This window comes from Xiphias gladius, chromosome 1 (assembly GCF_016859285.1).
Source record: "Xiphias gladius isolate SHS-SW01 ecotype Sanya breed wild chromosome 1, ASM1685928v1, whole genome shotgun sequence".
Taxonomy (NCBI): Eukaryota; Metazoa; Chordata; class Actinopteri; order Istiophoriformes; family Xiphiidae; genus Xiphias; species Xiphias gladius.
Window position 1 is genome coordinate 2,557,688 of NC_053400.1, and position 282,500 is coordinate 2,840,187.

The following is a 282,500-nucleotide window of genomic DNA, read 5'->3' on the forward strand; positions in this document are numbered from 1 at the left end:
CCTTAGGTGTTATAGGCCTGGTTCTGGTGCTCTCTTTTTCCACAACCTTAGGTGTTGTGGGCTCTGGGGGTGCTATCTTACCTGATTGTCGATTGTCGGAATTCTCAACTTCTGGCGGAATTGATCACTTTTCCATCCCCAAACCTAAAGGGTCTATGGATGTGTGTTTCTGTCTACATTGCATGTAGTCAAAAGCATACAATAAACCGAGCCGGTCTCGGGAGCAACTGAATAAGAATGTGAAAGCATTAATTTTTATACCTTTCCACCTGTCCTTCCCTTGGTGGAGTTTACAATCTGACCCCTCCTTTATTCAAGTTTTTTCTTTTTTAGGCACTTCGCTTGGTCTCGTAAATAATAGTGTAATATCTTCTCCAACACCCTTGATATAAAAAATAGAAAATGCATGAGTTCAAATACAATGGTGTTACATCCATATCATCTGATTAAAAAAAAAATATGATTAAATGATCGTCTAACTCGTTATTTGCTTAATAATGGGTGCTTATATTGAACCATACTACTAATAATTGCTTATATTGAATAATACTTTAGCAGGTAAATATTTCCTACATAATTCCCCCCTTTGTGATTTAGAAGTCACACACAATCGAAGTAAATAGTGCAAATGGCGAAAAAGCAACGCAAACTTTCACTACTGCTGCTCAATATTCAAATCATATGTGTACAGAACGGTTACCATCTATCCTGGGGCTTAAACTGTTCACAGACTAAGTGAACAGTAGTCTTTCCTATACATGCCTTACAAAGCAGCTTCTGCAATACAAAACAATCAATCTTTTCCTATGGACTGCTATCATGCCATCTGGGAGCAAACTACTCAGATAAGGCCACAGTGATCATCAAGACGATGACTCTCACTCAGAGGGAAGTTTAATAGCAGCTTGGAAAACGTCCCCTCCCTCTTTGGCGGGGAGTGGGTAAGAGCCACTCTTTGCTCCTATCCCTACTTGGTGACATTGTTTTCTAAAAGAAATTGTTTTCTAAAAAACAACAAAAACTATACCAGGTGTTAAAAAACCCCTTCCAGTGTTAAGAAACTTGGCAGCTAAGCCAAGTGATTTAGGTAAACTCTAGTATAATAAAAGTTTTAGGGTAAGGGTAACTGGGACATCTATCCTATGTCACCTCTTGAGGTGCTTTGGTTAACATAATCTTCACATAATCTTCATCAAGCTAATAAAACTGACAAAGGACAAGTGTTGGGACCAGACTCGGCACATCAAAGGTGAAACATGTTAGAACATGTCTAAGGCTGTAAGTACAGCTACTGAGTCAGTTTCGCACTGTTCTCTTGTTGGGCTACAGATCAACAATGCATCTACATACTGAAGCGCATGGATTGTTCAGATGCTGTAAATCTTGTGCTAACACTCTGTTGAACACCGACGGATTTTCGCAATATTCTTGGACTGTTCATGTGTATGTGTAATTCTGACCTTGGTATGTAAATGCAAACACGAAGTGTGTCAGGGTGTATGGGCACACTGAAAGAGGCAGAGCTGAAATCAATCACTGTGTACCGCCATGCATCTGGTGGGATGTTATAAAGCAATGTGTGTGGATCTGGGACAGCTGGAGTTTGTGCATCAACAATGGCATTAATAGCTCTTAAGTCACTTACCAAGCGGCAGTCATTAGAATGTGGTTTGTGGATTGGAAAAATTAGAGTGTTGCAGGGGTTCATAGTTTTTATCAGCACACTACTAAGCAATCAATAGTTAGCTTAATTCCTTCCACTGCCTGCTGCTTGAGAGGATATTGTCTTTGATATGGTTATTTGACTCCCTGTTTTAATTTGATGCACACAGGCTGATCTGATTTAATGAGTCCTACATCAGTTTTGTTTTTTGACCTCACACAGTCTGGTGCTTGTTGCAGCAAAGCTTCCTGTCCTGATGTTATAGGCATCTGTGATGCTCATCCTCCTCTTTGGGGTGGAACACGCCTTTGCGCTGGTCTTGCTCATCCTTGTGGTGGGCGATAGTTCTCTCTTGGTGGATTCACATGTACATGAATAGGCGGAAATGGTGGAGCCGATGTGGCTGGTGAAGTCGGCTGAATCATTTCAGCTGAGAATTCGACTTGTGGTGCAGCTGTCCCTACTGGAGCTTGTAATTTTTCTTTGCCTATGTCTTTATCTTTTTCTTTCTTATCTTTTGGCAATTGTCCTAGCTGCAGCTGTGTGAGTTTACTTACCAATTGCTTATTTTGCTCATCTGCATCTTTCTTGTCCTTCCTGTATTGTTCAACATGGTGTACTTTGTGCTCAGAGAACATTGGCCACTCCATCTTCATCAACCCTACCGCAGTGTTCAAATGTTTCTGTACTGGTTTGGGCATGCTTTTTTTAACCATCAATTTGAACCGATTCTCTGTAGTTGCATTAGCATACCATGGGCTTCCTTTTTCTTTTCTCCACTTTTGTTGGAATGTGCGTAAGAACTTCTGCACACATTCTTCTTCTTTCAAATCCTCTCATTCTAGTTTTGAGGGATCCATTTTCTCCAGATATTGCTGTCGGAGCACTGTCCGTAACTGGTTTCTGAAACCCGCCGAAACCAATGTGTGTCCAGTTACTGCGTGAACCAAACCTGCTTTAGTAAAAACCTCCTCTGTTGGATGCTTTCCTGCCCCATGCATCAGGAAGGCTTTAATTCATCTTAATGCTGAAATTCTAGCAATGGTCTCAATGTGTTTGCTGTCCACAGCTGCTGTAAAAATCGTCACCCACAATATATCTGGAAATTCTCTCTGCACCTGGCTCAATTTAATCCACTTTGTTACATGCTAAAGTTTCAAATTGATCAATTGTTCATTCTGATAATACTCAACACCCTCTGAATTGATATATGTGCGTTTGTATCAAAAGTGTGTTCTAATTCCTTGTGTTTCTATATCCTCCATCAATCTTCATATATCTATCTATATATGGGTACACACATTGCCACAAATGCAACAGCATGAATAATGCTCATACAAGTCTATTATTTAATCTTTACCTCTTCTCCTTCAAGCAGCCATGGCACTTACATGGAGACAAATGATAATATATATACTTTCTCCAACAATGTGGACAATCTGGGTCAGTCCAGTGTGTTACACACTTCCTGTGAATAGCTGTTCTAAAACATTGGAATGGGACTGGTGGAATGTTAGCTGTATCAAATGAACATATTTTGGGGTATCCCAACATTAGCAAGGTCACCTCCTTTGCAGCTACCCTCTCATGTGTGTGCCAAATATGATACCTCCCCACACAAACACTAATGACCTGTCTCTACTTGTACCTCTCTGTGGTTTTTCCAATACTTCCTCTAACTCTAATCTCAGTTTCACTCTAGTTCTTACTATCCCTACACAATTAGTCAAATACTTCTCTTTCCGTTGCACCATTTTCTCAGTTCTATTGCTATAAATTCTGGCTGGCGCCTCTTCCCACTGTCCTTTGCCATACATCCAAGTTTTTAGCTGATTCAACACATAAGACTCCCCTTCCACATATAACACCATGCACACAGAGAGGGAAAGGTACAAAAAAAAACCTTGTCTCCAAGTAGAAGTGTAAATATAGAAGAATATCTTACAGCAACATGTCTGATAACTAAATCTTTACTATTAGACACTAAGCAGTTTCTACATCTCATACAATTGTAAATATTCTCTAATTTAAATGGTGGAGTCCTATAGACTTCAGTATCCAAATATACAATACTTTGTTCTTCCACCAACAGAATGTCAATATCGTTTTTAAACTGCCCCCAAAATAATGGTGTGAACCAAGGCCCAAAATGGGATACTCTTTATGAGATCCACTTTATCAGAAAATCTATTATACAAACCCACTACTTTTGCTATTTATGAATTTTGTCAGTGTTATACAGCAATTTACTTCATTTTACAAAGTATGCTAGTCACTACTACTCCTCTTTCCACTACTGCAGTCTCACTCCCTTTTTTTCCCTTTTTCCCCAACTCACAGCTTCATTCACAGTCACTTACACTCCCCCTTTACTTACACAAAGGATTGCTAGCACACAACCCTAGACAGCAGGGATATTATCAGTAATAGTGGCTCTCCTCTGCATCTCTGGTATTTTGCTTTTGCTAAGGTTGAAATTACAGCAGCAAAGCTGAAGGCTACTCTTTGAACAGCTGTATATTCATCTTCTATATTTACTACTGCCATTCAAAAACACCTTGTGTAACTGCCACCAGCGAGAATTCACAGCAAAATCATCAAATCAGCGCATCTGTGTGACAGATTTTTGACCTTGTGTTTGTTGACTTGTGATGAGTCACAAAGGCATCAACTTATGTACATCATCTGTGTGACAGATTTTTGTCCTGGTATATAGTCATCTTTGGTGCGTAATGCTAGCACTTACCATACACCATGCTGAGATATTGTAGGCTTTATGCTTGCATCAGTGGAGGCGCTCCGCTCCGTTTCTGGCAACCTAACAAATTTAACTCCATATTCACTTTCCTTTTAGCTCTGTTTGGTCTCTAACAAATCCTGAAGGAAATATTTGGTGGTGGTTACAGTAATGATATTACATTGACGTTATATTTTCACACTTATGTAACTTTTCATAGCAGTCTGGCAGTAAAAACAATGGAATAAATAATTAAAAACTTTATGTCAACACTCACAGTGCATTTGTTTTATTTAAGTGGACTACCCCTAATAGAGGGATGAGTGTTAAAGGGTTTAACTATGCCTGGAGAAAGTCTGTTTAAAACATTGTTATGATGTTAAAGATATAGATATCCCCAATGACATCACTATGACATCATCAGGGTTATTTGCTCAGACTTGACTAAGCTTCTCCAGACCCACAGAAGATACTGTACAAGTGGTCAGTGGGGGACTGGAGTGTTGCATCTGCTGTAATTTCTGAAAACACATACAAAACACTCCTGACAGACTTCTAGTGTGAGTTAAACACAGTGCCTCCCTCGTGGTGTCTATCTGGGTACTGAGAGAAGTCCTGGCAGCTTTTGTGCAGTAACAACCACAAAGACTTTCAATGTAAAGTCTTTCTTACTACAATAATTGCATGCCTGTATATACTGTATGTTGAAAGAGTTATTGGTTGCTGTAATAATTTCCCCTGTCTATACTAGTTGTGAAGTGATTGCAACCTATCATATCACCATAGTCCCTGTAGTTTTGTGCATAAGTAATTGGAAAGTAGACTTTCTTGACATTTGAAGCTTGATCCCAAAGCATAAAAATATGCTGTAGGTCATATAAAAATTTTCATATTCTTATTACAAACTTGTCTTAAATTGCTATACAGTGGCAGCACTTAAAAGTATCATACTTTTCCACAATGGTGTGGTTGCAGCACCCTTGTGGAGCAGTTGTGTTAAGAATGCAGTATCCTCCAACTCCGCACCAACCTCATATAATCCTGTTCTCTTTTCTGCCACCAGGTGTCGAAAAGGAACTCCTTCATCATAACTCTATCTGGATGCAGTAAGGAGTCCCAAAGCAGCTTGTATATTGCCTCACTGCCTCACATATCATACAAGGACTGTGCTGGATAAACAACCCAAATTTCTTGTACAGGGTTTCAGACATTAAGTCAAAGATCTGTTAAACATGGTTAACGCAGTACCACATGTCATGGAAATATTAAAACAATGTATGTACAGTTAAGAATACAACTTATGCGAACACGTTTTTAAATATGATATATCACAGCTGCTGTAATAAACCTGTATTTATGTTGACTTTGTTGCAGTCATAAAATAGCCTGAAGGTTTCATCAGCACCAGCTTGCATTACTTCTATAGTAGTATGTTGAGACCCAAAACAAAAAAATTTGTAAACTCTATTGTCAATTTAGCTGTATTAAAACACATTATAGGTGACCGGAGAAGCCAGGACGCAGGAGGGAAGAACAGAGTTTTAACAGGCTAATGCTAATTAGAGTACTGTAATGTTTCTGCAGCCCTCTCCGTTTTTGGAGAACAGCAAGGGAGCCTTTTATTTATTTATTTTTTTCACATCCTGGATTTATATTTCATTTCAGCTTTCCCTTGTGAGGATTAATGTAAAAAAAACTTAATTGAAAGGGCTGATTTTGTGTGCGCCAAATAAGGCTACGTGGAGTGTGCATTAAAGACAAGTATTCCCAAATTTTTTACGAAACTAGAAACATGCCAAAATTTCTCACAGTGACCAAGTGTTGAGCTTTTAATTTTTCATCGTACACATGGAGCGTCATACACATGGAACACATGAAATCGACCTCCACCACAAACCTGGTGTGCAAAAAGAGACCACCCAAAAGCCACTCTGTAATTAGAGCAACAACAACTAAACAAATGCTAATACCAGTAAAAACTCTGCTGTTCCAATCCTCCTCTGCATGTGTGAGAAGTCCAGATGCAAAAAAGCAGTCCATACTAAGTCATTCAGCAGTCCTCTCTAAGATACCTGTGATATGTGCTTAATTATTTTAAACACTGATGAAGCCGATCACACAGCTGTTGTCATTAATGTTTTTTTTGCCAATTTTGTTCAACAACATTAGGATTAGAAAATCACAATTTGCAGCTGCTCAGAATCAGGGTGTAACAAATGTCACATAGACCCACAAGTGTTGGTTTCCTGTTTTGTGGGGACTGGACCACTGAGGGTCGGACCTATGGGCCATTTAGTCGAACGTTGGGATACTGTCTTACAATTTGATTGGTCGGACACTAATGCTTCCTTGTCCATGAAAATTCAGAGTAGAGACTGGGAGGAAGAGTTGCATCCTTCATACTTCTATATGCTTCCATTAGAGCAGTCACCTACTCAAAATTCCACAGAGACTGTGTCTGCCCCCCCGATCACTTAAATTAATTAGATAAAAATTAAACAGAAGAGGAGTGATACATAAAAAACCTAATAAAAATTAATGTAACTACTATAACTGAACCAAAAACAGGACAATTAAATGTGGGTATTAAATACTAGATCGCTTTCATCTAAAGCCCTATTAGTCAATGGCTTGACAACTGATCAACACATTGATTTATTCTGTATTATTGAAACCAGGTGTATAAATACACCAGCTGAATGTTGTATATATACAGTACATGCATATATAAAGACGGGTTACAAATTAAAGTAAAAGCCTGAAAAATTAATGTAGAAACAGGATGACATTGCCCCCATCCATAGGGCACGAGGGGTCACTTGAATGAGTATGAAATTTATGTGAATCAAATGCTATGGCCTACTGAGTCACCAGATCTCAACCCAATTGAACACCTATGGGAGATTTTTGAGTGACATGTTTGGCAGTGCTCTCCACCACCATCATCAAAACACCAAAACAAGGAATATTTTTTTGAAAAATGGTGTTCTATCCTTCCAGTAGAGTTCTAGAGATTGGTAGAATTAATGCCAATGTGCATTGAAGCTGTTCTGGTGGCCTGTGGTGGCCTAACACCTTACTAAAATACTTTATGTTGATATTTCCTTTAATTTATCACCCATCTGCATATATATAGGGTAGCCCTGGTCAGAGTTTATGTTAATGTGAATAGTTAAGTTAAGTTAAAGATAACAGAATTCTTTAACATTTTCAGAAAGATTCCTTTTTAATTTTCATATCTTAAAATTGTCAAAATAACAAAAAGGGAAAAACTCCACAAACAAAATTAGGGCACCCTGCATGGTCAATACTTAGCAAAAACCCCTTTGGCAAGTATTAAAGCTTGTAAATACTTTTTGTAGCCAACTGAGAGTCTTTCAATTCTTTTATGAGGGGGGGATTTTCGCCCATTCTTTCTTGCTAGAGGCATCTAGTTCTGTGAGATTCTTGGGCCATCATGCTTGCACTGCTCTTTTAAGGTCTATTCACAGATTTTTCACGATGTTTAGGTCAGGGGACTGTGAGGGCCATGACAAAACCTTCAGCTTGCACGTCCTGAGGTAGTCCATTGTGTATTTTGAGATGTGTTTAGAATCATTATCCTGGTGTAGAAGCCAACCTTTTTTTCATCTTCAGCTTTTTCACAGACAGTGTGATGTTTGCTCCCAGAATTAGCTGGTTTTTAAATGAATCCATTCTTCCCGCTACCAGTGAAATGTTCCCTGTGCCACTGGCTGCAACACAAGCCCAAAGCATGATCAATCCACCCCTGTGCTTCTCAGTTGGAGAGACGTTCTTTTCATGAATTTCTGCACCTTTTTTTCTCCAAAAATATCTTTGCTTATTGTGGCGAAAAAATTCTTCTAAATTCATCATCAAACAGGACTTGTTTCCAAAAAACATCAGACTTGTTTAGATGTTCCTTTGCTGAATTTTGTGAACGCAGGAAAGGTTTTTTTCTGACCTCCAATGAGGGACTGCTATTTCACCTTTACTCCCACACAAGAGAATTATCTTGTTGAAAGTGCTGCAGCCTTACTGTGTACTGCGTACAACACTAACAGCGTTGCCGTTCTGAAAAAGATGGTAGTGAAGGCTAGCTCCGTGGTACATTTTACGAATGCATTCTTTAAAGCAGACATCGCAAAAGCTTGAAAGGAAGTGGCATTCCATAAGTCTGGAATAATTTTTTCTAGCCTGGAAATAGTCCAATAACATATAAAAAAGCCCTCTGTAATGGGAGAACCACCTATTATTCATCATTAATAAGAAGAAAATAAGTACGATTCCAGGTTTCTTTTCAGCACTGTAACCAGACTGACAGAGTAATAGCTCTATTGAGCCATGTATTACTTTAACACTCAGTAGTTATGACTTCATGAGTTTCTTTACAAATAACATTGTAACTATCAGAGGAAAAAATCATCACCTCATTCCCATAACTGGCATGGATATATTGTCCCATTCAGTGGCCTTAAAATCTACTGTAACACTTAATTCACATTTAGACTCCTTCTGTTCTATAGCGCTCTCTGAGCTAACTTCAACAGTTTCTTCATCTAAACCATTAAGTTGTCTTTTAGACCCGATTCCAACTAGACTGTTCAAGGATGCTTTACCTTTAATTAAGACTTCCATATTAGATCTGATCAATTTATCTTTAACAGGCTCAGTACTGCAGGCTTTTATAGTTGCAGTAATTAAACCTCTGATTAAAAAGCCTACTCTTGATCCAGGTGTTTTAGCCAGCTGTAGATCTATATGTAAAGTTCCCTTTATTTCTAAAATCCTTGAAAAAAAAGCTGTTACAAACCAATTGTGTGATTTTTTGCATATGAATGGTATGTTTTAAGATTTTCAGTCAGGATTTAGATTATATCATAGCACAGAGTCAGCACTGGTTAAAGATACCCATGATGTTCTCATGGCCTCAGACAATGGACTCGTCTTTATACTTTTCCTGCTAGATCTTAGTGCTACATTTGACAACATCAATCACAAGACTTTATTACAGAGACTGGAACATGTCATTGGGATTTAAGGAACTGCACTATGCTCATTTAAGTCATGTTTAGATAGATAGATAGATTCCAGTTTGTTCATGTTGACAATGAGTCTTCCATGCACACAAAGTTAGTCATGGAGTTCCACAGGGTTCTGTGCTAGGACAGAATTTTCACCCTATATATGCTTCCTTTAGGCAACATTAACAGAAAGCACCACATAAATTTGTATTGCTATGCAGAAGAAACCCAGCTGTATTTATCTATGAAGCCAGGTGAAACTGATCAGGTAGTTAAACTCGGAATATTAACTAACAACTCAGAAAAACATTATCTAATCATATAGTTACTTTGGATGGCATTACCTTGGCCTCCAGTTCTACTGTAAGGAATCATTTTTGACCAGGACATGTCCTTTGCCTCACACAGAAAACAAGTCTCTAGGACGGCCTTCTTCCACCTGTGCAATACTGTGAAAATAAGAAATATCCGGTCTCAAAAGGACACTGAAAAAGTAATTCATGCATTTCTTACCTGTAGACTGGACTACTGCAATTCCTTCCTACTGCAATTCCCTTAATTCATTCTCCTTTTAACATTTAAGAAATTAAATTTTTGCTATATTAGCTTCTCTGCATTGGCTCCCTGTAAAATACTGAATTTAATTCATAATCCTTCTCTTTATGTACAAAACCTTTAATGACCAAGCCCCATCGTATCTTAAAGACTTCATATTCCCCTATTATCTCAATAGAACACTTTGCTCTCAAAATGCAGGCTTACTTGTGTTTCCTAGAGTTTCCAAGAGTAGAATGGGAGGAACAGCCTTCAGCTATCAGTCTCTCCTCCTGTGGAACCAACTCCAAGTTTGGGTCCTGGAGACAGACTGCCTCTCTACATTTAACTTTCCTCTTTGATGAAGGTTATAGTTAGGGCTGAACCCTGAACCATGAACCACCCTTAGTTATGCTGCTATAGGCAGAGGCTGCTTGGGGAACTCCCATGCTGCACTGAGCACTTCTTCTCTCTTCTTCTCTCTCTTTCTCTTTCTCTCTCCCTATGCATTTATATCTCACTACTGCATTTCATTAGCTTTGTGTCTTCTCTCCACCGTATTTTGTCTTTTTCCTCTCTGTCCTCTCTCTTCCTGTCCCCATTCTGCAGGTCCAGAGCTGCAGGATCCAGATCTGCCATGACTACTCAACACTCATCATCATTTTTCACTTTATCATTGTTAATATTATTAATAATAATTAGTGCTATATCTGCTGCTGTTATTAATGATAACATTATTACACCTATAAGTATCATTAGTACCACTATAACAACCAGTCCAACAGTGCTTGAATACAACAGTATCTACAGCTGTTCCTTGTCTGTCTCTCTTCTCTCTCCTCCTCTCAACTCTCTTTCTCCTCTCTCCCCCATTTCTCTCCTCTCAACCGGCGTGGCAGACAGCTGCCCACCCTGAGTCTGGATCTGTCGGAGGATCCTTCCTGTTCCTGTTTGTGTGTTTGCTCATGGTGGGAACTGTTGGGTTTCTCTCTATAATATTGTAAGGTCTAGAGATAATGTATGTTATGATTGGTGCTATATAATTTTAAAATGAATCAAATTGAATAAACCAATTTAATGTACAAAAAGGCTCGTATGTGTCAAAACCATGTCTTCAAATCATTTTGTGTAACACCTAAATTCCTGCAATGCCAACTGAGACATCCATCAAATCTCTTTTTTATAATCATAAAGTTCTGTGACAGAATAAACAACAAATAACACAAAGCTTAATGACAAAGGCTGCACTGTGTGATTGCAGAAAAACTTCACATGCGCAGAGGAAAGCAGGCTCTCAGCTATGAAAATAAAAAAAGGTATAAGATATGGATACAGTGAAGTCAGTCCCTCTTTACTTATTTTTAATGTCAGTATAGCTGATCTTGCATCTTGCATACATCATACAGTTCTTCCGTCAATGTTGTGATCATAAATTAAGTTTGTCTACTTGATATAAGTATTTAAATCAAAATATAAAACAATTATTAACACTAAAGGTTTTGTTACTTAACCAAACTGCAGCAGCGAATCTCTCCAAAGTCTGCATGCAGCAGGAATCAGGAATAATCTCCACAGGTTAACAAGCACTGAGTCTACTGTCTGAAAACGTTTCAGTTGCTCACCACCTGCATTCCTGAAAGCAGCTAAACTTTGTCACGCAGTACTCAAGTGAGTTTTCACACAATGTAAGGTTGTTATGCTTTCGTTTGCTGTATGCGGCTGGCAGTTAGTTTGGTAACATGTAAGAGCTGACTAGGCGGGAGAAGGTGAAAGCTTTTGTCAGTGTCAGACTTGATGGTGTGAGCATACAGCTATTTTCTGGAAGCAATATGTACCAGTGTAAAATCAAACTCACAAAAATACCAGTAGAAAATACCAGTAGAAAATACTCAGTCGTTCATTTTGATCCAGCACTGTGGGAGACAGGAAACGGACACGAGTGGTCACAAAACTGAATCAAGTGTTCTCATGCCTCACTTCTTAACAACCCAGCTCGTGTGTTTGGGGTTTCTGAAAACCAGAATGAATCCTTAGTTAACCCATACTGTAATCAAGTTAGCAGCTTAAACATTATAAATATCGATAGATGAATTAAATTGAGTTATTCTGGACATTTTAAAAAGGTGAGTGAAAAGTAAAGCAGAGGTGAAACAGACTTGTGTTTCTGTGAATAGAACTAAAAAAAAAAAATGCTACCATTCCCTTTTTTTGAGATCCTTCTCATACCATATACACTGTGTAAAGACAGAAAACACATAAATCTGCAGGGAATTGATAATATTCAGTGTTAGCTTTGAGGAGGTTAATGAGATTAGGTGGCATTAATCATTGAGTCGGTACTTCACTCATCACCCTAATTTAGAAAGATCATCATTTTGAAAGGATGGATCTTCTGCTTGAGCAGATATATTTTAGCTGCAAGGCTTTGACTTTAAGCTTGTCATGCTGGAACAGCAGGCCCTTTGCTGCTGGCACACTCTTTCAGGGTCTTGGCTGGCGTTCTTCTTCCCACCCTGCATCTTCTGCTCTATGATCAGACTGCATGACAGAGAGAAACATAGAGGGAGTGAAGAGAGCCTCCTTCATCCCTGAATGCGTCTATTGGTTGAGTGGCAGGAGGAGAAGAGAGGTAAAGTGATATTAGTTAGGTTTAAAAAACAAAACAGGAAGCCATTTCCATTATATCTGTTCTTATTCCGATGTATTCCAATGTACAGTATATTAATAAAACTTTTCTCAAGAGTATAGATAAAGTAATTTTATCTGAGTTTATCTGGAATAGTGAACGCACTCAGGATAATGAAAGCATTCTTATGGAGGTCAAAAAAACAGGAGACAGTGGTTTATCACGGTCTCAGTTTTATTATTGGGTGCCTAATCTCCTACTGCCTGCAAAAATATTATCCAGCTTGGCTGAATATGAAAAGGGTCTGCTGAACAGGAAGATACATTTTATAAAATGGTTACCTTTCATAGATCACTTTAATGAGACTTAAGTATTGTCACTATCACGTTTTCCTGTTTTAATTTCTTTATCTCCTTCCAGTCTTGGCAACAGTACATTTGCTGTCCCTCAACATGCAAACCAATTTACTCATTCAACAGTCTCCACATATATTCTTTTTTGTCTCTGATAATTTGTTTAACTGAGCTCTTCGGTTATTTATTTTTATTTATTTAGTGTCATTATTTATTGGCATGGTTTAATGCCTTTTCTGTGTTGTGTATAACTGTACTGTATCGTGTTGACTATCATATGTTCATATTTTGTACTGTGTCTCTCTTAAAAAATGGATAAAAAAAACAATAAAAACAGTTTTCAGAAACGAGCAGACTACTTTTCTGTGACGAAAATGAAACAATCAGTCACAAATGTAAACTGTTAAAATGTGTGTTATCTCAGAACGCCTTTCAGTGTTCTGTCTTTCCTTCCGACAGCAGTAGAAAGATGAGAGACAGTTCATAGCAAGTTCACTGGCACTCGCCTCCGACTCCCTCAACTCTCTTTCATGTCTTTACAGTGAGGCGGCTGCAGCAAATGCAGTCTTTTTGAACATGCTGGGCTCATCTGCATATTGACTATTTTTATGCTGACTCCTGCTCTCGCTTTTATGCGAGAGGCAGGGTGCACCCTGAACAGGTTGCCAGTGTATGACAGGGCCGACATACAGAGACAAACAACCAGTTGTGCTAACATTCACACGTATGAGCAATTTAGTGCCACCAATTAGCCTAACCTGCATGTATTTGGACTGTGGGAAGAAGAGGGAACCCACGCAAGCACGGGGGGAAACTCCACACAGAAAGACCCCAGTTACCCGGGGTTTGAACCAGAACCTTTTTGCTGTGAGGTGACATTGCTAACCACCGCACCACCGCACTGCCCCATAATAAATATTCAATGACAAAAATATATGAGTGGTTGATTAACAAATACAAATACATTCGGCCAGTTTTACTCTCAAAGTAAATGTAAATTTAGGTAAAATAGTAAAAAGGTTTTGTATATTGAGAGGATGTCTGTAAAATGCACAGGAATGTGAGAAAGGCATCAAAGGGTAGCACAGGGCAGCATACAGTATGAACAATACTTAGCTCTCTAATGCCATCTAGTGGTGCTTTTGCAAGGCAGAAGATCAACAAGCAAGGGTAGGAAAAAACAAGATTCTCTTTAATTGCTTTGGTCCAAAATGTGAAGAAACCATGAAAAAAAGATAAGATGTGCAGGAGGCTATCTACAAAGGTCAAAAAGGATCTCTTCAATTAACCACATGACAGTGGATGAGGACAATGCCATGAGTGTCAGACAAAGAAATAGCTATCAACTTTATAGCTTCTTATGGCACACACATGGCTTTGCCAAAGTTCAGTAACATTTGATCTCATAGTTGTAATAAACAGAGGCTCAGATTTCCTGACTTTTAGTCCCTAGTATGGGTCAAACGGCAAAAACACAGAATCACTGTCCTACACTGGGTCAGAAACCGGTTAGTATGTGTAACAGATAAAAATAAATTTATATTAATTCACGGGTACAGGCACAGGTAAAAATGAACTAAATATGGGCAGACAGCAGGTAAAATATACATAAGAATGAAAAATAATATCACAGAAATGAAAAGACACAGTTTTTAAAAAAAAATCTAGGCCAGCGTAATCTTATCAAGCCTATTTAGCCTTTTTATTTTTATTCTGAATGCCTACAACACAACCTCTCGCCCTTCAATTCATCATCATTCCAGAACTGAAAATGCAGCTGAACCCAAAATCAGTTATCTCTGTGTCACTTTGCATTACCTCAGCAGGAAGTGGGATCTGACTGAGCGAGTACATTGCACATCTCAATGGAACGGTCAGTGCATTACGGAAAATGGCAGATAACCTCAGACGAGCCATCAAGCAAGCGCTGCATGATTACAGTCTGGGGTGAATGACTGTGTAGTGTATGTTTAATCTAGGTTTCTGGTCGGGTCACGGGATTTATATTAACGGGTCGGGTCAGGTGGGGATTGGGGTTAGAGATAACTGCGTAACAGGTTCGTTCTAAGATTTGCAGGTGTGGGGCAGGTGGTGTTTTGCAAAACTGGACCTGTGCAGGACTCGGCAATGAGTACTACATTTCCGATGATAGTGTCTCTTTATAAAACCCTTCCCATCTGGGTTTTTACCAGATGGGAAGGGTTTTATACTCTATAACTTTACTGTTGTTGCCAACAGTAAATCAACCTGAAAGGCACGTGTAAAGATTTTGTCAAATAAGGTGCTTCAGTCATCTAAATCTCCCTTCATCCATCATTCTTAATATACATCTTCACACTTTAAACCTACAGTAACAAACCAAGTCACATTATGTACTGTATTTGAGTGAAACCTCACCTTAGAATAACAGATCTGAAATGTGACTGATAACTAACTAATTGCATCGGACCATGAACCACAGTTTTGAATCTCATTTTAATGACCAAAGCATCGTTACTTTGACTGGAAGCACAATATGATTTTAGTTTTTGTATGTCGGAACTGGCTGCATCACTAAATTCAAATTTTACATACAAGGTACAAACCAAGCCACAGAAGATCAACTAGAAGTCTTTAAGTAAAAGTGCCTCAAGATTCAGCTATATGTCACGATCCACCTGACAGAAGGGCCACAAGGTAGGTGCATGAAGTAACAAATGACAATTTTAAAAATTTGTTTTGACAAGGAGCTAGAGTAGGATTGAGAGATATAGAAAGGGAGAGAAAAGGCATATTAGGTGAGTAAGTACTATTGGAGGGATAGGTCTTCAAGTGATTTTTGACAACAGAAAGGGATTCTGCTATTGGGTAACTTGTTCCATAACCAAGGGACTACACAGTAAAAGAGTTTGGATTGAGATTTCCTGTCTTGCAGTGATTGTTCATTTGCAGATTGTAATGAACAAGAAGGTTCATAGACCTGAATGAGAGAACTCTGACTTGAACTTTATGCGAGCAGCAACAGGGAGTGAGTGGGGAGTAAAGAGAAGGTTTTACTGTGCATGCTGGCAGCCCTGCAAAAGGGTGCCACAGTACAGCGCAGGTGTAAGATGACCAATGCCTGTACACAGAGCTGAGCAGCATACTCAGTCAGATAGAATCCAATCTTAATATTTAGTTTGCTATTTATGCACTATCTGACACACAAGGTGTACATTTTTGTGTGATTATTTGCATTTTTTCTTATGTTCTTATTTGTAGAAATATTAGACAATTTTGGTAAATACTGGTGCAGTCTACGTATTTTGTGCTTTGCTTTATGTGCTTTCAGTCAATCTATCCCTGGTCAGATCTGTGACATTGCCTTTTTTGATAATAACACTTTGGTTCACCAAAGTGTGAAACTTGACTCGTGATAAAGCATGCTTGGGCCATAAAATCAAGATTTCTTTGAGGTAAATTATTTAACAGTGACAGACTTTTTGTGAAATAAATCATCACATCTTCAGTTTATTAATGCCATATGATATGACTAGTTCATACAGTAATGTTCTGCATGGGTTATCAGATAAGGCCCGTTTTTAGGCATAGGTGAGCTCGGTGGTCGCCTAGGGTGCACCAAAGAGGAGGAGGACATTTTTTGTTATCAATTTCAGACACGCTAGAGTCTGAAGAGAGACTGTTTGGTTAGTGATTTAGGGAATGCTCATTGGCATAATAGAGACTGCTGGTTGCATTTATTTTGTGACCTACACCCCTGCTTAAATCATGTATACAGGGACATAAATGATGAGGTGGTGATGTTTCATGCAAATATCATGTCATAATATGATGATATCTGAGATAAGACTCATAACCTGGATGTACTGGATGCCCTGCATGTATGAATTTGCAAAGGTGCATTATAAACTCGAGTCATGTAGCATTTAATCAGTTAAACAAAAAACTTGATGATGAGTGATGTAGTGTTTTACACCCTGAAATTAAAGTAAAAGTTGGGATATCCAAGGCCGTTTTACATGCTTGAGACTGTGTCACGATATGCTCCTCTGTTCCCCTCAGCCCCATCGCCAGCCTGTTCTTCCCTTTTCCATCCACCCAACAGATGTCCCCGGACTTTTTTCCTCTCGCCTTACCCACCTACTCACCTGTTTATGATCAGCAATCACCTGAATCTCCATGCCCACTCACACACCTGTTCCTTCTCATTACCCCAGTAAGTATATATATATAGTATATACTATATATAGTATATATATCTGCCATTTTCGCCAGTGCTTTTGTTTGATCATCTGTTTTTGTGTTCCCTCCTGTGTATTGACATTGGTTCCTGTTTCCTGTTTTTTTGGATTCCTGTTTTGTTTGCCTGCTTATCCATCCTACTGCCTCTAAGCCTGATTTTATATATTAAAGACTATTTAACTGCATTAGCCTGCCTTTGTGTATCTGTGTTTGGGTCCTCTGACTGTGATGTTATCAGCAAAACATGAGAAAATTGAGGTCAATCCAGGCATCTTTGATTAATGTAGCCTAGATATATAAATGTAAATACAGATGTGTGTCCCTGGAGTGACAGCTATCCATTAAAACACTGCAACTGCGCAGAGCTTTGAGTCAGTGAACCACAGAACCACAAAGTTATGCATTTATTTCAGTGACATTTTGCAGGTGAGTGATACCTATGAAGTGCTGCTATTGGTTGAACACTTCAGTAATATGTTCATACTGAGGTGGAGGGAATTCTGTTAAATCCTATCTCGATCTTCTTACAACAGCAGATTCATGCTGACATCCTCTACAAATATCATACAGAAAACTAAAGGACACTATTCAAAATATAGAAAACTATCAAAGGAAAGCAGTGATGCAGGTTATATATATTCTTAATGTTGAGCTGTCACACATATCTAAATAGCAATACCAATAACCTAAACAGAATTCAAATAAATAATGGATTATAAATAAATGAATGAAAGTCAGTCACTAATAATACCTGCATCTCAGTACAGAAAAAAACAGGTTTGAATGTCTGAGACATTGAGGAGTCAAAGAAGAAGGATATAATTAACAATCTTTGTCATGTTCCATACCATATCTTGAAAGTGACTAAAATCAGTTAAACTACCAGTTGAAGTTGACTGAAATTAATTAAACTAAAACACCAGAAATTATTTGCTACTCAAAGATCAGTCCTCTCAGGGGCACAAATGAATGTCTGGCCCAGGGCACCAAACTGTCCAGAAACAGCCCGAGTCCAAAAAAAAGTGTATATGTCAAAATTTTCTAAAACTTAACTGTGACAAAACAGAGATTTTGTTATGCACAATTACACAAGCTTTATGTAATTGACCGGCTTTACCTTAATGTTAAACCCAGTGCTCCGCGTGGAATCACTGGCTCAATCCTGCTTTTTCCAACTAAGGAACAATGCAATCAGACCCTCCCTTCAGCGTAAAGATATGGTCAAAGTCATTTGTACTTTTATTATGACATACCTTGACTACTATAACTCCATGTTCACCAGCCTCAGTGGTTGTGTATGACCATTTTTTGGAAGTCCTGGCTGAGAGATACTGTCATTTGTGTGTCCCCAGGCAACAAAATGTGAACAGAGGTTTCGGTGTATATAAGCAAAGACACCAATGACACAATCTATAGCAGTGGGTGATAATAGTGGGTTATAATTTGCCAGTCACCATAAAACATCAAAAGAACAATAAGGAAAGTGACAACAGTAACACAATGGAAAGAAGCGAAGCAGCTGGGAACAGTTGGGTTTCTGCTTTACTCGACAGGTAACATAACTTCTAACACTGGCTTCTACTATGCTTTGGTTATTGTGTTGAAGTGGCAGTTTGGTGTGGGAATTATAATTTTCTCTCACTGCTGTTTTTGGCCACAATTCAACCCATAATTAAATTATTCAACGGAGTAAAACATGACACTAGCATGACCATGTTTATTTTTATCATAATGTTACCACTAACGGTAACCACATCTATTGCCAGATGATCTATTCCGTGGTAATGAGCTGAAATTTGTGACCATTTAACTCATTTAACATTTCAAAGTGTCCTTCTGAATGGATCTGAACAATACTGATATCGGCCACTTATGCATGATATGTGCAGGTGTGCTGCTTTACATAGAACAGAAATGCCATAACAGATATGGTCAGAATCTATGGTCACCATAGATGGACAAAAAAACCTTTGGAACCTTTGTACTCTCTGGAAGCATGCAGAAAGTCTGCTTGAGGCTTCTTGCAGACGTGAGGAATTTTAGATCTGGACAGCTCCCAGCACTCAGACTTCCTGGGGAGGTGTCTGGTAAATCATGAATCTGCAAGTGCGGTGAAGTCCATTTCAGTGAAGGACATTTGGATTCAGCCATAGCATCACTTTAAAGGACTCGTTGTGCCCTCTGACCCCTGCGAGAAGCCTCAAGTCTTCAGGACTTTGGGTTGTTCCTAGGTCAAGGCTAAAATGACAAAGTCATGGAGCTTTTTCTTTTATTGATTAATGAAGCCACCTCAGTCAAATCTTAAAAAAACATCTTAAAACCATTTTGTTTTGTTTCATTTATTATTTATTCCATCACTTCTATCAATTCTATCAACTGTAATTTTCATTGTATATTTTCTTCTCTATTTTATCCCCCTCCTCTCCCTTTTTATCTTTCAATAAAGTTGTAGATTCTGGTTTGAAAAGTGCAAGAAAGGTAAAGTTTACTTGTAACATTTGCGATTTGTTGGTTAAGTCATTTACAACTAATTTATCATCATTTCAGCAGGCCTAGCAGAGGCCCACTGCCTGAGGCTCAGCATAACTGGGCTACAGTCTGTGTAATGAAGCTTTTCCAACAGGAGAGCAGCATAGAGACTGAGCTGGAGTTACACAATGCAGATAGGACTCCACTTACTACACTGTACTGATGTTACAGTCTGCTATCAGAGGATTATAAATCTAAAACACACATATAGTGCCCTACATCAGAAAGAACAGATCTAAAGAAAAATTTGTGCAAATACAAACAATGAAGAACATATAGAACACACAGAAGAAACTGTAAACAATATCAATTATAGCTTTTGTCATCTCTTCTGAGGAATGAAAAAAAGAAACAAATTGGAGTGGTGTATATATATATATATATATATATATATATATATATATATATATATATATATATATATATATATATATATATATATATATATATTTTATATATGTATGTAAAGTATATCGGCCGATATATGGATAACAAAATTCGTTACTCCCTAAAGTCGGTATTGGCATCAGCCCCAAAAATCGAGTATCGGCTCGACTTCTTACTCTTGCTGGTTGTCAAGCTCTTCTGCACCAACTGCATCTACAAAACGATCATCACTGCTACTACTGTCAGTGTGATCATTCAAAGTTTGGACAGTTACGGCGTAAGAGTTGCTGTCAGGAAACCATCTAAATTTTTTGCTGCCCCGCTCGTCATCTCCCTCACCATCCTCTCTGGATCTTTTCTTGGCTCCATCAGGCAGTGGGTCTTCTTCTGTGACCTGCTGGTTGACTTCCACATCAACCTCAGCACCAGCATCTTGGACTAAATTATTTCCAGTACTTTCAACATAATCATAGCAAGTGCTGTCAGTATCACTGTCAAAGGTGCAGTCAGAGTCACTGTCAGCGAACTCATCCCACCATCGGAATTCTTTGCTGCTCCTCTCTTCAACTTCTTCTTTGTCCTCCTCTCTTGACCTCCTCCTGGATCCTCCAGGCAGGGGGTCTTCTTCCGAGACATCCCGGTTGACTGCCATGCCAGCATCTTCAAACGCATCATTGTCATCAGCGTTATCATTTCCAATTACATTTGCAATAGCATTGTTACTGCCAATGTTTTCATCGTTGTCAATGTCAACATTGTTGTCAGCCACTTGTGGGTGCTCCGGCTCGTTCATGAGAAAGACTAGCCAGGCCAAGACTCCACCCTGTAGTTGATTGGCTGGTGGATGATCTTCCATTGGAATAAACTCTGGGTTAAACCTCGGGCCTGCAAGATCATTTAAACATTTATGTTGCCATCTGTGTTCATAAAATTAAATCAAAATTTAAATCAATACTCCTTAGATAGATTTAACAAAGACCATAAATCATAGATGGCTATGTGAAATGAAGAACCAAGTACTTACGATAAGCACCATTGTGGGATCCGTCTCCTCCTCCATTCATTTTAACTAAAAAGGATCACACAACAAAATCTATAGTTATTTTACTATAAAGCTTTTTCTACCCATCCTCAATATTTACATTTCAATTCTGACACTAGAAGCCCTCAAGTTTTATATTTTACTGAAAGGAACAGCTTGACATTTTGGGGAAAAAAACTTATTTTTTTTCTTAGATGACATAATTAACGTCACTCTTAAATCTATCAGTTAATTACTAACCCACAGTCAGGAGACAGCATAGCAGTGACTACGAGCAGAGTCTCCAGGAGGTCACTACTCCTAGCCATGATGTGCTCTGGCACATAACCCCACATTAAAAGAATAATAATAATTTTAAGAGTTGTTTTTACACTTCATTTGATGTATGGATTAAACATGATAATTAGTGAGCTTTAGAGATGCTGGTAGGTGTATTTTGTTGCCTTTGGACAGAGACGCTAGTTGTTAACCCATTTCCACTCTTTGTGCCAAGCTTATTGTCTCCTGGGTCCAGCTTCATATTGAATGAATAACCTGTGTTTACATGAGTAATCCATTTAAATAACCAGAGCCATGCACAGCTGAAAATGTGCTGTGTGGCTCTAGGAGAAGTTTACAGAACAAGATTTTTTTTTTAAAGTTCATCAAAAAGTTCATTTTACACTGTGCCAGTGATAAAATAAGTCAATCTATAATTATAGACTACTGTATATTGTTGAAGAAAGGTACTAAATACAGGGTTATGGACTTACCTTACTTCCAGGGAACTTTTATGTAAAACTGCAAATTACAGACCAGGTATGAATTAGTGGTCACCTGTGGCAAAAGTAGAAATATTTCTGTCTCCCAGTGTAAACTGTAGGAATTGGAATGTGTCCTTACATTGATCTGTGCGCACAGAGTTCTAATGTTCAATAGAAAGAATCTTCATTCAGTTGTGATGTCAAAAGTAACTATTACATCATTCTAGGGTTCCAGTTTCTAAAGTTCTTTTCACATCATGTGTGATAGGAACTGCAGTGATAGGAAACAGCTGCCTCTATCATTACTACAGCAGAAAATAAATACGGATCACCATCCATTACAGTTTAAAACTGACTATTTACCACCTTTACAGTAAATCATATGTTTGTATGTCAGTAAAACCTGTACTCAATTCCCCTGAAAGGAGAACAATTATTTCAAAGTGCATTTTACTTGTTGTTTTTGCTTCAGTTTACTTCCCTGTGATATGATGAGCTTTGTTCACAGTGCTGTTTGAGGCTGTTGGTCCACTCTGAATTCCTAAAATAGAACTGCAGCATCATATTGACCAGTGGAAATGCGGTTATCATGACAACATGAAATGTTAAGTGATCTGAAAGAAAATATTTTTTTTTACATTTTTCCTCTGTTATATATGGTGTATTATGTACAATTAGTGAGGGCTGACCGGGCCACCGGAGAGGTGAGCAACATCTGTTGATGTTATTATTATTATTGTTATTATATATATATATATATATATATATATATATATATATATATATATACATATACATATAATTAGTTTAGTCTTAAGTATTTAGTTTTAGTGAGATCTTACTTTTTAACGGCAGCCAAGCCCTAAGGAGGTTCATTGCAGGTATTCTGTCTTGTCCTGTCTTGGACCATTCCCAGACCATTTCGGAGGGAGTCTGTCCACTGAGACACACTGACATACTTTATTTTTTTGTCTCTGTGTTTGTTATTTATTAAGAGTGAGGGAAGAAGGCTCCGCCAGCCCTAACCCCACCTCCCACCGGAGCCCGCCATGACGCCAGAGAGCTGGGCGGGGGAGCCACCGCCCAGGCCCCTGCCCCAGCCAACCCGGACCAGCCTCACACCGCATCGCTATTTGAATTAATTATTAGATAAATCAATTCTATATATTAATAAGAAAATGAATAAAAAGAGGAGCTCAACCACAATATCTTAGTGTAAGGAGAGAATGATAAACAAAGAGAGAGGAGAGAGAGAAAAAGTGTGTGTGGGTGTATGTAGATGTGTGTTTGAGTACAATGTGCTACAGGTGTATGTATCCAAGTTGATGTGTGTACGAAAGACCAAAAAAAAAAGAAAAAAGAGAGAACAACTTGAAAATACCATCAACCAACAGTATTAATAACGCCACTAATTTTGATTATTATAATGACAACAACAATAACAACAATATTACTGATAATAATAATAACCATAATAACAATATATGTGATGATGTCATTCGAAATGAAAAGAGTATATAACTAAGTTATAAGTGCACATAAAAATGATAATAATAATAAAGATCAATTCAGAGGGAAAGAGAGAGAGAGAGAAGAGAAGAGAAGAAAAAAGAAGAGTGTTTTTGTCTGAGATGGTGAGGGGTAAAATGTGAGGCAGTTTGGTAGTGAAATATTGAGTGCATGATGTGTGAATCTTTGCATGTGTATGTATGAATTCTGAGTATGGAGATGTGGCTGGTTTAGTGGCATTCACTAACATGCACAATCGAAATTAAGATTGAGATTGGTGATAAATGAAGTCCAAGTTTTCAAGATGCATGACTTCTGTTTTCTTAGAGAGGTAGTTATTTTTTCCCATATATGTCCATATATGTTCTGTGAGAAGATTTAATCACTCACTGATATTTCTTGTTTAGTTGGTTTTCCTGTTTTTAAGGATGACTTTCTTGGCAATAGCTAGGGCTTCCTGTCTAGCATTTGTGTGTTTTGGTGGAAGTTCAACTGAGGATAAATTGTATGTATAGTGAGGGGGAGAAGGGAATGCTACAACCCAAGATTGTGGAGAGCTTCTATGTTACCTTAAACCAATGGTGCTGTACATGTGGACATAGCCATAAGGGCTGGAGGTACTCATCTGTTGTGCCTAGAGTGCATTGTGAGCATTTATCTGTGTTACAGACACATTTTATGCATTTTGTTTTGAGTGATATATATGTTCCATGTAGGATTTTATATTGATTAGTTGTAAATCTTTTATTCTTTGTCATGTCAAATGAATTTCTGAAGACTTATATCCTGAGATTGGTAGGTGGATGTTGTTATCTGTATTGGATATTAGATTAGATAAATTTGAAAGGATTTCGGTGGGTGTCGAATATTTCATGATCTGTTTTGCTAGATAGGGTGGTTGGAGTGGATTGGTTTTTATATTGATTTTATTCATTTAATGACTAATTGAATTTGTAGGTATTGGAAAATGCCCCCCTTCTGATCCCATACCTCTGGATCAGGTCTTTAAATGAGATAAATGAGTTGTCTTGAAATGGATGGTGGAGATGTGTGATTCCTATTTGTTTCCGTGTGTTGAAGTGATCAGGAGATTTGTTGAGCTGATGTAAAGACAATTTCCTTTGTGTTGTGCCAGAGAGGCACATCCCCAGACTTTCACCCAGACTTTCTCTGTAAAGTGGAGAGGCAGATTTGTTTTTTTTTTGTTTTTTTCCAGTAGAAGTGTGATATGATGGAATTCACTGATTGGAACCATTTGGCTGTAGGTTTCATTGGAATCATTCAAAAGAGGCCTTTGATTTGAGGTCAGATTTTCAGTTTAACGGTTGCTATTCATTCAGTTAGTGAGAGGGGAAGTTTAGACCATAATTTTAGATCATTGTTGATTTTTTTCTAATACTGGGGTGAAATTAAGCTGATTTAACTCTTACCATAATAGCTACTCTTATATTATATTGTATATAATTGTATATATAATGTAATTGTGTATATATATATATATATATATATAAATGTATAAAATGATTATGGTATTAGTATATAACTATCATAATATTTTATTATCATATTATTATTTTTGTTATTATTGCTCCAACATATATTTATTATCACAATATCAACACTATGTTTTTTTCCACCTCTCCAAATTCCATACGCCACACACTAACCCTTCCAGCAACACGGATACATATCACTGCCTTTCAGAACACACACACACACATTATCCACACCCCACACTCTAATTACTGACTGTATTTGCTGTATTTACTGCTGTGCCATTTACTTTACTTTTGTCTTTTATGTCATATTCTCTATTTTTGTTTTTTTTTAAGTCCTGTCACTATATGTATATGTGTGTGTGTATGTGTGTATGTGTGTATGTGTGTGTGTGTGTGTGTGTGTGTGTTCGCTTCTCAGTTCCTTTCAATATAATGCTGTTCAGTGATAAATGTGCAAAATGTTTATTTTGGAAGAGCTGGTTTATGACTGTAGACAGTTTCCTAATAATCAGACTGAATTGACATTTCATTTTACTTAATTCATTCTATTTAATTGACTGAACAAATTAAAGATGTAATGGTTCACAGGTCTGGAACCAGGCCAATTTAGTCTGTACAGTTGTACCTAATAAGGTGTTCATATATCTATAAATATGTATAAATGAGTAGACAAACGTAAAAATTCAGATGTTTCTACAGACTACATGATACAAGCAATTAATAATACCCTATCATACTGTGCAAAATAAAAATAAGAAATAAAAATGCTGAGCATATCCAGTTGACCTCTGGAACAAGATGGCAAAGGAAAACACCTGAGTGACCAAGAGAATGGTACATGCCTGAAAGTTTGACCCCTACAGTGAGGGGCTCCACTGGCTCTGTCATACTGTGAGGGTGAAAGAAAATAATCAAGTCATTTTGGAGCCAATACATGTATTTAATTTATCCAGAAGGATTCTCTTTGAGCTGTTTTTCTACTCATGTCTCCTCAAGGGCAACACAAATCTTAAACTTCATCTTTAATACTGAGAACCTTAACTAATCTGTCCAGGAAAAGACTGCATTAATTTAAGTCACTAGCCGCTAGAGAGCACCATAAAGCTGCATTAAAGATGCATCCTGGTTTAGTCTCTGCACAGTGCACACAGGGGCAGATTAAATTGAGCTGTGCATGCTATCACCAACAGGAGGCAGCACTATAATTCTTTAGTACCTCACTGATAAACAGGCCCGGCAAAATAATATGCACACATAAGAATGTCCACTACATGTCACTGGTTTGTTTGTATTACCTGATGTGTTTTCACAGATGCATTGGCACAGCTTGGCTATAATGTGCCCCCCAGTCACCTCCAAGCTGGGCTTTATTTAGACTGAAATCCCTCCCTTAATGCAGCATGTTTGCCTGATGATGATGCATATTTCATTAGTGTCTAGTGAATATTACCATTTCTTCCCAGTAGAGTGTAGTTTTTCTTTATACATGTGTTCAAAATGTTTTCAAACGTGTTGTTATTGTATGATTGTATTTTGTCCTCAGAACATTAATGAAACATAATTATGCACTCAGCATCTTTGTCACAGATTGTGCTGTGTCATCAAAATACCCAAGATGATGTCGGTTGAGAAGCCCTGTTAGGACAACATTCTTAAATAAGTAAAACACCAAAAATTGAAAGCACTAGTTGACATACTTTTTTAGGTTCCTGCAGAGTAGAGCAGCCAAATTCTGCTTTTTCCTGTAATTTAAAGGAACAATCTGAAATTTCGGGAGCTCATGATGTTTGCTGTCTTACCTAGTCACATGACAAATTCTATATTTGGTCACTTTTGGCCTGGTCTAGCACAAAGACTAGAAGTATAATGTATTAGTAGTTGCCTATGGTGATAGCATAACACCTTTATAATGAAATTATCATTGTTGCGCAGTAACGCATTACTTAGTTACGTGTTACAGTAATGTGATTACTTTTTCAGTAACGAATAGGGTAAAGGATTAAAATTTTAAATTCAGTAATTCCATTACAGCTACTAATACCAGTAATGCTCTATTAGTTTGACATTTGGGGACAGCTTGTTCGCTGTTTTACTGGGAGTTTGATGGAGGGTTGATATCAGTTCGGTCTCTCTGTGGTCAGTTGGCACACTGGTCAGATATGGTTGAGGTGCGAGGTAATTCCAAAGTTGTCTTGTTTAAATTTTGTGTGCTTTTGGCTGGTTGATGTGGCAAATGTTAGCCACGGGTATGCGCACATTCAGGAGTCACCTCTTTTTACAGCTGGAGGTCAGGACTTCTAGAGAGCTGTATACAGTCACTGAGACTAAGCCACGTGATGGATGGTAGCAGCAACTTAGCCAACACTGGAGATGAAAGAGTACAGTGTATCAGTGTTTTGTTTACAGCTTTTGCTGCCCCCCAGTGGCTCCCCCCAGATCTCTGTAGGGAAACAGCTGCTGCTGGAGAAAATACGGATATATACACACTGCAAATATGAGCGATACAATATAATAGTAATAGTAATAGTAATATAATGGTAAAAAGACATAGATATAAAATAAAAAATAAAAAAAATATTAAATATATATACTTAGTTAAGGAACACTACAGACCTTTAAATGTGCATTGGAAAAAATACAAAACATGATCAGGTCACACAATAGATGGCAAAAAGGGTGGTGGAGACACAATCCCATTTCCAGTGACCAATATGATGGTCCAGTTCTATTTTAGAAATTCAGAGTGGACTAACAGCCTCAAACAGCACTGTGAACAAAACTCTCATCATATCATATTCACGAGGAAAATGCACTTTGAAATGATTATTCTCCTCTCAAGGGAATTGAGTAGAGGTTGTAATGACACACAAGCATATGATTTACTGTAAGGGTGGTAAATAATCAGTTTTAAACTGTAATGGCTGATGATCTCTACACAGGTGGATACACAAAGAACACCAACATTAAACAACAGGGACACTTGTACAATAATGACTAAATCTCATATAATTTACAGGTGATGGGGCTCATGAGTGTGCGTGGTTGGACAACCTCTAATTCTCAGCAAGGTCAGAGATGTTACTCTCTTGTGGTTGGTCCATAGAGCTGCACAACGATAGATGTGGTCATTTGTACAGAAAAGGCTCAGCTTACATGTGTGGTCCACAACTATAACTCTGAGACACAATCAAGCAAAGCGAAATTGAATCATGAAGCTGTGAGAAATGTAGTAGCAGCACCTAAATGATACTGTTTACTTCTGGAAATTCAACACAGCTTATGTATTGTTAATCGGCATCTATGGGACACTGAGGATATGACTCATCAAGGAAAATTGCTTTTTGAAAGACTAAAGGTATTGTCATAGTACACATCCATCCTCCAGTTATTTGCTCCATTTACCATTCACTTCTGTTGAACCCTGTGTGGTGGATGAATTCAGCTCTGGCAGACCTGAAGGTCAAGGTTCACCTTTTTTCACCTTTGAGCTAATGGGATGTATATTTATTCACTTTATTTAGTACTTTATCACACTACCAGGTAATCAAATGTAGCTCTGCTCTCATACACTTCTTACAGTTTGTGATAACTCTAATCAATAATCAATACCTGCATCAGAGCAATGAAATGACGTCCCTTTTCAAGCTTTTTTCAATGCAGAGCAACTTCTTTGAACTGAAACATAGTGAAATCGTATCTTAAGATTGAATATTGTTTTAAAGTACAGTCCTTATTATTGGCACGACCGAATTTTAAGTACAGAATTTAGAATATCTTCAGAAATAAATGCATATTAACCAATTTAAAAAAAAAATAGGAAAAACAAAGCTTGCATAATAGTGGAAATGATACAAACACAAAATGTACCTGAGACATAATTATTGGCACCCTTAACTAATAGGTCCAAAAATGCCCAAAATGGCCATTGTCTTGGTCTGTAGACTACATGTCGTCTTAATGGGCCGCATTTCAGTCACTATTTACTACTTGTTCCATTGTCTGACAACAGAAACAGAAAAAACATGTCAAAGAGAACAGCTTTATTGGGAATTAGAGTATATTAAATTACTGTATATGTGAGCACAGACAGTAGGAAAGAAGCAAATAGATACAGGGCTCTCCAGCCATATACTAAGTTTTGCCCTAGTCTTGTTTATTGCAGTTCCTACCTCCAAATTTAGTTGGTAAATTCATATATTTGGCATGGGAATACATCAATGATAATGTGCTTGGCTTGGAATTGGTCTTTTTTTAATCACACTTATTAAACGTGAACCAGGTGTGTGCAACAGAAAAACATCCAAGTACTCAAATGGATAACAGAAGTGATACATCATTGCTGTGTACAACGATCAGGCACAACATAAAAACCAGATCTGGTTTTAAACAAACCATTTCCCATGTATAAATTCACGTGAATGGGAATATATGTATATATACAGTATGTTTGTATATACATTTTTCCTTTAATCTGTCATACATATATGTGTGTATGTATATATATATATATATATATATATATATATATATATATATATAAATATATACATACAATATTCAGCCATTAAAACCACTAACCAACATTAAAAACAGTAACTGGTTTTAATGTTGTGGCTTGGTGTTAGCATTACTGAAGAATCCCTCTGTTCAATCCACAGACACTCCAAACTCTTTTACAGCATCTCTGGAAACTGTCTTCAGCAAAATATCTACAGCAAGAGCAATGTGCTGCCTTGTGCTTTCATCATGGAATACATAAAACAAATTTCAGTGATATAAGATAAAGTAAATAAAAGATAATTAAAAACCTATTCAAGTGAAATGAAAAAAAATCAAGTAAAACCTGGATAAGCTCTCAGATAAATTCTATGCTTTATTTTATGCTTTAAGAGATTTAAAAGATGTTTCTTACTCAGTTAGCTTTATTTCCTCTGGCAGGTCGTTCCATAGCCTCGGGGCTCTGACTGCTTAGAGCAATTTTTCAATTTCAGCTTGGCTATGGAACAGATAAAAAAAAACCTCAGCCAGAGGAGCTCAAACTACATACAGGCTTGAATGGTAGGAAGACATCAGAAATATAGTGATGAGCCAAGCGCTTAAGAGGCTTAAAAGTAATTATTAAGTTGAATGTTGAAACCAATTCTAAAACATACTGGGAGCCAGTTTAAGGAGGTTTAAACAAGAGTGATGTGGTCATAGCTTTGAGCTCTGGTGAAAAGACTGGCAGCCGCCTTCTGTCCAGTCTCTAGTTGATCAGTAAATTTTAAAATAGATCATACTTTTGAAATATATCTAACTGATAAAAACTTAGTTGTACAAGCTTTATGGTATGTTGCTAAAACCTTAAATTAATTCAGGGATGTATTTAACATGTTGACGACATAGAAAGACGGAGGTGCCCGGGAATATTAAGTGCACCGGAAGAAAAGAAGAGACTCTCTGAGTCAGTGTGGATTCTTACATTTTATAAACTTGAAATATATCTGTTCCATGAGATGATGGAAACGCCGAAAACCATTCAGGAAAAGCTGCCTGTGTGGACTGGCCGTTAGTGCTGCGATAGACTGGTGAGCTGAGTGTACCCACCTCTCACTCAGTGTGCACTGTAAGGCTCTAACCCCAGCTACCCTGCAAAGGGTACGGCTATCAATGAAAATGAACAGATGAAATTTCAGTGTTAAATATCCCAACGATTATGTAAAGGCAACACCGACACTAACATTCTGTAAAAGGCAGGACCCCACAGTGATTCCAACTTTGGCGTTTAACTACAGGCTTTGCGCTCCTACAAACTTGCTGTCGCTGCTTAATCTTTGAAGGGGTCTGTCTGAGTTGAACATCCGGGTTTTCCATCTGTAGGTATTAGTGGTGACTGGTAGCCATGAAAAAAGACACATTTGTCAGAAATACTCCTCTGAGTCCAATTTTAAGAAGAGACATCTGTCATACCTTCAAGGTCTCATTCAGCTCTATGACCCTTCTGCCCCTCCGCTTCAGGGATAACTTAACAGTCATGAGCCAAGTGAACATAAGGCACATCACAGTATCACTGTAGCTAAAACGGCCCCATGCAGATGTTTAATGGTTGAATAAAAATATATATATATATGAACCCATTTCTTTATTTAGCAGAGACTTAATTTGTTTTTAGGGGGAAAAAAAGAGAATAGGTCAGAGAAAATGAGTTAAAGTTGCTCTTTGTGAAGGTCTGAACATTTAACACTGCTACAGATACAGATATCAAACACTGGCCAGAGCGACTAAAAAATTCCTGCGGATGGTCAAGCTAAATCATCAGTATGTTGGTTGTTCTGACCAACACTTTTGTATTGTGGTGTGTTATAAATATTGCAGCCTTTCAGGGCCACCAATGGTTCTCAAGCCCCATTCCCTCTCTGCTGGATTACGCAAACCACATCTGGAAGACTCCATCTAGCGCAAAACGCAGGAGCACATGTAAACAAAACTGAACATATTATTCCAGTTTTTAGATAACTTCACTTACTCCCTGAATCTAAAGCAAGTCCAGCTGCCTTTCATTTAGCCCTTACAGATAAACCTTGACCTGGATGACTATGAATCTCCACAGACATACTGTATTTCTCTTCAAAAGTCGAAAAGAGAAGGCTTTCTACTGGTAAATATGCTAATGACAGATAGTACTACGAGCTCACTGTGGCTGCCCCTTCTTGTTCCATTACTCCCTGTAATATTTCAAACTGATCCGCTGTCCAAGAATGCTGAAAATGACCATTGTCTTGTTTTGTAGACACACTTTTGATGAACAATAGCAGTAAGTGTTAAGCTCACCGACAAAAAATAGCATCTCCAGTGACTACTTCATAATAAAAGCCAACTCATCTTTCGCCAGCATTTAATGTAAAGCTCCGGCAGTAGGAAATGTTTGGTCTCGATTAGTAAGAACTAAATACAACATTTTTTTCAGGAATGTCGCCACAGTTCATAATACTGCGGATATATAAATGTTGCAGTACTTTCATCAGTGGGCCATAGGCTTAATCACCATTGTGTTACCTCATTCAGCAATAGATAGTGACTTTTATTTAAATGAAAATCTTCAAGATTGCCACTTAAATGAAAGTGAATGATGCCACGCAGCTTATACTGTATGATGGTTTCCTCCATTCAATTGACATGGACTGATTTTACTCTGAAATTTCACCCCCTACTTGTATTTTGGAAATGATTACATATTAGTGAGCCCAGCTTCTTACACGAAAATGAATAAAGTGCATCTGAGCAAATAACTTGCAAAGGTTGGGATGCCCATATAGTCTTTACAGCTGATCAACATTTTTGTTCAGGTTAATCAAAAATCAAATCAGCAATTTCAGGTTTTTTATTTTAACATCCGCATAATATCTATTTTTGTTTTTCAGAGAATCATATTGTAACAGTTTATTTACCTGTAATACATAACAATACGCTGTTAGGTTAAACTAAATAAGTTGTAGTTGAATATATACATCAAAGAAATCTTCCAAAATGAAACCCGATGAGGGGTGGTCTGTTTGGTGCTGCCCCTTTAAGCATTTAGTATGCCTGTGATTGGACCGTTGAGTGAGTGGGTTTCGGTCTGTACTGCTGTAGTGTGTAATGCTCCAGTGGGGCTCCCAGCACAGATGCCCCAGTCCAGTAAGGCTGAGTAGCAGGCAGTTTCTGACCTGCACACACTGATTTCATGACCACAGCTATGCGCACACACTGTGAGCAGAGGCGGCATGAGTACAGTTTCTGATTCTTGGGTTGGCAGCAGCAGGTCTCTGTCTGCAGCCAAGAGACACAAGAGTATCAGGAAGAACTCTAGGAGGATTTATTCAGCCTACCAGGACCATCAGCAGAGGTGAGTCTGCTCACTCTTCTTTCATTTGATCAGTCTTACTTTTATCAGGATTTCTGGGAAGCCTTTCGGATTAAGTCTTCCTTATTCTTTTTTTTTTTTTTCAAATTCAAAGGTGCATTATTGGCATCAAAGTTCAAAAAACAATGCTGCCAAAGCATCAAAATACAATTTAACTAAAGCCTTTCTTCTTTCTTCTTCTCTTTCTCTCTCTGTCCATCTCACTCTGTCTCTCACACTTTATGGCTGTCATCTTTATAGGTTATATAATTAGTCATTTACTAAATCTAATCAGAAGGGAAAACTACAAAGTGTGTTTTCCTGTGTGCTGTGTTGATACTTATTGCCATCCAGGGACATTATGACCTGTGTTTCCTCTTTGTAAATTTAGTCTAATCTAATTTACCGCAAGTGGTTATCCAAGAGTCTGACCGTGAATAAACAAATAATTGATATATTGATCAGTTTCAAATGAAATAATTGCCATAAAGAAAGATTTGTATAATATCTGAATGACTACAATTCAAAATGGAACATAATCAGTGAATTATTCCACTTTTTCATTGTTATGCCATCAACCATGTGGTTTAATTTTGATAATAACATGGTGAAAATGGAGTCCATATGTTATAAAAGTTAATCAAGTGATTGTAAACATTACTTGGATATGGAAATGCTTGTAACAAGCAATGAATTTTTTTTTTACGATTATTGAAAAATCTGTGATTTTCTATTTGTAATTGTGAAGTATTTGAATTATCGCATGCAACGGAGATAACTGCTGTATCATTTATTTGAAGATGGAGCTTCATTTTTTTTTTTTTTTACCATTAACCAAACTGCATCAAAAATATAATTCTTCTTCCTCTTATTTATTTAGATATTTTCCAATAAGACGACAGTTTAACTCTACTCAGTAGTCACCCGAACAGCTGCCCTCTTAAAAACTAATTTTATTCTTAACAATGAGTAGATACAAAACGTGTTTCCAAAATTTACACAGAATTATTACAGAATTAAAAATACATCAATGAAATCGAAGAGCACTGGACAAACAGTATTTCCGTCTTCAAGTTCCTAAACACAGTGTTATTGCACAGGAGATATTATACCCCAGAGAAAGGCAGTGAAATGTTACTTTTGGCCTTGTAAGAAGTAAAACAGTTTTTGCACCTTTTGGTCCTGTGACCTTTTAACCTAATTTTGGACATCTGTTGCTGATGTTTTATCCCTATGCATGTATCATTTTGTATCTCTAAATCCTCCACTTTGTTCTTTAGGCCCTACTAAACAAGAGAGTATAAATATATAGTAAATATATACGGTATTGATCAGCACTATTGGCGGTTAAGAAATGCATGACTATTCACCGGAGATCTACTAATTTTCCAACAGGCGGAGCCTTCCATGTCTTTACACTGATTCTCACCGATTCATTTTCTTTTTTTTTTGACAGAATAAAAATCTGCCACTTTGGGATGTTGCTACGATTAACACATTATTTCATAAATGTACAAGTGAGGAGATAAAATGCAAAGCTGAAATGACAAAAAGTTGAGGCTGGAGATTCTGGCTGTTCTTTTCATCAGTGATCCAAATCGTCTTTATTATTTTAATGGAGTATTGTTTACCATTTTACATATCAATGTGCTCTGTATATATCTCTGTTTTTTTGTTTTGTTTTTATTTTGTTTTTTGTAAACAGGTTTACTTAATTGAGGATGCTTGAGAAATCCTTGGGGAGGGGTTCAGACAAGGGGTTTTCCGTAATGTAGAAGATAAAAGTCCGGTCTTAATTTTCCTCATCAATAATTAATAGTCTGATATGTAATTCAGTTCTGCAGAACCTGTTGCCAGTTAATCTAATTAACTACTAATCAGTAGTAATCGGTAGTTTGAAATGTTTCTAATATGATCATTTTTTTAATGCACACACATGATCTTAAGTCCCAGGCAACATGCGGACACACTTTGATATATCTTCGCCCACAGTAAGTTGAATTGTAAACTAAGTAATTTCGAACTTCATCACCAACCAAATCAGCCAATTATAAAATAAGCTTAGTGGTAGCCTGACATAGCAGGAGCTCAAAATCAGTGAGTGTTGAAATTTAACCATTTACAAAGAAAAGTTAACCTGTTTTTTAGAAGCTGACTTGAGGAAACGGTCCTCACTGAGTATCAAACACAGCTGGTTATGTGACTCAGGCATCATGTCGTTGGCTCAGTTATAACAGACAGACAGTCATACATCTCGTACATACAAGGCTACAACATCATCTGATCTAATTCACATTTATTACTTACTACTTATTTACTATTTGGAATGCATGGGCAAAAGTCTCGTTGACATTTAGAGCCTAATAACGTTTCTTTTAGTTTAATTTAGTTTGTCTTTTTAAAAAGTGAAACATAAGGGTCACCCCCCCTCCACACCCAAATAATTTTCATACAATCCCTGAGATGACATTTCTTTTTTTTTCTTTTTCTTTTCCATACAGCGTAACAGAACGGGCCCATTTTGTTTTGTCCTCTTTGTCTTATGCTGCAGCTTCTCAGATGATGAAGATAAAGAGGATGAGCGGGTGGACAGCAACGACCCAGAAGAAATGTTCCAGAACATTCAGTATCAGAAGGAGATCATTGCCAACATTCGGACCAGACCCTGGCCAATGAGACGCAAGCTCAAAGTTCTAAAGTACCCCGTCTGTTTGATTCCTCGGTGTTATCTTTGGATTTGTAGTTTAATCTGTCCCTTCTCTTTTGCTCAAAAACACAAACACAAACACAGATTCCATATATCTGAGAAAGGATATTTTTTGGAAAAAAGTATGTCACAGAATTTAAAGCAAGTGTGCCAAACCCTCAGCAGCTCATCCACCAAACTCTCAAGAGGGCATGATGACTATGCCACAAGCTGTGTTACTGAAATACATCCATAGTTCACCAAAGTCTTCTGAACACATGAATTTGGGTCATAGAAATGAACTGCTACTGATCTAAATGCCATAGAATTACCTTCCCTGCACTAATATTTGCTTTAACATTTTCTTCACTATATCACTGATATATTTTATATATTTTTTCCCACCTATCTGCTCTATTACAGTCTTTCAGTTTTAAAACTGTATTCACTCTGAGCTCTTTGTGTTAATGGTGATTTAACAAACCAGTCAAAGGGTCATTTGGGGCGTCTTGGTGGCTACGTGTTAAGGATGCATACCATGGTGGTATCTCGCCACCCCAATACAGTGGAGACGAATAGATTTAGTTTGTGCTGCTGACTGCATTGAACAATGACATTAGAAAAATCTAACACCTTCCTATCTTTCCAAAAGCAGTACCCCCTTTACTCTGAAGATCCACAGACCTCACCTTCAACAGTATTCATGGGGAAGGCTTCTTCAATAGGAAGTAGTTCTGAGTCAATATTTTAAATACTTACACTACTTGTATTTCACTGCTTGTGCTGGATAAATGGCACACTTATCCAGCATTTTTAAATAGGCTTTAGTTTTCAGTACTTCATTACCACCTGTTATCTTCTTAACTTTCACAAACACTCAGTTAAATTTTCTTCCAGGTGTCCAAATGTCAGGTGAACCATGTGGGAGTCCACATTTTCTGAAGAAGGTCAAACCTAAATGTTGTGATTAGACACAAAACCTCGAAGGCTGTGTTCAGCATTTGACAAAATGTAATTAGAGTAGTAGTAGTAGTAGCTAGAGAGAGAGAGCTATGTAGATAGAGAGCTTCTAAGATGTGCTGAGTATGTGCGATGGATAACAGGTTTTATATCGGCAGTTTGTTATTACCGGCAAGGTTTTATTACCATCATCAGGGATGGAATGCAAGTCTGCATTTTTACACCCACTTTAATCTCAGGCTGAATGTCTGCAATTGCTCCAAATGCAATAACAGCTCGTATTTTACATCACAAATCCAAGAAATTTTTATCTACATTTTCTGACAAATTTTAGTTTGAGTTATTTGAATCTAACCTCAGCCCTCGTCCTAACCTAAAAACATGATATCACAAAATAAAACCATGTGAATTCTACAATTGTAAAAGCTAGAGATGTTTTCCCTGAGTGATGAGTGTGTGAAGTGCACAATTTTGAAAGAGCTGCCATCTTTATATACAAGAGTTTGACGAAATAACAGTTACATCTGTATTGCAATACTCTCAGTGAGTGAATAACAGGAACGAGCGTGCTGCTAAAGCCAGCAATCTGTAAACACATAAATTACAAGCAGCATGTAATAGTAACTTATAATAAAAAGGGAAACTAACAAAGTAACTAAAAATGAGCGTACAGTGCACACAGTGCAGTCCAAGCAGAAATATTGTTTTAAAAGTCCTAAAAATGAGTGTTCAACAATTTGAGAAACACACACTTGCTTTCTTTCTGAAAGATGAAAAAATCAGTATCAGTCTCTTGTCTGTGCCGCAAAATAACTTCTCTACCTCATTAGTATGCAAAAGATCACAATGTTATTTGTTGTTTTTGTTGTTTTTTAGATTCATATTTCTGTGTCCTTTAAAAAGAGTTAGCTAGTTCACTACTAACAATGTTGTGCATCTTTGGTTTTGAAACGATATATTGTGAAATTTGATGATTGATAATGGGTTATCACTTGACTTTCACTTAATTTTTTCTACAAAAACAATCAGTACCAATCATATAATTGAAAAGAGCGTCGGGTTTAAACCCTAACCCCATCCCCTACCCTAAGCCTAACTGTAACGTCAGGTATGGCAAGCTTGTCCGTGTTTTGTGTTGAGCTCATGACGAGTATTGCCCGCCATCTTTACAGATCCTGTGAGACATAGAAGAAAACATAGTATTACACGGTCACACCACTGAACAAGTTCTGTTCTTACCATGTTCTCAGGTACTATGTTCTCGACAACTGACATACCTCCAACAGTCTTCAGTTTTAAAAGGGTCGGACTCAGGTGGCATCATGTGAGCCAACTGTGGAGCGTTGGTCAAGAGATAACAAGTGAAATGTGCAGAGAGCTCCAAAAAGCTACTACTGTAATTGAATTGAGGTCATTTTGTCATAGAAATGGAAATATTTCAGTAAAGAACGCAAGTCCAGTATATGAGTAAATGTAATTAGTAAGCTTCCACCTGTGTGTATTTGTTTCCTAGGCAGGCCAGAGAGATTGTTCTGAAGTATGAGGGCAGACTGACCAGAACCAGAGGCTACCAGACTGCAGGAGCTGATGTATGTACACACCAGTCATTTGCTTTCATTTACACTCAGTAGTATTCTTCATCATGTAGTAACACTGATACCGGCTTTAAATGCAACTTTTTGAAGAGCGAAGAGTGAAATGAGTAAAAAAAACTGTTTCCACTATTAGAATTTTCAACTATATAACGTTGCATGATAACCTTCAAATTTTTTAAAATTTTTATTTTTATTTTCAACGCCTCTTTGTGGAAAACAAAGAACGAAAGTGAAATTAACAAAAACTAATTGATTAAAATACGAATACTAGCAAATCAGAGGGTGACTCCCAAATAGTTTCTTCAGTCTTGCTGGTTTAGAATATGTCTTGTATTTTTAAAGCTTTTTGTAGATATATTGAGCATGGTGGTTATGCCCCGGCAAGGGGTGGCCCAGGCACAACATGAAATGAACCCATCTCTCCCAAGTCTCAAGCAGCCACAGAAACAGATTGCGGATATGTGCTCATTTATAACATTGCAAAGATGGATCAAAACAGTGCAGTCGCGGTAGTAACAACGGTGCTACAGAAATGTGAAATAACAAAGATGGCTCTGCTCTGTGCTGACCTGAGATCCCCTTTTCTTCAGTGTGTCACTGCGGGCAACTTCATTGAAATATGTGCTCTGTATTGTAGAGTCACAACTCTATTTATTCTGTCTGACTGTATGCTGAAATGGACTTCTTTGTGTTATTTCACTGCACTGCAGTAACTTGATCAGAGCCAGAATAATAAAACATGTTGGATTTCATTTGTACAGGCTGCTGAGTTCTGGTTTTAACACAAGCTTTTCTCCTCTTGTAGGTTGAACACACACACACACACACACACACACACACACACACACACACACACACACACACACACACACACACACACACACACACACACACACACACATACTGCAGATTACCTACTTATTCTCTCTGTCTTACATACACACATATACAGGGAGGAAGCCAGGCAGAGAGGAAAAGAGCCATGAAGCCATAGCACATCAGCATGACTGAATTTATAGCCTGTTGTTATAGTTCAGTTTAATTAAAATGTTCAGGCTGCTCAAGCTCCATTAGAATAAATGAGCAGTCTGGTGATGAGGTATTAATTCTACAGTTTGGCTCCCAGTTAATTGAAAATCAGAATCATTGGTCCAGCCGACCTTATCTTGATTAATAATCACCAGTTCCGTTCTGACTGTATCTTTCATCACATCATAAGATGTGAAAATCTTCACAGAGTCACATTGTTTCACTTCTAATGTGAACTCCATGGATATGTGCTACAAAATGACATCCTGAGTAATACAAACTATGAAACCTGTGTTTGAACAATCACAGTTGGTCAGCAATGTAATAAATTAAAGTCAAACTAATATCGTTCACCTGAGACAGCTGTTATGATTTCAGACCAAAGACCGTCCTCTCCAGAGAAAAGAACAGCATTGGTGGTTTGCTCAAACACTTCAAACACCTATGATTTACGTTTACTTGACAAAGAACTCTTGTGGGCATGCAAATGAAAGTTATGTCTCAGAAGGAAAGGCAGAAGCAGCGTTTATTGTTTTAACCATGACCATAACCTTTTGCCTAACCGTATCCATATAGTGCCTCATAGCCCTCTGAATTGTTCCCTGTGCCGTTACAGGATGAGTTGGTTTTACTTTATCTTGTGGACTGTAAAGTTCTCGTTTAGACAATTTATTTTAATGGGAACAGTCTGCTGTGACTGGTTTTAGAAGATTTGGGGTAATAATACGTGTTTACACTATGATTTAAAAATGTTAAAGACATAGTATTCAGCCCTATGACAGTATTAAATAGTAAACATTTTAAAACACACAAATTAGCCACAAATTTGCAACAGCTACTATCTCAACCTACAAGAGGTGGACAAAACAATTACACCTTACCATCCATTTCATTAAATAGTGCAAGAGTTCAAATAATGACTGAGTAACAGGAAAGCCAGCTGCTAAAGCCAGTAAAAGATAAAAACGTAAATTACAAGCAACATGTAATAGCAAAATGTAATAAAAAGGGAATCTGACAAAATAACTAAAAAAAGAGTGTAAAGAACACACAGCACAGTCCAAGCAGAAATATTGTTTTAGAGGTTTAAAAAGTGTATGTTCAGCATTTTGGGAAAGACACATTTACTTTCCTTCAGAGAATGAGATGAAAAGATCAGTATCAGTCTCATGTCTGTGTAACAAAATAACCTCAATTTAGGTTTCCAATGCAAATTTGTTAAAATAAATAAATAAATAAATAAAACATAACAGGTAGAAGACCAGAAAACTGTCATATTTATCATTTTTATAATGGTCATACACATTTCATAAGGCAATGATGAAGGATGTCATAATCCTGCTGATAGAAGCAGCAGATCAGAAAATGCTCATATGTGGGATTCTTGAGGGCATGACAAATGATTTTGTTGTTAATTTTGGAGACCTTTTATGGAGAAGTTAGTATGGAAGACAGAACACAGCACTGATGCATCAGGTCAGTCAAAACTCCAGAGTACTGTAGTGTAGCCTACCTGGCCAAAGGGGGGAGGAGCTCAGGTACAAAAATAAATAGGAATATCTGTTGTTAATCTCTGTCACCATTGCTGCAAACCTATATTGCTATTAGATATGAGTCATAGAATAGATATTTTTGTCCTGCTCAAGTTCTGCACTTATATTGGGTTTTAGTTATCTAATTTTTCATGTAAATAGCTTGAAAAGTGCTCTATGAATAAAATGTATTATCAAATACAAGCTGATTCCAGCTTAAAATGCAACACTGGAGTGACTAAAGAAGTTCAAACCATTTTAGTCATCTCTCAATCACAAACAACTTCTAAATAAATGTATCAAAGTCAACACAAAATGATTACTGCCCATTGTGGAGATGTGAGCCTGTCAGAGGTTACAGGAAGGTAGAAGTTTCTCAGTGCTCCTTAAACCCTTGTTGTTTTTCCTGCAGCTGCTGAAGAAACTCTCCCGTGTGCTTTACAATATTGTGGTTCTGTTCATTCCCTGGGAAGTGAGGATCAAGAAAATTGAAAGTCAGTTGTCTGTTTGTTCTACAGAATAAATTCAAGTAATGCTATCACTGATAATGCCAAAAGTACTCTCATTTATTTGGTTTGTCTTTAAAGTGCTGTCATATCCAAGGATGTAGCAAACCCTCCTACTCTCAGCTCACCATTTGAGCACATAACAATATACTATGACCATATTAATGAATACCTGAACGAAATTAATTTAGGTCTAGGTGAGTTAAGTTATATGAGGACAGAGCCTTTCAGGGCAAAAAAAAAAAGATAAATTAAAGCTTTTTGAAAATATAATTGTTATTTGTTAATATCGATTGTGTACCACTACATCACTGTTTGTGAATGAAGTGTTTGTAAGATGTCAGTCAGTCTCAGTCAGATGTTTTTCTCTGTCTTTTTGAGGTCACTTTGGGTCGGGCGTGGCCTCTTACTTTATCTTCCTGCGCTGGTTGTTTGGGATCAACATCGTCCTCACCATCATGACCGGAGCATTCATTGTTCTGCCAGAGGTCAGCAAGTCTCTGACACTGTATACTCCACAAGTGTTCCTGTATAATACTGCACATAATACATTAATTATTTTTAAATCACTGGCTTAACAGTGATTCATGATTTAGTGGTTAGTGAACCAAAATTTTTGCATGGAATCATAATTTCCACTACTTTCACACATTAAACATGGAATTAGCAATTCCCAAATGAATGATTATGCCTGCTACTCTCTATTTTTGAATGAAAATCTGCTAAATAAATATTTATCGCAGCTTCTGAATAGACGAACTGGCTACAGCTGGCAGCTTTGCTGAAGGACACCAAACCCTCAGATTCCAAATAATAAAAGGAAAAATCAGATGATGGTCTATAGCGTTGGATGCCAGGTTATAGCATCGCATAGCCTCTGTAAATTCAAGTCTGATTTTGATACACAGATTGTATCACTAATGTCCATACAGATTCACATATTGTCTGTTTGTAAAAACTGACATATAGGTCCTGTTAGTTAACTGAAAAATAATCTCAAACAGAGACAAGATTTCAGTCTTCTGCATACAGTAGAGCAAACCTTCATGAACATTTCAAACTCTAAAGCCATTATGTGTAACGACTGTATTGGAACCGTTTTTTCCATTTTTCTCTTTCTTTTTTTTTTTTTTTTTTGGGGGGGGGGGATTAAAAGGTTCTCTGCTGCTCTCCGAAAAAGTCATTTCAGCAACATCCCATTTTGCCAGCTAAAGAAGGATCTTACATCAGTCGTTTAAAAAGCTCTACTGTCACTCTATTTGATTCAAATTTATCTATTTAACTTTCCACTTATATAACTAATTGCAAATACAAAAATAAATTGCTAAGTGTCATTGCTCAAGTTATTGGTCACTAAAATGCTAAAAGAAAAAATGTCATACACTGCAGTTCAATCACAATTGATTTATCTTAAATGAAGAATTTTGAGGTCCATTTTTTTGTTAGTGTAAAACATTTGCATCATTATTATATGTCAATTACCCAAAGTTGGGTTTTGACGTCAACCCGATTTTCATTTCCAACTAAAACTTAACGTCTGGCCGACGTTAGAGCCTTTGAGTCCACTGTCTGTCTGATGTTATATGGACGTCTATTGCCAGCTGGGCCTGTATGTAATCCTTATATCCTTTTGTTGACTTCAGCTCTGCAAATGTTTGTATGTTCATAAGTACTGATCAGAGGATCCTTTATAATTGGGTTTGTTGCCTGGTGATTCTCCAGCAGCTTCAGTTCGAGCAGTTAAAGTACAAACTGTAGACAAGAACAAAAGACAGAGGAAGATGATGCTTGATTTATGTTTGTCGCTGACATGCAGACACAAGCAATTTCTCCAGACATGACTTGTCCTATCATTCCCAATGCCTAATCTTATGCCTCTGCTTATTTCTTCTACATCTCTCTCTCCCTTCATCATTTGTTGGGACTAACCTTCCACAATCTCCTTTCATACATCCAACCTTTATCTCATCTCTGCTCAGTGAGTTATATCAGCCAACATCAGACATCATGGATGTTGTGTCAGATTTGATGTATGTGCCTGTTTCATGTTACCAATTATGTGACCAAGGATGAAATGGAAGGTCAGTCCACCTCAGTTATTACTCACTTTTTATTTCTTAAGTTTTCTCATTTTTAGGTGACTATAAATACGCTACTCTCTTTAATTTTTTGTAGCACCCAGGGCATGCAAGTCAGAGTCAAAATTTCTACATCACGAAGATCTTTTCAGGATAAATGTGATTCTATTTGAGACATAAACAGTCAAAGATTGCTTTATTTCTATTTGTTCATTGCATTCTACACATTAGGGTATGGTCATAAGAGCACTTATAACATTTGTACTATATGCAATTCATACTGCATGCCTGGAATTACTGTGATTAGTGGATGTGTTCATGGCGGCTAGTAAATGTGCATCAAGTTTTCTCCTTGAGATAAATCTTGGATGACGTTTGAAACATGAATTAATACCACTAACCATTACCAAGCCATTTTAAAAGATGACCCTTAATGGGTAGTCAACAAATTGAGTAAAAAATGAAGGAGACTATGTTATTCTAGCTAGCAATATTTCACTGCTTTGCTGGTAAAGTAAAATTTGCTTTACCAAAGCCCTGTGTTGAGGTTTGCAATCGGCCATGATTTGGTTCTTAAGACTGTCCTCCCAAGAAAAACAATTGTACAAGTCATTTGAACAAATGCCCCCAAAAGACATAAGTTTACATTCAAGTAACAGTGTCATCTAATGGCCATATTAATAATAATCCTTGAGACCCTTGTGATGTTGACACAGAGCAACTAATTCCACAGAGGGAGGAGGTCAGGGTGGGTGAGCGAGTCAACAAAACATCATACTTTAATATGACAGACAGTCATTGTTGGTTTCTTAGAACCATGACTGCGGTTGTTCCCTAACCCTCCTCAGGTGGTTATTATTGTAATCATGATGATGAAGGTCCTCCATTAGCTTGCCAAACCATGATATTCCTCTAACCCTAACCAAGTTGTGTTTTGCCTAAACCTAACCAAACCTTAACCCTAGCATTGTCAGATCAGTGGCCTGTAGATAGGGGCATCAGATCAAAAAACACCTTCCTGTGTTGTTTGGGACGGCAAGGACAAACAACATATTTTGTTGTCTAATTTGGTGTTCTCTTATGTGCTTAATTTTAAAGGATTAGTTCAATATTTGTATAACTATGCTTATTTTTCAATACAATGTCTGTGTGTTAAATAAAGGAGCTGGAATCAGGATGCGGTTAGCCTAGCTGAGCAGAAAGCCCGGACACAGGGGGAAACAGCTAGCCCGGCTCTGTCCAAAGTTCAAAAATAGTCCTGCACAAACCGAACTGTATAAACAAAAGTTTATGGTTTTAGGGGAAGGTACATGCATATTGGCTATTATTGACAAATAACAGTTTATCCTTCCGCCCAGCAGTTCTGTGCAGAATACTGTGGATTGACAGATATAGTCAGTTAGGAGTTTAGAGGCTATGTTAGGTGTATTTTTGAATTTTGGACAGAGCTAGACTAGCTGTTTCCACCTGCCTTCAGTCTTTATGCAATGCTTAACACATATATATGAGAATCATATCAATCTTCTCATCTCACTCTCAGATGAAAAACTCTTTTAAGTGGCATGTAGCTAGGGAGCAGACTAGTGTCTGCAACTATCAATGATTGCAATGATCTACATTCCACTCTTTTCTGCTTAAATTTAACATAAAAAGTAAAAAAGAAAAAAAAAAACTACTACCCAGACCCTTTCTCTTTGTGTCTCTCTCCCTGCATATACAGTATGTAAAAGGTCTTTGATGTATTATTGTCATAATACTAAATCAAATTGGTCTGTCTTTTTATGTACTAGCTGCTGGCTGGAGCTCCATTTGGAACGACAAGAAGTAAAACTATCCCCAAAGAGCATCTGGCTTCAGCCCAGGACCTGGACACCATCTGGTCTCTTGGGGCAAGCCTCTCTTTCCTTTTATTGTTCTGTCAATAGCATATACTCAGAGACACGATGGCCCATTATTCAAACATCATTTTATTGCCTCATAACCTCTACTCCAGGGCCAATTTAACCTCCTCCCCTTCCAGAAATGAAGTAAATTTTAGAGTTAGGGTAATAATAATATGTAATGATATATATAATTATATCATTACTAAATCCCTACTTATACACTCCATTTAAGGGCAATAATGAATCATACTCTACATGTAGTTGATATCCTTGTCATGTCATCATGTGCTGTAACTCCTTGTGGTTGTTGTGAACATGTGTTGTATGTGTTTGATCTCCACAGGGCTATCTGCAGTACTCTGTGTTATTCTATGGTTACTATGGCAGGGTGAGGAAAATTGGCAGTGCTGGGTACCGGTTGCCCCTCGCCTACTTCCTGGTTGGGATGGCTGTCTTTGCCTACAGTTTCATCATTCTGTTAAGAAAGTAATCATTATGCTTATACTGATGTAATAATGATTAGATGATATAAGAGGCTGATTTGATCAGGTTTTCAGATTCATTCTATTTTAGATAACTGGATTATGTATTGTGTTCTGTTACAAAAAAGCTAACTGACAGTTGTTGACAATAGCACGATAGGTAATCTAAGATTAATAAAATAATCTAATGTCACAACAGCATTGTGAAATCAATTATTTTCAATGTATCCCTGCAATTAGCAGATCTGGTCTTTTTCTTAGAGTTCAACTTTAGGGAACTGTGACATGCAAATTTGTGTTGTTGACCAATAGCGAGCCATCTTGACAATGCTGACTTTTGTGGGGGCTGAGAGCCACAACAGAGGTGGGTACTGTGGCTTATTAGTTTTGTTGTACTATTCACTTTTATATAACCCTGCTATGTCAGAGTATAAACTGCTCACCAAAAGAGGCATGGTTAGAGCCTAGTACTGGGTTTGTCCTGAGGGGGTCACCATAGGAAAGGTCATTTAAAGTCAATGAGGCATTTATATGAAACCACAAACATGCTTTGTATAATTCACGGCAATTTACCCAGTAGAATAGATACTGATATTTTATGCGTGGGCCATAAATGGAAATATATCCTTCTGATGGTACCAGAGGAAAGGTTAAGAGGTCAAAAAAATAATTCATTCTCTAGGGATCATAAATATCAACTAATTCAGTGGAAGTCTTGCCAGGATATGTCAAGAATCTTGTTCTGAAGTGTTGGGCTGGCCACCTGACTGATTACCTAAATAACATCACCATCCTTAACAAGTTGTTATGATAATATAATGGATGTTTTAATAATATGTCCCGAATAATAATTCTTCTGCAGAATGGCCAAGAACTCTCGTCTGAGCCTTGCCAGCGCCTCTGATGAGAACTTCACATTTTGCTGGAGGGTTTTCTGTGCCTGGGATTACCTGATAGGAAACCCAGAAGCCGCAGAGAGCAAGGGAGCTGCCATTGTCAACAACATCAGGGTCAGAGACACATAGGGACACACTGACACACAAACAGACCCAGTGAACTGTACATATCCAGTTACACTTACATAAGCTGCACTTAAAGCTTTAATCACCCTTCAAGCAGGGGGATCTCTTTTCCCCTCTTGTATTTCTGTATTCTCTAACACCTTTTGTGCACAGAATATGGATCAACAGTGCTGGGTGGCTGTGCTTTCCCCTTAAAAACATGATATTAAATGTTTTTCTGTACAGGAAGCCATTGTAGAGGAGCAGGAAAAGAAGAAGGATACCAGTTTGTAGGTGTATTTGTTATTTCTGTCACTTTTTTTTTGCATATTTGTGTGCATGTTCTTGATTAGTGTTCCTCCTGTCAGGTCCTCTGAAACAACCAAACAGTGACTCCATAAGCCTCCATGCTTGTTTCCCCTTTGAATTTTCCAATCCAGCTGATTTACAACACCCAGTTGTGAAATCTCTGCAGTTTATACACAATGATGTCTACTCATACTGACATAAGTTATAGAAGTAGACTGTAAATCACTAAAAGGATAGAACAAGAGTGACAGAAGATATTAAAAGGAGAAAAATTAGTGCCTTTTATCCCCTTCGTATCTCAGCTTTCACCGGTTTGATGTCATCGGTCACTCTGACATACAGGTGTCTGTAATCAGAGCAGGAGAAGAAAATTATGTTGTAAAAAATAAATAGTTACTTTTAACCTGGTTTTTTTTGAAAAACTTTTTAAACCTATATTTACTTTTGATTTGACCTTTTATATGGTTTTGTTCAATTTCACTTTTTTTTTACATTAGTTCAGTCAGCCAGATCACATGGAATAGATTATTATGTGAATGTAGAATATGTACAGGATTAAATGTTTGGCATCAAGGCTCTGACCTCATCACTCCCCCACAAGAAAACATTGAATGCAGCACAGCAGGGAACTGGGAGTGACAATAACTTTCCTCCTTTGGGAAGGTAGACTCAAGGCCCGGGCTGTAAGTGGGTCTTTTGAAAAGCCATATGAAGAGCAACAGTGGCAGCAATAGCTGCAAATGACAGCAAAGTTTATAGGTGAGCAGCGCCTCCCAGCTGCCTTTGTTTAATTTTCCAGCTATAAATACATTACATTTTTTTTTAGGAATTACTGTGAACTTCCAGGTTCTTGAAGATGAAATTTCTCTATCTGATCAGTGTATTTCTGTGTGTCTTCAGGGCCGTTCTGATCAGTCTGCGTATCTTAGCCAACATCCTGGTGCTGCTGTCTCTGGCCGGCAGCATCTACATCATCTACTTTGTGGTGGACCGTTCTCAGAAACTGGAGCAGGAGAAGCCAGAGCTGACGCTGTGGGAGAAGAATGAGGTAGGAGAGCAAAGCAGACATCATCATCATCATCCTCATCATCATTAGTTTTATTAGATTATCCAACATGCAATGCAGTTCCAAGGAATCAATGAAAGCTGAGGCCTGAGACTGATCCAGTGGAAGAGGCTGCTATCTATCAACCTGATGATTCCATGACCAGTTCAATGTTCAGCTCTGGATCCAAATATTGTTTATTAGTCATGTATTGTAACCATGATGGCAAAATGATCTACTTCTGATACATCTAATTTACTCATCAAATATTAAACAAAGGTGTTGTTTTTTTATTTCATTCTATTTTATTGGAAATATAGTATATTTAGAGTATATTATTATACATTAAATATTGCTTATTAATCATTTAGTCTGTAAAATGTCAAAATTAATGACTAATGCCCACAAGTTCCCAGGAACCAAAGTGGTATCTTCCGACTGCTTATTCAGTCTGAACAAAAGTCGAAAAAATATATTTTCTTTATATAATTCAAGATATATTCAATCCTTACATTTCTAAAGCTCCACGTGAAAATCACATAAGGATGGATCTTATTGTGATTTTATTGATACAGCTACTCCTATTGATATTTCTTACAGGGTGTATTTAACCTACTACTGCTTTATTTTTTACATCAATCTGATGACATTCAGTTCATAGCTACTTGTGTGTTGTGGTAGACAAGAAATGTAACTGGCCTCTACCTTGTCAGACTGCTGTGGGGACGGTTTTCTAAATTTAAAAGGGGCTTTCAGTATTGATATGTAGTACTGAATGAATTTTCCAATACTTGGTAATACAGATTGCGAAGCAAATTGGTTGGTACCATAAAAATATGAAATGCCCAGCTTTACCACCAAATGTTTGATAAATTATGTATGTGATTATAATATATTAAATATATTAAATTAATTATTAATATTGTAATGAATTATTTTATAGTTGGTTAACTGACTAATTGTCTCATTACTTAAGGTAAGCATTGCCATCCTACATGACCTGTTTGGCAATAGTCTCATTTACTTTTACGGGGTATTTATTGGCAATTAAAGTAAGTTAGAATAATAATATAATTGAGATATAATACTTTTCAGTTGGAAACTTTTTTCTCAAAAGGAAGAATTTTCAAATACACCCTCCATGTCAGTGACTTTCATGTCCTTCCTCTGTCCAGGTGAGTGTGGTGGTTTCCCTCATCACCATGATTGCTCCGTCTGCCTTTGAGCTGGTGGCTCAGCTGGAGATGTACCACCCTCGAACCTCATTGCGATTCCAGCTGGCCAGGTAATCCATCACTCCAACAACTACAGCCTAATATAGCATATATGATACATCAAAGGCCGTACTGCACACTTACATTCATCATATCTTCACGTGTTTACAGAGTGCTTGTTTTATACCTGGGGAATCTCTACAGCCTCATTATTGCCCTCCTTGATAAGGTCAACAGTATGAGCTCTGCTGTGAGTATAATAACGATAGAAAGAAAGAAAATTTTTTGTTTTTGTTTTGTTCATATGACAATCTGGGTGTTATTTTCATAGTTCTGGCCATCATTCTTTTCAGTTACGATAAAATCCGCCACATTACTGAGATCTGGAAATGTGGCTGTAACATAAGAATAGTCAGCAGCCGTAACAATCCCACTTTAACTCGTTAGTCCACCCAAACTGAAATTAAAAAATTACAATTGAAAAACATCACACTGCATAATGTCCCAGTTACTCTGGATAATCCTCAGACCTCACTATAAAGAGTTTTAAGATGGAAAGTTGTTTTGTTTTTTTTGATAGAAAGTTAAAAACCTGGATGGCACATTATCAGCAGTTGCAAATGGAAAAATCTGCATGTTTTGTAATTAGAGTGAACCAAATGTTGTATTCATATCATCCAGGTCAGATGGTGATGAAAAGAGAACCCAAGTGTGATAGCCACGATTCTCTTTGTTTACTGAATTTGTAGTTGGTAATTGTTGACAATTGTATATTGACAATGTACATAATATTTCTTCTAACTACAAACAACTAAGCTATTTCACCCAAACCCTGGCTACAATGTAATCAATGATAATTACACCAATCTTTAATAATAAGAAAACCATGTTACACTGTATGGCTTAAGTTGTAAAAATGATAGTTTATTACATTTTATTATTTGTTATTGAAGGAATAGTTCAACATTTTGATAAATCCACTTATGTTATCCACTATGTTTTTTCTTAGAAAGAGATGAGAAGAGGAATAATATCACGTCTGTGTGTTAAGTACAGACCTGGCGTCAGGACATGGTTAGTCTAGCTTAGCATAAACACTGAAAGCAGGGGGAAACAGCCAGCCTGCATCTGTTCAAAGGCAAATACACCTACCAACCCCTTTAGAACTTCATCATTTTTACACAATGTTATGTTTAACATCAACAGCAGTGGGAAAACAACATCTTGTGATTTTAGGGGAAGATGTAACTTCCCCACTTTTGTGCAGTGTCTGCGCAGATGTTGTTCACCAAGAAATAATTAAAGCACGTTACTCCCAATAAAACCAAAAACTGTTTTTACATTTCCGTTTGTGTTTGGGTTAAAGAAATGACATGAGTGAGCCAAGCCAGCTGTTTCCCCCTGCTTCCAGTCTTTATGCTAAGATAGGCTAACCACATCCTGACTCAAACGCTGCACTTAACTCTCATATCGTCTCATGTCAGTCTCGGAAATGAAGGGGTTTCCCAGAATGTTACTGTTGCTATTCCATTCACATCACAAAGTTGCTATTGCATTATTAGCTGTCCATATAAGAATAGCGTAGCACAAAGCTGGTGATGCATCCTACCATATTTGTCATTCAGGTCCCACTGAATACAGGTAACTGGTCTGACTCCAGCTCATTCCTGGCTACCATCTCTCAGCCTGAGGTAGACAGCCTTTCTACCCTAGTGTCTGTCCCTGAACATCGCAACAGCACCATAGCGACCATCACCACGGTGCTGGAAGTCACCAACATCAGCAGCTCAGAGATCATCTCCAACCAGACAGCTCTGTTTGAGAAGAACACCCGCTCTCAACAGGACCAATGCTGGGAGACCTACGTTGGACAGGTTCTGTCTGATCGTTACACACTTTATATTCACTTGGCATATTTCTTGCCTTTCTTCAATAGAAGGTAGGTCGCGTGAAAACTTTTGAAAAAGTGAGACATATTCTAATGACCATTGAGATGGAGGTACATTTGTGTAATTCAACTGTGTATCAGATAAAGGACCATATCTGAAAATGGCTTGATTTAGAAAAGAAAATTCACCATGTTCACTGTACTTCTATCAATGCTGGCTTTAAAAATGGGGTGAGAGGAAAAAAGCCATATTGGGGTCACTTTTTCTTTTGATCTGAATGTGTCCTCTTATTATCAAACTGCTTTTTTGGTTGTGTCATTGAAACATTAAATATAAAAAATTAAAGGGTCATAAATTGATCAGAATTAGAGAAATTGAACAATAACACAAAATACAGATGTTATAAATTAGAATAAAAAACACAAATATTTGCTCATTAGCAGTTAAGACAGTGTACAGGTGAGACTGATGGAATTTCATAAGTTTAGCAGGTATGAGGTCATCAACCAAAGTAATGGACAAATTGAAATTTTGACCAGGTAAAGGTGATAGAGTAAATGTCAGTCTGGGCCAAAGTAACCATTCAATCGAGGCTATCTCTGTTAATTTACACACCATTAAGCGTTATCACTCTCTATGTCATTATCTTTTTACAGTATCTACAAAATAATTGCTGAGGACAATTTTGATATACTCATTTTTATCAGTCTGTAAGTACACTCTATTATAACAGCAGGAAAAATTAAAATGTCTTCTCCCAATGCAAGTCCCAGATGCGCACATGGTAGAGTGCTGAAGCACACAACTAGAAACATTATTATGTAATGAGCAGTTTTTAGCCTGATTTGAGAGGTGAATAATTCAATGAACAGTATATGTTTGTATATGTACATGATGTGCCCCTGGGTATGTTTATGGTGTGTCTCCAGGAGATGTTGAAGCTGTCCATCATTGACATGATCTTCACAGTGGCCAGCATTCTACTCATTGACTTCATCAGAGGCTTGGTGGTTCGCTACCTGAGCGACTGCTGCTGCTGGGATTTAGAGAGCAAGTTTGTAAGTTGTAAACAGTTTTGTGATTTCAATCTGTTAAAAACATTTGGTCTGAGAAGTTGCCAAAGTGTTCTTTTTACGCTATGGTTTTCATACAGATTAGGTAAACAGGATATAATGTGTTAATTAGTAAGCTTTAGAGGTGCTGGTAGGCATATTTTGTTACGTTTGGACAGAGGCAGGCTAGCTGTCCTCCGAACACATTCATTCTTAAATTGACAAGCAATTTAAGAGAATTTGTGACATTCATCAATTTTCTCGTACTAAGATTTTTGTCATACGAGTCATAACACGTTCATTTAACTTCTGAATAGTGGCTTAATCTGAATGAATTTGGAGTTTAACTATAATACCAAAATTGATTTAATTAAAAAACATTTATGAAAACCTTAATGCAGAATGAAAATTCTGGTCACCATATCATACCATGGCTTTTCAATTTACTGAGAGGTTTTCACAGATTTTAGTAATTTTATTGGCACATTTCATCACAATAGCTTCTACATTTCAGTAGTTGTTGGAAAAATTTACCTAAATACAGGACGACCCTGATTATAAAACACCCAACATTTTTGGGACTTTTTGAGGATAGGTCACACTTTTATGCTAGTCCTGTTGAGAAGTTTCCCTGAGATTCTATTAATCCTCTTCTCTCTTATAAGTGAAACAAGAAATATATTAATATGTAAAACCCACAGTTGTGTAGTCTGTCTAAAATGTTACACGTTAAACTGGTCTAACCAAAAACTTTTTAGGGCAGACTAACTCTGAAAAGACTCACTATAAATGGATTTGAAAACACTTGCTAGCCTAGCAACATTAAGGCTACCAATATCTCATAAAGCAGCACTCTCTGTAGAAGACCGTGTTACAATGGTACTCTCTCCATACAAAAAGAATATCTGATGTGAACACTTAATTGTCTAGTCCTAATAAGACAGTACCCATTTTTTCAAACTTAATTTCCAGGAAAAAAAATGTCATCTTATATTTGGGCCAGTATGTTAGTCAGGTGCCAAAAAAAGTGGCGAAAGGTTGTCCAAGAAGAACATATAGTGAGATTGCTGTTGCCCAGTAATCCCACCAATTAAAAAAAACCTCCTCTCAGTGAAATGGCAAGCCATAACGACAATGATATGGTTAACAGATTTTTTTTTCGTAATTAAGAGAAAATTATAAATACTTTAAAGTTTGTGAATGCCACAACTTCTGTTAATCACCTGTATGTGCAAGTATAGAATTAATCTGTTTGTGCATGAGGCCCAATTTTTTTGTGGCCTCTCAATTCCATCAAACGGAAATATTCTATATGACTTGTGAATCATTTTAGACAAATTTCCTTCCAAAAACTCAGCCTGGTATATTTGGCCTCTTTGAAAACTTTGGGATCCCCACAAGAATTTCAAACACGGTCCTTTAAATTCTGGGATTAATTCTGCTTGGCTACAAAACGTGTTTGCTTTGCTTAGTTTAAGAGGTTAAGAAGCTTTTAACCATACTAGAATTGCATTAGTTTAGGTATCAGTCTAGAATTTTAATGTCCCATCTTGGTCTTTTTATAAGGATTTTCCATCCTCATCGCCAATACTCAGGAGAAGAAGATGAATATTTTTGGCATGAACATGTTGTAATATCTCCTGTAGACATGTAGTTTAAAAATCTTATGGTTGAAAAAGCCAAAGAGAAAAAATCAACATAAACAACACTGCACTCATGCTTTTTCTGTCTTTCCTCAGCCTGAATATGGAGAATTCAAAATAGCTGAGAATGTCTTGCATCTGATTTATAACCAAGGAATGATCTGGTAAGTCTGAAAAACTGCCTATCACAACTAACAGAATGAAATTCTGAGGACATCTTTCCATGCAATTTCATTATATCAGCACTGCCTTGTCACTGTGTGTGTAATAGAGGATCTACCTCAGAGTTAATAGTCTGGCTGGTGCTGACCAGTCTCCATGACCCTGTTTAAAGGACTGTGGCCCTCTATAATCTCTCCATTACACCTTTGTGGCCAGCTTGACTGTATTTCCTCAACTCATTTCAGAAATGTCGCCTTGCAACAATGAACATAATGAAGTGAAACCATGAACCACTGGATATAATGTCTTTTATATGGGGTGTGACCCCAGTGGCTATGTGTTTTTGTGTACGTGTGTGTGTGTGTGTGTACGTGTGTGTGTCTTACTGACTTCTCTCATTCCTGCCAGGATGGGAGCGTTTTTTTCTCCCTGTCTTCCTGCTTTCAATGTGTTGAAGCTGATTGGTCTGATGTATCTGAGGAGCTGGGCCGTCCTCACCTGTAATGTTCCCCATCAGCAGGTGTTCCGAGCCTCCAGGTCTGACACACACACACATGCAAGCGCGCACGCTTCCAGTATCCATGTGGGGACAGTTATTGACGTAATGCATTCTGTAGCCTCCCTCCGTAACCTTAACCCTTACCCTAACACTAACCCTAACCTAAACCTAAGTCTAACCTGAACCCTAAAACCGAGTCTTAACCCTCAAAAAGTAGTCTGAACCCATGGGGACATCAGTGTTTGTCCCCACAAGCGACACAAGTAGCCATGGGTTGGCGTGTATTCTGGTTTAAGTTCCCAATGGGATATAAAAGCAAACACACACACACACCATTGTTTTACTATATTTGTGGGGACCCTTTCCTGATATAATGTATTCCCCAGCCCCTTACGCTAACCTTAATCATCACAACTCAATGCTTAACCCCAACCCTTACCCTAACCCTAACCCTAACCTAAACCTAATGCTAACAGTCTGCATCTTGGTCCCCAAGAAGCTGTTGGACCCCACAAGTATAGTGGTCTCCTGGCTTTTGAACCCCAAAAAATATAGTGAAACAAGTATTATAGCAGTGATAGAGCCCTTACTTGGCGTTTGTCATTGGATTCTTTTTACATTTGCATTAAAATAAATAAAATTACAACATAGATATAGCTGATTTACAGCGATATATCATACTATCTTTCTTTTTATGCAACACATTTTACACACAAGGAGAACACTGCCATTGGTCAATGAACTTGTAGATATGTAGGATGGTGTTGTTGTATTATTACAGCTTTTATAGCTGTGTTTTCCGTGCCACATTGCACTGTTTCCGGACGAGTTCACCAGATTATAACTAAATGCATTTAATCTAAGTCCAAAAGTGAGCTCATTCCTTGATGTGCAGTGTTTTTTGAGGCGATACATGTGTCACAATGACCATCTCACACACACTCAAAACAAAAGGATGCAAGATTTTATGTCCATATTTTCTCTTACATCACATACTCCATCCTTGGCACTGAGCTCTGCGCAGTGTCTGCATGTGATCCTCTCTTAAATAAAGTAAAACGGCATCAGCACTTTGCTCTTATTACACATCCACATATTAACAGTGGTTTTCTAGCTATTTTTGTAGTCCCTTATCCTTTTCCTGCTCTGCTGTGATAGTGACAAAACAGTGAGTAGCCCTTTAGTACAGTATCTGCATCTTCCTGTACATACACACAGTCTTAAGGCGCTCAGCCCACTCTGATTTATGTAACAAGGCTGTCATTGCCTCTTTCAGTCCTTATCAGTCACTCCCAGATGTGGTGGAAAATCCAAGCAGCCACACACACACACACACACACACACACACACACACACACACACACACAAACACACACACTCATACAACTGAGAGAACATTTCATGTGAGCCATTAAATGCAGTTCTACTGGAGGAGAAAGAGATTGACACTGACACATTGCTGATAATAAAGAAGGCTTTTTTACGTCCCCTACTCATAATTATGGATTGCTGAGACACTTGAAAGTGTGTAACACTGACAATATTTGTGTTATTGACAATATGAATTTTGTTTTAGCGTCACTGAAGTAGTCTAGGGTTCCTGGCCTCAAATGAGAAAGGCAGCAACTAAAACAGGAGAGTTGTTTGCCAGTTTGCTCTCATAGGTAGTAATGCACTGGTCAAAGCTGAATAATGTCTTTAGCATCACACCCAAAATGACAGTATGTGACTCTGTAAACGATTAATTTTGTCACCATCTGAGTGAAAACATGCAGCAGTGGGGATTGATGCATGAGAGGCTGAGAACAGGCTTTTAAAAAAATTGAAGCATAATTCAAAAAATGTTTAACATTCAATGCTAAAATATGGATTTCCAAAAATGTTTAACATTTGTGTGTTAAGCACAAGACTGGAGTCATGGTATGTTTGACCTAGTTTAGCATAAACACCGGAAGAAGGGGGAAACAGCTAGCCTTTCCAAAGTTCAAGAATATATGGTAATTCTCTGTGGGTTCACCACTATCAGATTAGATTTCACACATGTGTTTTACACATAGTTATTTGATCCATTGTTAAGAAAATATTATGTTAAGAAAAAAAAAGTTATAATTATAGTTCAGCGTTGAAATGCCAGTTCACTGTGGAGTCCCATTCCTTGCTTCAGCTGCTGCTCTCACGATACGGCTGCTAGGTTGTGGTCACACTCACTGGCTGTTGATGTTAGCAATAGTGGAGTCACTTCTATTGTCTGGCATGGTTTGGATGTTGTATGGTTGGCCTATGCATTTTGTACTAGAGGAGAGAGCTGCACACTGTGATTTGCTCATGCAGGTCCAGCCTTTTTTAAAGAACATACACACACTGACCACTTTATTAGCAACACCTGTACAGCTGCCGATTCATGCAATCATCCAATCCGCCAATCATGTGCCAGCAATGCAATGCATAAAATCCTGCAGATACATGTCAGGAGCTTCAGTTTGTGTTTACATCAAACATCAGAATGGGGATAAAATATGATCTCAGTGACTTTGACTGTGACATGATTGTTGGTGCCAGACAGGCTGGTTTGAGTGTTTCTGAAGCTGCTGATCTCCTGGTATTTTCACACACAACGGTCTCTAAAGTTGACTCAGAATGGTGCCAAAAACAAAAACATCCAGTGAGCTGTGAGTGAGTTCTGCAGATGGAAATGCCTTGTTGATGAGAGATCAGAGGAGAATGCCCGGACCAGTTGGAGCTGACAGAAAGGCTACAGTAACTCACATAACCACTCTGTACAACTGCGATGAGTGGAAAAGCATCTCAGATCTGGATTTCTGCTGAGGCACGCAAATGGTAGGGTCAGAATTTGGTGTCACATGCAAGAATCCATGGACCCAACCTGCCTTGTGTCAACAGTCCAGGCTGCTGGTGGTGGTGTAATGGGAATGTTTTTTTGGCTCACTTTGGACCCCTTACTACAAATAAATTGTATTGTTGCTAACCATCTGCATCCCTTTATGGCCACAATTTTCCATCTTCTAATGGTATCCAGCATGATAATGCACCATGTCACAAAGCAGAAGTCGCCTCAAATTGGTTTCATGAACGTGAGTTCAGTGTACTTCAATGGCTTCCCCAGTCACCAGATTTGAATCCAGTCCCACATCCCAAAGTTGTTTTGAGAGCAAAGACAGGCTCCTACCCTAACTTCAGCAGCACAATGTAACTTATTTCCTTATGCACATTGGATTCCAGATTCTTGTGGATTCAGACATGTTTTTAGTCTTACATTACTATACATGATGGCACTGGGCTATAAGGGTCACTGAAGAATTTAGATAGAAGAAGAAAAAACAACAGTGTCACAGTTGGTGTATGGAGAACAAGAAGGAAGACCCAATGCGGACACAGACCAGGCAGGCTGGAAAAGTTTAGTAATTTTATTAGCGGGTAACAGGGTGGCTAGAACACAACAACATGGCAAATGACTGGGGAAAGAAGGCTGGTATATACTGTGAGCTAATTACAGAATGGGAAACAGGGAAGGTGGGTGTGGGAGTCAGGACTGGGAATGAGAGACAGGTGAGCAGGTGGGACAGGGGAGTCAGGCAACGGAGACAGGGGGGAAAGTCCAAGGGCATCTGCTGGGCAGATGGAGAATGGCAGGAGACAGGCAGACTGGGAAAAATAAACAAAGCTGAGACAGGAATCGTGACAGCTAGTGGAAAGAAAAATGCTTCATGTTCTTTCAAGCAACACATCTTATCTGAAATAGATGAGTGGGGAGAATAACTTTACAGTGTCCTTCTGTAATTACATTTTTCCATATGAGCTTGAATTACTGCTGCATTTTGTTGAATTGTTCTGCAGACTGCTCTCAAAGCAGCAGTAGAGTAAAGGTTTGAAAACAACACGAATATCAAAATTGTTAATTTTAACATTTCCATGTTCTCTTTGCTTTGATATTTTTCAGATCAAACAATTTCTACCTGGCCATGCTGCTTTTCATGCTGTTTCTGTGTATGCTACCCACCATATTTGCCATAGTTAGATACAGACCTTCACAACATTGTGGACCATTCAGGTAAATACACAACTTAGATAGCATTAAAAGATGTCCGTTGTTTAAGGTAACACCTGCACCAGAATGATATCAGTTTCATCTCTTTTTGTCCAATACAAATTTATTTACTGTGATAAGGATGAAAGACAGAAGTGAGCTTCTTTCTGGCCCCTTATAAGCAGCTGGCTGACAAACATGCCTACAAAAAGACTTATACAGACCAATTTCTCAACTTATCTTTATTCCAAATCACTCAAGGATATTCAGTATATTGTATAAAATCTCGGGAGCAAATATTCCACATCCAAAGAAGTTTAATTTAGCCTAGCTTTGCACAAAGACTCAGGGCGAAACTGCTGGCATTGCTCCATCAAATGCTATCCAGCAACTTTTAAGATGTTTTACATAACTTTGACACTTTGTATCAAATCTCACAGCATCTCAAAAGTCCAGTCCTAGTCGGGTTTTCAGATTCAAAGATTATCCTTACTGAAATAACTCCTGAATATATATTTTGACAAGATGGTTTTTATTTTATTTTATTTTGTATTCATTTTTAACATGGATACTCTACATTGATCAGTGTTACTTGAAATGTGCCTTTCTTAGCCAAAAGGCTAATTTTCAAATGTTCTTCCTCTAACCTTTGCAATATTTAAGGTCTGTGTGTACTTTCAACTTTTCTCTGCATTTTCCAAAGAGTTGCTCATTGCTTACATTACACACAAGAATCTGTAACTGAATAGTAGCTACATTTACAAATCAATGTACTATGTATACTGTAGAAGGGTTGAACAGAATTATTGACTTGGTAGTCAAGGACCACATCTGTGGGAATTTGGAGACATTCCCAAGTTGTGTCTACCGTGCTCTTCAAACTGTGCAATGGGCATTTAAATGTGTTTTTAAATGCGCTGTGTCTTTGTTCAGGAGAGCAGCAGACAGCTGTTTGTTTTGTAAGCAGGCTGTTCTTTGAATCACCGTTTGGAGAAGGTATTTCTCACGTAGGTCAAAAAGTACCTACCTTTAGCTGATGTGGTCTTGGATATGACTGCAGGTTACTTGGGTTTGTATTTGGCAGTCAGGACATTGTGGCAAGTTGGTGGAAAGGGGTATGCAGATGGCAGGGATGCCCAGGAAAAAAACTAAAGTACTGTTAGATATTGCTAACCAGTACTTTAGTGTTTTGTGCAGTTTGTGCAGTAATTAGCAGTCACTGCATTGGACAGTGGAGCTGCTACCCTCACCCTTATGTGTGGCTCTGTTTCTGTTCTTTCTAAATGTTAACATCAATAAAAGTAATTTAATCTGTGTTTCAGTGGTCAAGAGAAGATTTATGACATCATCTCAGAGACAGTGGCCAGTGACTTCCCCCTGTGGTTCAGTAAAGTGATGAGTTACATCACCAGCCCTGTCGTAGTGCTGCCCGCACTGCTGTTGCTGTTGTAAGACTGTACACACACACACACACACACACACACACACACACACACACACACACACACACACACACACACACACACACACACACACACATATATGCACACATCTACAAATCAACATGCCACCTTGACCTTTGAGCTGTCCCTGTGTGTTTCAGCATGCTGATATACTATCTCCAGGCCATTGCCAGATCCCTCAAATTCACCAACAACCAGCTGAGGATGCAGCTCCAGACTGTGAGTTTATGATTAATCACTCCCAGAATGGATCAAGCAATATTCATTTTCAACATGTATAGTTTAGTTTGTAGGACTGAATCAAACTATTTCTAAATGCTCCTCTGTTGTATCACATATGTATTTATAATCCTGGGTGACTATATGACAGAAAGAGTACATCATGGAAGTAAACAGACAGTGTGACTAGTTAAAAACTTCAACTGACCAGTGTTGAACATGTAGAGATTTGTGGCTACAAAACACTGATACAGGGTTTGTACTTGGTGGGACATTTAACAGTCAAAAAATAAATGTATGACCTCTAATGGGAACACTGTTTCAAAATTATTTGAAAGTATTTGATAAGTCCATTGACAGAAAATCAATCTGCAATAATTGTGATAATTAAATAATAGTTTAAATGAAAAAAAATATTTGATTGAAAATAATCCCTAGATGCAGTCCTAACTGAACATGACAGCAAAATGATATCTATTGGTCTAAGTGTTTCTAATGAATTTTCCTTCAATCGCTTTAGGAGCGGACTGAGGACAAGAAGAAAGTCTTCCAGATGGCTTCAGGTATTTCTGGTATTTTGTCAGGTCTCCTGTATGTGTTCCATTGTTTCTCGAAGTGTTGTGACCCTGATGCAGTGACAATTAACCCTCCCTTAGCAAGATTGCAGGCTCCAGAGGCTGCAGTGGACAAGAAACTAGATCAGCAGGACAGTGACATCATAAGTCAGGAGGCCTCCATCCACACTCCATCTCCCCAACGGAACGGCAGTGTCACAAACTTTCAGTCTCCTGTTTGTCGTGGAAACAGCATCCACACCATCACTCAATCAGCATCTAGGGTGGACCTGAACAGAGGATGTGTGGCTGGATCTGTCAGAAGTCCAACAGTGACCATACTGTCCAAACACAGGCTGGAGCACATACCTAACAGGTCTCACACACATTAATATATTCTCGTATGTTTAGCAAAACAGGTTGAATTTAAGAAACAAGTGACCTCTTACATGATGGATATGTTTCAATTTTATTGATTTTGAATTTATTGTAGAATTGATCAATAGGGAATATATACCCAGTGGGAATCTCTATAGTGAATGATTTGAGTAAAGTATCCAAATGTAATTATTTGGACCAATATTGCCACTGTAATTTAAATTCTGATTATTTTCCATGAATTTACCTCCATTCCGTTCCTACAAGAGGAACAAATTGGCGAAAGCCAGAAATTATCTTAAATTACTCAAATGTGCCACTTAAGAACAAATCGGGTTCTTGCATGAGGCCCATTGTTTCATTTACAGAAAGACCAACCTTACAATTGGACTCTCTCTTTTCAAACATCATTATGTTGGTGTTTGTTGAGAAAACCATGTTTGTCCAAGTGTAAATAGAGTATACACCAACAGTACAGAGGTACATTTTGTAGACTGGCCAACTCTGAATTGAATTTACGCGCTTGATTAAAATTAATGAGCTTCAGTTGATTAAGTTTATCAGTGGAAGTTGTAACTATAGCCACCTAAACTAAAACTTTCACTCTCACAGCTAATAAGAATCAGTTAATAATATGATTCATAGTTATAATTAAAATTATGGCTCCTGTGATTAGAGAATTGCTCTCCTTTAAAATGTTGTGTTTACAGTATAAAAACGATGAATAGTTCAGCCCTACTTTGTGTTTACTTTAGCATTAACCTGGGTTTCAGTGGAGAGTTTTTTAAAAACTTTGTCTCAGTTTCTTTTCCATCCTGACAAGAATAGTGTTCTGTGGGAAGCACTGAGTACTTGTAAGTTATGTGAATGTTTTTGGCATGAGCAGGTAATTTAAAAACCTGCTGTAGTTCGGCTTTAAAGGACCATACTGTTTTGTCTTATTTTTTTTGCATGTTTTTAATAATAATTTTTAGATTTTTTACTGTATTCTCTCAAGCTTCTATGCAGCCATTGGTCTTTAACCTGTTTAATTATCCATCACAGTGACATCATGTCTGCTTTAATTTTGTCATAATTATGAGATTGTTATGTGCCAATGCAGTGCAGACATTTCAAATCAGTCCATGCTTTTTAACAGCATTATGCAATGATAAAATACCAAAAATAATATTCTGTAATGATATCATATAACCTGATTTGTATGTGTTGTCCTTTCTCATAACAGGCCCCCACCATTTCTTGGTGGCCCTAGTGGAACCTGCAGGTCCAAGTCCTACCATCATATGATGTACAATCCCCCAGCTCGCTATTCTGACAAAATACACTCTGACCCCCTGTACAGGAAGACCATACGCCCTGTACATCCTGTTGAGGCTGCTGGGTACATCACTGCACAGAGTTATGGAGGACGGCGTGGTCATACCACCCGCTATGTAATTGTCAATGAGCACGAGCCCAGGAAGAAACTGCTGCGCTCAGCAAGTCGGATCCCACGACATTACATCATGGAGGAGCCTGCAGAGATCCTGGAGCTTTACCCACGCAATGTCAAACGCTACACACCCCGCACCACCCTCCACCATCCACATCCTCACCGGTCCCACCCACCACAGCAGCATCTGAGTGAAGAGGAAGAGGAGGAGGAAGAAGGAAAAGGCAGGAGAAGGATGTCACTGGGGAAGGCTCATCGGCCCCGTTCCCTTTCTGACCTCCACCAGCCAGCACACTTCTACATCGGTGACCGCGTAGAAAGCCACATGTCCATGGCTAAAGACAGCCACACAGTTCGAGGAAGATATGGAGCACAAGGAGAGGATGAAGAGGGGGATGGTGAAGAAGAAATAGACTGGGGAGATTTAGAGTCACATTCCAGGTCTCAGGCCAATGTGAGAGGAGCAGACCCTCTTCTTGTGCGAACCAGGCATCACATCCATTCCCCGGGAATACATTGTCAGTCCCCAACAAGAACCAGGCACACAGAATCTTATGTGAAGCCCAAGTCAAGACCAAAGCTGGAGACCCCTCTGACTGAGTCAGATTCAGCCTCCTTGGCCTCCAGCAGTGACCAACAAAACAGCAGCACGGACCAGTACATTCAGGTCATCCACAACAAGGAGCGCTATCTCAAGTCTGATGCAAGGCAAGGAAAGATGGCCAAAAAGAAGTCGAAAACCAGCTTTGATTTAAACGTCACTGAGTCAAATGACCTAGTCTGCTCCAATGTATGACGTCTTTGCTAAAATTATGTATTCTGTTAAAATGTTTCTCAAAATATCATAGATATGCTACTAGGTGTTGATACATTGCACTGGAAGCACAGAAAGTATAATAATATAAATGTGTTTTCTTTCATCTGTGTGTGGTCTTGTATCATTTTGAAACAGCTATGTCAGCTAATTATATGGGTTATTGTTGCAATCTGTATTACAATAAAATTCAACCACACTGGCTCTGTCGGTGTAACATCAGCTTTTAAAAATATACAGCTTACATAATTGCACTCCCTTCCCATGCAGACATAATAAAACAATCTCAACAAACACTCATATTGATCCCTCTTGTACACTGAATAAACATATGGAATGAAGTGACCACTACAATTCCCAGCATGCTTTGCTGCATCAAGCCAGGATTCCAGCCGTGTGTGCGTGATTACAAGAAAGAGTCGGGCGCTTTTGCCTTCAAAATAAAATACGTGGAAATTGTCGCTTCATAAAATGTTTCGGTGTGCTCAGACTACTTGTGCAGTACTTGATTATATCACTGAATGCTATTGAAAATATACGTAAATGTAGTTACAGCAGATGGTAAATGTTCATAATCCTACAAGTTTATGAATACGCATTTTATTTTGAAATCTATAACCGGAAGTACATTTTTTCTGGATAATTTGACACCTCTGATGGCAATTCTCGCATTTCGGGGATTTCATTCAACTACATTTGTATTTTGACACTTTGATTGAGACAGATTGGGGCTTTCGCGCAGTCTGAAGACAATTAAAAGTTTTACAGTTAACAGTATTTGACAGTTGTGGATGTCCTTTTCTATTCACGTACGTTACCTGGTACCCGAGCGAGCTAGTTGCTTGCTAGTCAACGATGCGTGTTTGCGTAGCACATTTCATTCATTTCGGCCAACGCTAGCTTTGCAGTGGCGGTTCACGCTCACCTGACCAGAATTTGGTCGACTGGAAAACGTTCGCTTCTTTTCGCTGGTGCAGTTGTATGACATAGCTCAACTACAGTGTCACTTTGATTTTCGGTCAAACAGAGAAATAATAGTCCTGTGTGTCAACTACTTAGCCACTTTAACTTCAGCTAGTCTGCAAAACGAATAAGCTTAGAAGGGTGACGTTAACGTTTACTAACTATTATGGATTATGAACATAAAGCGAAGGCAGTGGCTGACTGCTTGCTGAGCTACAAGAGGGATGAGTCCGAGTGGAAAGTCTGCAAGAAATCGGTAAATGATTGCTGTTATTGTCTAATATGAAATTATACCATTTTTAGCCAACTGCCCTTACACATGCTGTTCTCTGGTATAGAGAACCAAGGGGTCGCTTCTTTGATGATAGTGTGACTTGATGTGGCCTTGCTCACCGACAGAGCTAGCCTACCTGACATTACAGGTTTAAAAGCTTTTATGAAACTTAGACTCGACTCTTCAATTTGGCAAACACGCTAAAATTACACCAGGCAACTGTTACGAAGTAAGTGTTTTTCTTTGCAAATGCAGTTTTTCAGTTCGTCATATCATCATTTCCAACACTTCTCCCAAACCACAATAATGTAGATTCATTTAGGTTTGGGATTCAGCATTGTACAAGTATATCATATCAAACATCAACAGACATTTAACAGTCACAATTTAATAATCTAATAAACATAATCTGACAGTATATGTGTGGTACAGACATTGGTGCATATGCTGGTAGATATGCATAAGCAAACTGCAGAACATAAATGCCTTGTAGGCAGTTCATGTGTATTTGACCCTTATTATTCTTAGAGATTAATATAATTGTAGTTTTATTTACAGCTATTAAACAGTTTCATTTTAGTACAGTTAACTGATCAAAATATCCCGTTGACTACATTTTTGAACATAGTCTGAGTGAGCACTTTATTAGGAGCAACTGTACGCCTGTTTGGTCATGCAATTATCAGGTCAGTCAATCATATGGCAGCAGTAAAATGCATAAAATCATGCAGACACAGGTTGTTGTTGATGAGAGAGATGAGAGGAGAATGGTAGAAGTCAACAGCTTGAATCCCAATCTGCCTTTTGTCAGCCCAGACTAGTGGTGATGGTGTAATTTTGTGGGGAATGTTTTCTTGGCACACTTTGGGCCCTTTAATACCAATTAAACATTAATTGAATGCCACAGCCTATCTGAGTATTTTTGCTGACCATGTGCATCCTTTTACAGCAGTTTACCATTTTCTAATGGCTACTTAAACATGATAATGCATCATGTCAAAGAAGAAGTCATATCAAACTGGTTTCATGAATCGGACAGTGAGTTCAGTGGACTTCAGTGGCCTCCCCAGCACCAGATCTGAATCCAATGGAACACCTTGGGATGTGGTAGAATGGGAGATTTGAAGCTGACAAATCTGCAGAAATGATGCGATGCAATTATGTCAACATGGACCAGAATTTCAAACAAATGTTTCCAACATCTTTTGGAATCCATGTCATGAATAACTGAGGCTCTTTTGAAAGCAAGGCGAGGCTCTACCCAGTATTATTACAGTGTTTCTGATACAGCGCTCAGTCAATGTAAAGTTTAGTTTAGAATTCAATATATTTTTCCTCATTTCATGTCCTGTCAGGACTCTTTCCGCCACACATATCCCCAAATCAACGCCGACACTGATTGAACATATTTGATTGGCTACAGATAAGCACAATTAAGGGCCAACGAGGGCCAACAATGTAAATCACAGGGACAACAGTCATTCCACTGATGCTCAGTGATGGCAGACTGTCAGCTTGGTTTATCAACTGGCTTTTCTGGCACGCTTGCTCTTCAAGTAAGAACACAGAAACGGATAATTTATGACTTATTTTGTTGTTTTGAAGTGCGTAGTTTGTAAAGGGAAATAGCAAGTACCAGGGCCAGTCATTACACAAAGGCAAATGTTGCTCACTGTAAATTTACTGTTTTCTTTGGCAGAATGACGTGGTTGTGTCTTGGCGTCCCTCGTCAGAGTTCCCTGGGAATGTGTGAGAAACCTCAACTTGTCTTTTTCTTTTTCATCTAGTTCTGATTTCATCAGCAGTTGAACACAGTGATGAAATGTATGTAGTAAACTTCAGAAGAACACTTTGTTGTGGTGCAAGTGTATGGGTAAACACAGGGATAAGAATAACAGTCAGTGCTTGTGCATACAACTATGACAATTTCTTTATAATACCACCTGTCCTACATAGCATGATAACAAAAACTGTATTGATGAAATTAAAAGCAATTTCCCAGCAAGATATCTGTCACAAATAAACTTGTGGTAAAGGTTGTGAGTTTGTAGTGAGCTTATCACCAATGCTACTTTAGCTTTTACATAACATTGTAAAAATATTATTAGCTATTATTAGCTTTGAGTTGAACACAGGTTGTGTAAGAAATCCCCTTTGGCTGGCCATGTTGAAAATTTAAAAAAAAAAAAAAAAAAAAAAAAAGATTGTGGAACAGAGTTTAGGTTGTCAGCCAAATTACAGACGCGTAGTTACATTAAAGTCTTACAGCCCCATTGCTTTTCCATTTGTGGCATCAGACTAAATTATGATTTATATTTTATTTATTTATTATTTTGGAACTCCAGATGCTTTGCACAGTACACCACATACCCATGGATGCATTTGAAAATCACATGACTTTAGAACAAGTCTCTTGCAAATTTATAAATTTGGAGCAGGACAGATTAGGCCACACCATGAAAACTAAAGTACATGGCAGTAGAATGACATTTTGTGCTTCATATTTTTTTTTCCGTTAATAAGTTGTCTATTATTACACTTAAGGGAAGGTATGGTCTAAAAATCGACCAATTGGTATCATTAATTAAGTTTATTTTTTTTTATTTTTTAAGGCATTAAAAATGGTGCTCAGAGACTGTTTTTCTGTGTGCAGGGGTTAAATCATTTGCCTGTCCAAGAATGTATGAATCTAATTTACAGCAGAGTCATGCCTTAATAATCTACTCTCCTAACTGTGTCCTATCTTCTGACTTTTGCTCCAGTTACAAGGGGGAGGGAATTGTCAGCGGCAGCCTGGAGAAAGTGTGGGAGTGCCTGAAACCAGTACCAAATGGGCACAGAGTCAAATGGGACAACAATGTCAAAAAGTTTGAGCTTTTGGAACAAATTGCAGAGGTGTGTTATGTTCTCTGTCTCACTTCTGATGAGAGGATGTTTTGTCATTATCATTCTGTGTTAGTTAACCCAGTTGTCACTCCATACAGTAGTCACATTTCTTTTGATTTCCCTTAATGATTGTTTGAATTATTTTAAAGCGTCACTAGGTGTCTTAACATATTGGTGGCTTCAAATGTCAAACAACCTGTTTGGAAACTGCGATGAACTGCAGTACCCAAAAATTTAGTGATGTGATGGTTCATAGCTCAATAACCCAACTGGCCACTGAAACTTTATACCAAAGGACACTAAAGAGGGAAAAGATAATTTGTACAGGATACAGTTTATGTTTTGATCTGACTTTCTCCTGTCTATTCTTGTGTTTTCTTTTTTGCAAGTTACTATTCCCAACCTTTTCATTTTGATAGGTTAGGGCAAATATGCATATGTTGTTATAACATTAAAATCTTACCCAGTGCAGCTTTAAATGCATACATGTGATACTAAATATGATATCCGTCTTTGCTTTAGCAACTCAGTCTTTGAGTACATTCCCTTGTCTCCAACTCTCGTGCAGGACATCTCCATCTGCCGAACAGTCACGCCCTCTGCAGCTATGGGTATCATAGCTCCACGAGACTTTGTAGATGTTATTTTGGTTAAGCAATACGAAGATGGCACAATTTCATCAAATGGTGCGTAATGACCCATTCTTGTCTCCTCTTCCTCCTGTATTTTTTCTTTTGTAGTTCAGATTCATTGTGCCATGCAGTAGGGGCTGGACTGTTTTTACTTAGAGGAGTGATTTTGATGCAAGGCTGTTTGAGATTTTATTATTCTGAAGATACACTACAGGTCTGAACAAACTAAAGAGACTAAACGTTACATGTTAACCGATTTTGTTTTTTCTTTTCTTTGAATGTTTTATCACCCCCCAACAAAAGACTTGTACAGATTTGGCCTCAGTCAAATAAGTCTGGGGGGAAAAAAGTTTAAAAAAAGTTCAAATATTGAATCTGCATTTTCACTGCAGGAACTTGTTCAAGTTTTAGCTTCCCAAACAATGTGGGTTGAAGGTTGCACATCTTGATGGGCTCAGAGCTATAGGCCTGCTGTTTGCAATACTAAAGGTCAGAGGCTGGTTGAAACAAAAAGCAGTAGCATGTTCAAACATCAAGTCGTACATGTGGAGCATCCTGATCACACAGCAGAAAAAACAGTAGGAGCTGAATTTACCACTGCAGCTATGAGGACACAATCTCTCACCAGCTTCCCACCCACAGCAATACCAGCTATGTTTGTTGGACCACTTGGCTAAGCAAGACATACAGTAACACTGCCAGGGGTTGATTTTGGGTCTTTGTGGTGAGGCAGAGTGCTTTCTCCACTGCGCTACCTGGGTTTCCTGACCATCACTTTAAAATCGGTAATCATTTAATCTGCTGAATCTTTGGAGTTGTTGAGGTGCAATGGAAACACAAACATACATGCAGTGAAGGAACTTGTAGTTGAAGAATTAGTTCCTGAGTTTAGTTCCTCTGATTATTTTTTTCAAAATGAACCGTAATCCTTGATTGTCGCATGTTAAAAGATCTGTTCTGTACTACAACTGCAAATTAAAGCTAACTTGAAATCAATGACAAATTTACAATACCCTGGTGTGCTCAACACATTACTTAATACAATTAATTTCCATGGCACCCAAGTAGCCGAAATGTCTAACTGGATTTGACCGGAATGTTTTAATTAGGGAGTAGTGAAGATAAACAGAGATATGACAATCTGCCAATCAATCTATCCATTTCAGCACGACTGTAGGGAGTATAAATCTCATCTTTGGTTCAGTCCATGTCCATTTTGTTTGGAAGTTGCTAGTGCCACAAGTGTTTCATTAAAATTTTTGTTTTTGTTAATATTGTGTTTTTCTGGGTTGCTTCAAAAAGTTTTTTGGTGAAATAATGGCTATACATGGCCTATCACAGTCATGTAGTGTGTCCTCCCCGCCATGCAGTGAAATATTTGTCACTGTTTACTGCAAGTGTTATCAAGGATGGTGTAGAAAGTAGCAAACTCTGGTTTCATAGGCAGAATGAAAACCTTTTTCTGTAGGTTAAAGAATGATTTAAGGGCTAATCTAATTTATTACAACCTAGCTCTTAATTTTGCATGTTTGGCCATTAGTTTGACTGGTTATTTTGCTTCCTTTTTTTTAACTAATATCAACCCCTGATATTTCAGGGTCACATTGAGGAAGCTATCCAAAGATCTAGCAGTGATTATTTGTTGCAGTCCTAAACAGTACATTTTAACATTTGATAATGCATGAATTAGACCTTCTGTAACATAACAGGGCAACCTGGACAAAGCAATAATATACAGTAATGAAAACTAAGGTGATTGTCCATTCAATATATCATTTCCCATGAAGGAGGATAATTATTGACCTCTGGATCTCATTTTATGATCTGTTTTCAGACTTTTCAATAACAGCCCTAATGAGCTGTATATTTTAAAACCAAGTAGTGGCTGTTTTGACTGTAGCTTTGTAAGATTTGGCTCTGATGCCAAAAAAATAATTGGGACTAGCAATTTAGGGTCATTATAAAATCTGTGGGTTAATGTATGAATACTAAGCTGATAAGAGGGGTTTTTGGAAGAAGAAAAATAATTTTCCATATGACCTCCCAGTTAAAAGCTTAAATAGCATACTAGATTATATTGCCACTTTACTGTAATTGGAAGCACGGCCATTTTCAGACAGGTTGGGGAAAAAAGTCATGGGTGACCCAAAATGATTTAAGAGAAACTAAATGTGAACGGTAAAATTAATACCCAAATCTCCATTGTAAACATTGTTAAGTGGTTTAGATGATCTGTGTTTCTTGCCCCAATGGACTTTTTTAAAGTAATGTCACTGTATTCCTAGATCTGAGCAATTAACTTGGTGAGTAGAAAGATATTATAACTGATAGAAATTATAGCCAAAACTAAGACCTGAGTACCAGATACATTTGAATTTACAATATATTTACATATATTTGTGATCGCAAATGTGCGTGTTTGAGGCCCAAAAGTCTGTATATTTTCGGTTTTCAAGGTTCCACCAGATGAATTCACAGAGCAAAACACCTTCAGGACATGTAGAGCACCCAATGTAGCGTTTAAAGGAATAGTTACCTTTTGGGAAATAAACACTTTCACTAGTTTGCAGATAGTCAGGTGAGAAGATTGATATCACTCGCATATCGATCCATTCTATATGGAGCTATAGGCAGGTGACAGTGCAGTTAAGCTGTAGCTTCCTACTGACCGATATGACAGTTATATTGATCTTCTCACCTAACTGTCAATGATAAAACAAAAAAGTGGCAAAAAATTGCTATAATTGTGAAGAAAACCTTGAGGCTCTCGGTTTAGTTTCTGAGCTCAAATGGTTTAGAACAGTTCTACAGACAGAAATACAACCCCTAACAAAATCAATATAATGTTCACAAATGTGCATGTGTGTTTTTGTCAAACAGCCACCAATGTTAGTCACCCAGGCTGTCCTCCCCAGTCTGGCTATGTGAGAGGATTCAACCATCCATGTGGTTGCATCTGTGTCCCCATCTCAGGGTGAGTACACTAACACACTAACATACACTATGCAAGTACAGTGTGTGTTTGCAGCGGGTATGCTCGTCAGAGTTCAACTTCATCTTCACTGTACTACTTTTGCTTCTCTGTTTTTGGCTCGGCCGTGACAGCGAGGCCAGCGTTATAAATGTGTATGTCACTAACTGACTGACTGACTGAACGATGAAGTTACACCATTGGTCGACCAACCAAGTGTCAGAGTTTCCCCAATTTGCCAGTTTTGATTACATCATCAGAGTGCTTTTGTCACTAGATTTGCTGACTTTTCAGACCCCTTTAGCAATTTTTTTTCAAAAAAGCAACTAGCAACAAATCAAGAGAATTTTTGGACAAATCTTAGTTACTTTCCGTAGAGGAAAAGGCAGGCAAAACTTTCTGTGCATCTCATTCAATTGACTGCACTGCAGCTGTCATAGAATATGAATTTCTAAGTTTCTAAGTGATCATTTTACAATATAGCTGAAATCACACTACAGCTGTTGTCTTTAACTTATTTGTATGGTGGTGATGTCAGATGACATCGCGTTTTTAAAATCAGGATTTTAACGCTTTAGACGCTTTTGTCCAAAGTGACTTACAATTGAGGGACTTTAATTTGATTTGGATGGCCATGGGCAGCCAGTGGAGTCAATGAGTAGTGGAGTGATATGCCCTTTTAAGCTGACTGAAAACCAGAGATAGGGAGCCTCGCTAGAAGGGCATTGCAGTAGTCGAGGCGAGAGAGAACCATATCTGTACCAAGAGTTGGGTGGCCTACGGAGTCAGGAAAGGCCTGGTTTTTCTTATGTTGTATAGTGCAAAGTGGCACAACCGGGAGACAGATGCAGCATGGTCAGAGAAGGATAGCTTGTCATCATCAAACATGACACTCAGGTTTCTCGCAACTTTGGTTGGGGTGAGAGATGAAGAGGCTATTTTGTTGTTGATATAATGATGGAGAGACTGATTGGCTGGTATGACTAAGAGTTTGGTCTTAGAATAGTTTAGTTGAAGGTGGTGTTGCTTCATCCATGTGGATATGTCTAAGAGACGAGTCAAGATCCACGCCGAGACTGGCGGGAATGACAGGCATAGTTGGGTATTGACTGCGTAGCATTGACATGAGAAGCCACGGAAGTGGATAATTGGACTCAACAAGGTGGTGTATATTGCATAGAGAAGGGGCCCCAGCACTGAGCCTTGGGGCACCCCTGTGGGGAAGGGATGGGGGAAGGATTTATGTCCTTGCCATGAGACATTGAAGGAATGTTCAGTGAGATAGGATTCAAACCAAGAAAGACTTTTGCCTGGGATGCTGATATCGGAGAGTACAGATAGCAAGATGGTGTGGTGCATTGTGTCAAGGGCTGCTGATAGGTCCAGCAAGATAGGGACGAAGGACTGAGCTGCAGCTCTAGCTGCCTCTAGGGCTTCTGTCACAGATGATGGAGCTGGTTCAGTGAAGTGGCCACTCTTAAGAACAGCTTATGAGAATTCAGCCATATTAAATTACTATATATGTGAGCACAGAGAGCAGGAGAGAAGCAAACAGGTAAAGGGCTGACATATGGATGTCATGGATATGCTAATTAGTGTATTATGTCATCTAGCGACATTTAGCGACTTTCGAGCAGACTTAAGCTACTTTCCATTGAAAGTAGTTGTTTACAGCGGTTCCACAAAATTTTTCAACTGCGACCTCAATTTTGGACATTGACCAAATATACTAGGTTTTGACCTCTTCTTGTATTACAGTTTCTTTTGTGTTTGTTCCGCTCTATTTCCAGGGAGCCCAACAAAACCCAGGTGTTCAGTTTCTTCCAGACAGATTTGGGTGGCTTTCTCCCCCGCTCCGTGGTTGACTCGTTCTTCCCATCCAGCATGGCTGAGTTCTACAGCAACCTGGCTAAGGCTGTTAGATCTCTCAAGGACCTTTGACACCAGGAGTAAAGAAATCTACCTTAAAACCTGAGGCCTACTGACTGGTCAGGCCAAATGTTCATTCCATTTTAAACAGTCCAAACTCAACAGCAGTCAGCACACAAAGATTCTCAAATGATCATTTAATCCAAATAGATCTAATCCACAATTTATGTTTAATGTACATTCCTATATTCCAATGTTACTGCAGGAGAAATCCAGTAAATCTTCAACAGTCAACACCTGTAATTTGACTGTTGACACAATGAACTACAGATGAGTGAAAAATTAAAGGAAAAACCTAAAAATGAGTGGAGAAACAGGATGACAATGCCGCTATCTGTAGCACACAAAGGGTCACAGAATGGTTTGATGAATATGACAATGATGTGAATCACCAGATCTCAACCCAGTTGAACAACTATGGAAGATTTTGGACTGACGCGTAAGACAGCGCTCTTCACCATAATCAAAACACCAAATGATTGAATATCTTTTGGAAAAATGGTGTTCCATCCTTCCAGTAGTTCCAGAGACTTGTAGAATCTGTGCCAAGGCACACTGCTGTCCTGGCAGCTCATGGTTGCCCAACACCTACTAAGACATTTTATATTGGTTTTTCCTTTAATTTGTCACCTGTCTGTATGTTCATAGTGAAAACTTTGAAGTAATTTAATAAGAGGTATTAAGTGTATTTAGCATATGAATACTTTAGTTATAGCCAAAAACGTGTTTTGTGAGATCAAAGCGACCTTGACCTTTGACCCTTGACCCCCAATATCTAATCAGCTCATCCTTGACTCCAAGTGAACTTTTTGTGCCAAATTTGAAGAAATTCCCTCAAGGTGTTCCTGAGATGTCATGTTCACGAGAATGGGATGGGTAGGCGTATGGACGGACAACATAATGCGACCAGTCATGGCTGTCGCCAGCACGGAGGCATAAAAATGCAAAAATAATGAGGGCTTCCATTTGACAAAACCAGTCCCTTTATATCCGTATCTAGGATGAATTTATTTGTCCTGAAGATTGAAAATAGATATAAAATCTATATTTGTACATGTGCTAAAAGTGAAGAATATCTTTCCTTTTTACTATAATGATGTGACACCAGACATTCCTCTTCTAACTGCATACTTGATTGTGTACAGTAAACATGCATATTGCAGTGTTTCCAAAACATGGAATTATTTGTGGTGGCCCACCACAATATCAACATTGATCGCCATATATTGATTTTTCTATTTATTTATTTATTTATTTTTTACTATTTTAGATGGGTAAAATCTTATTTCATTGTAGAGCTGCACGCAACGCATTGATTCGCTCAGCCCCTCCTTGCCTTGCTTGCTCTCTCTCTCTCTCTCTCTCTCTCTCTCTCTCTCTCTCTCTCTCTCTCTCTCTCTCTCTCTCTCTCTCACTCACTCACTCACACTGTCACACACACTCTCACACATTGACAACAGACTCGTCTGTGAATAGCCCCTTGTCTCTTTGGCTTTTCTTCGTAGAGAGGACGGCTGCTCATGCAAGTGGATAACGTTCATGCTAATTATGTAATTCTGACGCTTAATGTTTGCCCTCTCAATCCAGATGAATATTGAAAAATATTTTCAAAGACTTAATATTTCCAGGCTGCTGTGGCAGCTGAAGCAGCAATAGAAGATCAGGAAGGGATAGTTATAAGAAATAAAGAGAGATATAGGAAAGGAGGAACGTAGCCAATATGCTGCTGTTGGCGAGCTAGCTAGGGCAGAAGCAACAGGTTTGATTGACAGCAAACGCAGATCTGTAGATTTTGTTCATTTATTTATTTGTCAAAAAGTACAAGGCAATTAAAATACTTGCAGTGGAGCACCTTATATACGGTATTATTCAATAATTAAGCTAAGAAAGCCCCCCCCCCCCCGGTCAGCTACCACCACAAATAGAATCTAATTCTGCAGGAAACACTGCATATGTCATGGACCTTATTTTACCCTATGTTGGTATCAAATTGTTGGTTTGGAGTACTGTCTCATACCTCATAGAGTTGTTAGTGTACTTGAAATGTCATAGTTCTGCTCATCTTCACTCATCTATAAACCATGATTATCTGCCTCTATTATCAGCTACACTGAAACACCGAAGCACCAGTGAGATGTTATAGGTGACCTTTCTAAACTGAATTTCTTTGTAAAAGAATGCCATTTTGAATAGGTCATGTTAAAAGGTGCTCTATTGAGCAGAAAAATGTCTTTCCCTTTTTTCATGACATCGGCTTTTTGAAGTGATTTTCCATTTCTTTTTCACCATATACTGTCCCAATGAAATTTTAAGATTAGAACCAAATCAGCTGCCTGCAGTTTGTCTCACATGTTTGGTATAGTCTCGGTATATTTCAGCCAGCCTCTCAAAACTTTACAGTGGCTTTTGTTAATAACTGAGCTCACAAAGATGGTCAACAGATGACTGAAAAAATCCCATTTAACATGGAGAAATGCAAAACACACATTTTAAGATACAGTAAGATAAAACTGCTGTGGTGAAATAAGGTCACTGCTTGTGTGAAACGACATGAAATGTCAGAATGAAAAATAATATAACGGCACTATAGGCCGATTATTTTCAAGACATCACACTGTTTTAAGTAGCTGTGCAAAAGTGAGCACTGGAAAGAAATGGTTCACTTTCAGCTATGTTCTTCTCTCAAGATGAAACTGTTCCATTGCATAATTATGAACAGTACAAGGAGCCAAGACTCACTGCAAATAAGTCAGAAGTAACCTGACAAAGCTAGTGACCTTTACTAGAGGGATAGTGTAAAGGAGACTTTGTTAAAGTGTAAAAGACATTAAAATGCATTTTGAGGTGTCTCAGTGTAAGAAAATAATGTAATAGTTTTTAAAATTGTTCATTTTTTAATTTTTAAAGTGTGTTTGTATGTTACCTATGGTAACATAGAGCGAAGCATCTGTATTGATGCTATGGTCATCTTGAGAGAATAACATAGATGCATTCTAGTGTATTTTCTGTATTTGGGGCTTGTATTCACTTCATTTAAAAGCACTTGACCAAAAAAAAAACTCTCAGCACTGCTGTGAATACACTAAAGTCTTGTCCTTTTAAATAGGGATGGGTTCCAGTAGCTTGATTTTGAATACGGTTTCAAATTGGTACCCAGATTCGTTAAGCTCTGTGGCCAACTAATCCCTTATCAAATTTTTTACTCATAATCTCTCATAGATAGTCTCTCTCGCCTCTTTCTGACACTACAGGCATCTGCAAAGAAAAAAAAATTGGTGACAATACAAACACGTTAACTTGGTGCCACAGTTGTTAACAAGACTGACTTGACTGAACTTGGCAGACAGCCTTAAATGTGCAGCTTACACTTCACCAAAGTTAACGAAACAGCTGTGAAATGCAATGTATGCAGGAGGGTACCTTGATAAAGAGGTGAAAGCTAAGTCTGTTGCTTAAATATTTATCTAGCGTTCATTGTGTTAAAGTAAGAACTTGTGGCATTGTTGGTAACTTGAGATGGACGAGTGCTCTGCATCAGCCCACTGCTTGTGCTACACTGTATTCTGATTATCAGATTCTGTGGCCTGTAGCAGTGCAAGAGTGATTATTTGCCATGATGTTTCTACTTTAGCTTGTAGAACTTCTGCAGCTCTAGCAAAGCCTCCCAGTGAGGAGCAAGCATTATTCTCCCTTGGAGCAAAAGGGAACGTGATTCAAGACAGGGTTAATGAATGTCACAGAGCAGCAACAAAATATGTGAGCCTAAACCTTTTAGCAGGGCTTTCCACAAGGATATGGAGCAGCCCGGCAGGGTGAAAGAGTAGCCAGATGTGAATCACTTCACTCAAATCATGTGAATCTACTGAATCAACTCAACTTCGAGTCATCTTTGTCTGCATTTTTATCTTCACTGTCGTCTGAGTCCATGCCCAGCTCAAAAAGTGCCCTGCATGCTTGCAACACCCTCTCCCTCGACCTGGATCATTTTGTCCATTAAGGCATTCTCTTGGATCTTCCTATTGACCTTCATTACCTAGAACAACAACTCCTCATCAAACAGGTTGACGTAGATCCCAGTGCAGACAAGTGTTTTCAGGTTGAACTGAACATAGTAACCCAAAGGTTCCTGGTGTGGCTCCTCCTCCATAGCTTGGTGGCCTCATTTAGCATCTCATGACACTCACTGGATTTTCTTTCTGGGCTGTTGATGGTGATGTGTTGGAGGGTGGAGAGCATATCATTTTAAATGCTGCTTCTCTTCTTCGCCTCCATTTCCACCACTGCTTTAGAGAGTGCTTGACAAAGGCAAACTGTCGCCATGACTGCTTCAGGACAGTTTGTCCTCTGACGATTTTTCTTCAAGATGAAAGCAGTTGGAGAAATATCTTCATCTTTCAGCATAGCTTCTCCACTGGGCTAGGATGCTTCTTACCATTGAGTTCTAAAGCTGAATATCGACCATCATGGGCAGCATGGTCAGTCAAGTCTTTGACAGCATCATAATTGGTCTGGATATCCTGAATCATGGCGTTTGTGTGTTCAAGAGATGGCTTCTAACATGAATAACGTGTGGTCTGTCTGAAAAATCTTGGACAAGGTATTAGGTGAAGTAGCACTTTGTTAAGCATCAGTAGTGTACCAGCAAACTTCGTGTTGTTCATACTCTCCACTGAGCCTTTTGTTCAAGTCCTTTCAGCTTCACTATCGATCATATTGTGGTTTTACAGACCTTCACCAAAGACTGCAAAGTGCTTTGGTTATTCGAGCCATTTCCAGTCCTTTCTCAATGTCACTTGAACGATCACTTCAACAACCTGAATGTACTTCACAAAATCATTGGTGTCACCACATGCCAGTGCTGGACAGTGATTCATACCTTGACTTTGGATCATAATCACAGACTTCTTTTTAAGGCATATTCCAACTCCTTATTTGGTTCCATTTTATCACACTTGCTCAATCAGAACCAAAACCACAGAGATTCTGAGCTGATTCTGATGCTTTTAGTTTTCAGTGATGATTTCTGTGATGGTTTCAGAATTTGCAGACAAACTGTTTTCAAGCATATCTTTCATTTCGAGGAAGTCAAAATGACTTTCTCTGTGGATGTCGACATAACCAATATAAACAAGTAAAAACTCTATCACTAACACTTCATCCCCTAGAATACTGTAATCCTTGCATCCTTTACCTTTGAAATAGGTTTGTCTTTTAAGTAACTGTCTCATATTTCTGTGGCTTCTTTGGATTCTTTGTTGAAAATTCTTAATTTCTTGGATCCCCAAATATTCTCCCAGTTCTAGAAGAGATGCTAACTTGCAGTTTGCCACTTCTTCCTTGCCAAGCCAGTATGTAGAAAGAAGTTGTTTTTTTTGTGACTGTCTCTGGCTTCTTTTGCTGATTGATGCTGAGCAGCCAGGGGGGACTGTCTTTGCGCCATCTCTTTTAGATGTGCTTCTTTATTTATGGTAGATGTAGCATAATCTTTTATTGCACTTGAAAATTTGTGGCGGCTGCGAGGCTGAAGGTGCTCTGTTAATTAAACTTATTGGAGGCATTGTGTATTCTACACAGCAAGCAGAACATTCCATTTCCCTCAGTGTAGACCAGCCACCTGTCCATTTTGAATAAGAAATTTTAGAGAGCCAACGATGTTTGAAGCTGGTCTTGCCTTTTCCTTCCGTAATTCAGGACTCTTCAGTCTTTGAAAGGACACAGCACACCCTTGAGCAGGTGTAAGATGAGTGGAAAGCTTTACTCTTCATTTTTTCTGGAAAATACTCCTCCAACAGCAAGAGGGCTATTTTTATAGGGACAATGTTCTTTAATCTGCTTAGCCCTGTGGACCTGCTTGGGACTGCTGTGGACCTGCATGATTCTGCTGTCTGGGTTCTCTACCAACTTTAAAAAACAAAAGCACTATTTTTCTAATTCATTTAGCAAATAATCGGGGATCTAAAACTGAATCACATACTGCATCAGTAAAATAGCTGACAATATTACACATTTCCATTTAACATGGTATCAGTTCTAAATTGAAATATTCTTCACAACAATTAAAATTAAAACCAATTCAAAACTTTGATTATTATGATGTCCCATCCGCTGACATGGAGAGGGTAGGGTTTATTTCCTATACTGCAGCCAGCCACCAGTGGGTGATCGAGGTGTTTTGGCTTCTCTTTTGGGGAGCTGTCATGTCATCCATCTTTATATATAATCACTGGCTGTAAAAAGCGCAGGGCAGTAGAAGCTCAGTGGTTTAGGTACAGTATGATATTTATTGAAATAAAAACAACAGGATTCAGATTGAATAAAATGCTATAAAACCCCATCCCTACCTATTATTATATGAACACCATTTTGTAACATTACTTCCAGGAAAAAACACTCTCTTCGTACTAATAGAGCAGTAGTTTGAATTTAACCTGCACCAGACACAGTCTGTGTTACCATGGTAATCTTAATCTTAAACCACCTTTGTGAGAGAAGAAAGCCAGATTTAATCCCAAAGTGTCCTCTGTGAACACTAATCTTTCTTCCTAAGAGAGGTCCTACTCAAAGCTTTTAACAAAACACAGAAAAAGGAAAACCAAACAACATGTAAGACTGAAACATTATAACATTAAGGATGCTCATCACACATCCTTTCTTTATTTTTAATGCTGTTGCTAAATGACATAAAAATATACTGACCTTTATTTTAGAGTTAACAAATTAATGTTACTTCAGTGTGTCACTAAACAGGAGCTTCTTTTTTTTTTTTTTTTTTTTTAAATTAAACGTGGATAAAGACACACTGTAATCCACGTTGTGGATGCTGTAGTATTTGTAGTTGTCTATTTTTCAGAAGCCCAGTTCCGCTGTATTGTTTCTTATAGGACTACCTCACTGTCTACACATTGTAGTTAATGAGAGTTCAGTGTGCGGAAGAAGAAATGGGAAATTAATTTGGAAAGGGCGTTGTGAGTATTTTCACTTGTCCAGATCAGGGCATTTAAGAGTAGTCTTTAATTCTTACTTAAGACTTCAAGACACGTATACAATATAACTGGACAGAGGTCCTTCAACACTGACCATTGGATTTATTTATATCATTTTGTCTTTTAATGTAAAGGCTCATTTTCAGGTTAGACACAGGGAAAAAACTTACAGTAGTTGAAAAAAAAAAAGAAATCTGAAATCCTGACTGTATTTATTACCTTGACAATATAAAGTTGCTATTATAAAAATGCTACCGAAGTTTTTAATATTATTTACAACAAATACATATGTATTTTATTCCACAACTGCCAGAATCATCTTGAAGCATTCTTTAAAAAACTAGGCACAAAAATGTCTTGGAGTGTATCATTTTAATCTTCATACACTGAGGCTCATGTTGGTAGAGAAAATAAGAAAATGCTAGATCTTTGTGGTTTGAAAGACATTGTGTAAGCCTTTTTCTTTATTCCCTTTTTATTAAGGTTGAAGTGGACACTTCCTTAATGATAACTTACGGATTTTCTCACTTAAATAATTGGATTAAATATATTGCTTGAACATAATCAGCACTTTATTAAGAAATCACTCAGTATGAAATGAGTATGTCAGAGGGTGAAGATGAGTATCTGAGTCAGGGAAGGCTAGATGGTAGATATGATTGGTGCAGTGAACTGCTGGCGTGCCCACTTTCTCCAGAGCCTTCATGTGTATGACAAGCCATATACAGTGACATGTTTTAACTAGTCTTGCTTTAGTATCAAGATTCCTTGAAAAATGTTTTTTCTACTTTACCTGTAACATCTTTTTACCTCACAGTGTAGCCAGTGATCTTAATGAAAGACCTCTTAATTGTATTCCACTGTTTCCAAATCATGCGTTCTTGAGATGTTGTTGCTTACATGTGGATCTAAAGACATTTCCATGTACATATTGTTTAAAGTGAGCCATCAGGTTTTTATTTTAATGTGAAATTGACTCAATGTACATAGAGGTAGCTGCTAAAGTAGATGAAACACCAAGTTACATGAGGAATACAAAGGGAATGGATTACAGAAAAGTGCATATATCAGGCATTCAAAGTAAATCAAGACTGAATCACCTTTTTGACTTCTTGACCCCATCTCCACCTGGTATTAACGTGATCTGCATCTGATTATGTCATCTGGGTAACGCCATCTGATAACAGGCCTCTGCATTTACACCTACTTTTAATAACTGTTCTCATGATCTCTTCTACCTGCATTGTGATGGAATCTCAATATTCCAATAGGCGGAGTTGGTGTACTTATCAACAAACATGGTACAGTATGTCTTAGGTTAAGAGAAGTGATGTAGGATTCTCTGGAGGGAGATCCACAGGGTGGAAGGCAAGTGTCATGTGACCCACTAACTCAGCTTAAGCCATGTGTAGAATACGTGTCAGTCATCTAAATAATGAGGCAGACATTATTTTTTATCAGATTGTCATCGGAGCCAGTGGGGAAACCTGATAGCAGTAATGGTAGCTTTGCAATCCTTGGCGGTTACGTGACCCTGACCTTTCACATTGTAGCTGTCCCTCGAAAGTCTCCTGAAACAACACTACTGTATGAACTCTCTTTAGTGGGTGGGCTCATCTATACCTTTTTGACAGGCTGCTTAAGAGCTTGGTTCTTAAGCATTTGGCCGAACTGTACAGATGTCATTTACACGTCTCTGAGACACCTCCAGGTGCGGTCTGGGTGATCTGACTGCAGTCCACTTTGATTGCATTCTGCATGCCTTTCTACATACAATGAATTGTTTTTCTTGATCCAGTTAAGATATCGATACACATCACGTTAATAGAAGATGGGAATGGCGTCCTTGTCCAGTTTATAGGAAACACCTGCTGGAAATCTCTGTTTGGACTGCCACCAAAAAGTTGTGACTTATTTGCAGAATCACCAGCAGCTTTTTCACCAGATTTGTACTCGTTTCTAAACATATTTTCAGCCATCCTCACCACTAGAGGACCCTGTTTACTATGAACTGAGCTTCACAGTGTCCTCTGACAACAGGAAACTCAACTTTTTAATCATTGGGAATAGATATTTTGCTTGAAAATTGGCTCAATCTAATAAACCCATTTATATAAATATATATTTTTGACACAGTCATGCTTCAGTTTCTGAACTCACACAGAGCATCGCAGCATATGATTCAGTATTGATTTACATTCTCTGACTTCAGTGAGAGAACCTTGACCAACAAGCATCCTGCTGTATCCAGAAAGATATGGTCAAAGAGCATGTAAGCTATGGCAGAACGATGCAGGTTGTTCTGAGTACACATTGTCCTGGGTAATTTAATGAGCAACACAACAGAACAGCAACACAACAGAATATATGTAAAATGATGTATGTCAAATGTTTATGATTTCCTCCTCTTACTGAGAGCAAAATGTGCTACTCAGAACATAATGATGGGTTTTACACATTCAACTGTTTATCTTGTACTGTTCTGCATCCAGTTAGTTTTGTATTTCACCAGCATTAAAATGATTAATATGACCATCTTGCTGTCCACAACTGGTTTTCTCTTTGTGCAGTAGATAATGTATAAAGTCCATGCTTCACACAATTGTAAAGGCATCTACTGTACACTTGGAAAATGAAACATCACACAGATTTTTGGTACACTTTTGAACAGTTTTATACAAGTTATTTTGAATTCTTACAGCAGATTCTCATTTTAAAAACAACTTTGTTTTTTTGTTTGTTTTTTTTTTTTGTTTGTTTTGTTTTTTTTCAAGCGTACCTTAATGGAAACATTTGTGGGTTGCATACAAAGACATTCATTATACTTGTGAGTAAATCCTGACTAGACAATGGGACATTTTAAGCATGGAGAAAAATTGCATGCACATAAATTATAATTTGTATAGAAATTATTACCATGCTGAGTTCAATAAAATTTCAGTGTTAAAAATGCACATTTGTCCTCTCTCAAATTTCCTGCTCTATTCCCTCTCAAACCCTTAGACACTTGCCCATAGTGTCAGTGTTGTTATTGTGCACTTTTGTGGATAATAATAATCACAAATACATTTATTGAGTACATAGGGGATTGAGGAATAATTTCTCTCCAAATTCAATTCATGTGCTTGGAAAAAATCTTTTTCTGTGCTCAAAAAGTCTCTGCGTGCTCAGGATTGAGACACAAATACAACTCTGTAACATTCCACTTGAGTTTCTTTGACTGATAACTTTGTAAAATGGCAGAAGGGTGAAATGCAAAGCTATTGAGTTAACAAAAGTGCTTAACAGTTTTTGATTTGCTTCCACATACATACAGTACTACTGCTGAGAAAAATAGACTCTCTTTATGTTTCTCTTTGTTTACATGCGACTGATTTTTTTTTTTTTCTTTCTTTCTACTCATTATAGACTAAACATACAGGAGCATTAAAAACAACACCTAATGAGCAACTGCACATGAAAGGCATCACAATTTTAGTCAGTCCAGTACAACAGCAAGACAGATTTGTTGCAGGGTTTTTCAATTGGTTTGAATTATTCTATACAGATGTTGCTTTTATTACACCTATCTCCTGTAGTTTTTCCCTTCTCCTTCAACTTTGTGAAAATGTCTGAATTGAATCAAACTGAACCATTTTGTGGACTTTCGAACAGAATTGTGAGGAAGCTGTTGTAGCGAGGGGGAAAAAATCTGAGACCACCTGCCTCACATTAGCTGAAAATCAGTCTTTCGTGATATGTTAAGTGGCTCACATGGCCTGATTTGGGGCTTGCTGTTTCAAACTGTGATAGATAGAGCAAATAAAACTGCTTGGTTCACAGCACTACTGTGGTATGAAACAATATTTGAAGTATGCTTAGTCCAGTGTCCGGTTTTCAAGGCTATTTACTGATATTTTTTTTACCTAAAGCTGCTGATAACATTTTTTTAAATAGTGTTTTTTAAAAGAAGTTTTACTGCCTCTGACTGTCATAGTTTGGGCTAATATCAACCTAATATACTGTATATTTTAGGAAAAGACTGTATTTACCACCTCATTCAAGAGCAAGTGAACATGTACAAAGAAGACTTAACTCTGTTCCTTCAACTCTGGAGGTGGCAGATGTTGTGGAGAAAAATAAAACAAATTAGTTTTCACAATTGGGCTTGTGAATCAGTAATTCATGTGCACAAATTACTATTTTATGCTCTTGAATGACTTAATTTGTTTGCATTAAACAACACAGTATTAAACATATTGTTAACATTTTAACATTATACTGAAGGGATGTCAAAGATATCACAACTGTTAAGGGGAAAAAGTATATTCACAATCAACTCTGTCTGAAATAAAAAGAAAACTGCATCAAATCTAAGCAGATATATTTTCCATGGCCTGACAATCGAATCTGCCAATAACACTCAGTGTGACGTTAGTGTAGCAGTAGGAACTGAAGTTTGTTGTGCATACTCAAATCGGTTACCGAGGAGCATCCAGAGTGTTAAAAGCGGGCTACCAGCTGTTTTAGATTTGACATGCCTCCAAATTCCTAATTCATTCCTTCATATTAATATCGATGGTTATCACATTTCTTACATTAGTCCATGTCCCGTCAACACTTTTAATGTGCAGTTATGATGCTACATTGGTTGTTTTTTCACTAATACTGGCCAGCAAGGGCTGCAATCAGCTACACTTACGCCACTATGGAGCCTAATACAGGCAAAATAACTGTGACAGCTGTCAGCCCATGGACATTCTGATCTAAATGAGCTGTTTGGATTTTATGGCGTTTGTTATTAGTTTTGGGGGAGATAAGGGTGTACACTTAGGATTTTAGCCTGTTTGCCTGTTGAACGCCAGTGTGTTATCTTTGACTTGATTCAAGAGCACAACCTCAGTGATTTTGAAGATAACAATTTCTTAGTTTGTGCGCACATGTTAATAATGTGAGAGCATGATTTATCATTTGTGCGCATGAGTTAGGTTTCCTCTGCCCATTACACTGGCCAGGAATTGTGATTTTGTATAAAGCCAGGCACTGTACAAAACTACAGAGCCGTACTTGGAACTATTTTCTAGTGAAAATGTGTAGATTATTCATAGCAATTGTGACGCAACACTTAGTGCATGGCTAGATACAATTAGGATAAGAGAGAAGATGTGGATTTTGCCGGGGAATTTGGCCGAACCTTTAATACGCTTTGATATCCGGTCAGAACGGTGATATAAGAAATAATACAAATATATTCAGAAGTTGTCTAAACCACTATGCCATAGGTGGACCACACTGACTGGCTGACACTTGATTTCTAAGAGATTATGAGAAGACATCAGGTGAGCCTCAAGTGCTATCGTTTGTTTTGTTTTCTTTTTATTTTCTCTGGCCTCCTCATTTGCGAGCAGCTCCCAGGGCCTATGTCTCAATCTGTCCCCCCACGCCTCCTATTGATGACTGCTGTGATGGGTCCGTCAGGTAAAGCCTTGATCATGTTCCAAGCCTCAAACCGTGTCATGTCTTGCAGACTGACTCCCTGGACCTGCAGCAGTTCATCTCCACACTGCAGACCGCTCTGCTCTGCGGCTCCACCTGACACACAAAAGTACCCATTTTTAGCTCCCGGTATCTTTCACAATGTCAGGATAACTGGTCTCAACATGTTACCTGAGTTTCAGTGCTGATAACAATGCCATTCCATTTTTTCAGTTTCTTTTTTTCTGAAGTGTAAACATATTTTTTTCAGATCTGTTTTTTTTTTTTTTTAAATTTCAAAAAGCCAGACTGTGAGCAAGCATTTATTGTCAAGTGTCAGCAGTTCATAGTTTTACCAGTTTTTAGGTACTGGTACAGACCTGAGTACTCTAAAGAGGTTCCATTCCTTGTTTTTAAAATAACTGCACTCCAGAAATGAATCACATCCTCTCCCCCTTTAAGAATATCAAGATAACTGCAGTGTAATAACCAAAAAATAATAAGCCAAATATCAAGGTCAACTTGTTGTCTTAACTTTGGCTCAATTCATTCACAGTGCTTCTCTCAAAAAATCAACTTTCTGTCAGCTTTAGTAAATAAATGGAAGCACTTCTTAATAAAAACAAGCATGACTTTTGAATTTATTGGAAGTTTCATTGTTTTAAAAGGTCTACATCATGAGTGTACCTGAAAAGATCCTGTTGATGACTAAAGGTCTGTCTCCATGGATCGAGCCTTTTCCTCCTTCCAGAGTAAAACCGACTCCTCCAGCTCCTTTCTCTAGCTCCACACTCACTGAATCTCCCTGCTCCTCCGCTGCAACACAAAACACAGTGAACTAAACAGGGCGGATTTAGCCTGCATGCCTTTATTGTACAGCTGAAAAACTGCAAGTTAAGATATTAGCAGGTGTCATTTATTTCATAACACAAAATGTGAAACCTTTTAAAGCCCTCGTGAACCACAGAACTTTTTTGTCTGCACAGACTGGAAACTGGAGATGCTCAAACAATCGAGGTGTTTGGACTACGCCCTTGTGTGTTTTTGTATGACTCACCTGCAGGGTTGGGCACTTCTCTCTTGCAGCCCCCTCCCTCTCCCCCGTCCTCCTCTGCCCTCTTGCAGATGACCACCACAGCCAGCTTCAAACTGCGGGCCTGGCGCAGAGCAGCAGTGGCATCAGCATGCGTGACGCCACGCAGTGTTTGTCCGTTTATAGACAACACCTCATCTCCTTTCTGAATGGTGCCCTCCTGAGCCGCCAGGCCGCTGGGAAACACTTTGTGGACCTACACGGAAGACAGCCGGTGTTTCACACACCGAAAGGGGTTCAGAGAGTATGTGCGCAGTGTCTGTTTCATGTGCAGACATTGGCCCAGAGTACAACATGCAGACTACAGGTAGAGCTGTAAAGGCTGAAAATCTATTTTATTTGTTTATGGAAAGTACACTGGAGTACACGACTGGGCTAGTTGGCATGCTTCTCATTCTCTGGTATATTTTGTCCAGTTTATTGAGATTAATACAGTCAGTCAAATCAAAATCAAACAGACAATTAGCTTGGCCTTGGGTAGATGTTCCCTATTTCATCCTTTGATTAAAAAAAACAAAAACTATTTACCAGCAAAGACACCTTGACACACTGTAAATATAACCTCAACAGAATGCACTGTGACATTCAACACCTCTTGTTCACCAGACCCAGTCTCATCTACTTACTTATTCACATGCTCAGTCCTCAGGTTACAGCCACTTTATATTAGCATCAGATTCACTGCTTAATATTAGGTGTACAGATCAATGGATCAAATTCAACAATGGTTTGCATTTGCACTTTTTTAACTTAAAAAAGTGGAAAAAAAAAAAATCATTTGACTATTAAGAGCATGATATTGGTCTCACCCATAAGAAAGGGCACCCTCTTGATCATGTTTTCTCCAGAAGCAGGGATATAACTGACGCACTAGATATTGCAGTCTTCGTACTCCGTACAATACTAATAGACTAACCAAGAGGTGTTACATTCATGCAAATACAGCTAAAATGTGCATCAATGAATTTTTAAAGTTTACATTGCCTGCTCTGCCATCATGTGATGCCTTGGTGGGTAATTTCTCAAATGCTTTGTGAGACCAGCCCCTGGCTGACTTTGATGTATTCAAAAATGCACTATATTATTACAACAATTAAACAAAATCTTCCTGACAGTCCAATACATTTTTCAGCTGACTAGAAATAACCAAAATACCTAGTTTCCTTTTCCTATGATAGATGAACGGATGAATTCTGTCAAATCAATTCCAAGTAATTTTTTTTGTTCAGGTTTCAGACCTGAAATATAACTCACAACACTGAAACAGCCCTTATCACACTAATAAGTGACAGGAAAATTACTAATCTGCCTCTGATCAGCTACAAAAAACCAATTACCAGTTAGTTAATGTTTTGGCTATCTCTGTCTTTCTAACTCTCTCTCTCTCTCTCTCTCTCTATACACACATATAAACATATATAAAGATTTATTAATTTCTTTGATCTTTAAACATTGTACATGCTTCCACTTGGCAACACTGAAACAGGTGTGGTATCATTCACATGTAGATGATACTCAGCTGTACATTTCTCTGTGGTCTGATGATCTTAGTTCTATGAGCAAGTTAGTAGTAACATTTTTTTGCAGCCAAGTCAAGACTAAGATAATTGGAGTAGGTTAGAAAAAACAGAGACAGGAATTTTAGTCACACCTAGAATGACTGTCTCTGGAGTACACTGAGCAAGTAAGGAACCTCTCACTTCTTTTTGACTCCGATCTTACGTTGAAAGTCAAGTCAGAAACTTTACCAAGACAGCTTTTTATCACTTGAAAAACATGATCAAAGTTTTGAGGATTTATCTCTCGAGCTGACTCTGAGAAGCTGGTTCATGCACTTATCTCATCCACGTCAGATTACTGTAACGCTGTGTTTGCTGGGTAACCCAAACCAACAATAGGGAAGGCCTTAGCTTAAATCACTCCACTTGCTTCCAAAATTCTCATGATAGTCTTAAAAGCAATTAACGGTTCGGCTCCCCATCTGTGACCTACTCAACGACTACAGTCCGGTTAGAGATCTCCGACAAAGGTGGTGGTGGTGATGGTTTGCAAATCTGGTGAAGGTAATCAGCTACTTTGGTCCCATTCTCTGGAACAAACTGCCTGATAACCTGAGATCTGCAACAACTGTGTCCGCATTAAAAGCTAAACTATTCTGTTCTCTGTGGTAGTGGTGGAGAGAAAAATAAATAAAAAGAAGTGTGATTTGTTTCCTTTTTATTCCTGTCAAAATGTTGCCTTGTGCCACTGATTAAAATCAGTGATAAGCGAACACAATGTTGTGTTGCTCTGATAAATTGTGATCAGTTAAGAATTATTTTATTAGAAAATTGTTCCAAATAAAAACGTCTGTGTTTTCTGTGGATATCCAGATTAACAATGACATTAATGCTAACAGAAATTGTTCTTGGATTATTTTCAATGTCATTTTTCAATGCTGTGAGCACCACAAATCCAATTCCATTCACCTCCATTGTTTCTTGGCCTCTAAGACTTCTCAGACAGATATTGGAGAACCTGGTCAAACCTAAATGGGTAATTACCACTAGAAGGAAGTGAGAAAATATGTTGGGTTGTTTTCAATTTGTTCGTTTGTTTTGGAATCTTGGAGGATGTTTATGTAGGTATAAGGGAATAATTCAGAATGAATGAGCATTGTTCTCAATATTGAGAAGCTCTCCACCTAGTGGTCGATTTAAGATCTTCAACAATTTGTCCTGGCCATATGTCAGTCTAACCCTTGATCTAAATGATCAGTATGAATCTGGAGTGACTGCTGCTTACTGTGAGAGCTTTGCTCTCCAGGTCAGACCCTCCAGCGATGCTGAAACCCAGCCCGGCTCCCTCCTCTTTATGCAGAATCACAACATGTATGTCCACCAGCTGCTGTGGTAAAAAAAGAGAGAAAAAGAAGCAGGATTACTACTGCCGTTTATTCCGTTTTTATGATTATCTGCATTACATTTTTAACCGGGTTATTACTATAAAGGGACTTTGAGCCACTAAACGCTCTTCACACACCGTATACGTAACTTTTACTGTATTATTTTCATTTCTAGGTCGTGTTTCCAAATGTAATATTTCACTCTGAATTACTTTTGAGATCAAAGACTCCAAAGAGTCCAGGCTAAAATGGCAGCATAATTATTCTACACAACCAAATGCTGAAAAAACAAATATTAAAATGAATCTACTCAGAAATTTTGGGTCTTAAAATGTCCATGATTTTATGCCTAAAATGATTTTAATAGTGACTAGTGTCAGTGATTGGCGAATACTTGAATATGTTAAATGATGAATACTGTGCATGAATAATTTTCATAAATCTGTCTAAACCCAAGACTGAGGGAGTCAAATGGGGAAATCTGTGAAATATTATGTGCAGTTCTGAACTAGTAGTTCAGTCATAAAACAGGCCAGCCTGAATATTTCACTCAATCTAAATCTAAAAGATAAAGGGTACACTGATGGTTAGGAGTTCAACATGTGAAATACTTTCTGAGAATTTGAGGGGTTGCTGCACACAGAAGACAGTGCACTGATCTTTAAACAGAGGCATTTTGTGTTTTTAGATCATCTGTATTCACAGAAAGCTCTGAGTGTGGTGTTTAATACGCAGCAGATGTTGAGCACATGCTGCCTCCCAGATGGCTGAATTTTTGAGTTGTCGCTGAGATTTTGACCAGGAGACATGGAAAGTTTCCCTTCAGGCCTCGCAAACACAGAGATCGACAAAATGGGCACAAAACACAGCAATTACAAGACCTGATAATGTTGTTCAAAACGATCATGCCAATGGCAGACAGGCCTTTTTAGTTTTCAGTAATCAGAGACAGTAAGATCTACACAGTACAGTATATTAGAATCTAATACATGAGCACTATAAAATTAGCTGCATGTAAGAATATAAAAACATAAAAGTTTACACTAAATACAGCAGTATTTCATAAAATTGACAAATCCCCCATAGATTCATAAAATGATGAGACTCTGCCTTCCATTACCAGGAGGCACATTGTGCTGCAACAAAATGATTGGGGACTGTAGTCCATCAATCATCTGCCTATGATCTGATGAAAACTGTTTTAAACCAAGACTATGGTCCTCATAAAGGCTGCACTAAGAAACTCTAGGAAACTTTGCACTTTGGTTGTAGCCTGAATAGAAAAGTTTAAAGGAATAGTTCAAGATTAAAGAAATACAATTATTTTCAACTTTCTTTTATAGAGACTTTTCAGACTGATGTCAACCTCATGTCTGTGTGGTAAATCATGACGTATTTAGCCTAGCTTAGCATAAAGACTGGAAGCAGGGGGAAACAGCTAGCTAAGCTCTGAGTAAAGTTCAAAAGTGCACTTACGAAAATCTCTGAAACTCACTGATTAACATCATGTATCATGTTTGTTGAACATAAATCTGACTACTTGTAGGTTACCAAAAAATAAATGAATAAGGGATTAAGCATTTCTCCATCAGAGTTGTTACCTGACACATGACCTAAGTATTTCTAAAATCCAAACTGCAGCCCTGAATTTAGCCCTGAGTTTCTCTGGTAATTAAATGTTTGTTTCAAGTTTTCTATGTATGCATGGACATGTAAGGTGATATAATGTTTTTTCATCCTTGTTGCATGTTGGTGATGATGAGAATAGCTGCAGAGCTTTACTTTGAACAGATCTCCATGAATGTTAAAACTTTGGAAAAATGAAATGGTGAAACTGGGTAATACCGGGTGAAAGATTTTTTTTTTTTTTTTTTTTACCTTCAGCGTCTCTTCGCCCAGAGTTTTGACTTCCTGGATCATCCTCTGTATTTCCTGTGAAGGGATGGCTGAGATGACAGAGTGAGCACAAGCAGAAGTGACTCCTGCCCCGTCGTGAGATCCCCCCTCCCCTCGCTCGATGGTACACTCTCTCAGTGTAGCCAAGCTGTGTTTAAAAAGATGGAAACAGAGATCAGGCCGTAATGTCAGTTACATACCTCTGAGCATAGTGCAGGCCAGTGGTGTATAACTGTGCTGTATTTAATATCTGTTATCTGTTATATATTTCAATATCTGTTCTGAAACTGACAACTGTTTCGCTGATTAAACAGGAAGTGATTCAACCTGATCCAACTTCCTTATGAATATAAAACAGGCACAGTTTAACTTCTGTGACAGATTCCCTGTTTAGATAATAGAACACTATAAGTCATGGTTGCCCATACCTCTCTGTGGAAGTCTTACCTGACAGAGAATCCTCTGTCCGTGCTCTCCATTGCAGGCTCAGACTCCTCAGGGTTAGTGAAATCCAATGCAGGTGGGTCCTGCAGGTTTGGGGAGCGAGGGTTACCATGGCCGGAGTACATGGTTAGAGAGCGCATCAGTGCTTGTGAAACCTGCAATTAAAACGAGACATTAAAACAGACTAGGATTTGAGAGAATTCAAAGCTGGTCATTCTTGTACCAAACAGTATGAGGGTACTGCAAAGGCTGAATTTCACCCTAAATTTCAGACTATATCTCTGTCAGAAATCAAATTCAGCTCTGATGCTGTAAACCGGCTGTAGTTTCTCTCACTTTCTCACTATCTCACTGTCATCTGGTATCTCAAAATCACACAGCGTAGGGGCCGTTACTGTAGTTGGTATGCACACACAGTTTTCCTGTGCAATAAGGGATTATTATAGATATTTCCGGTGTGTTTTTCCAGATAAAGTGGTATAGATGATCAGGTTAAACTGTAGTTTGTTTACAACCTACGTGATTATCTGACTGCTTGCATTCCTTGGCCCATCAAGACTGTGTTATAGCTGCCATGTTCCTCAGTTATTACTTCGGTGAGGAGAATGTTCTGATAGAAATGATGGTCAAAACTATCAAAGTAAAACCCAAGTTGTAATAAACTTGAATTTCCCTTTAAATAATGTTCACTTTAATGTATGTACAGAATGTACAGATGTGGATTTTTCCATATGTGGGCAATAAAATGGTAGGAAAACTGTACCGTAATTTTCAGAAATACGTTTTCCACCAAACAGAGACATAAGTCTATCTCAGTGGGTAATATGCATATCTACAAACACAAAAATTAAGTTTCGGTATCCAAAATAAAAAAAGGGGTTTAAGGTGCTCTTTTGAGTCAGGGGTCTCAATTACTGCAAACAACAAATAATTCAAAGGCACTGAGCTCTAGGGTTATGTATATGAAGCCTACACTATATCTCTGACTATGACAAGTATACAGTACCATAGTTCCTAATGTGTTACAGATTACCTGGTTAGTGAAGGCAAGAATTTTCCCTATACTCTCTCCCTCCAGGCCTCTCAGGGAGTCGCTGTCTGTAGGTGGACCAGCACTCAGATTCGTGCTCAGCAGCTTTCCTTCGCTCTGTGCTCCATCCCCCTCCGTCCCCTCTGGAGCACTTTCCCCTTCATCTTTATCCTTGACCTCGCTGGGATCCACTCTTTCTGGCTCAGACTCCTGTCTGGATGGTACGACATTGCTGTCATAGTGGGATGGAGCCGCATTAGAATCATTTATCCCAGAGTCCAGGTCAGTGCTGAAGGTGTCCGAGGGTGGAAGATCTGTTGGAGTTTGGATGGAGGGAGGTTCATCCTCACAGGACTTTTCTGTACAAGCTTCCGAAGTGGAGGGGGTGATAGCAGAGGATGAAGCAGAGACGGTGTTGTCTGTCTCCGGAACAGATGCAGACTGGTTTGACTGAATCTCTTTGGGGATTTCATGCTTGCTGTTCCCACAATCTTCATGTGACACAGGGTGTCTCCTGGAGCCCTTCTCTATCACAGGCCTCCTGTGGCCCCTTCCACCACACTTCTCTAGAGCCTCTGGACTGGAAAAAGTCTCAAATGAGTGAATCTTTTGTTTGATTGACACCTTGGCTGCAGATGAAGCACATCTGACTTCAAAGCTTCTGTTGAAACCCACAGCAGGCCTCTGCTCTGCAGATTTAGCTTGCTTCTTCTGGTCCTGCTCGTCTCGAATTTTCCTCAGACTCTGGCGAAACCAGGCGGGCTTGGGTGCCACTGGGGGCCCCCTCTTTGAGTCTGGGGGAGTTCCAGGCATGTTTTCTGGAGTAATGTTGGACGGAGGATCTGAGGTCCCATCTGTGTCTGTGCCGTTGACCTCAGCGGTGTACTCTTCGTCACTCATCGTGGCAGGCTTGCTGTGGGCGTGGACAGAGTGTTTGTTGTCTGCAGTGTGTTGGTGCTGGATCTCGGGCAGTTCTTCAGGAGAGCTGTCTGAAAGGCGAACCCAGGGATCCTGAAGCTGCTCTTGGGTATGGTGTCCTATACGGGCCTGCCTCCTCAGAGCTCCTCTCTTTGGCTGTGAACAGAGTACCTCTGTCAACACAGAGGAAACAGACGTCTTAGATGTGGCCATGTGTTTAAAAAAATATGCATGTCACAAAACTCACTGATAGATATTACTATGTGTTCACACTGTGAGCAACATGGTGAATAGTCACCATCAGGCCTCTGCCAGTATTAGTAATATCAGGCTTAGTTTATATATTGCATATATATATATATATATATATATACATACATACATATATGAATATGTATTTATATATATGTATATCTACATACATATACACACATATATACACACACATACACACATACATATATATATATATATATATAGAGAGAGAGAGAGAGAGACTTTTTTAAAATTAAAATATTCATAGCACTCACTCCTCTATATTACAAACTGTGTTGGGTGTGGTATCTAAATTTGGCAATGCTACCTTTGAACAAGTGATGCCACAGTTGGTCATCTAGGATCATTTCAAGGGATGTAAATCATATTAAATTTGAACTTTGAAATATGCTGTTAATAGAGCCCTGGCAGGCTTGGTGTAACTAAAGCAGGCAATCATCAACTGCAGCCCCAGTTGAACTCTACCGTCATATCCTGATTGAATTTTATTCAGTGACACATAACAACCCTGCCTCAAAAAGGAAATGGAACCTCACATACTTTTCACTGAAATACTTAGAACCTCAGCACGAGGTTTGGATTTCTGCTAGTTTCTGCTAATCTGCTAGTTCTGAAGTTGCGTTCAAATGCTCAAATGTAATATAATAGCACTTGTTTCCTACCTATGTGGCTGTCGTCGGTGCAGGCTGCAGTGTCTGGATGAGTGAAATCTTCTTTACTCCACTCTGACTGTTCTCTTATTCGTTCTCCTTCCTGCTAAACAAACAGGAAGTATTGTTTCACCATAGCTTCTCTGGCTGCAACCACAGAGAGGTGCAATAATGTACCCTGCTTCCGCTCAGACATTCATCCACTGCTCTCACACTTTTTGACTCAGTCAGTAAAATGCTTATAACCTGCTCAGCAACAAGCATGATGCATATGGGCACACGACATGCAATGCTTGCATGCTCACATGCACAAAAACACACGTTTTAAAGGCATATATAACATGCATTATTAGAAACATTAGATGGGTATTGTGAGCACCATATTACGTATTTGCACTCCTAGGTCATTCATGGCCATTTACACACACTGAGAAACTGTGTATACGTTACACTCTAGCCCAGTATCAGTAGCAATTACGTTCACATACATTCTGCAGTGCACAACATGAATTCTGTGCCAACATTCAGAGCCAATGCAAGAAGTATTGTGCCAGTTATTTAGTGAGGTGGTAACTTAGCAGAACAAAGTTTGAATTCTGTCACAGAACTGCAATTAATGTTCCTCTTTTTAAAAAAAGGTAACCACAGTCTTTCCTTATCCTTGACCCTTTCGTAGTTGTCATGCGCAGACTGTAGAAAGACATAATTGTAAAAATCTTGGCATTGAATGTTAAAAAACATCATCGAGCATAATCCAGGGTTTGGCCAAAGCATCCATTCACAATGTTCTTGTCTAGTGATAGGTTTGTACAACCATGTACAACCAATTGTTGAACATTTCATTCCAAAAATCCATGGTCATTAATCTTCTGCCATAACAGCCGATGCTTGGATGGCTTTTCAAACCTGGTTGAAAACCAGCTCTAGAACAAAATTAAATAAAAGTATGTGGCCATGACTGTCCACATACTTTTATGTATAGAGACAAACAACCATTCATGCTCGCATTCACATCTACGGGCACTTTAGAGTCGCCAATCCACCTAACGTCTATTTCTGTGGACTGTGGGAGGAAACCAGAGCACCCGGAAGAAAACTACACTGGCACGGGGAGTACATGCAAACTCCACACAGAAAAGCCCAAGCTGGCCAGCGGGTTTGAACCCAGAACCTTCAGCCCCCCCAAGAAGAAAAACTAGAACAGAACAGTGGAGACAACTGATAAGTACTGCATGCAGCAGTCCTCATTTTTTGGTTTAACTGTACTTTCTATTAAGGCATCCTTTTAAAGGGTCTGCTAGCTGTAACTAATGGCTTTATTAAATGATAATAAATAATTTACTAATGATTTAGTAAAGCCATTCATGAGAACAACTTCTGGGTTGCACTCTGTAAAAGGATTGCTCTATACTTTAACCCACTGAGTCTGCAATTGTAAATGTTAATACAATGTATATCTATAAAGCAATGACCCTTAATAAAGCCATTAGTTACAACTGATAAACCCTTATAAAGGGTGCTTTATTAGAGAGTAGTCCCGAAATTACATACAGAAAAATTACAGCAATGAAAGACTGCACTGTCAAATTACTGTAATTCAATTCAGTTCAGTTTTATTAATACAGCACCAAATCATAACATACATTATCTCAAGGCACTTAACAGAGTAAGGTTGAGACCTTACAATATAATAGAGAGGAACCCAACTGTTCCCATCGTGAGCACCATAATAATTGCCCCATTCTCTGTATTGTCTATGACTGGGCTGACAGCTTTATGTTTTATTAAATCATAAAAAGCAAAGTGCATTTAGCATGCTTTCACTGGAAGCCACATCACTTCACATACATTCCTTAAGAGTAACCTCAGGATCTTTTGCATGGCCTTGTATATATTGCCGAAGAGCTGCGGGCAGTGGAAGGAGAGGAGCAATGAGCATGATTGAGGAAAAATTGGGGGAAACATGATTAGTATCATAATCAGTATATTGAGAAAGACAATGCAGTCAGCAAGTAGCAGTCCTCCCACTCTCTTCCTGATATGTTTCAGAGAAGGAAGTGAAAAAATCTGACTGAGATGCAGATCAAGTTGAAGGTGTTTAATATGGGCACCGTACTTGGATACTGTTTGATAAACCAAAATAGCTATTATGAGCAGCATCTCTCAGACAGTGGAAGGTCAATACAGTGACCAAGAAAAAACCTACAAAAATTACACAGTTTGAAGTAGTAATCGAAGGATGATTGTGACATTTTTTTGTTTTTGTTTTTCTTTTCTTTCGTTTTTCTGTTTGATTGTTTTTGATTTGATTTTTCTGACAGATATTCCACATCTTAGCACAGAAATGGTAACCGGTGCTAGAACACAACAGTTCTTTTGTCTGACTCGAACCTGTTGGGTGCTGGTGAACAATCTGGTTCATGCATGTGTGGCATTGTATGTGCATGCCACACAGATAAAAGCAATGTGGATGAAGAATTTTTGTCAAATTACCACAGGGTACCTTCAAAGTCTATGCTTGTTTGGTCAAAGGAAAAGGGACAACTAAAAATGCTCTCTTCTGTTGTGTGAGATAGTAGATAATTATTGAAAAATACAAGTTTTTTCAAAATGTGTGCACCAAACACTAGTGATATCTTTCATCAATAGCAAATACTAGCAAATGTGCAAAAAGTGCTGAAGGGAACCATTTTTACAGCCAATTTAACTATAACCATTCCTTCTGCTGTTCAGCAGCTGTATCTAGAGTGCTATACCTGGCAGCTGGTGTGTGATGCGGGCTCCAGTTCTTCGTCTCTAACTGGGGATCCTCTACTGGAACCACTGGAATCTCCATTATAACCCTCCTCACTGGTCACATCCTGGGGCCAGCGGTACCGACGTGGAGCAGCACGAACCCTGCAGTTGGACTACACACACACGCACACAAACGCGCACACACACACACACACACACACACACAGCTGTATTAAAGGTATTAATACTGTGAAGCAAGAACACAGGATCTAAAACCATATTTACTGTTTCACCAAATGATGGAAGAGACAAAAAACTGATTGAAGTGACTCTGAACATGGTTTGATTATTTCCTGTCAGTCTGATTCCACCATCTTGTTAACAGTCTCCCTCAGAGATTTTATTACTACAGTTTATAGAGAATTTAATGCAAAAGCCTAATTCCGGCTGGTAAATGGTAAAGCTGGCCTACAGCAGTATATTCACGCTTACTGGCACATGTCCCAACAGTCATGGGACTGGTGGAACCTTTAGGGTTATATTTAAGATTGAAGGGTTATTGTCTTAAAGAAAGTCATATGTCCATTAGATTGGTTGTTATGCTCATTAAACTTTGTATGAACTGGGTTAAAACATGAACCAATGTTTGTGCGTGAATTTACTGGAAGGCTGATGTTTATTTAGCTGCTGTATGGACACAGTGTGCCTATTCATTTTTAGAGAAGTGCTTGGAGCAAAGAATCATCACTGAAATAATCCAGTATGACTCTACATCAAATGCTCCTCTGACTCTATGCTCCTCTTTCTGATTTCATTCTGCAGTGAAGTCCGCTTTTGTGAGTAAACAGAAGATATGTAGACGAAGATGGCCAGTGGATGATGATTTACTGATTAAACTCTGAAAAACTATTTTTTTTCTACAGTAACATTATCAAAACTTTTCTGTTGACTCTTGGTACTAACCTTATTTTTGTAGTGTATTGTATTTTGTATTAAATGATTCTGCTGTTGCTATATATAATTGGGCATAAAGTTTTCTTAAAACCATCCCTCTCTTCTCAAGTCCCAGTCTTCAATTCCTGTAGGAGACCTACTGATTGATAAACTCACAAACTTGTCCCTTCTATACCCTGCCTCCTGCCCAATGGATACTGGGATAGGGTCCAGGACCCCATGACCCTGAACGAATACGTGGGTTTACAGAATGGACAGATGGACTAAGTTTACTTCATCTCAAAGAGTGCCCGCCCACCTGATGAACCCGATGAAGTGTTTACCCCTATCCCTACTCAATTAGTTTTTATTTAGAAAGAACTTCATTTTAATTTTAGTACATTTTACTGAAATGGATATGCTTTCACCTACTGCATCATTGATCTCTGCTGAACTACTTTACGCCCCACCAGGATAATAGAGAAAGGAAGGAAGGAGGGAAGGAAGGAAGGAAGGAAGGAAAGAAGGAGGGATGGAAAGATATATGGATGGAAGGAAGGAGGGAAGAATTAAAGATGGTCGATGGAAGGATGGATGGATGTGATACCTTGTTGCCCCTGAAGGCCAGATCCAAGGCCTGCTGACTGGTGAGGCTGGCAGCAGGAGAGTTGTATGGGATGTTATAGTCTCCATCAGGATACAGAGGCACTGACAGTCTGTTGTCCGACCATGTGTCTGTCATAGACTATAGGACAGGGAATGGGGCAAGATAAGAGATGACACACTGCTACACATCGAAAGACATAACTTCTACACACTGAAAGATTTTCAATCAAATACATCAACCTTCTGGCACAAAAAAAATCAATACATAGAAAATTACAAAAAAATATGCAAGATATGTGATAATGCACACATGTAGTAGTAGCAGTTCTCCATACAACCTGTGGTATGTTTGCTTACCTTTGGTGTGTCTAGGCTGTGGACACGAGCTGATGGGATATGATGTGTGTTGTGGAGGTTGTGGATGGTGAGGCAGCGGTTGTGGTGGTGGCTGCTGGTGTTGTCGCTGCAGGAGCGGGTCATGGTCTTCTGCGCACGTCGAACCGTGAGCTGACTGAAACTCCGCTCCAGACAATGCTGACATCTCTGCCGGCTGTGAGAGCAAGACTCTAGTCTGCGCAGGCCTGGGATAGAAAAAGAAATTAAAAAACAAAAGATTCTAAAACTAATAATAATAAATCATTTTAGAACCTAGAGAAGCATTTCCTGAAGGAAATGTGTGTGCTCCCTGATGCTGTTTAAAGTGATTTTTGTAAGATTTTATAACCTCATGAAAACTCCCTAACGTAAGTGTATTGGCTGGATTAGATGTAATGGGAGTGAATGGAGACACTTCTGCATTAGGTATGTAGCCTATCTCATAAACTGTACCTGTCATCATAATAAACCTATTCACACTTGAATAGTGTGCAATAGTGAGCTTTTGGAATTTGAATGGTGTTTCTACTGTATACTGGTGCTGAGTCATAAAGATAATCATTTAGTTACAGTGTAGGAAAAAAGGACAGAAGAATGAAACGAAGCAGGCAAGACAACATAAGAAAGATGGCATGAGTCAAGACAAACATGGGGAGAACATGCTCCTCAAGAAAAGTACTGGAAGTACTTAGTAATGTGTGACTGTGGAAAATTAATAATGAACAAATAAATATTTAACCTTCAATACTCCACTGGCTCTTATCCTTTCTCAGTTTGCTGTTTTCCACTGCCAGAGCGATAGCATCATTCAGCTGCTGCTCCGATACCTGTGACACACAGAGTGCAGAAGGTGGGGATTGTCAACATTACAGTACAAACATCAGCCTTTGGTGTATACTATAAGTCAGGATGATGAAATGTATTAAAGATCAGGGAAACTCACAAACTTTTTTTATAAAAGTCAAGAAAGGACGACCTACAAGGTTATAAACACAGTCTTCAGAATCTTGTGTGAAAAGAAAAGATTTCAATTAATTCTTAAAACCCAAACTGTAAAAAGATACGACTAAAGTAGTTTTTCAAATCTTTGGGCAGAACAGATGATGACACTAACATTTTTTGTATCAGTACATATGTTTCAGGACACTCACCTAAATTGATGACATCTTCCGTACTCCTGTTTATCTGGAGTATTTTGCGATCCAGTAATTACCATTCTTGAGGTGATCAAAATTTAGGATAAGGCTGGGTTTACACACATAATGTAGATTATTTTGACTCAATCCCATACACACTGTGCCGCTGCTGGAAATACTCACTAGAGCACCAAATATGAATTAATCCACTTCTGGAAATTCACAGCCTACAGACAGGATAGGAGCAGGGAAGTCGGAAAGTACTGAGGGACGGACACATTGTTGATTTTGGTCTTTTCATGGAATTGTTGTTAATAAGAAAAAGACTAAATGATGCCAACCATATATTTTAAAAGGAAAGTTAGCTTCGTGTGAACGAAAGGTACCAAGGAACATGTCAGGCAACAGGTGATAGACCGAAACTACAATGTAGTTTTAAAAATATTCTTGAGTAGCAGCATATGAAGAGACTTCACTCCAACCTGTTGGAGTTTGGAGTGAGGGAGGAAGCCAGAACACCAAATTGAAAGAGGGAATCCATGCTAACAGCACAGATGCCCACAGTTCAACCCATGAGGCAACATTAACACTGAGCCAGCAGAGGCTTTGCCCGGTAAAGCCCGTACATCTACACTGGTTAAAATAAATGAGGTGGAGGCGCTGCATACTTTGGGGTCGGGGTGGCGACTGATGATGATGTGGACTGGACCTGGTGCGCATTGGCTCAGGACTGTGTAGACGTCATTCAGCACCATGTTGTAAACCACAGTGTCGTTGATCTCCATTATCTCATCTCCGCACCTAAAGGTAGGAAGGAAAAGTTCAGGAAAAGGTGTCGGAAAGAAAGAAAAAAAACGAACTCGGAGAGGGGAAACATCAGTGTTAACATAGGCACAAAAGATTTGACACGTACATAGTGTATATACATACTTACTGTATACAGGAGTTCTTAGTTTCTGTAATATACTAATTGCATTAAATCCATAGTGTGAGTAAATAAATTCATACAAAATCAAAAAGTTGACAGTGTCTTTCAGATGCACATTAGTCTTCAAATAAACACTCTCATAAATTGTCATATGCAGTACAGTACTCTCTGCTTTTGACTTAAAATCATATAACATGCTGTGCCCAACACTATCTGTTTTTTAGTAACTTGTATTAGATTGTACTCCTTCACATGAACTCTACACCAGTGCAGTAATTTCTCCTTACTGGAGTCTACCATCCATGTGCGCTACAGATCCAGGCGACAGGGTGTGGATGTAGATCCCAGGGCATCCGACACCTGATGGGACACAGCACAGTCCAATACCCAGACCAACACCAGCCTCTGGAAAATTACACATGCAAATAAAGTTTCATTATTGACACTCACCGTTATTAAAGGCTGATGTTTCACTTCAAAAGAAATTTAGCATTTGTACTTCAATAAACCACAGACCCATAGACATCAGGTACCAATTGTCCTTTAGGCAACTAGGAAATACTTTCATTATTGATTGATCAATCACTTAGTCCATAAAATGTAAATAAATAAATAAAAATACAAACTGCCTTAAAAGTTACCATAGACTGAAGGGACGTCTTAAAGGTGAACTCAACCAATAAATGTCAGATCACTAGTTGTGGGGAGTACAACTCTCCATGATGACCATTCTGAAGACCGACTTATCTCGGCTCAGAGACTGCAAATATGTAACAGAAAGCCTGCCTTACAAACCAGGAGCGTGGAGTTCGAAAGATGTCTGTGTTTATCAGGCAGGGAGGGTATAACCAAGAGATGCTCTTGTTTGCACTGTAGGAAATGTAGGGTCCAGCTTTTTTAGAGCTTGACTAGGGACTAAAAGTCAGGATATCTCAGCCTCTGCTGCTCCAGTTGTGACCACTATTGTCAACCTGATGTGATGGCGGTGCAACACTCGCTGGAGTAAAACCCTTTAAAATGACTTATTAATTTTAAATAAACTGGTCCAGTTAAAAAAAAATTGTAATAAACAACTTCATATTCTATTTACAATCAGCTGAATCTCAGGAAAGCAAGCAACTCATCCTATTAGAGAAACAGTAACTGTAAACTTTTGGTATTTTAAATGATAAAATACCAAAGGCAATGATTAATTGACTGTCAAAATCAATAACTACAGTATCTATACTGCCCCCTGAAGCTGACCTTTCTGCAGAGTGATCTCCATCATGATGCGGTCTCCTGGTTTGGCAGGCTGACCCGGGATGCTCAGTGTGTTGCTGCAGGTGTTGTTCAGGTAGTTGTAGTCTCCCATGTCAGCACTGACCCTTTCCATGCCTGTAGTGGAGCTGAGGGAGCGCGACCTGCACAGCTGAGCTACCTGCGCTTGACCGCACAGTGCCCCCATACGTAGGCTGGTCCTCACCACTAGAGTCAGCAGACCCTTTTTGATTTGCTGAGCAAAGACAGTTCACAAGACATTTCATATTTCAAATCAATGCTTTTAGAAATGTTGGCTGGCTAAAATGAGGCAATATCAGATTTTTAGTTGGTCTGTTGTTTGTCAAACTTGGCTGTTTTTGTTGTAAATGGGTTTGATCCTTTGTTGAAGATGTAACCAGGCCTGGATTAACTCTCCCAAGAATAAAAATGACCTCTGGGCCCCCACCAACCCGCCTGTTTCTCCTAATCTCAGGTTTTCATGTATACAGTATATACTTAATTAGCTGGATAGGTTTGTTGACTAACTTGCACTTGCACACAGGGCCATAGCTGCCATTGAGGACACCAGGTGCACGTCCTTGGTAATATTTCTGGGAGTTCTGGAGGGGGTTCACTGGCATGAGGAAAATTTAAAAGGAGTTCAAATTCTTTGATTACACATATTTTATGCATGTGTCTTTTAAGGCAGACTTTGATCCTTTTGAAACCAAATATCTTAAAAAATGACAGTTTTGTTTCAAAACAAATTAACAAAAAAAAAACCGTAGAGAAACTTATGAAATGAAATTTTTTTTTTTTTCTGATTCTTCTTAAATACCTCAAAAACTTTGCAGGGTTTGGTTGGTGGCTAGTTATATTTCTTAGGTGAGTGGAGTCTGTTTGGGAAAATTTAGGCTCATGGCTTCTGTATTGCTAAAATGTTACTGTCTGTAATGTTAACACTAATGTTAATTTCCTTTGGTACACAGAGTCCACGTGTCCACAACAAAGAAAAACAGGAAAAATATATTACTAAACAGCTGTATGAATTGTTATAGCTTCCCATCCCAATTGTTTTCTATGCATTACAACACATATTGATAGACAATTGATAAGTGATGGATACATATATATAGTATAGTATAAATATTACAAGTAATTTATGTGTTATGAAGTGAGGTTTGAGCGAAATTATGAGAAGACTCTCTTGATAGTATTACCATATACACAGTATATGAGCAAGGGAAAAAAAAAATGGAACAACCGAACCGGAACCTGGTACGACCAAACCGGGCAAACTTGGCCTCATTAAGAAATAAGTTCCTTTACAATGTTGTGCCCCTAGCTGCTTCATAGACACGGACACACGTCACACGGACAGACGCAGAAACACACAGACACACACACACACACACACACACACACACACACAGGCCACTCTCCAATTATAGTAGTAGGATACCGTCTCAACAAAAACTGTGTATGTTGCTTTGGTCACTCCTGATTTTACAATATACAGCATGCAAGAAAAAAATATGTGATCTGTAAGAATACGTTACTTACTGTTTGTCTACCTAATAAAACGAAGTCATTTTAGTATTTAAACTGAAATACATTTTAAACCAGTCATTTGTCCATTATACTGTAGTTGTTGTATTAATCAGTTTTTATAAACCATAACTGCTAAATCATATAGTCCCATGTTCTAAGTAAAAGCTTTTAGAAGGAGTGTGCTGGCACTGCTTCCACCACCCCGACAGTTTCTGAACCTTTAGAAAGTACTACCCCCACATAGGCACTTTTTTTGCCCCTGCAACTATCCTACAGGAACCAAATGTAGCCCCTGGCTCCTCCACTTAAAACACAGGTTTAGTTTGTTGGTTCCTCAAACGGTCCCTGGTCCCCGGGGAATGTTCATATTTTGCAAACTGACTCACTGGAAGAGCCTGCTCTTAATTCAACCAACACATTTCAGCACAGAGCAATCATCAAGGTGTTTTAGAGAATGGGCAAAAGCACAGACTTTATATACACGACAAGATGGACGACTCTCGGTCTAACCTTTATATTTATATGTATAATCTTTACGTCATTTTATTCAAGAAACAGGAGACATCTTGTATATTGGAGCAGTGTGATACTAGTGGAAGCATAATCCCCGAACAGCATAACTTTCAATGTCTTTATATTTAGCTATATATTCGAGACTCTTCAGTCAGCTTTCCTTTCCTTTTTTCCCTTGTTTTTTGTTTGTTTGTTTGCTTTGGCTTTCCACTCGTCTTGTACTTCTTTTATTTCAATGCCTCTGGGTGTACATACCCATGGGTATACTTGAGTAGACATTTTGGAAATAATATGTGATATTTCAACCCTGTCTCCTAGAAGATAACTTACCTTGTATTAGCAATTTTATTTATTTTTGGCTATTTATATTCAGCTAGATACAAGGAACACAGGACCTCTAGTGTGCTGTAACATTTATTTTAAGTTCTGAAGTTTCTAGAAAAAAAACATCTTATTTTCAGGTTTTAGTCTTTTGGCTGAATGGCGGTATGTCCTCAACTTTATCTTTGGGAAAAAAAATCAATCTGATGATGGCGCTAGAAGAATTGTCACAGGATCCCGAAAGTCATTGAGAAACATCATCTGGAGAACATGAATGTCAGTACAAAATTTCATGGCAATCTAATAGTTTGATGCAATGATCAGCTAAAGCCCAGCACCAGTGGTCAGTTGGCATGGTGGCTAAATGGTTAGCACACATCTCCCAAACTACTGGGTGTTTTATATTTCCCCTTTTATTGGAGCTTCTGTGTTTTCCTATCTGTTTTGATTGCATGGCAGACTCTTCCAGTTAGTTAGTTAGTATAGCCAGGTCGTTGTTGTTTTGTTTTTTTTACACATTTTTGAATTCATAAATCAGGTTCAGTAGAAACAGATTTGTTTTCCCATCTGCTTTATTTTGATCATTAAAAGCCCTGAAACTGAGAGGAATATGCTGTTACGATCATAATGCGGTTGCCTCACTTTGAACTTGTGCAGGGCTTCATCATGAGTCAAACCATGCAGAGACTCTCCATTCAGCTCCAGGATCTCATCACCTGTACATACACAAAAACAGATGGCACGAGAGCATTAAAAGTGGTACATCTACATTGTGACATATCAGCTGACACAATATAGAAATCTGATATGAAGAGATTGATGGAAAGGAATTTCCATCATTATTAACACATATACACTCTGTAAGACATGAAGACATTATTTCTAATATTTTGAAAACAACTTTTCTTACCCCACAACTGGCATACAAATACTTTCAGAGCTGACACTTCCTGCCACATACACTAACTTACGATTCAACTGCTTTCATCCTTTATTTAACTGAGATTTGAACTACTCCCACCTCTCATAACCTCAAATGACACATCGTCTGACGTCTGTGCTTGTACATCAACTGTTGCTGTTGTAAGTGCACAGACTACAGCTGTCTCCAGGGCTTCCACTTCAACTGAAGACTCAACTGCTTTCAGTGCTCATCCCTCAAACCTTCAACTACTGCCACCTGTTTACATGTGAACTGACATTTCAGTTGCTTTCGTATCCTACTCTTCAACAGACAGTCCAACTGCTTTAATCTTGTACTTTTTAAATGACACTTCAACTGCGTTCAGTGCTGACACATAAACTGACATTTCAGCTTCTTTTATTGACAACTGAGAGCATTATAGAGTATACATTTACTCTGTGACATATCAACTGACATTGAGCATATCATTATTAAATTACTTTTTTATACTGTATATGACTAATATAGAACAATTATCATGGTACACAGTATTCATGTGTAAATGAATAAACAAAACCTTTATGAAATTAAATTTTACCAAAATTTATACCAGCCTGATATCTTAAATTCCTGAATACATATACATTGTAATATAATAAGATATTGTTCCAGTAAAGCATGGCATAATCATCTGACTATACGGCATTACCTTGTATTGAACAGTTCACCATGTGATTCTACATATGTAAAGAACATCATCATATTGAGGGACAATAGCATCCATCAACACTGTGTTCAAATGGTAGGCGATTTTAGCATGCATGACTTTAAATATACTTCATTTTGTAAATTTTTTTCCAGTGCAAATAACTCTAATGTTTAAAGTGTTTAGAGATACATAAAGTGCGTGTTTGAGCTTCATGTTTTTTTTCTCACCCTCCTGCAATCTGCCATCAGCAGCTGCTGCCCCTCCAGGGAAAATGGTCTTGACATAGATCCCCATTGGTCCATACATGCTGTCCCTCCCGCCCACAATACTGAAGCCCAGACCCTGGGAACAGCAGCAGAAACATTATTAATAACATTTGGACTCATTACCATTTTTTAAATAGCAATATAATCACATAATTGTACTCATCATCATAATCAAAGGAACAGATTAACATTTTTAGCAAATGCTGGTACACTATTCACAAAGATAAGACAAGCAAACAAAGACTAGAATGACAGATGATGTTATAGAGTAGTTAATGTAAAGAGTAGCAGCTGATGTATTTCGCTCAGACTCACAGTGAAGATATTTAAATTGTTGAGATTGACAATCAGCAAACTCCATTTGCTGATTAAGACCTTCAGATGCAGTTAAAAGCTCTGGAAAAAGGTAGCAATTGGACCTTAATTTAAGAACTACAAGCACTATTTTACACCACATACAAAGTGTATTGTTGAAATACAAATGAAGTGGCCCAGTTGATGAAACAAGTAAAATACTGCAATAAATAAACAAATTGCAATGACTCGTGTGATGAATGTCTTGTGTCTGCAAATAGGCAGCATGAAAAGCAAGATATTATACTCGTAGAAGGAAATCAAATGTGTTCAAAGTGACTTGTCTCAGTGCATAGACAGTAGTGCAAAAGGTTAATAGTTAAGTAGTGAAGTTGGCTTACTGTCAAGCAGTTATTATTGTCTGCTGAAAATAGTGGTGATTGGAGAGCAGCCGGATAAAAGACCTGTGGTAACTTTTGTTCACAATATGTTACTAGAGAGAATGCAAATAATTGAAGCCACAGTTTTGGTGGTGGTAGTTGTGGTAGTATATGGTTCCTACCTTGCCATGGCCCTTCATCAGAACAATATTACAGATTATGAAGGCTTGCACGTTGCTGCAGGACTGTACCAGCTGGGCCGAGCTGAGAGAGCGGGAGGGACGGTGCACAGGCTGGAGAGGAGCAACATGTAACGCACACACACACACACACACACACACACACACACACACACACACACACACACACACACACACACACACACACAGCACATATACAGGGCAGGGAATTATATGGCAATTTAATTCTTCCCTATCGTGGACATAAGGTGTAGTCTTCAATATATTTAGTTTATAATGTCAGATAAATCAAATACCTGTGTAGTGGTGTGAGGAAATTCCAGCTGCTGGGACAGAGACTTCCTGGTTCCATATAAACTGCCATTCCCATGAGGAGGACTGCTATACAGCTCTGGGGTCTTCATGATGATGCTGTCCAAATTCCCAATCCAGTAAGGTTGAACACCTGGTTATAGACATCGTATCATCAGAAAATGAATGAGGTGGAAATTGATTTCTCCTCAAAATTATATGGCAAAACAAAAAAACAGAACCATCACTGAGACTATTAGTGAAATTACAAAACAAATAAAATTTGTCTCGCTCATTTAAATACAGGGAAGAACAAAACAAAAAAAAATCGGGAAATACCTTACAACATAATGCAAACAAATAGAAAAACTGTACAAAACACCTCCACAAAACTACAGAGATGAATCAATTCCTCTCTGAATAGGAAGCTGTGTCCCAAATCCAGATAAAAACAGCTCAGAGAATAAAAAGTAACTGTTACATTTTGCTTAATTTTTGTTAAGTTTAGCTGGCAGTGGCATTTTAAAGTTGCAGTTTGACATCTGATTCGCAATGATTAACAACACTGAACAAAAATCTATACTGAAAAATACTAAATTTCTGACACACAAAGGAAATGGCGGAGGTATTCAGAGCTGAAACAGCTATAGAAAGAAAAGCAATACATAAAAAATAAATAAATACAATAGCGTGCCAGCAAACAGGACTTAAACAGGAGTCAGCCATAGGAGACTTATATACTCCTCCTTATATACACTTATATACTCAAAAAACTACAGCGCACTGTCAACAGATCTTTCAAAATCATTGGCTCCCCCATCAACTGAATCACTGTACAAAACAAATATGATCATAAGATAGATAAAAGCACACCTGACCATCCCACCCTGCTAACTATCTGTTTCAACCTCTGCCCTCTGCAAGGCACCACAGGTTCTTCTCCACTAAAACACATGTTTCAAGAGCAGCCTTTTTCAAATTCTAGCATCTTGCATCATAATACATGCAGCTCTTTATTGTCGATTTAGGATTATTGTGATTATCATTCATTTTTTGTTACCTTATGTCTGCTTATATGTTCTACTGCTCACACTGTTTACTGGACGTTTTTGTCCACATTTTCTTAATCATAATTAATCATCACTGTCGTAATCAACCTTTATGTCATTACTAATGTACAGTACTATCTACAATCTGCTCAGTTTAATTTCACACCAGTTGAACTGTAGACATAGTTTTTCAAATTAGGACCACATTTCCCGCATTTCCCATCTCTGTGCTAAAATGATATTACTCCCTAAACAGATTTGAAACAATTTTCCCAGCACCCTCTCTCTTCTTACATCATCTGCCATTGCTACGCACTCTAAAAGCTCTAGATAACTATCTGAACAGAACAGCAGCCTACTCCTGTTTGTGAAGCTTTCTATCCAAATTTGACCCATTTACATATAAAGTAAAATGCGGTATTAGTAATTAGTAGTAACAAATAAATTAGTTTGCTAATTTGAGTATTGAGTGAAAACTGTATGATACACACTGGTTGAATTGGACCGTGTCCTATTGCTGGCTGTCTGTGCTTGTGGGCTCTGGTCAGTCTTCTCTGTTTCCCAGCATTTCTCCTCATTTATCTCTGGGATGGGTAACTTCACAACACAACACACACACACACACACACACACACACACACACACACACACACACACACACACAAATACACATATTTAGGTTAAAGGGACAAAAAGAGATTCCTGTGTAGCCAGCTTTTTTATCCCAAAAAGTGCAGTGTGAGTAAAGAAAAAAGTGTAGATTATGACACAATTTTAAATATAATACTGACTCACTTTTGATGAAAGATTAGTTTACCTTGAGGTGGTTGTTGTTGGCTGTGAGTTCTTCATCTGTGTGTCCAGGCAATGATAGAGCATCAGATGGGGAAATGAGAGACGGGTGCTCTGGGTTTGTAGTCAGACTATGTGTATGGAGAGTGTCTTCACATGAGGAAATGTCCTAAAATACACACCACATCAGCAAAGAAAAACATTTCAAATTGTGACCCAATTTACTCAAGCAAGCTCCCTGTCCACCCCAGCAGCTGAAGGTCGGGGTGGGCAGGGAGCTGCACACCAATAGCTGGAGGTACCTTTAAAGTTCACTTCAGCTTTGCCTCATTTATTGGTTCACATGGCTCTGTCTGTTCTAATTCTTCATGTACAGTACAAAGCAATACATCAATCTAATCATTCTGATACATTCCGTCTACTGTTACCCTGTTTGTAAATCCTGTCAGGACACTGGTTAACCCCACTGAGTAGTTAGTAGGCAACACAAGGTGAGAGCTATACATAATGCATTAACACCTATTATTGTAGTATACTATAGTTAAGTCTAGTATGGGGTGGTATAGAGTATTATGTAATTAAGAGTAGTGTAGTATAATATAATATAGAGTTTTGCAGTTGACATAATTCATTCATTCTTTGCCTGCTTTGCGATGATTCACTGTCTTGTCACTTTAGACCCCGCCACCTCCAGTTCTTCCCGCCTTTCCAGTCACCTGATTCCCCCATGCCCATCTCTTCACCTGTTCCGCATTTGCTCATTAGCTTCTTGGTATATAGACTTTTCCACCTCTGCTCTTCCAGATTGTCTATTGCACCATCCAAAATGTAGTGTCCCAGCCTTTTTGCCAGGTGTTGCTGCCTGCCTATGACTGACTACTGCTTGCCTGCTGACTTCGCCCCCTCACCTAAGCCCTTGCCTGCTCTTGCCTGCATACCTTTAAATAAAGGTGAACTGCTTGAACGTTTCCACTGAGTATCTGGGTTGCATATCTGAATGTGTGTCAGAGTGTGTGTCTGAGCTGTGATAGTGGTGTAATATACAGCAGTGTAGTATAGTATAGTACAGTATAGTAAAGTAGAGTATAGCTAGTCATGGCAGTAGAGTATACTAAAATGTACAGTATTATAACAGAGTCTATTTTACAGTAGTATGGTATAGTATAGTAGAGTATAGTACAGTATAGAATAGAGTAGTATAGTACGGTATAGGTAGCATTATTATAATATAATAGAGTGTAATAGGGCGGACTGTAATGTACAGTAGCACATTACACTCCGCCCTATTACACTCTATTATACCATAATATGGTAACATGGATATACAGTATGCACACTATATCAGACTCAAATTAGTTACTCAGCTGTTTTAAAGAGAGATGATGTAACCTTTGAAAGAGCAAATAACACCATCTTTGTGTCACCAATGAAAAGTTTAACTCATAAACAGAAACAGGGCAGTTTAATACACTCAAGGGTCCTGCTGTTATAGACTTACTTGGCCTTGTATGACCAGTAGCTTACTTTACTGTATGGTGGTTAATGTTAGCAAACTTTATATAGATGTTGCTGTACAAGTGACATTATTAGGTAAATTCACTGACTTAAAGTGCCATTTATCCACAGAAACACGGACTATATATCCTTTGTACTATTATGGACTCATCTTTGGAACCACGTGAAAGAGGGAGCCATTATGGAAAAAAAAAAAAAATCAGATAGAGACAGTGTTGAAAACAGAATCAGCTGAGCCCAGTTGTCACATGTTAGACATTCTTTCCTAATGCTCTTTTTATCCATTCCTCTTTCATGCTGCTGTTCAGGTTTCCATAGCCTCTTAAAATTGACTAAAAACCACTTGGCAGGATGATAAGGTGTTACACTCCCCAGCAGGAAAGCTCCCATAGCAACAAGAATACTAATACCTGAAAAAAAAAACAAAAAAACTAACATACGGCCCCTGTGGCTGCTCTGGAGCAATGAAAACACACCATGCTGGGTTCAGCACTAACACCTCTGCTCCAAAATGACATATCCATACATACAACATGTGCTGCTTATTCTTATTATCTAACTAAAGTCCTTATCTTACGATAACATTTTTCCATTTTTAAGATTTCACTGAGGACCTGATTAATGGACCTGTAAAATTACACAACATTTCCCTGACGTTCCATGACTAGCTGGAGAGAATCCCAAATTGTTCCTGCTTTGTTAATGATTTCAGAATGTATCAAATTCCTTGAGTTTCTCTCCCTGGAATATATCTTTTCTAGACTCTATGTTATTTCTGAAATTCCATGAGCACTGTGAAGCCCACAAGTTATATAAATGTTACTGAAATTTTCGTTCTCTCACATTTCTCTTTTTGGATGACCAAATTCAAATTCTTTAAATATCTCTACTTCTGACTGGACTCCATAGAGCCTTGTGTCTGAGTGTGTGTGTGTGTGGGAAGACTGGGAATCTGACTGCAGCATGAGAAAATGCCATGCCCACAGAAATAGTTTGTGTAGAGAAGTGAAGTACCGTAACTACAATATACTTTCACTTTCAACCCACTGGCGGTCCCGGGACGCTCTGTCTAGTTATGTAGGGCATGTATCTGATAATGTAGGTGTGATGGGAAAATGTTTATTTCTCATTTGATTATGTTCTATTTTTCCTTTAATGTGTGTTTCCCCTTCCTTTGTAGACGGTTGACCCATGTCCCGTCAACCGAGAGTTCTGTCTCTTGAGCTAAGGCTGTTTGAATGAACTGTACGAACTGATTCTGGCCGACAGATGCAGGCCGGAACTTGCTGATTATTGAACTGTATTGAACTGTCTAAACTCACGCAGTGCCTACGTGACCACAACTGTTTTTAAAGACAGGATTCTCCATTTGACAGCGTCTAGTCTCTGAAAACTCTGTGGTGGAGACAGGCTGCACCCTATTTGGCCAAATAGTACTGAAGAGCTCGTCTCTGTCTCTGTTTGATGATCATGACTGATTATTGCTGGTTGTTCACTTTAATTCACTGAATATTCTGTAATAAATTCTTAGAATCTCAGTAGACTCATTGTTGTCTTTACTTCCTCACCATAGAGGAGATTTTTGCATCTACAGTAGGAATAAGGGCATCACATAGATGAGTGCTAGGGATACTGCAACTTATTCATGCCTTCATTACTTCTTACTAGAATACTGTAATTATGTGTGTAAATAAGACATTTTTAAATTCTTTTCATGTCACTCAAAGTAAAGAGCAGGTAATCTGCTCACATCACAATTTACTGTGCACAAACAATTTACATCAGCAGGTGGACGCTGTATGTGCAGAAAATAGTGTATCCACTGATGAACTGTGATTGTAGAAACTATTACTTTTAGGCCTGGTCCACACATACACGGGTTTTTTAAAACAGAGCTTTTCCTATGCATTTTGGCCTTTAGTCCACACGCAAACTTTGTTTTAAGTCACTAAAAATTGACATTTTGCCAAATTCCTTCCGGGTGAAGATGTTCAGAAACTGTTTCCAGTGTTGACATGTAGACAGAGTTTTGGACTTGTGATGTCAGAGTTTGAACCATAATCTCCTTTGTTTACATTAGGCGATTCTGTGCAATGGTGGACGTAGCCAAAATAATGCTGGTTTAACCTTGCTAACAGGACTGTTTAGACATAAATGTATCAGTTCACACAACTGAATCGCCCCTTCCCCAATGCACCAATGTTGTTAGCCTACCGGAGCCGGTAGCAATTTTTTTTCAGGCTTCTGATTGGCCAACATGGCTTTTTGGCTAGGGGTTTATCTGCTGGTCGGGCATGCTTTTGACAGCATATTTTTGTTTCCATGTAGACAGAGACTTTTTTTAAACTGAGTTTGTGTGGATGGGATGTTTTTATAAGAACGAAGGAGGAAAACACCTGTTTTAATAAATACCCATGTACATGTGGACTGGGCCTTAGCTAACACATCAACAACATACAGAAATCCAGAGATACTGTGTTTTAGTGTTGTCTTAAAAGAAGAACATATTTAACACCAGGGTCCATTTAATGTGTCAACTGCTATTACCTTACTATAGGCTTTAATGTGAACGCTCCTCATTCCCTCCCCTTCCATCCAAGCACTGCCATTTAGAAAGTGCCCGTTAAAGGGTGCCAGCTTGTCTGGGCTCATGAGGCTGCAGCCTCTGAAGAGAAAACACACAGAGAAAGCTGAAAACCAAGAAGGTCCAAAAGTCTTCATGCACAAAACATTACAACATGACTCATTCAAATAAACATTATATCACTACAGTTAGGCTGATATGGGATTTATAAGTCCCTCTTCATGCCAAAACTAAAGTCAAATATATTTTGTGTTTTACACTGGATTTTGGTGGAACACTAAAACCCATATTACTGAAGGTCTTTCCACTAAATTAGCAGATTAAAAGGTATCCTTTGGATTTTTTTACCACTAGTATCACTATGGAGCTATGTTTCTACAACGGGCCAGGTTCGTTTGTATTGTACACATACATACACATACATGCATGCATACAAGCAAACCAACACACATTTCTGCCACCAATTTCATGTCATTCCACTGATTGGTGGATGTTGGCGAAACATTTTTGTCTACTGTCTTGGACTTGTCTTCGTCTTGTGGGTATTTCAATTTAAACTTGTCTCAGTCAAGCTTGCCTTTTAAAGTCATTTTGTTTTTTTGTTTTTTTGTCGCCTTACTTGCACAGGATCACTTGCTGCTTTCTACCAACCAAGTAACCCTATCTTTGACGTGTAGCTGCATTCACAATTGTGTGGAGAGATTCTACCACGCAAAATTTACTTTAGGTACATTTACAGTGGGTACAATCATAGATAGAATGCCTCAATTTGTATTTCTGAAGGAACATGAGCCTTTCACAGTCAAATCCGTTTATAACTGTCATGCACAGTATTTGAACAGAAAAGCACCATTAGCAGTTTCCTGTTGCTATCGGAATTCAACATGCTCCAAATTCATACGACTGTACTGAGTGACTGAAGTCAATCATACACACGTTATCTCAGGGCACTTTTCATATAGAGCAGGTCTAGACTGTACTCTTTATAATATTATTTACAGAGACCCAACATACCCCCATGAGCAAGCACTTAGCATCAGTGGCAAGAACGAACTCCCTTTTAACAGGTAAAAACCTTTAAATTATATGACTCTCACTATGAATAACAGTAAGACTATTTAATGAATATCGTGTTTTTGGTTAAGTATTTTGGATCTGTCTTGACACGATCTCAGAACCGCTTGGATCCAACTTAAGTGGTCCTGACAACAGCCCTGATGAACATCAGCTAGCCAATATATCAGACAATCCCAATCGGCACACAAGGCTTTTGTATGGAGTAATACATGATGAGCTGTGTGGTTATCCAAAAATAATGCATAATCCAAAATTTTGGATTTGGATTTTAACACTTGTTGTCATGTTTTTAACATGACTACTTACCAGCAAACTGTAAACCTTTTTGTTCATAGTTTAGATGAATACACACTTTAAAAGAACTTTTGTCTTTCAAATGTTCTTTGGACAAAAATTATAAATGGGAGAAGCACCTGAAACCAGCGTCTTCCCCGAAATCAGGATTAAGATAAAATGCTAATAAAGCCACCACACCAGAGCCACGCAGTAATCTGAAATTACTTTACACCCTGCAGACAGTCAGAATCCAGTATTCCTCATGACATGGTTGAAATATATTAATGAATATACTGTATATGGTATGTCACCCATGGAAGAATTCCTGAATAGGCCTACTGGGCACAGGCCAAGGGGCCCATGGAGTCAGGGGGCCCATGGGCCAGAGCATCTGTTTGAAATGACTGTTAACATATTTTTTGGATAGTAAATCAAATTACTACAAGGAGACAAAAAATCACCACCAACAGGTGGTCAAATTTACCACAAAGAGACACAAGTGACATGACTGTGTTGTTTGTAGTTGTTTTATGTGTCTTTTTGTTTAGGTGTCTTGCCCCTTTGTGGGAGGGGTGGGAGCCTTTTAGGTGTCTGTGCCCAGGGGCTCATTGTCTCATAATCCATGATATCACCCTTACATTTTGACACAGTATGTAGCTTCTTGTACAGACAAGATTCCCTCCAGTGACTTCGACCAATTTTCCACCTGGAATTAACCTACAACCTTTATGTATATACAATATCTGGATAATGAAATCAGTTCACAAACCTTTGCTTTATACCTGATATTAATAAATGATCTTGTTATCTCAATTCTGCCTGCATTGTGATCATATCTCAATATACAAATTTGATAGGTGGAGCTGGCAGACTCGTCCGCAAACACAGTGTGTCTCAGGTCAAAGGAAGGGATTCTGCAGGATACTCTCGATGAACTTCCATGATGTGCAAGGTGAGGGTCACCTATCAGACAGAGACAGTTGAAGGCATCAGTAGGCTACTTTTTGGTAGCTTTGCTAACTAATGTTACTTATACTGTAAGACCAGTTTCAGATATGGGCCCACTGCATTGATAGATTAGGGGTGCCAATACAGAGAGCTCTGGTAAGAAAATGCAGAGTTGTCCGGCAAAAAAGTTGAATTTGGCTTTTAAATTTTGCCCCAAACGTTATCTGCTTAGGTGCTGCATTTGTAAATCAAATACATGCAAGCCACTTAATCTGTAGATCACTTGGTAATTTTAGGAAAGTAATCAGTTCCTGTGGAGAATCCTGGTAGCACTAGCGCTAGCTCACCTACCCCCCGTCAATAATGTGACTCTCATTTGCACATTGTAGTGGTCCCTTGAGAGTCTCCTGAAGTGGTGCTGCTGTATAGGCTCTACTTTTTTTTCCCTTTGCAGGGGGAAGGGCTTGTCTGTAGCTTTTGAATAGGCAGCTTGTGACAGCAGGAAGAGGTGGAGGTAGGTGACAATTCATCTTGCAGGGTGAAGTTTTTTTCCTTAAGCATGTCACAAAACTGTACAGATGTCATTTACTGTATACCTACAATCACAAGGTGAGCCAGACCTCTGAACATTTCAGATGTTAGTTCGTTTGTCCATTCAGATTGCATTGTGTTCTATGTGTAACAGGCATTGTTCCTGATCCAGATACAGTTTATACCAGGTGGAAACTGGGTCTATGTCAGACATCAGAATTTTGTTTACGTAAGTAAGTGATGATTGGATGCTTTTCTTTTGCTGCTACATTTTCTCATTTAGCCTGACAAGACAAGTGTATTTTTGTATATCTAACCCAGTGTAGCTTTCACCACTTTTCCAGCACATTCCTAATAAATAAAGCACCTAGAGTTGTGGTATTTTCTTTTATCACCTTTGAAGGTTCCCTCCATTCCTCCCTGGCTCCACATTAGTGTCTTTGCCCTCCTTCTGGACGCTGTTATCAGCCATTTGTGGTCCACACACCTCCTCAGCGGGCCCTGTGGCTACACACATCCTCCAGATACTACTCTCCTATAACAACACACACATTTAAAAACACAAACACAGTGAACAAGTATAAGGAAACTTCTATACTAGTAGAAAGCAAGCTTTATGAGCATATCAACCTAGGAAAAAGAAAACAGCAATAACGTTTTATATATGCATGAACTGGGCCATAGTGTTTGGAGGTTAAGCTTATGGGGCAATACCATGTATGTTCCAATGGCTCTTAAGGTTACAGTATGTGACCAGATTATTAAATGATACAATACAGACCGAATGGTTATTTTGTTTAATTTTGGCTCTGAAGTAGTCCTTTATGTCAATAACTGCTGTAAAATTTACTGAAAAGAATATATGAAATTGCTGAGTCACTTTTAAACTTCCTTTTGTAATAACTCATTGGGGTTATTACAAAAGTATCATCGGTGTGTGAGTGTGTGTGTGTAGTAAGCGCTGTATGGGTAGAAAAAAGTGCCGTATGAAGGTGTGTATGAATGGGTGAATGTGGCATTAGTGTAAAGCGCTTTGAGGGTTCAATAAGAATAGAAAAGCGCTATATAAGTACAGTCCATTTACCATACTGTTTCTCTTGTAGAGTCTGTCTCCAGAATAAATACATTCATTTATGACCAGTCAGTTTTGTGTTGTCAGCAGGAACCCAATACAGCTGGATACGGGTACATACACACTTTTTCTTTTCCCTTTGTCTCAATCTGTGTACCGCTTGAAGGGATCAAAAAGAGAATATTGTATTATTTGATTAATTTGATATAAACAGGGTGAATCATTGAACTGTATAGTGATTTCTTTAAACACTGAATCATGTTTGAGGAGCTCCTGGAAGAATGTATACCCCACTTCCGGTATGTTACTGATTAGTAACGTAGAGTCGAGTCCAAGAGAGGCCGGTTGGAAGTTAGAAAATGTTGAGAGCAGTGAAGAAGCCACAGTTTGCAACACTTATTGAATTCACAAATTTAAGTAACTTCTGAAAGTTACCAGTTTCAAGGAATGTCTTTTTGCTTTATGTTGTTTTGTATAATTGATGATGCCTTGATGTAATACATTTCCAGGAATTTGGGAGCACATCTATTTTATCTGTTACATATATTATTTCCCGACGGTCATCTAGCTGATGCGTCCTCTGTGACGATGATCAGCTTTTAATTTTGTCATGATGTGACCCTATTTATTTGCTGTGTAGTGTTGGAACAGCATGTTAGCAATTTAAGATCAGATGATCAGTGAAAGTTCTCTATATGTGTGAGATGCAGTTGGATTTTTGGATGTAATTATTTGTGCAACCTTACCCTATAAAGTGTATGGTTTAGTATAGCTGAGAGTCAGCAGAACTGTGATGCTTGCAGGAAATTGTTTTAGTGTCACAGATAAATGTGTGACATAAGCATTTTAAGCATTTATACTCTGCTGCCTCAGTGCAGGAGAGGTGGCAAAGTCCTATCAGTCAGGCAAAGTGAAAAGTCATTTATGATTATGAGTTGTAATTTCTCATGATGTAGCTGATAGCAACATGTACCATCTGGAGTCTGCAAGCAGTTTGCACTTTGTTTCCTAGCAGAGCTGATGATTTCCTAATCCTGAACGTTTAAACCAGTGTATTGTCTTAAGTGATTTTTAGGTTATATTATGTTACCTGAAATAACTGGCAAAATATTGTGTGCTGATTAAAGCTTACAATGATTTTATGCCTCCGCCAGGGCAACAAATTTGACAAAATGTTCACTTGGACTGAAGGAATAACTGATTAGATTTTGGTGGTCAAAGGTCAAAGGTCATTGTGACCTAACAGAAAACATTTCTGGCCATAACTCAAGAATTCATATGCTAATTATGACAAAATACACTTAATACCTTTCATTAACTTCTTTCAAATTCTTCAATACATGTGGTGTCAGTCAGTCAGTCCTTTCATCCATATGTATGTGCATCCATACATTTGTCCCAGTCTCGTAAATGCGATCTCTCATTAAAGCCCTTAGGGAATTTCTTCAAATTTGGCACAAGCGTTCACTTGGACTCAATACCTTTTATTAAATTCCTTCAAAGTCTTCACTGCATATATTATGTGAATCTGGACAGAAATTAATGTAAACTGCAACTTGGGTCGGCAGAGGCATACAACCATTCAATTTAATGTAATTAAAAGCTACCAAATTTAGTTATGTAAAGTTTTGTTTTAGAAGTTTCTTGATTCATGCATAACATTGTATTTTATACAATGTTATGGCAATTTTAAATGTCATTTTGCATATGTTTGTTATATGGAGATACATATGAATACTGGAGAAATATCTATATCAATACCGCATAAAATATATTATGATTTAAAACCTATCATCCAGCCCTGTAGTGTGTTTATTCTGCTGACAAAAGGGTATTCAATTTTATAAAGGTCTTAAAAAGAAAGAAACAAAAGAAAGGTAGCGATGCTCCACTAATCAATTCTGGAAACAATTACACAAGAAATAAAAAACAAAGAGTATTTTGTTTTGTCTTTCACCTTTGATATGAATGGATGGATTGAGGGGGAATGGCCAAATGAGGGTTTGTTTGTTTTAGTGTGATCACCAGTGGTAGAATGTACCTTTCATCAGTTGCTTATAAATATGGAGTAATCATTTTCACAAAGGTGAACATGTTGTAATGTAAAACAAAGAAATCCATTTATTGATGAGCATGGATATTCCTTTAAATCTGTTCTTGAAATTATTCTCTTTGTGGCAACATGACTTTATTCACCCTAATTCACAAAGACTAAACCATTGTTTGGCTCTCATAAAAGCCAAAAAGATAAGGCTATGATATTGTTTCTGTCTAGTAGGTGATTAAAAGTGATTGATGTTCAACCTGGCATGAGTTAGCCCCAGAGGAAAACACTGCTCCATTAAATTACTGTTGAGCTCAGCCTCAGTTAGGGTTGTTTAGCAGCCTGGGCTTTAGTCCATGAAGTGGAATACAATAGCCAGCTGAAACGTCTTCACTATGATTGGCTTTTCTCAGTAACTTCTGACTTAGCACATTTAATTCTTAGTAGGTGTTAATGGGTACTTTTTAGGCAATAACACATAAAGGTATCAGGCAGAATGGCTGTAGGGATGGCATTGTTTGTTCCATCTCTTTGGTCAACACTGAAATATCTCAACAAGTACTGGAGGGATTGTCATGAAATTTAGTTCAGACATTCGTTTTCCTCTCAGAATGACATCTCCTGATGGTCATCTCCTGACTTTTCATCTAGTGCCATCAGGTCATATTTTTAATTTGTTTATTACTTTTTGCATGGCCATATACTTGTAGAACTAATGATATTCCCAAAGCCCCATTGTACTTTGTGTTTTTATGCTAATTAGCAAATTATCATGCCAACATACAAGGCTAAGATGGTGACCATTAAAAAATTAGTTGCATCAGCATGTTAACAATGTCACTGCGCGCATGTTAGCATGCTAATGTTAGCATTTTGCTAAGTGCACTGCTTTCTGATTTCTTATATAAAAAGGAAGGAGGTAGTTGCATTTTTTTTCTAATAATGCAATTTACTTAATAACCGGTGTCCAATCAGCTAATGTGTAGTGCTGCTTCACATCTGTTCTGTATATGTCCCTGTTAATAGTAAGAGAAAATGTTGTAACTATGACATTGGTCTAAGGCTGCTTTGCAGTACATTATCTTTTGATAACCACACATGCAAGAATATATAACAACACTTTGAACATGGCCAAATGCCAGGAAATAAGAATTGCTCCTTTATTTAGATATTTTTGGCAATATGCTCAAATTTCCCTTTAGCTATGTGACTTTGGGTGTTCATTGTCAATTTTTGAATAAATGTTTCTTTATCACAAGTTGAGATACGGTAAGCTTCAACAGTTGGAAGCCGATGTTTTCCAGCTATCCGTATTAATTTAGAATTTAGATGTGTAAAGGTTATTTGAAAGCAATACAAACTGATCAAATTTTTATTTTTATAACATTTGAGAAATTTGCTCAAAACATGTGTAACAAATTAATGGAAACATACCTAATGACGCCCATTGGTCCCAATCTAAACCTGAGTATAAGTTCAATATTGAACACAGATATAGAAAATCAGAAAATGATTATACAGTATCAGTCTCACCAGTGACCACGACCAAAGACAACGGTTTTAAACTACTGTATAACATCTATCAATCATTTATGTAAAGTGAGTGATAAGTGACCAACAGTCTAACCCTATTTGACACTGGGGGAATGTGCCATGAGGCCGATCTGTAGAAACAGCACAGAAAAACAAACCCTGTCTTTGTCTAAATGGTTGCCATTCAGGCCAGTTGCAGCTCTCAATTTACCAACACACCAACAGCAACGGCATGTGATTATCATTACATTTAGACAAGAAACACTCCCCACAGAGCACATAACATAGTGTTAGCACGTTGATACCATGTTGAGCCTTGAGATATACAAACAACAAACACTAATTTCTACATATTATTCTATCAAAAATAAAAACTGTTGAATATATGAGTTTATTGTGGGGTAAGTGACTAATCTGACAGTTTAGAGCAGTATGTTAAATAGCAAATGTTTCGCATTTATGCCAAATGGGATGGATGATAGAGATGGGAAAGATTCCCATGTTTACAAATTGTGAGCTTTCATGTCACAGGACGACAAGGCGGTTGTATGACTGCAGAGTTTGTTGAGTTAGGGTTAAAATACTGCGCATTGATGTAACAAACACTATATCCATTCAGACATATTGGAGCTTTCACAAAAGTTGGTTACCCAGTCATAATTACAACTTCGATGTTGACACGAATGCTATTTACAAGTTGGAATCTCATAATTACAATAACTCTGATATGACATGAACATTAGCCTCTACTCAGAGGGGAGACAAAATAAACCACCACAACTTGCAAGGTCGGAAACAGTTGAAGCTAACATAAGCTTGTCTACTTGTACAGAAGAAAAGGTAAACAATGAAGGAATGCATAACACAAATGTTCTTGGAAAATCAGCAAACTCAAAAAGAAAAAATGCAGTCAAGATTGTTAATCAACCTACCTCATTTCTTTATTTGTTCACTTCCAGTTTTGACTGTGATTTCAGTAATGTAAACTTTTCAAATGATTATGAGAGAAACAAACTAAATACTTATAGCAAGAAAACCTCCCTCCAAAGTATGATTTTAAATCCATTGCTAAGATTCATTCAAACATACGGAAAAGATCTTGAAAACAACATTTAATGATCCCTTCAACATGAAAGACTTTCAAATACCAGTTCTCTTTTCAAAGAAGTTTCTCTCAAATTCTTGAATGTGTGGGTCTGTCGCCCAGCAAGACTTCAAGCAGTTCTGTTTACAATGAGTAAAGAAATATCAGATAATGAAGAGAGCACGGCTCAGTGCAAGTGTAGGAAAAAGACAACAAACATCAATGTAAAAAAATTTCAACCCATTCAATAGTTTTTAACATATTTCAGGTTGGACCAAAGTGGTGGAATGACCGACAGACCGCCATTGCAATCCCTACAGCCATACCCCCAGCATGCTTAAATAATAACTATCAACTGAGATGATATACAAGCTTTTACATCTTGCTGAGTTAAAAGTAGATTAGGAGTGAGAAAGCTTAGGGCTGGTCTAAAATGTGCTGATATTATATCATTATAATATTATATAACGCTTATTATAATAATGTGCTTATTTTCATGTGAAAATGACAACTCCTGCAGTCTTACCTTAATGCTGAAGGACCTCCTTATGCTCCTTTTATTTCCCCTGAGTGTGGTGGTATGATGCAGCTGAATGTCTGCCTTACTGCCTCCTCTTCTCTCCAGGGCTGATTGCTGGATCGTCCCACTGTGTCCACTCTCTGTATCTCTGTACCCTATTTGATTCCCAGCAGTCACGTCTGTCCTCCAGCTGGGACCCCATGTCCTGCACCCATCTGACACTTCCCCAGCATGCCTCTCCTCTACACAGTCATCATTAGTCTTAGAGTGACACAGGATCAGGGACCTGGACAGAGTCAGTAAAAGTCAGAAAGTCAGTATCCGGCATTAAATGTCATAAACAGCAATCCTGCATGAACATAAGATATTGGAGTAATGCAGCCATAAAAGCAAATTGATGTGCAAGTACAGGATGTATATCAGAATGGAAAACTGAAATAAAATATACTGAAAACTATTATTTTAGGTTGTCGTGAGGCAAAACTCAAATCAATATGTAGCATATTCTACACTATGAAATTACATCATAAAGGTTTACATTAGCCTGTAAAGAAGGCTATATGACAGTAAAAAGTCTGGTAACCTAACTTTATGTGAGCTTTCTGTAAAGCCATAGATGTAAGCCTTTGAGTGGTGTTGTTACCTGGAGAGCATGGCCAGCTTCTTGGAGCGGTAGTTGTGGCTGCTGGTTGGGTTGTTGTTGCTGCTTTTCCCCTGGTCCCTGCGTCTCTTCTCCATCCTCCTCGCAGCTGCTGTGCTGGCTTTCCTCCTCTGGTGGGAGTATCTTTGAGGCATGGCGGTCAGTGTGTGTGTATATGTGTGTGCTGGGAGCTCAGGAACCAACACACTCCTCCCAGCCGGCCTAAAGCCTAATGGAGAGGGACGCTCTGGAGGGCAATTAGAAAATTCAGTTAGGACAGTCTGACTGCATCCGTGTGTGTAAGTGTTCTGAGAAACTGCTGAGGCAATTGTGGGGGCTAGCAGAGATAAAAGCGCTTTTCCTTCCCTGCTTTGGAAAAAAAAAAAAAAATGTTTTTCTCAGTCCTCATGACTGCAGCTTAATCAGACTACTGCTGAAAGAAACACATGGATGCCTAACCCCAACCTTAGCCCTAACCCATACCTAAACCTAATTTTAACCTGAACCCTAAAACCAAGTCTTAACCCTCAAACAGCCCTTCGAAGTTGTGACAACTGGCCAAAATGTCCTCACTTTCCCAAAATGTCCTCACTCCATAAGCTCTATAACAAAAACTGATCCTCGCAAACATAGAAGTGCAAGAATACACACACACACACACACACACACACACACACACACACACACACACACACACACACACACACAATGGCATGCCAAGTCTGAAATCACTAACGTACATGGAACATGGACACAAAAAAAGCGACTGATGAGATAGTAGAGGCTCACTCTTAGCTCAATTCATGTTTAAAGGTACACATACAGCTCTGGAAAAAATTTAGAGACCAGTGCAAAATTATCAGTTTCTCTGATTTTACTATTTATAGGTATGTGTTTGAGTAAAATGAACATATATGTTTTATTTTATAAACAACTGACAACATTTCTCCCAAATTCCAACTAAAAATATTGTCCTTTAGAGCATTTATTTGCAGAAAATGACAAATGGTCAAAATAACAAAAAAGATGCAGTGTTTTCAGACCTCAAATAATGCAAAGATAACAAGTTCATATTCATTTTTAAACAACACAATGCTAATGTTTTAACCAAGGAAGAGTTCAGAAATCAATATTTGGTGGAATAACCCTGATTTTCAATCACAGCTTTCATGCGTCTTGGCATGCTCTCCAGGCTTTCACATTGCTCTGGGTGACTTTATGCCACTCCTGGTGCAAAAATTCAAGCAGCTCAGCTTTGTTGGTTGGCTTGTGACCATCCATCTTCCTCTTGATTCCATTCCAGAGGTTTTCAATGGGGTTCAGGTCTGGAGATTTGGCTGGCCAGATAGGGTCTTGATCTGGTGGTCCTTCATCCACACCTTGATTGACCTAGCTGTGTGGCATGGAGCATTGTCCTGCTGGAAAAACCAATCCTCAGAGTTGGGGAACATTGTTGGAGCAGAAGGAAGCAAGTTCTTCTTCCAGGATAACCTTGTACGTGGCTTGATTCATGCGTCCTTCGCAAAGAAAAAATCTGCCCGATTCCAGCCTTGCTGAAGCAGCCCCAGATCATCACCGATCCTCCACCAAATTTCACAGTGGGTGCAAGACAATGTGGCTTGTAGGCCTCTCCAGGTCTCCATCTAACAATTAGACAGCCAGGTGTTGGGCAAAACTGAAAATTGGACTCATCAGAGAAGATGACCTTACACCAGTCCTCTATGGTCCAATCCTCATGGTCTTTTGCAAACCTCAGCCCTTCTTTGCTTCTCATTGATGAAGCGCTTTTTTCTAGCTTTACAGGACTTGAGCCCTGCCCCTAGGAGCCTGTTTTGAACCGTTGACGCCGTTTCTCTTCACTCTAGCTGCCATTTGCCATTCTTTTTGCAGGTCACTTGATGTCATCCTACTATTGCTGAGTGATATTTAAATGAGTTGACGGTCATCCCGGTCAGTGGAGAGTCGTTTTTCGCCCTCTGCCGGTCTGTAGCTTTGTTGTCCCCAATGTCTGCTGCTTGACCTTGTTCTAATGAACCACCGTCTTAGAAATTTTAAGGATGGAAGCAACCTGACGCTCACTGTATCCCTCTGCCAGTAAAGCCAGAATTGAACCCTTCTTTTCCTCACTCAAAACTTTTCTTTTGACAAGGTCAACAGTTATTTTTTGATTCCAATTACTTTTGAGGTACTACTAGCACTGTTTTTGCCATCCAGCTGGTCCTATTGCAAGAGGATAGTGATGACCACAGCAGTGGTTTTTATACTTGTTAAATAAGATTTGGTTCAGGTGATCACCTAATTACTACCTCATTAAGTAGAATGAGGTGCGCTTGTGTTGGAATTCAACAGGCACTGGAATGGAACTGTCATAAATGTAGAGATTCTGATTTCAGAAAAAATTGCAGTGGTCTCTTAATTTTTTCAGAGCTGTAATTGGTACTATGTGAAAACAAATTATGATGTTAGCCACGGTCCCATTAATGGGCATGAGTGACTGATGGTTTATACACATCAACACTTCACACTCCAGAGAGCACTATAGGATGCCCCTCAAATGTATTATACATGCTAGTGTAGATGGCCTTCACATTTGCAATGAACACTTAGTAAACAATGCGCAGAGGCTCTTTAACTGAAAGCCATATGGCCTTTGGTCTGACATCATTATCTTGTTATCTTCTCTACCAGCCACCACACAGACAGAACCTGACTGGCTCAGAAGGTTTGAGCACTTCTCCAGATGTGTGTGATCTTGATGCTTTTGATCTTGTAAAGTAATGTTCACATTAATTCCAAAGTGTTTAGTTTTAAATGAACCTTTTTAAACCTGTAAAATAAATCTGCATGAGAAATTCATTGTACATGTGTACAAAAGATTTGTATTTGTAAAAAAAAAAAAGAGACTGCACAAATAAAATCTATGTACAAATTCTATCAGTGCAGAGGTTACACAAAGAAACTGAAATGATTTTATGAACATCTGTGTACAGAAACAAAACAGAAAACTGTATGTAAAACTGGGAACAAGCAAAGTTCCCACATTGAGTGTGATACTCGTGTTACAAGTATGAAATTTGACCCTGTCTTTACATCTTAATTGATTGGACAATGACAACCCAATCACCAAGCAGAGTTCGTTCAGAGGGCACATGGTTCCATTACCTGAAAGGAATAGTAGATTTTCAAGGTGGACAACGGCATAGGGTCTTCCGCAATCCAGGTGTAATTTTGATGATGCTTTAGAACATAATGGTAAACATTTAATATGCTCTGCATGTATGCAAACCACCTGGGTCACAGAAGAGCCTGTGTCATCGTTCACCTTTAAAATCTACTACACCTTCAGGCCCTGTGGTGAGATGAAGGCAAGAGAACCATCTGCTCCCTGATTGGAATCTGCTTTGCTGTAATTACCTTAAACTGGCACTGGTCTCTTTGGGCTGAGTTTTTCCTTATCAATGACTGTCAAGCACATAACATTAGGTTACTTATTTTAAGCTAAAGTAGGTCTTTAGTATGCAAAGAAATCAATATTTGTAGAGTTCTGCTGCCTGACCCAAAATCAACACCTAACCCAAGACTTTGTCAGGACCTATCATGTTTGGGTTGGGCCATTAAGTTGCATAGAGACTTCAGATTCAAATTTGTTTATTTTCAAAAGTAGTTTATGAAGAATTTCCTTTTTTCTCTCTGTGCCAAACTTCTTCCTCCATTAGTGTCATTTGTTGCAAATAGATACACAATGCCCACTGGGAATAGGGAAAGACATAAAGTGTAGATGATGTGTTACAATAGTATAATGAGCTAATAGTCAGTAACGGATGAAATAAAGACAAAACTAGCTTGGGTGTAGGTCTGAGGTTTGGTACAGATGTCAAATTGGGCTTTGTCAGTCTTGATCTAACAGATTTTCAGGTCTGGTCACAGGTTTAGGTCCATGCAGTACTCTATTGTTCTGTTTTTGTTTCTGGAACTAGCTAGCAAGCTATGAAACATGATTAAAAAACCAAAATACTGAGTAAGAAGTTGAGAGAGCCTGAGCATTTCTTCAGAGGACGTAGGGGACATAAAAAGCCTAACTCCTGTGTTATGTTATCCTATATCATCCTAAATATGCCAAGTACCTTCCCTGACCCATAGGCCACAGCTGGCTGTGCTAAAGAGGTTGATAACACCTGGTGTAGAAGTTTACAGTAATAGTGTTGATGTTGCTCTGCATGAAGGTCCACTCTGTCTGCCACAATGTCATTTTCAAAGTACTGTATATTGTTTCTAAATCTCACCCCAGTTTAGAAGAAGAAAATATCTTTGGACTGATCTTATGGTGAATGAATGTGTGTAAGTATGTAGCTTAAAGACTTGAGTACTCAGTGCAGCTGGCTTTTGCTGTGCTGTTACAGTGATGTGGTAGTTCATATGCTGACAAATGCCTCTTTACCCTGCAAATATTACAGGATAAAGACTTCTTCAAACAGTGATCACAAGGCAGCGACTTGGAGTCTCAGCTCTCGGTGTTATCTACATCTCAACCAGTGGCAGCTAGTGATTTTTTACCTTGGTGGGGCTACAGGTAGAGAGGGCTTCTGCTTATACAAAGGCAGCGCTGTTGACAAGTTTAGTGCACTAGCTTTGACTCCAACTATAGATGACTGTTACATTTACTAATCAGTTGAATCAAAAAAGAAAACTCACTACATCCAGCCGCTCAGCTTGACTACGCATCTCTCTTCTCACTAAGCAGAAGGAACTTCTGGAAAACTAAACAAACCTTGGACTTTAAAGAAAAAGCTTATTTAAACTTGAAAATGTATTTAACATTTATTACCGTATTTCATAAACATAATTAAATATTACTTGGCTTGGTTGTCACATTCTACTTTCCTGCTCAATAATTCAAGCTTACTGTTTTTTGTGATAGTTACAGCAATATAAAATTGCAACTGTGCATATAAAAACAGGCATCGACTCAAGGATGTGTTATAGGAACTGGATACTGGACTCGAAAAGATTGTGTCCAGTCACTTGGGCATGAGCCAGGTTTGCTTCTGGATTGTGTGGCAAACTGCTCATGCACATTAGTGTTTCCTTAGCTGGCCCCGCCCGCATGTTCAGCGCCCATAAACTTTACATCACAAAAATACAACTCACTTTTCTAGGCTCTGGGAATGTTTTACAAATATAAAACATCAATCGATTAAAAATTCATAGCAGAAAGAGTAAAAACCGATCTTGATTGCACCTGGAAGTGTCTTGTCAACAGTTTTACAGACATCTTCCATAATGGAGGTCTATTGGGAAAATGCTTTTTGGAGATTTTTTTGTTGCAATACCACAAGTGTCATAGGACTTTGCTAATCCAGTCTACATGTGTTTTGTGAACTTGGAAAATGCTTATAACCATGTCCCTAAGGGGGTCTTCTGCGGGGAAATGTAGGAGTATGTTGTCCTGAGGCCGTTACTATGAGCATTCCAGTCTTTAGGTAACCAGAGTGAGAGTTAATGATTAAAACTTTATTTATTTGGCAGCTTTCATACATAAAACACAACTCAGAGTTATACATTTGAAGCATAAAAACAAGAGCAAACAAATGCAACAAACACCAATAAATGCAACAGCATAGATGAAAATACATTAAAATAAATGAATAAAAATAACATTTAAAAAAAGAAAAAAAAAACAGGAATATACAGGATAGATATAAAAACATGTTTAGGGGCAGAGACACAAGATAAAAAAAAATAGATTAACTAAAGGCCATCTAGTACAAGTATGTTTTAAGTTCTTTTTTAAAAATGTCCACAGAGGTTCTTGTTTCATATACAGGCAGAGGGCATTTCACAGTTTGGGTGCGTAATTCATAAAGGTAGCTTCTCCACTTTGTTTGTTGGGTACATCAAAGATGTATGAAGGTGCTATTTCATTAAGCGCTAATATGGGGTTTAAAACTTAAATCAGAATCTAAAATGACACCTAGACTTTTAACTTGTGATTTGGTCTGGTAAGTCAGGCTCCCCAGTTTACCAAAAATAGTGTATCTCTTCGATTTTGGTCCAAGTAAAAGTACCTCTATTTTGTCCTCATCCAGCTTTAAAAAGTTATCACTCACCCACCAATTTATGGAGGTCAAACAGGCCATCATGGAGTGATGGCTGTCTGCGTTTGTGCTGTGGAAAATAATGTTGTGCTAATTGATGATGTTACCTAATGGAATCATATTCAGGGGGAATAGCAGAAGACCCACACGGCCTCCTTGAGCTACATCAAAAGATAAGTCATATTTTACAGACACATGATCCCCTAGACTAACATAAAATCCTCTGCCAGTAATGTAGGTCTGAAACCAGTTTAAAACACTTTCAGAGAGACCAACCCACTTCTCAAGGTGGTGAATTTAATGATCAACATTGCCAAATGCTGCACTCAACACTTGGTTTGAGTCAGTAGCAATTCTGAGATAATTTACTATTTTGACTAAGACTGTTTCTGTGCTGTGATTGGATCCAAAACCAGATTGGAATTTCTTTAGGATACTATTTTCATCTATAACCAATGCAGCAGCGGTGGTGGTGTACGGTGCCCCCGCAACCAGCTCTGGTAAGGAGGAAGGGTCATTCACCTCCTCTGTCGGACCCTCCAGTGCCAGTGTGTATTGAGGCCAGCCAGGGAAGGGTGGTCGCAGTGACCAGACCAACTGTTATACTAGCCTCGGGACAGCAAGACTGGAAGACCGTAAATGAGAGATGTATTTTGCCTGGGCAGTAGTTACAGAGACGAAACTTTCAATTAGCTGATCCTTTCTCCGAAGCTCTGAGGCCGCTGAAATCCTCCTTTAACTGTGAGTACTGAAGTTTGCAGTCAGAACACACAGCCATATATCTGAAATCAGTCCAGAATAATTCTTAAACCAACACAGCCGAATTACCATGGAGGTCTCTTCCACTCCAAAATAAATGCAGTTGGTAATTAAAATCTATAAACACAAGAGCAATCAAATATTAAAAGTCAGTGTTTCTCTGAAGCTGTTTAGGGAGAAGCTACAGGCTGAGCTGCCACCCACATTTGCCCAGTATGATTCACTGATATCTTGAAATCCAGACATGAGTTGTGCTCATGTTATTGGCAGGAAGTCAAGTTGGTTTCCAGTCTGTGTAGGCCTCTGCCAGGGTTGTCTCTTGTCACTGATCCTGTTTGTTATTTTCATGGACAGGATCTCAAGATTCAGCTGGGGGGAGGAGTGTGTCCAGTTTGGGAACCTTATTATTGCCTTGCTTCTTTTTGCGGTCCATGTGGTTCGGTTGGATTCATCAGACCGTGACCTCCAGCATGCACTGAGATAATTTACAGTTGAGTGTGATGCAGCTGGGATGAGAGTCGGCACCTCCAAGCCTGAGGCCATGGTTCTCTGCTGGATAATGGTAGATTGCTCTCTTCGGGTTGGGTGCAGGCTACTGCCTCCAGTGAAGGAGTAGAAGTATCATGAGTCTGAGACTGACAGGCAGATTGGTGAAGGCGTCTGGCATTGCACTGGACTGTTGTACTGAAGAGGTAGCTGAGCCAGAAGACAAAGCTTTTGATTTGTCAGTTGATCTATGTTCCAGTCCTCACTGTTTCCTGGGTAAGGTTAGATATACCTTATAGATAGGGTAAGGAGCTCAGGCAGGGAGCTAGGAGTAGAGCCGCTGATCCTTTGTTTTGAAAGGAGCCAGTTGAAGTGGTTGCGGCATCTAATCAGCATGCATCCTAAGCGCCTTCCATTGTAAATTTTCCAGGCACGTCCAACTGGTAGGAGACCCCGGAGTAGACCTACAATATGCTGGAATGATGATATCTCTCATCTGGCTTGGAAATGCCTCAGGATCCCCCAGGAGGAGCTGGAAAACATTGCTGGGGAGTGGGACATCTGAACTATCTTGCATAACCTGCTGCCACGGCAACATGACTCAAAATAGGCAGCAGAGAATGGATGAATGGATGGATGGATTGATGGAAGTTTGCCTATGCTGAATTAAGATTTGTGGCTGGTGGAGCACCACAAATGCACCCTCTATCATCTAGCGACCACTGAACTCAACCGATAAGAAAGTAAAATAAGAAAATTAAATTAAAATTAAACTAAAATTATGCTGAGTGAAATTAAAACAAACCTCCAAATAACCAAATAAATAAATCAGTCAGTAATAACCCCCAGGTTCCAGTCAATGAGTATAGGAGAAAGACTTGACTGTCTGGTGAATCAGTGGCTCTGATCCTCAAAGTGTGTTAGCAATTATGAAGCATTAGTCTGCTGTTGTGATTGCCAGATAGACAGGAAACAGAGACATGGATCTCTATGCTGGAGGCCTTAAGCCCCATAGTCTCTCTCTCTGCCTCTCTCCTCTCCTTGCATAGACTGATACGCTCTCCAGCTGGATGTATGCCGGCACACTGGGAGCATTTACAGTAGGATGGCAATCAATCTCAGCTAGTGTATCTAAACCAACATATGAGAATATTTACATATTCTCATATGTTTGAATATAAATGCAAATGTTTTCTTTTTTATTTTCTTTTATAGACTGAGGGTAGTTGAGTGACAAGCTAAGATCAGTGGATTGAGTGGCATCTTTCAGGCAACAGACAGAAAGATGAGATTTGAGGAAAGCGTGGGTGGATATCATGGATATGTGAGCAACAATTACAGTTATGTATCATAAGTAAACTGCCACACCTGAAAAAAATGATGAGAGCTGTAATTTATTAAGTACTGAGAATTTAATTGTTGCTTAACTTTACTAAAATTGCAAAAGGTTCAAATCCTAATAGAAAGTAATATGTAGATACTCGTTTATCTGAGAATATGGATAGTATACCCCAGGACCATGTTTCACTTCTTCTAAAAGACCAATCTCTAGGAGAGATTTTGTTGAGTTACTTCAGTACCTCAGCTCTCTATATATATTTAAGTTAAAGGAAAAGTTTGGCATTTTGGAAAATAAACTTGATTGGGGGTTGATTTAATTTTTATTTCTTCGTATTATCTAGAAGTAGTTCAAGCAAGGAGCTGTTTGTGTCCTCTTTGTGTCCAGATTAAACAAACAAGGGAGATAAGATAGATTTTTTCTTTTTTTTTACTTTTGATTCCAGCTCCTTGTTTAGTACACAGACATGAGAATGATATCAATATCAATATCAATTTAACAATTTCTTTAAGTATCAAATCTAGCATCATAATATAGTTTTCCCTGACTTAGCTATTTAGGGGGAAACTTTATAATAAAATCATCATGTTGATTTTACTATAGTGAAATGTTTGAATCTAGAAGTTGAGGAGGAGCACCTGAGCATACGATTAGTTTTAATCTCTGTGAGGGTTTTACCTAGTTTCCAGGTTCCTGATGGAGCTATCTTCATGGGTTCCATCCAGGTCCGACTAGGACAGCTACTTTTTTACAGAGAGTAGCTGTTTCAGTTTCACAGTCTTAAAGCCCTTACATGTAGGCTGTGTGTTGGTTAGTATGTCTATTTAAAGCCTAGATTCATAAAAAGCACTTGTTTCACAGCCTTGAAGATGCTGACTTCCTCCTATGATGTCAGCATAAATACAGAGTGGGTCCAACTTTCCTCTGACACACACTACTCTATTGATGTAATGGCACACATCAGTAACACTATTTAGTATGAAGACGTGGAGGAAGAGGAAAAGTTGGGGGAGGAGAAGAGAGCAAAGTGTGGATCACATTAAAATGTGTGTTTAGGACAGAAACTCAATAAACGGTGTGTATACACTTGTTTGCATATATATATATATATATATATATATATATATATATATATATATGTGTGTGTGTGTGTGTGTGTGTGTGTGTGTGTGGTTGTGTGTGTGTGTGTGTGTGTGTGTGTGTGTGTGTGTGTGTGTGTGTGTGTGTATACTTTCTGCCTGCAGCATTAGCAAAGCAGGGACAGCAGCCTAACAGAACCTGATTGAGAGAAAGCAGAGGGTGGGGTTGGTACGCAGCTGAACAACGTGTGTGTTGTTTGCAGTTTTCTCTGGGGATTTTTCCAGTCTGTGAGACGGAGCAGGACCTACAGATGGCAGCCAAGAGAGCCACCCGAAGGGAAAACCTCTCAGTCACCCTGCAAATGAGTAATTCTCCACTTTTACAGTGTGTACAATCACAGAGATTACTTTTTGGCTTGTTCCTGAAGGGGACATGACTGATCTTGAATTCTTGTTATGCAAATGATCTCACACTCTCAAGGGGGCTTCCACTGCTCTGGCCACTGTTGTGTCAGTGTGGAATGACAACTGCCTGCTGTGTATGGCCATGTGCTTGGCCGAGAGGAGAGGAAGAGGAGAGGAATCCGTGTGCTCCAAAGGTCATCTTGGAACAAATTTACACAATGTTGTGTAATTTCTTTTTTCATGAATCCACACACGCATGCACACACACACAAACACACACACACACACACACACACACACACACACACACACACACACACACACACACACACACACACACACACACACACACACACACACACACACACACACACACACACACACACACAAACTTAGACTATTTCACACATCCAGCCCTCAGGACAACCTTCTCGCCTCTGCAACTAATTTCGATAGTTACACAATACTCACTCAGAAAGACCTCAGAAATGACATTTTTTCACTGACTTTCCTGTCATATACTATTCATAGTCATACATGTCAAGCTGGATTCCAGTCTGAGAGACATATAGTTCAGAAAATTATGGACTTGCACAAATAAAAATCCCAGTTAAAAACCCTTCAGCCTTGGTAGTGGAATTCTTACTTACTGTAGTCAATCATGTTGCCTTTCAGCCAGTATCCACAGCTTCTACCAAAGATGCAAACAGGGGATCCAAAGGATGGTTTCGCTCAGACAGAAAGGCAGAAGTCCAGACGGAACATCAGGTCAAAAACTATCACTCAGAGCAAGGATTCCTCGCCGTGATTCATCGTGCCTGTACCTCTTCTCCTCCTCTGTCCTCCTCCTCCCTCCCTTTCCTCCCCCTCTGTCTGGAGAACACAACACTGTGTCTCAGTAAGGCACGGCTCCCCAAAATCACTGCCCCTTTCCTGTGAGCCAGCTCCAGAGAGGAAAACACACCACAGTTTGCTGGGCCTGATCTCACACCTACTTTTCATCACACACTGCTTGTAGTCTATTACAAGGCTCAGTGAGTGTTTTTAGATATATACTGTATGCTGCATGAATAGATTCTCTGTGGTCCACTCCAGTTTACACATAAACACACACTCCTCATTTGAGTGTATGCGTGTGTATTAATCTAGTTTTCAGTTTGGGTCAGTGTTGTTTGAACTGCAGTACTGGACAGTAAGTGTACAAATCTGGGTTGATTTTGGTTGACGCTGTGGATAGAGAGAACCACTCTGGGTGAACTCAGTTTGTTTCAGACAGGCGCTAATGGGAGGTCAAGCCTTTATGATATGTGGTTTAGGATGTAGAGGAACATTAAATATGGGCTTTTTTCAAACTCTGAGAGGCCCACAATTCTTTTTGTGTCAAAACAGTCAGTTACTACCTATTTAGTTCATCTATTTTTGGGATCTCCTGGTAGAGTATCTATCATGCATAGTACTTATAGTGCACTGGGAGTTAAGAACCACAGGGTCTTGGTTCTAACTTAGATACTTAAAAATGAGAGGGTCGTCTGTTGATATGGTTCCACAGAACTACGACCCGAGAACCCTGAGAGAAGCCCTCTCTTTTTGGATAAAACCCTTCACACTCAAGTGTGTGTGAAAGATGCTTGAAAGCATCAAAAACATTAATATTACAAAGAGTCCTGTAGATATTCACATTGTCTGTTTACTTATCAAGGGAAAGCAACATCATGCCTCACACTCACACCCGACAGTTGTCCTCTGTGAAAACTGGGGGTTGGTCGGCTCACTAAGCTGTACCCGTGCAGCATCTCAGTGGCTGAGACCCCCACAAACACATTTGTAACAGAATTATTCGTACAAATATTTCTACATCATTCGAATAACTGAGTCAGACGGCCTCTCTATGAGGCGTTTGCCATGCATTTTGTTGTGCCTCCCTCTAGTGGCTCTCCTGTGCCACTTTGGTTTGGGGGTTGAACTACAATGTAATCTGTGGAGTTCTCCTTTAAAGTTGGGTTTAACCAGCAGTGAGGAGTTACACGTTGAAAGGACGGGCTAGTTGAAGGTGTTCATGTACAGTGTGTAGCTATTTTTGTGAAGTAAGTCTGAGATTGGAAACATTGGACAAATACTGCAGGAGGATTTGTGATAGCTTGTGGTATTCTGAAACAGTATAAATAAACTTAAACTCAAACTCAACTAGTTCAAAACTATTCAATCTGACTACATATCGACTGATAACGTTCATTTTGTTCTGTGTTACAGTTTTTACAGTTGGTTACATGCTAATTTCAATTCTGAGTTCACTTTTGCACACAGTCAGCAGTCAGTCAGCAGTCTATGTGGATTAAGCTTTTGACAGCTTTCCATTGCTTTGACACAAAATGTATTCAGTAACCATATCTTTCAAATTTGTGTGTCAAATCTGTGTATTTACAGTCTATCTTGCACATTTACATACAGTTTAAGAAACTGTTAAATTTAACTTCAAAACATAAAAAAAACACAAAATCACTGTAAACTAGTCTACAGTTGCCATTGATATGAATAAATAAATGATTCCCAGAGTAGCTGAGCACCTACTCAGGTGATTATGCTTTTCAGTTTCAACACACAATGTCTGCTATTGTCTGAAGATGGATTGCTGTCCTGTAATATGGATTCCTCTGCCATCTACTGGAAACTTTGGAGAGCAAATCCTCAAGCGACCTGTGTCAATAATTAAGGAGACTTTAATAAAAGATGTCAAGTTCAAAACAGTATGGGACTCCAAGTAATTTCATACTTGGTGCTTTGTGATTTTGGGCCATAGAAATGCCTTCAAATGCCTTGCTTGTAGTGCTGGTCACAGAACACTGATTAATTCCAGATTGATTCAACACTCATGAAGACTTGTAGTGCTGTGTATAAACATTTAACAACATGTAACAAATTCAAACATCTACTGATATTATAAAACTTCCCGTTGAATTGGACTCGACACCTGAAAAAAAAACCTGGAGACAATGGAAAATACATTCATCTGTGGACAATAAACAAATCTTCATCTTTAGAACTTCTATTACTGATGACTTTAATGTTCCTCAGTCTTCTTTAAGATCATTTTACACTGATGTAATGGCTATTGGCCCTAAATATTTTAACACTTTGTCTGACAAACCAAGCTTCTTCTGTCAGTACAGTATGGTGAATGGCTTCAAACACTATTGTACCCACAAACCCCATGAGCCCCAGTGGCTATAAGCCTTTTTTCCAAGGAGACATTTTGACTTATCATAGTACAAGAAGCACAAGTATTACTATTAACATTAACAATGACTCTGTTCTACTCAAGAGACCTGCAGTAGTAAGCCATGACAGCGTGACAGTGAGCCAGTGTGCGCAATACCAGGGCTCTGAAAATGAATCTCGCATCTGGTTAGAATTTAGCTATCATTTATTTTATTATTTAAATATTTAAATGTGCTTTTCTTACTGTGACATGTCCAAGTGTCTGTTATGAAAAAAGTCAGTTAGAGTGACTACACTAAAAGCGCAGACCAATTTTAGTTACAGGATCTACTGCTCAGAGAGATACATTGGCCAATTCTGCAGGACTTACCCCAAACCAACAGGCAAGAAACCTTGGTGTCGCATTTGACTCGGAATTAAAACTTACGGTTCACGTTGGGTATGTCACCAAATCTGCTTTGCATCATCTTAAAAATATAGCTTTTCCTCCCTCTGCGTGACACACAGACAATAATGCAAGCTCTTCCTACAGGCTGGACTTTTGCACTGCTCTCCTATCTGGTCTACCAGAAAAAAGACATCAGTAAGTTACATTTGATTCAGAACTCTGCTGCAAAAGTGCTGACCAGGACCACAAGGGGAGAAGACATTGCACCTATTACATCCATGCATCGTTTAACTGTCAGTTTCAATAATGATTTAAAAATTATTATTATCATCATTATTTTTGTTGTTGTTGTTGTTGTCATCTATTATGATGTAAGACTAAATGTTTCTTGTTTCTTTTTGTGCTAGATGCCTCGGTGGAGTAATGAAACAAACACAGTTGTCTAATAGCACACAGTAGACAGACTCTGCCTCTGTACTATACTGTGCGGAGGAAATGGACCACACCTCAGAGGGGAAAGAGGGTAGAAAACATCCTCAGTAAACAGACTGAGAGCAGGACTCTTCAGGAAGTTTCGCTTCCACCTCTGGGCTGAGTCAGTAGACACTGATGCACTGAGGGACTGGGCAGAGTTGGGCTTATATTTATATATATATATTTAAATACACTCCCCTCCCCCTGTCTGTTTTCTAAAAGAACGCAGTAGACTTACTTCTTACATCTGCGGAAATCTTCTTTCTTCCCTTGTTCTACTTTAAAATGAATGACAAATTCTATTTTCGGGCCCTTTTTCTTCCAATTTCCACAACATTGAAATATATACATATATATATCAACAACATACATCAGTATACAACAGTATACAACAGTATATATATATAAATATATAGTACACACATCCACACATTTATATAGTAGGTCCAGCTCAACTGGTTTCTGTTTGAATTGAAATTGAATGTCAGTTGACGTGATGAGGGCCTTAAAGTCCAGTGTATAGGATTTAGGGGGGTTTTTAGCAGAAATGGAATATAATATTCATAATTACGTTTTAAATAATTCATAATCACCTGTAACTCCGAATTGTGTTTTCGTTAGCTTAAAATGAGCCTTTTTTATCTACATAGGGAGTTGGTTCTCTTCCACAGAGTCTGCCATGTTGCATTGCCCATGTTTCTACAGTAGCCCAGAACGGACAAACCAAAAACTGGCTCTAGGACCTTTCACGTTTTTGCGCTACCTGAAGGCCACCGCAGTTCTCCTACCCGCTTGTAAAGGGAAGGGGTGAGAGAAGGGGTATTCAGTTAGTTGCAATCTGCAACTACACCGCTAGATGTCACTAAATTCTACACACTGGTCCTTTAAAGTGGGTCTTGCTTCATTACCTAATCTTGAGACCATGTCTTGAGGCCTGGCTCCTTGTCAAAGTATAGTAAAACCGTCATTATTTCAGTTTTGTGCAAACATGTTAAATATATCTAATTAAAAGTGGTAAATCAAATTACTGCACAGCAGGCCTGGGCCAAGACAGTATTCCAGCAGAGAAAACTGTACACATTGCGCTGAAGTTGGAGGAACAGGGGATCAGTTGGGGCTTGGCAGCTAATTTCTGCTCTGAGGCCTCATAGTAGGTTTAACCAGCCATGGCTTTTGTGGTTTCTGTACCCTGGGAGACAAAGTGCAGACATCTGGAAGAACACAGGGATGAGGTGGGGATGGGTTCATATTTTCTTCAGCTGTTATGTAAAGAGATCACATATCTGACTCTGAGGTAAGTGGTCATATTTGCACAACTTCACAGTATCTTAAAGGGAATCCACGTCAGAAATATTTTTGTGGCTGGTATTTTATGATGTTTTGATGTTGAAAAATTATGAACCCTACCCCTAACAGGGACAAAAAAAAAGGATTACCAGTAATGTAAATGCAATGTTCTCTGGCTTTGTCAGTACTGGAAGTCAGTGAAAGTTTAAGTTGAAATACTGTTTACTCTTAACTGTTTTACTCTTAATGTGACATTTGATTGAAATAATATAGTTATTTATTTTTCATTCAAACAATTTACCAATATTTTAATCATAAGCCATCAATCTATTAATATTTTTGTGTACATTTTGCCATCAATAGCGCGCCGTCAGGTTACAGAAATGACATATTAATTAAGATGTAGTCACTGAGCGTAATGTAAAGATACATTCAAGAGATTTAAACATCCACTAACGTATTAATAGTTTCCTATGGGACAGTTCATTGTAACTCTGAAAATGTAGTCTACATGTTTATGTGCCCTGGTAAAAAGATCTGTACAGGACAAACTAAAACAGAGTATCTGTATTTCAGAGCAAAAAACAGCCATTGGAACAGGACTTATGGACTGCATTGGGTAGGCATTACATAGAAGCCAAACACAGCCAACCATCTGGCTATTGTCTGTTTTACACCTACATGAAACAGGCCTTTTTAATAGAAGATATTTTAATATGTCACATTAAATAAAAGTGTGAATAATAAAATGAAATGCTGTTACAGTTCCAGGGTTTTGGTATTGATCATGTTGGCTCACTGTCAAACTGTCATGGCTTACTGGGACACTTGAATAGAACTTGTCAATGTTATTGTAACACCTGTGCTTTTCCTATTATGACAAGTCAAAATGTTTGCTGTGAAAAAAGCCTATTGTCGCAGACATTTTGACTTGTCAAAGCGGGGAAAGCACAGGTGTAAAATATGACAATGACAATGGCTCCACTTCATTAAGTGTCCCAGTAAGCCATGTCAGTGAGCGTGCACAATACCAGAGTAGTGGAACTGGCTCACCTAAATGGAAAGAAGCCATTGCTAATGTTAATGTTAATGTATGTAACTTACACCTGTGCTTTTACTGCTTTGACAAGTCAAAATGTCTGTCATCAAAAATGGTTTGCTGTCTTGTATAAGTGACTTGCAGCTCTGAGGAAGGCCTCTTGCCTATGTCAGTAATAATATTCTAATAAAACATGAGACTGCACAGATATTGACTGCTCTGAGGATGTGCTACTTTTTCTGAATTCTTTGATGAACTGCAACAAATCTGGTTATCCCCTGACCTTTTATCTAGCAGCATCATCGGGTCAAAAAGTCATCTTGTCCAATACTTTGCTTTATAGCTAAATACCTGCAAAACTGACTCAGCCTCAGCTGCTAATTAGCAAATGTTAGCATGCTGACATTAGTATTTACATGAACACCAATGTGCCTATTAACAGCCTTACGTAGCCACCAGGGTAAGCCTTAGATTCTTAGTCTTGTTCTTTGACTAAGTTAGCAGCAAGAAAGAAAAGCAGAGGGAGCTGAAGACTTTCATCAAGCTCTGATATCTTGTTTTCACACTCTAATGGCTGTGATATCACCAACCCTCCACCTGGCTTTAAGACAAGAGGAAATTAGGGTACAAAATAACCCTCTGCCTCTCCTCCTGGTAGGAACAGGATATGTGAACTCTGCTCACATCAGAGGGAAATCAATAACACACACACACACACACACACACACACACACACACACACACACACACACACACACACACACACACACACACACACACACACACACACACACACACACACACTTCTCACACACACTTTCCCACAGTATGGAGGGATGAGGTGATTCCTGATAAAGTCAAAACATTGACTGCAGAGGTGGACTGAGGTACAGCCCAGTTTAATGTTTGTGTTTGTGTGTGAGGACAATAGCAAGCAGGGTGGGGTAGGGACAGGATATGAAGTGTGTGCTGTGAGTTGGGGAATGGGCCTGTGTTAACAATGTGTATAGTGTCTCCGCATCAGAAGCAAGCGCTCCAACTACTCTGAATCCAAAAAAGATCTCGAAATCATTGTGGCTCAACGGTCAGTGTGTGGGTGTGAAAGCATCCAGCCGACCATCTCTTCCCTGCAGGCAGGTCCAAAAGAAAAAGAGGGTCTCAACGTGGCTTAGGTCAAAGGTCAGTCTTGTACTGTTTCAGGAACCAAAGAAGGGCTAGGCCTGGAATTAAAAGTGCACTTGAGAGACAGCCAAGTTTCCACATTCTGCAGCTGAATTTGAACAGAGGGTGTTTTCAGTAAAATAGAGCAGATGTCAAGGCTGAGGAACAACTGTTTAGTTCCTTCACCTGCAATAACATTGAAGCATCACCTCCCATCACTGTTCACAACAATATCTGCTGGGGGGGTTGTCATCTGAATGCCTTCACTGAGTGCACTATGGGAAAGATGTCCAACTAAGTGTTAAGTTGCTCAACACAACTCTTTACAGTGATTATATATTAAAGACCCCGTCCAGACTGGTGTTAAGACATGTAGAAATAATGTGCTTCTAATAATAATTTGTGTCTGATATGGTTTTTCAACAAAAATGATCTTGTTAAAAATGATTTAAAAAAATAGCATGTAATCAATATTTTCTCACTGAAAAATCCCACATCCATGAATATGAAAATATTTTAAATTTCAAAAGTTTTGGGATAAGATGTCATCTTCTGCACTGAGAAGTCCGTCCTCAGTAATGTCTTTGCACTGGAGGTTTCAGGGTTTCACATCATCCCCTGTCTAAGTTGCATATTGGACCACGATTGGCTTCCACAATAGTTGTGATGTCACAATGAACACTGTGGCTCAGTTACTTTTTAATTTCAAGCGCTATATAATAATATTCCTATTCAGATGTGGCAGTGTAGTAATGTTACTGTGAGCTTTACTTTACTTACTATAATATTTCATATTTAATTTTTTTGTACATTAACTTATATTTCTCTGTCATTCTTGACTTTATCCAACTTGTTTGTTTATCCTGTCATAGAAAGATTGACCCACATAGTGGGTACTCAACAGTGACTACATGATTATTCTCAGTAGCCAGTAATATTACAGTGATGGTCAGCCTGTTGTCTTATCAAGGCTCTGATAAAGAGATTTGTTTGTCAATTGTCTGTCACAATGCACTGTAAAAACTGAGTGCATTGTGAGAAATAAATAAAAATCCAAAAATCCAATTGTAGGTTTGCTATTTTTAACCATGTGTGTAGGCTGTGTACAGGTGACTTTAGCTTCTGTCAGTGGCACATTTATCTATTTTTCTATCTATTTTCTGTTTTCATAGTGTTATGCTTTGGGCGCTACCGAAATGTATATGTGAAATTGCTGAATCACTGTTAAACTGGCTTTGTAATAACTCATAAGGGTCATTGTAACCTTTGATGCCAGACTTTCCTGTTTGAAGACTGTAGTCTCTCATTGTTTGAGATATGATTAATGTTAACTATTCTTAATAGAATTTGTTATTCAGAGAAGAGACTGTCGTTGACTTTGTCTTCATTGCAGTTTGGTATAATAGGCTGGTGGTGGAAGGAATTGTTTAGAAGATTCCATACTGTGTCTCATGTGTAGAGTCTGTTTCCTGGGTCCAGAATAAATACATTAATTTAAGACAATGGAGACTGAGCAGAGAATGCTCCTTTATTCGCCAGGAAGCTATGCAGGAAGCTAATTTGATCAGGGCCGCAGTACTGAACTGTGAGGTGTTGGCTATGCTACAAAGGCCCCAATTTCTCACCAAGCAATGAGACTTTTTTTCAGTAGGCTGTTAGTAGGTTAGCGGTCATAGCCGAATCGCCCACCTCTTTCTCTCTCCCTCGCAAAGAGAGGGAGCGAGAGATGCACGAGGCATGTCTACATATCTACAAGCTCATGTAGCGATAGCAGTAGTGATACAGAAAATATTGTTGAACAGAACAAAACCTGACAAATATGACAAAGGCAAGTACATAAAACAATTTAGAGACTGTACTTTTGTCATCTAATGAAAAGTTTTTTTGGAAGGGGCAGATGTGTTGGGGGAAACTTGGACTTATGAACTCGTTATATCTAAAATCTTGGCTATGGCCGTGCTGCCACTGTGTAATGGTGAAAAGTAAATAGTGTAGATTACAGGTCCAAATGTGAACAGTAATACATAAAATGAGTGAGCTTGTTTCTAAATTCATTGAGGATAATGAAAACTGTGTGACTAAATATGGCGTCACACAGAAAAGGTTGAGAAAACGTTTCTCTCCTTAGGGTTACAGGTCATTTATTGCTAAAACTCAGAAGAGTCTTGTTGGTTTATTGTTATTATTGATTTTGCTCATCCAAGAATTTGAAGTAGGACAAGATAACAGCAGAGTTGCAAGACATTCTGTCTTTCTTGTCTTTGTAGCATTCCATCTGTTAGAGCAATAGCACTGTCAGTTAATCAGACAAACACATAAATAATGCACACAGGATCCATTTACTCTTCTCAGGTTACTACAGTACACCTGGAAACCTAATCTGCTAACCTGCCTGGTAAACAGAAAGGGCATCCACCTTGTGTAGTGTCAAACCTGGGCATTAAAAATAAAATCCACATTAATATACCTGAATGCTGGTACACTTAAACTGAATATCCCAGAACAGATTATCTATCAAAGGGTGTATTTGTTTTCCTGTCAAAAACTGCTCCAAAAAAAAGAACTTGAGCTATGGTACAGCTGCAGCCAAACCAGGTCAGCATGTCTATGTGTGTGTGTGGTGATGTGTGTGTGTGTGTGTGTGTGTGTGTTTGTGTGTGTGTATGTGAATCAGACTAAATGCTCCAGCCTCCACTCACTGGCAGCTTCCTTCTCCTCAGAGGTGGGTGTCGTCAGTGCTCCCCTGGGGAAAAGGATAGGCAAGTGTTTCCCTCTTGCAGCAGGAAATGGGCGAAACCTTGCCTGAAATTATGACTTCAGCATTATGTCGTGTGAAGGAAGCCACTCCTGATAGCACAGGCTATAGGTTTCCTGTTGTGGGCCAACAGTTTTGGCTTAACCAAGTGCCGTCAGGAAGGCTGAAAAATACTTGGCCTGACAGCTTTGTGTCATGCCACAAAAAGGCTAAAGCAATGAATTTACAAGTTGCACATAACTATTTAACACTGTTATAGTGTATAGTTTAAATTAGGGTTAGTTACTCTAATACAGTTAATGCATGCAGGGAGCAATATTTGTCATTGCAATCCAAACTTTTTAGTCCGTTTATTTTAAGCTGTTAGACTCAACACCAATTTTATTTTATTGTTTTTAGTACTTATCATATTGTGACAGGAAGATTGTAAGCAATTTCATCTCACTTCATTTGGTATTCACGAGGCATTTTTAAATCAACTGGAAGAATCTTCTTATTGCACAACAGTGAGAAGATTCCAATGCGGAAAGGGAGAGAGTTGCAAAGTGGTATTAACATTTCATTAGCTTTCATTAAATATTATGATTGGAATCTGGAAAAATGCATATTCATCTTGAGCATGATAGTTCACTCTTGACCTTAGAAACAGTAGTTAAAAAATCTTAACTCATGGTCCAATTACAAGCATTTTCAGAAGCTGTCAACAAAGCAAACTTCATCTGTTCAGGAAGATAGATGAAGTTTGCTTAGTTGTCAAACCAAAATTATCCTCTTAGTATCAAAATTGTGATGTCAATGTGAAAGCTCAGTAAACACAGTTTAATGAATGTGTCTTGTTTATTATCTCTATATTGTCCCATGGTTTATTATTATTTGATTCAAGGTAACATTGTTTAGGTCAGTACATACCCCTCTTTTCTCCACAGACTTCACCTACAGCAAAAGGTGTCTTAATTCACCACCTATTCACTATATAGTGCACTATATTTATTCCATTTCATTTGAGTGTCCGCTTTCTGAGTGTGGAATTAATTTACTATATAATGTCATCAAAAATTAATCTGTCCATGGCATGTACACTACTTTACACCGCTGTTTATTTTTGTGACTTTTATTCCTTATTCCTCCATTTATTCGTTATTTTATTTGTATTTACTCTATGTGTATTTTTTATTCTAAATTTGGAAGTGGCCTGCTGTGTACGAACATCATCTCTTGATCTCTCCTCTCATGCCAATGCTGTTTGTATAAATTAAAGAAGTAAACTGATCAGAAATCATCAAAAAATAACTGGTAAATTATTCTGAGACCTCTTTTCCTCTGAGAGTTGAATTGAGCAGTTTCATTTTGAGCTGACATTCACACTCAAAGTTGAGACATTTGTTTAGTTAGTTTATCTGTGTGAGGCTGAAATGCAAAACTCATTTCCACCCAAGATGCAGAACTTGACAAACCCTCTCCAGAGTCATATCAAGGTTACCTGCATTGTGTTATAAAAGAATTCAGCTCAGATCCAACTTCAAATGCTACAGCAAGGGCCCCCCTATATAATACATTTCATTAAAAGAGAATTTGGGTTCTGTGAGATCGCTACAATCCAAATCTTCCGACCGCTTTACTCCAGAAGAAAGAGCGTGACCTGGGTTGAACTGGAAAGGGCAGGGCAATAGAACACAGGATGCTGCTCCTTGTACTAGGATGTGTGAGGGCAAGACTAACGCTGCATTCAATTCATGTGGAATAACACATAGTAATGGGTAAGATTCCCATTTTTATAACGTATGACTTTGCACTTACAATATGACACTATATCCATAAAATTTGGTTTAAACTAGTTTGAACAACACACTTCAAATTCTATGAAAGGGGCATGAAAACCAGGCTTATCTAAGGCATGGACTCTCTTAAACACGTAACAACCAGAATGTGTAGACTAGGGCAGCAACTAATGATCTTTTTTCATTGTCTAAGAACCTCTCAATTCCTACTTTTTTGGATGAATCAATTAATCATTAAGTCTCAGAAAATGGTACAAAAAATGTCTGTTGCTATTTCCCAGAGCCCAGGGTGAGGTCTTCCACTGTCTTAGTTCTCCGATTAACAGCCAAATCCCACACATAGTCAATTTACTATGATATAAAACAGAAAAACACAGTAAATCTTCACATTTGAGAAGCTGAAACCAACAAATTGTAAACATTTTTGCTTGATTGACTGCAATTAATTAATTAATTATAAGAATTTTAATAAATGTTTTGTTGATCAACTAGTCAATTAACTGACCACTTGTTTCAGCACTAGATATTGTACAAGATGCCAGTGGTGGGAAAGTAACCATAATGTAGTTCAGTACTGTACTTGATTACAGTGTCAGTGTGCTTGTACTTTACTTTAGTATTTCCATTTTATGATACTTCATTCTTCTACTAATCTACATTTCAGAGGAAAACATTGTACTTTTTACTCCACTACCTTAACTTGACAACTATAGTTACTAGTTCCTTTATTGAAAAAGATTTTACACACAAAACCTGTAATAAACTTATTAAATGTTGTGTTGTTGAAGAACTATCTTCGAGTCTCAAGTTGGTAAAATTAGCTCTATTTCTACCTGCTACAGTAAAATGCTACTTACACATCAATGCATCAGTAATAATAATCCAATAACATAATCTAACAATATAATATTTACAGGAACAAAAATCCTGGATAATGAGTCCTTTTACTTTTAACTGGTTTCCATGTTGTGGCTGATTGGTGTATGTTGCTACCGTACCATTTCTTCATCACAATCTACCCTGACTTAATTACCGCAGCATAATCAAGAACAAGACAGAACTTTCTTAGATCACTTTGTCTTAAAGGGTCAGTTCACCCAAATAACAAAAATGCACATACATTATTTACTGTCTTTCCTCTAGTGGTATCTAGCCACGAATACACACTCACAAGTAATTCATGGGACCTAATATCATTAACTAATTAAATGCATTGTTGTGGAGTAAAAAATTCAAATTCAGGGATTTAGTTAAAAGTTTTCAATTGCAAACATAAGTCTAATGATTTGTGTTGACACAATAATATGGCTAATTACTACAATTTATAATTTTAACTATGTTCAATTGCAATTTCTTTGTTCATCAATAAGAAATGAAAGTAGTAACTGAATGGAATTGGTCTGATGACTTGATGACATCCATTTAACATGCCCGGAAAAATTGAACAGAGACTGTGCACAGATACAGTGGACATTTCATGAACACACTTAAGGTGAGCGACATTTCATTTTCAAACTATTTCTTGCGACCAAAGAGACACCTTTGCCTCTACAACGGTCACAGAAATGTTAAGCTACACCTTCTCACACTGATGGTGGAAGAAGTAAAAATTTGTAATGTTGTAGCTAACATAACCTAGAGAAACCAGTTACATACATTTCTTTTTAATTTTATCTACCAGTACCCTACAATGTGTATTCTAAAGGTTTAAGAGTTTGTTCATTTGAATTCTGTTTACTCATTTTAGGAAGTTAAATCTGATCTGTGTGCACTCAAAGCTGTAAAGACAAATAACATTAACATTTTAGGTGAAATGGATCTCCTACAGTATGTCTCATTGCGGGTGTGGAGCTACATCGTGGCACTTTATGGACATACTTCTTAAGGTTCGATAACTAACTTGAATTAACTGTGAATATATTACAATTGTTTTGTCTCATGGGCATTTATACAACTTGTTTGTCTATCTATTAAGGCTCTAACCTATCTTTAAATTTGTTCCACAAGGTAATGAAAGAGTTTGAGGAAGCTCTTGATAGGAAAGTGTTGAAAGGCACCTTCATTAGTGACTGTATTTGTACATAGAGAGGCAAGAAAAAGTAACTTAACCCTTTTGACTTATCCACATTTATGTATAGGTTTGTCTTAAAATATGTTCAGATCCTCATTTTAGTTACAATTATGCACAAACAATCTATTTTAACTAATAACACACAATTGATTGGAGGTGAGAGTTAGAGCTACTTTGACTTATAACAAACACTCAAACATTTTTGAGGTTGTTATTCACAGGAAACATCTGTTGATGTAAACTAATGCTTCACAAAAAATACTATAGATCTCAGAAGACTTAGGATCAAAAATTGTTGATTTGAATTAAGCTGGAAAGGGTTACAAACTAATCTCAAAAAGTTTAGATATTCATCAGTCCACAGGCAGATGAACTTTCTATAAATGGAGATGACTTAGTTCTGTAGCTACTCTCCCTGGAAGTGGGTGCCCAACTAAGATCACTCCAATGGTGCAATGCAGAATGATCTGTGACGTAAAAATGAAAAAAAAGAGAAACAGCTAAAGGCTTAAAGGAATCATTGGAGCTGGTTAACATCTCTATTTCATGAGTCTACCATACGCAAGTCGTGGTGCATAGAGCATGGTGTCCATGGCAGGACAGGACTAGGAAGCTGCTGTTTTCCAAAACAAAAATATCACTGCACACCTGAAGTTTGCCAAAGAGCAGCTTGACACTCCACAACAGTACTGGGAAAATGTTGCGTGGACTGAAAAAACTAAAGTTGAATTATTTGGCATGCAGCACTACAGCTGTTGTAAAAAGAGCACTGCATACCAACATGAAAACATCATCCCAACAGTGAAGTACAATGGAGGGAGCATCATGATTTGGGGCTGCTTTGCTTCCTCTGGGCCTGGACAGCTTGTCATCATTGAGGGGGAAATGAATTCCCAAGTTTATTCATTTATCTCATAGGATAATGTCAGGGTGGCTGTCTGCCATCTGAAGCTCAGTAGAAACTGGGTGATGCAGCAGGACAATGACCCTAAATATCAAAGTAAATCTGCTACAGAATGACTTCAAAGAAAATCCACCTTCTGGAGTGGCCCAGTCAGAGGCCACTCAGCTCAGCCTAAGAATATGGCTGAGCTGAGGCAGTTCTTTAGGAAGCATGGTCCAAAATTCATCCTGAAGGTTGTGCAGGTCTGATCTACAACTACTGAAAGCTCGTTTGAGGTTATTGATGACAACGGAGGTTCGACTAGTTATTAAATCCAAGGGTTCACTCACTGTTTCCACCAGCAGTGTGAAGGTTCAATGGGTGTGTTCAATAAAGACATGAAAGATTATAATTTTTTTTGTGTTATTAGCTTTAGCACATTGTCTTTGAATATACTTGTGACTTAGATGAAGATTCGATCACATTTTATGACCAATGCAGAAATCCAGGTCATTCCAAAGGGTTCACTGACTTTTTCTTGCCACTCTACTGCTTCTATTTCATGATGTTTGTAAGCATGTCTTATGTTTTCAATTAGGTTAATGGCCTGACATTTGTTTCCTTAACTTATTTTACAAAGGTCAACTCACTGAATAATGATGAGAAAAGATTGTAACAATGGATTACCAGGTGCAAATAAAACAACTGGGTGCATCAACTTGATTTTTTTTACAGGTTAACTTAAAAACATTGTGTTGATACACTGTAAGTGTTTAAAAAATCTAGTTTTAAATTTCAGACAACTTTAGAAGTTATAACTACAGTTGTTCTGACCCGAAGTCTTTTGACTTGAAATGATAAGAGGAACAAATTAACTGCTTAAAGTTCACCAAACTTGTTAAGTTTCTAAAGAAACATCAGCATATTAGCAGAACTTCCTAGTATGCACTGTTTGAGAGTAAAAATTCTTCAGAGACACTTCTATTTCTGTTTGAAAATAACATTAATGGCGAAAACTTATACTAATACATGTTGAAGTAAGCCATGGTTGTTTCTTCTTATATCAATGAAAACATCACAAACCGTGATGGAGGATAGTATCCAATTCAGTCCCCCAGGAAAGTAAATGTCTGAAACATTAATCAGCATGACTGACCAGTTATTGTGTCAGCCTAATACCTGCATGTTAAGTTTATTCAACTTGTTTTCTCAAGTTCAGTTAATTTAATTCATTTAGTTGTACATTTTAGAAACTTATAAAGTGACTTTGAACTAAGGATGTAACCTAAGTTCAGTTAACTCCCATTTTTAAATCAGCAGGCAACTTAATTTTAAGTTAAACCAGCTTGAAATTATTTGCATTTAAGTAATACTAACTAAACACATAGCATGTAACTTCATTTTAAATATAAATGAAAAAACAAGTTAAAAAAAATCATTTTTATGCTTAATACCCTTAAAATCTTGTGTTTATGCTGGCAATTATTAAGTACATGGTAATCGATAATACCACTGAATGTAGCTCATTCATTCAAAAGCTCATTTACCTTACTTAATGTCCTTAGTTGGTTCAACACAATTTCACCGTAAATTGTAATAGCTGGCATTTTTTTGAGCCAAAACATTTGTTTATAAGAGTGTAGTTTAGTTTTTATTTGTCCAATTTTCAAGATAACCGTCTCCAACCGCCTTTCTGCCTCAACGCTAATGTAATGGAGGTGAATCAGCAGCTCTTAATAGTTTTCATTTGACCAACCCTTTTACCGAAGAAAATTAAGACTGCTGAAAACGTGTTCTGTGGATTACCTAGGAACCCTGTTTCTGGAAATTACAGAGCCCCCAAAATCCTGATAGATAATAATATATGTATTTTTTTTTTATTTTAACACAAAAAATATACAAAATTATTGCAAAATTAAAAAATATTATCTTGAACAGAATTAAGAAGTTGTGTATTATTATTTAAAGACTTTTCGTTGATTCATTTTTGGTATCACTTCCTGATGAGGCATGCTGTATAAAAGGTTTATAATTTGGAACTTAAGATTTTATTGATGGTAAATACATCACTTATTCATGCTTTATACATTACTTATAAGTTATAAATAGCAATGTTAGGGTTTTTGTAAAAAAAATCCAGTCTATAGACTACTTGATCACTTAGAGGACTAACAGGATGTTTCAAAACCTGTCAAAGTCTTTCTTATTAACAGCTTGTAAGTCATCTACAAAGCTTTGTTTTATTAACCATTAATAAAGTCATCAATAAAGTCATCTTATAAAACCATTTATACCGATTTACACAGGATGCCTTATTAAAAAAGTGGTATTTTCAGTGTCTCTTGTCAGTTCATTTACCTCCATTATATTGGGAAGGAAGCAGAATTCTCAGAGACAGATATCTCAAAACCTAGACCAATGAAAGTAAACAATCATCGTGGCCAGATACCACGAGGGGTAACAAAGAATGTTCTTTTCTTATTTGGGATGAATAGATCCTTTAAATCAATTTGGCTTTTCAAAGCACGTTATTACAACATCATCTCAGAAACAACATTTTTAATAGTTGAAATAAATACTCCATTACATGCATGATCAAAACACTTTAAAATACTATGCGAAGTCTGGTAAATAGTGTAAAACCTATGGCACACACTCACAGCAGCTTTTTTACCAATTAAGAATTCACACATGTTGGAAAAAAAAACAAAAAACAAAACAAAAACAAAAAACAACCACTGAGACACTCAGATCACTCTTTCCAATCTCACAAAGCACATGTAATTGAGCAGATCAGCCAACCATAGGTTCACACAGCGAGGCTACATCCATCATCAAGGCGGGTGTTTTCACCAGAGTTGAAAACTGAGGTAAACTTTTCAGGTTTGAAGGCTGCTGTCTGTTGGTGAGAGTGCACTGTCAGGTAAGGCTGGGTCAGGCTTGGATTGGTCAAGTGGTCCATTTCTAACAAGGTTTGAGTCACATCCAGCGTGACACAAAACCCTGTAGCAGTTGTTTACTGCTCCTTTGCAGACTAACCCACCTCAACCACATGGACAGACCCACAGACAGCCTTCTTCTGATGTTACTCTTGACTCTAAACCTGATGAACAGGGACAACCCAAATGAGTCTCTTTGGTACATCAGAATAGGACAGAGGGGACTGGAGATCATGTTGCCTCTTCCTAAACTAATTCACAGAATGAGAGTTGACTGGCGGCAGAGTCCTCGGAGAGGAGCGTTCTCTGAGTGCCTGAGTGAGCAGTGTGCAGCCATCTGACACAGCACACGCCGAGTTACGCAGACGCTCCCGGTAGTCTGCCATTTTGGAGCTGCTCTCGGGATGCTGGGCAACGTCCCTGAGGCCCTGAGTGAGGAGAACACAGGCTGAAACCACACTCATGGCACCCCCTAAAACTGCAGTCTGTACCCCCTTCCCTTCAGTGGAGATACTCGCAGCTCTTCCCAGGAACTGAGGCTCTGTGGCGAACCCAACCAGGGCGCTGACAGCCTGGACCAGGGCGGCACTAAAAAGGACACAGCGGTTCCTGGTCAGTTCACTGGGCTGGGTTTTCACCTCTTTAACACATGCTAGGAAGGCTGTGCCGCTCGTGCTCATGCTCTTGACGCTCAGTTTGAACTGCTCTTTTGCAAAGCGGTCCCTGGACCTCTCACTGGCCAGCGACGAGATGTCCGTCAGAGTCTTGAGGTTTGTGGAGATGTTTTGAGAGAGCTCGAGGAGGAGCTGGGGGGTGAGGTCTGGCAGGGGTGTGATTCGGAGGACGCCGCAGCTCTGCTCCACCTCGTGCCTGCAGCGGGTCACCTTGTATCGGTCCACCAAACCTGTCAGGCAGGGCTGGGAGCCAGTTGTCTCCACAGCTGCCAAGTAAGCGGCATGGGTTGAGCACTCAGTCAAAGACACCACAAGGTCAGCCATCTCCAAGAGACGGTCCCCCACCTCAGTGAAGCGGCCCATGTTGAGCTGGCTCTGGATGTCGTGGGTGAGAATGGAGAGTTCTTTAGTCCTGGCGATGACCGTGTCGCGGCATTGGTCGAAGGTGTCGGCCACCGCCACACCTTCAGAGGTCATGACCGGCCTGGTCTCACTGGACAGCAGGAGGAGGTCAGCCACTAGCTGCATCTTGCCCTTACATGTGTCACAGATGGAGGAGAGACGCTTCCTCTGCTGCAAACTGCCACTGGGTGTGCTGGATGATCCCTCGCTAGCTGACTTGCCAGATCCACCACTAGCCATAATAAGGAGGGGAGTGAGTGTGTGTGGAGGGTTGGGGGTGGGGGTAGGGGTCAAACTGCTTTTCTGGAGGGGTTCAGTTATTTATAGTTTTCTGCTGCTGCACACTGCATTGTACTATTTAAGACATTTCCAAGATAAGCCTCACCTCATTGCTTTGTACAAACTACTTTAAATAACAACTGGCCAAACAGTCTTCCTTAAATTCCTTCAGAGTATAGATAATCAACTGTACATAATATGTTGACACACAGGACATGTATTCTCAATGTAAACATGTAGAAAAAGCAAAACTCAATTACTGCATTCACTTATGTTTGAATAACATCCCCATTGTTAATTAATGTGTCTCTTGAGTATATTGTAATAAACATCTAGACTATGATCCGGCATATTCTCAGTTATCTGCCTTGGTTTTAAGTAATTTTACCATGTAACACAGTTTATCACAATATCCACAACTTCTGATTAATCAGTGTTATAAGTTATATGCTAAATGACTTAGATGAATTTAAATGCCCTGAACAACATAACCCATCATTAAAAAGTCAATATTCTCATGGTAGTCCCAGGTTTTTTTGGAATAGATTCACAGGTTTCTGAATTAAAAAATAAATCACACACAAGCTGCAGTGCCACCAAGGTGCCTTCTAAAAGGCAAAGTGCAGGTGGAGAAGTATGAAAATAATGTCAAAAGAACACATTCCCAATTGGAATTAAATCTGTTGAACTGCCTCTGTGCTATTTCTGTATCGTTAGATGTCTTTTCTTGGGGTCTTTTATGACTGCAGCCAAGAAAACATAACCTCAACGTTTAGTAGATGCCTTTTAAGTCTTTTTTTTTTTTTTGCCTGTAATCAATAGAATATCATTTTGAGTCCACTCGCATCGGAGCAAGTAGCCTGACACAGCACCGAGATCTTGTCCGACTTGTTCCCAATGAGTTTGACCGGCCTGGCGTACTCATGCTGGATACAAACGGGGCAACACCCGGGCAGCTCTTCTGGATAGCGGGAAGACTTGTGTTTCCCTCCAGCACCATCGTTTCATGAGTCCTCCCAAGTAAAATCCACCGAAAGGGCGACTGCCCAAAAACACAAACCCCTCAATCCACTTTCAACCTCTTCTTTTTCAAACAGAGCCCTGGGTTAGAAGCTAGCAGTTGCTCCGGTCGCTTCGACTCCATATACATCGTCCGTCTATCCGCCCTCCACCTCCTCCTCCGCGTCTTAACTCGGGACCAGAGAGTGTGTAGCCCCGCATATCCTCTGTGGGGAGTCGCTTCTCATATCCATGCCGGTCGGTGGTCTTTGAACATTTAACTCACTTGTTCTGGCAGATTCCACGGTCACGAAACCGTAAACGTAGCTGGAAGAAGCGGCCGTTATTCCCAGAGATTCAAAGTCGTGCTGCGCGCTCCCGCTAGAGTACTATGAGGAAGCAAGGAGGGTGTGGTCGCGGCTGAACGGCTGCTGGACTGAGCAAAGTTGTAGGAACGGAACAACACAAGTAGCCTTTTGCTTAGAATTAACTTTCCACCATGTCTGTCAACTGGCTGTTACTTCACATAACCGACGTCGCGGGGGACAATTCTGGCTACACGGTAGCCAACGAGCTCCGAGGAGTTTTACGACTGCTTTTAGTTTCAGGACTAGCTGCTGCTCTGCCATGAGACATCCCTGCTGCGTCAAGTGAGCCGCTAGCCTAGCCAGCCACAATGAGACCGGATGCCGGTGACTTCAAAATAAAAAGCAGCGCTATTGTCTCCAAAGAGTAAAAGCTGGCAGTCCGGGCTACAGCTGCCGCTGAGGACCCTGAGCTCATGTCCTCTGTATTTTCTTTTGGGGGAATTTTGGGGGTTTTAGGAACCTGGAGAAGAATTTAGATTCTACATTTCAAAACAGAATGGAGTAGTTATGAAAATATAGCGGGGTAGAAGTTGCATAACTAGGTAGATATTTTATAGTCTAGTATTAATACAATGCTCTCCGTCTCTATAAATTATTCTAGTTTTAGGCCTATGGATGAATTAATTAGTATTTCCCCACCAAAATCAGACAGTGTGAGAAGCTTATAAGACAACATTTAAGAGACCTTCATGTTCGGAACTAAGATTTAATATAATATATAAGTGACCAATAACATTTACTAAAATGTTGTAAGAAATCAATTTTTTTTAAATTGACACTTTATTTTTTGAACCTGGTCAAAATCTTACAGAGGGATGTTGGGACTCAGTACCACACTATTTCCTATATCCTGGCTACAGCCTTTCTTGCAATTATATTTTAAGACGGATCTGTCACAATTATGTGTAGCTTTAAACTGCTGTCATGTAGGAGGTGCTCAAAATTTGTACTTAAGTAAACGTTGCAATTCACTATTTAAAAATACTCAATTAAAAGTAAAAGTCCCGTATCCAAAATTAAGCTTAAGTAAAACTACATAGGCATTATCAGTGAGATACGAATAAAAAATATAACTATTCATAAGGAAGAATGGCCTCTTTCAAAGTGTTATATTATATTATATATATGATATATATACTGCATCGATGAGCTGGTCGAGATGACCAGCTACTCTATACACTGCTGGGTATTTTATTCAATACCAAAAAAGTAATAATTCCCTAAAATGATTATCTATTTTGTCTGTAATATCTCAATCTACAAAGTAACCACTAAATACAGGTGTCTAAAAACTGTAGTTGAGTAAAATGTACAATTTTTCCTTCTGAAATGAAGTGTAGAAGATGTAGCATTAAATGGAAATACTCAAGTAAACACTTACAGTTACTTAACACAGTTGGCCATTTCTGGCTAGTGTTTGTAATGAAAAGTTTTATTTTGACAGCTAAAACGGATGTTGTATTGTTTACTCTGGCATATTTGATATCGCTAATCCGAGCCCCGATCAAAGCCCGCTCGTCCACCGCCGGTGTTATCGTAAACCAGAAAAACCCAGCTCCCAGCTGTGAGTGACCTCGTGTTTCCTTTAAGTCTTCCAATAGCCAAAATAAAAGTCCGAATTGTGGCCGTGAAATGATACACCTGCTCCATATTTGGGACGGTGTCTGTCGGGGGAGGTACATTTTCCTGACACCGCCCGCCCGGGACCACACCATGCATCTGCAACAATTCTACAAACGCAAAGTCTTGCTTCCAGCCGTCTCCCCACACGACAACGCGACTGGCACTGCGACGAGCAGACTGAACAGGAAGAGAGCGAGGCTGACGAAAAAACTCCGTGCTCACGTGTCACATTCTTGAAGGGTTGGCTCTTTTGCAAGGTAACATCAAACTCAGATAGGCCATTATGCTGCATGTTTAGGTGGGAAAACAGCGGCTAAAATCAGAACAATCTGGAAAGATATGGTGTAGGATATTTGTATGACTGTATAAAGCGGGATTTAATATAGTTAAATATATATTTATATTTGCTCCGGTTGGTAGCTGACGATTCTCTCTCACACATTTAAAAATTCACTGTGTTCGGGAAGTGGCATTGATGTTTCCCTCCCCGCACAGCACCGTAACATCACTGTCGCTTTTCTCTGGGGCGGCGAGAAGTGAATCGTATAGCTGTCGAAAATAGTGACGTCGCAGTTGCCGCCCAATGACCAAACGCCGATGTGGACGGTGTCCAATCATAAGGGGAAGTTGGTGGGACGAAGCTAGAGGTAAAGGGAGCCAATGCAGTTGCAGTATGGGAGGGGCGCTGCTGTATGTAAGGGACCACTGTGGGAGAGGAAGACTGTGAAAACCAAAATATTGCGTTTGCGTCTGCCCCTTGAATACTTTCGCTAAGGACGCCGTTACCAAAATGTCCCCTTGGAATTGTGTTGAATTTTATTATCATATTCATGAATAGTCGTCAGTGTAAGATATTTTTCTGAGTAGGTGTGAGTAAGTATATAAAAAAAAAGACAGTCATAGCCTTGTTTTAAGTAAAGGAGTAATAAGGTTAAAAAAAAAAAAAACTAGCAATACCACAATGAAAGTTTATTCTGTTCCAATGGAAAGTCCTGCATTCAAAATTCTACTTCAGTATAAGTACAGAAGTTTTATCATCACAGTATACATAAGTACTGATTATGCAGAATTGTCCACTTCAGAGTGTTGTATATTTTTTCAGTTGTGAATTATTATTATTGTTGATGTGCTGGTTGAGGTGGAGCTATTTTTTAACCTCTGGGGTCGTTTAAAAATCCCCGTTCATCACAGGCGTCACTTATTTTGAGTGATCAGACCTCCTCTCAGGGCTGTGCTTGACTGACATCTCTCTCACTTTCCTCTTAATTTGTTGAACCTGTGAGGGACGTTCACTTTTCTCATTCTCATAGGCACATGGAGTACAAAATTACACAGGAGTACTCGAGTAAATGTACTTGGTTACTGTCTACCACTTGCATTTTCACAATGCCTACACCACCGCTGAATAGTTAAAGCAGTTAATTGGTATTTATCAAGTTAATATGACAGAAATTTGAGGATATTTTGCTTTTCTCTGTTTTATATCATTATAAACCAAATGTGTTTAGGGTTCAGACCATTGGTCTGTAGCAGAAAACGGAAATACTCATGTAAAGAGTAAACATTTACATTTTAGAAGATGATGTGAAAGTTTATATTATATGTCATATGATTGTTGTGGATGGATTAATACACAGATATACAGAAATATATGGCTCAACCTGAAATTTTAGGGGAACATTACAGGAATGGTGCATGTTTTATATGTATAGTGCAATATAATATATGATATTGTGAGTTTGTGTGGGTGTATGTGTGTGCGTGTGTAATTCACTGAATAATCTTTGTCTTTCATGGAATCATGGATGAAAAAGTAATTATTGAATAAATGTGTTCCAAAATGTGATATTAGTCTCTTCCAAAATCATTTCAACACAAAAATAAATAAATTCAATAGTTTTTTTTTTTCAGAGGGAGATTATTTTTTTGTACACAAAGAATGATGAAGCTTAGGTATGTTGAATGGTAAAAAACCCCTCTTTTGTTCTTGATTGGAGGTTGTGATGAACACACTGTGAGTGAATGTGAGTGCGTTCAGTCTGACTTGCAGCTGCACAGGGCACAGTGCCATTGGGTGGAGTCGGCCAGAGAGGAAACAGCTCTACAGTTTGTGTCAGCTAGGCTGATCTCCGATCTCCGTGACCCAATGAACTCTGCCGGCCTTCACACACTGCTTGCTAACAGTGTCTCAGTAATCTAGCCACATGCAGACTGTGGGAAAATAATGGTCCATTAACAATAAATTCGGGATCATATCGGTAGAGTTACAGTAAGAATGTATTAGTCTAATACTGGCATTTATGTTATCATCCACTGCGCTTGCCTCTGAACATTACAGAGGCTCCTTCCTGACTCCAGGTAATGGTCATATTTCTATTATTATGATTTGTGACTATATTTGTATTTATATAAAAGAGAAAAATAGAACGATCTAACAGTTCAGCATAGAAATATCAGGAATTTGCAACACCTTAAAAGTTGTATTTAAAGGATATGTCTGATGATTTTTTTTCTTAGCAAATCCCATGTGCAAATCCAGACCAACAATGAACTGATGCTTCTAACAAGTATTGTCTGTATATCCCAACCCTGATACACAGTTTCATTTTCCTCTGTCTCATAAAGCTCCACTGTTGTCCAAACACTATTAAAAACTCATCAGTAGGCTACACTGTTGCACGTGGTGACATGTTCCTTTATTACCACGAACACACACACACACACACACACACACACTGTAGTTTATTTTGACTTAATTCCACATACAACATCCTGCTGCTGGAAAAACTCAGAGCACCAAAAGTTGATTAATCTGCCATTGAAAACAGTACACACCAAAATGCACTATTTCCTCCTAATAACTGAACCATCTCCTTCTCAACTAAACTATAATTTAGAGCCATTTTTAAAGATTTATGCCTTCAGTAGGGACTAATGGCCTTGGGGCTGAGACACACAAGACAGGGTAGGGAAGTCAGATAGATCTGAAAGATGTGATGGACTGCAAGGACTAAAACCTTGTTGGATATGATCCTCTCATGGGATTTGTTGACAGTATAAGTTCTCATTTACTTAAAAAAAAATCAGTATCCATCTTAAAAAGTCCTAAAAAGCAGAGTAAAGGGGATTTTACAATGTCAAACTAAGGGGGAACAATGAGGATTTTGTCCGGGGTGTTGAACAGTGGAAAATCTTTTTATCCTTGCAGAGAAAATCAGAGGGTCATGGGAATTTGACAAACCAACCTACATTTGTTTGGTAGATCAGTCATTAAACTCATCCAGGAAAGTTTTAAATGCTCTTCGTGGTATTCTGTGGGAGATGCTCTGAGGGTATGGGGTGTGGGAGTTCAATCAGTATACGATTGAGAGCCTGAACTGGGTTCACATTCTCTACACAGAGTCAAGCATGTTTAGAGTGGGCACTAGACTCAAACAAGTACAGGTACAAAGCCTTTAAAGCGCTTTCATCCATGGCATACTGTATGTGTGTAAACATACGTTAAACACCAAATGGATGGAAAATGTAAAAGAAAATGAGAGCAAAATGTATTAGAGACATTTTAATGTTTTAACAATAAATAAAAATCACCACTTAAGCGGAACGAGAGAGAAAAGGTTTAATAATTCTGGCTTTATTTTGAAATTGCCTCATATGGCGTGCGTGCCGCCGGTGGGCTTTTAACAGCTCTGACACGCCTCTCCTGTCTTGTGACCGGCGGACTCCACAGCCAATCCGAACACACCATCTGTAAACATGGTGTCCGACTTCAGGTGGAGATACGCGGTGCTCCTGCTCTGCACTTATTTGCTTTTTATTTTAGCAACTGACACGAAAGATAAGACCAAGAAAAAGAAAGATATCCGAGACTACAATGATGCAGATATGGCACGGCTCCTGGAACAATGGGAGGTACGTTAACGCGTAGGTTTTCATTCAGTACGCCTGCAGACATTAGCTACTAGCTTAGCCATTAGCTAAACTCGGAACTCGTAACGTTATCTATAGCTACAGTTAATCTGCCTTATTACTTTACTATTAATTTCTGCTCTTTGCTGTGATTTTGGTGGAAGAAGTATCCCCTATATAAGTTAACAAAGCAATACCACAAAGTAAAATACTGTCTTACAGTATTACAGTCTAATAGTCTTACATCCAAAATGTTACACAAGTAAAAGAACAGAATCACTGTCAGCAAAATGTCCTGTACTCAAGTGTCAAAAGAAGACTACTTGGGCAGGAAAAAGGCCTATGTAAGTGTTACATTATTGCACATTTCAATATTGGCTATTTATTACAGATTTATCAATGTGTTATCAGCATTTTTAAATATTTTTTTTCTATCCAACCACGTTTCTCAGTACTGAATTAACTTAAAAATTGTTCACACAGTCCGCACAGTAGCAGTCTATGTTGACAGAGCTGTAGAAAACGTTTTATTGATTTGACACAAAATGTATTCAGTGACTACATCTTTCAAACTCAAATCACCAGCAAAACCTTATTTTCACATACATTTACATACTATTTTTTCAAACACTTAAATTTTTAAGTTCAAATTTAACAAAACACATATTAAGTTAGAGATCAGTTTGCTACAAAGAGATAGAAAGACAAAAATAAACAAAGACCACCCCCCAACAACAGCTGATTTCCATTTTAATATTGTAACCTAAGCTACACAGTTGCATTACAATAGGACCTAAGATGCGATGTGGATTAGAACTTGTAGTCAAATGCAGAAGACAGGGTTGACTATACTGTTTTATAAGTGATTAAGTTGACTTGTAGGGAGACAAGTTCTATCAGAGTTCAGGTCAAATTAATCAAACTTGAGACATCTATGAAGTGTTTAGGTTGCAATAGTATACTTTGGAAGTGAGGTTAACTGTTGTGCAGGGCTGCATGTTGGTGAAGAGAAAACATGAACTCAGTATTGGGAATTGTGCGTAACCAGGTGTGTATATAAAATAAAAAAAACTGTACACTGTAACAAATAATTATAATGATCAGGTAAATGTAATCAAGTACAAAGTAGAATATTTGCCTCTAAAATGTAGTGGGGTTGAAGTATGGTAAAATGGAGATTGTATTCAAGTACAGTAAGCAGTAAATGTACCTCTGTACATTCTGCCATTGGATTGTATTTATGCAAAGCTGAAGATTGTTATATAATGCGGTAGAAAAGTTGCTGAGTGATGCAGTATTTCACGATGTCTCAGCTGTGGTAACTGTATTCCACAATATTTAGAATGGGGTTTGGCTCAGCATCTTATCCATATGAAGAGGGAGACAGTGGAACTCAGGCACTTAAGTATTATCCAGTGTTTCATCATGTCCTGGCCATTTTATCCTCTCATGACTCGATGTACAACATTTCTTCTTTTTGTTCCACAGGAGGATGATGACATTGAGGAAGGTGACCTCCCAGAGCACAAGAGGTCTCCTCCTCCCATTGATTTCAACAATGTGGACCCCTCTAAGCCAGAAGAGCTGCTCAAGATGTCCAAAAAGGGCAGGACTCTGATGGTTTTTGCTACAGTTTCAGGGGATCCCACTGAAAAAGAGACAGAGGAGATCACAGGCCTGTGGCAGGGCAGCCTCTTCAATGCCAACTTTGATGTTCAGAGGTACTTAATCAGTGCACTCATTTAACATTAACAAGAACTTTGTTTAAGTGCTTTTCAAGAGAGTAGATTTATTTCTTATTAACTTGGCCTGCAATTAATGGTTGTTGAAGTTTCTGTCAGGTGGACTAGCCAATTAACCAACTGACAATTTTAGTGCTGTTATCAACTATTAGAACTAAAAGTGGTTGTTATGCATGAGCAAAGCCCGATTAAGTTTTAGAGTCGTCTCCCTGTTTGTAGTGAAAAAATATTTGAAGCTTTGGAGCATTAAACACAGCGAGTACAGTGACATCTGGTGGTATGTAGAAAATATAATATCTGTTCAAGACTGGAGCAGAAGCACTGAGTATTTTTAGGTGACGTCATACTCTGGATTCAGTTCCATTAATGTCTAGACGTCAATTGTGTATATATCTATATCTATATTTATTTATATATATATATATAAACAAACAAACATATATATATATATATAAAAATATATATATATAAAACAATATGAAGAATATCGGCCGATATATCTATCTATTTATTTATTCCCTGAAGGCGGTATTGGCATTGACCCCAAAAATCCATTGTGGGCCGGGCTCTACTTTTTACTTGACTTTTGTTTCAACTAACTTGGCTGGTTTGGATAAGGTCCTGATTTTTTTTTTTTTTTTTTTTTTTTAATTTACTTTATTTTTTTTACACATGAAAATGTGAAAATGGAATTTGGGCCAGCAAACGTATGTAAAGAGTACTCAGCTAGCAAGACATCTGCATGCTGTCTGTGGCACACTGCAGGCAGCTGTCATAGTTAACCAACTTAACTGCTCCCCATCACTGCACCTCTAAAGAGCTGGCTCTTTAGAACTGCTTGGTCAGAGACTGATGGATTTTACTTTCCATTTGTTGTGTGTATTCTTTCTTTTTTCCCCCAAAGTTGAACTTTCTTGTTGGAACAGCTGATATCAGCACAGCCCATTGTTTTCTTTGCAGATGAAAAGATGTCTATCAGTGTGTTAAAATTAGACTGAATTTAATGGAATCCACTGATATAATTAAGAAACCAACTTTTTTTGCAAACAAAGGGTTCACACTCTTTATTGTTCTTTAAGCTACATTTATTTCTCATATTATAACAGTATGGTTGAGTCCTTGCACTATATCAGCCTCTTTATTTCAGGAAATTCAGCATCTTACAATTTCTTCTTAAAATTCCAACCAATACATTTACGTGAGATGTTTTTTGAAATTTGTACTTTTTATGGTGAAGATACAATTTATATACAACTGAAAAGGGAAAATCCTCCAGACCATTTCATCCCTTGTTTTCAAAATAATTCATCTTCTAAAAAATTGCACAAGCAGAGGCCAACTGTCAATCAGATACAGTTATCCTAACTTATGGAACTCTTATTCATTTGATTATAGCACATAAAAAGTTCTACATCCTAAGGCTTTTTCCACTCATCACTGCTCTCTCTTATTAGGTGTTATCAGGTTGAAACGTTCCCATTTTCAACATTCTATTGCAGATAACATCACAATATATCACATGTATTCTTCTCTCTTCTCATTCCAACATTGCATGTCACTGGAACATCATATATAGCTTAGTTTAGCAATTCATTTTTATTAATTATGCTGTCATACAGTCACTAAAAACAACAACAGTACATTAGAATGGAGGGTAGTCTATAGTAATGAACAGTACCTGGTGTGATCCACATGTCCTCCTGCAGGTTTGTGGTGGGTTCCAACAGGGTGATCTTCATGCTGCGGGATGGTAGTCTGGCCTGGGAGGTCAAAGACTTCCTTGTGGCCCAGGAGCGCTGCATTGACGTCACAGTGGAGGGACAGGTGTTCCCTGGGAAGGCTGCCAAGAAGGACAATTCCAAATATAACCAGCAGAATGAAGTCAATGCCAAGAAGAAGAGCAAAAAGAAGACAGAGAGCAAGAAACCCGACTTTGAGGGGAACAATGCCAGCAATCCGAAAAAGGAGCTGTGATGGAATAACACAGAGGGAGATGAGGAGTCACAGGTCCTTTCTCTTCTGGTCTAGGCATGCTTATTCTCAAGACCAAGATCTGTGAGCAGTTAACTTATGAGGGCCTACAGGACCATGTGAAGATGCAGTGTTTCAGAGTCGTTGGTATGAGTGAACTCCTGTAAATCCTGTTCATTACATTAACCTTGACTGCTGAGCTGGAATCATTACTCAGAGATTTATTGTCTTTTTTCCACCTCTCCCTCACTAGAACATGTTGCAGTGAACAGAGTGGTAACAAGCTCTTTAAAATCAGTTGTAACACCAGTGCTGACTAGTTTAGTTTTCTGTTGGATTATCATCAAATGAAAAACACTGCATGCACATCTTGTTTGAAAGGTACTCAAGGTAAGCATTATTAAACTTTTTTTTTTTCTGTGCCAAGAGCCATGTTAAGTAGAGGAAGTGATTTTCCTGGTAAAGACATGGTGTAATTCATCAGACCTTCCTGTCCAGGACTTTTAGACATTGGTCATGTCCAGCAGCACTTCAAGATTTGATACAAAAATAGCAACCACATTTTCTGTTTGATTTTTCACTAAATCTGAAAATAAACATTTTTTTATACAATCGAAGGAGCTATCTTTCCTTGCTGAGGTTTTAAGCATGTGTCTTCTGTAAGTCCGTTGGGAGGACATGGTAGCTCAGAATCTTGCTATATCTCACTGTGTAGTTAAGAGGTTGAATTTGCTGTAATGGCTGACATGCTGCATACAGTGTAGTCAGCTGAACATCATTTCCCTTCACTCCCCAGACTAAATCATCATATATTTACATGAGAGAAGCATGCAGATAGAATTGGACAATACAGACAAAATTGAATATGATGATGCACTGTGCAGTCAAAAGTGACTGCAGGCCAGCCTACATACTATTTGGGCCAGGGGCCTTGGTTACAATTAAGGGAAATCTTTTAGACAAAAGTTGGCAGCAGTTTAAGTTTGTCCCTTTCCTGTTTCAACATGACAGTGCCCCATTGCACACAGCTACATCCAGAAGAAATGTTTTTCCTAGTTTGGTCTGGATGTTTGGTGTTGACTGGTCTGCACAGAGCCCCGACCTCAACCCCATCCAAAACCTTTTGGATGAACTGGAGCTAAGACTGCAAGCCAGGGACTGGTTTCACCAAGCTTGCAACATACAATCTGCTTTTGTCAACATGAGATTATATCCTCCCACATTCATTTTAACAGGTTTTACTTACTAAACAAACATCATGAGCATGAACTTTATAGGACATACAAATGTATCTGAAACTTGTGAGTGACAGTCATTTGTGAAATGAAAAACTGCCACCATCTGCGATCTGCATATAAGTAGTGCTTGCAAATTGCTTTTGTGAAACTCACCCCAGACTTGATCACGAGTGAAATATTTGGGTGACCACATACTTTTGGCCATGTAGTATACTGTATAATTTACATGACTGGATAACCTGATGACGTTTTGAGTACGTATTTGGGTTTGTGTCTTCAGAAGATATGTGCACACAAGAAAAGTTCTGGAAATTATCATTAATAATATGGATGTGATGACCCATCACATAAAGACAACAGTTACTGTTTCGAAATTCGTATCAGTTAAGTGGCCTACAAAATTGGTCATAAAACCAGCATAGACATCATTTCAGCACTATTACATATGTTAGATATCCTAGGTGATGTCTTGTATAAAACTAGATTTCTTACACTGTATTACTATCTATTGCATCTCTACATGCAGCCATGACAGAGGGTGACCTTTTGCCCAGAATGAGTTACAGCAGATGAATTGAACTCCTAATACATCAAACACATAGCACTGTAATCTGAGGTTTGACCAATCTGAGGGCAGGGGAGCATCGTTTTGTGTGTAAGTCTGAAAACAGTTAATGTCCCCATGATAAACCAAACATGTGAAATGATTCCTGTTCCACAAAGGGGTATTTTAGACAAATGTGAGTGCTGGATAGTGGAAACATCTTGAGTCCTGCTGACTCATGGTCCCATATTGTGTGGCTCCGATTGAGGCAATTGACAGACATTTTTCAGTAAATATCATCATCTCAGGTATATTATTATAAATAATATTCAGTGCACATTGGTAACAACCAGAGAGACCAGTACAAACTACAGTTCATCGAGGGAGGAAATTCAGAGAGGATGGTGACAAGATATGAAGTCCCACATATTCACATGGCACTAGAGGGAATCATGAGGCAATTCTGTGCCAAGAGCCATGTTAAGTAGTGAAGAAAAAAATACTGTACGTGTCCCTGTAGTGGTATAAACCATGCATATTGCATTGTCTAATTCTTTCCTTCCTTTGCTGTCCATTACAGCATATCTTGATGTGTTATAACAGCTTTTGCGCATGCCTCCAAATTACTGTGTATGTGATGCATTGTGCAAAGGTCCATGGGGTGGGGTTGAGGGGTTGTGTTCAAATTTTTAGAACTTTGATCCAAGCAACCCTGACCACAGCCACTCGCTGTTGACCACTGTTTGAAGATGGATGAAAGATGAATTACTTGTTTTTCTGAATTTCCAGAACTGTACATGACAAATTGGTCTCATATCAGACAAGACAAAAAGATATTTGCTTGGCAAAATATCAGCATGCAGATGCTGCTGCCAGGTTTATTAGAAAAACATGGTAAGATGCTAAGTCACTGCAGCGAAAATGGTGCCGTTTAATACAGTGCCAATGGCAGTTCTAGAGTGGTATACACTGCGGCACAAAACCCTTGTTTTTCCGCTGTAATGTGAATATGCCTTTACTGCCACTTGTTAATCAGTGCATGTGCGTCCTTGTGCACAAGATGAACAAAAGGAGGGCCCACTTAGAAAAATAGTCTCATAGCGATACTAGAGGACAAGTATGTACTTGGCTCCAAAAACTTCAGAAACACATTATCTAATGATATAGTTACTCTAGATGGCTTTGCCCTGGCCTCCAGCACCACTGTAAGGAATCTCGGACTTCTCTTTGATCAGGATATGTTCTTAACTCCCACATAAAACAAACTTCAAGGACTGGCTTTTTTCACCTACGTAACATTGCAAAAATCAGGCACACCCTGTCTCAAAAACATGCAGAAAGACTAGTCCATGCTTTTGTTACTTCTAGGCTGGATTATTGTAAGTCCTTTATATTAGGCTGTCCCAACAAATCTTTAAATACTCTCCAGCTGATCCAGAATGCTGCAGCGTGAGTACTGACAGGAACTAGAAAAAGAGATCACATTTCTCATGTGTTACTTTATCTGCATTGGCTCCCTGTAAAATCCAGAATAGAATTTAAAATCCTCCTCCTCACCTACAAAGCCCTTACAGGTCAGGCACCATCATGTCTGAAAGAGCGGATAGCACCTTACTACCCCAGTAGAACACTGCACTCCCAGAACGCAGGCTTAATTGTGGTTCCTAGAGTCTGCAAAAGTAGAATGGGAGGCAGAGCCTTCAGTTATCAGGCTCCTCTACTGTGGAACCATCTTCCAGTTTTCGTCCCGGAGGCAGACACCCTCTCAATGTTTAAGAGTAGGCATAAAACCTTCCTTTTTGATAAAGCTTACACTTAGGGCTGGCTGAGGCTTGGCTTGAACCATCTCATAGTTATGCTGTTATCGGCCTGGACTGCCGGGGACTTCCCATGATGCACTGAGCTCCTCTCTCCTCCTCTTCCTCTCCATCTGAATGCATTCATATCCCATCAATGCTGATTACTAACTTGACTCCTTCTCTCTCCCGTAGTTTCGTTCTTTCTCGTCTCTCTCCTCTCTCTTCCTGTCACTTTCTGCAGGTATTTCTGCCTCTGGAGCTGCAGAGTCTGGATCTGTGACTGCAAACCACCTACTGCCCCCATGATCCTGCTCAACACCCACTGCTTCAATTACTATGATTATCATTACTATTATTATATTTAGTTTTATTACTATTACTATTCACCTTATTATTATAATTATTAGTTTTATTGTTAGTCTCATTATTGTTATATATCTTTATGTTGTACCTGTACTGTGCTATGTTCTCTTTCCACCCTCCTAACCCCCCCCCAACTCTCTCTCTCTTTGTCTCTCTCTCTCTCCTTCTCTCTCAACCCAGCCGGTCGGGACAGACCATGAGTCAGGCTCTGTTCAAGGTTTCTACCTGTTAAAAGGGAGTTTTTCCTTGCTGCTGTCACCAAGTGCTTGCTCATGGGGGAATGTTGGGTGTCTGTAAATATAACCATAAAGACTCCGGTCTAGACCTGCTCTGTATGAAAAGTGCCCTAGGATAACCACTGTTATGCATTGGCACTATATACATAAAATTGAATTGAATTGAAGTAAAACTTTGCACGTTTGAGGTTGGTGTCAAAATCCTCTAGATACAGCACCCAACAATACTCCTTTATGATCTATGTTGTTTTCTTCCTGTTTTTATCCTATTCTGTACATTTTGTTTTTTTCTCTCCCTCCTTCTTTTGCATGTTTTTTTGCCTATAATTTGTCGGTGCACTGAAAACTGAAAAAAGGAGACCCTGGTCATACTGATCGGGGACCACCTCGTGCTGCTGGGAGTATACATGATAGTGGAAACCACACTTTGTGTTTGAATGATTTGTGACTCAGATATCAGAATAATACACAGTATTTTAAAGACGATGCACGGTATGTTGCTCTGTTAGTCCTGGCAGGGACACAGTGACATTCGACAAAATGTTCATCATCATTTATTTCTGTACAAAACTCCTCAAGAAATTCAAAGTCATGGAGTTTCATCACTTTACAAGCCCAAGCCACATATACAACACATCCAATAGGTGTACAGTTAAAACAAGCCAACTATACCATATGAGTCATATGCATGTAAGCTGTGAGTGTCTGGTACAAATCTTTTAAAATGGAGCTATAATTGTTTCTTACATACAGTATACATACAGGACAGTAATAACATTACAACTCAAAAATGTCCCTTGTAGATTTGGATCAACTGTGTCTGTACAATAAATAAGTATAAAATATATCTCTTAGCAATCTGTGGATTTTTAAAAACACATTAAACATACAAAACACTAAATTACTGCTACAACCTCCGAAAAAAGACCAGCTATTTCGGCAAAGGGTGGGGAAATCTTTTTTCTTGCCAGATTGGAACAAAGGTTTTTCTGTCATATTGAAATGGGGAAATTGCACAGAAAAAAGAAACTCCCAAATTTAACATTCACAAGATAATTTAATCTTTTATATTGTTATGGGCTTCTTGCTGGTTTACTCCAAAAACACAGACAAATGGATCACAAACACTGATGTGAAAAAAACATGGGAGGAAAACATCACAATATCAAGTGAGCAAGTGCTTGGAATGAAACAGAGCAAGTCGTCAACTACAGGTCTGGATGCAAAACAAGGAATGCTTGTTTTTTTTGTTTTGTTTTTTTTTTCCCTCCTCCTCTTTTCTCTTTTCTCAGTTTAGCAGTAACAGTTTAGTCAAACAAACCAGGAGGGTAAAACCACTCAACTTCTACATCTGTCACGTCATGGAGACCTGCATGGGAAGGATGCTCGGTGATGCATGTATTATAAATGTGTTTGATTAGGTGACTCAAACTTTCTTAGTATTTTCTCCCTCTGTTCATTTAGAAGCTTTGTATTTGCATCATAAAGTGTCTGGCAACCATGGCTGACATTGTGGAGGTCCATTGGAGAATTGGCCAGGAGTTAGTAAAAATATCAAACACATAAATATTAAACAACCAGGCCAAAAATAAACTCTTGAAAAGGATTTCTGTTAAATGAGCAACATAAAAGTGAGTAATGTAGTATCTCAGTTTTCTTCCCAAATCTAGGTAACCAAGCCTCCTATGAACTACAATCAGACAACTCTTTGTAATAGAAACTTGTTTACTTTAAGTGTTTCAATCAGGAAGTAGTGAAAAAAAGAATCAGAGAAGGCTATTAGTTCAAATGAACTTTGGTGTATTTGACTGTTTGTTTAGACTGGTGTTCAGACCCGAGTGGCTGAGACTGCTTGACAAGGTGCGTCTCAGTCCAACTATTATGTCGAACTGCATTTCTTTTTAACTTATATAATGAATTGTCATGATCAAGAGTGTTGTTTGGAGAAAAACTGAATTTCATGATATAGAGGCATGATATAAGGCCTCTCACTCCTCCTACACAGGAGAAAGAAACCCAGAGTGAAAAAGATGCAAACCATCCGTTTGTAGTCCTTTTGTCTTAGCTTTGTGTCTCAGTAACATTTTGTAGGCCAACCAGAACTCTCAGAGACACAAAAATGAATCAGAGTAGTTGTTTGTAGTCATTTTGCATCTTATTGTGGTCCCTTGCATTTCTTTGTGGTGTATTTTGCATCTATTTGTAGTTGTTTTGCATCAATTTGTGTCTTTGTGCTCTTTTGCGTCTCCTTATGGTCATTTTGTTGTTATTTGATTGACTTCCCAACAAGAAATATTAGCGTAATATATTATAGTTAACTCCCACTTTATACTAAGGCTCTGGCCCTGGAGCCCCCCACCCCTGGCCTGTGCCTGGTATGGCCCTTCAGTAATCCATTCGATGACCATGATGTACCCCTTTTGTTAGCAAAATAGTTTTGTACCTGATCTCTCTTTAGTTTCCAAGCATATATATTGAAGAGTAATCCAACTAAAAAACACTGGCACTGAATATTTTGCAGATTTGTTGATTATAATGTAATCTGGGTGGTATCATTTTTTCCTCACAATGTTTACTGCTAATACAAAATATTTGCATATGATTGTCATTGGTAGGTGGTTAGATTCATTTGTAACTCGCTGTCTATGAGCCTCTGCATATATCCGTTAAAGACTTTGCAACTGATTGGACAACATACCCAAAACTGTTTCAATATCTCACTGGGTAACCAAGCAGGAGGTCCTTGGTGTCTGAAGCAGTCACAAATATAACAAATTTTATATGCCCAGGAAGTGGAAGGAACTTGTGCTTGTGTGTTACGCACAGCGGGGGTGAGGTGGGGGGCACACCAAGATATTCAACCGGTTTTAGTACCATCCAGCTGGCAATGGGCCAAACACTTGGGCCTCCCTTGTGACTGGTTAGCCCACATAATTGAAACCCCGTCTTGTCTTATCATGTTGAGCTAAACCATGCCCAATAGGTGAAGGCCCAGGTGCTCCCTTATGAGCTTCACCTGGTTTCAGAAGGGTGACCTGGTTTCTATATTCCAGATCAAGTTGCTCTGTTTGTTACTGGCTGGTTTATATGGGATCTGTAACAGATCCAGAACATGCTGGAAGGTGTATATATCCCATCTGTCTTGGGAAGACGTCGAGATTACCAGAAGAGATGGAGGATGTGGCTGGAGAGAAGGACATCTGGGCAACTTTGCTCATCCTGCTACCAACATGATCCTGTCCAGAACATGACAGATGGAATATATGGACTACCCAATCAAGCTAGTAAAAGACCTGACAAAAAATATTTTGTGACTTTAGAATTCCAAGACTTCCAAAAGATCCGATTTCAAAAAATTTTCTGTCCTGGTGAAGCAGCTCCTACCTATGTGGTCACTCTGTCTCTTATTTAGCAACTAAACCCCTACTCTCCCTGTATGTGTTTGGAATGGAAAACACCCACGGGTGAGAGAAGATCTCCTCTTAATTCCTGTGTTCGTAACAGGTGATGCAGCTGCTTCATTGACATTGGGGCAGGGGAGACATGAAGCAGGCTCTGAAGGCATCAGTGTGCTTAGAAGAGTGCTTGTCGGGTTGTCAAACAGTGTTTTGAAACCTCCTGCCCCCACCCCTTGCAAGGTTACCACAGTTATTGACCAGGTGTGTGGAGGTGAGAAAGTAGGTTGGGTTTGAACTCTTTCTCTCAAGCTGTCTTTCCTCACTTATCTTCTTCCATCATTTTTTTTTGTCAGCAGACAAATGCAACATCATAAATTCCTTTAGTTAAAGTGTGCATCATAATTCCCATTGGAAGAATTATTGCACCTTGATCACCTCCATGATGAAAGGCTTTTTGCTGCACAATTAAAATCGCCATTCAGAACAGCTACAAACACTTTTGCCTTTAGATGTGGTCCGACGACATTTACAAACTAGTCCACATTAAATTAATGTTCCCTCCTGGTCAGGAGCCTTGCTGGGTCACAGGGAAAACCAGAGGCAAAATAGATTCAGTCTCCCTTGATCCTCAGCTGGAAAAGTGATACTTACTTTGCACTATTGTGTTAAAGAGGGCCCTTTAACTCAAGACGTGACAATTTTTGTAACTTGACTTGAATTACCTTTTGTCATTTTTGTAACACCCAAACTGAAAATCCCTCAGTCAAAGTAATTTGCGTGTGGAGGTGTGAAAGTATTCACAGTTTGAACTTCTCTTTCAAACTCTCTTTTTTCAGTCTTTACACAATTCTGTCCCTTTTTGTGTATCCAAATGAGTTCAATACCATGAATGTGTTCAAGGAGAGACTGACCAAAAATGTGTGACGTTATCCCTATTTGCGCGATTATCACATCTTGCCTTACCTGCCATCAAGCTTTACTATTCATTTTGCCTTTGATGTGTTTGGATGAACTAGTTCATTCCAAGCATAGCCCAACCTTAACAGCATTGTTCATCAGTATAATCTTGCTGTATATGTCCGAGTGCAGGGGTAAACCAACAGTGAAATCTGTTCAAGGACACGCTATGTGCAAATTATTCAAGATTGAGCTTTGTTAAGCCACAGTTTCTGTGCTAAAGCTCTACAAGATTTTGCTTGAGAAGAGTCAGTTAAGTTTTTTGGCTTTTTCAGAATAATTTAGCAAACAGGCCAATGTTAATGTTAGCATGAAACTAAGAAAAAAAAGAAAATGGATGTTTATACAGCATAACAGTTATGGTTAGCTGATCAAATCCTATGGTTACTTTAGCTGGCAAGCTAACGTTATGTAAACATAACAACAATGTGTTCAGTCAGAAACATAACCAATATCAGTCATGTCTATTAATGTCCTTGGAGACAACTGGATTTCTGCAAACACCATTGGTTGTTCTGAGCCATTGTTGCTAAAGAGCTTAAGACCTCCAATATGGCTGCCACAGGGTGTGTTGTCACTTTAAAGTGCTCTACTGATGGTGAGTGTCTTACACAGTTACAGTTCATTATGGGCAGTGCTGGCTCTGGGAAATGGTCTTCCCCTTTTCAACACACCAAATCAGATCAGATACTATTTTTTCTGATCACCAAACCTGGAAAAAAACACAGCTTGATCCTGGACCAATGGCTTGGAGCAACTGACTCTTCAGTGCTGGCAGTGTGTGTGTATGTGTAAGTTTGTGTCGTGCATGTGTATTTTTGGGGGCTATGTGTGTCAGTATCTGAGGGGTACACAGTCTCTTGACTGCCCACTCTGCCTGCCACTTATAGTTTAATCTTGTGCACCACAGGGACAGGCAAGACCTGATGGATCTTGGCTCGGTCGGTGTCCACCACCAGATGGACCCAGTCAGGGTGGAAGGTGCCCTTGAACCCCACAAATGCCAGTTTATCTGCAGGGAAGCCAAATGACATTAAAGTAAGATAAATAATCTGAGCATCACGTTGTTTTTCAGCAATTCCCTGCCTCACATTCACTTCTAAACAGCACAGGGGTACCATGTAGTGTTGCTCCAATTCTGAACAGAAGCCTCTGGTTCTAGACTGGAAGTAGGGGGCTGCAGTCCATAATGCATGTTATTGTCTTTGTATCACATCATGTACACCATACAGGCTGATAACTGCAAAAAATGTTGTTTCTTTTTCTATAGTTTTACAATTTAAACTTTCATTACAATATGTGACTCAGGTACAGTCATTTTGCTACATTTTGATAAGGTACTATCATCAGTTACTACAGTTCTACTGGTGGCCTGAATGGAAACATTTGGAGTTCAGTAACTTCCTCAAGGCCAGGAACAGCATAACTCATTCACTCTTTGCACCTGAATGTTTATAACAGGTGCTGAGATCTGAAATGGAAAATTGTCAGTCACAATCATGATAGATGGAAAGCGCATTTTTTCACACACCTTCCTGGCAAAATGTTCACAGATGGACATCCATCTGTCTCAAAATATGGGCAAATAAAAGCAAAACTATCTGCATGGCAATATCCCCTACAGGTAAAAATGTAACCCTTTAGACTTATCTAAAGGGTATATAAAATATTAAAAGTCTTTACTTTTGACCATATACAAATTAATGGCCATTTCCTTTAATAGAAATCCGTAGCTGCAACCAGATTATTGTATGTTGTGTTCTGTTTTGTTGTCCATTCGACTACTTGATTCTATTACTTAATTATTACGTAATTAAACAAAGACAGATTGGGCAGCCAGATTGGGATGCTTTAATTTTTCCATGTCCCAATAAAAGAGATTTAACATTTTACATTAAAGACCATTGGTCATTTTAACAAGAAAGAACTATTTAGCTCAGTTCAATCCAGTTATGAATCGTATGTTTGTACATGATGTACATCATGATTCATGGAACAACATTGACACAGATATTATTAACAGACAAAATGTCTCTAAAATTGTTCTTGATAAATCTTTTGTGAAACTTGATGACAAAATAATAATCCTTAGACATTTTCACATTGTGACCTGTGAAAAATGCAACCAATGACACAACAGTGCCAACTACTGCATTTTTGCTGAAAACCATAAATGTTTTATCCAATGCATTTGAGATACAATATACTCATGCTAAAATGCTCCATTTATCTCAATGGACATTGGTACAGATATGGTTAGTTACCTTTCAATTTGATGCTTTTGTCTGCTCCAAGTCTATCCAGGACTTTAGTCCAGGATCCTCTGGTAACCAGACGGCCCTTAGATGTCATGAGAATGATGGAACTAGATAAAGAGTGAGAGACAGCACATCATTTTAGTATCACATTTAGTAGCTGAATGTGTCTTTTAACTCTAGCATGTGTATTGTAGTGGAGCATAAGAAACCATTATTTCTTATAAAAGTAACTTGAAATTATCATGAATTTGGCTTCTTGTAACACAACCTTTGCAGCAATGCGATAAAATTTCCTGGAAGGCTTGCGCATATTCAAAAAAAAAAAGGAAAGAAGTTGCCAAAATATGGTGGAAAATCGTCATGAAGAATCTTAAACAGACTGGTAGGAAAAAAAGATTTTTGGTGTAACTGAATTAGACAGCAGAGGAGCAGCTTTTTACCCGTCTCGCAGTCCACTGACGTAGTTGTCTATCTGTGCAGGGATGCCCTGTAGGATAGAGTTCCTGAAGCCTTTGCTCTCCACCACCTTCCCATCATTCCCGTCAATTACTGTCAGCTGCACCCCATCTTCTGCTTGGTACAACTTCCTTCCGTTCACCTGTCAAGACAGAGTTAGCCAATCACACTACAGGTCTGAAAGCACTTCACACAAGTAATATCACTAAGTCAGCGGAACTGACATCATATAACACAGATCACTGTCAGTGTCGAATACACATGTCAGAAATAATAATAACTTTTATAGTAAAGATTAAAAAAAACTGAGATACAAAGTGCTTTATGAAAATGGAAGATAGTATAGGTTAAATTGCTACTGAAAGAATACAAAACAATATCATCAACAAATCAACCAGTAAAATAGTTATAAGTAAGGATTAAGTGTGAGCGGGAAGAAGAAGCAAGTCTAAGAAGGGTGGCCCTCTTTTGAAATCTCTTGGTGCAGATGCCACTACCAGGTGCCTTTTTTTTTAAAGGAGAATGATGGCTAAGCTATCATCTCTGATGGAGAACATGTCCCACACCATGCAGGATATTCTAACAGCACTGGGGTGCTCCTTCAGTGACAGGCTACTTCAACTGCGGTGTGTGAAGGAGAGATACTGCAGGTCCTTCCTTCCTGCTGCTGTCTGACATTACAATCAGCAATGCTCCCAATAGACCACTCACACCAAAACTGACAAATCCACTCGTGCAACATCAATGTAAACTATGTGACTTCAACCATTGAATCTGTTTACTCCTTAATTTTACTTATTTTTAACTTATTTTACTTATTTTGTATTTATTTTAGTTATTTTGTCAATTACTTTTGTTTACTCGTTTTTATTTTTGATTTTTACTGATGTTCTTGCTATTATCCCCATTGCTGCTGTAACACTGCAAATTTACCCGCTGTGGGATTAATAAAAGGATTACCTTATCTGATGTAGATAGCTTTAATTTCTAAGTTTGTGAGTGGGACTAAAAGTGAAGGACTTTTACCAATATCTTATACTTTTAGCAGTTGACTAACTGTATTCTGGTTCAAGTTTATAATGAACTGTAGTAATCCATGCATGGAGCAATCAAACCTTTTTCTGTTCAGTAAACCATAACCAGTGGCCTAAATCTAAGCTGTTCAACCAAAGTGACAGTAACAGTACACCTATTATACTGTCTGTATGAGACAAAGGATACCTCAGTAAAGGCAAAGTCCTCCTTGATGTGGAAGAAGCGAGTGTTGTAGGACTCCAGTTTGACCTCCACGAAGTGTCCTGGTGAGTGCTGGGAAGAAGTAAGCAAAGGAACAGAGCTGCAATTAATACACACAAGAATTTTACAATTAATTTTCACTCACTGCAAGAACAGAGCTAAACAAATGATATGAGATCATCACAGCTGAAAATGTCACTTTAAAATAAGACAGAGATTACATTTCTAATGCTTGCTGTGGGGAAAATTGAGATACAACAAAAGGAAAACTTAACAGGATAAAGCCAGGGAGAAGTAGAATGTATTAAATAAGGATACAGCAAATAGGAATTCATTTCTTAAAAACAGGGTATATGCCTACAATGTCTGAAATATGAGTTAAAGAATTATACAGGCTGTGCAAAATAAAAGCAGCAGTTTGTAGAGATAAAGAGATATGAAAAACATGCCTTATGAAACACACTTGTAAATTTTTTGCAGTATGAATGTATTTATAGACCTTTTACTCCTTGAGAAACAATGTGGACAAGAACATTAAATGATTTAAATTTGTATATTTAGAATTTTAGTAATTGATTGACTTATTTAATATTTTTAGTCTCTGTGCTATTTAAGTTTTTTTTTTACACTGGTACATCATTATTTGTTCTTGCATTTCTTGCTCAGATTTTTCAGAGACTCTTTGTACTGTTGTTTGTCTTGTAGACCTTTTTCACAGACATTTTGAAATGTCAGATAGAAAATCACAGGTGTGACAAATTACATTTACTTACTGTAAATGAAACAGAGCCGCCAGTAATGTTATTAATGTCACCTGTGTCATATCTGTCATGACAAGTCAAAATGTTTGCTGTCTGTGACTGTGTCCGAAATTCTTCCCTTTTCACCGTACTTTAAAGAGTGTATTTTAAGATTTTAATGATCACCAATTTTATTATAATTTTTATTTCTATATTGTGCTGAATTAAATTTAACAGTAATAAAATAATTTTACAGCAGACTCAAGTGTATCTCAAAAAGTGTTTAAAACTTGATCATTAAGATCTACTTTTTTAAGGGGTCTCCTGAATGAGAAGGCTCGAGGTACAGGACTATATTTTTTGTTTTTCTCCATGTAGCCACTGACATAAAAAGTTTGGTCCGCCCTGTTTTAGATCATGTGAATGTCACTTAATATGGCATCATGGATTCCCCTGATGGGCAGCCCCTGATGGGGCTTGTTAGACCACTATTGGACTGCACTGCCAGTGTGCTGGAACAAAAAGGTATACACACACACACACACACACACACCACCACCACCACCACCACCACCACCCACTACCACTACCTCTCACCAGCTTGGCATTAGGTATCTTTCTGGGCATGGGAACATCCACAACAGGCAGCTCAGCGTGTCTGGGGTAGGCCTGGGCCATGCAGTTACTGGGTGGACTGCCATTAGGGATGATGGCTGTGATCTTCACCCGCTCACAGCCCTTGACAGAGCAGAAGGCAAACTGCTCCCTGTCGTTGTGAGCCTTTGCCTTCAGGAACAGCAGGCTGTAATCCACACAGTAAAGCTTTAGACATCCTAAATTTCCTCCGATACTTTGCAACCACAGAGAAAATTACATTGTGAAATGCATTTTTATCTTTGCTAACATATGAAATTACTGTACTGAGGACATAGACGACATATAGTCATTTAATCTAACTGCTGACACGAGAAGTCAGATGAGCAATCAGAGGATCAGCCAGGTTGAAAACAAACCTCCAAACTTAGGCAAGTTTATCTTGAGGAGAAAACAAAGCTGAACAGCAAAATTATTATCAAAACTGTTCTAATGTAAATATCCATCGCAGCTTACTGACTCACTTCCTGCTCCCTTGCTACTTGGGCCAGTTTTAATTTCTGTAGTTTTGCACACACTGTTTACAAGTGTGCTCACTTTCAGTTTTGACCTCCCATTTAAGTAGCTTAGCAGTTTGGCTTAAAGGCTATTTAAGCTGACAGTGTCATTGACTGACCCAGTGTCTTCCTCCCAGTAGTAGTATCCTCTGGCCAGGTGGGAGTGGTTGATCTTCTCCCTCTGTGTCGTCCTCATGAAGACGCTGGTCTTGCGGGTCTGTTTGGTCAGGCGGTTGTGGATATCGGAGATGATGGTGAAAGTGGTGCTTTGTGGGTAGCAGAGGCCCACGTCGATCCAGTCATTTCTGACACACATGAAGCAGAGCGACAAAAATACAGTACCCATTTTATTTCACAGCAAAACCCGTTCTCAGATCCAAAATACATAGTAACAACGCACATAAGACTATTTAAGGTGAATATCACATCAACTGTGAACAGAGCTGAACAAATTAGTTGATTAATCAATAAAAAAGTAACTGTCAACAATTTTGATAAATTAATTACTGTAAGCCATTTATGAAAGAACAATGGAAAAATACACCCTGGTTTTAGATTCTACTGTGTGAGGATTTGTAGATCTTTATATCATTCTAAACTGAACATCTTTTGGGTTTTCTACTGGTAGATGGACAAAACAAGACATTGGAAGACTCTGGGATGATATGATACAGTGCATACAAAGTTTAAACACTGCTGTTTGCTGTGTTTTCAGCACTAATTAAAACATTTGGTTTCAAAATAAGCTGAATCAGGAAAAATAGAAAAGTTCAAAACGAACAAAAGTCCACAAGACAGCAAATTTAAAAGATTATGGCCTAACTAGCAAAACTTAAAATCAGCAGGACGTATCTTCATTTTAATATATCACACTGAACAAAGCAAGATAGAATGACTCATTAAGCCATGATCAGTTGGTATACCCTTAAAATACAGAGAGAAGCTGTCTTCTTAAGACAAAAATAAACAATTCATATTCCAGCTCTTTCTTCAGAGAATCAGTCTCACTTGCTGTATTCCTTCTTGAACTGTAGATGGGGCCATTAGTGTATGCATCATCAATGGAAAAATACTGTTAATCTCAGGGTGGACTCAGGCCATGGGGAATAGCTGAGATGCTTGAAATGACAACCAGCCTTCATGCAGTTTAAAAAGATTAAGGCAACACTGTTAACACTATTTGAAGGGAGGAGCACAAGGTGAGGCTCCCCCCGTTTCTGTGGTGAGTCCTGGTAAATAACAGGAGGGAGAAGAATGAGCTGATGGCCTCCATCAGAACACTTGGCTCATCTGAGTGGCCTGAGGAGCAGCCCTGCCATTTACAGAGGGCCTTTAAGGAGGGATCAGTGTTGAAACTAAAATTCATTTGATCAACCAACTTCCTATGTCATCTTCCACAACACTTTCATATGTTTAGTTGTATACTGTATGCGTTGCCTCTTTCTAGATTCATCAAAACGCTTCAAACAAAGTGCTTGTAAGAGTCTGAAACACCCTCCTCCTCAACTTTCCATCGTCCGAATTCTGGAACCAACAGTTATGTCCACTGTGCGCAGTGACTGACCAAGTGAAAAGTGTGAGAGTAAGCAAGGTTTGAACTTCTCTCTCAAGCTCTCTTTTTTCATTCTCCATATAACTACTCCAAGCACTTTTCGTTTGTAAGACAGAGTAAGAAAGGAGTAGACACTATGTACGCCGATATCTGACTATCCGTTGTACGAGTCATCGTATTTTGTCCCTCTTGATGTCAGCAAGCTTTTTTGCTCCGCCCTCAAGTGTGGTCATATAGAACAGGTTAAATACTTCTGAACACTTAAGACAAAGTAATTTGTTTGAAGCATACTGAACCCTTTAGGGTCAATCATATCTATCTAATGTTTGAGAGGAATCCACCCAAACCCACTTTTACAAACCCTTCCACACGTTAAAAGAGTACTCCACCTATTTAGCATTGCACTCCTATAACATTGTTGGAGTCACGATGGACAGTTAAGTCTCAAAATCAATGCAGCAGAATAATAGGCATCTTTTTTTTTCTCCATGCATTCGTCTTCTGCCTACATTGCCCACAGTCGAATTCAGTCGCAGAGTGTACTATGCCGGCTAATGTAGCCTAAAGCAGAGATGAGAAGCGGGCTACAGAGGTCACTTGTTTTGAACTGAACAGCCCAACTTGTAGACTTCAGCCCAAGCTGACACCGCCTCATGTTAAATAACTCCAGAAAATGTATCAAATTTCACAAAGCTCTCTCCTGTGTCACATAATGCTTGATACAAGTTTTTTCACTCATGTAGTAGTACCCGCGAACGCCTATAAATAAACTTATATATGTAAGATCGGTGGATTTCCCCTTTTAAGGTTCCAGCATCCTTCAAAGAACTAGATTATATGATGTGTTGTCTGACCACATCTAAACACGAAAGTGCTTGGCTCTGTCCTAAATGGTCCTTCTGGAAGGTGGGGTGAAAAGCCTGTCATCATGGCTACCCCCTGGCTACGATCCCACTGCCTCTCTGATCTCTATCCAAGAATTCTGTGTCTACTGCATGTCTTTGTAGGCAGATGTAATTGATCATACAAATGGGATTAATGGCACACACTGTCAAAACAGTCTCTCCTCAAAGGCATATAAGTTGTTGCTCTCAGTTGTACACATGAAAAGTTACAGAAGTGGGTGTCTGAAGAATGAAAAAGCCAGAGCCCCCTGGATTGTCAGGTTTGGAAAGTTGCTCGACAATCTGAGCAGTATTCCTGAAGCACATTGTGTATTTCAAGACTTTGGTTCAGCCTAAAGAGAGAATCCGCAAAAAGGGGAAGATTGGGGTGATGTATGACAAGCAGATGTGGTGCTTGACAAACAAATGTGACAGCGAAGGGGAACACTACATCAGTGAAAAAGCAAGGACCCTGGGCAAGAGACTGAATGAACACTGGAAGCATCATCTGTCCGTGAACACCAAACCAAAACTAGCATCCACTGGGGAGAGGTCAGAGGTCGTCCACCAGGAATTTGTGTGTGTTTAACATATATTATCCTTCTCTCTTACATCATATCTACACAGGAGACATAACGTGAGCAATACATTAACAAAGGAGCAGCAGCTTCACCGGCTCGTGTGCGTTGACACAGGATGTGTTCAAGCATAGAGTTGTAGGTTACTTACATTGAAGCATTTTAATAGACATGCAGCTGATGCACAACTGGAAAATGCGGCTGAAATGCTCTGTGGTAGACGGACTGTTAGACCCGTACTGAGTTAAAGTAGACATCATGTGCGACAAATTTTGACAGCGCATTTAAAATAAGTTTGTAAATGGCCAAAATACATCCCACAACCCCCTACTCCACTCCCAAATCTTCTTGTATTTATTCCTGTCAAACAGAAAATAAAATTCAAGTCTATGTAATCTTAAATAAGTACAGAGTCCTGAAAGATGATATTTTCATATACATCTTGTGTGAGGACCTCATATACACAAATTATTATATTTTGCACACAAATTACTAATTTGTGCAAGTTATTATCTTGTGTGCAACACATAATAACTTGTGTGATCATGAAATCGATCTTATTTTCTTAAGTTATTATCTTGTGTACAATGATAATACGTTGTGTTCACTAGAAATGATCCTGAGCACAAAAGTGCTCAATGGATCACAATTACGTGCAAAATTATTATCTTGTATGCACAAGTAATAATATAGATAACTTGTGGTTGCAACATATGGAGCTTGTACGCGCATATTATGGTCTTGTTTCCACAAGTTATTATCTTCTACTTAGGGGGCACTGTAGTTCTGCAAGGTGTTCCTACCTGTAATTTACTCTCTCTAAAATCTGGATTGATGATATGAGCACCGGCCCAGATTTTTTATTTTTTTTACATTACATTGTTGGAACATCATTCTAGCTGCTTTGATATACTCAAAAAACTGTGGTAATTTTGTCAGAAATCTGAAAATGTGGTTACTTGAGAAACAACAATGGCAGTATGATATTTAATAGTATTTTTATTCTGCTCTGTCCAACATCAAGTGTATTTAAAGTTTACCTGCCATATGTGATTTCTTATGTTGACTGTATCACGTTCATACTCTACTTTTTGTCTCAAGCGCGTGTGTGTGTGTTATGCGCTTTTAGTATTTGTTTGAATGCCTTCGCACGACGTAGTCTTATCTATTATGTAAAGTTATGATTGTTATATGCGTTTGAATGTGTCTCTTCCATAATCTGCCCAGAGACTGTAAATTAAAAATGATCCATTTGGCTGAGTCTGACACATTTACATCACACTGGTGATTAATGTGTGCTGGATTGTCACATGGTTTGTCCAAACAATCCAACCAGTACCTGCTGTAAACATACATCTGTGAAGGTGGTTGTTTGCAGTAATTGTGTGTTGTGTGCTGTTACGGGTGCGGCTCATGTGTCCACTGACTTGTTGAAGTTGATGAGCCAGATGGTGACCTCAGCAGGCGCCGCCTGGTCCCAGTGTATGGTGTAGCCTTTGGCCAGTGTAATGACTGGCTGGAATTGCTGATAGTGTTTTCTCTTCCCTAGCGCGCCCTCTAGTGTCAGGGGCCGATCGGGGTACTCGTCCCTCACTACGTGCATGTTCAGGTTAGCAGGGTTACGTGTCTGGACGTAGATCTGAAGAGAACACAACCATAGAGTTAGAGGGCCTGCTGTGGGCCAAGCACCTCATGTTTACCATCCCTGGTACCTGTTATTTTATCTATTTAGCCATTCACACTTAGACTGAATGCAACTTGACCATGAAAACTGAAAAAAGCATGGCAAAACACCTATAAACAGAACTATCAATTAGAACTGGATGAGTGTTTAACTTTTTCACATGAGAACCTTTAAAAATGATTAAATGAATTCATATTTATGTATTAAAAAGTGTATTACATATAATTATTTCTAATTTTTTACAACAGTTTTTCGGCGACCAAGCTGAAAAAAACGGAATGACTGAAATGGGTTAGCTAACTGCTCATTAAACCACAATGTGTTGTTTTATTTGAGACTAATTAATTTTTAAAAGAGAAGAGCTGAATACTGTTATTGGTATACCAATACAGTATATGGATTGTGTTCCAGTCTTTGTGCTAAACTAGGCAAAAGATATCCTGTGTCAATCTGTTTGAAATTTCCCAAAACAAATTCAATACGCTTAATAATATAAAACATTTTTTTTTAAATGCATTAGTAATAAAAAAAATCTCCTTTTCTGTTAAAGAGTAAATATAGCATTACTTATTTTCCTGAAAACTACCAAAACATTAATATCATCACATAAAACATCCAGTTTAAAGGCAAGTTTAACATCAATAGTATCAACCATCTACAATAGCTCAAGCTTATTTGTACACCATTTATGAACAATTCAGCGGACTATGTATGCCAAGATATGTATGAATGATTTCTCATTTCACACAGAACAAGTATTATGAACTAATTTACGATTTCAGAGAACTTTGATTGAGATTCGAAAATGCATGTAATCAACTAATACCAAACAGGGCGTAACAGGAAGTAGATTTGTATTTGTGAGGGCTGATCTGTGAATGTGTGAGTGAATTTGACGCCTGCCTACCCACCTGTGCGTAGCGACCGCTGCAGATGGCAGCCTTCCAGTCGGGCACATCGATGCAGTCCGGGTGACGGAGCAGCCAGTTGTCCTCTTTAACCAGGAAGGCTCCGGGATACTCACTGACCGAGCCATCGATGTCGTGGAAGATGGTTGTCTTATCCCCGTCCATTTGCATCTTATTAAACCAGGGACCCGGTTCCCCAAAAAACACCCGAGAAGTGATCTACGGTGGATGGACAGAGTTGTGTGTTTTACTTAAAAAAATGCACCAAACGTGTCACCATGGGCCAGTGTAATCCAAAGCTGCGCTGACTAATTATTGGAACGATGGTCTGTATTTTAAAATGTAGATGCTGGGAAAGCCTTTACGTTTGAGGTAAATAATTTCAGAATTAACTCACTAACAATGAATTCAGAACAAATGCTAAAAGTTACAAATCACATTTTCTGTAAAGGGGCCCTGTGGAGTTTTCTTGCAAATGAACATATAATGTATAGATTCAGTGTTTTTTACCTAAACACAATGTGTATATCGAGAGAATCCAGTGTCAACAAATTAGTTCAAGGTCATTTGTTAGATCTTGAAGTCAAGGTCTTAACCACATTTCTTTGCACATTACTGTCACCAACTGTCGATCAGCAGAATAGCATGAAATCTGTGGCAGGAATATGTAAGGTGTTGCCTTTGTGCTCATCCATGTGTAATAATAACAAAACAGGGACCCACTCCTGAGAACATTTGCTCCATTGTGTCTCTTGTGGTCAAAAACTCAACAAGGTAACTCTGAGACTGGAGTCCTGTTTCCATATTTAAGCTTGCTTCTCTAATGTTGGTAATATTTTTTCAATTTCCTTTTAACCTTAAAGCAAAATCTGTGTTCCCCAAATAACTGAATGTAGCATTACAGGTGTTTTGTGTATTTCACACAGAAGCTGACTCACTGGTACGCGGTCAAAGGTGATGTCAGTGACGTTATTGTTGGGGCAGCTCTGCCACGAGTTATTGAGCCTGAAACCAAAGGCACTGGTGTGTCGTCCATCCAGTGCTGTGTATTTCCGAAATGTACAGTTCTGCACGTTGATGGGCCCGTCATAGATCTGCATTCCCCGGATAGGAAAATCACTGCAGGGAAACACGGATACACACACGCACACGCACACACACACACACACACACACACACACACACACACACACACACACACACACACACACACACACACACACACACGCACACACACAAACCTGTTAACTTTATTCTACTCATTGTCACCTCTACTCACAATAGTGTGACAAATACATAACAAAGATATACAGTATTTGTTGACATTGGATTCTCTGAAAAATAATTAGAAGTATTAGATTGCGGTAAAGTAGAGAAAAGCTAAAAAAAAAAAAAAGAAGCCCAATTTGGCTCAAGTGCAAAACACTAAACTCTTGTCAACTTGGACAGCGTTAGTGGTAGAATTTGGCTAAAGTTGAAGAATATAGGCCACTGTGGAGAACAGACTTTCATCACTGAAATATTTTGTTTTCCTAAAATGAGTTATGAAATTATGACTAAAGTCAGTTATTGAAGTACAGACAGTAAGAAATTCTTCAGTGGCTATTTACTCTGTCTCTGATAGGAAGGTGCAAAGGTTAATAATCCTAACCAAATTATTAATCTTTCTCTAACCTTAAATGATGAACCGGCAAAACATTATCACCAATTGTTCAGTTCCCCTTGTCTTTACTATGCTTTTTTTTTTAGCTGATTTTAGCTCATTGGTTTTACTGGCCACAAGTTTACTGATTTGGTTCAGTCTCACCGCTAGTGTTGTTCCCAGTGGCAGAAGGCAGCTGTTTTCAGTGAAAAGTTTCTGATAGAGCAACTGTACACCAACACCAAACAGACGAAATTAGAGACTAGCAGGTAAACTTAGTGAATCGTTGAGCAGCTAAAGAGTAAGATATTTTTCTCTGGAGTTGGTGGAGGCCAAAATACAGCTTTAAGGAGAGTGAATATTAGACTTACGCAAACGTGTAAAAATATATGCTAATGTTGCTCTGTCTCTGCTAGATAATATTGCAAATGTCGTGAGTTTTAGTTTAGTGAGGAGTTTCAATATTCAATCTCATTTTAGCTCTGGTTTAGTCTCCACCAATTCAATAAAAATGACTAGTTAATAACTTGTCGCTAATTTAGGTTTACAGAGCTTCTTCACTGAAAACAGCTGGTTGCTAGAAGCACCACTGACGAGAGTACCACCACTGAAACAAAATAGTAAAGTTGTGGGCCCTAACACCAAAACAATGAGCTGAGAGAAGCAACGCATTTCAATTTATACACAGTCATTTGATCCATTATTAATTTGAAATTATTGATTGGTACAGCTTTAAATATACTGTAACCATACTTCAGATACCATGCCATGTTTAAATAAATTCCAATTGAAAAAGGCAGTGTCAGTTTGGGAAATATATACAATGTGAACATTCTTTCTGATGTGTTCAAGGTCAGACACCAGTAAGTGGTGTTACAGTGAAAAAAAGAAGCCTAATGACCACAATTCACATTCTGGTGTTTTTGGAGTGGGAAAAAAAGTGTGTGAATGACTCCTGCCATGGATCCTGATGAAAATCCTTTCTATCCAGTGGCCATCAAATGTTCAGCACTGCACAGCGTGAGAGCACTTTACCAATGTTGTGCCCGAGTTCATCAAAGAATGTCAGGCTGAAGATGAAGCATCCAGACAGAAGCCCTTTATGTGGCCTTCTCTTTTCCCCACACAATAAAAGAATCTCTAACAATACTGCTGCTGAGACATTCCTTCTTTTCTCTGCCAAGTGGTCCGGGGCAAGGGACTGATTTCTAGCATACCAAGTTTCGCTCTCACACATACCACCCTCTATTAAACTGGTACTCCACCCCAAATCTATTTTTGGAATATTAAACGCTTGGGCTTGAAAAGTGGCTGTAAAATGTTCTCACTTTGCTCCTTCATGAAGAACTGCAGCTCTGGTCAGTTTGAATTCATGCTAGTTAAAAAAGACTACAGTGGCAACAAGTTTCTTGGTAGAGAAATGTCCACTGGTCTAACCACTCCTGCAGCATTTCTCAAATGTCCATACATATATGATATAGTACGAGTATAGTAGTTTGGTAGTATGGTAGAGTAAGTTTCAAACACATAGTTTACATGAATGTAACGCAAGACAGAAGCAGTGTGTTTAGCGATATTTGGCAAAACTTGTCACCACTGGAGTCTGTTCTAACTGGCATTAATTCAAGCTGACCTGCTTTGGTTCGTTGTCCTGTTGAAAGGCCCAAAACCTTCACCTCATACCTATTTTTGCTGATACTGGGCAACACATTTCAATCTAAAATGCCTTAGTAATCATCTGATTTCATCATTCCTTTGATACATTCTATGCCTCCAGTACCACAGGAAACATTCAGCCCCTTTTATCCAGTAAAACCATCATTAATGGGTTAATTCAGGTCATGTGAACCCTGAAAATTAAGTACATGAGTCTTATTTGTTTTTTATTTTGTTTGAGGAACTAATTTAAATTCATCAAAAGGGTGCCAATAATTGTGTCAAGCGTACATTTTATGCCTGAATTTTTTATTTAACTACATGAAAGCATTTTTGTTGTTGTTGTTCAGTAACTTTGGACAGTTGATTAAATATTCTGATTATTCAAAATTGGTTAATTTGCATTTATTTCAGAAGATATTCTAAAATCTGTGTACATAAAATTTAGTGGTGCCAATAATTTCAACTAGAACTGTAGAATTATTATTCAGCCCTGGTGTACAGGATCCTGTCATGATCCTGACGAGCTGTCATGTGTCTGATCAAATGCAGGTGTGTCTTTTACTCCTCCACATCTGACTACCTGGACTCTGCCCTATTTACCACTTTGTACTACCACCAGATTTGGCCTCTCCATTGAATCATCAACCAGGATAGTGTAATAATGTCCACGTGAACACACTCAATATTAGGACCTACTGCACAAAATTAAATGTTTTTCAAAAATGGTTATATGCATCCTAGATGTCTTTCACTTTTCATTTTTTAAAGCAGCATTAATTGATTTTTTTAGTTGCTTGGGCAACCAGCTGAAAATATAGCATCTGACAAATGATCACCTTTATAAATTTTCTACCTCAACATTATTTGAGCATGGTTTTTAACCCCTTATGTGGCTGCAAACACGGTTGACAAGTGTTTTTTGGGCCATAAACCCAAAACAATGAGTTAAAAGAGGAAATGCTTGTCACTTACATGCCGCGTGGCAGGGTCCTGCCAGTGAAGTCAGAACCCCCGGGGCCCCAGATCCGGTTGTCAGGGACGGGCATCCCGCGATTGTCACTTTCACCCACAAACAGCGAGTTCTTCACCTGCTGACGAGAGCCGTCATCATCTGGAAACGTCCCTCCACTGCACACAGACTGGGAGAGTTAGAGTCTGGAAGTACCAGCAGTAGTGATAGTAGCATTGCTAATAGTAGATGTAGTAGTAGTGGTAGCATTGATATTGTAAAATTGTTTCATTGATCCTGTAGTAGGAATTCCAGTTATTATTCAGACAACATGTTCAAGACATTGTTCATGTGACTAAAACGTGTGATTGTGTTTCCTTGTAAATATAGCTCTAACATCTGAAGCCAAATAAATATGAATCCATCACAGGTGAATTATGAATTTGTATGCCATTACTGTCCCAAATGTCACCTCTAACAGTTCACTTCAGTGATATGAACAACAATACATAAATAAGGACAGCCTGTTTCTGTGTTTTAACAGCAAGCAGAACAAAATGATTTTGATATATAAGTGACTAGAGCATACTGAGAACAAAAAACAGAGGTTGAGGTTCCATCGAGCCAGAAAAGCCACTATATTTATTACTGTGCTGTCAGAGTTTACGGGGACCAAAAATAAAGATAAAATAAAATACATACATAAGGAAAAGGAAGTAATCACTCAGTGGACACGCAACACAAGGCCAGTTTCGTGCAAATAAATAACTTTGATTAATTAATTTTTTGTGAGTGTGGGTGTTAAGGGTTATGTTCTTATTTTGTAACTTCATTTAACAGGGAACATCAGTGGTCATGATAAAATATAGACTAGACAACACATTAAATAAGAAAAAACAATAAAGGGAGACTAAAAAAGATTATTTTTGTAATAAGCAAAAGATGAATGATAATTCTGTACTTTTTCTGGCGGTATTTATAAATTCTTTGCTTAGCCATTAATGATATGGTTGCTGAACTGGCAAATCAAAAACCTGAAAATCTGAAGCCATTTTGAATAATGACTGCAAAGCATTATTCTGCAGGATTCCTCTAAATCAACAGTGTGGGGAAGAGATTATGAGGTACAATTTTGCTGCAGTTTAGCTGACGTTAAACTATTAAAATATAAGAGATTTTAGCATTAGCTGGCTGCCCTTTACATTTGTTGAATTGCCTTTCTCTATGCATTAATGTTTATCTGTATTGTGTTAATTAAATACAGTTTTAATCCCCTGAAAGTTTGGTTGAACCAAGAGGCCAACTGAGAAAGTAAATACTGTACACCATCAGGCTTAATTGTCTTCTGTGTCCCTGTATGCTGAAACATCTGCAGTAGGTGCAATGTCTCTTATTAACATACTTTGTGTAATTAATATTCAGCATTCCCCTGCTGATATTCATACACGCTCAGCAATGGAGAAATACTCAAATACACATAGAACCTTGAAAACTATTCAGCCCGTCTTCCTTCATTTTTATCTCACCCACATTATTTAAGTGGAAGTAACAGATGGAACACACCTCAAGTTCTTAGTCTGTCTTTAGCAAATAAAAAGCAACCCGGGTAATTAAAGGGGAAACCACCAATTTTACACATTAAGATCATTTTACCTGTCATGGTTAGTAACACTCAGCGCTGTGAAAACAGCTGTGTAATATCTCAGTGGTTCCTAAAGAGTTTTGACAAGTCTGAGAAAATAAATCTGATGAGGCCATCAGGGTTGTCTCAGTTTGGGTTTGGGAGAATGGAAAGGAGGGGAGGAGATGCTATCCAGTTGCATTATGGAAAGTGCAGAATCCAGTCTTTTATGAGCCTGACCCATACTTGAGACGAAAAGTCATGATATCTTGTCTTCTGCTTCATGGTGATACCTTTTTAAATTTGTGTTTTGAGAGTCCCCCAACTTTATTGAGGTAACACTAAACAACTGGAGAACCCAGCATGTCTGTGCATGCCTATCACGTCTACTCTACATATGCACATCTTGGACCTCCAGAATCTGTGAGGGGGAGTTCACTACTGGGTCTACTACATCAACATTAAGCTGCCTAAATAAGCGACGTCTACATTAAGTTGTCTAAATTTTAAATGGACATTTTCGTATGGCAATAATTTACATCCACTTGCATAACCAGTTTGTTTCTGTAGAGACTTATGTCCACAGTGTAATCTCTGAATAACATAAAAACAACTAAATCTCCTCTTCTTCGCCCTCTTTTCAATTGGCAAAAAACAAAACTTCACAAAAGCCAACATCTGGTAAGTAGTGAGACAGACAGTCCACCTGGCTATATCACTATTTGATGACACTGACATTGTTTGACAAATCAACATGAATTCTGGTTAATGATAACAGCTCTGTTGTATGACCAGCTTTATCAACATTTCAAATGAATGATCACAGAGAAAGTTAGACTTCATGAATTCACCGCCACAAGACCACTGTGACTTGGCAGGTACAGTCCTGGTTGAAATTATTGGCACCACTGAATTTTAAGTACAAAATTTAGAATATCTTCAGAAATAAATGCAAATTAACCATTGTTTTTATAATCAGAATATTTAATTAAATGTCCAAATTTACTAAACAACAACAAACATGCTTTCATACAGTAAAATAAATAATACATACATAAAATGTACGCTTGACACAATTATTGTTACCCTTTTGATGAATTTAAATTAGTTTCTTAAACAAAATGAAAAACAAATAACACTCACCTGTACTTAATTTTCAGGATTCACACATGACCTGAATTAACCTATGATTGATGGTTTTACTGCATAAAAAGGGTTAGCTTACCTTGCCAGAGTGAGGCCAATGCCATTATCAGCAAATCTAAAAAAGAAAAAGAATATTATTGCAGCAACAGTAACAGTCAGATGTCCAGAGAAAACACACATGCACACACATACCTCCACAAACAAACGCAGTCTGAATGAGATAGAATTGTTAATGATGAATTTCTTACTTTCATCTCTGTAATCAAATATGCAGAAAAAACGACCTGTGCTAGCTGAAACTCTTAATGATTTTCAACTACATTCAGGTGAAAGATGACAAACTTCACTCAAACATACACTCACCGAGCACTTTACACCATATAAATACTGTGTAGGGCCTCCCTTTGCCTTCAAAACAGCCTTAATTCATTCTACCATGGATTCCACAAGATGTTGGAAACATTCATGTGATATTCTGGTCCATGTTGACATGATTGTATCGCATAATTTCTGTAGATTCAACAGCTACATGTTCATGATGGCAATCTCCTGTTCTACCAAATTCCAAAGGAGTTCTATTGGACTCAGATCTGGTGAATGGGGAGGCCACTGAAGTGCACTGAACTCATTGTCATGTTCATGAAACCAGTTTTAGACGACTTTTGCTTCGTTACACGGTGCATTATCATGCTGGAAATAGCCATTAGAAGATGGTAAATTGTGTCCATAAAGGGATGCATATGGTAGGCAACAACACTCAGATAGGCTGTGGCATTCAGCTTTTAATATACATCATCTTGTGATGCACCTGAACACATCGCCAGTGATTTTTCCCGTGGTCATCAGGTGTTTCAGGTCTTTCAACAATCAGAAACGTTCACCCAGGCGACCCGGCTGGGGTTGACCAAGCCCTGGCTTGTGTCCAGGTAGCATTACCCTACCCATGGCTTGCACAGCCACCTTGAAGCATATTCTGCTGTGTGTTGGCCATCTTGACAGCCCTTTGCCTATTTTGCCTAGGCCCTGCGAACCATCTGCATTCCACCTCAATGGGCTTGCGCCTCACTTGCCACTCGCTCCTTCAAATTCTTCCACTAGCTAAGTGTACTTCAACCTCTTCCTCTTGTTGACCTCCCAAATGTGGTCCTCCAAGAGAGTGAATTAGTTCTAGCTTGGAGACTTCCGAGATCAGCACCATCTCGGACCTCAGCGTTGTTGTGGCAAAAGTTTCTGGAAACTTCAGCTCCTTCCCCAGGTCAACTTTCAGCTCCCAGACTTGTGCCATTGCTAGCAGGCCAGAGGAGGTTGTCATGGACACTGATGTTGGCTTCTCTCCAGCCCTGATGAAAGCAATGGTCTTCTTCACTGGGTAGGGGCACTTGCATTGGCTAATCCCACTGCAGGTGGTGTCCACTATGGCCTCCTGGACATGGTCATAACACCAGTGTTAGCTCCTCACCCAGGGCTTTCAAACAGTTGCTGAGGATGTGCTCCAGGGTCCCTCTCTTCAGGCACAGAGGGCAAGCTGTGACTCCACCCTCCCGCAGCAGAACAAGTTGGATGGGCTCGGTAGAGTGTCATAGATAGCCTGGATTAAGAATTATATTTTAAAGCTCGGCCCATGAGACTTTGTGCTCCGCCATTTGCTCCCATCTCGTCCAAGCTCCCTGCTGCTGCATTCCAACCTTCCTGCTGGCTCACTCCTCCTTGATAGATGCTTGCAAGTCATACTAGATCAGTGAACTCCAGACCTTCCCCTGCACCTTGTTGTAGCTAGGTGCAGTGCTGCTACCCAAGCCACCCCTCCACGAGACACTGCACCCACCAGCATCCCCTGTGCCTTAACTACGACTCAACAACATCCAAGGCCTCCTCTGCCCTCCACTTCTGTCCTGTCCTGACCTTGATACCAGCCTAGAACTTTGAGGTGAGATGCTTCTCTTCTCACCACAGTTTCGAAGAGTGGTTATCTGAGTTACAGCCTCTCTGTCAGCTCCAACCAGTCTGGCCATTCTCCTCTGATCTCTCCCATCAACAAGGCAATCCCATCTGAAGAACTACCAATCGCTGGATGTTTTTTTCTTTTTCTCACAATTCTGAGTAAAACGCTACAGACTGTTGTGTGTGAAAATCCCAGGAGATCAGCAGTTTCAGAAATACTCAAACCAGCCCGTCTGGCACCAACAATCATGTCATGGTCAAAGTCACCGAAATCACATTTTTTCCCCATTCTGACGTTTGTTTTACTGAAGCTCATGACCTGTGTTTGCATGATTTTATGTATTACATTGCTGGCACAGGTGTTCCTACTCAGTGAGTGTATATTCACTCACTTAGGAGGTAGAGCGGGTTGTCCACAAACCGACTGTGCCATCAGTGTGAGTATGTTAATGTGATCTATGAGTGTGTGTGTGAATGGGTGAATGTGGCATGTAGTGTAAAGCACTTTGAGTGGTCAATAAGACTAGAAAAGCGTTATTTAAGTGCAGTCCATTTAACATGCAGTCCATTTATTTACTTGGTCTAAGTATTTTCTGTTTTGGATCCATACGTGCATGCAGTACTCACTGGCAGTCATCCAGCCAGACATCCCCTCCTCTCAGCCAGGCTCCGTGGTCCTGGTTCTTATAGGCTACAAAGTGGTGGATGAGAGCAGGGACTCTTGGTTTGAAGGGGTCAGCATCCTGGTGGGGGCCATACCTAAACAATTCAACATCACCCACAGCACCACAGACATACACAGAGCGGAGACAGACAGTGTTTGGATTTGATGATATTTACTTATGTGCTGTATTCAGGGTAACAAGAGTTTCAAACACTATTGTACCTGTAATTTTGTAACTTTTTTATGTTATTTGTATGTCTAGAGAGAAGTCTACTCTCTCTTAAAATTATAATCCTTCAGATTTCTGTCAAGTGTATTTTAATAATTAATAATTCCATTCTTAGTTTTGAAATGCTATGTCCCAACCACAACCACTTGATCTTCTGTAATAGTACCCGGTCCAGCTCTGGGGTCTGGCCTCGATAGGTTTTCCGCCCGAGACTTGTCATCGTCAAGGGCACCGATATTGCCCATTACAGTCTTTGATCTTGACTGTGTCTTGTTGAACAGTCCAGTTTCTTATATTTCTTTAATGCCTGGTTTTTCTGGCTGCTTGTGTAACACTGACTGATACTGTGGTAATGGCTATATGTAGGTGTGTCCTGTGAGGCTACTTTACTATGGCTAGATGTATACAGGAACAAGTTGATTAAGGTTGGAGCTCAGTGGTTTCTGCCTTGTATTGATAACACAAATATCAGACCTTGGCTACTTAGCCAATCACATATGTATCCCATTTCTTTAAAGGTTCTAGTGTTCAACTAATTCATTTGCTCATTTCAGAATTATATTACGAATAATTTATTAAACTTGCTGACTCTGAATTAAACTTTGTGGCTCTATTGACCGGCCGCAATTGTAAGACAGACTGCTCGGCTGTCAGTCATACAAACCCAAAATTCTTTGATATTATGTTGTTCTGCTCTGTCATTTACAGTACAGGTAATGCTTATTGTAAAGTGTATGTATAATGCATAGTGTATCCAAACATCCTTAATTTAGACATATAGTTTTATTTACATATGTGTGGAAATATATCACATATATCATATATCACTTTCATAGTTAACTTGTAACATTGTGAAATAATATTTATTTTCTCTTCCCAGAGTTTGAACAAAAAAGGCAACATTTAGGCAGATTTACATATAAAATGCCTCAATTTGTATTTCTGAAGGAACCTTAACTCAGTCTGAGTTAAATCAGTCAATGCCTACTCAGTATGCACGGTATTTGAGGAGATCAAACTTTAATGGCCTCTCTATGCTCAACAGTATGGAGACTGTTGCAATAGGGCACTGTTTATATTTTGTCTTTTGGGATACACATTGGACCCTATTTGGACTCGGGTATGCTATTTGAATCCAGCACCAGAATTGACAGACAACAATGAAAACTACAGAATGCAAATATATTGAATGGCTATTGAATGGCTACTGAAAAAATGTTAGTCATAAGTAGCTTCATAAATGCAGTTTGATATAATGAAAATCTTAAGGATTATAACTTTAATAGATTTACCGTTAAGCTTTTTTTTTTTCATGTGTACATTTTTCATGTGTACATTCAGCAGTACAAAATAACACAGCGGCCTACAGTTCTGCTGGTCCTGTCCAGTCAGGACCACTTTCGATTCGAAGTTGCTTTCAGGCCTTTTTTTATTCAAGGCAATCTGTGAGAAAAATTTCTGAGAAAGACAAGATGTTCCTACTTTGAAGCACATCACTGAGCTGAGGAGGGAGTGGTGTGTTTGGTGTATTCATACTCAACTGGTGAGGTCGGGATGACACATAGGTTCTTTCACACTGACCACATTGAACTAACTGTTACACAGGCTGGTATTCTATTTTTTTCATTTTACTTGAGTTGATTTCAATGCAAGGAATCTCACTTCTACTTGAGCAAGTTTTAAATTGGCACTCCCTGCTGTTATTACATGTTATACCCAACACCACCATTTGTCGGTTATAAAACATCAACAGGAAGCATCCATCATGCTGAATTACATGTATACTGGGTATGATGTGACTTCAGCATGTCAAACAGGGTGTTTGTTATGGGGTGAGGAGATTTACAGGCCTGAGGAGTCTTACCTGGCTCCAATCAGAGACAAGAAGGGTCTCTTGTCCTTGTCATTAGCCTGGGTGGTCTTTACTCCATTATCAAGGATCATTCCAGCCTGGAACGGAAAGAAGATAATCTATATGTTAAGCAGTATATGACACTAAACACAAATAATAAAGAATAAATAATAAATAAATAACAGAAATAAGTTGTCCTTATGAAACACACTCAGGGGTTCATTTACCAAGGACTTGTAATCTGTCATCCTGTAAGAAACAATCTCATAGGTCGTCTGTTCAAGCAATTTATTCTGACCCACAGTTACATTTTATTGTTAGCTAACCTTTAGTGGGCATAGTAATTATGATGGGAGCAAAGGAAGAAGTCAGGTGAGGTTAGTTAGAAGTCAGGTTAGTGTTATTTCATCCTTCATGCAGGAAGGGTGCTTGAGTGCCATTGTGATACATCTTCATTGGTTCCTTAGAGGATAAATCATGGTCACTAGCAGAGGGCTTATACAAATACTATATAAATCAGATGCAGCTCCTCTCATTTATATCATTGGTCTTAATAAATATCCTGAAAAGTTTTGTGGCCCTGACAGTGTTTGTGGTTGATTTAGTAAAGCTGCCATTTAACTTTGACCTACTGACTTTTTTGGTCTGGTACTAAAATGTAAGCGGGTAGTCTTTTTCATCTCACAAACTGGGCATTTGTCATAAAGAGAGTTGAAACGTCAAATAACTAGGCTTGTGTTTGTGATAGTTTAGAACAGCATTAAGGCATTCTTGACCACAAAAGGGCAAAAGGACTCGAAACAAACTGACTGCAACACAGCCCTGCCACATCATGGATTTATCAAGTTCCCTAAGGCTAAGATGTTAGCTAACATTGATAACTGGCTCTATTTAGAGCAATACGCTCTCTAAATTTCAAGCCTTTAGAGTGTGGTGTCTTTTTTATTGCCTTTCCAGAGCCAAAACACAAGAGCAAAAGTATAGTTTAAACAGTGTGTTTTTCTGTCTGCCCTAACATAAGATAATATTTCCATGTCTGGCTACATTAGTAACCTGCATTAGTAACCTACGACTACTTCCAATGTCACGAGTTAGCATATTATTAACCAACTACTTTGTATGTGGGTTTACAAGTTACATTAGAAAAAGCCCTGTTCAGGACTGATACCTTCGCTGCGTGAAAGCCGGTGTTACCAGTCCTGGATCAGATTTGAGGGTTCTGTTAGTGGCTTCGTCCTGCTCTGGATGGAGCAGGATTTAAGGACGATTCTGATGACTTTGCTAAATGAATTGGTCTTTCCTGATCCTCAAATCCTTCTACCATGTAAAAGCAAAACCATACTGTCTAGGGGAAAAAAACAGTCTGATATTATCATTATTTTTTAATTTATTTATATATATATATTTCTTTTTAACGTTTTTGTTTTTTCTGGGACTTGTACACTTTACAGGAGGATCAACAGTAATGGGGCATGGCTTAGCAAAGGATCAATTACCAGCTTTCACATCACACAGAAATACAGCGACATCCTATTGGGTCCGTATGAGTTCAATATTCACTTTCTTTTGAGCTCTGGCTTTGTTTCTACTAACCCCTGAGGAAGATATCTATCTCTCTACCTGCTACACGTGTGACTTGCTTGACCTGCTACTCTTTTCACATCAGTTGTCCGCTGTTTCACGGTGAGCAGGTAGTGACACTTTGCTTATCTGTGTTATATGTTGTATAAGTTTTATTTGGTGGAAGTTGGTGAGAGTTATTGGGAGGCAACTATATAGTCAACGTGCAAGCTATACAACTAAAATAATGAGCTAAAAGACACCGAAGGCTGCAAAGAGCTACAGAGTTGTATATGATTTTCAGTAGGTTTGGCAGCACTAGGAACCCTTTGACATCATATGAGACCATTTGAATATTAGAAAAATTGCTTAATAGAACTTTAAGGTAGGGTGAACCATCCTATTTAGAGGTCAATGGGATACCTCACTGATTTTAAAACAAGGATATATGTACCACATCTGTTTTCATCTCTGATATCACTTAGTGGAGCTTTAAATTCCATGACCAGGCTGAAAACATTCAATGCAAATTCCATCAAAGTAAAATAAAAATAGTAATAATTATAAAAGCTATCCTCAGGTAGTTTGCTGATTCAAAACAAGGACACCGTCCTTGTGTTGCTTCTCTGAATGCCCAACCTGTATCCGTGAAATGACCTTTTCTCTCACAAACATCCTGGGGTGGCAACCTGACATGAGTTAAGGTCCAATTAGGATGATCCAAATTCAAAGCGAAGGAGGGAAAGAAAGACTTAGATGGGAGAAGAGAGAGATCCCTGTTGGGGACAGAAAAGGAGGGAGATAACAATAACACTTCCTCTCCACCACCAGCTCATAAATCTCTCTCAGCATGAGCTGTGCTGTGCCTGATGCCGCAGGCGCCTCTAAACTCTCTCTTGTCCTCTCCATTTCATCCCTCTCCTTTTGCTTGCTTTCCTCTGTTTATGTTGTCTGCCCTTGATTTTGTTATTCTCACCTATTGCTCTTCTTCTCTTTGTGACATAGCAGGTCACATGTGACACTTGCTCTCTCCTTAGCCCTTAATGTAGTGTTTTTAATATAGAAAATAAATGCTGATAAATGACAGATTTCTTTAAAGCAAAAACAGGAAATAATGAGTTATAAATGTATCAGTGTGCTGCATTAGCTGCTGGTAAATGCCCACGTTTCAAACTCCACAACTCAGATTTGTAATACAGGCTTTCTTTTACTAATTTTTAGTCTCTTAGTCCAAACTAAGATACCCTTGATGACAACACTTTGAAATCAACAGGCTACTTACTACTAACCATGAACTGATGTTGATGTTTAATCACTGACTATTATCTCTTGTAGAGGTGTCAGGTAAAGCGGTTTTACTACATATCATGGTAAAACAGTGCACTGTGTTGAGGGTTTGGCGGGTATGAGCCCAATGTACTGTTTGTCAACTGTTTTGACAAACAGTTTATTAGCTCAAAAAGTGATTTATCCAATTAGTTCTTGCCTAAAACTACCCTCACTCAGGAACAGACAACATAAACAGGCTAGTAAAGTCTAAGAAACACAAACAATATGTGGCATTCAAAGACTGCCATAATCTTTCAACAACCAACCTACTCATGTTAATTTAATTTCTAAGCATAATTTATGTTAATTCTCTTGCTGAGTGCAACAGGTTTACAGTACAGATCATTTTGTGGCTGATCGTTGTATGGTTCAGTGTTTGTAATATGTAATTGTAGTGTGAAAATTTTACTGGCACATCACTAGTCCCAGTCCTTTTTCTCCACAGTCACATTCATCCTCGGACTCACCCTGTAGTTCGAATGGGCTCTGTTGTTGGTGAACTGGCCCATAGGTGCGTGTTCTGTGTGTCCGGGGGAGTACAGCCCCTCTGAAGGGCCAGTGGGCACATGGTGGAAGATGAACCAGAAACCTGTTTCCTGAGGGATCACACAGACACAAACATATATAGTTGTATGCAAAAGGTTTGGGCGCCTCTGGGCAAATTCCATATTTTGTTGATTTTTGAAGACAAAAGAAGTAAATATAACCCCTGAACGAAAGACATTAAATATTAGAGGTGTGTGTGTACGTATGTATAGAAAGTGCTTTGAGTCGTCAATAAGACTAGAAAAGCTCTATATAAGTGCGGTCCATTTTACCATTCACAAAGAGGCTGGCTTCTACAACTAGGGATGGTAATTGAGAATCGGTTCTGGTTGAGAACCGGTTCCAAATTGTCCGAATCATCGGAATCGTATGCCCCCGTGCATATTGATCCCTTTTATCAATGCTGGTGTTTTTTTCAGAGCTGGCAGCACTTTGCGAGTTATGTAGGGCTCTGCAAATTATGCAAGGTCCCCAGCTCCCCCAACTTCGATGAGAGAACGAAGCAGAACTCCTTCTGGTCATGAAAAGAGAGAAAAAAACACCATGAGAGTGAGTTGTGGTAACAGCATTCAGGTAAACTTGTGTTCTCTCCTCTCCAAATGTGATGTCAGCAAACAACAGTAATGTTAAGTTGATGTGCTAGCTTACAGTGCATCGCTCTCTAGTCTGTCTATCTCGCTAACTTCGCTGGGCAGTGAGTCTCTTGGTCTGTCTGTGTTTTGCTTGCCAGCCACTTCAAGGCCTGTGTTCTGTGACTTTGTGCCTGACAAACTTGAGAGTGAAATACAACCAAATATACTTAGACCGACAGATGGAGAAAGCTGTTTTAAAAGAGGGATGACTACTTTTTTTCCACAGAGAAAATTGATCAGGAATCGTCAAGGGAATCGATAAACAATCAGACCGACTAGCAGACTCGATAATGGCATTGGTAACCACAAAATCTTAATAATTCCCACCCTCTACAAAAGTACAATGTTCCAAAACAGCCCTCAAAAATCCACCATGAACTACTTCAAGAAAGACAAGCTGAAGCTTTCGAAATGGCCCTCACAGTCCCCTGGCTTGAACATCAGTGAAAATCTGTGGATAGATCTTAAAATGACTGAGTAGGGTGTCCAAACTTTTGCTACAATTATTGTTTTTTTTGTTTTTTTTTTCAAAATTTAACTTAATGAAATAAAGAGTAACAGTTAATTAACGTTTGAAGAAAGGCTCATTTGTAATGTTTTCTGCAGGGGTTGTATTTACTTCTTTTCACTTCAAAAATCGACAAACTATGTAATTTGCTCAGGGGTGCCCAAACTCTCTACAACTGTACAAAACAAAAAGAGTCAGTCAAGATATAGGTTTTTTAATTACTAAAAATGTAGAAAAAAGAACCCTTGTACATGTGAAGATTCATGTAGAGGTGTCTTTGTTCATACATAAACACGTGCACACTTCCACATAAATAACTATAGCCTCGGCTTTGCCACTCTGCATGTCAGCCTGGCTGTTTTTGTGTTGTTCTTCGCAGGCAAATGAGAAAAGTTATTCCATTTGGCGAGGATAAATGAGATTCTATTCTGCCCGACATATCCTTGTAAAATCCCAGAAGTCTGATCATAATTGGCACTATATCATAGGGAAAATGCGGCAGTGCTTCAGTCTGTTGTTTGCTTGATTCTGAAGTTAATAGGACTATACAGCCATTAATCTGACCTGGCAACGTGGTAATGAGAAAGACCTCCACCTGGAGACACATGGGGGATAGAGTAGAAGGGGGAGAGAGGGGGGTTGAATGAACAGAAAGTGAAAAGCTCGAGTGAGAAACTCACCTCTGAGCCTGCAGCAGCACAGTTGATGAGGTTGTTATTGGGATTGGCGATCCAGAAAGTTGAAGTTGCGCTATAAAGAGGGAGTGTGTTGAAAAGGAAAAAGAAAAAAAAGTTTGGTTATTGGATTTCAAATAAATAGTTTGAACCAGGGATGTTGTGGTAAATGATGTGTGAACAATGCCTCTCAAAAGATAGGAATAGTAACTGAGGGAGAGGAGATTTCTTTACTGGAAACAGTACAGTATAAATAAATGGATTCTGTATAATTTAAAAGTATTTTTGGGAATATTTTTTCTTGATTTCAAATCTATATGGTTTTTAATGACAATTGAAGATAATGGGCTCTTCCTCTTGCCTTGGGTCTCTTGCAAGTGTATGTTAATATTTGTTTAACTCAGTACTGTAAGGTGCCGAGCTGCAGTGATGTCACATGACATGTTATAAGATCAAAATCCGAAAGGAAAAAGTAATTAAATACACATAAACACACGCATAATATGCAAGTGGTAAGTGTCTGTAATGTTGTAGCCAAAAAAAAAACGTTATTGCACAAGCATAACTGAACGACTTAAATTTTTTTCCATGCTAGTTTTTTACTGTTTGTGAATGATCAAGAGAAAGTAAAAATGCTGCCTGTAATATCATTCACAAAAACATTAAAGAGTTGTTTGTATGGTCAATAAAAGATAAAGAAGGGCATAACTTATTTATCAATTTTATTAGCTTTTGAAAGTGTCGATAAATAACAGAATGGTTCCCTGATAGGAAGTCCCAATGTAAATCTGTCACAGAATTATTAACAAAAGTGAAAATGTGTGCTTTTGCATATGGCTGATGAGACTACAGAAGGTTAAAATTAACACCAGACTATAAGGTCAAGTCCATTGCATAACTCCTCTTAGAGTTAGCAACTCCAAGAGGCCGCAATGACCATTACACTTCACAGTACAAAAGTGTTGGATTTACGTATTGATGTATTATGAAAAAAGTATACTCTCTTCTAAGATGGCTCCCGCTCATTCCCATTAAAGCTGCCTACCCCGAGCATGTGTTTTCTTCCTGGTTTGCTTCTGGATTGGGTGTCAAAGTGTTACAGATGTTCAGTCTCTAAATTCATCAGTGAATCTGAAAATTCAGTGCTGGAGTGACAGAGACAGACACAGTTGGTGGCTGAAGGTAAGAGCTACAGGACACTGAAGGGGGATATTTATTAAGCCTTGTACAATTTACCATCAGGGGCACAAAATTATGTATCACCGCAATTGTGGTGATACATAATTACATAATAGTACAAATGTAAGAGGTGAAATGCCCAAGGTAAAAAAAAAAAGTTTAGCTCACAAAAAACTGAAAAATCATGTAAATTTCGTAGAAACAGGTCTTTTTCAGGTATTAAGAAATTGGTTAATTTACAGCTTTTTAGCCGCAAAAGACATAACTGAAGAGTTGAAAGTTAATGCAAATGATATTTACAGGTGTCCCAACTTTTGCTGATTACTTACAACCCTCTGTCTCTACAAAGGCAGTGTTGGAACAAACTGTGTTACTACACCCTCTGATGCATTATTAGGACAATACTGGACTAAAGGAACCAGTACTGTATATTGCTGATGAACTGGACAGAAGGTGAAAGCAAAGCAACCGACAAGTGCAACACATTTGTGGGAACTTCTCCAACACTGTTGGGGCGAACTTTCCAAACAATGTTTCATCTCCACTGTAGAAAGAACACCAGGGGTGTGTTCAGTTGCTGAATGAGTCAGAAATTCTTATTTTTATTTAGGAGGTAAGATTCCATAATTTAAAAAAAAAAAAAAATCTTTATTATTTATTTGATCTATGCTTTAATTTCAGAGTACACTGAGACATTAAACACCTTTGAGGGAATGGCATTCTTGAAAAATTTCAATCTGGCTTCAGATTGAAGTATTGTACGGAGACAGCTCTCGTGAAAGTTTTAAATGATCTTAGATTAAATGCTGATCGTGGAAATACAGTATATCTGCACTCCTGTGACCTTAGCGCCGCCTTTGACACTATCGATCATGATCTTTTACTTAGCTGTCTTGAATAGTGGGTTGGTCTCTCTGGTCCAGTTCTAAGCTGTTTTAAATCATACAGTATATTACTGGAAGTAAATTCCATGCCAGAATTGGGGTGCACTTATCTGAAACAGTAAACATTGACCATGGTGTGGCCCAAGGCAGTGTCCTAGGATAGTTGCTGTTCTCAATCTACATACTTCCACTTGGATCCATTATTTGTCAGACTGGTGGGAATTTCCATAGCTATGCTGACAACACACATCTTTATGTGTCCATGGGGCCAGATGACCCTAATATTGTGTTCAATGTCAACCATTAATGACTGGATGAGCAAGAACCTCCTAAAGCTAAATGAAGATAAGACTGAGATCCTCGTAGTTGGCCCAAAAAATAAGAGGGATCCTGTTCTTGAAACCTTGGTGTCATTTTAAATTCTGACCTCAATTTTACAGCCCATTTTATTTCTTACAGATCTAGAATGCTAATACCCGGGTTTTAACAAAAACTGAAATGAGAGATCATATAACTTGTTTTATGCAACCTACACTGTGGACTTGTATCTTTTAGCATGGATTTTAAAGTTCTTCTCTTAGTTTGTAAAACACTAAATGGCCTCGCCCCTCTTGTGTCATAGACTCCCTGTTGTTCTATGATCCACCATGAACCCTAAGATCCTCCACAGCTGCACTTTTAACTTTTCCTAAAGTCGCCACAAAAACCTTTGGGAATGCTACTTTTAGCCACTATGCTGCAAAAACATTAGACTTGCTGACACAGTGGACAGTTTTAAATGACAACTCAAAATGCGTCGTTTTGATATAGCCTATGACAGTTGTCTGTTTAAATCTTTCTAAAGAAACTGTGTTAATGCTATTTTATAAATGGCATGAACTATGTTGCTGCTATTTTATAAATAGTAATGCTATTTATAAATAGTACCACGCATATACACAAAACATGTATGATTTTAAACCTGTGTTTTTGGTGGGGTTTTTTTGTGCTGCTGAATTGTAAAGCATTTTGAACTGCATTGTGTGTATGAAAGGTGCTATATAAATAAAGTTCATAAAGTTCATTGATTCATTCGACTATGTAAATTTCAGTCACAACTGGAAAAATGGAGGTGATCTAAAACTTTTGACCGGTAGAGTATCTGTTAACCTCTCATCTCAATTATGCAGCCTTAAAAAGGGTATATATGCTCCTCTACCCATCACCCCCTGCAGCAGCTCAGTGCGGATAAGATCAATTCTTTGAAATCATGGTCTCAGTCAGCCCCAATCAAAGTTCAGCCCAGGCTCCTTGATGTGTTTTGTGTCAGAGAGGATGAGAGGGAGGAAAGTCCAACACAAAGAGGAGAGAGCAGACAGAATCTCTGCTCTGATTTAGAAGAGCCATGATCGATGGGTTGACACGAATGTTGTGAATTGGATTGCTGCATCATTAAAGCCTGTAAGTAGACAGTGATTAGTGTAATAATACCATGTAACAAAGGCAGAAAGTTTAGCAGTGCGACATAGAGTAAAGGTAATACTAGCTGACATCATTCAAAAATGCTGGTAGGCTTAGAGGGACCACCACATCACTTACAAGGAAGTCTCTGTAATAACTGCTTACATCAGGTTATAATTATAAAGTTAAGATCAGCTTTACTATGCTAAGCTAGATTCATTTATTTTGCTTTCACTTTGATTAATTAGCACCTGGAAAAACATACATATGTACATCTAAAGGGTCAGATCACCCAAATTACAGATAAAAACATATTCTCTCATTCCCAGGTAGTGGTATCTTTCAATGCAGATAGCTTTGGTTTTATTTTCCTAGTTTGTTAAATATCTGTCTTTGAGATTTCTGCCACCACCCCAGTTCAGTGGAGGTGGATGGAATTTTATGTGGTGGTCACACTTTTGAAAAATTATATTTTCCACACTGCCCCCATTACTCTGCTTTCACACAGAATTCTCAGATGCGAAGGTCATGTTATGCTCAAACAGAACTAGTTAAAGTGGCTTGTTTTCCAACCATTCTGAAAATTCAAAGTGTTTATAGCTGTTCTGAAAGGCCACACTGGAAGGCAGAGTGAAAAGCAGGCTGTCATAGAGAGGGGGGAGTTGTAATACTGTTTAAATATGGGGATAATCGTGCATATTTTCAGACAGTCTCTCCTGGAGGGCATTCATTGTTTCACTTGGTTGTTTATGTGAAAAATGACTCTGACCCTGGCTCCTTTCTCATCTTTACATAGCTGACCTATCACAGCATGAACGTGGTGCAAATGTTGTATTTTCTGTTTCAGAAAGTTAGAAAATAGTCGTCACGGTCACTGCAATTCTGACGGCGGAACGGTTTGTGTTTCTGAAGCTGTTTTACCATCTAACAAGCAGTTCAGAAGAAGCATGCTAACAGCCCAAGGCAATTGTTTCCAGTGGAGATGAACTGAATTGAACTCAAACTTTGACCCCAAAAACACTGATCTCCACAGAAGTTATGATGGTGCAACTTTCACCATGGAGAAAAAGTTCATCTTGTGTCTTTGCATTTTCATATTTATGAAAGATCAGAGAGAACAGATCCGAGGAAAGAAAATTGTCCTATTTTAAGTCAAGGTCCACTTAGTTAGCTTTTTCTTCTCAACTGCATCTCACTGTCTTCATCAGCAGATGCAGTTTGCTCAGTTGTCATCATGTGACCTAAGTGTTGAATATTGGTCACATGATAACAGGTGGTTGTTTATGGGAATAGATGCTAACCCCTGTCATTGATCAAAGACGGTCTCTGGTGTCAGATGTGAACATCCTTCTTAATCTTTATCCAGCCATCCACTGACTCCTGGTTGATGACCTTTGACCTCTTCCCAATGATTGCTGTGAGCCGTTTTGGTCAGGTGTTCACAGACAGCTGATGTCTGTTTCTGGTGTTCATTCAGTTTCTTATCCAGGGTCCTTGCTGTTTCACCGGTGTTTGTAACAATGTTATACACCACTCCAGTTTTCAAACTTCTGTTTTTTTACCGGACACCCCCACACCCCAACTCCTCTACTAGTTAGCTCTACTGAAATCCATGAGATGTAGCTGAAGGCACCAAAATAATAATTAAAAGATTTTTTTTTGTCTAGTATTGGCATTTACATTCCGAAATAGTCTGCAGCATCCTTGTTTGCTGCTTTAGGATATCATAGGAAAGGTAAATAAGCACACTGAGTGTGAAATGAACCTTCTTTGGGATGACACACAGACCATGCATTCACAAGGCACTGAACAAGACAAATGATCCGTTCAGGGCCCCTATATCTGGCAGTGCGCTGTATTCCCCCGAAACCTGCATGCTTCATCCTCACACCTCACACCGTTGCTCACACGTTACATGAGTCACTTCCAGACAAAAGCTTCAGCCTCACATTGCACAATACTTTGACTGCTGGCTGTCGGACAGGATCCAGGCCTGGATGCTTGCATGTAGCAGCTCAGTCTATTTAATAGGGGTTTGTGTATTCAATCTAGGGGTGCACAGTAAGCCACATACTTCCATAGTGTTCATAGCTGAACCTTGTTAGTCATCTTTGAAGCGCCTGCAGTGCGTACATAAACAGTGAGTGGACACAATTTGTGTTTGTATGTTTATAGAAAGATAGACAGAGCTGGGAACAGTGCCTTCCATTGTGATCTTTATGCATACCATAACATGTATTTATCATCAGTTCTTTCTCTTAAATTTTGCACTTTTTGTTCATTTTTCTACATCTCCCTCTTTGATGACTAGATCTTTAAAAAAAGGTGTTTGAGTTATTGCTGGCTTCTTTTTGACTTACATTTGTGATGTAGGAACTTTCTTACAGCACAGACATCTGTCTCAATTTTTTTTTCATAAATGTGCAAATTCTTCTCTTCTTCTTTCTCTTTGCGTGCATGTATGTACCTCAGAAAACATCTTTCACACAAGCACAACGCATAATGAGACAATCATTACAGGTCTATTTGCAAGTACTGTATGTGAGAAAAAGTAGCTTAAGGTAATGAATATGAATAGGAATAGAAATGGCAGACATGCAGTATAGCTCCACAGCAGCTTACCAAATGGCAGCACTACACCTTGAATATCTCCTTTCTCCACTTTACCCCTTCTATTCTCCATTTTACTTTTTTGGGGTGTTTGTTTCCCTCTGCCTCTAAACCCCTTCCTAAATCTGTGCTGTTGTTGCAGTTTAGCGCAGTTTTAGAAATGTGAATGTATATTTAATTTTTAAATTAACTGGCAGAATTTGAGTGAATGTAAAATATTTGAGTGCGAAATAAGGATAGAGTCAAGCTGCAGAACAAAATTCTCTCATCTGTCATTAAATAGTATACAATAGCAAAGACATGGGGATGTTTGACTGATATCCTGTATAATTGAGTGCAAGGGCATTGACCACACTGATAAAACCAGCAGGATTATACAAGAAGTAGTGTGTCATTTGTGTAGAGAAGTGGAAGGTAAGGGTGTGAGGTTGGGGTGGTGGATGGGGTTGATTAAGCAAATAATATATGCTTCTTTAAACCATACCCACGTTCTGTAACCTTAACCTTAACCTTAACAATTGCAGTGTGCAGATATTGCAGAAAGAATTTTAACAACATTCACATTGAACCATAAAATTAGACTGTGATTCACTCAGATTATTTCCTTGGCTGCACCAATTTTGTATCTTGTTGACCTGCTGTGCACCCAGGCAGGAGGAGAGGCGCAGAAGAGGGATGCGAATCCAGTAGCACACTGCAATCTTAATGCCACAAATTAGTTCATTTGGCGTGGTCCACTGCCTGCCTGCTCAGAGAAGGTTAAATGCTAAGCGCACCTTTGTTCCATAGCATTTTGATCATTTTATCCATTGAAATCAAATACGCACACTGATCAGCTACAACATTAAAATCAGTGTATAAACATCCCAAAAATGGGCAACCTCTTTTATTCATTATTTGCTTGACCTTCCATTTTCATTGTCCATTTTTTTTCAACCAGCTGACATATGATCATGCAGACAAAAAGGTTTTTCTGTTTGATTGGCAGCAATGCCAGCTAGACAGAATAAATTATAGATTCTTACCAGCTCTGTAATCCACGACAGCTAGTAGGAATACCATACTGATGGCCTTTACTGTTGTGAGTCTCTTTACAGCCGTCTGAAGGCAACAGATGCCTGTACCATCTGCAGTCTGTAACTGGAGTGATGCTGTCACTGTCAAGCCACAGTTACGCATGGCATATCTGCTGGTTAAATTTCATCCGACCAGCACCAGACCTTTGCAAAATAATCACAGAAACCTCTGAGCTAAACTTGTCGGTTTGATTAATTATTCCACAGTTTCTACGACAATACAACAGGCATGCTGGATACTGGCACATTGAAAATAGCTTACAAAACACAGCGGCAACCGTTAGTCAATGGCAATTTTCTTTTTAACAAATCTGGTCAAAGTGACACCTGGAGCTTTGCATTTTTAATTTCAATACAGGTAGACCTGTTGCTGGAATCACCAACGTGAGTGATAGAGACGGTTCAGGTATTTTAGTAGTATTTCAAAAATCAATAAATGTTATTCTAAAATCCTTATTTCTTTGTTGATCATACAAGGACCACGTTTATATCTTAATATTAAGGTAAAACAGGTAGCTATTTCTTTACTAGATTGTCAGCAATAATTTTTCCATTAAGAGACCAATCTTGACTGAACTAAACATTAAAAATAATTTCGGATCATGGTATGGTTCTGGATCATTGTACTATAAATAAACTGGTGTCCTATAATGCACAGAAAACATGAAGATAGCAAATTCTTCAAAATGTCCAAAGTGAATTCAAAAGTGAATTCAACTGAAAAGAGACACCATCTTCTCCTGGCACTGTATTTTAACTACTGGATTCACATTTTGACATCCCAGACAACAATAATTTTCCACTGTGAAAAGCTCTGTTCGAGATTCCCAAAGTTACAATGCATCATGATGGGGAAGAGTCCTGCATTTAAAAGGGATGAAAGTAGTGAATGTGATTATTCATGCCATCATGCCATCATCAGAACCTCAAAAATGCCCACCTATAATGTATGATAATGTATTCTTTCTGATCCCACCCTGTTTCCAAGTGCGCTTTCACAGCCACGGCGCACAGGGCAAGGCATATTTGACTGGGCTCTGCAGTCAAATATCGGAAAAAATAAAATTTTGACCAGATGATGGCACTAGAAGACAGTTCAGGGGATCAAAGAGCTTCCAAATCGTCCTCAGGGGACCATGAATATCTGTACCAAAGTTCACAGCAACCCATCACTGGTTAAATATATTTAAATAAAAACTAACAAAGTAAACCTCATGGTGGTGCCAGATGAAAGTTCAGGGAATCACCAAAGTCATTAGGATACTTTGGCTGAACAATGAATGTCTATGCAAAATTTAGATCTTGAGATGTATCACTGACTAAGTGAAACTTTGACCTGCTGGTGGCAATCGAGGAAAAGTCAGGCAGTCACCAAAGTCATTAGAAATTATCCTTCCCAAACCTTGAATATATGTATAACATTTCATGGCAATCCATCCGAACAAGACAGGTGACTCTGCAAAAATGTCAACCTCATGGCGTCGGTAGAAGAAAATCAGGGATAACCAAAATCAATGGGATTAATCCTCTTTGGACCATGAATGTCTGTACAAAATTCCAGTCCATCTGTTGAGATATTTCAGTCTGGACCGAAATGATGGACTGACCAACAGACTGACATTACTATTCCAAGAAACACAGTGCTAGAATGGCTAAAAATGTTATCATTGTACATAAGGTGGAGTTTTGTAGAACTGTCCAATACCAATGTTCCGTCTAGTAAAAGAGATGGTTTGTTCAGAATGTCCTCTCTCTTGGCAATGGGGAAATCTTGTCACAATCTGCTCTCTGGGTGACTCTTTGAAATTACTCCTTTATATGTTGGTAGTTTCTTTTTCTCCCTGTCTTTGTTTTTTCCTCGCTTCTGTGTTTGTCTGCCCCGCCCAGATCTGTTTCACCTTTTCCCACTTACCCCTGCCTCCCTTGTGTATTTAAGTCTTTGTGTTCTATTCACTCCTTGTCAGTTTGTCTGTGTATGATCCCGTTTGTTCCACGATTAAGAATCCTGTTGTTTGTTCTTGCCGGTTTGCCTGTCAACTTGCCTACCTGTTCATCCATCCATCTACCTGTAAGCCTGATTTTGTACATTAAAACACCTTCCCCAATTCAGCCTGTCTTTTCTGTCTGCATTTGGGCCTTTTCCCATGAGTTCCTGACTTCAGTGCGACAATCCTAAAATTTCTGGCTGGAGGCCGATCCATGATACGTATTGGCATGCGTTGAATAGCGGCCGCATACTCATATACACCAGGGCACAAGTCGTAATATACATAAACAACACGAGTGCTACTGCAATTGGTAAGACTAGGTTTGGTATTTCATTCCGTTGTGTGATTACGTACATTTCTTTGCCCTTGTGGAATCAGAGAGGTGTGCACAGGGACCTCACCAATAAAAAACAGCAGGGGGAGACAGCAGCCAACTACAAGTTGGTTTCGAAAGGTGGTGGCAGTGTTTTACTGTAACTTACTGTAAATGCTTGTTTAAATGAAATTCAAATGCAGTTCTATCACTGCCCATATCAATGGTGAATTAGTTTCAATAAACGAACCGTCCTAACACAAACAGACACGCACACACACTCATTTAATTTTGCAGTTAGCTAAAGTTTGGTCTGATTTTCAGACTGCAGATGTGGGAATGAATATCTTTGGTGAAAAAGCAAATTGCTTTTCAATTTGCTGTTCAATCAGGTACGTTGATGTACTAGTGCAGGTCTGCTGGGCCTCTTAAAAGAACAACTTTTTGTATGTGTGTGTGTGTGAGTGTGCATGCCTTCTTCACCAAAGGAACTGATGATTGAAAACACGAGCAACTGCCATGTCTTGTTGTTTCCTCTGACAGAGATGGCATGGATGGATAATTTGCAAATACATGCTCAAGGACACAGATGCACACACAGACACTCGCTCACTCACTTAGTTACTCACTCACTCACGAACCATTTAGGCCCAGCACATTCATCTGGCTCTGTTTAAATGACAGTTATCATCCTCTTCATGCAGCCCACATGTCTCCTGCTCCTGGCAAATCTGACTAAAATGTATTGTTCTCATCTGAGCATTTAAAGTCAACACATACAATACTCAGCAATGATGGGGGAAGAGACAGAAGAAGCCACAAGGGAGCATGAAAAGCTGAGTGGAAATGAATCAAATAAATCTTACAGTGGGGAGCGTTAGTGCAGTCATGTTTGATTAAATTGGAATTTTTGAACCACATAATAAATACACTGCGATTTGGAAACCATTACAGAATACAATGATCCAGACAAATTGGACAAAAAGCCTCATTAGGAGTTTAGTGCATTGTGTATTACCAGACTGTTATAACTGGATAAATTAGGAGAGGAAAGAGGAAAGGAAAAAATAAAAAATGAAGGAAAGAAGCAGAAGCACGAGACTAAAATAACTTTAGAAACAGCAAATCCTTCCAGCACCCTCATGTTGGAGAGCAGGTGAATGACTCCATATCAGTGAGAGCCAGTGCCATTATGCATCTCTAACCTTGGCCTTATGCTCTGCAGCTGAAGGCACAGGCAGTGTGGTGAGATAAAAAGTCATGTGACCTGGATTAAACTGCTTTATACTCAGAGCTGCATCTTTAAATATAATGCCTCTCTAACAAAGTGAATGTTTAGGGGGGAAGACAGGCTACCTACTGGTAAGAGTGAGTTTGTCTACATGTCTTTCTATGGTTGTGTGGACTAATTTTGGTTTGAAGCCATCATTGTAAGGACATTTTGGCATTGTTAGGACATTTTGGCCGGTCCTCACAACTTTAAAGGACTGTTTTAGGATTAAGACTTGGTTTTAGGATTCAGGTTGGATTTAGGTTTAGGTTAACAAAGGCAGACGTACAAGTGTTTGTGTGTGTGTGTGTGTGTGTGTGTGTCTGTGTGTGTGTTCATGTGTGTGCATGTGTATATATGCGTGTGGTGGAGAGAGCCATGTTGGCTGTAGTTTGTATTGATGTTATGTTCATGAACAATCCAGTTTTTTTGAACGGTTCTTGGGTACAAACTAAGGGAACCCAGTCCTACTTGAGAGCCGTTCTTTTTATCATTGTGCTCAAATTTGCAATGCCTTCTTGTAGCCAGGACTACCATGACAATGGCACTTTGCCTTAACCGGGGCAACTTTTACCACCTTCTCATCATTGCCCAGCCCCAGCACTAAATGCTGATAGGCTGACTTGGGAGGTGGTCGCAGTATCATTGAAATAACCAGTCGTTGATTGGTAGACAGTCCCTGTCTGTCACTTTCACCAGAGCCTAATGTCAAGTTACTACTTGACATTAAGTTACGTCCCCTTTAAGTGAACGGTGAGAACCATGTGTTTGGAAAAAAAACCCTTGAAACACAGCAGAATTTCAGTCAACCAGTCAGTCAGGGACAGACATTCACGTTTATAGGACTGGCCCTGCTGTTGCGGTCCAGCCAAAAAGAAAACGGCTTTCGTAAAGGAATAGAACCATAAGATCCGGCTCCCTTCAAAGAGCCTTCTTAACTGGATCTGAATTATTGTTTTAATGTACTTCCAAAGTTAAATGATTGGAGTACAAAATTCATAATCCTTGTTCTGTGTAAAAATATATTCCACTTGAGCCGAAGCTAATAACAGACTTCAACAGTATGACAAAAGCAAATAATTTTTGGGGGAAAATTCCTTTTCTGTTACTAACCTTCCACTGCAGCTCAACAAGTAAACACTGCCCAATGAAACACACAAAAAGACTCTACTACTACAAAGACTTTACCTTTGGAAGACACTGAATTGATTTTATTAACCCAGACAGCTGAAACCTCATGTTAACTTCAGATAAATGATGGAATCTTGTAAATTTTTGGCATAGAAGGAACATCATGGATTTTATTTCCCATCACTTAAGGAGGCACATTAGGAAGAGATCTTTTAATGGCCAGAATGATTAGGAGGAATGGTTACAGCAAGAATAAACAGTTTTATTGCATGTTTTTAGACAGTTGTACTGTCTGAAGTTTAAGGTTGTACTATCTGCATCTGTATCTATTTACCCATCCACCCCGGTATCTTTACACACTTTTGCTGTATGGGTTTGCAGGTGTTTTGGAGCCTGTTCCACCATGCGCTGTCAAGAGAGGAAGGACAGCATGGACAGGCCAACAGCCAATTGCAGGGCTAAAACATATAGACAGACAACTATCTACAGTGACAATCACATCTAGCGTTTTATAGTGAAGGAGAGCTGACTCACCAGAAACGATTACCAATTTTATTAAAGGAAAATTCTGGCATATCTTAACTTGGCATATTTCTCATAAATGTAGCATTTAAGCTTCAGGGAAACAAGTTGGCATCACTGTTGCACTGGGGGGTACAGACCTAGACCTTGTATTACTCCAGTCGTCTAGGGTAAACAAACATTATTCATATCCCTACATAGCAGGGGCTTATCCTCTGCTACAGTTAAAATCGTATATAGTAACTACATTGATGCTGAGGAGAGTGATGTTGACTGATTTATCTAGGGATGCTCGATATTGGATCTTTGCCAATATTTGATATGCCAATATTTTCAAACTCCTTTTGGCCGATGCCTGATGCTTATAACAATACATACACATCTTTTTTATTTCATTGAAGAGAGGAAGTCTCTCCTGTACAAGAATTAACCTATTACTCTTATATTGATGGCCTACTTGTTGTAAATATAGACATAAAACAAAACAAACATCTGATTCTACCCTGATTGTATCGTTTTACAAATGTAGACATTCACTCATGAAAAATAAGGAATCAATTCAACTTGGAATCATTTCAACTTGGACAGTAACAGTAAAACTGTAACAGTAAAACCAAGAGCCATGTGCCTTTTTCTGTGAGCCACAAACAGCATTGTAACAACCCATTGACAGTGAGCTCTCTAGCGCAGATAACAAATATTTTCAAATAAAACATGAATCTTCTCCGATTTAAACAGGTTTGCATGACACTTCCCTGAGACAATCCTCACAAAGTAGTTGACACTGTACAGAACACATTGTTCTTAAGTGCAAAAAATAGCAGCTGTAGTCCACACCTAAAACTTCAGTCCTTAGGACCTACCTTAAAGTATAATGAACGAGGCTGACTAGTAGGCCTCTACTACCACAAACTGCACCGCAACAACCGGGTGACAGACAAACAGTGAGTTCTTTAGTGTACAAAATATTAGATTTTAATCCTTAACCTGAACTTTAGTCCTTGCCATCCTTTTGAGCCCAATTAATAAGGCTGACAAAAAACTCCAGCTGACTGATGTCTAGCTATTTTTTAGTAGCAAAGGTAGATTTTTTTGCACATAAATGCGCATCTCTGCCTTTTCACAATCCAATCCATTTCTCTTTTCGTCTATCACATTTGAGGCTTTGACAATCTCCTCCAAAAACGTCTTCATACATGTCCAGCAGCGGTCCTGTTTGGGTCTTCTTCTCTGGGGGATCTTCAGTAGTGGCATTTGCATTGCTCCCCATTTCTACAAAGACTTTGAGCAGCAAGTCGCAATCACTCTTCTTCTTGTCCTCTTCAAAGTAAGGTGTTTGTATCAAGCATCAAGCATGGCTGCAACAGAGTAAAGTGCCTCACATTGCACACCGTTGACACGATCACTGACAGCTTCCAGTAGGGTATTTTTGGCTGTCGGCACGCCTCTGTCTGTGTCACTGGGCCTGCTGAGCAGTTATGTTAGTGCCACAACCCCGGGCATCTTGTTGAAATCATTTGTTTGGCATCCCAAGGTCCTTCTCTACACGTAGGTGACTTCATGCAGGTTACGAGTGCCTGAAATGCCCCGCTATTCTCCTTCCCACTGCCACAGCATCCTAGATGTCCTGCTGAGACAGGACATCTTCATGCACAGTCAATAACAGCATGTACGCCATGCATGACAGACTTGGCACACCGAACTTCATCATTGGTTTGGACACGTTTCACACATTGTCACGTAGCACTACATGCACCCTCGCTTTTGCTATTTTTAATTTCCCAAACATGCCATCAAAAGCAGATAAAATAGCAGCTGCTGTGTGAGAACTGGAGCACTCCTGTGAGTGTAGGACAGCCTTTTTAGGTTTGAAGTCCTTGTCAATACACTCTGCAGTGAGGCTCAACATGCTGACCGGGTTTACATTCAATGTCTAAATGTCCGTGGTGAAGCTAATATAAGTAGCATCAATGAGGAGCTTCTATATGTGATTGGAGACAATGCTTTGCAGGTCAGGTAACGACACATCTGAAAAGTAATGCTGGCTAGGTATAGTATACCGTGGCTCTATGTTCATAATTAGTCTGTGGAAGCCCATGTCTTCCACCACATTGAAAGACTGGTTGTCAAGTACAATGAATTCAATGATTGTGATGTGAAGCTCTGTCACTTTTGAGTGGTTGCTATTATATTTCTTAGCTTGGACAAATGATTTAAGTAGAGGCTGCTGACAGGTTTTTGCTGGAGCCAGTGTTTTTTCTTTCCTACTTTTCAGAAAGTCTTTGTGCTGTTCAGGATGATGGCTCTTAAGATGCGTAATTAAATTGGTAGCGTTAAAGGAGTGCTGTTTTACCCCTCCTTGCATAACTGGTGCTTTACAAGCATTGCAAATAGCAATTTTCATATCCGTTACAGATACTTCAAAATACTTTCATTATGAAGCTTATTACTAGCGCTCATAATACAGATTTAGCATAGTTGTGTGCGCACAGTTAATTCATCGCCTTATTGGCCGGGCACGTTTCTGCCAATGCCGATAATGACCTTTTTAAGTTTTTATAGGCTGATAACTATGTCGTGTCAATAGTATCGCGCATCCCTAGGTTTATCTCATGAAGTGGCATTGATTGATCGATCATGTTGTACGTTTGTGTAATTAATCATAGCAGTACATCGCAACATTGATGGGGAAAAAAGTTGGGTAAAAGTAGATACAATCAATCCCAAACAGTTACTGTAAGGTGCTGATGTTTTAGGACCACACACTGCAGGTCAAACACTACATATCGAACAAATACTTCGGTTCCAAATCAACGCCACAATTCTGAAAACATGATGGTTCTTGTTTTTCTACTGTACCCAAGCTGCTATAGGTCTCCAGCACCTAGATGTTGTAGGTACTGGAGATGTGATTCCTCCCAAGCTGACGAGGACAGCATAATAATCCTGTGTTCTAGTCTGACATCAAAAGCAAAGGGAAACAGAAGAAGGAAGGCAGACACAGTAACAATAACAACACATGGAATGGTGGCGACCAGTGCGGGTACAGCAAAGGGTCCATCGTGACCTATGGAAAAAAACACGCCAAGAAATGTTGCATTGTAGGTGGATCATCAGGGGCAAGTTACAGAAAACCAAAAGCATTTCGAACAAAATCAGGAAATGCCTCAAACTTATCTAAGCAACTCAGAGACAGGCTTCTGGATCTCTACACAGAGTTCAAGGTGAGAGTTTCAATTGTTAACTTTATATTAACATATCATCAAAATGTTACCATCCTGTATTACCGTTAATGTTTGCGTATTGTGTGTGTGTGTGTGTGTGTGTGTGTGTGTGTGTGTATGTGTGTGTGTGTGTGTGTGTGTGTTTGTGTGTGTGTGTGTGTGTGTGTGTGTGTGTGTGTGTGTGTGTGTGTGTGTGTGTGTGTGTGTGTGTGTGTGTGTGTGTGTGTGCGCATGTGTTCTGTGGAGACCTCAGACTGATATAAGTTTTTATTTTTCTGCCTACACCAGCAGCAAGCTCTGAGTCTTTTTGGTAATATGTAATATGGGTGCAGGTCAGGGCTTGGAGTCTTCCATAAATTGGTCAGGTCGAGGGGGAACCTGTGCGTGTTTTTTAACTGCAGGAGGAAACCAGAATGCTCAGAGGAAAACCACACATTCACAAGGAGAGCATACAAACTCCACACAGAAAAGACAAAGCCAGCTAGCTGGCAGGATTCTCTGTATTAATTACTTTTCTAAAGTGCTACGATTTGTATTTTACATATGCGTATGAAGTTTAGCTGCTTGCAGTATATACAAAATATCACAATATTCGAACCACGTACATTAATCATATTATATTATAAACTCAATCTAAATAAAAACTGCGTGAAAATTAATTTTCCAGGTTGAAATGAGTAGTGGAAATAGAATTGGGAGGTAGAAGTGGGTAGGATTACTGGGCATTATTACATAATCTTCAAAAACTGGAAGTTGTGTATATTATGGGAGTCTTTGATCAAATAAAGTTGGTTTGAAGTGTTTATGACAAAAAGTAATTCCCTAACCTCAGCCTGTCATTTTCCCATTTTACTGTCAAGTCAGGAAAGATTTTCAAAGTGCAAGCTTCAATATTGGATCAGGAGCTAAATATCCTGCCTTTTCACAGTGTGAATTTGTTTTCTACAAGACCATTCTGGTACTTCTACTTATTTGTTTTCTTGTATCTTTAAGACATAAGAGAAAATCATTTGTTTATTTCATTGTCTCTGCATTTGCTCTTCTTGTCAGTCTCTCAGGTCAAAAAAGAGTTTCTCTGCTTGCATGTGAAAGTGTCTTGTTCCAGACTGGCATCTTTGTTCATTTTGTACACCGATCAGCCACAACATTAAAACCAGTTACATTTGTTTATTTTAATCACTACTGTGGTACTGGAGGCGTGTTGGTGTGGTGGGTCCACAATAAACTCTGCAACACTTTCAAAAATGTAACTTCACAGTCAAGAGGCTGTGATTGGAGATTTTTCTTGGTATTAGGTGTAAGGGAAAATACTGAAGCTCCATTATCATCAGAAACAGAATCACATGCAACATGAAACTGTGCTCTCTGCAAACATGATACTGCTACTTCATTTCCCAATTGCTCCCCCTATATGGATATAACAGGCCCTGTGAATATCACAAATACCAGTTTTTGCTAAAGCCAACATTGTATCCTTATTCCACACTAACTCTTTCCAGGCAGATAAACTCCTTTGAGCACTCTTTGAACAGCTTGAAATATGCATACAGGGGCTTAGTGATTGTTTGAGGGTACCATCACCAAGGATATCTGAAGTCAACCCCAAATGGGAAATTAAATGTTCCATATATTACTGCTCCACTGTACTAATAATATATTTTTTAAAACCTTACTGTTTTACTGTAGTTACTGTTTTATATAAGCTTGATTGAAAAGGATTTTATGATAAAGATACCTTTTAGGAGTAAGATCTACCTGGTGATTATTACTGCTACCATTAAAGTAAATAAGTATCGTCAGTTAATAAGGATTTACAGCCATGTAACAAATACAGTCCATTTAGGAGGACAGTGATTTGCTTTTTATTGTGTTGTCTCTGTACTCCAGTACATTGGATTTCATAAAAAACAGTAAAAATAAAGTTAAGTGATTATTCAGATTCAGTTCAGATTAAGGGTTGTTAAATGTTCAGTTATCATTTCTTTAGTCATTGGTCACATTGATTGATCTGTGTCAGATTCGTAGCCAAACAATGAAAAACAATATCACTCTCCTAATACTGTACTGTATGTGATGGGGCTGTTTGACATTTATAGTTACTTGATGATTATTTAGCTTGTAGCTGAGATATCAGGCTTTCAATAAAGGAGGGATGACCAAGGAGGTATTGCCCAGGCAAAATTCAGGGTTTCCTGCAGGGTATTATAGTGGATGTAAACAGCCTTGCCTAAAATGAACAGTGCCTCTGCAAAAGTACGCATATGAAACAATATTTTTTGTAATGGGCAGAGTTGTTATATCACACACCAAAGGCCATTTATTCAATGAGTGAGCTTATTGTTTAAACTATTATCAAATAACTAAATTGATAAGGAGATAAGAACAGTCTGGATCTCTCTGTTTCAGTTCAGCAGATGAATGGTTGATCATATCGTACGTTTACTTCACTGTCATTTATCAGAGCAGCATGTTACACTGTTGGGAAAAAAGAGAACCTTTTGGGATTTTACCACTTTAAAGAAATTGAAATGAGTTTGATCACCAAATGGACATGTGAGTCCGCATCGAGTTGAAGTCATTGTTATTGCTTATTCCTACCGTAGTTTTGAACATATTTTGAATAAATATCTCTTAAGAAGATTAACGGTGGAAAAACAAATAACCACATTGTGGCAATATACCACATATAGGTCAGTCACTATTTGCACATTTTAATGGTTCATTAAATTTACATCAGACAAGACATTTATTAGGGCTGCACCATTCGATCAAATGGAAATATTCTATATGTTTTGTGCATCTGACATATTTGATAGTTTTGGGAATTTCTGGAACTCCAGCTGGAAGATCCATGGGACTGAAGAGGTTGAAAGATCTTACCTGCAGTCCTGGCGTGGGTTGGCCACATATCCTGGGTAAGCTCCTTCAGTGATGTCACGGCACATTTTGCTGTCTCTGTCTGAAGGCAACAGAGTTCCTGCTCGTACCATCAGTCCTAGACAGTGGTCAAACGTGTTCCTCTCTTCTGGACCATCCTCCGTGAAGAAACAGTGTCCCAGTGTGTCATAGCCCACCACATCCTTTACCTGGGAGGGAAAAGACAAGTTCAATTATCATTATCATGGGCTGGCAGGATGTCACAATAAGGCATGTCTTCTGTCCCCAAATTGACTGTGAAAGTATCAACTTTCCAAAGCGTAATTCCTAATTTTTTCATCAATCTCTTCTTTAGCCCCTTCCATTATATACATAAACTGACTCCTTGCCAAGCAACTGTGCATTGTGAAGAAGACTCTAACTCTGACTCTGCTATCCTTCTTGGAATCTCTGGACACAGACTCCATCATCAATGTATTGAAATAATTGGATTCTATTTTCTAAGATGGTTACCTAATCATTCCAATGAAGGATGCTCACCAAAAGCATTTGCTGAAAATGCTTTTTAAGCCTACAGGTTTTTGGGCCCATTGAGAATGAAAATTAGAGACCTTACTTGGCTGAGCTGGCTGATTTCCTGCTGACTCCCCATGCACACTAATGGCATGAAATAATTCATCGATCAAGTTCTTTGTTACTTTAATTTTTATCTGACCAAATGGATCAAACTGTGTCAATACAAAGAGTCATTTCGGAGTTTTTTTCTGACGAATGTGTTTTTTTAGCTGTTTCTTTTGTTTAATGTTGTATGTCATTAGGTGTAGGTGTTTTAATTGCAGCCTGCCAAGGGATCAACCTGACCTAACTCTATAACAATATGATGTATCAAAAGGTAACATTTTGTATATCTTCTAAGGAATAGTTGGACATTTTGGGAGGTACAATTTTTTGCTTTCTTGCCAATAGTTAGATGAGAGGATACCGCACTCATGTCTGTACACTAAATATGAAGCTATTGTTAACAGCAGCCGGTTAACCTAGCAGAGCACAAAGACTGGGAAGAGGGAAATGGCTGGACTGGCTCTGTTCTAGCACTGGAGTCTGTCATTGCCATGAAGTTGCAGGCAATCAGCAGAGACTTCATGAAGTCACTGCGCCCAGCCAAGACATACTCCAGCACATAATCCCTAATCCGTGCAACCCCAATTTGTAGTCTATACACTCAGATTTTTACACATATTAAACTGATAGTTGGGTTTTGCTACCTTTAGACAGAGGCTAGCTGTTTGCCCCCGCTTCCAGTCTTTGTGCCAAGCTAACTGGCTGCTGGCTGTAGCTTCATATTTACCTTGAAGACATATGAGTCTAGTTATATAACTCTCAGCATGGAAAAATGTGTATTTCCCTTAATGTCAAATAATTTGTTAAATTATGTTCCTTACAAATACAAGTAAAAACAGAATAAAAAACTGAACTTAATTAAAAGTTCTTAACTGACCAGCATTCCGTTGGAGCCGTGAATGGTTACACAGCGGGAGAAGGAGTGGTGGATGGACAGATCTCTGACAGAGGTGGGGGGGTTGTAGCCTCCCCTCTCATCCACGTCTCCATTCATATGGAAATGAACCGGATAGTGTCCCATCGTCTGCTGGCCCATGTGCTGCAGCTCCATCCCAGATATATGAACCGCCCTGAAGCCCCGCTCCACCTGATGACAGCAGATAAATTTCAATCACTCCCGCAGGGAGATCAGGTTGTTGCATTACTCAAATAATAGCTATAACTGTAATCATTGGGCACAGCAAAGAAAAGCACATGGGGGTTTTGAAATGAAGTGATATAAATAGTATTTCAACAGTAGGTGTTTGTGAATGTGAAATATCAAAATAAAAGAGGGAAGGGGGGGTGATGGCGAAAGGAGGGATACTGAAAAGGAAAAAGTGGCATAAAGAAGAAGCAAAATAATAAGGGTAAAGATAGAGAAAGAAAGGAGGAGGGTGGGAAGAATGATAGACAAATGTAAGGATGGAGGAATGGAGGTAGGGAAGAAGAGAAAGAAATAGTTGAGCAGAAGACTGAAAGGAGGGACAGAAGAACTGAAAAGAGGATTTATGAAAGTAAGGTCTGGATTAACGTGGGGAGGGGGGTGGCAGAGGATAGGATGGCTGTAATACTGTTCACAGATTAAGAAAGTCAGGAAAAAAGGAAAGAAGGAAAGTATGGAAAGATACAAGGATGGAGAGAGGAAGGAAGCATGAAGGAAGGCTGGGAGGAAGTATGAAAGGAGGTAATAGTCATCAAATGGAGAAAGGCAGGAAAGAAGGATGGCATGAACGGAAGGATGGACAAATATGAGGATGTAAAGAGGAAGGAAGCAGGAAGGCACAATGTATGGAGGAGAAAAGAAGGAAGGAGGGTGGGCAGAAAAAAATAAGGAGATGGGCAAGGGGAAGAGGGAGGAAACATGGGATAGAAAAATGATGTAACAAAAACAAAGAAAATGAAAGATAGAATAGAGGAAAGAAGGATGAATAAGTGAAGGAATAGATGAAAGGACATGTTAGAGGCAATTAACATGACACAGGAGTCAATCTGGAGAATAAAGAAGAAGGGCAGATGGAGTTTCATCTGTGAATAAAAGACATTAGAGAGCAGAGTGACTCAGTGATGAAAAGCAGCTTTGTTCCATGGTGCCGCTGTTGCACCATATCATGGGAAAACCTCCTAACTAACACTTTTGGTGATTTTATAGTAAATTCAGTTGAAAAATTACAGCCTTTAAGAAAATGCTACAACATCTGTTTTTTTGAAACAATATCAAAAATACAAACTGAAACAAAGTCTTCGCCTCTCAGCTTGTGACCAGCTGATATTAGTGGAGATACATGGTTTTACTACAACAGTAGCACAACTGTCAAAGGGGGAGTATGCGCTGAGGCGTTCATTTTCAAGGGCTTGACTGAAATCTCGCTGGGGCCTTCCTTGCTCTGAGTGGGTTTCTCATACGTCCTGTACACACACCCGTCCATGAGAAATATGTGACATGCGCCTGTGATGGAAATTTATAACAGGATACAATAGCTTGCTATGGGGAGACAGAGGCATTAAGGCAGCAGGAATACAACCACAGCCTCTCTCTTGCGTGTTCTCTCTCCCCTCTCCCCGTCTCTCTTCTTCTGTGTTCTTCTGTCCTTTCCTGTCTCTCAGTGTCTCTCCACACTATCTTTTTTAATCCTGTTGACAGGTTGACAGGCTGATAGATTACAGCATCGGTTTTATTGACCATTTTAACCTTCTCTAGTTTAACTTCAATCCTACATCAGTGAATTAAATTTGGATTGGCCTAATGTGGAAATATTTGTATTTGCAAATGGGCTTTGCACATCCGAGGCCTTATAATTCTTTTTTCATCCAGTCTAGTGGAATGGTATTAGTGATGGCAGTGTGGTTTCTGTTGCTCGGCAAATCTCAATATTGATAGTTTGCCCATACAATCCCAAGATAGCTTTTTTCCTCAGCTTTCAACCTAATCACACAGCTTTCATCAGCAGAAAGAGTTTGCCCAGGTGTCACAGAGTTGGCTCTGTTCAAACATCCATCATCTGCTGATGCAGACCACATGATACAGTTGAAACCCATAGAATATGCCACAAAATGGACCTGTCAAGAATGAACTTCATTGCGTAATATTGGATGGATTACCAATAAATTTATGTTCCCCTCAGGATGAATTGTAATTACTTGGTGATCCTCTGACTTTTCATCTATAACATTATACCTGCTAAACATTACCATGTTGATAATGTAATTGTAAGCATGTTAGCTACAGCGCCACAGAGCCGCTAGTGTGGCTGTGGAGTTTTTGCTCTGTAGAATAGAGATTTAAATAATAATGATCTTCTCATCGTACTCTGCATAAGACAACAAAGGGGTATATTCATAGAAATGTGGGGCTGTTCCTTTACCTTTCTTTACTTCTCTTTGGTTTCATTTGTCAGCAGAAACTGAAGGTCTCCCTCACTGTGTTTGATTTCCTTCCATGTAACCATTTATATTTGAAATCTCACACTGATCCTTTGATCAGGGTCAGTGTTAGGGCTTAAAGTAGCAGGGCTTCATTAAATCAGCATCAGTGTGATGCACTAAGGGGTGCAGCAGGCTTCAGGAGTGGGCAGTTCTCCACTTTTCAACTGCAGTTGTCCTCTGGGTAGTGGGGTTGATTGGGCACTGTCACTGACTCAAACCATCATCTGATGTGAAAGTCAGTGTTTAATGCAATTAATGGGCTTAGCTGTTGAGTCAGTTTAGCCAGCACACATTTTGCCACATATCTGGCTTCACTTACCTTAGCTGTAGGAGATTCCAGCTCTGAACAAATTAAAAACACCATGAGTGCTCAAAAAGAAAAAGTAATAATTAGAAAAATCATTTTGGTATTTGTTTTATTTTTTTAATCATCATTTATTATGACTGGATTTGGCTGGTGTCACTATTTACTCTTGACTGTAGAAGGCAAATGTATTCACCAATGAGAAGTCAAAACATTTTTGTGTTGAAAGAATTTAAACATCAACTAAAATATAAGTAAATAATTTTGTCTTTTTTTATCTATTTGTGAATACCAGGGTTAAGGTCTGGGTTTGGATGTTGTACATTGATTTTTGACCTGTCTCTTGTTGGTCAACAGGTGCAGAGACAAGGTCTGAGCCTTTTATTAACTGTATTTTTATTTTCTTCTTCATATTTCAGTGAAGCTAAAGTAGAACTAATTTAAATCAATATCTTTTAATGTGTGTGTGTATGTATGTATTTTTGTGTGTGTGTGTGTGTGTGTGTGTGTGTGTGTGTGTGTCTGTGTGTGTGTGTCTGTGTTTGTGTGTGTCATCATGGCAAAATGTGACCCTTCAGATATCTGCTGTAGCAGGGACTACTACAGAGAAGGTTTTAAGTTCTTTGGCAGATGGTTATGTCTGTCTGACTGTCTGTTTGTGTGTGGAGAGATTTTGTCCCTGCAATAGCATCACAGCCATGAAACATGCAGTCATGAAACTCCACAGGTGTGTAGAAAATGAAATGGTGTGCAAAATGAAGTTCGAAGATAGGTGTTGTCCGACCCATGAGCACTAAATACTACAATATTACATGAGCACTGAGTGCACTGAGTGCCCATGTAATAATGAAGAAATGACTAATGAGCGCTTGTAATAATGTAGCAATGAGTACTCATGGGTACTCATGGATCGGAACGTCAACCTGTTGACGGACATCACAGTTGGTGTGATCCCATCGCAAAATGGTCTCTAGTTTTCTTATAGAACCAAGTTTATGCTCTACCTTTTTGGTATGTTACATATTGTATGGCTGTTGGTTAGTGTTAGATAATAACAATGTGCTCCTGCTGATAGGAAAATGGAATATGCTATAATGTGTTGTTTTGAAGGCAATGAGTAAGTACCTATTTTGTTGGTTAGGTTGAAGGACTTGTGGACACAGATATTGTTTATTTATTCTACTCAAAGTACTGTAAAATGACATTTAAAAAACTCTGTGTCGTATTTTTCAACAAACAATGCCCATGTTACTCAGAATAATCCACAGACAGTGAAATACTTTTCATTGGAGCTACTGTCTTACTGAAGAAATAGCCTTGGTGATTACATTTGTATTTGGGTGGAAGTAGAAGACTGGTGCCTTTCTGTGTGGGGTTTGCATGTCTTTTCTGTGCCTGTGAGTTTACTCTGGGTTTTCCCGTTTCCTCCCACAGTGCAAAGACGTGCAGGTTAGCTTAATTGGTGACTCTAAATTGCCTCTAGTTGTGCTTCGGAGCGTGAAAAGGTGTCCATCTCTGTGTCATCCCTATGATTGACTGGTGACCTGTCCAGGGTGTACCCCACCTCTCACTAACTGTCAGCTTTAATGGAGTGGATATCTGCATGGTTAGATATCACCAGAGGTGAGAATAAAATGTTTTCTGCAACCATATTGCCAAACAAGATCTTTGCTATTGGATGATTATGCAAAAACCCAGATTACATAGATGGCAAAAAAATTTTTAACGTTCAGTGCCAATGTGATAAAGAATTCTTGCTTTCTACAGTAAATGCAAATGGTAACTACAACATGGTTAACATCAGGAAAAAACTGCATTTATGGTTAACAAATAGGTGAACGTTAATTGCACGTCGTTGATGGGACACAAACTCTGGGTGTCTTCCATTAAAGTCTGATGCACTACAACCCATTCACCACCACGTACATGAAAGGCACACTGCTTACTCTGTTGGCACTCAAGGTTAGCAAAAGATGTAAACTTTGAGGTATGAAATTGTCCTAATATGTTTTCTTACTATCACCAGACAAGTCAATGTCAATACTGGATGATTCTGCAAAACCACTGATTATGTTCAGTGACAAAGATTTTCAACAGCCAATGCCAGTGGTTTTAAAATACTGCTTCCTATAATACTTAGCAACTATGGTATAGTGATCATGGTTATGGCAAATTAACCATAGTTAAGGTTTGGTTAGGGTTAAGCAACTAAAACACTTAAGACGTAAGGTTAGGGTAAGATAGATGGTGCTGGATGCACTACCGACTCATCCACCACCCTGACCTCCAAACTCCATCTCTCTACCTCAAGGACACACTACATCCTGCAGTGGCACTAAACATTGGCACTGGAGCTAAAGTGTGAGGTGCTGAATCGTCCAATATGGACTTCCATGGACTACCATGAACCCCAACCTCCTCCCTAAAGTGAGCTGAAAGCTCTGTTGCACATATACTACATAAACAGAGCAAATGACCAACATCAGGGTAGCTGTTAGAAAAAGTTCAACTCAAGGTCCACTTTCTGGCTTGTTATGCAGCTTTTGACCTGGTTACATGGTGCCCATTAACCGATTAAGTTTGCTCAGTTGCCATGGAACTGTAGTTGATCAAACTTTCAATGATTTTGATGACCTGGGACTTCTCCTCCAAGTTGACTTAAATGCTGAAAGCTAGTAAGTGGACCCTGAGTTGAGATTGTTTTGTCAACTGCTGTTTCCAAGGTCAATAATTACAGTAACTGGCAAGCACAAATTAGAGTAGCTGTCACAAAAAATGCAGATAGATCTACAACAAGTCACTACTCAGTTCTCATCCTCAGGCAGCACATGATGATCCCTTGTGGAAATGGTTCATAAGTGAATCACCTGGTTGTTTGCTTTGTAAATAACAAGGTTATAACAGTGTACCTTCAAGTGTCCACCAAAAGTGTCGAAGTCGAAGAATTTGCAGGCCTCATTGCCATAGCAGCCGGGCTCCATCTCACCACGGAGCAGGATGTTACGACTCAGTAGGCCAACCTCTGCCCTCATATCCACCCCGTCCACCTCCTCACCCATGTGGATGAACCTGGCCTTACCTGCGCATACGCACACACACACACACACACACACACACACACACACACACACACACACACACACAAACACACACACACACACACACACACACACACACACACACACACACACACACACACACACACACACACACACACACACCATACCTCAGCTCAAGGGGTAAACATTAAGGCATTACAACAAACACAATATAGAGACATCTGTTGAAAACTACTGCGTGGATATACACTCATCTGCTGACAGTGCTCTCTGAAGCTTCACTGCTTCACTAAACAGCCCATTCTGCAGAGCTGAGCACAGTTTAAACAGATGCCATTCTCACCAGAGACTGAAAGAAGTTTGTTGTTTGTGTGCTGTGTGTGTGTGTGTGTGTGTGTGTGTGTGTGTGTGTGTGTGGCTGAGCAGATGTTTCAGATATTCAGATTAAATGCGATGCAATTCCCTTTCCACCCCACCCACATTCAAACTTGCAATATAATCACGAAAACCCAGTGGTCAGACCAATAGCAGCCATGCATTTTAAAAAATGTAAGGGGCTGTGATGTTGGTAATGGGTTGTTTCAGGTACAGGTGAAATGATGAAATGCAATCCAGATGTAAAATTTGGCTAACATTCAGTTTGAATGCTTATCTGCGCAGTGGCCTAAATGAACCTCCTTAATCTGACTTTGCTGCATCCTGATCACATTGTTGGCCACCAACATGGACGTTAGACATTGGTGGATGTTCCTCTCTCAGCCAGAGAGCCTTAAGAGGTTAGGACTGTCTGATTGATTCAATAAGGACAGGAAGAAACCTTTAGATGTGGTTGGAGGACAGGTTCTATGACTTCGTTTTTTTGGAAAGAATACTAAGACATTTAGAAACCTTCCAATTCTAACCTCCACCTCCTGCCCCTCACATACACTGAGCTTCAGTACATTTAAAAGCTACAGTATTAGCTCAGTGTATGTGAGGGGCAGGAGGTGGAGGTTAGAATTGGAAGGTTTCTAAATGTCTTAGTATTCTTAGCAAGCAATGTGCATACTGTAGCTCCTTGGAAGGCCAACTTATACTTCAGAAAATTATAGTGAAGCTTAGGAGAACAAAGAGGATCCCATGAAAGGAAGGGATGAGAAGAGAAGGGCAGCAAAATAACACACTTTGTGGAAGAATGTTGGAGAATTGATAACAGCTCTGTTCCTGGTGTCCTCCACTCCCACACATTCACATACTGAACAATGCAAATGTGCTGATTAGGAAAAACAAAGTGATGCCAGGAAAAGAAATGAAATCAAAGAAATGTTCAAGTGTGAAATCTGAGAGACAGAAGCTCACACACCCACATGCTTAACCTCTTTTCTCCTCCTACTCCTTCCACCAGCACAGCCAGGACTGCAACAGTACAAATGAACACCTTCATTCCAGCTCAGACCTAAGACATCAACAGCCCTGCTCAAAATAGACTTTTTAGATCCCATTTTACTACAGTTTACTAATAGTACCTACTGTAAGTCCATCAGTTTTTCCGAAAAACTCTTTTGGGAATGAAGCAGCCTTGTTCATTTTTTTAACTCTCACAGACAAATTCACTTGATGTTGAGAGTTACTGAGTGTTCATAAATTGATGAACAGTTCTTCATGCAGCATCAGCAGGTGCTGCCAGTTATGATACAAGCTGCTGTGGCCGGTACTGTACACTCCAAGTTTAGGGATCATGTTAGTGGATATGAAAACATTTCAGCTAGATGTCATGTATCTGCAAGAACATAATCACTAATATGTAATAAATAGCATCATTCATGTTGTAGATTAAACCTGTGCTTATCATGCAATTAAAGTTAAAAAGTCAGTTAAAGTTCAATCTAAAATTTGCTAACATTAGCTAACAGTAGCCTCTATATGCTACTGTTCATACCCAATAAATGAAGCTGCAGCTAAACTCCTGAGTGTACTGACCTAAAAAATTATGTAATGTTACGTATAAATCCAACTCTTCATATGTGAGCGTAAATGTTATTTCTTTTTTCAAAAGTTACATAGTCTCACTGTAAGACAACTACTCTATAAGTTGGCATATAGGTTTTTTGTCCGTAGCCATAGGAGCATACCAGCGGCAGGCATACTGTGCATTCATTGTTTTGGTAACAAGAATAAACATGCAGTTAAGGTTGTGGAATGATCATGGTTTGGTTAGGTTTAAATCCAAAAACCACCTGATTAGGTTTAGGAAAAGATGGTTTAGGTTAAAATAAGTGGAAAAAAGAAACCATGTTGACTTGGTTTGAAACAAAAAATGAACAGTGGTCTCTTGTGTGACATTCCTTTGCTTTGTTGACCCATCCATATCAAAACTCTGTCAAACATGATTATGACTATATACCTGTAAAAAAAAATACCAAACCTCCACTTTTGAATGTCATCATCATTATTGAAAATTTAGTAATGTCCATACTGCTAATGCAATATCTCACTAAATCTGGGCTTAACTAATTTAGCTAGCCCCAAGGCTGGATAGGTTTTAACGGGCCTTGTGAGTTTTGAGAAGGGTAATCATTGGAAAAACTCCAGAGATTGCTGACTGGTTTGTTATTTATTTGTTGGGAATGATCACTTCTCAGTGGTTGTGTTCCAGATTTAAATCTCATGGAGAAAACTAAGATGGAGAGACACAGCCGGGCTTTATGAGTCCAGGTAAATGTCAGAATAGAAATGGAATACTTAATACTAAATCCTTGCTCCACTGCTCCAGGCAGTGAATCAACTCCTCAACATTTATTTTCTACACCCATCATTATCATCATCATTTATGCCATTAAAACTGTCAAAAGTTCAACATGTAAAACCCAGGCACTAATTATTGGACTCAAACTGATAAATAGCCCTGAGCTATGTGTCTCTGTGTCGCAACAACACAAACTCCCTGTTTGTGCATAACCATTGGGGGTGCCTGTGGCTCAGGAGGTAGAGCGGGTCATTCATTAACCAGAAGGTTAGTGGTTTGATCCCTGGCTGCTCCAGTCCGCATGTCGAAGTCGAAGATACTGAACCCGAAATTGCCTCCGATGTATCATGTGTGTGTGTGTGTGTGTGTGTGTGTGTGTGTGTGTGTGTGTGTGTGTGTGTGTGTGTGTGTGTGTGTGTGTGTGTGTGTGTATAGAAAAGCGCTGTATGAAGGTATGTGTGAATGGGTGAATGTGGCAGTAATGTAAAGCGCTTTAAGTGGTCGATAAGACTAGAAAAGCGCTATATAAGTGCAGTTCATTATCACAAAATGGCACAAGAGCAGGAATTAATGAAAAGGACAACAGTCATTAGGAGAATGACAGGAGCTCTGAGGAACAGCCAGGGACTCAGAAAAATAGGACTTCCACTTTGAATGGCCAAACATCTGGTGATGGCAGAGAGCTTAGAAAAAACAGAAATGAAGGGGGGAGGTATGGGGGAAGTTTAATGGACTGATCATCTGATGCAGCTGGGCAGGACACAAATGCCAGCAGCTCAGGCAGAGATTTGAAAATAAATGAATGGACTGCTAAATCAACAGTGGAAGAAATGCTAACATTAATTTTTTGATGTGAGAATTCTGATGATGTGACAGCTATGAGAGGACATGTCACATCGTGTAAATGTGGCTGACCTCTAGCCACTGCAGGCACAAACTTTTTCCAAGGGACAAAGACAAAGGCTATATGAATCAAACTAGAGAACAGTGAGTGCTGACAAGTCCTAAAGAACTATGCTGAATGTGTGTATGATGCAGAAAGAAAGAAAGAAAATAAGTATCTTTATTTACTAGTATGTGTGTTGTGTGTGTATGTATATGTGTGTCAGCATGAATGGTCCCAAACACCTTTCAACCTGACCTCTATTAGACTGGGCATTTATGCACGCATACACACAGACACACACAAAAACGCACGAACGCGCACACACACACACACACACACACACACACACACACACACACACACACACACACACACACACACACACACACACACACACACACACACACACACAAACATGCACACTCACACTCAAACATGCATTTATACCCCTACCTCTGTACACTCAGCCTTAAATAGCATGGACGTATACCTAGCAATAAAGATTGTTTCAATATATTTTAATCTGTTTAGGCAGATAAAAATTGCCATAGTTTGACAAGGATTCCATTCCAAATCACTATAGGCTATACCTAAAGGAGGAACTCACCCACTCATTCAGTATTCAAGGAATAAATATGATCTCATCCTTAAAAAAAGTGGTATTTCAGATTTCAGTTTTTGTTGACACATGTAGTTACTGGTGGTAACAGCAAGTGTGTTTTAATAACACAGGTCCATTCAGATGATACATGTATCGACCACTGGGGTCAGTAAACATGCCTTGAGCAGCTACTCTGTCAGGAATACAACAGGAGAAGAGAAAGCTGGTGTGTCTGTTTACAACACGGCTAAACAAACTAAGTTGAGCAGATTTGTCACCATGTGTCTTCCATATCATGTTTAGGTACACAATTTCAATCTCACAAAGGAAAAGAGGTCTCTGTCAGTAACAATTAAAACAACTATATAGAGAAGTCATTATAAAATATAAATTGAATGACTATTGGAGTACCGCCATAAATAGGGTCATAAATGGAGTTTGATATAATGAAAATCTTAAGGACTATAAATTTAATGTCTTAATTATGTCAACAGATGTTTGGTTGTTAACCAATCATTTCATAAGAAAACAGATGGAGCTCTAACTCAAAATGTTTGTGTTTTCTGTGCTCTACCTGCTTGCATTATAGTAAGCCTGGGCTGAAACTAAATGTGATTAGCTTTTGTTATTCCAGCATCTACATTGTGACACAATCTGCCTGACTGGTTTAAAGGTTAACCGAATGCACTGACATTTTAAGAAATTGATTCAAGACACAGATTTTCCTTTCTGTTTGACTGATGTATTTCCATTGCTTGGTTTTTGTGTTTGGTCTTTTTTCATTAGTCCAACTTGTTTTCTCACACTTTGCTCTTAACCTTGTGGAACACTTTGTAACAAAGTGGTTTGTGTTCTATGCACTTTCAAACTAAAGCAAAAGTTGACTTTATGTGGCTCGCCATTTCAATTTAGAATAATACTTCATCTAATGAAATGAAAAATGTGAATGTGAATATGTGAATATTGTCAACTGGTCACTATTAAAGAATTTGCTTCAGCCTCAGTGACTGGCCTAAGATGTCCATTCCAGTTCACTGTTGATGTCCTGAAACTCAGTAGTCAACTGTGGTGAGAGTAAAAATGGAAGCAGTGTGTGCATAGCTAACTGACTGAATAACACTGTAATGTTTAGCGTGGTGTTAAAATATTTATATGTCAATGTTATGTGGAGCATGCAGTACGTGAAGACCCAAAGAAACTGACCCAAAGCAGGACCTGTCAAAGTAGAACCAGGTGGAATGTAGAAACAGTACAGCAGCTGCTAGTCTATTAATACAAGACATCTGAGTACCAGTTTGGTTGCTGTATTTCCACTACTCACACAAATACCAAAGTGATAAGAGGTGCTCCTCTAGAGAGATAAAAGAAAGAGAATGCACAATGATAGCTGAATTTACCATGCAGGTTCAAAGACCTTGAGTTAGTATGCACAGTTGCTTACAGTACTAAATTACTGTAAGCAACTGTGCATACTGTTTAACTCAAGGTCTTCGAACCTGTCATCTACTGCAGCTGGGCAGCCTTCTGGCAAATACAGTACTTCCATTTTTTGGAGTAGTTGAGTTAACTTGAAATTAATTAATTTGAGTTGCATCGCTATGATGTGCTTATTATTCACCTACATTTTTTTAAATCAAAATTTTAAGCTAAACAATGATAAATTCATGGATTACAAAGAGCATATAAAGCATTCATTCTCCTTACAGAAGAAACTGATCTGTGCCAGAGGCAATCCTCAGGAATAGAGTAGAAAACACACCTCAGTTCTCCCTGACACACTTGTTTTAGGCTAAGAACCTTTACTCTATTTTAAGCTCCAAAACAACTTGAAGTCTGTCTATTCAGATGAGTAGAGTCCTTAGCCTCTGTACTCCATCAGACTCTCTCCTCTCCTCCTTATACATTCATAACTCTTGTTATAGAGCAGACTCTAGCAAACAGACAGACTTTTGAATGGATTTATTGGGTCAGTCATACTGTGCTACAAATATACAGTACTTTCCTATACAGTAAGGATTCAAGGTGCACTGTGACATCCTTAGTTTTACTCCTCTCAAACACACTCTCCTTTTTGGTCTTGAATTGGACTGTATGTAATCAATAATTTTGTCAATAAAATGTCAGAAAATGGTGAAAATAACCATTATAATTTCCCAAAGACAAGGTGTTTTATCTGATCAACAGTATAAAACTCAAACAGTTTATAATCTGTAAAACAGAGAAACCCTCACATTTAAAAAGATTAAACCAGTGAATGTTTGGCATTTTTCTTGAGAAACGGGTTTAGCAATTAATCAATTACCAAAAATTGTCAGTCACTGCTTTGATAACTGATTAATCAATTAATCAAATTATCTATAACTGTTTTAGCACTAAATACACTCAACTTCCTATGTTTAAAATTTATGATCCTTAAAATTTTTATTATCCCACACCCCATCATTGATAATATTTATGATCAATATTTTTTTCAGCATATTGGCAATTGGATTTAAACTGCCTATTCACCAAGCATTCACAATACATAGTGCCTTAACCATGTAACTCAACCTAAAACCACTAATTGTTGTTATTTTTCTTTGTTTGTGGATTAAACAAAAGAGTTACAACATCTTAATTGGCGATCTTTGGAGGTGAATTTTAAAAAACAAAGTGTAGCAGTCCTTAATGAATCCATGTTTAGTTACAGTGTTTCGTGGGGGCAGTGGGAGCCTAGTGGGCTTATGACCCACTTTTCCAACCAGTGGTCACTTCAAATCCTAGTACAGGCAAGTAGAATATGAGTGGGGAAAGTAAGTTACACTGTCCCCTCCTACAACAGCTTATGGAAAAAGACCTATCTATTGAAAGCACCCAGTTCTCAAACATAGCATGTTAAAGAACACTGTGGACCAGACTTTATGCCAATAGTTTAAAGTCTCTTTAGTCTGAGACTTGATTGGAACTACACTGTCAACTACACTGATAGTAACAGATAAACTACCACTTTTAGTACTTAAATGTTTCCCAAGCAGCTTCAACCTAGCAGCATCAAAACATTTTATACCAGGGCTGCATCGTAAGACAGTGTAGGTTGCGGGTTCTCTCACCTTGGACCTTGACCTGGTTGGATGTGCAAGTAGGGCAGGGCAACAGGGTGAACTCTTCAGCCTGGTGCATGGAGTAGTCAGTACTGGCCACCACCACCTGATCCCCTGACACCCAGCCCTCTGGTTGGTCGGTGAGCTCCAGGATGCTGCTGTTGGATAAGATGTTGATGGAAATGGAGGCCTGGGGACGAACTACAGAGGAACATGGTAAGAGTTAGACTACACAGGACGCAGCAAAGCTGACACATATTATCACATTTCAAGGTGTTCTCAAAATAATCATCTGTTTCCTGCAATAACAATATTCCAGGCTAGCTCCATTCATAACCACTTGGGGTCTCCTCTTTTTTGTATTAGATTATGTACAGTATGTTTTGGCAATATTGTACACAGCATGCCAGACTTGGCAATTGTATTAGGTAACTTAGCTCTATAGTTACTGTACAATGTGATTCTCTTACTTTTAAAACAAGACTGCATATGTGAATGCCATTTCCTCAGTCAAGTGTCTGTCCATGTAAGTCGCAGTGGCAACAGGCTAAACAAGGTGGCCCAGATATCATTCTCCCCATCTATGTCCTCCAGCCCCTCCTGGTGAATTCCCAGGTGTTCCCAGACCAGACCAGATATACTGAACACAGTACTGTGCAAAGGTTTTAGGCACTTGAGATCTTCAGCAACACAAAGAACAAGGAGTCTCAACATCATGGAGTCACTCTGGGATTACATGAAGAGACAAAAGTAACTGAGATGGCCTGAATCCAGTGAGGAACTGTGGCAAGTTCCCTAAGATGCTTAAGGCAACCTACCTGCCAAATGCCACTAGTGTACCAAGGAGAACTGACACTGTTTTACTGGCAAAGGGTAGTCACACTAAATATTGATTTGATTTAGTTTTTTAATGTGCACCTAAACTATTTATGACACTATCTTTGAAAGCATCCTCTGTTTACTTTTGGTGCCTTAAACATTTGCACAGTACAGTATATACGTAATCCCTCCAGTGTGTTTCGGGATTGTTCCTGGCTCTCCTCCCAGTTGAAAGTGCTATGAACCCCTTGCTAGAGAGGTATCCTTATAAGATATGTGAACCACCGCAACTGGCTCCTTTGAATGTAAAGGAGCAGTGGTACTACTCTGAGCTCATTCTGGATGTCTGAGTTCCTCATCATTTTCCTGTGGTCAAGCAAGGAAACTAATTTCACTGCTTGTATCTACAATCTCATCCTTTCGGTTCATGAACATAGTTGAGAGCTGTAATGTAGACTGACTACTAAATCAAGAGGTGCACCTTCGGAGCCCTCTTCACCAAAAGAGTTCAGTACTACAAACGTAATACTCCTGACACAGCAATATTGTGCTTGTCACTCATGCTTTATATTTTACCATCACCTGATAATAAGACCAGGAGATACTAGAATCCCTCCACTTGGGGCAGCTACGCCCAGTCACTGACTCTCAACCCTGACTGGGAGTAGCCCCAGTGCACGCCGGAATTACAGGTCGAAGAGCTTTGTCTTCAGCAAAATGCAGAGGTGCAATCCTGAGGTCACCATACCAGACACTTTCGGTTCCCCAGCAGAGATTCTGTCTGTGAAATTCACAAACAGGATCAGTGACAAAGCACAACCATGGGAGAGCACAACACGCAAATGGAATGTGTTCAACTTCCTGCTGAGAATACAGACATAACTCTCACCCAGTTATGCAAGTACAAGATGGCTCATAAGTAGCTATGACCCAGGCACCCCATATTTCCCTGCAACCTCAGTTAGATACTGCAAGGGAAATAATGATAAGCCTTCTCCAACTTCACAAAACATGTGTAGACTGGATGGGAAAACTTCCTTGAACCTTGTAATGTCTACAGAGTAAGTTATGCATATTTGAAAATTGCTCTGTATTTTTGTGGATATGAATTTACACAACACAAATTAAAAAAATAAATATTTTTGTGGAAAGTCACTGTCCTGTAGTTTTGTACACACACACACACACACACACACACACACACACACACACACACACACACACACACACACACACACACACACACACACACACACACACACAATACACAAACACACAAGGGAGTTGATCTTAAACACCAGGCTGCGACTCAGTACCAGTCTGTGCAGTGATGATATATAATGTCTGCTCTTCTCAGACCAGACAATATATATCCACTCCACCCAACCCACCTCCCCTTCCCTAAGGAACAAATACAAGGAAAGATGACCTGATTTAAAGAATGATGGTGCGCAATCAGTGCAGGAGCCTTTCTCGTAATTTCAGCTGTGCATGAAAGCAGAACATCCCACCTCCTCAGTCAGAATCAGACACAGTTTTATTGCCAGGTAGATTTTCACATACAAGGAATTTGCCTCACTGTTGTGGTGCATAACCGTGAGAAATGTACAATGTAAGAGAAAGTAACACAAAATACCACAAAAATACTGTAGCAAAAACAGTGAATGAACAGTGCACTGACAACTAAGTGTGTTCCACAAGGTTCAGGTCTTTTTATATTAATAATATTATTTCATCTTTAACTAACTGCCATGAACATTTGTATGCAGATGATATAATACTGTATTGAACTGCAGACTCTGCTCAGCTAGCTGTGGAAAGCCTGCAACATTCCTTTAATGTTCTCCGAGCTGTACTTAATGATCTTAAACTTAAACTGAGTGCACACTGTACAAGGATCAAATATTGAAAGAGTTACACAATAGAAATGGTATTGGTATTTGAATAGATGACAAATTCATATTCAAATATCATATGGAAAGTCATGTCAAGAAAGTATGACAAGAAAATTGTTTTTTTGTTTAGAAAAAAATGTCCTATGTTTTGTAGGAAAAGGATTATCTAAGCGTTTTTCTCTCTTCTATGGATTATGGTCATGTGATTTATAGGCATGCCTCTGCCTCCAGTCTTAAACCCTTGGATGGTGTTTATCATTCTGCCATAAAGTTTATTACTGGTGGTATTTGTAGTACTCATAATTGCATCCTGTACGAAAAAGTTTAGTGGTCTTCTCTGTCTGAAAGACATGACAGGCATATGTATTTGTTTATCTACAAGGTCCTGATTGGGAAGCTACCATCTTATATCACTTCTATGCAAGACTGGTGCTCTGGACCATATCTAACTCATTCTAATGACTGGCTTTCACTGCAAGTCCCTGAAGTCTGCACTGAGCTTGGAAGATCTGTGTTTAGTTTTTATGCTCCCACCAACTGGAACTCTTTACAGCACTATAAAAATCTATTCTTTGGTAACCCTTGGTCAATTTAAAAACACGATCAAGAACCATTCAGCTTCTGTTTGTACCTGTTTTAATTGATTTGTCTTTTGCATCTGTATCTTGTATCTTTAATTGTATTAATATACATTTTTAATTGATTGCTTTCATTGACCTTGTATCTTTTATTATTTGTATCTATTAAGTCATTTAAACTGTTACTTGACATCATCGTCAATGAGGGCCAGCCCTCAATGATTTTTTTGAGTTTAAATAAAGGCGAATACATAAAATAAATAATAAATAAATAAATGGAAAACAGAGAAAACAAAACAAACCAACCACAACAATATACCAAGGCAGTAATCTGTCGCGACATCTTGGATCTTTTTATCTTTGTCCTCTCTCTCTGTCTAATGACTTTACTACCCTCCCCAACAACATACCTCTATTAAGCATCTCTCTGCTGTGTCAGCCACACAAACAAAACACTCTGGTACTCATCAGAGCACATATCTCCGCCTATCTCACAATCTTCTCATAGGAAAGTGATGAAAAATTCCTGGATCCTCCCATTGAATTGTTTCTGCACCAAATAGTTTTTGTGTAAACCTGCTGACAAATAAACAAACCAACAGACAAACAAACAAACCAACAAACAGACAAGGGTGAAAACACAACCTCCTTGGTGGAGGTATTTAGGAAGTAGGCTGGATGTAATTTTAAAATCTTAACACTCTGCTTGATTGAATGCACTTGTTTGTACAACTTAATGAAAATGTGGTTCAGCAATTTATTTGTTGTCCTTGGTCATCTGTCATCCATTTGTCATCCAATGTAAGCATTTGTTAACTAGAATAAATCTTGGCCCAAAATTGCACCTCGCCTCAGTTGAGAATACAAGTAAACAAAGATTTTCCTTGTATGAGTGGGTGGGTACAGATGTATGACACATTGTATGTTCATGTGGCGTAATTGTAGAGTGATACAAATGGATTGTACCCAGTGTCAGTCTTGACAAAAGATCACGCCAACATTCCCTAGCACTCTCCACATAACACACACACATACACACATATAGAGACAAGCCTAGACATAGGTCCGTGGTATCTCAGTACGGTTAGAGAAGAGCCCATGAGCTGGCTATGTGGGGGTGTTTTTTCTTTACCATGATGTGGGCTCCATGCATTCCAGCCATTGCAGGCTGCCCACACACAACACACTCTCTAGAGCACAGTCAGAGTGTTTGTGTATATACAGTATACCAACACTGATCGGCTTAAGCTCTCTATCCATGATATACTTGTGAGCACTATTAGTCCTTGTTGAATGGTAACATAGTGTACCAAGAGCATCAGGGTTTATACTCTCAATTTTCAGAAAAAAGCACATAAGTGGGAAAAAAAATCATGCAGGTACTCATACACATACTTTACTCACAAACAACACAGACACTGACAGTAAGTAAAAAACATACCCAGTTTTCCACAGAGGAAGCGGACCTTGTAGTTGCGACAGAGGCCATGAGCCTGGTCCTTGTTGAGGCAGACAAAACCATAGTCCTTGTCATTCTTGTGGATCACATCTCCTGTCTGGTTCAGTGGTATGCCATCATGGGTTTCAGCCTGGACAAGGGAATGATGAAGGTGAAAAATGACTGGAGGATGCCTAAACCAAAACATGAATGTCAAATTTTGTGACACACCAATGGTAAAGCATTTCAGAATGCTGGGAAATAAGTTTGTTTATAGCCGGAGAGAGAGAGACATCTTGCCGCTTGTTTAGGAGAACCTTTGTTTGCAGGCATTTAAAATTACGTGTTTTTTTCACCAGAAATCTGGTATTTGTCCAGTGTCTGGCTTATTTTGTTTGACAAATGACAGGAAGTCCATCATGTCCACCAGTGCTGAGGGTTAGGGCTCAGTTTTTTTGCATTAAGTAGCTATGCTAAACTTGAGAACAGTGTGGGTTTCCCCAGTTAAATTTGTTCCGTGGCCAACACTGGTGCTGAGCCCTGTTATACGTAGTTTAGAACTACCATTAAACTACCATTTCTCACTGAAATTACATGTGTCATACAGTATTACCTAGTGAGCCCTAAATTGTCTATCAACATCTGGCTCATTGTAATAAAGTTGTGGACATGCAAGGATGAGTGTCCCTCATCCAGTCCAAGTTCTACAACATCTTTCTACACATGAATTCACTGCCAACATCAAAATAGCATTTTACATGGGACTTTTACATTGGAACTATGAGAGATTTAGCACTGCTTGGAACCAAAAGTGTTTGTATGCAATCCAGCAGATTTCCCTTCAGAACATAGCTGGTGGAATAAACACAGTGGAGAGTCCGGCAGAGGTTGCCAATTCTCCTTGTTTTTGTATTGTTTCATTTGTTTAACAAAGCTAATTATTTATTCTATCAAATGGCAAAAACGAACAGCCCAGCAAGAGAACAAGACAACATACAGAACAGAGTGTAAGGAAGTTGAAAAGAAGATGAAATGGAGGTAGCAAATTGCACAGCAGCCATAAAAAAAGAGCAGTTGGAGCCTACGGTAGATATTTTTTTTATGGAAATGGTACAGGTGTTGGAGGCTGTGTGGGCAGACCTGGCACCACTGCTGATCTTCATGGAAGGCTAACAGCTGCTGCTTTATGGTGCCAGGCTGAATCACATTCACTGGCTGTGGCTGTGTCATGTCCCAGCAGCACAGTAATGGAAGGCTGGTTTCGTGCTGATGATCACCTGAATGGATGGATAGACGTAGTCCAATAAAACTAGACACAGGAGCATCTGGGGCTGATGTCCATGTGGCAGCTTCTCTTTGGAAAACTGTTAATAGGACATTATTGTGGCTACATTTAGATGTGGTATTAAAGTTATAATTCTAAAGGTTTTCACAAAATCATTCCCTATTGTTAATACTATTTATGATTGTCATTTTTTTATGCAAAGCCATTAAATGTGTTTTTATTCTTATTACCACTCCACGTACTGGCAGAATCTGACATTTCTGTGTTGCAGTCAGATCGCCTTCACATGCACAAGGGATTCAAGGAAACGATGCAGCATGTAATCCAATGTAATTTTATCTCACTGATAATACCCTCACTATTTACTGTTCACCCTCTGTACACTGTATCAAAGCTGTATCAAGCTACTGCCTCACATTAAAAACATCCAACTTTCCAAATACAGAATAATTGGGTCATTATTTGACAGCAGATCGACAGGTTGAAATATTGCAGGGACTAATGGAACAAGGGGATCAGTCACCATGAGCTGTCAGATGGATAGCTGGAGGCAACTGGTTGCAAACCTCCAGCTCCTCAGCAAGCTAACCAACTCCTTTTACTGTGTCCTGCTGTTTTGTGGAAAACTACTTGTGTTTTCTGCAGTGTGGGATTTAATTTATGATTGTAATTATTTACTGACTACTTCATTAAAACAATGGGACTTTGTTTAGCTGTACTGTAGAAAGATACACCAGTTTTTCTGTTGTATTTTTGACAGAGTGGCTGCTCAACCAGTGTCTGCTGTAGTAGTAAACCACATTTGCTGTTACCAAGGTAACCAAAGGTTTCACCAAATCAACATGACTGAAATCTCAAGGATTACAGCTTTAGGGGCATGCTGCAGCCACAAAGGTCTCTACAGAGCATATGATTATTATACTTTAAGAAACATGTTGTGTTATTGCTATAGTAATGCAAGGATGCCGTGCAGTTTAAGCCATCCTCCACTTAGTTTACCCAACCTAATATTTGAATGAAAGGATAAGGCTGGTGTTATTCTATATTCAAATGTCTTCTCCACACATTCCATGTTCAGACCCATACCACACGGTTATGCGTTAGTCCGTCTCTCAGTCCTTTCTGACTTCTCTACACTGTGGCACTCAGCCCCTAGACCATTAGTTCCTATTGAAAACATAAATCTTCAAGTTGCAAGTCTATGATTTTAATTTAAAAGGATAAGGAATTTTCATAAACAGCTGCTCACACGGATTGTTAAACGGAGTGAGTGGCTTGGCAAACCATGCACATGTTATGCCGTGTTCTGCCTCCCTACCCAAAACTACATGCCCTTCAGAAGAGCAGTGAAAACAACCATGCATTGTAATGATTTCTAAAGCGAAATACTTTTTTAAAGATTAATATAATCTTCGTCGCCTCAATGATGGTTTTAAGTTTAAGTTTATACGTTTTTGGAGCAATGGAACAATGAAGCCCTATGATAAAGAAGAATAAGATATATCAGGCTTTGGATATACAGTGTTTGAAGCTATATTGAAACTGTAGCTATTGAGGTTACAAGATACTCTTCATTAGAAGTAATTACATTAAAGATAAACTACACTTTAAATGTAAATAGCAAACTACACTACAAACACAACAAACAGCTCATTGAAGCAATTTCACATCGAGAATTATTTACTGTTAAGAAATATAATAAACAATCGCAGTCATTATTTTGTGTTATCATTTATCACAAGACTGTTGTTAATTCTCCTTCTCCTGCTACTTTGTTGAAAAACTAGGTTTCTACTGGAAAAGCTACAAAAACTAACTATGCAATGCCAACAGCACTGGGAAATGTAGTTAAACATGTTTCTACATGTAGCATCACTAATACCCTCTGTACATCCAGTAAAGAAATAGGTTCGATACATGTTTAGCCTAGTTTAGCACAAAGACTGAAAAGAGGAAAAAACAGTAGCCTGGCTCTGATGAAAGTGCAAACATATGACTTCCAAATAAGTCCCAAGCTGTCTTATTTATGTAGGCTACTATACGGATGGTACCTTGTCCCTTGTACCTTGTTAGTAGGAAAGCTAGTCTCATGGTAACTATGAGAACAGGACTTGAGATGGGTGACTCACTATTGTTGGTCAAAATGTGCTACTGCTGCTCTTAAAAAAAACATTCTCCTCTTTTCTTTTTCTACATGTTAAAATGGGTCGGTCAATGACCAGGACCACAAACACTGGTAACACGAAACAAACACAACCCAAGGGATAGCCAAGACTTACACGTAGCTGAGATTTAGATGTGACTTGCAAAACAACAATAATAACAAACCTTATTTTAAATAGCACTTTTCAAAACAGCAGTTACAAAGTACTTCAAAACTCAATGATGAAAATAATATAGTAAACAAACCAAAATCAAATGACAAAAAAAAAAATAGGAATTTCAAAGCAATTTTCATTTATAATCAAAAAATTATATCATAATATCTTATAATTATAAAAATGCCAACCTATACAAGTGGGTGTTTATAAGTTTTTTAAAAAGCGGTAAAGACTTAGCTGATCCGACAGTAAGGTGGAAGCCATTCCATAATGTTAGAGCTAAAACAGCAAAAGTATTTTTCCCCTTTGTTTTGAGCCTGGACTGGCAACTGGTTGGACAATCCGAGCAATCTTTGTGCAGAGTTTAGTGTTATAAGTTGAGAAATATAAGAGGGTGTCATGCCATGGAGGGCTTTGAATGTGATCAGGAGGATCTTAAGCTGAATTTTGAAGCGTATAGGAAGCCAATTTAATTGGGCCGGAATGAGAGTAATATGCTCTCTTCGTTTAGTGTCCATCGTAAGCCCGGGTGCTGCGTTCTGAATCAATTGAAGTTGTGAAATTGCAGACAGAAAATAAGGAGTTACAGTAATCCCTGATATTTGCTCTACAATGTTGTACACTGAAGCGATTTTGCAATATTTCTGAGTTGCAAAAAACAAGAATGAACCAGTTTTATTAATGTGATGGTCAAAAGTCAGGTTTTTCAAACACAACACCCAGATTCCTAGCAGATGGTTTTTTGCTAAATGTCTGCAGTATGGACTAATGTTCTTTGAAACTGGGTCTGAGCCAATGACCAAGATTTCTGTTTTGTCCAAATTCAGCTAAAGAAAATTCAGTGACATCTAGTCTTTGATAGAAATAAAACAACAATTTAGAAATCCATATTTTTAAGCTTCTCAGTTTTAAACGATACATAGCTGCATAACAATTATAGGTAACAGTCTTAAATTGGCAAATAATATGACCAAGGGGGAGCATATACAAGCTGAACAAGATTGGACCAAGGATAGAATTTTGTGGAACCCTACACAACATATGAGGCAACAATGAGACAAAATCATCAATGGTCAGCCTGAAAAAATCTCTCTGTAAGATATAAGGAAAACCATCTGAGGGAATTTTCATTTATGCCAACCCAGTGCTTTAGTCTGTCTATCAATGCATGAGAATGCATTCTTGACTTTCAATAGAGCAGTTTCATTACTATACAGCTGGTGAAAAGCATATTGAAATGGGTTGAGAATTATTTGCTTCCATTTTTTTAAGTACTTGTTTAGCCTTTTCAATGATTTTTGAGACAAACTGTAATTTAGAGACTGGCCTTTAATTATGAGCGAGTATTGGATCAATAGAAAGAAAACAAGGAGCAGTGACATCTAATACCTCTTTTAAATATCTGGGGGTAGAATGTCAAGGCCACAGGAGAATAAGTGCATGTGTGACACAATATTGAGCCGATTGGATAAATGCACTCAACGATGCGAGGGAAAAGCGTCAAGAAGAGGTTATACAAGAGATAAGGGGTGTTGTTGAGGCTTTGATGCCCTTAACCTTCTCAACAAAATACACAAAAAACTATCACAATCTTCGACAGAGGGGGCCATAACATTTGAAGCTGCAAGGTTAACAAGTTGATCAATGGTATGAAACAGAACCCTAGAGTTATGCTTTTTATGCAGCTATGAGGTCCGTAAAAGCATTTGAGTATCTCTTCTTTGATTAATAAATAATAAGCAGACAATAACTCTCTCATATGTAGGAGGTGGACCACCTTCGTTCTGCTCCTCTGTATTCTCTGACTCATGACTCTGTCCCATCCCTCTGTCATAGCGCACCTTATGAGCTGCTGTATCGCATTCCAGGACAAACGTGCAAGCTAGAAAATATGTTTAAAAAATGCAAAATCATTCCTCAACTTGTTTTCATTCCAAATCATAAATTGGATTTGGTACACCATCATAAATCCCTGACAGGACAGCTAGTAATGAAAAAAAAAAAAATCTGGACGCACAATCGATCAATCTTCTGATCTGATTCTGGCTAGGACAACAAACAGGTGTTTTTTTTTTTTTTCAAAAAATCCTGGAGTTTTTCTTTAAATGTGGCCTTGTGAACAGTGCTGGGTTGTGGGTATACAGACAGCTGATGTTTAAATTTGAAGACACCAGAACGCCACAGGCATGTAATTAGTAGCTTTGCCATTGTTTCATCTAAAGATGAAAGAGAATTTTTTCTCAAATATTCCACCTTTGCAATTTGCTGGAAACAGACATCACCTTAGGCAGTTGAACATTTACAAAGAGGGAACTGGGAGGTTTCTGAATATTTCCTTGGCACAGTATTAAATTTTCATAGTTTCTGCTGATAACCTATCATGTTGCTTTTCATATTGCTTCAGAATAATATGATAATGACCCAGTTGCTAGCATCAGCAGCTCTTATTTTTCTATGGCTTGGTTTTTTGTTTTTTGTTTAATGGTGAACGCCTACGACACAACCTTTCACCCTTCAGTTTATCATCATTACAGAAATGAAAGTGCAGCTGACTGATTGCAACAGGGGAGTCACTTTGGATATGTGGACAGATGATGACCACAAAATCTTATCTTATCTTTGGATCACATTACATCAACAACAAGTGGGAGGGGACTGAGGGAGTTCTTTCCACATCTGAATGGAACAGTTGATACATTACAGAAAATGGCAGATAACCTCATACCAGGCCATCATGCAAGCCCAGCTTTAATACAATCTGGAGTTTTAAAGTGAGTGACTATGCCTGTTTGCCTGTGTGTTTTACAGGCGCGGGATGGGTAAGGGTAGGGTCAGGTCCAGATTTGATTTAGAGATAATGGCGGGTATGAGTCGGTTCCATTACCAAACTTTGAGGGTGCAGGGTGGATGGAGGTTTGCTAAATTTGACCCCTGCAGGACTCCTTTGTGTGACACACACTCATGCATATGTCTAATGAAGTAAGACGAGATTTACCTGGATGTCCAGTGGATTGCCACACAGTCGGTCTGGATAGGCCTCGTGCAGGTCAGACAGTTTCTCCCAGTCTCCAGATCCCCTCTCATCATCCCTGTCAAACCATTCTGTCCACTCTGACTCTGTGGGACACACACACATGCACACCAGTACCTCCCAGTTCAGTGGTCAGACAGCCAAGTGGTAGATATTAGACTAATCTACGTCAAGGCTTTGGCTTGCAGTCCATTTAGGCAGTCAGGGAGCACTTGTAGCAAAGTAATTGAAGGGCTCTCTCCCCCCATTATGTTCTCTGTCTGGCTGCCACAGCAGGGGATATCCATTTGACTGTCGGCCTGAATTTCAATCTGGAGCATGACACACAGTTAGGCTGCTGTTTGAGTGTAGGTTTTACAGCTTCTTCCACTGTGTGTATATCTGCATGTGTGCATATCTGCATGCTGGAGATTGGCGGTTTCATTAAAAGAAATGATATCTGATGGGAGATGAGAAGCATCTAATTGGAATCAGCTCTGAATTTGTGGTAATGGAGGGGTTAATAACAGCAGAATACCAGGCAGCTGAATATGAGGCAGACATATTGATGAGAAGATAATGTGGCGATGATATCGCAAGGCTGATCAATTGCTGGCCAAGAAGAATTTAAAGAGCCCGACTGAGATGATGGAACGAGTGTAGGAGATTTTACTGGCTGTGTCTGCATGTGTGTGTGTATGGCTATTGAGATCCTGCTGTTGAAATCACTACCTCTAACAGCTGCCTAGAGCTGCTAGTTCCAGATAATTTTATCAAAGATACTTCCCTATGCCATACACACGCTGTGTAAAAAAACAAAAATGCACAATGAGAGACACCAAGCCTCAAGTTAAGTCTCATTATATTCCTTTCAATAAACATCACAGAGATTTATTGAAAGCGGCAATAAAAAAGACTGAGATAGAGAAGCTAATAGGTTAGAGGGTGTAGTACAATGAGTTAGGAAATGTAGTATACATACAGTACTAACTCTCCTTTTGGACTAACAGACACTTAGTTTATTACAGTTAGTTTATTCCATTTAAGATGGTTGATGCCATCACTGTTACTGAGGCAACTGCAACTATTCTATAGAAAAAAATTACAATTTTTGATTATATTTATGAATGACGTTTTCTTTTTTTGTGACTTTGTCAGTGAAAGGGGGATTGCTCACCAGATCACTAGATCCCGATTTTGCCAGCTGAGTCAGCTGAGGTTGCATGTTGATACATGTTTACTATTTTTAGGCATGCAAACAACTGATGAGGGTCAGTACAGGTCTAACCATTTTAGCTCTTTAGCTCAGCTGAGACAGGTGGTCAGTGCAATTTAATAACTGATTCATGAAAAAAATAACCCTCTGTTATGGACTCAGTACATTGCTGCCACTCCTCAATGGGGCATTCGGTGCTAGATGGCAAGGTCACTGCACAACTTCAACAGGAAATTTACAAATTTTTACATAATTCCCTTTTGATTTTGTTTTGAGAAGATTATACAGGCAGCTCAACATGTTAAACATTTTCTCCAAATCACTTTGGAAGTGGTTTAGAAGTGGTTGAGACGTTTAGTCAAGGAACAGGTGTGAGAGGGCAGCCTTAAACACTGGCTACTTTCTCTCCCCACTCATGTCCACCTGTTATCATATGTGATGACAAAAAAGGCAGTTCTGATGAAGACCATGCAATGTGATTGAAAGCTCTCAAAAATGAGGACTTGAGTACATATTTTGTAAGTGAAAACAGAATAGAATCTAAAAATATATTCCTAAACTGCCTGTTGCTAGTTAGACTGGATGGATGTACAGCATAAAGAAGCACAGTCGTTTAAAGATAAGTCAGTATTTCCTAACAGATATCACAGGGCCTGATTTACTAAGAAAATCGTGATGTGCAAGTCTGTGCTATGATTTTCATTGAGTCTGCAGTCACAATCTGCTTGTACTGAGTGCCTGATTTACAAAGACAGCTGCTCATTATATAGTCAGCTCCTGGACTTATCCTGATACTGACTTCCAAGCTGCACCCTGCAAGTGAAGGGAAGCTCGTAAGCACAGTTCAGCTGTGATATTTGTATGAGATCACTAAGCTCAGAAAAGAAATTATAATGTAGTGATGTTCATTACAAAACATTTACTATGGCCACAGTTCAACCTGTTCACCTGAGAACAACAGTTAAACATGTTTATGGGCCTCGAAAAGCAGATGGAATGATATAAGATAGATCAAAGACATAGAAAATAAAAACGAGACACTGGGACTAGTGGGGAGAGAGAGAGTGAGAGGAGGAGAGAGCCAGAGAAAGCGACAGAGAGAGATAGCAGCAGGTTCGGCAGCTCAGAGTGCAGCTGGTGGAGGTACAGATGGTACTGATATGGATGTTAATATGAGGTAAACACTGTCAAAAGTCTTAGAGAAAAAAAGAAAAGTTTTTAGTGACACCCTGTAGTTATTTTACAATTCACTGGGGATCATGCTCAAATTCAAGTTTGATGAACACAAACTACAATGCTCGTCCACTAATCGTTTGTGTTTGTCAGACAATGTGCTCATTAATATAAGACTAACTGATTCATTTGTGTTCCTAATAAACAGTTTTAGTTATATGCAAGACCATTACTACCTTCCTTGTGACTCTTGTAATCCCAACCCCATTTGTACTATGTTTACCCCCAGTCTTCGAGGGTGACAAATGTGCTCCAAAAAACTGCCGTAAATCGCGTGAATTGAGTAAATTCAGCAGAATACATAATCAACCTCTGTTAACGTCTCCTCCTATTATTAGCGGGACACTCCCTTAAATGCATATAGTCTGTAATTGGAGGAGGGATGCATTTTGCAAACACTAGCACAAATGACATGCAAACTGTGAGTCCTGCCTGGTGTGTGTGTGTTTGATAAATACAGCATGTGTTTGGCGCTGCATTTGTCAAGGCCTTGGTATCCACCGACCTGTGCATCTGGTCCTGAGAGTCAGCCAAAACCCGCCTACATGTCTTGGAACAAACCGCTGTTTGTATGTGAGGAAAGTTATAGTACCTTGCACCCACTGGCTGATGGTGGTGATGGTGAAGTGTTCCCCATAACTCGACCGAAAAACACGAAAGCTCCGGGCCTCTGAAGAGGCCTTGGTCCCTGGCAACATACACACACAGACATTATTTAAATATTGTTAGTCATGTAAGATGGAAGATAATACCATAACAGTAGGCTCATGCAGGGTTTTCTGCACTGGCACAACTTTGACTGTGTCCCTGTAAATGTTATTCAGTGACACTGTGCCAAATCAATTACAAGATCACTTACAATATGTTTGCTTTTTTTCTTTTTTTCTACAAAAATGGATTCCTACCTTGATAAACAGTGTGATCCTCCACAACTGAAGAAGTGTCACCTTTTGTCACTATAAAAGTCCAGGGATGCCTGCAGAGGAAAAAGGGAAAAAAGCAAAGGCGGGGAAATGAGAAAACATATCAGATAATGGAGAGAAAGAAGGGACAGGAAGAAGACAGACAGAGACAAAGAGAGACACATGCTGTATGACACTGGTCAGTACATACACACAGAAGGTAGCAAATTTCTGATAAGGCTGAAGTAAAGAGTTAGCGACTGACATCCATTAGTCTGAAGTCTGGTTAATTAAATGATTCCTCCGGTAATGACATGTTGGCTTTCAGGGAGTAACAGGAGAAGCTCTACAGTATGAATATGACTCCATGTTTGTGTCTAAGATGTCACCATGTATGTGTGAATGGAAATGAGAGGTTGTATATAGGCCGGAAATACTGTAAACGGTGTAATGGTCAGAATAGAGGTTTGACAATGGTGTTGAGGAGACTGAGATAAAGACTTTCAGTATACAGTGCACTGTACAAGAACACTCTTGTGTGAACCAGCTGTTTCTCAATTGCTGTCATATGAAAATGTATTGGTCACTGATTTCAGGATAAAAAAAGAAGTTAATTTTAATTAAATTCAACTTCACTTTTTCCAAAAATTACATTTTATTTGTTTTTACTGTTTTACATTTTATTTTACTGTTTGATAAGAAGATAAGACAAGCAAAGCAAGATAATCTCGAATGTATCAGTGTTTGATATCTTAACTCAGGCTGGAACCAACTGTTACTTCCATTATCAGTTAATGTCTTGATTTTTATAACTAAACAATTGATTGTTTAATCTACAAAATGTCAAAAAAAAATCAGGGTCATCAATCAACACATTTGTGACTATTATTCATTTCTTGCACCTATCCCTTGGTTTACAATGATGTAAAACAGTGAAAATCAGTATATTCCCATATTTGAAAAGCAAACGTTCAGCATTTTTGCTTGATAGAAGACTCAAACAATTAATCAATCATCAAAATTGCTAGAGAGGAAATCACAGGTATAACTAATCAACAATGGCTTCATCCCATTTTAGTATGCCAGTACACTGTTCCAAAATGTAAGCATGCTCAATAACAGGGTAGTGGAAATAAAACACCTGAATGGAATGGAGCCTTAATTAATGCTATTGCTACGACATGGCAAAGTGTCTGCAAATGAATTATTAGGAAGGAAATGCATTCTCCACATTTGTTAGAACTCAAGGATACACACTCATTTTGTACGTAACACTGAATGTAAATGTCATTTTTTTGTTTGTTTACAAGAGAATTCCACGGGGCACCTTTAACCTTGTGCTGAACACATGGTGGGCAGTTTAGTGGGTTTGGGAATTAGTAGTTACTGAATACATCCAGCAAGGTCTTCTGGTCTGGCAGCAGCAAACTCTAAATCTCGGCAGTCATTGAGGTCACAGAGGACTGACGGAAATTGATCAGTAACACTTGTGAATTGCTGCTGATTTATTATGATGTATTTGTACAGTGAGGCAGCCAGCTCTTGCTGTCTACACCATTAAAACAGGAATGTATGATTAAAAAGTAAAGGAGACCGAGAACCCAACACAACACAATTTCATCCCCGAAATTAAATTATTTTATGCTGAGCTTTAAAAAGAGCCGGACCAGAGGTGTATTTCTCCATGCTGCCACCAGCACCACTGTAAACATATGCAAATTACATAACTGAGAATGTACAACAGAGTCTCCCCTGTCTCATAAATTCCAGCTCATTAAAATGTGTCTGGGTGTGCTGCAAATCACACAGCCTTTCTCTCCTGATGACACTAGTGTGTCTGTTTTGCAACAGTGTGAGGAGAGAAGGCGACAAGAGTCGTTAGGCAGGAATCTCTCTGTCACCTCGCCCTCACTCCCATCCATTTACTCTGTCCTCTACAGCATCCACAAACATGGAGTGCAATGCAAACTCAGAAAGGGAACGGCAACTCGCGCTCTGCCCTTATATCATTTATGAAACCTTCTCAGTGTTTCCTGCGGTCTCCTCTACAGCATTAAGTTTCATAGGACCGCCTGGCTTGAAGGCTAAAGATTCACCAGCATCACCATATTTCCTCAGCCCACAACAAGGCCTCTGATATTGCAGTTGACAAGCACAGTACAAAACACGTTCACACAGGCTCGCGGTTTACGATGCAAAGTTGCCTATCCAACAAACAAAAGAGCACAGTCGAGTCTTGCTTGAGGAATGTGTCACTGTCCAAGTGTGCACATTCTTATCCACTCCAATAACCCTTATGTCAAATTTTGAGACATATGCAGGGGTGTTTATATCATGGCATGATTCAGTTTCAATTTCACATGCATTCCTGACACACTAGATCAAACCCAGGCACACACACACACACACACACACACACACTGACAGGCCAACCTTTTTCCCTTAAATAATTGTTTCACGGTAAGATAAAGCACACACAACAGGATTACCTGCTATATATGTTGCATTCCATAACAATTGGGAGTGTGTTTGTTTGAGTGTGCATGTTTGTGTGTATGTTTGTAAATGCACATTTGCACATATGAATTTAATTTGGTGTGTTTGAAGGTCTTGCTTAATTTTTTTATGTCTACATCTTTGCTACTAGGTAGGGCAGAGCAAACGTCTTCCACTCTGTTTTTTTTTATATCAGCACCAAACAGCAGACAATGTTTATGACTGGCTTGTCATCATTTAGCATCTAAACAGCCAGATATTTTCTCAGGAGTTGGTGGAGACCAAACTAGAGCTAAAAGGAGAGTGACTATGGGCCTTATAGTAGATTCATCAGGTGAGCACATACACAACTCCTAACGAATGCTAATGAAACTCTTTGTCTGCTGGATGTGTAAATAGATGTTAACAAATAATGTTTGCCATATAACTTTATGTTTCAAAATTTTGCTCTCTGTTAACATAATGAGGAAATGTTGCCAAAATATCTGTTCTTGCAATTCAATATCCACTTACAGTGACTAATGCATTATTAGTTAAATACAGATAAATTCCACAGTGAGTTGAATCCCAAAACAAAACATCCAACCAAAACCACGATCTTCCCCTAACCTTAAGTGCTTTTGTTGTCTAAACTTAGCCATAGACCGGACTCAGGATGGTCTCTAGACTCAAGGTGCTGCACTTTGTATGCTCACCATCCACCCTACCTTGACCACCTCTGTGCAGCTCTGGTATAGTAGATAAATCTAGGGCTTAATTTGCTCATAAAAACGTTTCCTGTAAGATTAATCCAGACAGTGATTATGTGTGTCAGTACAATACAATTGGAAAAGCAATTCAGATTCAGATAGGGTTGTACTCTGAGTAGAGAGGTAAATCCTCTGTGTTTAGGAAGGGTGTTTTTCACAGCTTATAAACTAAACTCTCCATTTGAATGAAAAATAAAGTACTTTTCTCTTCTTTCAAAAAGTATAAGGCTTCTTTGTTTTAAATTATCATATACTTTTTGTGTGGGTTTATCTTCACTGAATCTACAGCTGAACAGGGAACTGAACAGAACGGAACTTTTTTCTTGGCCACATACCCTCATTGACCACTTTATTAGGTACACTTGTACAATCTAATGGAATCCAAAACAACTGTTCTGCCATAAAATCTACTTTTATGATGCCTAAAATGTTCAGTTTCTCTCTCTCTATATATATATATATATATATATATACACATACATACATACATACATATATTTATATATACATATTTGTTTTTTTGTTTGTTTGTTTGTTTTACAAATGTTACACTGGAAACAGTTAATTGAAAAAAAAAAAAAGGCTGCAGGGATTATTTAGAAGAAGACAACTGTCCACTGAGGTTGTAACATTTTCCTATTAATTCGAAGTAATCAATTAAAAGAATGCTCCAGAAAATACAGTGCTAGGATCTTTAAAAATACATTTCCTTACCTCACATGGTGTGAACTGAATACATCTGAGTTATTGGAAGAACTCAGCAGAGATGTTGAGCTCATAGTATTGATCAACAGGGTGTAGTTAACAATTATTGTCTTTTTTGATTCATCTGTTAATCTGTTATTTTTTAATTATGAGTATTCGTTTTGTCTTTGTTTCAGAAAATCAAAATGACAGTTTCCACCACAAGTTGCCAGAGGCTTAAGTGATGTAATTTAAGTTCGAAACAATATTCTAGGAGCTCACCGAAATCCCAGACTGCTGATGTGCTGACTGCCCAGCCTGGAGAGGCTTTTCTTGGCTGAGTCCTCCAAGTTGTTGGAGCCCTCGTCGTTGACCACCATGGCTAGTATGAACCCTGCTTCCACGCCATCCACATACTTTGCAAGGCGACGACTCTCATCCTTACTGCGGTATGTGTCAAACCTGTGGGAGTGAAAGGAGGTTAAAAGAGGAACAGGAGAAAGATGCAAAATCATTATTGTATCTTCCAGGTCAGCCCAGGCTAGAAAAGACTTTTTGAAACTCACTTTATATGTAAAAATGTCCTAAGTATTGATCAAGAAATATTGCATGTACAATGTGCACTGACAATTGCTCAATTTAATATTATCAGTTTTAGAAATGATAGTGCCATATTTATAGAAATGGTACATGCACCTAATATACTAAATGTAAAAGGACACAAAACACTGAAGGAACTTTTCCAAATGATGCATCATGAATGTATACAGAAAAAAGATAAAATATTGGTTGCTTGAAAAAACACCTCCTGTTAAAGTCCAACTGAAATCAGATTGCAAGTTTGTTTTTTTCTCCAAGAGCATAAAGATCTGTTTTGTGAAGTATGTGGCCTACACTTACTTTTGAAAAAAAAGCATTACCAAAAGGGAGAATTATCTATACAAAGTAAAATCTCCCGATATATGGAATATTTTTTCTTTTTCAAAGTTTCTTGACAGTGCCTCTTGTCTGTGCTGTTGTTTCTGTGTCTACACAGACAAAGCAAATGAGTTTGTTTGCATTGTGTTTCTGTGCCCCTGCTGGTTCAGCTTTCAAACTCATTTCCCGGCTGCCCACTTAGAGACTCTGAGACTGAAGGAGCATTTCCTATATTTTCCTCCTTTCTTCCACTGATAAAGATATATTAACAAGCAATTTCAAAAAAATAAATTACTTTTTGCGATTTCAGCTGGACTGTAATGTGCATAGTGTCCCCTAATATCAGGTGCTTTCACAAAATAGGAGTGTACCTCTATGAAAAAAAGGAAACGAAAGTAACCTCTCCTGAGCACATCAGCAAAAACCAAGAACAAATATAAGTTATAATATAAGAACAACAAATGACATCCACGAGTAAACACTATCCCACTTGAAAGAAATATTTGCTGTCTATCCATTTATGATTATTGTTTGTTCTGTAATCTCTCACTGCAGTTGACTCTGTCTACATGTTAACTGTGTTATAATAGCCTTTAATTTATTGCATTTTATGGCCATCACCTTCTAACTACATTAAATTCAAGATAGGACGCAATCCAACGGCCTGGATCCTCTTCTAAAAATTACCCAGTCATCTATTTACCACAATAAAAGCTGAATATCAATCTATCTTACCTCCATTTTAAATAAAAACATAATGGATTATTAATAATGAAAGGATATTAAGGATGGCATCAATTTCTAAATTTAATATCCCTTCAGGAAACAATGCCTGAGTCATTAGAAGCATATTTCTCTCCATCATTACAATCCTGTGGTTAGACAGCTTATGAGGTGGCAGCTACTACATCATTTCTGCTCCAATTAAAAGACTCATGATTGTTCCGCAGCCAAGACGCTGCCTTTGCTTTGAAGGGAACCTCACCTGTCATCGTGCAGCACCTCTCCAGTCATGGGATCGATGACGTGGATAATGATGCCTCTGTTCCCCCAGCTTCTCTGAAACTGGTAGTTGTTTTGGTTGCTCTCTCCGGGGTGGAGGGTCTTGTTTAGGAATGTCCATGACAGTTTCTTTTCTCCGTGGATCTCTAGTGTCCCTCCTGTCCCCACGCCAATGTACTTCCTCCCAAAGTAGCCGTGTTCCTGATCACTGTCATCCAATCTAAGAACAGTGTAGGAAAATTATAAATGCTTTAATATTATACTGTATGTATTTCTGCAAGTGACACTTGAAGCAGCATATTTTTGTTCGTGACTGGGTAAATGGCAATTTTCAATTACTGACCCTAATGTAAAATTGCTTAGATCACATATCACCATTTAAGAGGCTTTATCAGACTTTTGGAGGTATTCAACAATATTTTTTAATAACATTTTCCCCTCATTTGCTGGTGAGTAGTTTTGCAGGTATTTGGCCATAGACAGAAGTAATGGGCAAACTAATATTTTAACTTGATGATGTTGCAACATGTACAGTAGATGAAAACTCATTATGATTTGTAATCACTTTGGTAATCTTCTGAGAGGGACATTATTGTGTGTACCAGATTTTGTGGTCAGCCATCCAATAGTTGTTGAGACATTTCACTAAACCGCAAATGTCGATTTGATGGGGGCACTGAATGAAAGGTCAGAGGATCACCAAAGTTGTTGGGTTTCATCCTGTTGGGACTATGGATGCCTGTATAAAATTTCATGACTTAGTTACATTCCCATCTCTAGAGCAACAGTGCCAACCTGGCTTAACATGATTCACAAACATATGTTTGATTTTTTTTTTTCTTAAAAAAAGCTCACTAATTTCCTAAAACAGCTGCCCACTATTTTCAGAGGCAGATTAATCCACATCTGGTGTTATACTGAGTATTTTCAGAGTGTGTGTGTGTGTGTGTGTTCATGGTAATGAGGGAACGTGGAACAATGGATCTATATAGCACAGAGGAATAATCTAGGCTTTTCCAATCCCTTATCCAGGTTTGTACCATGACCATGAAGCTGTAACTTCCTGTAACTTGGACATTTCAGATACTGAGTGGCTCATAAAATTTGTTATAGGATGAATGTTGAAAATACAAACTCATTAGATGGTGGAGAATCTTTATAGCAGCTTCTAAGGTGGGGAAAAAACAAACAAACAAGATGCAGAGAATGCTCTGCAATCATGGGAATGCAGAGCAACAAAATAACATGAATTATCCCAACCAAGGAGAGTTTCTTAACCTTAGCTACAGCACTGATGGCATCACTGAGCGCACTGCTGCTGAGCAGCTCTCCAGTCAGTGAGTGAGGAAGCCATTCTGGCCCCTCTTTAATTTTTCATGGTTTGTATTGACTTTAAGTGAAGGTACCTGTCTTGGTAAGAGTAAACTGTTCTTTATTACTTTGCACTTCTCTTTGCCTCACTTTGGATTCTTAATACTGTAAGTTGCTAAGATCAATTAATTCTATTTTTCAATTTTCTTCCGGTCATTAATTTTATGAGCCTGATGGTCCTAAATCGAGGCTAAGGCAATACTTGTTTATAGAGTCAATTTATTGTTTGTGTCTTCATCCGATTTATGGACATTAGGAAAATATAGAACAGTGCGGGGCTTATCCTTTAAGGATGCATATCTGATAGACATCAAGTTTAATATTCACCCATTTTACAACAAATATATTCACCGAGCACTTTATTAGGAACACCTTTATACTTATTCATATATGCAGATACAGGTTAGGAGCTTCAGTTAATGTTCACATCAAACAGCAGAACGGTGAAAAAGTGTGATCTTTGACTGTAGCATTATTGTTGGTGCCAGACAGGCTGGTTTGAGTATTTCTGAAACTGCTGATCTCCTGGGATTTTCACACACAACAGTCTATAAAGTTTACTCAGAATGATGCCAAAAACAAAAAACATTGAGCGAGCGGCAGTTCTGTGGACATAAACAACTTGTTAAAGAGACAGGTCAGAGGAGAATGGCCAGACTGGTTGGATCTTACAGAAAGGCAACGGTAACTAATATAACCACTCTGTACAAATTTTGTTGAGCAGAAAATCATCTCAGAATGCACAACCCGTCGAACCTTGAGGCGGATGGACTACAGCAGCAATGGACCACCTTGGATTCCCCTCAGTACAGTGGGCACAGGCTCACTAAAACTGGACACTTAAAGACTGGAAAAAAGTAGCCTGCTCTGATGAATCTGGATTTTTTCTGTGGCACGCAGATGGTAGGTGCAGAATTTGGCATCATTAGCATGAATCCATGGACCCAACCTGCCTTGTGTCAACAGTCTAGGCTGGTGGTAGTGGTGTAATGGTGCGAGGAATGTTTTCTTGACACAGTGTGTGTCCTTAATACCAGTCAAACATGGTTTGAATGCCTCAGCTTATCTGAGTATTGTTGCTGACCCTGTTCATCCCTTTATGGCCACAAATTTATTGGTCACTTCCAGTATGATAATCCAGCATGTCACAAAATGAAAGTTCTTTTCAAACTGGTTTCAACTGACAATGAGTTCAGTGTACTTCAGTGACCTCCTCAGTCACCAGATTTGAATCCAACAGAACGCCTCTGGGATGTAGTAGAACAGGAGATTGGGGACATGAATGTGCGTCTGACAAATCTGCAGAAATTATGTGATGTAATCATGTCAACATTGACCAGAATCTCACAGGAATGCTTTTAAACCTCTTGGAATCCATGCCATGAAGAATTGAGGCTGTTTTGAGAGCAAAGGGAGGTCCTACCCTGTATTAATATGGTATTCCTAATAAAGTGCTTGGTGAGTGTATGATAATGTAAGAATTTGTGTAATTTCTTGAAAATACACAGCTGTGCTAAAGTATCACTGTGTTTTCATGCTAAATTTCATTCAACTGTACCTTCCAAAAAGAGAGATGGTGAGGTTGCCTTTATAAGGACAGTCTGGGCTTCCGATGTGTAATTCTCCTTTGTTCCCAATCAGAATGTGTTTTGTTCGCAGCAGTATGGGTCGGTTGGTGTCAGCAATCACCAACTTTCCTACAGGGGAAAGAGGGGGGGGGTTAATGATGCCTCCTGGCAGGTTCTTCATGCCCTAGTGACCTCAGACACCTCCTGTCTTCCTACCATTTATGGCCCTGGGCTCAGACTGCAGACACTCACACACTCATACACACATACACAGCAGATGTAACTGGCCAACCACCTCTGTTACAAAATCTGCAATCTGATGATTCCAGTTCAGTAGTGAGGTGGTGAATAGCTGCTGAACATCAAACATCATCTCCTGTATGTGCTTCTTTTCTCTGAATGGCTGAGGCCCTGCTTTCACCACATTTTTTCTTCCACCTTTTTTTCTTGGGTTTTTACCTTTTGAACAATATATTCTCAAGAATGAATGTATTAATTAAAATGTATTCACTTTGAGAGATAAGTCAGTTGGAGACACTTCCCTCAAGGAATTGACCACTTATAGCAAGTGGTTTGACAATTAAATATGTCAAAAAAGGCTATGCTCTGTGAGGGAGCAAGCTATCAAAGAATCTAAGCAATGAGGATTCTGCTGGGAGAACTTATGCTCCATAATACATATTGCAATGCTATACAGTGCATTCAGAAATAATTTAGACCTCTATCAGAAACTTCCAGAAGGACAACCATCACTGCAGCACTCCACCAATCTGAGCTTTATAGCAGATTGGCCAGACGGAAGCCTCTCATCAGTGAAAGATGGATGAAAGTCTGTTTAGAGTTTGCAGAAAAGCACCTATAGGACTCTCAGACCTGAGACCAAAAGGTTCAATCATGGTTTCATCAGACCAGAAAAATCTTGGTCCTCACATTCTAAGTGTCGCGTCTGGAGGAAACCATGCACTGCTGATCACCTGCCCAAACTATCCCAAAAGTGAAGCATGGTCGTCGCAGCATCACACTGTGGGCGTGTTTTTCACTTGCAGGTACAAGGAAACGGGTCAGGGTTGAGGGAAAGCTGAATGGAGCAAAGTAAAGAAATATCGTGCTCAGGACCTCAGACAGGGCCAAATGTTCACACACAGCCAAGACAATGCAGAAAAGGCTTAGGGACAGCTCTGTAAATTAGCTGGGCTAATTGGCTGGGCCAATCGAATATCTCTGGCGAGACCTGAAAATGGCTGTCAACCAATGGACCCCATCCATCCTGAAAAAGCTTGAGAGAATCTGCAGAGAAGAATGGCAGAAAATCCCCAAATTTTGTCGTGTTATACCTAAGATGACTCAAGGCTGGGGTCTGAATACTTTCTAGATGCCCTATAGAATCAGAAATAACTGTAAACATACATTAGATCTTAGCAAGATAAATATATCACACAAAACTAAACCACAATCACATAAAATACCCTTAATATGTTCCTGAAAACATACCAAACAACTTAATTTAAATCAGTTTGGAACAGTAACCAGAGTTCCCTTAATTGTTCTTTTAATTTGAAAAATGGAAAACTAACCTATATTTAAAAAAAAAAACATAAGAAAAACGTTACAAATCCCTTAGAACAAGCAGATATTGTATTAAATATTCCATATTATATTACAATCCATAAATTCTATCCATTATTTCCCCTTAAAAAAACATTTATTTACCTTATTTAGGTATTTTGATTTAATTACCTTAATTAAAATTAAGATAAATTAATGTAATTTTCAGAGTAAAAGAAAAAAGGATTCCGTTAGTGAAAAGTTCAGTCAGATGAGGAGGAGTTTGTGGTAGTGGAGGGTGTCGCAGCAGCAAGCAGTGTTGGCTTTAATTGACTGTTTATAAAGTACAGTCAGTTTACACTGACATCCAATCCTATTCATCGAATAAATTTTAGTAACTAATGTTCTGGTAGGCAAACAGATTATGCATCAATGACCCAGTGATACAAGGCATGAATAAAACTGCCGATGATCAGCTGATGTGAGTGATCAGTGATCTGCCTTGACTGGATGCTCTACTGGGCAGTTAAAGACAGGATGGAATAAATATACATTTTCTTAAATTCTAATCTTGTATCCCTATGTTAATTTTTTACTCTCTTAGTATATGCTAAATACATTTAAAATGAAAAAAGAAATTCTACATTCTAAATCCTAGATTCTAAATATCGAAATCCATTTTTTTTTTCTTCTTGCAAAATGTTACAGTATTTCTGGTGACTCATTTTGAACTCAAGGTTATATACAGGGCATAAATGTATCCAGTCAAATGTGATACAGGGTAACTAGCTAAGACAACCACACTCGACTGTTAGCTAGTGGGTCGTAGCCAGCTTAGCAGTATCACAGAAGGAGGCTTCTGTGTTTCCAGAAGAATGTGGTTGAGGTCTAATTTATTAATTTCTCCCTCATCCTCTGACTCCTGATCTAACAACGTGCGTGAGATCCTTTGCAGCACCACAGCTCCCGTACCACTCCATATCGAGCTGTATTTGTTAAGCCATGCCCATTTTTGAGCAATCCAATCAAATTTGAAGAATTTGTTTTAAATTCCCCCCTAACTATACACCACCCACATACTCTGTTTCACTCAGAAATATGTCACATTACAGAAGATAAAGAAACTTTATCTAATCTGTGACTTTCAAGAAAGATGAACACAATGGATTTGTCCAGCTTACCACCATTGAGAATCTCAATGGAGTGGACCGTAGCTGAAGTTGTGAGGAGGACCTTCCTGCCATAGCCGATTTTAACACGGTGGTCTTCACTGTGTCCTGGCATCCATGGCTGCAGTCCTGGCTCCTTATCTGGACATACTGCAGGGGACAGAAAATACTCAAAAATTTAATTTCCAGAGATGTATATAACTCATCAGTGGTAGAAAGTAACTAAGTATAATTACTCAAGTACAGTACTTCAGTACAGTTTCTTTCTTTCTTTCTTTCTGCTTTATACAGTACTTCAGCAATACTACATATAACAGCTACATTTACCGGTCGCTTTAGAGATTAAGATTCTACATAAAAATACATATGATAAGCTCATGAAATATATTGTTATATATATATATATATATTGAAAATCTCCAGTAATCCATTGAAGATCAAAGACTCATAAAATCAGCAGTGTTAGTACATCAGGTTTGTCGATAAGTTCTTTGCTGATCAGAGTTTTTTTTTCATTCCTTCCTACACTGTAACTTTCTCAGCTTCCCAACCACTTAAATAGGGACTGAATAGCACAGAAGGTTATTGGATTGCTTACTCAAGAGTAAGAGTGACTGATAAACCCATTTATTTGGTGTCTGTTATGATCAGGATAGCACAGAGACACCGTGTGTAACCAGCCAGTCTGCCCAATCAAATTTCAATCTATTGCTTTCGGGTGTGTGTGGTGGTAACCTCATCTCCCTGCCACCTAATGGATCCATCAATGACAGTGTCTGGCTGGGGACCTGAATTATCAGGTAAACTTCCCAGAGGGCTAACACAGATTGATAGGTGATGGCGTGCAATGAGATGGTTTCTATATACATACATTATATATATATATATATATACATACATTTTATATATATATATATATATATATATATATATATAGAGAGAGAGAGAGAGAGAGAGAGAGAGACTGTCCAAAGGTTACTGAACAAAAGAAACTAAAAAAACAAAACTTGCAGTATAGTGAAATAATAATTACAAAAAATCTACCCAAGACACAGTTACTGACAGCCTTTACTAATATTTGGTTGCAGAGCCTTTGACAGCCTCTAAATGTTTCTTGTGGCCACCTAGAGGCTTCTTCCACATGTTTGCTGGTAGTTTCTGCCACTCTTCCATTGTTATGTGTTCAAGATCTTTTAAGTTTGCAGGAGTCCTTTTTGCAATGAAAGGTTTCAGCTCTCTCCAAAGTTTTCCAATTGGGATTTAGATCAGGACTCACTGCAGGCCAGTTTAAAACAATCCATCTTTTCCTTTTCAACCATTCTTTTGTGCTGCTGGATGTGTGCTTTGGGTAGTTGTCCTGCTGAAAGACCCAAGACCCAATTCCTTGGTAATCCTCTGGTTTCATAATTTCTTTGATACATTCATTGCCTCCAGTACCAGAGGCAGCAAAGCACAGCCTCATTGAACCTCCACCATGTTTTACTGTAGGTAGGGTGTTCTTTTCCTTATGGGCTTCATTTTGTCGCCTATAAACAAACTGATGCACTACATTCCCAAAGAGCTCTACTTTGGTTTCATTTCTCAGTAGAACATTATTCCTGAAAGACTTAAGACTGAAGTCGCTTATTTATGAAATTTTTCATTAGGCTTGCCTTCTTGTGCCTGTCTTTCAGTAGTGGTATCTTCCTTGGACTTCGCCCATGGAGTCCTGCTTGGTTTAGTTTGCGGTGTATGATATGGGCTCTTTAGATCTCTTGCATGGTGTTTTTTCCACAATCTGCACCAAACTTCACAGAATTTTGTCATTGAGTTTCTTCTTAGCACCACATCCTGGAGGCGTCTTAACAGTGTTATGATTATGAAACTTATTGATAACATTACAAACCAATGAAACAGGGATTTTAAGATCTTTAGTGATTGCCTTGTAGCCTTTGGAATTGTTATGTTTTTTGATAATAGCATTTCTGATGATCTCAGACATCTCTCTTGTCTTAGCCATTGTGAAAAAGGAACTGGAAACATTCAGCGCCTTTATCCAGTAAAAACATCATTAATTGGTTAATTCAGGTCATGTGAACCCTGAAAATTAAGCAGAGGTGAGTCTTATTTGTATTTCATTTTGTTTAAGGAACTAATTTAAATTCATCAAAAGGGTTCCCAATAATTGTGTTGAGCATACATTTTATGTCTGTATTTTTTATATCATTTTTGTTGTTGTTTTTGTTCAGTAACTTTGGACAGTTTATTAAATATTCTGGTTATACAAAATTGGTTAATTTTATTTATTTCTGAAGTTATTCTAAAATTCTGCTCTTTCTTTCAACCAGGACTATATATATATATATATATATATATATATATATATGTGTATATAATGTTGTGGCTGATCAGTGTGTAAAGGGACAGATGGTAACCTGTGAAAAATTGACTAAATGACGGTAAAAATACTAGGGGTGGATTAAAAAAAAATCAACACACATAAGAATCGTGGTTCTAATCTTCAGCATTTCTGAATCAATTCCAAAAATCAATTTTTGTAATAATGTTAAAAAAAGGCAGAACTCAACTAAAAGGGCACAGTGCACAGTGCAGGATTATCTTGTCGTTCATTTTCAGAAAAGGCAAGCATTTGGGTATATTTTGGTTGGGTGCATTTTGGCTTTGGAAGGCAACGTAATTTGGGAATACTTTGTGCTCTATCATCAACAGACTAATGTTAGTGGAGCAGAGCACTGAATTACAGCACATACAAAAGAGACTGGATGACCAACATATGGGCTGGATCGGTCCAACCTGTGGAGCATGGACTGTGCCAATAATGTTTTACTGTGTCTAATTATAATGTGTTAATAAAATTATACATTTCAAACATAAATCATAAACTAAACCTTTAAATTTGCATTCTAGAACTCAAAATTAAAAAAACAGAAAATTAATTTCATTATTCTGATTTTAGATAGTAATTTAATACTGGAAATGAATTCTAGGGGCTTTGATTGGCCATCTGTTATATGTTGGCAGGAGTTTTTCGCCAATCAGAGCACCTTTTCCTGCTCTGTGGGTTGGTCTTTTTAGTTGAATATCCATTTTAATTTAAAGTTTTAGATGGTGTCCTGCTTATGCATCTTTAAATTAAAGACAACCATGTTTAGAGAAAAGCAATAAAAAATGGAATCTCTAAGTATTAAAGCAGGAGCCAATAAATTGTAGTTCCATATTGTAATCCATTTTCTAAAAACATCATTTAAAGTTAGAATAAGAATAATCATGATTTTTTTATGTATTATATAAATATGCATTATATTATTTGTTGCTCAGGTTGCTCATCCCCTGAAGCCGCCTACGCCACAATTATGCTGACTAAATATCCAAGTTAACTCCAGTAACACAGAGAATCTAGCAAATGTTGTTTATAGGAAAGAGGCCAAACTCAACGTTATTTTGTTTGTGTCAAAATAATCTATTTTCTAGTGGGATCTTTGTTACATATGTTACTTTACAATCAAGTTTCGATATTTTTTTTGGTGGCTACAAAACTAGGCTTGCCTAGTCTTGTTTTTCCTTCTTCTCTACCTTGTGCTGCTTTCATTTCAATGGACTACAAATTAGCCTACATATGGAAATAAGGGGACGTACACATGTTCAAGTTTAACTTACATTGTAAAAACATAGGAAAAACCCTGCATACAGCTTACAGTAAAAAGCTCCTCATCAGCAGCTGTTCACACACACATTTTGGAGTGAGCAAATGAAGTTAGTCTGGATTGTTTTGACAGCTGTGAGTAAAACTGCTGAACCTGCTGCTTTGCTTTAAATTTGTTTCTTTTTAATCCAACAATATACTGACCTGTGCCTGAACTCCATCAGAAAACCACCAACCCAGGTGAGTCAGGGAGAATTACACCACAAGGATAAATCAGGAGATATAAAGATTTCAAAGCATCATTTACTGTCTCTTCACAACTCTAATAACAGGCAAGAACAGGATAATAGCTGACTGTAACACAGCAATGATGTCTTAAAGAGAGCTGTTACATAATTATCTTGCAGTCACTTGCCACACACCTTCATTGTCTGCACTTCTCAATGTGGTATTGAATTATCCTGAGTATGTGATTTCTCTGAAGTACCTCATCAAACATCAGCAGAACACTGATGTTTCCTGCTGTATTTTGGTTTTCTTTTTGTGTCAGTTTCAGCCAGTTTTTATTATCTCAGCCTGATTTATACATTTATATATCATAAAAATATGAATGTTAATGTTGTTCATTTCAATGCTTCATTGCTACTGGAGATTTTAAGGACTTTACACATATAAAAAGAATTTGGAAAAATAATATAGACATGTTTTTGATGAGATTTTGATTTACAAAAAATAAATAAATAAACAGTGGGGTATTTCTAGTGTAAATCCTTCTTCCTGCTTAGAGCATACAGGTGATTAACCATGTGTTCAGATGAGAGGTGCTCTTAAATGTTTACTCTTACACTTTGCTCTAAGTAGGAGTAAGTTTCTTGGTAAATGTGTCCTATTCTTCACTTTCAGTAAAGGACTTTTTTACTCTTATGGTGGATCTTTGATAAATGCTCTATGGGCTCAGCTTTTCCTCTCATTCTGTGCAATATTCTTCAACAGCCCCTGATAGCTGCTTGCTTTGGTTTTGATGGGTGTGTTGTGAAAAATATACAGTATATATCTAGCAGAGACCCAAAGCTATGCATTCTAGGTCATCATTTCCAAATATGCACTGCAATGGAATTCACTGCAGCACTGTTTTCTTAAAAAGAAAGAAAGAAAGAAAGAAAGAAAGAAAAAGAAAGACAAGAAGAAAGAAAGAAAGAAAGAAAGAAAGGATAGTTTTGCTGCATCTAGGCAATGCTGACAGCATTGAACATTTTTAAATTAGAAGTCTGAACTGTACACTTATTCAGATGAAATGTGTTTTGCAAGTACACTGTGATGAAGCTTGTATGAAATGGAGAGGAAATGAACTGAAGATAATGTCTAAACAAAAAAAATCCATCTTAACAAATTTTAACATTCGCTAATGAGCTAAAATATAAGTGCCTCGATAAATATAAGCAATGAGCTAAGTGCTTAGCTTAATGCTTATATTTCTCACACATTTTGTACATTTTTATTTACATATTTCCTACTTAATGTGTTTGATTCTGGGGATTTTCTCTATATTTACTTTATAACACCCTCATTTCCCTTTCTGATTCTTTGATGCATTTTATTGCTATTTGCTTTTCAACAGCCACATTTCCACACATATAATTTATTAAACTTTCATTTAATAAAACTGCAAAGCAAATCAAACACAACGCAGATAGCAGCTTTAGATGCGATGTTTATAGCCACATTAGAATCATGGCTCAATGGATGGCAATGTCTGTTGTTCAATTGGTCCACTACTTGCATTTAAAATATATCAGCAACTACTGGATGCGGTGCCATGAAATTTTGTGCAAACATTCATGTTTTCCTGAGGATCCGTCCTACTGACTATGTTGATCCTGGTATTTTTAGTTTAGAGTGAAATATCTCTAAAATTCTAGGATGGATTGCCATGAAAATTGGTATTTCCATGGTGTCCAAAGCGTGAATCATAATAACTTAGGTCATCCCCTGAGTTTGCATCTAGCACCACCAGCAAGTCAAAGTTTCTCCTATCCAGTGAAATATCTCTACATATACTAGATGGATTGGCACAAAGTTTGGCATTTTCGCATCACATCGTATAAACAAACTGTATTTGAGCATGACCCGACCCTTACAGTGTGTCTACACAGAAGGCATTTCAGCCAAAATTTCAGTTGGCCATCTCACACACATCTGACAGAATAGATATGTTTCTATTTTAGTCAATCCAGCTGCCTACACAGGCTGTAGAACGGCTTGCACTGTACTCATGCTGTACACCCATAACTGCCCCCAGAAGCATATTTTTATTACCCAAGTCTATTTCCTCCATTCACTGTGCATAACCACAGTGATTGTTTGTTTTGGGCACTGAGTGCTGCAAAATGTGGGTGATCTGCAACTTAGTACTGTGCCTGAACACATCGTTTAGAGATACACACAGAGCACTGAGGCTGCTGCTCTGTTAACATACTGCTCATGCACTGCCTCCTGTGTAGATGCGGTGTTAGTCCTGTTGTTAAGTTTTGTGTCCATCATTGGTTCCAAGCCCTCACTGCCGCACTGTTTCAGCACTCCACCTCCGACAGATAACCTACACATCAAAGTTGGGCAAGCTTTGGATTTTGAGATTTTTCGGCTAAAGAAGTTTGTGCTCAGACTAGATTATATCACCCAACAATGGCCCAATTCAACAGACACGGGGATGTCGAGTATTAAATTTAGTGATTTGATCCTGTGTTGTGACTTATAGTGGAAGAAAACCAATTATTTGCCTTGAAAGCCTTACAAGATGTGAATGGTGGAATTAGAAAATTGGCTTTTCTCATATACTTTGACAATGTCTATACTGTGCTCCATAATAAGTCCGTCTGCCCTTCTGATGTATAGTCTATATATTGTGCTGGTCATGAACCTGCCTGCAACTTTGTCAGGGCTCTACTTGTCAGACGTCTCTCAACTAAGTCAGGAATTTAAGCTGCTATAATCACCTAAATTGCAATAGAGCAATATTGAAAGATGCAAATGTGATGTGGTCTGATCCTGACATTAGTCCTCTTTTCTTCATGTTCATCCATGGCCGATCCCGCTCATCATGCTAACTTTCCAATTTTTATGTTTATTCCAATCAAAACACATCACGTCTTGTACAGCAGATGACTTTACTTAGGAAAATGCTATAAGACCAAAGATGGTCAGATAAAAACTCTGTATTTTCAAATGTCAGATTTCAGGAACTAACAAAACAAGCTTGTTTGAGTTGAGACAATGTCCTACACCCATAAAGGAGCATGTAATCCAATTTGACTGAGAGGTTAAATTTACTGTTATTTTATATCAGTTAGCCAGAGAGGAACAAAATGACCATTGATTCATACGGAAACATCTCATAATATTACTTCCATTCATGCTCCTTAATCATGATGTCATTGCATTCCTCTGTGTTTGAGCTTCTCATTGGGATGTAGCCCCATTACTAAGCCTCGAATGAAAAGCCAATTTGTCTCAGATTGAGATGCTCTTGTGTTTGTGATTAGAAAGATTTGCGTACGTCTTTGAAAGCTTTTGTTTGCAGTCACGATAAAGCTGCAATAAAAGAACCAAGGGAAGAGAAGTAGAGATTTGTGTTAAGTTTATAGTGGAAGAATGCTTCTAACGCCATGAACATTATTCCAAAAACCCACACACAGAGCGCGGCCAAGATCAGTTATCTGGCTAGATGCCTGTTTACACGGAAGAAGAATTCTATTTTCTCACAAGACATACAGACAAATACAAGCCTGCAGTGTGTGCGTTTCCTTAAGCATGTGTGTAAGTATGCATGAGGGTTTATTCATATTAATATGTTTATGTTATATGTGCATATATTTCAGTGTGTGTGTGAGGAGTTTGTGGTTTGACACAAAGTGTTGGTTATAGAACTCAGAATCCCTAAATGACCCAGTCCTGCTGCTCAGCTCAGTGAAAGCAGTGCCACCTTTCTCTTATTCTCTCTCTCTCTCTTTCTCTCACACTGCACCGCTGTTTAAGCTCCCCCTCCCGTCCTGGGAAATGAATTTGATGCAGAGATTACTATCCTTCAACACCTGTTCATCTGTAAATCCCTAAACTGATAGTGGTATTGCCTTGACACTACAGGTGAATACTGTATTTCATTGCTACCCTGTGCCAACTGCCTGCTGTTGATTATAAAAGGTTGATGATGTTGATTTGTTTAAAAAAACAGCCAAAATGAAGCCATTGAATTCATTAAGTTTAAAGGGTCAGTTTATCCAAATTACAAAAAACACATTCTCATTTTCCTCTTTTCTCATTTAACATAAGTGGTTGGTTTTATTTGTCCACTTTTTACGATATCTCCTAGAAATTATATTGTGTACTATTAAATAGTTATGCCTAGTACATTTTGGTGAAAAAGTATATGCTACCCGTGTAGTAGCACCAAGTTGTTATGCTAAATTATGAGCTGGACATTATAAATGCTTGTAAAATCCTATGGGGGTATAAGCAGAGACTTTTATTTTGAAGAGTACATATTATATTTTCAATCTTTTCCTCTACTTTTCCTAAAATATATTTTTTAATTTGTGAACATTCTTATAAAAGGCAATGATCTATTTTTTACTAGGAAGTATAGTGCTGTTTTATTTTTATAAAACTATGTGTATGTATACTTACAGACTTACTTCCTCTTTTTGTGATGGACATTTTCCTGGGAAGTTACGCATTTTCTTCACTCTGTTTACTTTCAGTGTTTCGGGTACAACATGGTGCTAAGGTACTAAGTTTTGGAACTTGGTTTATATCTGTTTTCATGGATAAAGCTGCTAATTAGGAGCAAAGTTTGCCGAAGCAGGTGTAGCAGTGCCACTGTGTGGCACACAGTAGAGATTATGTTGGCAAGCATGCATTTGTTCATGGTGCTGTACAGGCACAGAGAGCATTTATGCAAGAGAGACCCTGTGAACGATTTGTATCTTTATGATTGCAGCAACCCCGTCACCTACAAAGTATGTTTATATACTACCGATATTTTTTAAGGGAAACATATTGCTGTCTGGATTATGTTCAGTGACTACATTTTTTCCTGTGAAGGAAGTGCTTCTAATGCATGCAAGCAGTGGTCTGTGTAATTAGTGTTTGTGCAAGGTACAGGTTATCCTGGGTCCTGCATATGGTTAGGTTTAGGTGACAAAAACACTCTTGAGGTTAGGGAAATACCAGGGTTTTGATTAAATGTCAACAAAGGAAATGCATCTCGTCTGTGCTTCTTGTCACTGTTGCCTTTTAAATATTTAACCAACACCACCAATTCCTAACCTTAACCAACTACTTAGAGTTACCTAAAGATAATTATAAGAATGTTAATCATGGCCTAGCTGCCATGGGCAGATATTGTGGGGAAACCAATTAATTACAAATTATGTATGTGTATATATATATATATATATAATATACAGATATAGATATATATCTATATCTGTATATACAGACACACACACACATCAGTATACATACAATTTGGGCAGCATTATGTTTGTTTCTAAATTCATTGTTACAAATTAGTAGCATATAAACATATTTTAGGTGCAGAGTTATTGATATTTCTGATTTCTGACACCACCTGAGTACAACGGAAGTTGTGGGAATCACAGCATAGAAGATCCTTGACCTCACGTTTTAACTGGAATTACCTTTTAACAAGAAATAACAGTGTGTTCTTTAGATTTTCCAGAGTAACAGAGACACTGTTTCTGGAACCAGATTGCATTGGGGTAAGTGAGAAAATATGTTTTTGTTTTGACAAAAAAATCTTGACTCAAGTTCCACTTGCTTGATTTTTCTAGAGCGTTCAACTGTGACAGCTACAGGGCTTTAGTTCCAACATCACATCAACATCCCGCAGTCAGGGTGTTTCAGGGACTAATCCATCATAGTTCTTGACAACTGCTGTTGCTTACATATGAAGCAGATGCTACAGGCGTTACATTTGGGTACACTTCATTGCAGATTATAGACTGAAATAATGTGCAGCGATGAAAAAAAACACAAAGTAACAAGACAGGATGTCTTTTTACTGTTATCAGTAAATCCTATTAAAGACCAAAACCAACAACAAATGTAAGCTACGAAGTATTGTCTGTGCACCCAGAGCCTGATATACAATAACTTATTCCACTTTGGCTTAGAGCTTCATTGTTGTCCAAAAACAATTTAAGTCTAACTGAATTTTTTTTTTTTTTTCTGCTACAGCATAAAGATCTACTTTGTACATTATCTGTCCTGTGCTGTCTATTAAAAGATAAGTCTGATGATATTCTATATTTTTCTTAATGTCCTGTTGTAATGTTGTGAGCCATTTTTATGTCTTTATGTCAGATTTATGTCTTCAGTATGAACCAATGAGCTTGGGTGTGAGTGCCACAGACAGAGTCACAAAGAGGCAGACACAGCTGCTTTAGTCTTTCCATGGATTTTTTTTTTCTTTTTTGGGGGGGCAGTGCAACAAATTGTAAAACAAAACTGGAATTATCATCTCATGTGGTAAATGTGTCAACACACAGTTGCCCATTTACCCATTCCGTAGACATAGAGAAACATTAGCATTCATTTGTTTTGTTTGTGTTCACCTGAAGAATGTAAGTCCAATATTCACTCTCCTTTCAGCTCTGGTTTGGTCTCCACCAACTCCTGAGAAAAAAATGTGGCTCTTAAGCTGCTAAAGTAAATGGTCCAATATGTGTACCATCTAATCCAACTTAGTCTATCTGCTGTTAGGGCCTGGACAGGATGTGTACAGTTCTACAGTATTTTTAGCTGACTGCTGCAACACAAAGTTATGCTGATAGAGCAGTAAGACTGAAGCCAAACTTTAAGCTGTCAAACAAACACACTCACACTGTTAAAACTACATTTAAAAATTGCTAACACATGGTTTTATCTCCAAAAAAGGATTTTATTTTGTGATCAGTTGGACTTAAAAAAAAACATAAAAGAGCCATAATGTTGCAATTTGTGTTGGGTTTTTTTTGTCACTACAATGACAATGGCTGGTGTAGTTAATCTCTTTATGTCCAATTGCACTTTCAACCTAGTCGTTCTGTGACAGGCAGATGCCACTGAGCATGTTCAGAGATGAGCTTCCACGTTTACATGCTGAGAGCAATAAACTTCTCCCACATGAGTAATTCAGTGGCTCAGTTTGCCCCAGTTATATTACGCTGTTATTTAAAAAGCTGGATTTTCATCCATATCTTGTTGAAATGCAGTCTTTTCACTTTATTTGAAGAACAACGTTATGAAATGGAAGTTTTGGCTAAAATTTTTCTCTTGCTTTCTTTGTCATTTTACCCGTTCTTTTCATTTTGTTTTCTAGACACTGAGTAATGTGAATCAGTTTGATATTCCTGAAATTTATAGGATGGCAGAATCTGATTACTGACTGATGAACTGATGATATATAAAAAATAAAAAAAAATGTCCTTAACTCACCTGCTTGGATGCTGGGGAGCAGCAGAGCTGCGAGGAACATGGCACATGTCTTCATCTCTCTCAGCCTGTAGCTGACCAACTTCATACTTGATGCCTTCAAAGGTTGCGTCAGACCTCCCAGTGGGCTTCAGATGAGGTTTCAGAGTGGGAAGTGCCAAGTGCACAGAGGGAGGCCACCTGGGGCACCTAGGAAATCATATTGAAATGCAGAAAAATCAGCAGGACATGTAGAAATAGAAAATTCTGAAGGACTCCCTGGTGTACAAGTGTGGCAAGTGGGCTGTCATATTTCTGGACAGCCATGTCACACAATGGATGAGTCTTTCAGAACAGTAGCTTTAATTGCTGGTTTTAGGTCTATCTTCTAAGAGATTATGACAGCAGATATTACTTTATGTAGGGAGACACATACCTAACCACAGCAACATCACACAGGTTGGCCAAAAGTGTACATAACTGTTTTGTTATTTTGATATTTGGCCTTTTCAACTTTGACCTTGTTTGTCAGTGGCCTTTAAGTACTGTACCTTTAACTACTGTACTAGTGACCATATAACTTGATAGCAGTCTGTTACGACAAAATATGGACAACCCTCATCTCGCTTTCAGAGTTTCCAGAACTGTAAAACACCATCTTAAAATTATACCAAAATCTTGGCAAGGTGACTTTTTAATGACAGAATAGGGCTATCGGGTTTAACTTACAAATAGTCTTTGCTAGGCTTCAAATTTCCCAACACCTTCTGGCTTGCCAATTACAGTCTTGAGTTCAGTCTGTGTTGTGTCGTATTGTGTTTTTTGCCTTTCTAGTCTCTCATACCAGACCGGAGAGGCCGTTCTGTGGTCAATTAGCTGTCATCTCACCACAGAGATGCAAAAGTCATCAGTATCATCTGCACTACTCTGCACTGTCATGAACAAGTACAGGTAATGCTGATTTCCCATTGCGTCTTTTCCATGTACAGTAACAACAGACCATCCTCATTTTAGATGTGTGACTTGTATGTAATATGAGTGGAAAGATATTACACTTTTATAGTTAGCTTTCAACATCATACAAGAGTGTTCACTTCTAATATAATTCTATCTTTTTGTTGTAACCACAATTTTAGCAAATAATGCAACAGATTTACATCATTTCCTATTCCTGTCAAATTTCAAAATTTTCTAAATTCAAAAAACCATTTTGAGTGACGTTACATCACAGTCGAGCCTTACTATGAACAGCAGTAAGATAACAGGAGTAAAGAATATTGAAAGGACACATTTTGTTATTTTGGTCTCAGTTCTGACTTAGTCTTGAGTCTGTTTGGACTTGGTGTCGTCTCGACTTGAAGACAACACTTAATACAAGTTGTCTTGACTACAGCCTTGCAGTCAAGCATGAGTCTCTTACAAGCATAAAAATTTAAATATAAAAAAATCTGTAAAACACATTTTGCATTTATAGTTACTCATTTACTCATTTAATGACAACAATGTTTACTGCAGATTAATTCAGGAAATGTTGTCCTGTTTTGTGGAGATTCTCCAGCCATTGCATGACCTTCAGAAAACTGGCTAAATCGCTGTGAACTATGCAGCATCCCGATGCCGGCTTTGATTAGATTTAATTAGCTCATGATGCCATGTGGAGAGCTCTGTGAGAGGCTGTGGGCTTAAGGAAAACTATAATAATTAATCCTAATTTATTTTATCATTTAATTAGCTTGCTGTGACAATGGGTGACAGGGTCTGAGGGAGTTTCCCTGTGCAGTCAGCTGTAGTACACTGGCCTATTTACCATGCATGTAGTTACACTGTTCACACTAGTGCTGACTTAATGAGCCAGACTGTGCCTTATATTTAATTCAGTTTGTTTGCTGGACTTTATGCTGCTAATGCTGCTAATGCTGCTTGTCCCTCTCTGATTCTTGCCAACACATTTGATCTCTGTCCAGACATCTACTCTTTAAGTCAAGTGTGTGCATATGTCGATCTGGCTGTGTGTATATGTACTGTATGTGTGCACACTCACAGGTCACATCAGTATAATAATCACTGGGAGACATTTCACCAAGGTAATCTCCTCTGCAGATTGGAGTCATATGATCATCTCGTCTAGCGGCAGATTAATCCCTGAGCTTTAGCGGAAACCAAAGAAAATGAAATATTCCATTTCTTTTTGCTGGCAAAGTGCCTGTTTTAGCAAATACGTAACTTGTGGTGGTCACAGTTACCATAGATTTTAAGACTTTAGCAGCAAAATTATCATTTCAAATCACTGCGTTTATTTAATTATATTATAAATCTTTATAAATCTTCTGTTTAAAGAGGAATTCTGATGGTGGAGAGGTTTCGAGCAGTCTGGGCCCTACAGGAAACCACAGCCTCTTGGAAAACTAGTTTAATTTCACGATATTTTCATTCATCAAAACTGTCCAACTTAGTGATTGTGGTAAGAGAACTGTTGTCATCATAAGTTTTACAGAGCACTACTATTACTACATGGACAGTGCAGGCTGTAAACAATTATACACTAAACAACAAATACCATATCTCTCATTCTGTCCTCGAGACTAAATCAGATCAAACTAGCAAATGTTTTTTTAATAGAGCGCATTACTCCACCAAGGCCAGTGTTAACATACTCCAGACTAAAGAGGGAAAATTCATAGTAAATGATCCGTATCTACCCCAAAATTTAAAGAATCCTTTCCGGGCCCATGCCCCATCTTACCACCAAGTTCGGTGCAAATTGGCTCAGTACTTTTTGCATAAATCCTGCTGACAAATGAACAAACAAACCAACAAAGAGACACGAGTGACTTTTTAACCTCCTTGGTGGAGGTAATAAAACAGATGATTGTAGATGCCTATCTGCCAGAGATCAGAGAATGTACGTAAATGGTAGTATTCTGTACTTTGCTCACTCTGCTCCCCACAGAAAAATATGGTGAATTCCCAGGTCTAAATCATTATCTTGATGAGTATAAAGAGCAAGTAGTAATAAACTGTGGTCTGTCCCTAAAATCTCGTGTTAGATAAAATAAGTAAGACTTAAATATCACCTTGCTCTCAGTAACTGAAAAATAACACACTATGATACTGTGTACGATGTGAAAAACAAACAAGAGACATCAGACCATTCTCATGGATAAATGTTTATTCCATCAAAAACATGGCTGCCAGCTGGAAAATCTAAACCGACTGCTTCCGTTTCCTAATTAATTAATGAATGAAGAAAATATGACGTAGATCATCAGCACCTCAGTATGGCGACAAAACAGCAACATGTCACGGGATGATCCTGAAAGAACAAAAACAAACTTCAGATATCACAATTGTGTTGTGCCATCAAAACATGATGCAATTTCAGATCCACTTTAGATATTCTCATCGTAAAAAATTATTAGGTATATTTTTAGTTTGACCAGGTTTATGGATTTATGTTTTATAAAGCTGCTAAATGTCCAAAGTAACCACTGATTTTGTACATTGATGAATGTGAAACACTTTGAACCTTTAGTGCAGTGATTGTTAGACTGCATTTATTTCTACGACTGAGATCTAGATTTTGTAAATTCCAAGAGGAACTGGAGTTACCCATACATTTGGTGGTGTGGAAGCAAATGTGAGAATGATTACAAGGCTGTTTTCGAGGTACCTGTGCTGGTATTTCCATTGATGCATTATGAATGTGATTGTCCCATGTGTTGGCTCACGGGTTTCCTTATCAGGGCCAAAAGGCTCCTGATTTGGCAGTGAAAACTGGTTCAATGCATGTGTTTCAGGCTCACAGTTTTCAGTGCAGCCTCAGAGGAATACACTATACATTTTTGACCATTGTAGTGAAAACATACTGTTGGTCTTTTAATCATGGAAACCTAAAAAACTCAATAAGAGAAAAACAAATATCCAGACAACTATAGATAACAAGAAACATATTATTATATTTTAACGATGAACTTTGAGCTTAATTTTTTTTTAGTGATCTAAGACATCAAGAAAAAGTACTTTTTGAATTGTTTAATGGCGTCTGACATTGCATTTGAAGCAGTGTTCGACAATTTTTGTAACTTTCTAAAGCAGACAATCTGCTCATCCACTTTATGCCCACTTTATGTATCGAGTGGCGACAGTAGGTACGGTCAGTGATGGTGAATAAAAATTGCACCATGGGGTAGACCCAGGACAGACTGGACAGATGACATATCCCTTCCAGCCTGGGAATGTCCCAGGATGCGTAAGGAAAAGCTTAAGGATGTAGCTAGGCAGTCAAACGTATCCATTTTCTGCCAAATTGTCCATAAATTGGATTAACAGATGCATTTATATTCAACACTAACAGGTTCTGTTCCAAACTCATATCAATAGGTTTTCAGCTTAGATGTATGTTTTTTTGACTTCAGCTAAGTTTTTTCTTATTTATCCATGACCAAATCCCTCTCTCAACACATTGTCTAAATTGCCTATACCTAACCTCTTCATGAGGTAAATGCTGTGTATTTGTTTTACGGTCCTGTAATTACCAATATATGGTGGAGAAGAGATGTTATGATGATTAACAGAGACAAAGATGTGGAGTCCAGGGCTTTGGAAAATTGTGCATTTTTTACTCAGTTAGCCAAGAAAATAACTAGAAAATTAAACCCTGATGAAAATAATTGTTATTTGTAAATTTTATTGCCCCACATGGTGGTATAAATGCTGTTTCAAAGTGCTCTTGCTCATAGCTACTGCCCTTCTTATGATAGTCTTCCCAAATATGGTTGAGTACTTGAGTCAAATTTAAAGTAACTTTTGCTGAACAGAGGTCACTGCAGCCAAAAGAATCAATTACAGGACAATCTTTTGAAATAAAAAATATTGCTTAGCAGTAGCACAAGTAGAGAAGAGTCATAAGGTTAGCGAACTGACTCAGTGATGTCAGTAACAGAACAATATTTATGTAAGGCTTGCTAACAATCACTAACCTTAGTAACCATAAATTACTGGTCATACCTGACCAAGTAAGGACATAGCAGCAAAACCCTTATTACACTCAATTTGACAAGGATCTATTTTATAACTGCATTAACTGTTTAAATGTTTACTTGTGTAGTCTGTTTGTTAAAACATAGTATAGTCATGCTTTAAGAGGCCATTTAGTATGTTAATATACTCAATAAGATCATAGATATGCCATCCTTGAAATATATTTATGCTAATACTGTCAGAAGACTAAGAGTATAAATTCAAGATTTTATCAAAGTTCTAAATTTACCTGACCAGGAATTAGTATTAACTTTGGTTAGTATATGACTTTTTATGAGCCTTAATCAAACAACTGTCTTATTCTCTGAAACAATAAACAGAGAGATAATTCAATGTCAAAACTTGTCATTGTGTTTTCAGTTGTGCTGAATCCCCATAAAAGTAATCATAGAGACTCAGAGGCAACACAAGAGAAGTTCTGTTATCTCTAGCTATATGTCAAAGTACAGTCTTTCAAAGCAGTCTACCCATTAGAACACACTCCTTAACAACTGATATTTTGCCAAACAAAAGGAGGAGGAAGAATATATTCTGGTTTTCTTGTCTTGCTCTGGTGTTTCAGAGGGGATTTTAGAAAATGATCAAAAATTAATAGCAGGGATGAAATCCAGTTTCACATGCAAGATTTCAAATTCATCCAACTTGGTGTGGACATCACCGCAATCTGAAAGGCAATGGAGAACAGCTTTCAGTCATGACGCTGGCTTTCCTATTGTGGCCAATGTCTGCTCTCAAGTCTCCCTGCTCCAGTCCATAGCAGGGGGCTCACACTGCCAGTAGGGACGGATAACTTCCCATTCACATCCTCTGCTTTTCACCTTCAGCTCTCAAGCTACTGACTTAGAGTACACACATTCACACGCATTTGTGTGTGTGTTCATGTAGAGAAATTACATCTCTGACGGTGTCATATTCCAAAACAGTGAAATTCTTCAGTATACTATGGTGTAGAAAAAACAGTAGCATTGTGAAATCCATTGTAAATTCAGATTTATTAAGAATTAACACACAGGGCTGAAGCTTTACAGTAGCTTATGTGCCTCCAGGCCCTGCTGGTTATTGGACACTTTATGAGCTCAGAGCGACTGTGAAATTTCGAACACAAGCTGGCACTGCTCTGACAACGCTCACACACACTTCCTAAAAAATGAACTTCTGAGAGAAATGCCACTTTCGCCTACTGAACCACACTGCCGGCCGCACATATAGTAACACAGCAACACACACGCAAACACATTTAACAGCAAGTTAACTGAGGGTGCAGGATAATTTCAAAGATGTTTTTATGACTTCCACGGTAACAAAAACTTTGAATCAATGTCTTGCAGAAACAAGCATTAACTCTATGAATAGTGTGTAATAATATACTTCTAGGGAAGTGTTAGGTGGAGCTCTGTTAGCTGCATTAGCAGCAGCTCTCTTTGAGGTCTAGCTAAACACTGGCCATATGGAGGTGAAGAAAATCTGCTGACTTCACACACACAAACTTTTTCCAAGTACATTTTTGTCTGAATAAATGTTTTGATCCCTGTCTCGTCTACAGGAAGGCAATCCCATTACGGCCTCAGGAATGACATGCCATTGCTAAAGATTTTAATAGGCTTATACTGCATTCCACTGAAAGTGGGAAAGTCAGATATCCCAGATGATGGGATGTAGTTACCATCACTGTGTTGTTTCAGTAGTCCACTTCTCTCACCTGCCAGTGAGCTTCACCAGATGTGTGGAGCCAGTACTGATGCTCACGCTATCCCTGCATATCCTAACCCCTCTGTGCAGACCCACAAACAACTATTAAGGGTCACTAGAGCAGTGACAAGGGCACCCTTGTTCAATCTAGATACAGGCTGCCCTGTCCTATCGACGGAGGCTGTTGATGCCTGTAGTGTACACACTACTCAGTTGTGGAAAAAATCTACTGCCACCTCCTCTGCATGTTTTTCAGGTTAAAAAAAAAAAATCATTAAATTTTTTTTCCCTCTGCTTTTTTTGTAGTAAAGGTGCAAATATAACATGATAGGTCTCTATCAATAAACTAAATATGATTTCCAGCAGGGTTAGTACATTGTCAGTGCAGAAATTTAGATCCATCTGCCCAAAGTATTTTTACTGGAGTTTTTTTTGTTATACAACCATTATTATTATCGAAAGCATGATAACTCATTTCAGTATTAATTTTTTGCACCTGATGTTCATTTAGTTTTAGATTTTTTAGATCAAATTTTAGTCATTTGATTCTTGTTAGTTTTAGTCTAGTCTATAGAGATTTAAGTGTAGTTTTCGTCACTGACATGTTACTCTCATTTTTGTCATACACTTAGAATGGTTATGTCTTCAGAGCATTATGAGCTTACAGCCGTCGCCATCTTTGTGTACAGTACCATGGTTACAGGTGTCTCTCACAAGGTGTCCAAGTCACCCTGCTCTGCAGTAGTACAGACTGACTCACCTCAGTAAATCCAGTTAGCATTTTCAAACTCTGTTTGAACAGAACGACTCTGTCTAATCTAGTACTGTTTTTCCTGCTAACCTAGCACTGCTGCAGCTACCTGTGCTGTTCACTGTGGAGCAGTGAGTCATTCAGAAGCTGGATTCACTCACTTGTTCACTGAAATACTGTTCATTTTCTGGGTTTAGTTTAAGAAGAAAAATGTAATACATTCTGTCATAGTTCTCATTTTCAAAGCTTACCTTTGATTTAGATTTAGTCTTGCTTTCATTTTGAAAAATAGGTCGTGAACGAATATTTTTTGCCATAGTTTTCATTGACGCAATTAACCCTGATTAATTTTGACATAATGGTTTCTTTGTTAGATTAATATAAATGCAACTCTTCATCCCATTTGCCCAAGTCCATTAATTCATGTGCAATTTTTAATTTCACCTTTTTTTAAAAAACTTTTTTTAACCTTTATTATACAAATTATATACAGTGGACTGTATTTATAAAACACATTAGTCCAAAGAGCTTAACAATTTGCCTCTCATTCACCCATTCACACACGAACACACACCAGTGGCAGCAAGCTATTAACAAGTGCTAATTTCTTTGTCATTTTATTTCTGATACTTGAGTACAATTTATCGTTTGTTAGTAAATTGTACTGTGGTACCATCTACCATGCCTCTTATTCTATATTATGTTATGTAAATAATGCATTAATTTACTAACTTATACAATTTTAATGCTCTTTAATTCCCTGCTGCTGGAACATTTTCATTTGTCTTTGGTGATCAATCCCCTCATTTGCTGGGGCCCTAACTAGAATTTGATCCCTATTTTTCCTTTGTACATGTTTTGTTTGTCATAATTTCCTTTTTTTTATTTTGTAATACTGCTTAACTTTTATCAGGCATATTTCTTTTCTTTCCTTAAAAAAATTTAATTGAGAAGATCACTTTAAACTAAGATCTTCATGTAGTCTGGCTTGTTGCGTTATCTCTCAGTAGACTACATTTGTTATTCCACTAGAGCCATTTTTTGCTACAAGTTATGACAATTGCGAAAAAAGTCTTGATGGCAATAATGCACTTAGGGCCCCGCCAAAGCTTGGGCCAGCCCTAAAGCACACACAGACACAAACAAAGCAACTCAGCCCACAGTGCTAAAAATATGTATATTATTAGCAACAACCCGAGACTAGCAGTGACAACGGGTAATACGAATCACTCGACAGCCAGTCAGCCAGTTTTGATAACAGTCCAGCCGCCACACACATGCCGACAGACAGGAGGGGGTTGTTCAGGTATATATGTGTGTGTGTGTGTGTTCTTAGTGTGTGTGTGTGCGTGTGTGTATGAGTGTTTCTCTTTCCTGCAGAGCAGTCTGGATATGGTTGCAGGAAAATAACATTTGGTCACACACTGAACATGCTGTCCTCAACCTGATGCAGGCACACTTAACAAGGTTAGCATGAGCATGAAAACGTATGGCGAGACACAGACGAATGCACACTGTCACACAAGAATGCACACAACAAACACACACACACACACACACACACACACACACACACACACACACACACACACACACACACACACACACACACACACACACACACACACACAAACACACACACAGTAACATAGAGGGAACCTCACTGGAGGTACTGCCTGTCATACTGTCTGCTTTATACACACACAACAATATACAGGTCTATTTATTGGTGCATGCTCACACACATACACACAGACAATACAAAACATGTGGGGTCTAGTCTGGGCAAAAAGAAGACAAAAGCCATGTGTCACAAGTTTAACATGGTCTGTAGGTTCAATAATAGTTTGGTTAACACAACAGAAACGCATGATTCAGTATTTCCCATTCTCGGAAGAAACTTCAGTGTGTAAAATTGTGTGATGATACCATTATAGGCAAATGTCAAGTTAACACCAGTTAGATGTGGATTACATCTAGTTAAAAACCACTGGTGCTAAAGTCGTTGACAGGGAAGCTAACGTTGCTTTACTTATAGACGACAGTATTTCTAAAGTCTCGGTAACTGCCAGAGTGAGTCAAATAAAGCCAGGCAGTTTTCACAGTGATTTGAAATCGTTCATTCGAGAAAGGAATTTTCGTTTAGGAAAGGATTAAACCTTCATTTTGGCTAGGGGAACTTTGTCATCATGGTTAAATAACAACCATCGGACGTCAGTAAGAAACCGGGAACAACCTGCTCTCTCCTATGTTAAAGTCCGATGTTTTCTTGGCCCATCCATCCAACCCAATCCAATGCCTCCTGCCTCTGAGTCAAAAACAAGTCACCGGATTTCATCCTTTGCTCCCACCGGAAAAGAGACATAAATGCTACAGCCACAAGAGGGCTTTGACATTTGAACGTGAACACGTTACTTTTGGGGATTTACTGAAACGGTTGAGGGACGAACGTCTCTTTTTTGTTTATGCCTGTTGTGTGGCTGCCTCGCTGTTTCTCCTGAAAAAATGATCTTGATAAGATTAAAAAAAAAAAAGGTTTTTTTTTTTTACATGTGGTTTGTCTCTATCAAATTAAAACTGTTTCATTGGAATACATGGAATTAGGCATAATTTTTAGTGTAGAACACAACAGAGGTCTTAGACACCTACAGGCTACAAGGTAAGATCAGAGGCAGCAAGATGAGATTTGAGACTGACTGACAGGCCAACTTGCTCCCCTTTCAGCTTTCTGTCTCTCACTAATCCCTCTGTCGCTGCAATGGAATGATGAAATCTCTCAAGAGTTACATTAAAGAGGAGGAAGGGGAGAAATGACCTCATTAAAGCTGGCAGTATAGCATCAACAACAGCATGGAGTGTGATTCTCGGTGAGCCCTGCAGCCACGCTATGCGATGCCTGCACAGCACAGAGATTACAGCATCTGAAAATGTAAGTGTGATGAAACTGAAATACATGCAATGATGAAACTTATTTGATATTAGTGTTGGGGGGGTTGCTTTACAGGATATATTTTCTTTTTTTCTCCTGACTGTTTGAAAGTACCTTCAGTGTGTCAGTGTTGCTGTCAAGATGCTGAGTAGGGAGAAGAATAATGCAAGAAGATCAAAAACAATACAGGGAATCAAAAGAACTGTCTGTGAGGACAGGGGAGATTATACCATTGAAGTGGTGAGGTATTCAACACTGAAGATAAAACAAAATATATTAATGTGGCTAAAATTGGTACAAAGCTACTTACTTTTTAATCTATTAAAGGCCTACATTCAAATATTTTTCATTTCTGTCTGCACTGGAGCTAGAGCAATATAATGGCTCTGGCTTTCATTTTAGACAATATGCCCTCCTCAAAGACAACAGAAATGGACATAATCACACAGTCAGGAACGGACAGTAAAACCATGGAGGACCGAGAGACTACACAGGCTTTTGTTCCAAGCAAAGCTGACTGCACTGATGAGCACACCTTCCGACAGAGAAAAAAAGGAACTGCTCTGAGACATCACCCAATGGAGAGTGTGTCTACATTGCACAGTGCCACACCTCAAGATTTACATTTAATGCCAACGTACAGTGTCCGTGCAGACACAATACTTGTGTGTCACACACTACTGCATAAGGGACACGCTAATTGTGTGCCCCTTTTTTCAGCATTACAGAAAGGAAAGCTGTGGAGCTTGAAGTCTGTCACAGACCTGCATTTAATGTTCACCTTCTTGGTAACGACAGTGCTTCCATAAACTTAACCAGGTTTTTAGTTGCCGTGTCCCAACCATACCCTAAGCATAGTTTATTTTCCATAACTACAATCTTTGCCTAAAAAGGCATGAGTAGATATTGAGAAGGTAAAACTTCCTCAGAAACATTATTGAATTTAAACCAGAGTTTTTTCAGAACTGCCCAACATGAACGGTCATGTCTGATGATAG

General features: G+C 38.7%; 6 protein-coding genes across 7 annotated transcripts in view; 3 read left to right on the forward strand and 3 right to left on the reverse strand.

Annotated features, from left to right (window-relative positions):
* The first annotated feature begins 32,609 nt into the window (after positions 1-32,609).
* Positions 32,610-63,574, forward strand: LOC120789619 (transmembrane channel-like protein 3). Its single transcript, XM_040126432.1, has 22 exons — positions 32,610-32,731; positions 35,280-35,426; positions 37,888-37,963; positions 40,943-41,024; positions 41,418-41,524; positions 44,905-45,003; positions 45,341-45,483; positions 46,342-46,489; positions 46,727-46,770; positions 47,690-47,837; positions 49,010-49,119; positions 49,220-49,298; positions 50,674-50,922; positions 51,867-51,995; positions 53,729-53,796; positions 54,203-54,331; positions 58,252-58,362; positions 59,661-59,786; positions 59,942-60,020; positions 60,541-60,583; positions 60,677-60,950; positions 62,178-63,574. The coding sequence occupies exons 1-22, from the start codon at positions 32,610-32,612 to the stop codon at positions 63,178-63,180; spliced, it is 3,516 nt and encodes a 1,171-aa protein (XP_039982366.1). The 3' UTR covers positions 63,181-63,574.
* Positions 63,575-63,703: 129 nt separating this feature from the next.
* On the forward strand, positions 63,704-74,059 carry stard5 (StAR-related lipid transfer (START) domain containing 5). The gene is made up of 6 exons (XM_040131079.1): positions 63,704-64,417; positions 66,135-66,184; positions 67,198-67,330; positions 67,890-68,007; positions 70,834-70,927; positions 72,715-74,059. The coding sequence occupies exons 1-6, from the start codon at positions 64,328-64,330 to the stop codon at positions 72,863-72,865; spliced, it is 636 nt and encodes a 211-aa protein (XP_039987013.1). The 5' UTR covers positions 63,704-64,327; the 3' UTR covers positions 72,866-74,059.
* An 8,530-nt stretch (positions 74,060-82,589) lies between these two features.
* Positions 82,590-123,687, reverse strand: il16 (interleukin 16). The gene is made up of 25 exons (XM_040124692.1): positions 123,535-123,687; positions 122,898-123,177; positions 117,034-117,173; positions 113,770-113,887; positions 109,733-109,876; positions 109,407-109,512; positions 107,872-108,020; positions 107,558-107,668; positions 106,663-106,777; positions 105,465-105,538; positions 102,441-102,690; positions 101,483-101,600; positions 100,936-101,068; positions 99,871-99,958; positions 99,114-99,337; positions 98,758-98,895; positions 97,238-97,390; positions 94,494-94,584; positions 92,641-93,728; positions 91,611-91,762; positions 91,146-91,311; positions 89,168-89,266; positions 86,348-86,579; positions 85,978-86,106; positions 82,590-85,407 (listed from the first exon to the last, which is right to left on the reverse strand). Exons 1-25 carry the CDS (start codon positions 123,684-123,686, stop codon positions 85,241-85,243), a joined length of 4,617 nt encoding a protein of 1,538 aa, XP_039980626.1. The 5' UTR covers position 123,687; the 3' UTR covers positions 82,590-85,240.
* A 27,002-nt stretch (positions 123,688-150,689) lies between these two features.
* tlnrd1 (talin rod domain containing 1) lies at positions 150,690-154,693 on the reverse strand. Its single transcript, XM_040138576.1, has one exon. The coding sequence runs from the start codon at positions 152,999-153,001 to the stop codon at positions 151,937-151,939; it is 1,065 nt and encodes a 354-aa protein (XP_039994510.1). The 5' UTR covers positions 153,002-154,693; the 3' UTR covers positions 150,690-151,936.
* Positions 154,694-159,729: 5,036 nt separating this feature from the next.
* On the forward strand, positions 159,730-164,266 carry mesd (mesoderm development LRP chaperone). The gene is made up of 3 exons (XM_040121199.1): positions 159,730-159,942; positions 161,428-161,660; positions 163,388-164,266. Exons 1-3 carry the CDS (start codon positions 159,787-159,789, stop codon positions 163,653-163,655), a joined length of 657 nt encoding a protein of 218 aa, XP_039977133.1. The 5' UTR covers positions 159,730-159,786; the 3' UTR covers positions 163,656-164,266.
* Positions 164,267-168,304: 4,038 nt separating this feature from the next.
* Positions 168,305-282,500, reverse strand: part of LOC120788575 (cell migration inducing hyaluronidase 1) — a 174,579-nt gene continuing 60,383 nt past the window's right edge. For both annotated transcript variants that reach the window (XM_040124443.1, XM_040124452.1), the window contains 28 exons: positions 271,118-271,303; positions 259,993-260,130; positions 257,257-257,395; positions 254,311-254,547; positions 252,690-252,869; positions 248,482-248,552; positions 248,169-248,264; positions 245,113-245,234; positions 238,515-238,662; positions 233,791-233,982; positions 226,340-226,509; positions 220,599-220,808; positions 219,104-219,309; positions 200,593-200,662; positions 198,694-198,822; positions 195,350-195,435; positions 193,220-193,351; positions 190,731-190,766; positions 187,908-188,063; positions 184,573-184,753; positions 183,638-183,853; positions 182,470-182,681; positions 178,148-178,333; positions 177,475-177,679; positions 176,123-176,209; positions 174,886-175,043; positions 174,452-174,552; positions 168,305-173,199 (listed from right to left, as the gene is read on the reverse strand). In XM_040124443.1, coding sequence (XP_039980377.1) covers positions 173,072-173,199; positions 174,452-174,552; positions 174,886-175,043; positions 176,123-176,209; positions 177,475-177,679; positions 178,148-178,333; positions 182,470-182,681; positions 183,638-183,853; positions 184,573-184,753; positions 187,908-188,063; positions 190,731-190,766; positions 193,220-193,351; positions 195,350-195,435; positions 198,694-198,822; positions 200,593-200,662; positions 219,104-219,309; positions 220,599-220,808; positions 226,340-226,509; positions 233,791-233,982; positions 238,515-238,662; positions 245,113-245,234; positions 248,169-248,264; positions 248,482-248,552; positions 252,690-252,869; positions 254,311-254,547; positions 257,257-257,395; positions 259,993-260,130; positions 271,118-271,202 — 4,077 coding nt within the window. In that variant the 5' untranslated portion in view covers positions 271,203-271,303 and the 3' untranslated portion in view covers positions 168,305-173,071. The remainder of the gene's footprint in view (positions 173,200-174,451; positions 174,553-174,885; positions 175,044-176,122; positions 176,210-177,474; positions 177,680-178,147; positions 178,334-182,469; positions 182,682-183,637; positions 183,854-184,572; positions 184,754-187,907; positions 188,064-190,730; positions 190,767-193,219; positions 193,352-195,349; positions 195,436-198,693; positions 198,823-200,592; positions 200,663-219,103; positions 219,310-220,598; positions 220,809-226,339; positions 226,510-233,790; positions 233,983-238,514; positions 238,663-245,112; positions 245,235-248,168; positions 248,265-248,481; positions 248,553-252,689; positions 252,870-254,310; positions 254,548-257,256; positions 257,396-259,992; positions 260,131-271,117; positions 271,304-282,500) is intronic.

What these genes read in the sequence shown, in the direction of transcription:
- LOC120789619 (XM_040126432.1), top strand. Translation starts at nt 32,610, where the DNA reads ATGAGTACAGTTTCTGATTCTTGGGTTGGCAGCAGCAGGTCTCTGTCT. An exon ending in AAGAAGAAGGATACCAGTTT is followed by an intron (nt 46,771 to 47,689) that starts GTAGGTGTATTT and finishes GTGTGTCTTCAG; the next exon opens with GGCCGTTCTGATCAGTCTGC. An exon ending in CAACATTGTGGACCATTCAG is followed by an intron (nt 58,363 to 59,660) that starts GTAAATACACAA and finishes TCTGTGTTTCAG; the next exon opens with TGGTCAAGAGAAGATTTATG.
- stard5 (XM_040131079.1), top strand. Translation starts at nt 64,328, where the DNA reads ATGGATTATGAACATAAAGCGAAGGCAGTGGCTGACTGCTTGCTGAGC. An exon ending in GGAAAGTCTGCAAGAAATCG is followed by an intron (nt 64,418 to 66,134) that starts GTAAATGATTGC and finishes TTTCTTTGGCAG; the next exon opens with AATGACGTGGTTGTGTCTTG. An exon ending in TGGCACAATTTCATCAAATG is followed by an intron (nt 68,008 to 70,833) that starts GTGCGTAATGAC and finishes TTTGTCAAACAG; the next exon opens with CCACCAATGTTAGTCACCCA.
- il16 (XM_040124692.1), bottom strand. Translation starts at nt 123,686, where the DNA reads ATGCCTCAAAGATACTCCCACCAGAGGAGGAAAGCCAGCACAGCAGCT. An exon ending in CATCACACACCAGCTGCCAG is followed by an intron (nt 94,585 to 97,237) that starts GTATAGCACTCT and finishes TTTGTTTAGCAG; the next exon opens with GAAGGAGAACGAATAAGAGA. An exon ending in CACCGACGACAGCCACATAG is followed by an intron (nt 93,729 to 94,493) that starts GTAGGAAACAAG and finishes CTGTGTTGACAG; the next exon opens with AGGTACTCTGTTCACAGCCA.
- tlnrd1 (XM_040138576.1), bottom strand. Translation starts at nt 153,001, where the DNA reads ATGGCTAGTGGTGGATCTGGCAAGTCAGCTAGCGAGGGATCATCCAGC.
- mesd (XM_040121199.1), top strand. Translation starts at nt 159,787, where the DNA reads ATGGTGTCCGACTTCAGGTGGAGATACGCGGTGCTCCTGCTCTGCACT. An exon ending in GGCTCCTGGAACAATGGGAG is followed by an intron (nt 159,943 to 161,427) that starts GTACGTTAACGC and finishes TTTGTTCCACAG; the next exon opens with GAGGATGATGACATTGAGGA. An exon ending in GCCAACTTTGATGTTCAGAG is followed by an intron (nt 161,661 to 163,387) that starts GTACTTAATCAG and finishes GTCCTCCTGCAG; the next exon opens with GTTTGTGGTGGGTTCCAACA.